General features: G+C 42.1%; 2 protein-coding genes across 2 annotated transcripts; both read right to left on the minus strand.

Moving 5' to 3' along the window:
• Positions 1-31,545: 31,545 nt before the first annotated feature.
• On the minus strand, positions 31,546-51,597 carry LOC139380488 (caveolae-associated protein 2-like). Its single transcript, XM_071123187.1, has 2 exons — positions 50,914-51,597; positions 31,546-36,507 (listed from the first exon to the last, which is right to left on the minus strand). The coding sequence occupies exons 1-2, from the start codon at positions 51,457-51,459 to the stop codon at positions 35,650-35,652; spliced, it is 1,404 nt and encodes a 467-aa protein (XP_070979288.1). The 5' UTR covers positions 51,460-51,597; the 3' UTR covers positions 31,546-35,649.
• A 29,497-nt stretch (positions 51,598-81,094) lies between these two features.
• On the minus strand, positions 81,095-235,411 carry LOC139380237 (tomoregulin-2-like). Its single transcript, XM_071122772.1, has 10 exons — positions 234,671-235,411; positions 219,194-219,303; positions 174,724-174,853; positions 160,840-160,866; positions 110,179-110,275; positions 106,423-106,571; positions 102,631-102,690; positions 102,145-102,271; positions 91,731-91,889; positions 81,095-81,754 (listed from the first exon to the last, which is right to left on the minus strand). Exons 1-10 carry the CDS (start codon positions 234,855-234,857, stop codon positions 81,658-81,660), a joined length of 1,143 nt encoding a protein of 380 aa, XP_070978873.1. The 5' UTR covers positions 234,858-235,411; the 3' UTR covers positions 81,095-81,657.
• Between the last annotated feature and the right edge of the window lie 52,947 nt (positions 235,412-288,358).

Here is a 288,358-nt window from a genome sequence, read left to right on the forward strand (position 1 = left end):
GAACAAATAGATCATCAAGGACATCAACCCCCCGAGCAACGGCCTGTTCACCCCACTATCGTCCAGAAGGGGAGGTCAGTACAGGTGCATCAAAGCTGGGGACGAGAGACTGAAAAAGAGATTCTATCTCAAGGACATCAGACTGTTAAATAGCCATCACTAGCCGGCCTCCACCCAGTACCTTGCCCTGAACTTAGTCACTGTCAATAGCCGGCTATCACCCGGTTACTCACCCTCGCACCTTAGAGGTTGCTGCCCTATCTCCGCTGTGCAATCCAGCTTCCGAGCCTGTCACGGGTGCACCTCAGGTACTAAACGATATCATAACCGCCATCGATAAAAGACAGTACTGTGCAGCCGTCTTCATCGGCCTAGCCAAGGCTTTCGTCTCTGTCAATCACTGTATTCTTATCGGCAGACTCAATAGCCTTGGTTTTTCTAATGACTGCCTCGCCTGGTTCACCAACTACTTTGCAGACAGAGTTCAGTGTGTCAAATCGGAGGGCCTGTTGTCCGGACCTCTGGCAGTCTCTATGGGGGTACCAAAGGGTTCAATTCTCGGGCCGACTCCTTTCTCTGTATATATCAATGATGTCGCTCTTGCTGCGGGCGATTCCCTTGATCCACCTCTACGCAGATGATACCATTCTGTATACTTCTGGCCCTTCCTTGGACACTGTGCTAACTAACCTCCAAACGAGCTTCAATGCCATACAACACTCCTTCCGTGGCCTCCAACTGCTCTTAAATGCTAGTAAAACTAAATGCATGCTTTTCAAACGTTCGCTGCCTGCACCCGCCCGCCCGACTAGCATCACCACCCTGGACCGTTCCGACCTAGAATATGTGGACAACTATAAATAGCTAGGTGTCTGGCTAGACTGTAAACTCTCCTTCCAGACTCATATTAAACATCTCCAATCCAAAATCAAATCTAGAATCGGCTTCCTATTTCGCAACAAAGCCTCCTTCACTCACGCCGCCAAACTTACCCTAGTAAAACTGACTATCCTACCAATCCTCGACTTCGGCAATGTCATCTACAAAATAGCTTCCAACACTCTACTCAGCAAACTGAATGCAGTCTATCATAGTGCCATCCGTTTTGTAACCAAATCACCTTATACAACCCACCACTGCGACTTGTATGCTCTAGTCGGCTGGCCCTCGCTACATATTCTTCGCCAGACCGACTGGCTCCAGGTCATCTATAACTCTATGCCAGGTAAAGCGGCGCCTTATCTCAGTTCACTGGTCACGATAACAACACCCACCCGTAGCACACATTCCAGCAGGTATATCTCACTGATCATCCCCAAAGCCAACACCTCATTTGGCCGCCTTTCCTTCCAGTTCTCTGCTGCCAGTGACTGGAACGAATTGCAAAAATCGTTGGAGACTTTTATTTCCCTCACCAACTTTAAACATCAACTATCTGAACAGCTAACCGATCGCTGTAGCTGTACATAGTTCATCTGTAAATAGCCCACCCAATCTACCTACCTCATCCCCATACTGTTTTTATTTTATTGACTTGTCTGCTCTTTTGCACACCAGTATCTCTACTTGCACATCATCATCTGCTCATTTGTCACTCCAGTGTTAATCTGCTAAATTGTAATTATTCGCTCCTATGGCCTATTTATTGCCTACCTTCTCATGCCTTTTGCACACTCTGTATATAGACTTAATTTTTTCTACTGTGTCATTGACTTGTTTATTGTGTTATTGGCTTGTTTATTGTTTACTCCATGTGTAAATCTGTGTTGTTGTAATGATCGTCTGTTTAAGAAGGTGTGGACCAAAGCGCAGCGTGGTAAGTGTTCATACTTTTATTTCAACTGAACACTAAATAACAAAAATAACACAGAGAATTAACGAAAACCGAAACAGTCCTGTCAGGTGCAGAAACACAAAACAGAAAATAACTACCTACAAAAACCCTGTGGGGAAAAGCTTCCTAAGTATGGTTCCCAATCAGAGACAACGATAGACAGCTGTCCCTGATTGAGAATTATACCCGGCCAAAACAAAGAAATACAAAAACATAGAATGCCCACCCAAATCACACCCTGACCAAACCAAAATAGAGACATAAAAAGCTCTAAGGTCAGGGCATGACAGTTGTTGTCTGTGTCACACTGCTTTGCTTTATCTTGGCCAGGTCGCAGTGGCAAATGAATACTTGTTCTCAACTAGCCTACCTGGTTAAATAAAGGTGAAATAAAAATTAATAAAATGTACATAGACATGGAATCACTAGTCACTTTAATAATGTTTACATTCTGCTTTACTAATCTCATATGTGTTTATATACTGTATTCTATTATACTGTATTTTAGTCAGTGCCGCTCTGACATTGCTCATCCTAATATTTATATATTCTTAATTCCGTTCTTTTGCTTTTAGATTTGTATGTATTGTTGCTACACCCGCAATAACATCTGCTAAATATGTGTATGCGACCAGTACATTTTTTTATTTGATTTGAATATATCATAGAATCATGTAGGCATTAAATATATCTTCCAAATGATAGCAGAATGTAGGAAAGAGTTGTAATGGCTTTGTCCTAGCAGGTGGAACTGAGAAGCTGTGAACTGTCAGTACTCTCTGAGTGGAAGGAGGTTGTCTTTGAGGAGTAAAATTGTGGCTTCCTATCTACATTCTGCTAAAGTCACCACCCATGGCCAAAAGCGTGTGGGTAGAGCTGGGGAGCAGGGTAGCAAAATATAGCCATCTGCATTGTACTCGCATCAGCTCCTTCTCTAGCTCTTAGGTGCAACTGACAAGCTGAACATCAGCATAATCCAGTACAACATACTTGAATACACAAGCCCTTGAAATATTGTTATGATACTATTATAATCCATATATTTATTTTATTTCACCATTATTTAACCAGGTAGGCCAGTTGAGAACAAGTTCTCATTTACAACTGCGACCTGGCCAAGATATAGCAAAACAGTGTGACAGAAACAACAACACAAAGTTACACATGGGATTAACAAACATACAGTTAATAACACAATCGTAAAATCTGTATACAATGTGTGCAAATGAAGTAAGGAGGTAAGGCAAAAAATAGGCCAATAGTGGTGAAGTAATTACAATTTAGCAATTTACACTGGAGTGATATATGTGCAGATGAGGATGTGCAAGTAGAAATACTGGTGTGCAAAAGAGCAGAAAGACAAAAACAAATATGGGGATGAGGTAGGTAGTTGCTTGGATGGGCTATTTACAGATGGGCTGTGTACAGCTGCAGCAATCGGTAAGCTGCTCTTGACAGCTAAGTTAAGCTCTTGCTTACCTAGTTAAGCTTGTGAAGCCCGCCCTTGTTTGTGCAGGATTATTTTGTGTTCATGTTTTGGATCGGAGGTGTTATTGTGTTACCCTGTGTTTTGGGTTGGTCAGTGTTTTCCGCCCTGTGTTTTGGGCATGGCCATTTTGTGCCGGAATAAAGGGAATTTTTCTGTGAACCCTCTGCTCTCTGCACCTGATTCCTACCTTCAACTCCTAGTCATCTGTGACATTACTAGCATTTAAGAGCAGTTGGAGGCCACGGAATGAGTGTTGTATGGCGTTGAAGCTTGTTTGGAGGTTTGTTAACAATGTCCAAAGAAGGGCCAGATGTATTCAGATTGGTGTCGATTGCGTAGAGGTGGATTACAGAATCACAAGCAGCAAGAGCGACATCATTGAAATTTACAGAGAAAATAGTTGGTCTGAGAATTGAACCCTGTGGCACCCCCATTGAGACTCCGTATATCAGCACCATGTCACCTGGTCAAATTCCTGGTACATGTAAATGTTCTTGGTAAATCAATTTTTTTCTGATTTTACAGCCTGTTGTTACAAGGTAGGTTACAAACAGAAGCACAATTACCATGTCAATAGCAACACAACACAGTAGCATAACAATAGTGTACCGAATCAGCCAACATATCAAGGAAACAACCTCACTAGTAAGTCCTAGCAATAATCAGTGGAGTAGGTTTTTATTGTGTTAATGGCTAAGGGAACAACGCTTATACTTGAAACATGCCTTTTTGCATCATATGGTACCTATGGCTGGATGTGAATAATGTGAAGTCAGTATCATCTGCCATGGGTCTTGCCTTGCGTGTAATCTTGTATTTTGCCTTAGTGATTTATTAGCTGATTATGGCCCACTTCTCAAATGAAGTCTGATATGCATACTGATATATACACTGCTCCAAAAAATAAAGGGAACACTAAAATAACACATCCTAGATCTGAATGAATTAAATATTCTTATTAAATACTTTTTTCTTTACATAGTTGAATGTGCTGACAACAAAATCACACAAAAATTATCAATGGAAATCAAATTTATCAACCCATGGAGGTCTGGATTTGGAGTCACACTCAAAATTAAAGTGGAAAACCACACTACAGGCTGATCCAACTTTTATGTAATGTCCTTAAAACAAGTCAAAATGAGGCTCAGTAGTGTGTGTGGCCTCCACGTGCCTGTATGACCTCCCTACAACGCCTGGGCATGCTCCTGATGAGGTGGCGGATAGTCTCCTGAGGGATCTCCTCTCAGACCTGGACTAAAGCATCCGCAAACTCCTGGACAGTCTGTGGTCCAACAGTCTGTTGGTGGATGGAGCGAGACATGATGTCCCAGATGTGCTCAATTGAATTCAGGTCTGGGGAACGGGCGGTCCATAGCATCAATGCCTTCCTCTTGCAGGAACTGCTGACACACTCCAGCCACATGAGGTCTAGCATTGTCTTGCATTAGGAGGAACCCAGGGCCAACCGCACCAGCATATGGTCTCACAAGGGGTCTGAGGATCTCATCTTGGTACCTAATGGCAGTCAGGCTACCTCTGGCGAGCACATGGAGGGCTGTGCGGCCCCCCCAAAGAAATGTCACCCCACACCATGACTGACCCACCGCCAAACCGGTCATGCTGGAGGATGTTGCAGGCAGCAGAACGTTCTCCACGGCATCTCCAGACTCTGTCACGTCTGTCACATGTGCTCAGTGTGAACCTGCTTTCATCTGTGAAGAGTACAGGGCGCCAGTGGCGAATTTGACAATCATGGTGTTCTCTGGCAAATGTCAAACGTCCTGCACGGTGTTGGGCTGTAAGCACAATCCCTAACTGTGGATGTCGGTCCCTCGTGCCACCCTCATGGAGTCTGTTTCTGACCGTTTCAGCAGACACATGCACATTTGTGGCCTGCTGGAGGTCATTTTGCAGGGCTCTGGCAGTGCTCCTCCTGCTCCTCCTTGCACAAAGGCGGAGGTAGCGGTCCTGCTGCAGGGTTGTTGCCCTCCTACCCCGTCTCTTGATGTACTGGCCTGTCTCCTGGTAGCACCTCCATGCTCTGGACACTACGCTGACAGACACAGCAAACCTTCTTGCCACAGCTCGCATTGATGTGCCGTCCTGGATGAGCTGCACTACCTGAGCCACTTGCGTGGGTTGCAGAATCCGTCTTATGCTACCACTAGAGTGAAAGCACCGCCAGCATTCAAAAGTGACCAAAACATCAGCCAGAAAGCATAGGAACTGAGAAGTGGTCTGTGGTCACCACCTGCAGAACCACTCCTTTATTGGGGGTGTCTTGCTAATTGCCTATAATTTCCACCTGTTGTCTATTCCATTTGCACAACAGCATGTGAAATTTATTGTCAATCAGTGTTGCTTCCTAAGTGGACAGTTTGATTTCACAGAAGTGTGATTGACTTGGACTTACATTGTGTTGTTTAAGTGTTCCCTTTATTTTTTTGAGCAGAGTAGTTGAAGTCGGAAGTTTACATACACTTAGATTGGAGTCATTAAAACTCGTTTTTCAACCACTCCACAAATTTGTTGTAAACAAACTATAGTTTTGGCAAGTCGGTTAGGACATCTACTTTGCATGACACAAGTAAATTTTTCCAACAATTGTTTACAGACAGATTATTTAACTTCTAATTCACTGTATCACAATTCCGGTGGGTCAGAAGTTTCCATACACTAAGTTGACTGTGCCTTTAAACAGCTTGGAAAAGTCCAGAAAATGATGTTGTGGCTTTAGAAGCTTCTGGTAGGCTAACTGACATCATTTGAGTTCATTGGAGGTGTACCTGTGGATATATTTCAAGGCCTACCTGCAAACTCAGTGCTTGACATCATGGGAAAATCTAAATAAATAAGCCAACACCTCAGAAAAAAAATGGTAGACCTCCACAAGTTTGGTTCATCCTTGGGAGCAATTTCCAAATCTGTACGAACAATAGTACTCAAGTATAAACACCATGGGACCACGCAGCCGTCATACCGCTCAGGAAGGAACGCGTTCTGTCGCCTAGAGATGAACGCACTTTGGTGTGAAAAGTGCAAATCAAGGAAGAAGCCACTGCTCCAAAACCGCCATAAAAAAGCCAGACTACGCTTTGCAACTGCACATGGGGACAAAGATCATACTTTTTGGAGAAATATCCTCCGGTCTGATGAAACAAAAATGGAACTGTTTGGCCATAATTACCATCATTATGTTTGGAAGAAAAAGAGGAGGTTTGCAAGCCGAAGAACACCATCCCAACCGTGAAGCACGGAGGTGGCAGAATCATGTTGTGGGGGTGCTTTGCTGCAGGAGGGACTGGTGCATTTCACAAAATATATGGCATCATGAGAAAAATAATTATGTGGATATATTGAAGCAACATCTCAAGACATCAGTTAAAGCTTGGTTGCAAATTGGTCTACCAAAAGGACAATGACCACAAGCACACTTCCAAAGTTGTGACAAAATGGCTTAAGGACAACAAAGTCAAGGTATTGGAGTGGACATCACAAAGCCCTGACCTCAATCCTATAGAACATGTGTGGGCAGAACTGAAAAAGCGTGTGTGAGCAAGGAGGTGTTATGCACGTGAGTGAGGACCCAAAAGCGGTTTAATGTCAAAACACAGGGAAGACATAAATCCTCTTCAGATGTATATAATGGCAAAATAGACAACCCGCAGAGAGGGCGATAAATGAATCATAAAGTCCTTCTGATATTTACAGAAGAGTCCCCCTTCTAGCAGCAGAGGAGAATAGCTGGGTTAGAGTCCCCTTCTTAGCAGCAGAGGAGAATAGCTGGGTTAGCGGCGACAGACTGCTGGTCTCTCTGGGTAGGCGCGGGTCGTAGAGGACAGAGGTACCTGATCACACGTAGCATCAGATGAACAGGCAGATTCCGACAGGACGGGACAAGGGTGAAGCAAACGAGACGATAGTTTGGTTCTGGCTTGAGAAACTCAAACGAGAATCTGACAAAGACAGCAGCAGGAACAGAGAGAGAAATAGAGACCTAATCAGAGGGAAAAAAGGAACAGGTGGGAAAAGGGTGAACGAGGTAGTTTAGAGAAAATGAGGAACAGCTGGGAGAAGGAGAGGAAGAGAAGGTAACCTAATACGACCAGCAGAGGGAGACGAAGTGAAGAGAAAGAACAGGAACAAGACATAATATGACAATACATGACAGTACCCCCCCCACTCACCGAGCGCCTCCTGGCGCACTCGAGGAGGAAACCTGGCGGCAACGGAGGAAATCATCGATCAGCGAACGGTCCAGCACGTCCCGAGAGGGAACCCAACTCCTTTCCTCAGGACCGTACCCCTCCCAATCCACTAGGTACTGATGACCACGGCCCCGAGGACGCATGTCCAAAATCTTACGGACCCTGTAGATAGGTGCGCCCTCGACAAGGATGGGGGGGGGGGAGACGAGCGGGGGCGCGAAGAACGGGCTTAACACAGGAGACATGGAAGACCGGGTGGACGCGACGAAGATATCGCGGAAGAAGAAGTCGCACTGCGACAGGATTAATGATCTGAGAAATACGGAATGGACCAATGAACCGCGGGGTCAACTTGCGAGAAGCTGTCTTAAGGGGAAGGTTCTGAGTGGAGAGCCAAACTCTCTGACCGCAACAATATCTAGGACTCTTAGTTCTACGCTTATTAGCGGCTCTCACAGTCTGCGCCCTATAACGGCAAAGTGCAGACCTGACCCTCTTCCAGGTGCGCTCGCAACGTTGGACAAAAGCCTGAGCGGAGGGGACGCTGGACTCGGCGAACTGAGACGAGAACAGCGGAGGCTGGTACCCGAGGCTACTCTGAAAAGGAGATAGCCCGGTCGCAGACGAAGGAAGCGAGTTGTGGGCGTATTCTGCCCAGGGGAGCTGTTCTGACCAAGACGCAGGGTTACGAAAAGAAAGACTGCGTAAGATGCGACCAATAGTCTGATTGGCCCGTTCTGCTTGACCGTTAGACTGGGGGTGAAAGCCGGAAGAGAGACTGACGGAAGCCCCAATCAAACGGCAAAACTCCCTCCAAAATTGAGACGTGAATTGCGGGCCCCTGTCCGAAACGACGTCTGACGGAAGGCCATGAATTCTGAAAACATTCTCGATGATGATTTGTGCCGTCTCTTTAGCAGAAGGGAGCTTAGCGAGGGGAATAAAATGAGCCGCCTTAGAGAACCTATCGACAACCGTAAGAATAACAGTCTTCCCCGCTGACGAAGGCAGTCCAGTGATAAAATCTAAGGCGATATGAGACCACGGTCGAGAGGGAATGGGAAGCGGTCTGAGACGGCCGGCAGGAGGGGAGTTACCGGACTTAGTCTGCGCGCAGACCGAACAAGCAGCCACGAAACGACGCGTGTCATGCTCCCGAGTGGGCCACCAAAAACGCTGGCGAATGGAAGCAAGCATACCTCGAACGCCAGGGTGGCCGGCTAATTTGGCAGAGTGAGCCCACTGAAGAACGGCCAGACGAGTAGGAACGGGAACGAAAAGAAGGTTCCTAGGACAAGCGCGCGGCGACGGAGTGTGAGTGAGTGCTTGCTTTACCTGCCTCTCAATTCCCCAGACAGTCAACCCGACAACACGCCCCTCAGGGAGAATCCCCTCGGGGTCAGTGGAGGCTACTGAAGAACTGAAGAGACGAGATAAAGCATCAGGCTTGGTGTTCTTAGAGCCCGGACGATAAGAAATTACGAACTCGAAACGAGCGAAAAACAGCGCCCAACGAGCCTGACGCGCATTAAGTCGTTTGGCAGAATGGATGTACTCAAGGTTCCTATGGTCAGTCCAAACGACAAAAGGAACGGTCGCCCCCTCCAACCACTGTCGCCATTCGCCTAGGGCTAAGCGGATGGCGAGCAGTTCGCGGTTTCCCACATCATAGTTACGTTCCGACGGCGACAGGCGATGAGAAAAATACGCGCAAGGGTGGACCTTGTCGTCAGAGAGGGAGCGCTGAGAAAGAATGGCTCCCACGCCCACCTCTGACGCGTCAACCTCGACAACGAACTGTCTAGAGACGTCAGGTGTAACAAGGATAGGAGCGGATGTAAAACGATTCTTGAGGAGATCAAAAGCTCCCTGGGCGGAAACGGACCACTTAAAGCACGTCTTGACAGAAGTAAGGGCTGTGAGAGGAGCTGCCACCTGACCGAAATTACGGATGAAACGACGATAGAAATTCGCGAAGCCGAGAAAGCGCTGCAGCTCGACGCGTGACTTAGGAACGGGCCAATCAATGACAGCTTGGACCTTAGCGGGATCCATCTTAATGCCTTCAGCGGAAATAACAGAACCGAGAAATGTGACGGAGGAGGCATGAAAAGTGCACTTCTCAGCCTTCACAAAAAGACAATTCTCTAAAAGGCGCTGGAGGACACGTCGAACGTGCTGAACATGAATCTGGAGTGACGGTGAAAAAAATCAGGATATCGTCAAGGTAAACGAAAACAAAGATGTTCAGCATGTCTCTCAGGACGTCATTGACTAATGCCTGAAAGACAGCTGGAGCGTTAGCGAGGCCGAAAGGAAGAACCCGGTATTCAAAGTGCCCTAACGGAGTGTTAAACGCCGTTTTCCACTCGTCCCCCTCCCTGATGCGCACGAGATGGTAAGCGTTACGAAGGTCCAACTTAGTGAAAAACCTGGCTCCCTGCAGGATCTCGAAGGCTGAAGACATAAGAGGGAGCGGATAACGATTCTTCACTGTTATGTCATTCAGCCCTCGATAATCTATGCAGGGGCGCAGGGACCCGTCCTTCTTCTTAACAAAAAAAACCCCCGCTCCGGCGGGAGAGGAGGAGGGGACTATGGTACCGGCGTCAAGAGCTACAGACAAATAATCTTCGAGAGCCTTACGTTCGGGAGCCGACAGAGAGTATAGTCTACCCCGGGGGGGAGTGGTTCCCGGAAGGAGATCAATACTACAATCATACGACCGGTGCGGAGGAAGAGAGGTGGCCCTGGACCGACTGAACACCGTGCGCAGATCGTGATATTCCTCCGGCACCCCCGTCAAATCACCAGGCTCCTCCTGTGAAGAAGAGACAGAGGAAACAGGAGGGATAGCAGACATTAAACATTTCACATGACAAGAGACGTTCCAGGAGAGGATAGAATTACTAGACCAATTAATAGAAGGATTATGACAAACTAGCCAGGGATGGCCCAAAACAACAGGTGTAAAAGGTGAACGAAAAATTTAAAAAGAAAGGGTTTCGCTATGATTACCAGAGACAGTGAGGGTTAAAGGTAGCGTCTCACGCTGAATCCTGGGGAGAGAACTACCATCCAAAGCGAACAAGGCCGTGGGCTCCCTTAACTGTCTGAGAGGAATGTCATGTTCCCGAGCCCAGGTCTCGTCCATAAAACAGCCCTCCGCCCCAGAGTCTATCAAGGCACTGCAGGAAGCTGACGAACCGGTCCAGCGTAGATGGACCGACAAGGTAGTGCAGGATCTTGAAGGAGAGACCAGAGTAGTAGCGCTCACCAGTAGCCCTCCGCTTACTGATGAGCTCTGGCTTTTACTGGACATGAAGTGACAAAATGACCAGCGGAACCGCAATAGAGACAGAGGCGGTTGGTGATTCTCTGTTCCCTCTCCTTACTCGAGATGCGGATACCCCCCAGCTGCATAGGCTCAGCACCCGAGCTGGCGGAGGAAGATGGTAGTGATGCGGAGAGGGGGGCAACGGAGAACGCGAGCTCCTTTCCACGAGCTCGGTGACGAAGATCAACCCGTCGCTCTATGCGAATAGCGAGTTCAATCAAGGAATCCACGCTGGAAGGAACCTCCCGGGAGAGAATCTCATCCTTTACCTCCGCGCGGAGACCCCCCAGAAAACGAGCGAGCAAAGCCGGCTCGTTCCAGTCACTGGAGGCAGCAAGAGTGCGAAACTCAATAGAGTAATCTGTTATGGATCGATTACCTTGACATAGGGAAGACAGGACCCTGGAAGCTTCCTCCCCAAAAACAGAACGATCAAAAACCCGTATCATCTCCTCCTCACTAGCTCTGTCATCATCTCCTCCTTAAAGTCCTGATACTGGTTAGTACACTCAGCCCTCGCCTCCCAGATTGCCGTGCCCCACTCACGAGCCCGTCCAGTAAGGAGAGATATGACGTAGGCGATACGAGCTGTGCTCCTGGAGTAAGTGTTGGGCTGGAGAGAAAACACAATATCACACTGGGTGAGGAACGAGCGGCATTCAGTGGGCTCCCCAGAGTAACACGGCGGGTTATTGATTCTGGGCTCCGGAGATTCGAAAGCCCTGGAAGTGGCCGGTGGATCGAGGCGGAGATGGTGAATCTGTTCTGTGAGGTCGGAGACTTGGGCGGCCAGGGTCTCAACGGCATGTCGAGCAGCAGACAATTCCTGCTCGTGTCTGCCTAGCATCGCTCCCTGGATCTCGACGGCTGAGTGGAGAGGATCCGAAGTCGCTGGGTCCATTCTTGGTCAGATTCTTCTGTTATGCACGTGAGTGAGGACCCAAAAGCGGTTAAACAAAAACAGAGTCCTTTAATGTCAAAACACAGGGAAGACATAAATCCTCTTCAGATGTATATAATGGCAAAATAGACAACCCGCAGAGAGGGCGATAAATGAATCATAAAGTCCTTCTGATATTTACAGAAGAGTCCCCCTTCTAGCAGCAGAGGAGAATAGCTGGGTTAGAGTCCCCTTCTTAGCAGCAGAGGAGAATAGCTGGGTTAGCGGCGACAGACTGCTGGTCTCTCTGGGTAGGCGCGGGTCGTAGAGGACAGAGGTACCTGATCACACGTAGCATCAGATGAACAGGCAGATTCCGACAGGACGGGACAAGGGTGAAGCAAACGAGACGATAGTTTGGTTCTGGCATGAGAAACTCAAACGAGAATCTGACAAAGACAGCAGCAGGAACAGAGAGAGAAATAGAGACCTAATCAGAGGGAAAAAAGGAACAGGTGGGAAAAGGGTGAACGAGGTAGTTTAGAGAAAATGAGGAACAGCTGGGAGAAGGAGAGGAAGAGAAGGTAACCTAATACGACCAGCAGAGGGAGACGAAGTGAAGAGAAAGAACAGGAACAAGACATAATATGACAATACATGACAGGAGGCCTACAAACCTGACTCGATTACACTAGCTCTGTCAGGAGGAATGGGCCAAAATTCACCCAACTTATTGTGGGAAGCTTGTGGAAGGCTACCCAAAACATTTGACCCAAGTTAAACAAATTAAAGGCAATGGTACCAAATACTAATTGAGTGTACAGTATGTAAACTTCTGACCCACTGGGAATGTGATGAAAGATACATAATTATTTCTACTATTATTCTGACATTTCACATTCTTAAAATAAAGTGGTTATCCTAACTTACCTAAAACAGGGAATATTTACTAGGATTAAATGTCAGGAATTGTGAAACTGAGTTTAAATGTATTTGGCTAATGTGTATGTAAACTTCCAACTTCAACTGTATATATCCATATATGTATAAATCCATATATAACACTGGATTAGGATATTTCTTAATAAGTGTAATTCTGTTCTTAAGATAAAGAAGATCATACATTTGTCATGAACAAAGAGAGAGGGAATAACGAGGAGAGGGTCGCCTTTGATGGCTGAGGCAGCCACCTGAACTGGACTGTCGGAGAGTGGTGGAGGTGAGGGTCATTAATGTTTTGTATTCTGTGAACATAAGAAAGGGTTTTGTCTTTTTGTAATATCTCCCTGGGTTCTGGACAAAACATTTGGCTTAGGACTACTTAGGAATCTTCCTACGGCCTTACTGATGATTCACCTTTTATATTAGACATTCATTGAAAGCATCTTAACCTTCTGCTTCCTTGAGTGGTACGGTTCAGCAGGGTCAAGTCTCAAAGCATCACATCACTCTACAAATCAAGAACCATCCATAAATCCAGAAAATGTTACTAAGACACCCACTATACGACCAGTACCAACAGTTGCTGCCAGGCCAAAGGTTCAAATCCCCACTCTGTAGAACAAACCGGGCACACAAGTCATTCATGTCAACCAGCACTAGGTTCCTCAATCCAGGAAGACTAAACCATAATTCAGCACCTACAGTATACCTCTATCTAATTTGTCTGTCTGATCTTGTCTTCAAATCAAATCAAATCAAATGTATTTATATAGCCCTTCGTACATCAGCTGATATCTCAAAGTGCTGTACAGAAACCCAGCCTAAAACCCCAAACAGCAAGCAATGCAGGTGTAGAAGCACGGTGGCTAGGAAAAACTCCCTAGAAAGGCCAAAACCTAGGAAGGAACCCTGAGAGGAACCAGGCTATGTGGGGTGGCCAGTCCTCTTCTGGCTGTGCCGGGTGGAGATTATAACAAAACATGGCTTGTGAAGTATGTCCTGTGATATTTATGTTGTATTTAAGTGAAAAGTTGAATGTTCTGGGATTTGTTACATGTGTGCCATTATTCCCAAACAAATGCCACCTTGGAACAATTAAGTATTCATTCATCCATTGTTGTCGGGGTATTGGATTCCCTCACCTGGTCCCAATGCACTCCCTACCTCTTCCCCTTGGCTAGCTATCAGAGGGTTATGACATAAAATTCTGAAAACATAACATGCAAATCCTGGATCCTGTCCTCTGCTGTTGTGATAATAATGTTGATTGTTATGTTATTTTAACTTTTCCGGGTAGCTATTTGTATTTTGCTTCTAGTTTCATATTGCCTGGTAAAACCCAGATTTAAAACATCCATCACTGTCCCTCTGGTTGTGACACAATAAAGATAACTCTTAGTATATAAGGGATACTTTTTCAATCATCTGCTAGATAAAAAGCTGAATTACTCTGACATGAAAATGTGATGCAGTAGTCTTTACTATTGTGTTTTCTTGCTATTGTTTCCTCTAGAATTGGTTAGGGAATGAAAGAAAACTGGCCCAGTCAAGCTGTCCCTCCACAAAAAACTAAGATCAAATCAAATGTATTTATATAGCCCTTCTTACATCAGCTGATATATCAAAGTGCTGTACAGAAACCCAGCCTAAAACCCCAAACAGCAAGCAATGCAGGTGTAGAAGCACGGTGGCTAGGAAAAACTCCCTAGAAAGGCCAAAACCTAGGAAGAAACATAGAGAGGAACCAGGCTATGAGGGGTGGCCAGTCCTCTTCTGGCTGTGCTGGGTAGAGATTATAACAGAACATGGCCAAGATGTTCATAGATGACCATCAGGGTCAAATAATAATAATCACAGTGGTTGTAGAGGGTGCAACATGTCAGCACCTCCGGAGTAAATGTCAGTTGGCTTTTCATAGCCGATCATTGAGAGTATCTCTACCGCTCCTGCTGTCTCTAGAGAGTTGAAAACAGCAGGCCTGGGACAGGTAGCACGTCCGGTGAACAGTTCAGGGTTCCATAGCCGCAGGCAGAACAGTTGAAACTGGAGCAGCAGCACGGCCAGGTGGACTGGGGACAGCAAGGAGTCATCATGCCAGGTAGTCCTGAGGCATGGTCCTAGGGCTCAGGTCCTCCGAGAGAGAGAGAGAGAGAAAGAAAGAAGGAGAGAATTAGAGAGAGCATACTTAAATTCACACAGGGCACTGGATAAGACAGGAGAAATACTCCAGATATAACAGACTGACCCTAGCCCCCGACACATAAACTACTGCAGCATAAATACTGGAGGCTGAGACAGGAGGTAATGTTACAAATGTAATGTGTCAGGTTACAACCTGTTTATGAGGGACCACCTTAAAGTGAAAGTTTTGTGCAGGTTTGGCTTTAATTACCTTTTTGCAATTACAAGAGCAAGGCGGGCATTCAGGTATTGTGGACTGTATGCATTTCTCAATCGGTGTGTCTTTGATGTAGGTCAATTATTATTTTTAGATGAATGATCAGAGGGATTTCTCTTCAGAAATATATGGGTCAAACAATAAATTCTAAACTCTACTGACTCTGTCTGACACATATTACTACAACAAGTATATGTTTTGTTGTAGTAATGCCTTGATAGAATAGATAGATAAAACAATGTCACTGACATTGTCATGTTCTCTGTTGTATGTCAGGAGTTATGGCAGGTACACAGGGCAAATGGCAGGCATTACCACCTGACACAAAACCCCATTACAATGAGGAGGCAGACAAGCTACAGGCAGGAGGTCAGGATTTGAAGGGGAAACCGAAGGCATTCAAAGTCAAAGATAATTTAAGACGGCTGAAATCAATTGTGGGAATATATACTGTAGGGTCACAATGGTAAATCATAAAATTTTGAAGGTTTAACTTAAAGTAATGTATTTGGATTTGATAGTTGGAGTTAAATTTGAGATACAGATTTAAGATAGCGAGAACAGGCATTTTTCATACAGGAGGATTTCAGTCTTTTCACCAACTCTTTTCCTATAAGCATTTTTAGACATTGTCTTTTTTTTACATCTAATTTAATTTATTATTTTTCTTGTCTATTTCGACATAATTTTTTGTTAGGTTATCAAGTTGGAATGTATGGGGGTCGACACAGCTTTCCTTGTCCACAACCCCGAGGACCCCATACCAGTCAGCACAGCCTCATCTGGGAGGGCAAAGGAATTTATTGAGGGCCAAGTTCTGATCGCCAAGTTTTCTGTACACTTTTCTGATACACATATTTAAAAAAAATATGGTAACTTTGGTAACACTTAACCTCAAGCATACAGATGTAGGATCTTAATTTGATCATCCAGGTGCAGGACAACTTTTATGCAATGCAGGACATTTTTAACTTATAGTGTATTTGAGGTTTGAAAAGGCTTCTGAGGTTTGTAATTTCCACTTAGAGATATCAGACTTGATTTTCCCTTGCGATAAATGTATCAACCCCTAACAAAAATGTAAATTCATTAAAATCCACATACCACATTTTACTTTTACTGCAGGATTATTTTCCTGCTGTAGCAAACTGACTCAAATTAAGACCCTACATCTGTACATCTATAATGCCTTTAAACACACTCATACAGCACTGTGCCTCTTTTATTGTTACATCTTGGCAAACCTGCAGCTTCACAGTCAAGGCTAGGGTGCAAGGAGTACAAGCTTTATTCAACCAGAAGTATAGTATGTACCATTTTATTTGAAATAAACTATTAAAATGTACTGTATATCTGTGATTAAACAATTAAATAACAGTCTTGCTCCGCTTTTAAGCAAGCTTAAAAAATGTAACCACTAAAATTCACAGACAGAGTTCTGGATACAAGGGCTGACATTTGATTTATAAAAACATGTGGTGGCTGTGCCTTGTTGGTTTACATTCAAGTAAGCAGATTCATGGATCACTGGTAGAAGCTTGGAATAATGCGTACACTTGATCTTCCTTCACTTGTTTCTGTTATGATGAAGCAGGTGGACAGGGCAGAGTTCCATATAAGGCTGTGGCTGTGGGTGGTCATTGAAGTAGAGGGTATGCCAGGTGGGATAGAATTAAAATAAAAAAAGCCCTCCCACTATGGCATGGACCAACTATCTTACATTTTGGGGGCAGGCCCTGGCATCAAGTTCACAATAAGTAAGATGCAATCAATGCTCTCTACAATGTTTCAATGCGGAATTGTAATGTCTTGGTCATTGAGACGAACAACATTGACATGTACAGTACCGGCAGTGACTTGACCCATTACTTTAGACAATCAGGACATTCCCTTTGAACAGATACTCAATGTGGCCACTGCTCTCACTAAAGGGCAACGGTGAGCTTTACTATATATGGCCATCTACCACTTGTTATTGTTTTCTTCTGGGTAAATGTGTCTGCTGATTATGAAAAGATGGAGCAGATTTTAGAATATCTGTTTGTAGCTGGGGGTGGTGCTGGGCCTAGAGCTGGAGATGGGAGTGGAGCTTGAACAGGGCCTGGGTCTTTAACTGGAGGATAGGCTGAGGCTGGAGCTGGAGTTTGGGCTGCACCAGTACCTGTGTCTAATTCTCCGGAGGTTGGTAATAATATATGCATGTACACAGAGTATACAAAACATTAAGAACACCTGCTCTTTCAGGATCAGGTGAATCCAGGTGAAAGCTATGATCCTTCATTGATGTCACTTGTAAATCCACTTCAACCTTTGTAGATGAAGGAGAGGAGAAAGGTTAAAGAAGGATTTTTAGAGACATGAGACATGGATTGTGTGTGTGCCATTCAGAAGGTGAATGGGGAAGACAAGTGATTTAAGTGCCTTTGAACGGAGTATGGTAGTAGGTGCACCGGTTGAGTGTGTCAAGAATGGCAACGCTACTGGGTTTTTCACTCTCAACAGTTTCACATATGTATCAAGAATGGTCCACCACCCAAAGGACATCCAGCCAACTTGACACAACTATGGGAAGCATTGGAGTCAACACGGGCCAGTATCCCTGTTGAACGCTTTCGACTCATTGTAGAGTCAAATCAAATTGTATTTGTCACATGCGCTGAATACAACACCTGTAGACCTTACCATGAAATGCTTACTGACAAGCCTTTAACTAACAATGCAGTTTAAGAAAATAGAGTTTACTAGATAAACTAAAGTTTAAAAAAGTAACACAATAAAATAACAATAACAAGGCTATATACAGGGGGTACCGATTCAATGTGTGGGGGTACAGGTCCATGCCCTGATAAATTGAGGCTGTTCTGAGGGCAAAAGGTGGAGGGGGGTGCAACTCAATATTAGGAAGGTGTTCCTAATTTGTGGAATACTCGGTGTATAGTTTGACCCTATAGAACTCACACGCACACACAAACATTCATTCCTCAACCACTTTCAGTTTCTGAATCACTGTCCTCCTCTTCAACTGTGCTGACTGGGCCATCACCAGCCAACATTGAAAATGCTTGCTGGAGCTTTAATATGTTCTGCATTTCATTTCGGACAGCACAGAGGGTACCCAGGTGAAAGCATGTTGGCTCGGCCACACTTTGCCCAAGTATTGGGGGGAATTGAGGTGACTTGTTCCTTCCATTGTAGGCGTTGATCTGCTGTTTTATTCTCTGATTCTCTGATTTTTCTGGAGAGCCGCACAGCAATGGTTTGTCCATCTGAAAAACTATTTTAAGAAATGCTAATGAAAATCTTGAAGTTTGATAGAATTCTTTCATATAGTTCAAAGCATCTGGGTGAATGAGTTAACAACAGCAGTGATATGCCAGGGCGTGATGCAGTGTTCAACACTGAATTGGCTTCAGTACCTGCATACTTTCTGACCAGGCCACAATAGAAAGAGCACTCCAGGACAAGCCTATGGATTGTGGCCAGCAGACAGTGAGTCTTCTTAGTTTGCAGACTTTCCAAAATTGCTGCGCAGTGTAGTGTACAATCCAGTTTCTCTTCTCCATGGCCTTCAACCTTATCTCCAGGCTGAAACGTAAGCATTTATGTTAAAAGGTTTAAAACCTATATTGACTAGCCCGAATACAGTGGGACAAATATGGAGACATCATTAAAAAGCTATTTATTTTTTAAGCTGAGGAGTCAACTGAGCGTCAGACCTAGAAAATATTATACAAATATACAAGCGAACATATAACAGTATGAAAGCATCTCATCATAAAGCTAACCAGTTAGGAAGGCAACATCGATTTGAGTGTAGAGTGGATTATCCAGCGTGAAGTGTGATCTGATCCAAACTTCCAAATCCTACTGTGTGCTGCCTACAACATAATCAAGGCCCTAATTAAATCTATTGCAGAACAAAATCAAATTAAGTTATACATGTGCAATGCTCACAAGTTAGAGAAAAATATATTATGGACAATGTTAGGAATTTTACTAAAATATCAAATTGTCAGTCAAACCACAGCAATGATTTCATTATCAAATCAAATGTATTTTATAAAACCCTTTTTACATCAGCAGTTGTAAAACAGCATCACAAAGTGATTTACAGTGCCTAAACCCGAAAGAGCAAGCAATGCAGAGACAGAAGCACAATACAAACGGTTCATGGTGTGCATGCTGGTCAGACTGATGGATAATCAGAACAGGATAGAGCACACATAAACACTTTCAAACGTTCATAGATGTCACGTTCTGACCTTAGTTATTTTGTTTTGTCTTTGTTTTAGTATGGTCAGGGCGTGAGTTGGGGTGGGCAGTCTATGTTGTATTTTGCATTTGGCCTGGTATGGTTCTCAATCAGAGGCAGGTGTCGTTAGTTGTCTCTGATTGAGAATCATACTTAGGTAGCCTTTTCCCACCAGTGTTTCGTGGGTGATTGTTTTCTGTGTCTGTGTGTTCCACACGGAACTGTTTCGGTTTTCGTTTGTCTTTCTATTTGTTATTTTGTATTTTTTTGTTCAGTGATTTTGTTCATTAAAACATGACAAACACAAATCTCATTACAATAGATGACCAGCAGGGTCAGGTAAAGACCAGATGGCTTTCATGTTTAAGGAAGTCAATGTTTATGGGTGGGGTGGTATGTGGGGCGGTAGTACCTTTATGTTCACCTTCCCACCCATGGGCCAAACAACACTCAATCATAAGACTGACAGAAGAGAGAAGTCTTCAGTCTAGACTTGAAGGTTGAGACTGAGTCTGATTCTCTCACGTCGGCAAACTATTCCATAAAGAGGAGCTCTGTAAGAGAAAGCCTCCAGCTACTGAAGCCCTGCTTCCAATTCATCTGATAGAAGTTGCAGAAAAGGATAATTACATATTAAGAAAAATTATGAGCAAAACACATGGAATCTAACCTGGAATGCTATTTAGCAGCACCATCAACTCCTCCTTTGCCTCGGTTCCCTCCTTCAAGACCTTCTGCCGACTGAGTTTTATTGCTGGTATTATAACATGTGAAGGTGAATATACATTACATAAAACATCAGTGCTTTTTTTGTGCAAAATGATATCAACACAATGGGTTGTTTTAATACTTAACTGATTTCCAGTTAACCTTTATATAACTTGGCAAATTAGTTAAGAACAAACGCTTATTTACCAGGGAAGAGTGGGGCTAGCCTTGCTCAGGGGCAGAACAACCTTGTCAGCTCAGGGATTCGATCCAGCAACCATTTGGTTAGTGGCCCAACGCTCTAGCCACTAGGCTACCTGCTGCCACAATTTATACCTTCCTGACCCTGGCTGTGTAGTAGAGGTGGTCATCGGTGAGAGTGTCAATGTGATGAGATGGTGTCATCTCTTTTGTGAACTTCCCAAATGTTATAAGGACCACAACCTCTTCATCTCCATCAGCAAGCCCACTACCAGTCACATACCTGGTTCAATCAGTGACCAGAAATGTAAAGTACAATCAGAAACCATAATGAGCATTACAATGGGTGATGATGATTCATTAAGGGACAAGGACACATTATAACTAGCTGTTTCTTAATACTGTTAGGGCTGTCTGCAACTACAAAGAATTGGTGTTTAACAGAATAAATTATAAAGAGTTTTTCTAAAAATAATTGAGTGTCGGAGCAGTTATTTTGTGCATTTTTGTGTAAAATATTACTTATGATTACAATGCAGGTATGGAGCAATCCATTTCAAGCCATTCATAAAACCGTATCAAGCTATTCATGAATCTCTTACTACAGCGTGTTGGTTAAATATTAAATACATTATCTCATGTATTATAATAGCTAATATAGATTGATCTATCAATTTTACCTGTAGCTGGCATGCAATGTCATAGTGAAGAAACATTGTGATGTTTGGTCCCTGCATTGCTTTCAGGTCCCCCAGCAGGAACACAACATTTGCAAGCCTGAAATGACAGTCCGACATCAGTCATCGTAGCCAATGTTACATATACAGTGGCAAGAAAAAGTATGTGAACCCTTTGGAAATACCAGTATTTCTGCATAAATTGGTCATACAATTTGATCTGATCTTCATCTAGGTCACAACAATAGACAAACACTGTCTGCTTAAACTAATAACACACAAGAAATTATACATTTTCATGTCTTTACTGAACACACCGTGTAAACATTCACAGTGCAGGGTGGGAAAAGTATGTGAACCCTTGGATTTAATAACTACCCTCTTTGGCAGCACTAACCTCAACCAAACATGGTCTGTAGTTGCAGATCACACCTGCACAACAGTCAGGAGGAATTTTGGACCATTCCTATTTACAAAACTGTTTCAGTTCAGCAATATTCTTAGGATGTCTGGTGTGAACTCCTCTCTTGAGTTCATGCCACAGCATCTCAATTGGGTAGAGGTCAGGACTCTGACTGGGCCACTCCAGAAGGCATATTTTCTTCTGTTGAAGCCATTCTGTTGTTGGTTTACTTCTGTGTTTTTGTTCGTTTTCCTGTTGCATCACCCAACTTGTGTTGAGCTTCAATTGGCAGACAGCCTTACATTCTCCTGCAAAATGTCTTGATAAAAATGGGAATTCATTTTTCCAAAGCAGCCCCAAACCATGATGCTCCCGCCACCATACTTTACAGTTGGGATGAGGTTTTGATGTTGGTGTGCTGTGCTTTTTTTTCTCCACACATAGTATTGTGTGTTCACATCCAAACAACTGAACTGTAGTTTCATCTGTCCACAGAATGTTTTGCCAGTAGCGCTGTGGAACGTCCAGGTGCACTTTTGCAAACTTCAGACGTGCAGCAATGCATTTTTTTGGACAGCACTGGCTTCTTCGTGGGGTCCTCCCATGAACACCATTCTTGTTTAGTGTTTTACGTATCATAGACTCGTCAACAGAGATGTTAGCATGTTCCAGAGATTTCTGTAAGTCTTTAGCTGACACTCTAGGATTCTTCTTAACCTCATTGAGCATTCTGCGCTGTGCTCTTGCAGTCATCTTTGCAGGACGGCCACTCCTAGGGAGAGTAGTAACAGTGCTGAACTTGTCCTGAACTCTCCATTTATGGACAATTTGTCTCACCGTGGACTGATGAACATTTTAGAGATACTTTAGAGGTTAGCTGACTCCTGACTCCAATTAGCTTTTGGAGAAGTCATTAGCCTAGGGTTTCACATACTTTTTCCAACCTACACTGTGAATGTTTAAATTATGTGTTCAATATAGACAAGAAAAATACAATAATTTGTGTGTTATTAGTTTAAACACACTATGTTTGTCTATTGTTGTGACTTAGATGAAGATCAGATCAAATTTGATGACCAATTTCTGCAGAAATCCAGGTAATTCCAAAGGGTTCACATACATTTTCTTGCCACTGTAACTAAAAAAAACAGCTATACATCAGCTATACATCTGAAAAATCCATCCATCCCATCCACATTCATCCATCAACCATACTTCTCTCCTCTCTTCAGGTTCAGGAACTTCAGTAGATGCTCGTGCCTGCACGCCATCCCAAACACACCAGTTATGTCCAGTTTTTGGGTTTTGGGTTTGGATCACAGCACATTCCCTGCTTGAAATCCCGGGCACTCCTGTAAAAAGAGTGAATAAAAAGTCACATTCACTATGCAGTTCATGTTTCATCTGATCTGTATTATAAATATTAGGGACAGAATAGTCCAATGCTAGTGTCGCATCACCAAGGATAAATGGCTTCTCCTGATGTCAATCAAACATTTTAACTTTTCCAACATTAGCCGGGCTGTTGGTTATACACATAAACACACGTCACACAAGTCACACAGAAGAGGGCTAGTGATACTAACTGATTGTGAAATACATCCCATTCTTCAAAATCCAGTATACCTCAGTTGGTGTGTCTGATGCTCCTCCTACAAAGCAGTCGACTTTGTCTCGGTCACAAAAGAACCATCCAGCTGCCAGCATGTTTGGGACCCTCAATGCTTGTCCCAGGCAATCTTTTTCTGGGAAGAACAAATAGGGCATCAGCTGCAATACTTTAATGACCGTTTTCCTTTAAAAAATAATGCAAATAATGAATTATACAAAATTATTAGAGATACAGGGAATGGATATTTGCAAGGCTATTACTTAAACCCCTGTGCTATTTGGGAAACATGGGTCACTGTAGTTTCGCCGTGAATGCATCTGTAATCGGTGTATCCACTAAGCAGATGATTGGTCTACCTAGCTTTACCAGAGTCCCGTTATCCAGCATATTGTGGATCCAGACAGGCTTTCATGGCAACTGTAGCGGTCTGGGTGGCATAGCCACACAGAAAATGTTGCCCTGTCTGGCAATCCCGTACCGCCTCCCATGACTTGGACAAAGGGTTGGGTTTTTGAGGCTTGCAATGGTATGCTGCATAACATTGCTACTGTTTGGCAAGGCATTGTTTTCAACTAGGCAAGTCAGTTAAGAACAATTTCTTATTTTCAATGACAGCCTAGGAACAGTGGGTTAACTGCCTTGTTCAGGGGCAGAACAACAAATGTTTACCTTGTCAGCTCAGGGATTCAATCTTGCAACTTTTCGGTTACTAGTCCAACACTCTAACCACTAGGCTACCTGCTGCACAAGGATAGAAGATATATGAGAAAGACAACTAAGGTTGGATATATTTCCCCTCATCAATTATGAACAACACTGAATGCAAATAAGAATCCTCGCTTACTTATTGTTGTTCCTTAATTGTTATCATTGACATACCTGTGGACAGAGAGGACACTTTGTTCCGTCCAAGGTCAGTAGCGCCATCTTCCTGACAGTCTCTCGTTCAAACTGCCAGTGTTTGAACTCCTCAAATGACAAATTTCTGAGCTTCCGGTAGAACTCAACTGTCTGTAGATAGAATGAAAATAAAACTACTCCTCACAGTAAAAAACACATACATGTTTTTTCTTATTTCCAAATTAAAATACAATAACAACCTTCCAACATGCATTGGATTTGTGAAAAACCAAGGTAATTCCCCTCAAAGACACCCCACACTCCAGCTGCAGGGCTCAAAACTGGCGCAGGAGGACCACTGAAATTGCTGTTTGTGGCAGATGGGGGGTGGCAGGCCAGAGTCTGTAGCGGATCAGGGTGGCAGGTTCCAGCTCAGCCAATCCTCCACCACAGGAGCCTCGGTCTGGCTCTGATGCCATGGTACAAGGACCGGCTGATAGCCCAACACGCACTGAAACGGCGACAGGTCCATGGAGGAGTGGCAAAGTGAATTTTGAGCCATCTCGGCCCATGGGACGAACCTCGCCCACTCTCCTGGCAGTTCCTGGCAATACGACCGCAGAAACCAGCCCACATCCTGGTTCACTCTCTCCACCTGCCCATTACTCTCGGGGTGAAAAACAGAGGTCAGGCTGATCGAGACCCCCAGACGCTCCATGAACACCCTCCAAACCCGGGAAGTGAACTGGGAACCCCGATCAGAAACTATGTCCTCAGGCACCACGTAGTGCCGGAAGACGTGTGTAGACAGGGCCTCCACAGTCTGTAGGGCCGTAGAGAGACCGGGCAAAGAGAGGAGACGACAGGACTTAGAAAACCGATCCACAACGACCAGGATCGTGGTGTTCCCCTGTGACGGAGGAAGATCGGTGAGGAAGTCCACAGACAGGTGTGACCAAGGCCGTTGTGGAACGGGGAGGGGCTGTAACTTCCCTCTAGGCAGGTGTCTAGGAGCCTTACACTGGGCGCACACCGCACAGGAGGAAACATAAACCCTCACATCCTTGGGCCACCAGTACTTCCCCCTAAGACCCCGCACCGTCCTATCGATCCCATGATGACCAGAGGAGGGTAGCGTGTGGGCCCACCTGATCAATCTATCACGAACACCAAGTGGGACGTACCACTGACCAGCTGGACACTGTGGTAGAGTAGGTTCTAACCGTGACGCCTGCTCTATGTCCGCGTCCACCTCCCATACCACCGGTGTCACCAGACAAGAGGCCTGAAGTATGGGGGTGGGATCGATAGACCGCTCCTCGGTATCATAGAGACGGGATAGTGCATCGGCCTTAGCCTTACGGGAACCTGGTCTATAAGATATGATTAAATGAAATCTGGTGAAAAACATCGCCCACCTTGCCTGACGAGGATTCAGTCTCCTCGCCGCCCGGATGTACTCCAGATTACGGTGGTCAGTCCAGTTGAGAAAAGAGTGTTGCGCCCCCTCAAGCCTTCAGAGCTTTTACCACAGCCATCATATCCCGGTCCCCCACATCATAGTTTCGCTCCGCCGGACTGAGCTTCCTCGAAAAGAAAGCGCAGGGGCGAATCTTCGGGAGCGTGCCCGAGCGCTGTGATAGCACGGCTCCAAGACCAACCTCGGACGCATCCACCTCCACTATGAATGCCAAAGAGGGGTCCGGATGTGCCAATATGGGAGCATCGGTAAACAACGCCTTCAGACGACCAAAAGCTCTGTCCGCCTCCGCCGACCACCGCAAACGCACTGGCTCCCCTTCAGCAGTGAGGTAACGGGAGCAGCCACCTGCCCAAAACCCCAGATAAACCATCTGGTAGATATTGGCAAACCCTAAAAACCACTGCACCTACTTTACCGTGGTTGGAGTCGGCCAATTACGCACGGCCGCAATGCGGTCACACTCCATCACCCCCCTGATGTGGAAATGTGATACCCCAGGAAAGAGTGACGGCTTGTTTAGAGAACACACATTTCTCGGCCTTGACGTACAGGTCATGCTCCAACAGTCGCCCAAGTACCTTGCGCACCAGAGTCACATGCGCGCCGTGTGTGGCGGAATAGATCAGAATGTCATCGATGTAAACCACCACGCCCTGTCCGTGCAGGTCCCTGAGAATCTCGTCTACAAAGGATTGAAAAACGTCTCAAGCATTTTTCAACCCATACGGCATGACGAGGTATTTATAATGGCCAGATTTGGTACTAAACGCGGTCTTCCACTCATCTCCCTCCCCGAATCGCACCAAGTTATACGTGCTCCTGAGATCCAGTTTAGTGAAAAAGCGTGCTCAGTGGAATGACTCCACCGCCGCCCCACTGTGATGGAATTTAGACCTCTATAGTCAATGCACGGACACAGACCTCCCTCCTTCTTCTTCACAAAAATTTAACTCGAGGAGGCGGGTGATGTGGAGGGCCGAATGTACCCCTGACATATGTCTCCATAGCCACTGTCTCCTCCTGTGACAGGGGATACACGTGACTCCTGGGAAGTGCGGCGTTCACCTGGAGGTTTATCTCATAATCCCCTCGTCGATGAGGTGGTAATTGGGTCGCCCTGTTTTTACAGAACGCGATTTCCATATCGGCATATTCGGGAGTGCGGCCAGGGTCCGGAACTCCAGCGCAAAATCCTGTTCGCTCCTCGTCTGCTGCCTTAGATGAAACAGCCGGGTGAACTCTGGGTAATGGTCCCTCGCCGAGTCTGGACCCTCCCAGACCGCGTTGGCCCACTCCAGGGCTTTGCCCGAAAGGCAGCAGACGAGGACGTTGACACTCTCCTCTTCCGAGGGAGTCGGGTGAAGGGTCGCCAGGTAAAGCTCCAGCTGGAGCAGGAACCCCTTGCACCTGGGCAGCTGTCCCATCGTACACCCTCGGGAGCGCGAGCCGAATCCCGCTGGGGCCAGACGTCGCCGGAGAAGGTGGTGGTGCAGGCTGGAGAGTGGCTGAAGACAGGGTAGGGAGGCCGCTCCTCTCCCATCTCTCCATTCTCGCCATCACTTGATCCATGGCCGTCCCCAGACGGTGTAGCACGGCTGTATGCTGGAGGACACGCTCCTCCATGGACGGGGAGGGCGCATCCGCTCCTGCTGACTCCATGATATTCGGTGTGGGATTCTGTCAGGTTCTCCCCAAGGAGAGGAGGTGGGTGTGTAGTTAGGCGCAGGAGAGTGCAAATGTAAAGAAAGGGCGTTTATTTTAATGAATTATTTTAAGTCCAAAGAACAGGAACAGGACCACAATATTAGCCTCAAAACCACCCGAACGCAGTCCAGAAAAGCACCTGTTCAACAGAACACACGAAATGCAACCCAACCAAATGACAGTAAACGAAACAATCCCGCACAAAAGCAAGAGGGTAGGGCAAGATTAAAATACCCCACCAATTAACCAAAATGGGACACAGGTGAATGACAAGACAGACAAAACCAAATGAAAAGGAAAAAGGATCGGTGGCAGCTAGTAGACCGCTGACGACGAGCGCCACTCGAACAGGGAGAGGAGCCATCTTCGGTGGAAGTCGTGACAGACAGCTGCCTCTGATTGGGAACCATACCCGGCCAACAAAGAAATAGAAAACTAGAACGCCCACCCAAATCACATCCTGACCTAACCAAATAGAGAAATAAACATGCCCTGACTTTAAGGTCAGGGCGTGACAGCCTACTTGAGCTCATGTGAAAAAATGCACTGTGTCAACCTCTCTCTTTAATCTCACTTTTAATGGATGATGCGACAGAAGCTATCAAATCATTCAGAATTGTTTTCGACATCCCAGAAAAGACATTTGGAAGTTTGATATGTTCAGCAAGTAAAGCAATTACCTCTGCAAGCTCCTTGTAGTTGCCCTTGTTGGCAGAATTTTCCCTCTTGTCGTGTCCTCTAAAAGCAAATTCTTGCATGCCCGAAAATGCGGTGGTGTTGATAAGCTGCTTGAGAACAGTTTCTTCTTACTTTCTTGTTGTGTTCCATAGTTTGAATACGAAGACCTTTGTCCTAATCGATGAAGCTTTTTCCCAGAAGCTTGAATCTGATGTGGGCATTTATATGCTCCCTGCTTTTGTTTTACCATTTAGCTGAAAATCGATGTTCTCAAGGTCACTGTCCTCACCTTTCGACCAAAGCTCAGACTTTCCAAAGAGCAGGCAAGGCCAGCAATACAGGCGGCTTGATGAAAGGCCCCCTCTTAACAAGCTATACTTTTGATACCAGTTGGTGTTGAATGCCCTCACCTTTTCATCATTCTTCATGAAACTGATCTCAGGCAGAGGTCGATCCCCACTTTTCGTGTACCCCAGAGAATGAAAGGGGTTCTTCAACAAAACGTCCACAACATTTTTGGCAGCGTTGGTCATTCTACCATTATGGCGGCGAAAACTGCACACTCACGCTGGTAGCTAGCTAGCTACTGAAGTTAGCGAGGCACATTTTTATAAATTGCACTAACTGGACCCAAAAATCTAGTTCTAAAATCAAGAAAACAATTTATTTGATACCTTCTCCGTCTCCTGTAATTTGAATGGAATAATATCCTAAATATGCTCAACTATCACTCTTAATCTCTATCCAACAACGTCACTAAGCTTCTCAACAAATAGAACCTCCATAATGCTCTGTGGCACAATCTCAATAGAACACACTAGGTTCATTCTCTGATCCTCATGCTATGATTGGATGGACAACATGTCAGTTCATACTGAAAAAGCTTTGATTGGTTGGAGTACGTCCTCCGGAAGTGGTCATAATTACCATGCATGTCTATGGAAGGGGGTGACAAGCCTCCAATGTTTTGTATTGAAGTCAATGTAGTCAGAGGAGGACTAGCTCTCCTCCGACTACACCACGGTGCTACCCCAGACAGTACTTTTGAAGTTACTGTAGACCATTGCAAAACAGTGTATTTTTAATGTTTCACTATTTACATTTTTATGAAATTTTACTGAGGAGGATGTTCCTCCCCTTCCTCCTCGGAGGAGCCTCCACTGTCAGTAATACATGACTTGGTGTGGCAATTGAAGAAACACAGGTAGACTCCAGCAGTTGTTACAAATCTTTATTTACGTATTGCGATGCTGAACTCGAGCAAATCAATTACAAGTAGTGTCTATAGGAAGAAAATACGTTACAGTAAATGTTGCCAAGAGTTTTCTGCCACGGAGAAAGAAGTTATTTGGCTTGAGGGACAACAACTGGGTGAAATTATGTGACTAAATAAAGTATCATCTAAAACCAAAATGTTACAGTAACAATACTAGTACTCCATGTATGGGGACTTGATACATGTGACATTCACCTCTTTCACTGTGGGAGCCAATGTGTGGTGAGCTTTTCTGGCATAAAATGGATGCTGTGCATCACCCAGGTTGGTGTGCTACTGTACACAATGGTAGCAGGTGGGGTGCGTTACCTTTGTTGAGAAAATTTGAATTTCCGTTACAGGCATTGGATTTTTTCTTTGTTTACCAGACCTCCGTAATGACCAACAGCACTTCCCTAGCATAGTTTTTACATGACAACAAATAGGTTGGAGATATACTGGGGCAATGTAGGGTTCAACTTCAAGATCAAAAGTGGTATTTCATGTGTTTACCTGGGATGTGAACCCGGGACATATTTCTGTCATGAAAATGTGACAAATGGTGGCCCTGGTTGCAATGCCATGATATTTTACACTTTAAGTATAGCTTGTGGTAAAAAATGAAAGGCCATGCATGTGCTCAAAGAGGTGGACACACTTCTCTGTTCAGCTTATGCCTCCCCTCAAAAATCATCGCTTATTTGTTCCGATTCTCCCCCTTTCTCCAGAAGTGTGCCTTTCCAATCTCCCAGGCATAGATTTCAAATAATTAAATTGGTGTTGGCATTAGCTGGAGGGAGTTTCCACCATTGTTAAATCCATGACCAAAAATCTCAACTTCGATGTCGGCCCACCACCTCAAGCTCTAACTCGTCAAGACAGAACTGCTCTTCCTCCCAGAAAAGGCCTGCCTGCTCAAAGACCTCTCCATCACGGTTGACAACGCCACAGTGTAGGCTCTGGTGACCAGCAAGAAGTTACATTATGCTGGCTTGCAAAGTGATGTTTAATTCCTATTGGAATCCATCCAGAGTGGATTCAGAATGACTGCCAGTGTCAGAAAGATAAACAAAATTAGACTAAACTCGAACAACCATTTCAGTCACGGGTGCAATAAGTCCAACTAAAAGATTGGATTAATGTAGTTATTTATCTTTGTGTAGCAAAACATAAATTAATGTATTCCTTAACCAATCAATGTACATGCAACACAGATTTTGAAAACAACTCAAATCTAACTGCAATGCTGGGAAATATGATACTGATGGGCGTGGTTTTGCCAACCAGTAAAATTATGATTACTTTGGTGTCAACCTCACTTGGGATTTGAACTCACAACTTCTCAGTTGCCAGCAACCTGAATTTGCTGCTACAATACTGGATCTGTTTATGTGACTATGGTTGTAGTGGTCATGAAATTTTGTCGGCTGGTTATTGTCATGCGAAAGACTGCCGGTCTCACAGTAATTGACGGTTAAGTAACAAACATGTTTAGCATCTCCAGGCCTCCACTCATACAAGTTGCTGATGCTCGCCTTTGGAACATCTACATTTAAAGTCTAATAAATTATTTTAATATGCACCATCACAACAAATCTATTGTATTTTAGACAGCTCTGAAGAAACATTATGACTTGAAGAAAATTTGTTTCAAAATGTCCCAAATTATTGGCTACTGTGCCTGCAGAAAGTATTCACACCCCTTGACTTTCTCCACATTTTGTTACAAAGTAAGTTAATGTTTAAATGTCAACTTACTGTCAGCTTGCTGCAAGTAGTAATTGTAGAATTCACAGAAACTTACTTTGGCTGGCTTCTGTCACACTCATTGACCTGATTGTGTGGCAGGAAGGTCAGTTTGCTGCCAACCTAGATGTTGATGCCAGGTGAGGCTGGGTCCCAAGTGTGCTCATGCAAAAGACTACATAATAGTAATCACCTAATGTCATAAGCGTTCTTGTAATCAGAAAAGTTCCTTGAAGTTGCAGTGAGCTACTGGCAGCTCGTTGCAAATATGTTACTGTGCGTTTTACAATAGCTTAACTGGCAACCTAACTGTCAGTATGTTCCTAGCAGTTGCTGAGAATTTTACATTAACTGACAGCTGTTTGCTAATTCAGCGGCACAAAATTCACTAATATCCATATAACTAGCTTCCATTAATTTACTGTTAAAAGTAACCTTTTAACAGTACAGCTCTTATTTAATGTCACATGCTCTTACAACAACTGCACAACTGACCATGTTAAAAGAGGTATTCAACCTTTGACGACAACCATCAACCACTTAAACTGGTACAACACTTCCACTGATGGTTGGCACAAAACACATATTAGACCATGCCCCAAAATATATTTTCTTGGCAAGTCAGTTAGGAACAAATTCAAATTTTCAATGGCCTAGAAACAGTGGGTTAACTGCCTTGTTCAGGAGAAGAATGACAGATTTTTACCTTGTCAGCTTGGGGATTTGATCTTGCAACCTTTCGGTTACAAATCCAATGCTCTAACCACTAGGGTACCTGCCGCCCCAGACCACTGGTATGTTTCAGAGATGAGGTAGTCATTCAAAAATCACGTTAAACACAATGCACACAGAGTGAGTCCATGGATCTTATTATGTGACTTGTTAAGCAAAACTTATTTTGGCTTGCCATAACAAAGGGGTTGATTTACTTATTGACTTAAAACATTTCAGCTTTTAATTTGTAATGAATTTGTAAAAAAACGTAAAAACATAATTCCACTTTGACATTATGGTGCATTGTGTTAGGCCAGTCACAAAATAAATCACAATGTCATCCAATTAAAATTCAGGCTGAACAAAATGGGGAAAAGGTCAAGGGGTGTGAATACTTTCTGAATGTACATGTTCTTGGTACCAAAGATGTACCTGGTGGCACTGCTGAAACATTAATGCACTTCTGCCTAAAGGCCTCTAAGTTCAAATCCCCAAAGCATTTATGCACACATTACATCAAGTGTCCCTGAGTACTGATATTTTCACATTGGTGTTGTCAGATAATTATAAAATTATTGACTTGATTCTGGGCTTCTAGCAGTGTACAGAACTGTGTTCTTGCCATTTAAATCTGTGGCCAAGCTCTGTCATGCACATAGAGCTGGTGGTGTAGCAGGAAGTTCAGCTCATTAGCAACAAAGAGTTTGAGTTCAAATCCCAAGTGAGGTATAGTCTTAGGTATTCAGCAGCATACTGTCCTTTTACAGCAATAACACCTTCATTCAGATGTAGAAATTCAGTAACTTGTTGTTTACCTTCCTTTCACTGCAATCAGTAGCCTATAGTGTACCATGCAATTAAAGGAACTTTGCAACAGTGTAGCATTTCATGGCATAAAAGGAAAACACTGTGGAGAGGGAATTCTTAATATGAAAAATAAAATTACCCTAAGCTCTGGCAAATAACCTTTTTTTTCTTATTGGGAGTGTATGCTGGTCCAGCATGGTCTAGCTGGACAAGCTGGTCTGCTAAACTACGGTCATCATTATCATATTTCCCAGCATGCTATATTGCAGTTTGATTTTCTCGAATAGTTTGTTTCAATATCTGTGTTTTTGCATGTACATTGATTGTTTTAATTAATCAATTAAGGTATCTTATGCTACACAAAGATACATAACATACATACTAATCCAATATCTTAGTTAAACTTATTTCACCCGTTACTGAAACTGTTCCAGTTTAGGTGGTGAAATTTTTTTTGTAGTAAGGGTTACAATGAGAAAATGGGATCTTTCTAATATGAATATGGACAGTTCATCAGTTACATTTCAATTAAACCCTCCCTGAATGCTTGAAAAAAAAGGGAATCTCCCTTATACCCCAAATAATAATAATAATTTAAACAAAGTGGATAGCGGAGAACATTTATCCTCACATCTTGGACAGACCAGAGCCTTCTAGAAACAGTTTTAGAAAGTGTTCTTCTTCCTGTAAGCATTACATGGCAATGCAGGAATTTTGATAGCCCACAGGGCTGCTGGCCAGAAGGTTGTGGGTTCACAGACCACCGTGGAAGAGAGTAGGGGGGGAAAGATCTCCTTTATAGTAAAAGCATTGCATGAATCTATCATCGTATTTGCAGGTCTGAGAAAAAAAATGCCCTTTTCTGTGGCTTAACCCAACGAGAGATGGTCACAACGATTTCCCTAAAAGTTGTCTGGGTTTAAACATTTATTGTACAGAAAGTTAATCGCCTAATCAATTGATAGAGAGAATTAGAATTACTTCCCAAGCAAAGTATATTTTTTGGGTCCTTGGCTATAGAAGGTTGTGTCTCAGCCTCTGAATGTCAAAGACACGAAACAATGTATATTGTAAAGCATCAAGGACCAAAGCGCTCTAATATATCACGTTATATAATCGGATCAGTTTTAAAATATTAAACTAACAAGAGGTAAGCTTGTGCTTTTTGCCATTTTCTTTCATAAAAAGTAGGGCTATGGCATAACCTCATACCCCCTTCACTGACATGGAATTGACTGACAAATGTATCTATATAGCAGCCTATTGCCTAATTTAATCTGCCAAACAGGTAGGCCTACCTCTTATTTCTTAAATATGAATAACTAGGCTCCAACACAAAGCCCTCTTGTTGTTAGTAAAGTCAAATTAATTATGCCTACTCAAATTTGCCTACTTTCAGCACCATTAGCTGTCAATTTCCAATTGATTGTGCCACGGCTGCTGTTTCAAGTTTCAGTCACCACAATCGAATCTGGCTGATTGTGAGGCCAATAACTCTGATCAATACGCTTTCAGAATGGAAAAGTAACATTGTTTTTAATAAAACAAATTATAGTAGTAGCAAGCAATCAAAGTTGACCTCTGGTCCTCGTCATCTTTGAGCTCTCCTTCTCAAACTGAACTGAACAGAACAAAAGCTTAAGGATAGTTCGCACGCAGGAGTGCATTTTTGGATTAGGCCTAATCAAAATCATTTTTAGAAAAAGCCTTTTACTCTCCTCCTGAACTGCCTACACAGCACAGCCATTGGTTTATTTTGTGCCATTCTTTAGTTTTTTATCTTATGCTTGTTGAGTAGTAAATATTTCACCTATATTATCATTTTTTATTTGTCCCCCCCCCCCGTAAAGCACATTGCATTGCATTCCATGTCTGAAATGGGCTGTATAAATAAAGCTTGATTTGATGTTTTGAGGGCAAAACCCTGCCAATCATTCTGAATGCAAATCGTGGGTGAATAAACATTCAAATTGTTGGATATCTCCGTTCAGGCTGGATTCCATTAGGAATTAGACATCACTTTGCAAAGCCAGCATAACGTAACTTAATGCGGGTTTTGCGGGTGGCCACCATATGCTGGAATGCTGGTGACCAGTGTCCAAACAATGACGGCTGGTCACCAGCCTATGCTGGTCTATGCTGTTTTTTTTTCAACAGGGCTTCCAAAGCAGGAATTCCTCACTCCAGCATGGCAATTACCCACAACAGCCTGTGTAAGTTTGAAGAATTCCGTGCGTGTATGAGTGTGTGTGTGATTGTCTTTGTGGGTGCCTCTGTAAATGTGTGCTAGTTAATCTAGTGTTTGTGTGCATGTGTGTTTCAACCATATAGGAATGTGTCAACATTGTTTATGTGAGTGCTATGCTAACTTTAGGTGCACATAATGCACACGTAATCAACTCCAACATTACAATTTTTACAGTATATTTATGAAAGTCAGGTGACAGTACTCAAATATGATTTTATATAAGTCGTTATGCCTACTGATATTTAACTCCCTATAATCAAATATATACATAAACGTAAGATTATGATTGCCCTGATATAGGGTGTTTAGGAATGTCCCAGTTTGTAGAGCCTTAAGGCCCCAAGTCATCCTCTGTCTCAATAGTGCTCCCAGTAGACCTTACCCTAATACAGAGATATCAACTTACACTCCCTTAACCACTTACCACTTTCAAGCTGTATTTTTCAAGCTGTTTTTGTCATGAGAGGTCTGATGAGTATATATATTATGGCAAATAAATGAACTAAAGTAGGGATGGCATGAAATTGCCTTAATGCTATTTCTCCATTTTTACCCTGCACTCGGATTATGTGGTTACATCCAGACCTGGGTCAAATGCATATGTCACAAACCTCAGCCTTACACTGACCTTGCTTTAGAAACATAGCTACCGCCCCATACCAATGCCCAGACAACTTGGCAATGGGCTACCCTTCCCAAGCTGTGGGCTTTACCCTCTTTGCCAACGATGTCAAGCGAGGCAGGAGAACAAAGAGACTATCTGTCAGACTGAGAGGCCCATGCAAAGACAGATACACAGAGAGAGTGAGTTGGCTCAGCATCCTGGAGATGTGCTCTTCAGAAGCCTAGGTTCCAGTTGGGAAGGTGAGTTATAGTCCCTTGGCTTGCTGGTTCTTTTCCTAAGGTAGCCCCAAAGAAGGGTAGGTAGCTATACAGACCAGGCAGGAGCAACTGATGCAGGATATCTTGATCACTCTTGATAAATCAGGATCTCTGAAATGGAAGCTTGGTGATCTGGGATATGTCCATGGATCTCCTGGATCAATCACACATGCAGGGCTGGAGGCATTGGAGGGCCAGGAATGATTAGGGGCTCCATATCGTTAGCACTGGGGCTTGAGATTTTTTTGAAATTGGTAGGCTGGAAAGATGGAAGGATGACTACAGTTTTGGCATGTTAATTTAAAATACCCAGGGAATGTGCATGAGCAAAATATGAGAGGGATGAGATTATGAAGCATGCTCTACAGCAGGTATGGGGTCCTTTACCTCCACCAGGCTTTCCTGCTCCTCTACCTCATCATAAAACTCTTCCTCCTCCCCCATATCGTCATCATGCTCCGGGAGAGCAAGCCCCGGTTGACGATCGATGGTCAGATCACACTTAAGGCTCCCCGCTTCTCCATTGATGGTCAAATCGGCCTGCACGCTCCCAGGGGTAGAAGGACTAGCTAGCTCCTCTCCCCCCTCCACACCCAGCCCTTCCTGGGAGTACACCTCGGCCAGGGGCAGATCCCTATCCATGCTACCCAAGGGAGGGATCTCCACGTGGGCTTGCCCGCTAGGCGAGCCTCCGGGCTGTGTCGAGGCCTCCCCTTCGCCTCGCAACTTCTTCACATTGAACGTCATGGGCGACACCTTGAAAGAAGAGCTCTTGGCAGCGGGACTCTTAGGGTGGTTTGGTGTAAAGCTTTTCTTGATCTTCTCACGGCTCGCGGGTGGCACGATCTTGGTGCTGATCCTGGTCATCTTCTTCTCGATGCTTTGGCGCGAGAAGGCCTTCTTCATGCTGTCCACCTTCTTCAGGCTGGAGCGCTTCAGCCGGTCGGCTCTGGATCTCTCGAAGGAGGGCAGGGCCGCTTCTAGGCCCAGGTCTGCCTCTCCCTCCAGGGCTTCGCCGTCCTCGTGGAGACCCCCGGTGTCATTGTCGGAGGAGTACAGGCTGATGTTATGGAGACCCTCCTCCTGAGAGCGGTTGGCATCTATGCCGGTGACAGACGGGGCAGGTGCCGCAGGGGCGTCGTCCTCAAGCTGGCTGGCCTTGGGGGATTCCTTGATGAACATGCTGGAGGGGATCTCGTTGTCTTCCTGGAGAACAGAGGGGAGGACAGTGTTAGGATTAGGAAGGTGGTCATGTGAAGTTATGGGATGATCACTTGAAACAAGCCTCAGGTCATTAATTTATTAATCAAGCGGATGAACACAAAGCCATGCACACTATAATTGTATATGGTTATCAGATATAAGCATCAGCATTAAACATACCGATAACTGCCTAAATAAAGGAAACCGAACATTGTGTCTTAATAGGACATTGGGCCACCACGAGCCACCGGAACAGCTTCAATGCGTCTTGGCATAGATTCTGCAAGTATCTATTGGAAATCTATTGGAGTTATGCGACACCCGTCTTCCACAAGAAATTCCATCATTTGGTGTTTTATTGATGGTGGTGGAAAACACACTCAGGCGTCACTCTTGAATCTCTCATACGTATTCATTGCGTTGAGATCTTGTTACTGAGAAACGTACACACTCAAACTCAAACACATTAAACCCCTTATGCTCCTTTGAGACCCCTCTTTCAAAGTCACTGAGATATCTTCTCTTCTAACCATGGTAGCCAAAATAATGGGTAAAACTGGGCATTTTATATATATATGTATGTATGTATGTATATAGATATATATGTGTGTACTGTATATGTATGACCCTAAGCATGATAATTGCTTAATTAACTCAGGGACCACACCTGTGTGGAAGCAACTGCTTTCCATATACTTTGTATCCCTCATTTACTCAAGGCTTTTTCTTTATTTTGGCAGTTACCTGTACATAGATACTGTATATCAAAAGCAGATGCAACTTAGTCTAGTTGGATCTTAAATTAAATCAAACCCTGCATGTGCACTGCTACAGGACAGTGCCTTCAGAAACTATTCATACCCCTCGACTTATTCTGTATTTTGTTGATACAGCCTGAATTCAAAATGTATTTGTCCCTGTCTACACACAATACCCAATAATGAAAAAGTGAAATATGTTTTAGAACTCTTTGCAATGTTATTGCAAATGAATTTCAGAAATATCTTATTTACATAAAGTAGCAGTCAAAAAGGGTTTTTCTTTATTTGGACCTTTCTACATTGTGGAACAATAGTGAAGACATCCAAATAACACATATGGAATCATGTAGTAACCAAAAAAGTGTTAAAATAAAAATGTATTTTATATTTCAGATTCTTCAAAGTAGCCACCCTTTGCCTTGATGACAGCTTTGCACACTCTTGGCATTCTCTCAACCAGCTTCATGAGGTAGTCTGCCCATTTTTTTAAAATTTGGAAATGTTAAATTAATGTAGGAAAGTATAACACATTAGATCTGAAAGATAATACAAAGAAAATAACATGTGATTCTAGCCGAGGCATAATTTCGATTTTGGCCACTAGATGGCAGCAGTGTATGTGCAAAGTTTTAGACTGATACAATGAACCATTGTATTTCTGTAAAAATGCTTGTATCAAGGCACCCCTAAATGTGCCTAATTGGTTTATTAATTCATTTTCAAGATCATAACTGTGCACTCTCATCAAACAATAGCATGGTATTCTTTCACTGTAATACTACTGTAAATTGGACAGTGCAGTTAGATTATCAAGAATTTAAGCTTTCTGCCAAAAACAGATATGTCTATGTCTTGGGAAATGTTATTTTTACTTACAAACTCATGCTAATCACATTAGCTTACGTTGGCTCAACTGTCCCGCGGGGGACCCACCGATGCTGTAGAGGTTTTCAACAGGTGTGCCTTGTTAAAAGTTTAATATGTGGAATTTATTTCCTTCTAAATGGATTTGAGTCAATCAGTTGTGTGGTGACAAGGTAAGGGTGGCCAAAGAACAAGTCCATATTATGGCAAGAACAGCTCAAAAAAGCAAAGAGAAATGACAGTCCATCATTACTTGAAGACATGGTCAGTCAATGTGGAAAATTAAGAACTTGGGCCAAGAAACACGAGCAATGGACATTAGACCGGTGAAAATCTGTCCTTTCGTCTGATGTCCAAATTTGAGATTTTTGGTTCCAATGAGACACAGACTAGGTGAACAGATGCATGTGTAGTTCCCACCGTGAATCATGGAGGAGGAGGTTTCTTTGCTGGTGACACTCGGTGATGTATTCAAGGCACACTTTACCAGCATGGCTACCACAGCATTCTGCAGCGATACACCATCCCATCTGGTTTGCACTTAGTGTGACTATCATTTGTTTTTCAACAGGACAATGACCCAACACACCTCCAGGCTGTGTAAGGGCTATTTGACCAAGAAGGAGAGTGATGGAGTGCTGCATCAGATAACCTGGCCTCCACAATCAGATGGTTTGGGATCAGTTGGACCGCGGAGTGAAGGAAAAGCATCCAACAAGTGCTCAGTATATGTGGGAACTCCTTTATGACTGTTGGAAAAGTATTCTAGGTGAAGCTGGTTGAGCAAATGCCAACAGTGTGCAAAGCTGTCATCAAGGAAAAGGGTGGCTACTTTGAAGAATCTCAAATATAAAATGTATTTTGATTTGTTTAACACTTTTTGGTTACTTCATTTTCCATACGTGTTATTTCATAGTTTTGATGTCTTCACTATTATTCTACAATGTAGAAAATCGTAAAAAACAAAGAAACACTTGAATAAGTAGGTGTGTCCAAACTTTTGACTGGTACTGTAAGTGTTCACAATACATGTTAAAAATCACCTTTATCAGTTATTACAGCTGTGTTTCTTTCTGGGTACAATATTTGCACATGATTCTTTTAACGTCTTGAAGCTCTCAAGTTGGTTGTTGATCATTGCTAGACAGCCATTTTAAAGTCTTGCCATAGATTTAAGTCAAAACTGTAACTAGGACACTCTGGAACAATCAATGTCAGTGTATATTTGGCCTTGTGTTTTAGGTTAGTGTCTTGCTGAAAGGTGCATTTGTCTCACAGTGTCTGTTGAAAAGCAGAATATAACAGGTTTTCCTCTAGGATTATGCTTAGCTCTGTTAGTTCCCTTTTATCCCCCCAAACTATCCTTAGACAAGCATACCCATAACATGATGCAGACACCACCATGCTTGAAAATTTGAAGAGCGGTACTCAGTAATGTGTTGTGCTGGATTCGCCCCAAACATAACACTTTGTGATCAGGACATAAAGTTAAATTCTTTGCCATTTATTTTGTTGCAGTTTTACTTTAGTGCCTTATTGCAAACAGGATACATGTTTTTGGAATATTTGTATTTTGTACAGGCTTTCTTCTTTTCACTCTGTCATTTAGTTAGTATTGGAGTAACTACAATGTTGTTGATCCATCGTCAGTTTTCTCCTATCACAGCCATTAAACTCTGAAACAGTTTTAAGGTCATCTTTGGCCTGGTGAAATCTCTGAGCAGTTTCCTTCCTCTCTGGCAACTGAGTTTTGAAGGACACCTGTATTTTTGTAATGACTGGTGTGTTGATACACCATCCAAAGTGTAATTAATAACTTTACCATGCTCAAATGGATATTCAATGTCTGCTTTTTTTTACCCATCTACCAGTAGGTGCCCTTCTTTGCGATGCATTGGGTAACCTCCCTGGTCTTTGTGGTTGAATCTGTTTGAAATTCACCGCTCGACTGAGGGACCTTACACATAATTGTATGTGTGGGGTACAGAGATGAGGTAGTCATTCAAAATCATGGTAAACACTATTATAGCACACAGAGTGAGTGCACATTTTTACTTCTTAATTTATTTAGGCTTGCCATAACAAAGGGGTTGAATACTTATTGACTCAAGACATTTAATCTAATCACGAATATAATCCACACAAATATTCAATCAAATAAAATGTTATTGGTTGCGCACACAGGTACAGCGAAATGCTTATGAGTCTAGCTCCAAAAGTGCAGTAAAGCCAAACTATACAATACACACGAATCCCCCAAAACTTTTAGAAAGACATCAATAAATATCACAATGAGCAATGTCAGAGTCTGGAATATAAATATCAACTTCACAGTACATAATTTGCCGCTGTATGTTTTGGCAGCCATAAACGGATGTCTTGGTTCAAGAGTTTAATAAATCCCCAAATGACAGTTGGTGGTTTGTAATTTCAGAGCAGTAGTTATTCAACAGTACCAGTTACAGGTACCAGCCTCAACACCCTATAGTTCACAATCTACAGAACTGTGTGTGCGTGAGCGGGCCTCTCCACTGACTGTGAAAAAACTAAAAACCCTTTCTTACGGGCTTCTCGCCACCCTCACTCCCACACACAGCACTCCTTCACACACCAGAGTAAGCCCCTATTCAGTTAGACTAAAATAGTATTCTATTGTTGCTGAAAAAAGTTTGGATTCTTGCACTCAACAAAACAGTGCAAATACACACAACAAACCAATCAAAATCAGATCAATCAAAAACATGTCTGGAGGTGAAATTAAAAGAAACTTGTCTTCATGTTGATACAAACATGTATTTTTCATACAAACTTTCTCCTTAAAAATGCATTCAGGGCTCAAGATATGCTGGCATAACATGAACTTCTATGTAAATCATGCGTTGATGTCTAAAGTAGATTTGCTCAAGTGTTTGAGTAATATATCTCAAGTCAGGATTCAGTAAATCACCCAGAGTGGAAAGTAAGTGTGTTTGTGTGTGCTTGTGCATGTGAGAGGGGGTCAAATACTTATTTTCCTCATTAAAATGCAAATACATTTCTAACATTTTTGACATGCGTTTTTCTGGATTTTTTTGTTGTTATTCTGTCTCTCACTGTTCAAATAAACCTACCATTAAAATTATAGACAGATAATTTCTTTGTCAGTGGGCAAACGTACAAAATCAGCAGGGGATCAAATACCTTTTTCCCCCACTAAGATGTGTGAACAACTCTTTTGATTTTATTTACTTTTGTGGTGGAAAAGATTGTACAAATGGTGTAGGTCTAGTGCTCAGAAGATAACACATGAAATGATCAGGTAACACATATGTGCAATGTGATCCTGAACAGTGCATCATATCAGACCAATCTCATAACAAAGCAACCAATAATCAATTATAGCAAATCAATCAATCATAGCAAACCAGTAAACAAAATAAACAAATAATCATACATTACCGGCCCTAACAAAATATTTGAAACTCTACTCCACCGTGAGAAGCCAAATGTAATACCATAGATACTCCTGATTGTTTTATTAACCTGCAGATACCAGATACCCAGGACCTTATCTAAGCCACGCACTGCATGATTCACAGCTCAGGTGGAATCAGGCGGATGCCAAGCATGTGCAGCTTCCAGTGACGGTGGAGGTAAATCTGTCATCAGTGTTCTGTTCTCTTGAGTTCATCATCAAGACTAAGAAAGCTTTTCATTTAAAAGCCTCGGCTTAGAGGAAGTGCTGCACGGATTCACAGTTTCACTCATTTGTGCGTCCTATGGATTGACCAATCTTGTCAAAGCCTCCATTCACAGTCGATTACACAGCCACGAGCAAAGCTTTATTGTGGTATCCTTGATGATATTTTAAATTGTATGTGGAGGCCTGTTTGGCTGAAACGCAGCTGTAGAACCTTTTGAAGATCTGAGAACACATGCCAAATCTTTTCAGTTGCTTGAGGGGGAATAAGGTTTTTGTCGTGCCCTCTTCACCACTATATTGATGTGCTTGGACTATGTTAATTTGTTGGTGATGTGCACGCCAAGGAACTTGAAGCTCTCATTCCTGCTCCACTGCAGCCCCATTGATGAGAATGGGGGCGTGCTCAGTCCTCCTTTTCCTGTAGTCCACAATCATGTCCTTTGTCTTGATCACGTTGAGGGAGAGGTTGTTGTCCTTGCACCACACAGTCAGGTCTCTGACCTCCACCCTATAGGCTGTCTCATTGTTGTCGGTGATCAGGCCTACCACTGTTGTATCGTCGGCAAACTTAATGATGGTTTTGGAGTCGTCCCTGGCCGTGCAGTCGTGGGTGAACAGGGAGTGCAGGAGGGGGCTGAGCACACACCCCTGAGGGGCCCCCATGTTGAGGATCAGTGTGGTGGATGTTTTGTTAACTACCCATACTATCTGGGGGTGGCCCGTCAGGAAGTCCAGGATCCAGTTGCAGAGGGAGGTGTTTAGTCCCAGGGTCCTTAGCTTAGTGATGAGCTTTGAGGGCACTATGGTGTTAAATGCTGAGTTGTAGTCAATGAATAGCATTCTCACATAGGTGTTCATTTTTCCAAGTGTGAAAGGGCAGTGTGGAGTGCAATTGAGATGGCATCATCTGTTGATCTGTTGGGGAGGGTATGCAAATGGTGTTGATGTGAGCCATGTGAGCCATTACTTTAGTGTTCTTGGGCACTTGGACTATGGTGGTCTGCTTGAAACATGTTGGTATTACTGACTCAGACAGGGAGAGGTTGAAAATGTCAGTGAAGACACTTGCCAGTTGCTCAGAGTACACATCCTGGTGATCCGTCTGACCCTGCGTCATTGTGAATGTTGACCTGTTAAAATGGTCTTACATCTGCTTCGGAGAGCGAGATCACACAATCCTCTGGAACAGCTGATGCTCTCATGCATGTTTCAGTGTTACTTGCCTCGAAACGAGCATAGAAATAATTTAGATAATCTGGTAGGCTTGTGTCACTGGGCAGCTCTCGGCGGTGCTTCCATTTGTAGTCTGTAATGGTTTGCAAGCCTTGCCGCATAAGACAAATGTCGGAGCCGGGGTAGTACAATTTGATCTTTGTCCTGTATTGATGCTTTGCCTGTTTGATTGATAATTTCTTATAAGCGTCCGGGTTGGAGTCCCGCTCCTTGAATGCAGCAGCTCTACCCATTAGCTCAGTGCGGATGTTGCCTGTAATCAATGGCTTCTGGTTGGGGTATGTATGTACAGTCACTTTGCAGATGACCTCATCAATGCACTTATTGAAGAAGCCAGTGACTGATGTGGTGTACTCATCAATGCCATCGGAAGAATCCAGGAACATATTACAGTCTGTGCTAGCAAAACAGTCCTGTAGCTTAGCATCTGCTTCATCTAACCACTTTTTATTGACCGAGTCACTGGTGCTTACTGCTTTAATTAATTAATTTATTTGTCAGATTTCAAAAAGGCTTTACGGCGGAAGCAAACCATGCTATTATCTGAGGACAGCACCCCATCAAACAAACACATGGCAATCATATTTCAACCTGCCAGGCGCGACACAAAACTCAGAAATAACGATGTAATTCATGCCTTACCTTTGAAGATCGTCTTCTGTTGGCACTACAATATGTCCCATAAACTTCACAAATGGTCCTTTTGTTCGATTAATTCCATCGTTATATCCCCATAATGTCCATTTATTTGGCGCGTTTGATAAAAAAAAACACAGTTTCCAACTCGCCCAAAATGACTACACATCTAATAAGTTGCCTGTAATCTTGGTCCAAACACTTCAAACAACTTTCCTAATACAACTTTAGGTACTTTATACCGTAAATAATCAATAATTCGATATTTAAGATGGAATAAACTGCGTTCAATAAAATTAAAGTGGAGCGAGCGCTAGGTCGCGCGCCCAAACACAACAGGACACTAGACTCGACCCTCGTTCTGAATAGCCATACTTCTTCATTACTCAAACGAAAAACATCAACCAATTTCTAAAGACTGTTGACATCTAGTGGAAATCCTAGGAACTGCAACAAGATGCCTCCGAAATCTAGATTCCCATAGAAAACATATTGAAAACATGATCACCTCAACAAGAAAAAAATTCCTGGAGGGTATGTCCTCGGGGTTTCGCCTGCCAAATAAGTTCTGTTATACTCACAGACATAATTTAAAAAGTTTTAGAAACTTGAGAGTGTTTGCTATCCAAATCCATCAATTATATGCATAAACTGCCTGAGTAGCACTGTGGCATTGTTGGCACTGTTCATTGTTGTTTAACTAGCTAATGTTAGCTGGCTGGCTCGTTAGCTAACGTTACCTGACGTGTGTACAAGACCTGTTGAATATGGCCGGTGTCAGTAAACGTATGCAAAAAAAGCGCAATGAAATTGTTGCCAGCAGAGCTGGTTAAGCTATTTCATGTTATCCAGAGGTAAACAAATCATTGGCCAGAGCGTCAAGTGTGAGCTCCATGAGCGAAATAAGATGGGTGGGGCTAAAGGGTGTGAACGATGCTGTATTGGTGTAGACATAGAAGAGCTCTTCACTAGATACCAAAACATTCAAAGGCGATTTTCTCAAAAGTGAGTTTACAAGTTGATCAACTTTCCCGTTGTCCCTCAAATGCAGTGTATGATATATTATTGTGTAGCTCTGATCTCTACTTTTATCCAATGTATAAAACACAATTTCAAACTTTGCTACATAAGACTGAATCCAGGTGGTGAGTCACATATTGCAGTTAGATGTTTTAAATTGTTTGTTTCAATATCTGTGTTTTTGCATGTACATTGATTAATCAGCATAGAACATGCTGGTCGGCCTGCAGAACGCTAGACCATGCTGTTCAGAGCAGCTTGACTAGCAGCCGACCAGCACCGGGGTATTTGTCTCCGCTCTGCTAACAAGTATTTTTCTACTCTCATACAGGTATAATAAAGGCCTAGTGCACTCATTTGGTGGGAAAAAATGTATGTTTTATTTTATTTATTATTATAATTGTTTTTATATGTATACATATATATTTTTAGAGGCCTCAGCACCCCTATTTCCTGGGGCTATGCTTGATTGTTCCAGTGTTTACTTGGACTTGACTTGGAAACTTCTATTTGAGATCAAAGGTCAAATCAACACAGAGCATTAGAAACATTTTCTCAAGCCCTAGTTTGTTGGAATAAAACCCATTAAAAGCTGGCTATTGTTTTCTCTTTCCTCAGCCTCTCTTTTGGACTTTTAGACATTCTCCTGTGACTGTGGATGCCTGTGGCATGGTTCAAATGTCAAAAAAGGAACAAAGAGAAGCAAGATGACATGAATCCCATCTGGATTGAGGCCACTGAAAGATAACTATTGTTTTCTCTTTCCCACTCTTTCCTACTGCTCCGTGAGACAATTAGCCTTTTTGGCTTGGTTTGATCCCCGCTGGTTTCCCTCAGTCACCTCTTCTCCTCCAATTAGATTCTGTAATCCTCTCAGATAAGTCACCACCTGCGTGTGGAACATAACCAAAGAGCTTGGTGTCTGTGTGTGTGTGTTTGTGTGCATGAGTCATGACACACACTCCTTGGAGTTATGGGCCTTTGAGGACGAAATTTGCTAATTAAAATTAAGAAATACAGAAATATATATATTTGGATACAGTTGTGTGTTCACTAAACTGTTGAATTCTAGCCCTCACAGCATACAAATGGACTTAACCTGGTCCAAAATAAATTTTTGAATAATTTTGAATAATACAATAGTTTCGGCTCATTTCCTAGTGTTATCATTTTGTCTAATTGACTTCACATATGTCCTTTCCTCCTTTCCCTTCTCTATCCCTCAATTTTTCTTTTCGGCTTCTTCACTCTGTTCCCCTCTCTCTGTTGTCATTTTCTCTCTTTCTACTTCTCCCTCTCTCTCTCCTTTCCCCGCTTTTATACACCTCTCTCTTCGTAGCATGTTCATAAATAGGGAGATTAAAATAGGAATGAACTCCAAAGGGAAAATGAGACCGATAACAAAGAGAGGAGCTACAGGACAAACAAACAGGCTTGTTCACTTGAGTCTGTAGGACTACCTTTCTCTGTCTCCATAGACAGAGAGCCACATTAGGCTGTGGGACAGAAACAGTTTTTTAAAATATATTTTCAATGGAAAACTTGTTACAGTTAGTCCCTCCTTGTTCCAGTCTGATTTATTCCGTTTGGTGCCTAATGAACATGACCCAGATGAGTATTGGGATTCAAGGCCATCTTTCATGTTGCGATAGGTGTCACTGAACCAAACTCATCCATGGACATGGGGGATTACGAAATGGAAGGCTTTGTTGTTTGAAAGAGAGGTAAAACAAAACGCTTGCAAGGAGAGGATATTTGTACGTGAGTGTGAGCTTCAGTGGTATTACCATGCCTTGAGCTAGGTTAAGTGAGCCTTGCCTACTGGAACATAACACCTGAGAGATGTAGGCACACACGCACGCACGCACGCACGCGCACACACACACACACACACACACACACACACACACACACACACACACACACACACACAGCTGCACCCTCAAGCCAGTCTTGTTCTCCTGCTAGGACCTGTGGAAATAGATCTGTTCTATAACATAGACGCCATAGAGTTGACTATGCATCCCTTAACTGACACATGTACTAACAGCTACACTACATCAACGTTGTTGAATAGAATTATATGAGAGCGTAATAAGCACAGTAACTGACTGGCAAGGCTTGAAGTTAGTTAATCATATTTATGTCTAGTTAGGCTTTTCCTGAGTTCAAATGATAGGCCTTGTTGGAATACTTTAGAAATGTCTCCTTCCTTTCTAACTTCCTTGAAGTAATCATATATCTGAATTGGTAGGATTGATAATGGGGTGGTAAAGTAAAGTGGTGGTAACCTTACTTTCAACTATCCAATCCCTTATAGATGTGTGCTTATTTCAAGGAAACAAGGAGGGAAGGATGCATTTTTAAGTATTCAAAGAATGATTAGTTGAATCAGGGGTTAAATTAGAAAAAACTGGGTGAGGCAACTAAAGCAGGACTGGCTCTGCCTTATCCTGCATAAGGAACTTGGATAAATAAACCTAACACCAGTGCTTACTCACTGCCTAGAGACCTTTGGTCAAGAGTTCTGTGACAATGGCAGTAAAGTCTTTATCAATCAAAGCTGACTACTGAAATCTTCAATTTAATTCAGAAAACTATTTATATGATGCCAAAATGTTTCAATCTTAATTCAAGTGTGTTTGTTAAAAAAGTATGATGACAAATACAATGGGCAAGACCAAAGATCACTCAACTTACGATCTGTTTGCACTCTCCAGCACGAATACACTGTTATCCAAAGTTGCTCAGGTCGAATGTATTAAAGAACGTCTTTCGATAAGGCAGTGTTTCGTTTTCTTGATGCAGCATGTTTTGTTTGGTTGTGAAATGTGTTTTCATTCAATGCTGTTGGATTTGAATGTGTTTTGATTGTGTGTGATAAAAGGTCATCACTTCCTTTCCCATCATACCTCTCCAATTCCACTACTCATCTTGAAAACTGCACATATGTGCACACATGCGCACACGCACACACACACAAACAGATGCCTGCACACGTGCACATGCACTTATGCATGCATGTGCACACTCATGCACAAACACATATGCATGGAACTGCAGAGCAAAATGTGTCACATTTCACAGTTGTATTACTATACCTCTTTCCCATTTTAATGTAAATTAATGTTTACCCTCTCGCTAATCCAACACCTTTCCCCTCCCCTTGGTATCAAGAACCAACTTTGTCACAAACAGAAGCTACCACATGGCATTGGACTTTTCTGTTTTGTGGCTGGGAAGGGGAGAATATGTGGCTGGGAAGGGGAGGTCAGGGAGACAGGAAAAGCACTGGAGCACGAACACGGGCCAATCTACAAACTACACTAAGCACTACATTTGCCTCCAGCCCAATTAGGGCTCGATTAAGGGAGAGGAGCACCCGAGGGGCAGGGACCTGTCAGCCTGTCCATGGCAGTGCCGAATTTACCGAGCGCCCTTGGGAGCAGCACGGCGGCATTTCCAACTTGTGTAGCACGTACAGAGCACCGTATTTTCTAGGCCAGGAGCAAACAAAAGACAAAAGAGAGCTCAGGGGTGCGGAGTGAGAATCTAAATGCCTTATCAGTGAGTTGCATATTTTGTGACTCATAGCGTGTTCTTTGTAGCACTGTGTGACAGAATGGCATCCTCTGATGTTTGTTTTTTTACTCTTACTGAATGTTGCTGGTCATACAGTACGGATAATGCTATCATTATTACCCATCAGTATTCCCCATGACCCTATCATTATCATTATTCCCCATGACCCCATCATTATGTCACATCATTTTAGACCATAACACTATAAGGACTCAAAACAGTTAAGCAATTGTACGTAGGCAACAACTATAGGGATTACTTGTGGATAACCAACTCCAATGCACAATCACCAGACTAGAATAATGCAGTTGGAGCCCATGTGCAGTATTTGCACCTGTTGCTATTGAACAAGAGCAATAGCACCTGGGAAACCAGATAAGATCAGTGACTATGAGCTCTCAGGGCTTAGCCTGTGTCAATATGACTTGCCTTTTTTCTGAACACATACAGTATCAAGCCCTATCAAATCATTCAAGAATATACTGGCCACTCAATAATTCCGTATGTTTAGTATAATGGAGCTAGGACTGACCAAAGAGTAAGGTTGGGAAACACTATTCAAATACTATTAAAATCATCTGATCACACCTTTTATGTGTTGGCTCAGTTGGTAAGAGCATGACACTAATCATGCTTAGGTTGCAGGTTGAATTCCCGCAGGGATCACAGTCACATATTACATGTGGATGCAGTAATTGTACTGTAAGTGTCTGCCAAGTGGTATATTATACTTTTATACATTATATTATTATTTATATATTGTAAATCACTTCAGTAATCAGAGAGGAGGATAAGCAAGATGCATTCACTCTTAATGCATAGATCTAATTTAACTAGATTGGTGTAAGGTACTTAAGTAAAAAATACTTTCAAGTTCTGCTTACTTTGTTTTTTGGGGTATCTATACTTTACTTTACTATTTACTATTTTGTTGACAACTTGTACTTTTACTTCACTACATTCCTGAAGAAAATAATGTACTTTTTACTCCATACATTTTCCCTGACACGCAAACATACTCGTTACATTTTGAATGCTTAGCAGGACAGGAAAATGGTCCGATTCACCCATTGAACATCCCTGGTCATCCCTACTGCCTCTGATCTGGCGGACTCACTACACACAAATGTTTCGTTTGTAAATTATGTCTAAGTGTTGGAGTGTGCCCCTGGCTATCCGTAAATGTTTAAAACAATAAAATTGTGCCGCCTGGTGAACTTATTTATACTTTTCCTTTTGATACTTAAGCATATTTTAGCAATAACATTTAATTTTGATTCATAAGTGTATTTAAAACCAAATACTTTTAGACTTTTACTCAAGTAGTATTTTACTGGGTGACTTTCACTTTTACTTGAGTCATTTTCTATTAAGGTATCTTTACTTTTACTTAAGTATGACAATTGGGCACTTTTTTCCCCCACTGATTGTAGATCATTATACATAATGGCCATTTGGTCTTGAAAACAGATCTAGTTTAAGTGTGAGTTGTGATCTACGCTTTTCTTTATTATCCTCTGCGCGGTGTTCCCAGACACACACACACACACACACACACACACACACACACACACACACACACACACACACACACACAACCATCCTCACACACACGCACACACACACACACACGCACGCACACACACGCACGCACGCACGCACGCACGCACGCACACACACACACACACACACACACACACACACACACACACACTCTCTCTCACTTTTACATATCCAAAGAGCTCTTCAAAACACCACTCCCCCTGTAGTTACATGCTCACACCATGTCTCTCTCTCACACACAGCTGCAAAGCCTGTCATTTACACACAACACAAACATTACAGTGTAGATTGCACTCATAAACACCCTTGCATTAGCTCCCAACGTCCACAATAAGTTTGACACACACACACACACACACACACACACACACACACACACACACACACACACACATTGCTCAACATTTCTAAAATTCTCCCAAACCTTTTTAACATTCTGTTCCTCGCTCTCACACACAAGACACATATGCACACAAACACTTTTATTTTTTTACCCCATTTCCTTCCCAATTTTGTGGTATCAAATTGTCTCATCGCCACAACTCCCATACAGACTCAGGAGAGGCGAAGGTCAAGAGCCGTGAGTCCTCCGAAACACAACCCAACCAAGCTGCACTGCTTTTTGACACAATGCCCACTTAACCCGGAAGCCACTAATGTGTCAGTGTGCACTGTGCCCGGCCCGCCACAGGAGTAGCCATTGTGCGATGGGACAAGGACATCCCTGCCGGCCAAACTCTCCCCTAACCTGGATGACGCTGGGCCAATTGTGCGCCGCCCAATGGGTCTCCCGGTCGCAGCCAGCTGCAACAGAGCCTGGACTCAAACCCAGAATCTCTAGTGGCACAGCTAGCACTGCAATGCAGAGCCTTAGACCACTGTGCCACTCGGGAGGCCCCACAAACAAACACTTTTAACACGTTTAACATTGTTCCCTCTCCTTCTCTCACAATCCCCAAACACACTTCTTACATTTCTTTCATTCTCTCAATATTCTCTCTTCCTCACCACTTTTCCCTTTTCCCCTTACACTAAACCACATCCATCCATCCACCCCTCTATCCCTACCTGGAAAATGAGTACTTTGAAATGGTTCCTCTTGAGCAGGTGTCCATGGTTGGCCTCCAGCCGCTTCACCTGCGACGCCTGCTTGTCCAGATGCTCCCGCACCTCCTTCATGTGGGTGTTGACCTTGTGCGAGCGCTCCAGCAGCTTGCTCACGCTGTTGGACGTGCTGGTGTGGTTCTTGGACAGGCGAGTCACGTCGCCTTGGACCCCCTGCACGGCGCCCTCCAGGTCAGCCTGGCGCTGCTCCATGCGCAGCTGGTTCTCCTGCACCGCCTCCAGCATGTTGACCAGCTTGTCGAGTAGAGCCACCACTGTGATGGCACTCACCTGATCCCTGGCCATGGGACTGGTGGGACTTCCGGGGCTCCCGTGGGTTTTCAAGCCCAGCTTGGAGAGGGTGTCAGTGGGGGAGGAGGGAGCCGAGCTGGGGCTGAAGCTGGGCACCAGGAGGTCCATGTTGTCTTGCTGTGCATGGTACTGCTGGGGGTTGACCAAAATGCTGCTGCTGTTGCTGAGGCGCTCGGCGTGCGATGAGTCTTCTCCCATGGCCACAGGGTGGAGGGGGTTAAATGTCCTAGTTTGAAGAGGGAGAATGTGGACTGTCTAGTTCTGAGATGTGAAAAGTCTCAGTCAGTTGGTGGTTGTTGTTGCTGTTTTCAGTAGCTCCAGAGGAGGAATGAGAAGGTAACAGAGATTCTAGCTCCAGAGGAGGAATGAGAAGGTAACAGAGATTCTCTTCTCTTGATTGTTTTGATGTCCCCTCCCCTTTTTTACACTGTGTAGAAGAGCAAGGGTTGTATGTACACTCCCATTTTTCTCCTCCCTTTTTTCTCTCTCTCACTTCCTCCTCTCTTATCTACTCTCTCTCTCTCTCTCTCTCTCTCTCTCTACTCAGTGGTAGGCTTTTAAAAACCTCCCCCAAAGCCAGAGGGAGGGGTGTGGTTGTCCTGGTAACAGTTCTAGCCCTAAATTGCTAGAGACAAGTGAGCCAGAGGTTGCCACTGTGTGTGTTCATGTGACTTCTCTAACTGCACTGTCTGTCTGCATGCATGAATGAATCTGTAAAGTCAGTTTGAGTGCCAATTTAATTCTATAAGCATTTCTGATATTGTGTATTTGCCTATTCCAGTGTGTATGTCTCTCTCCCAGGTTCAGATTTGTTTTGTAGTTAGCAGTTTGTTTGCAGTGTTCAGAGTTCTTAGCCAATAGAAATACGTATACAATGCAGAGCAAAAGGTGCAGGTTGATAAAATATTGTACATGTACAATGCGTGATTGTACAGTGCCTTTGATTTAGTGTGTGCCCATGTGTGCAGCAGGCAGCCCCCTCCATCACTCCCTCCCTCTACTTAGCTTTGGCATTGGAACACTGGGACACATGGAAATGTGGAAATCCGTGTTTGAACAATGAGCTCATCTGTGCCCCTTGCACGGTGCCAGGATACATTCATTTTTTATTTGACTTATTTCAGTTTTATTTAATCAGATAGGCCAGTTGAGATCAAGTTGTCATTTACAACTGCGACCAGGCCAAGATAAAGCAAAGCAGTGTGACAAAAACAACAACACAGAGTTACACATAAACAAATGTACAGTCGATAACACAAAATAAAACAAAAATAGAAAAATCTATGTACAGTATGTGCAAATGTAGAAGAGTAGGCAATAAATAGGCAATAGAAGCTAAGATAATTCCAATTTAGCTTTAATATTGGAGTGATAGATGTGCAGATGATGATGTGCAAGTAGATATACTGGGATGCAAAAGAGCAAGAGGGTAAGTAATAATATGGGGATAAGGTAGTTGGGTGTGCAATTTACAGATTGGCTGTGTACAGGTACAGTGATCGGTAAGCTGCTCTGACAGCTGATGCTTAAAATTAGAGAGGGAGATATAAGACTCTAGCTTTAGAGATTTTTGAAATTCGTTCCAGTCATTGGTAGCAGAGAACTGGAATGTAAGGCGGCCAAAGGAAGTGTTGGCTTTGGGGATGACCAATGCAACATACCTGTTAGAGCGAGTGCTACGGGTGAGTGTTGCTATGGTGACCAGTGAGCTGAGATAAGGCGGTGCTTAACCTAGCAAAGACTTATAGATGACCTGGAGCCAGTGGGTTTGGCGATGGAAATGTAGTGAGGGCCAACCAATGAGAGCACCCACAGTGGTGGGTATTATATGGGGCTTTGGTGATAAAACGGATGGCACTGTGATAGACTACATCCAGTTTGCTGAGTAGAGTGTTGGGGGCTATTTTGTAAATGACATCGCCAAAGTCAAGGATCGGTAGGATAGTCAGTTTTACGAGGGTATGTTTGGTGGCATGAGTAGAGGAGGCTTGGTTCCGAAGTAGGAAGCCGATTCTAGATTTAATTTTAGATTGGAGATACTTAATGTGAGTCTGGAAGGAGAGTTTACAGTCTAACCAGACACCTAGGTATTTGTAGTTGTCAGAACCGTCCAGAGTAGTGATGCTAGTCGGGCGGGAGGGTGCGGGCAGCAATCGGTTGAAGAGCATGCACTTAATATTACTAGCATTCAGTTTGAGGCCACGGAAGGAGTGTTGTATGGCATTGAAGCTCGTTTGGAGGTTTGTTAGCGCAGTGTCCAAAGAAGGGCCAGATGTATTCAGAATGGTGTCGTCTGCGTAGAGGTGGATCAGAGAATCACCAGCAGCAAGAGCAACATTATTGATGTTTACAGAGAAAAGAGTCGGCCTGAGAATTAAACTCTGTGGCACCCCCATGTCTTTTATCGATGGCGGTTATGATATCGTTTTGGACCTTGAGCGTGGCTGAGGGACACCAATGACCAGCTCGGAAACCAGATTGCATAGTGGAGAAGGTACGGTGGGATTCGAAATGGTCTGTGATCTGTTAAATAACTTGGCTTTCGAAGATTTTAGAAAGGCAGGGTAGGATGGATATAGGTCTATAACAGTTTGGGTCTATAGTGTCTCCCCCTTTGAAGAGGGGGATGATCGCTGTAGCTTTCCATTCTTCGGGGATCTCAGACGATATGGAAGAAAGGTTGAATAGGCTAGTAATAGGGGTTGCAACAATTTCAGCGGATCATTTTAGAAAAAGAGGGTCCAGAGTGTCAAGCCCAGACGATTTTTAGGGATTCAGATTCTTTAGCTCTTTCAGAACATCAGCTATCTGGATTTGGGTGAAGGAGAAGCGGGGGGGTTGGACAATTTGCTGCAGGGAGTGCTGAGAGTTTGGCCTGGGTAGGGGTAACCAGGTGGAAAGCAAGGCCAGCCGTGGAAAAATGCTTATTGAAATGATCGATTATAGTAAATTTATCGGTGGTGACAGTGATTCCTATCCTAGCATCACCATCCTGGATGGTTCCGGCCTAGAATATGTGGACATCTATAAGTGCCTAGGTGTCTGGCTAGACTTTAAACTCTCCTTCCAGACACATATCAAACATCTCCAATCCAAAATCAAATCTAGAATCGACTTTCTATTTCTCAACAAAGCCTCCTTCACTCACGCCACCAAACTTACCCTAGTAAAACTGACTACCCTACCGATCCTCGACTTCGGCGATGTCATCTACAAAATGGCTTCCAATACTCTACTCAGCAAACTAGATTCAGTTTATCACAGTGCCATCCGCTTTGTTACTAAAGCACCTTATACCACCCACCACTGCGACCTGTATGCTCTAGTCGGCTGGCCCTCATATTCCCCCCATATTCGTCGCCAGACCCACTGGCTCCAGGTCATCTACAAGTCCATGCTAGGTAAAGCTCCGCCTTATCTCAGTTCACTGGTCACGATGGCAACACCCACCCGTAGCACGCGCTCCAGCAGGTGTATCTCACTGATCATCCCTAAAGCCAACACCTCATTTGGCCGCCTTTCCCTCCAGTTCTCTGCTGCCTGTTACTGGAACGAATTGCAAAAATCGTTGAAGTTGGAGACTTTCGTCTCCCTCACCAACTTTAAACATCTGCTATCTGAGCAGCTAACCGATCGCTGCAGCTGTACATAGTCCATCGGTAAATAGCCCACCTAATTTACCTACCTCATCCCCATACTGTTTTTATTTATTTACTTTTCTGCTCTTTTGCACACCAGTATCTCTACCTGCACATGACCATCTGATCATTTATCACTCCAGTGTTAATCTGCTAAATTGTAATTATTCACCTACCTCCTCATGCCTTTTGCACACAATGTATACAGTGGGGCAAAAAAGTATTTAGTCAGCCACCAATTGTGCAAGTTCTCCCACTTAAAAAGATGAGAGAGGCCTGTAATTAAGGTACACTTCAACTATGACAGACAAAATGAGAAGAAAAAAAATCCACAAAATCACATTGTAGGATTTTTTATGAATTTATTTGCAAATTATGGTGGAAAATAAGTATTTGGTCACCTACAAACAAGCAAGATTTCTGGCTTTCACAGACGCGTAACTTCATCTTTAATAGGCTCCTCTGTCCTCCACTCGTTACCTGTATTAATGGCACCTGTTTGAACTTGTTATCAGTATAAAAGACACCTGTCCACAACCTCAAACAGTCACACTCCAAACTCCACTATGGCCAAAACCAAAGAGCTGTCAAAGGACACCAGAAACAAAATTGTAGACCTGCACCAGGCTGGGAAGACTGAATCTGCAATAGGTAAGCAGCTTGGTTGGAAGAAATCAACTGTGGGAGCAATTATTAGGAAATGGAAGACATACAAGACCAATGATAATCTCCCTCGATCTGGGGCTCCACGCAAGATCTCACCCCGTGGGGTCAAAATGATCACAAGAACGGTGAGCAAAAATCCCAGAACCCACACGGGGGGACCTAGTGATTGACCTGCAGAGAGCTGGGACCAAAGTAACAAAGCCTACCATCAGTAACACACTACGCCGCCAGGGACTCAAATCCTGCAGTGCCAGACGTGTCCCCCTGCTTAAGCCAGTACATGTCCAGGCCCGTCTGAAGTTTTCTAGAGAGCATTTGGATGATCCAGAAGATTGGGAGAATGTCATATGGTCAGATGAAACAAAAATATAACTTTTTGGTAAAAACTCAACTCGTCGTGTTTGGAGGACAAAGAATGCTGAGTTGCATCCAAAGAACACCATACCTACTGTGAAGCATGGGGGTGGAAACATCATGCTTTGGGGCTGTTTTTCTGCAAAGGGACCAGGACGAATGATCCGTGTAAAGGAAAGAATGAATGGGGCCATGTATCGTGAGATTTTGAGTGAAAACCTCCTTCCATCAGCAAGGGCATTGAAGATGAAACATGGCTGGGTCTTTCAGCATGACAATGATCCCAAACACACCGCACGGGCAACGAAGGAGTGGCTTCGTAAGAAGTATTTCAAGGTCCTGCAGTGGCCTAGCCAGTCTCCAGATCTCAACCCCATAGAAAATCTTTGGAGGGAGTTGAAAGTCCGTGTTGCCCAGCAACAGCCCCAAAACATTACTGCTCTAGAGGAGATCTGCATGGAGGAATGGGCCAAAATACCAGCAACAGTGTGTGAAAACATTGTGAAGACAGAAATCGTTTGACTTTTGTCATTGCCAACAAAGGGTATATAGCAAAGTATTGAGATACACTTTTGTTATTGACCAAATACTTATTTTCCACCATAATTTGCAAATAAATTCATTAAAAATGTGATTTTCTGGATTTTTTTTTTTTCATTTTGTCTGTCATTGTTGAAGTGTACCTATGATGAAAATTACAGGCCTCTCACATCTTTTTAAGTGGGAGAACTTGCACAATTGGTGGCTGACTAAATACTTTTTTGCCCCACTGTATATATATATATATATATATATATATTCATTATAATGTTTAATATTGTTTAATATTGTTCCACTGTCTTTTCTAGTCTCTGCCTCTTATAAAGAAACGGTCTGAGAGATGTATGACTATGAGACAACTCTGCAGGAGAGTGAACGAGATAAGAGACTAGTCAGACATTCCACTATAAATCAACTTGGGTTGAGTGGACATTTACTGCTGTGCCTTTAGATAGATAACACTGAAACTCTTGTTTGTATAGATGTGTATGCATGGGCTTGGACTCATGAGTAGAAGGTAATGACATAGCCAGTGACATCACTAAGGCTGGACTTCGGGCTTAATAAAATAACGGGCCCTTTACTATTTTGCAGAACTAACTCGGAAACATGCGTGCTATGTTCCTGTTGTCAACTTCTGTCTGCAATTGCATTAATAAAGGTTTTTGATTGATTTAATTCAAGATATTGTCTGAATGCTAATTTCACCAATGACCCAATGATTGACAAGCAACAAGGAACGAACCACAACAGAAGACTGAAATATTACAAAACCGTATTTTATTTAACAAGGCAAGTCAGTAAGAACAAATTATTATCTACAATGACATCCTACCCCGGCCAAACCCGGACGACACTGGGCCAATTGTGCTCCGCCCTGTGGGACTTCCAATCACGACCAGATGTGATACAGCCTGAATATATATGTTTATTAATTAATTATGCAATTCTGAAAAATATTAAAACATTCCACCCATGAGGCCGCTAGAGGGTGATTTGGTCATTTGACTGCAGGAAAGTGGATAGCAGAGAACATGCCTACCATTTACCCTCACTCCAGAGGACAGACCAGAGTCTTTAGATATGCAGTTTTAGAAAGCATTAGCCTACATTCCTCTGTGAACAAGGGTAGGAGGGAAAATATCTCCATTATATTAAACTCCTATAGAGTTGTATTCAAGACTGTTTCAGATAACATTTGGTCCCAGTCTGCATAGTGTTAAAGTTAGTCTACAGGTAGTGTCACATTTTCTCAGTTAATTTGACTCAAAATGACAGCATAATTTTACACTCCAATTTAATTCCAACACCAGAGCTCATTGACTCCCCATAGTGTTGAAAATACTCATACTGGGTTAAAATAAATCAACACTGTTATTTTTACACACCCTTTTTACTGTGTAGCATCTTATTTGCGGTCAGCGAAAAAAATTGCTTTTAGAAACACATTTCATGCAGTTCTACATTATTTTACATGACTGGAGACAATCTTTCAATACCACAACAGAGCATGACAACGAACGAGTGCATGCTGCATCACCAGAGAAGTTTTTATTTCTATATAAGCTATTGTTAAAAAAAGTTCCAAGTTCGGTACAGTGCTAAAGTTGCCTATTAACTGTAAAAATGTTGCACAACAGAACCAGTTACAACTGAAGTATCTGATCATCAATGAATTCAAGAGAAAGCCACTCAGTTTTTTTTAACACAGCGGCCACATATCATCAGGTAGGCCTATGCACATTCAGGGGCCTATTTTCGTCTGGCATTAAGACGGCTGTTCCAAAACGAACCCCTCTTTTGAAAATTTTTTATTCAAAGCACCCATTAAGACTACAAAACTTAAAAAACGAACTGATGGCAGAGTATAGGTTCTTAAATTAACTTTAAGATGATTTTTTTTAACCTTATATTATCCTAAAGCTCATACACCTTAAGGGAATTTTTTTTACCTAAAATTATCCTTAAGGATCCCCCAGGAAGTGTAGTGTCAAACACCTGAGTTCGTATGCAATTTCGACCTGTTAAAGCCAGCAGTCTGTTATTATCAAACTCTTGCACAAGGATGGGTAATTAACCTGTCTTATATCAGCTTGTGCTCAGATAAAACGGGTGGAAATATTTGAGGTGTGTCCTTAAAAACATGATCCAACGTGCTAATTTCAGGCAGCGCTGGTAGGCATATGGCTAGGTCGCAGCTGTAAATGAGAACTCGTTCTAAAATAGCCTACCTGGTTAAATAAAGGTGAAATAAATAAATATTTAAGACCAACCAAAAGCTGGTTTTGACAGTGGAAACGCAGCCTATCCAGCCGTGACGTATACTGCCCATAGCGCATGGAACAAGAGTAATGTGCTTTTGGTGTCTGTGTATACTTCTTATTTAGAAACATAGAAAACTAAGGTTTTCCCATTTTTTTATTTTATTAAAAAACAAGCATAGCCTTCCCTCCTCTCAATGAAGTCTGTTTTTTTTTTGTCCTGCCCAATGCAATCAAATAGGCTAGTCAAGACCATCAAAAGGTGTGGCTCGTGAAACCACTTGGAAGTCAATCCCAATCACCAAAGCGCTATTAAAAGATCAAGTTTGAGAGGAGCAAAACATTGAGCTGATTTTACATTCAGATATATGTATTATAGACAGGCTTACATTATTATTTCTGTGCTTTGGAGGTGTGTAAACCCCTCCATGATGTAGGCCACGTGTCCACACCCATCATTAAACGAGAGATGAGAACCTCGTCAATACCGCCAATTTAGAAGATATTATTGAAGGGATTTTCCTGTAACAATTGCTTGCTTCCTGTTTCACATTTTTAAAACCAAAATTACTCCGTAGGCTACCCTTACCTTAGGCCTACAATACTCAACAAAAATATAAACGCAACATGTAAAGTGTTGGTCCCATGTTTCATGAGCTGAAATAAAAGATCCCAGAAATTTTCCATACTCACAGAAATGTCCCTCTAATTTGAGCACAAATTTGTTTGCATCTCTGTTACTGAGCATTTCTCTGTTGCCAAGATAATCCATCCAACTGACAGGTGTGGCATATCAAGAAGGTGATTAAACAGCATAATCATTACACAGGTTCACCTTGTGCTGGGGACAATAAAAGGCCACTCTAAAATGTGCAGTTTAGACACAATGCCACAGATTTCTCAAGTTTTGAGGCAGCAAGCAACTGGCATGCTGAGTGCAAGAATGTCCACCAGAGAAGTGGCCAGATAATTGATAGTGCATTTCTAAACCATAAGCTGCCTCCAACATCGTTTTAGAGAATTTGGCAGTACATCCATCACAACCGCAGACTACGTGTAACCATGCCAGCCCAGGACCTTCACATCCAGCTTCTTCACCTGCGGGATCGTCTAGGTCAAGCCACCCGGACAGCTGATGAAACAGTAGGTTTGCACAACCAACATTTTTTTGCACAAACTGTCAGAAACTGTCTCGCGGAAGTTCATCTGCGTGCTCGTTGTCCTCACCAGGGTCTTGACCTAACTGCATTTTGGCATTGTAACATTGTAACAAATGCTCACCTTCGATGGCCACTGACACAGTGTAGAAGTGTGCTCTCTTCACGGTAAATCCCGGTTTCAACTGTACCCGGTGTCCTGTGGGTGAGTGGTTTGCTGATGTCAACGTGGTGAACAGTATGCCCCATGGTGGAGGTGGGGTTATGGTATGGGCAGGCAGGCATAAGCTACAGATAACGAACACAATTCCATTTTATCTTTGGCAATTTTAATGCACAGAGATACCATGACGAGATCCTGAGGCCCATTGTTATGCCATTCATCTGCTGCTATCACCTCATGTTTCAGTACACAATTCCTGGAAGGTAAAAATGTTCCAGTTCTTCCATGGCCTGCATACTAACCAGACATGTCACCCATTAAGCATGTTTGGGATGCTCTGAATCGATGTGTACAACAGCGTATTCCAGTTCCCGTCAATTTTCAGCAACTTTGCACAGCCATTGAATTGTGTGTTCCAGTGCCTGTCAATATTCAGCAACTTTGCATAGCCATTGAAGAGGAGTAAGACAACATTCCACAGGTCACAATCAACAGCCTGATCAACTTTATGCGAAGGAGATGTGTTGTGGTGCATGAGGCAAATGGTGGTCACACCAGATACTGACTGTTTTTTTAAAATCCACGTCCCTACTTTTTTTAAAAGATATCTGTGACCAACATATGCATTTCTGTATTCCCAGTCATGTGAAATCCATAGACTAGTGCCTAATTCATTGTATTTAAATTGTCTGATTTCCTTATATGATCAGTAACTTAGTCAAATCTTTGAAATTGTTGCATGTTCCATTTATATTTTTCTTCAGTGTACACAAAACATTATATTTGGGAGCAGTATAACGGTGAGTGGATATTTTACCTTACTCTTTACATTGGATCTTTGTCCAGCTACTGTGAAAAGTTTGGATGTGGGTAAAACCTTCCATGGTCTGTGTTGTTTTAATATTATATTCCCACAGGGAGCAATAATGGTGCCTGTAAGTGTAGTTAGACATAGCCTATTTAAAACAAGTTGTTTTTTGTTTAGAATTTGATTATAATTATTTTCACTCTTTTTAGGCCTCATCCGATTGAATATGATCTTGCTTATTGACAACATTTGGCATGTCCATGCTCAGCCATAATGTAATTTACAGTAGGCCTAGCCCCTATATCAGTGTGAATTCTATGTATATATTTCCACATCGAAACCATGCAATTACTTAGAACAATGTGGACTCCAAACAGGTTCAAGTTAACATACAGTATTTAGAAAATATGGTACAGGTCTACATTTTGTTATTTTGTTTCTGTAAGCTGTTTATCAAACTATAATGGACTAACATTGTAATTGGAGTTTATTCCAAGGGAACACATAAATACACAACTTGAAGCAACCACATATTTAGCCATGAAGCAGGTTTTGTTTGGCCAGTGAGGGGTCAAGCCTTGAGTCAACCACAACTGGTTTACTCATCAAAACCTAGCCCGTTTGCGCCACTGCCAGCACTGTGCCGATAATCTTTGCTTGTGAAAATAGCTCAAATATTTCTTACACACCCCCAAACCGATAGGGCTACCGCCAGCACTTAGATTTACAATTGCGTTCGGTTTGTTAATAGATTACAAATTACATGACCCTCCCAGGACTAAATAAAAACATTCTTAACCCTCTCCCTGACTGAAATTTAAAAAGCATGACCCTCCCCTATTTTCCTCCTGGCAACAATTGTGTAAATTTTGACCACTCCCAGGTTTAATAGAGATCAATTTTACATCTGAATGACATATGCCAATGCCATCCATTTTTGTTACTTTACCAAGCCATAGGCTTTCTATTGAAAGGAATTAACAAAGTTAAATGGTGATAATAACATGCCTTAGTTTAAAAAAAGATAGAAACAATGAGCAAAGTCCAATTGTCGAAACATTTCTGAAAGCTTCTGAGCAAAGTCTTGTTTTTGGGAAAGGGGTCAACCATTTATCTTTATCTTGCAAATCTTATACTCTACAATTATTTAACAACCACTGGACTTGGAGCCAAGTAACACAATAAACCATATAGTCTTAATATTTTTAGGATGTAAACATCAGGCTGGATGGATTAGGCAAATCTGTTTTTGGATAAAGTCTTTTGGGGAATTTATCGGAAGGGCGGGGTCTTCTTCCCTGTAATGGCTGGCTATTGGCCAGCTAACCTCACCCATGGGCCACTTGGCAGGTTTAGTTGATCAGCAGGTTTTCCTTTTGGATATCATGGAAAATCCAGGCACACCTGTTTAGTTTACTGTCTTTGTCGAAACCGCCATTGTTATGCCTTTAACTATTCACCATTGAAAGTGTTAACAGTGGATCACCGGCTTGTAGCGTCTTTCTAACAGACGACACTGGGGCTAGAGTTGCACTCAGCACATAACACACATAGTATCCTACGGTATTGGTTAACCATTATCTCAAATTGACTCTCAAATAAAAAATTAAATAAAAAATATTGGTCACATACACGTGTTTAGCAGATGTTATTGCGGGTGTAACGAAATGATTGTGCTTCTAGCTACGACAGTGCAGTATAATCTAACAGTTTCACAACATATACCCAAAATACACTCAAATCTAAGTAAGGAATGGATTAAGACTATATACTTACATGTCAGAGCCGCATTAGACTAAAATACAGTGGCATAGTGTAGAATACAGTATATAATATGAGATGGGTGATGCAATATTTACACACAATTAAAGTGACTAAGATACCGTAGAATAGTATGTAATGCAAGATACGGAAACACTATTAAAGTGGCCAGTGATCCCAAATCTATGTCTATAAGCAGCAGCCTCTGTGGTGGAGATGGCTGTTTAACAGTCAGTGGTGTAGTATGGAATACAATGCAGTTTAAACATATGAGATGGGTGATGCAATATGTAAACACAATTTAAAAGGGGCTAAGATACCGTAGAATAGTGTGGAGTGCAGTTTATACATATGAGATGAGTAATGCTAGATACGGAAACATTATTAAAGTGGCTAATGATCCATTTCTAAAAGTGGCCAATGATTCCTAATCTATGTCTAGAGGTAGCCCCCTCTGATGTGCTAGTGATGGCTGGTTAGTAGTCCGATGGACCTTGAGATAGAAGCTGTTTTACAGTCTCTGTCCCAGCTTTGATGCACCTGTACTCACCTCAGCTTCTGGATGATAGCGGGGTGAACAGGCTTGGGTGGTTGATACCTAGATGATATTTTTGGCCTTCATATTGCATGCTGTAGGTGTCCAGGAGGGCGGGAAGTTTGCCCCCGGTAATGCGTTGGGCAGACCCCACCACCATCTTGAGAGCTTTGCGGTTGTGGGTGGTGTAGTTGCCGTACCAGATGGTGATACAGCCCAACAGGATGCTCTCAATTGTGCATCTGTAAAAGTTTGTCAAGGTTTTACTTGTTAAGCCAAATTTCTTTAGCTTCCTGAGGTTGAAGAGTTGCTGTTGCATGTTCTTCACCACACCGTCTGTGTGGGTGGACCATTTCAGTTTGTCAGTGATGTGTACGCCGAGGAACTTGAAACTTTCCACCTTCTCCACGGTCCCATTGATGTGGATAGGGTGCTCCCTCAGCTGTTTCCTGAAGTCCACGATAATCTCCTTAGTTTTGTTTATGTTGAGTGAGATGTTATTTTCCTGGCACCACACTCACAGAGCCCTCACCTCCTCCCTGTAGGCTGTCTCATCGTTGTTGGTAATCAAGCCTACTACAGTTGTGTTGTCTGCAAACTTGATGATTGAGTTGAAGGCGTGCTTGGCCACGCAGTCATGGGTGAACAGGGAGTACTGGAGGGGGCTGAGCACGCACCCTTGTGGGGCTCAAGTGTTAAGGATCAGCGAAGAGGAGGTGTTGTTTCCTACCTTTACCACTTGTGGGCGACCTGTCAGGAAGTCCAGGACCAAGTTGCACAGGGCGGGGTTGAGACCCAGAGCCTCAAGCTTGATGATGAGCTTGGGGGGTACTATGGTGTTGAATGCTGAGCTATAGTCAATGAACAGCATTTTTACATAGGTATGCCTCTTATCCAGATGGGACAGGGCAGTGTGCAGTGTGGTGGTGATTGCATCGTCTTTGGATCTATTGGGGCGGTAAGAAAATTGAAGTGTGTCTAGGGTAGCAGGTAAGGTGGACGTGATATGATCCTTGACTAGTCTCTCTAAGCACTTCATGATGACAGAAGTGAGTGCTAAATGATAGTCATTTAGTTCAATTACCTTTGCTTTCTTAGGTACAGAGACAATGGTGGCCATCTTGAAGCATGTGATGCTAACAGACTGGGATAGGGAGAGATTGAATATATCTGTAAACATACCAGCCAGCTGGTCTGCGCATGCTCTAAGGATGCAGCTAGGGATACCATCTGGGCTGGCAGCCTTGCAAGGGTTTACACGCTTAACTGTCTCACTCAAGTCGGCCACGGAAAAGGAGACCCCACAGTCCTTGACAACGGGCCACGTCGGTGGCACTGTATTATCTTCAAAGCGAGCGAAGGTGTTCAGCCGCCCGGAAGCAAGACGTCGGTGTCCGCGACGTCGCTGGTTTTCCTTTTATAATTCGTGACTGTCTGTAGACCCTGCCACATAGGTCTCGTGTCTGAGCCATTGAACTGGGACTCAACTTTGTCCCTATACATTAGCCTGCTTGATTGCTTTGTGGAGAGAATAACTAAACTTTTTGTATTTTTTGTATTCCTAGTCTTCTTGCCCTGGTTAAATGCGGTGGTTTGCGCTTTCAGTTTTCCGCGAATGCTCCCGTCTATCTAAGGCTTGGTTGGGGTGGGGGTAGGTTGGGGTAGGTTTTAATAGTCACAAATGGGTATGACATCTCCTATGCACTTCCTGATAAACGCATTCACCGTATCAGTATATGTGTCGATATTATTATCTGAAGAAACTCTGAACATATCCCAGTCCGCGTGGTCAAAACAATCTTGTAGTGTGGATTCCAATTGGTCAGACGAGCGTTGAATAGTCCTTTCCACGGGTGCTTCCTGTTTGAGTTTCTGCCTATAGGAGGGGATGAGCAAGATGGAATTGTGGTCTTATTTGCCGAATGGAGGGCGGGGGAGGGCCTTATATGCATTCTGGAAGGTAGCGTAACACATTTTCCACAAAATCCCCAGCTACAATAAATGCAGCCTCAGGATATGTGGTTTCCAGTTTGTATAATGTCCAGTGAAGTTCTTTGAGGGCTGTCGTGGTATCGGCTTGAGGGGGTATATAGACCGCTGTGGCTATTATTGACAAAAATGATCTCGGTAGATAGTACGGTCGGCATTTGATTGTGAGATATTCTAGGTCGGGTGAACAGAAGGACTTGAGTTCCTGTATGTTATCACAGTTACACCATAAGTTGTTAATCACAAAACATATACCTCCACCCTTCTGCTTCCCCAGAGAGATGTTTGTTCCTGTCGGCGCGATGTACTGAGAATCCAACCGACTTTACAGAGTCAGACAGTATATCTTGAGAGAGCCATGTTTCCGTGAAGCAGAGTATGTTACAATCCCTGGTGTCTTTCTGAAAAGCAACTCTAACATTGAGCTCATCAACTTTGTTATCCAGGGACTGGACATTAGTGGGCACACTTTGAGAATCGGGCACACCTTGAGGAAACCTTGAGGAAACCACCCACCCAACAACACAACAAGACAAACTCTAACCTGGAACCCTCTGGGAAGAAAGGAAACCAGAAAGACCCAGGAACAGCTGGAGAATGTCTGTGGAGAAAGAACAAGGTCTGTTGAAGCAGAACTTAGAGACGTATAATCATCCTTGAAAGAAGAGAAAACCACCCAACACGAGCCCACTGGAGGAAGTTTGTGAAAGACCTATGCTTCTCAAATAGCAAAAGGGTTTAAGTCAGGTAAGTAATTGACTCCCACAGCTGTCTTCTATTGTCTTCTATTAAAATGTACTGTATCTACTATCCTGCCTTGATAACAAACTAATCTCCCCACCAGGATATACGGCGTCTTCGGAAAGTATTCAGACCCCGTGACTTTTTCCACATTTTCTTAAGTTACAGGCTTATTCTAAAATGGATAAAATAAAAAAATACCCCATAATGACAAAGAGAAAACAGGTTCTTAGAAATGATAGCAAATGTATAATATATTTTTTTTAAAGACTATTTACATAAGTATTCATTCAGACCCTTTGCTGTAAGATTCAAAATTGAGCTCAGGTGCATCCTGATTCCATTTATCATCCTTAAAATGTCTCTACAACTTGATTGGAGTCCAACTCTGGTAAATTCAATTGATTGGACATGATCTAGAAAGGCACACAGTTGACAGTGCATGTCAGAGCAAAAACCAATCCATGAGATCAAAGGAATTGTCTGTAGAGCTCTGAGACAGGATTATGTTGAAGCACAGATCTGGGGAAGGGTACGAAAAAATGTCTGCAGCATTGAAGTTTCCCAAGAACACAGTGGCCTCCATCATTCTTAAATGGAAGAAGTTTGGAACCACCAAGACTCTTCCTAGAGCTGGCTGCCCGACCAAACTGAGCAATCGGGGGAGAAGGGTCTTGGTCAGGGAGGTGATCAAGAACCCGATGGTCACTCTGACAGAGCTCCTGAGTTCCTCTGTGGAGATGGGAAAACCCCCAGCAGGACAACCATATCTGCAGGACTCCACCAATCAGGCCTTTATGGTAGAACGACCAGGCAGAAGCCACTCCTTAGTAAAAGGCACATAGCAGCCCGCTTGGAGTTTGAAAAAAGGCAAACAAGATTATCTGGTCTCATGAAACTGAAATGTAACTATTTTTTTGTGTGTTTTTTTTTTTCTCCCCAATTTCGTGGTATCCAATTGTTTAGTAGCTACTTTCTTGTCTCATCGCTACAACTCCCGTACGGGCTCGGGAGAGACGAAGGTTGTATGTCATGCGTCCTCCGATACACAACCCAAACATTCACAGTGCAGAGTGGAAAATGTATGTGAATCCTTGTATGTAATAACTGGTTGACAAACATTTTCTGTAGTTGCGGTTCAGACCTGCACGGCGGTCAGGAGGAATTTTGGACCATTCCTCTTTTCAAAACTGTTTCAGTTCAGCAATATTCTTGGGATGTCTGGTATGAACTGCTCTCTTGAGGTCATGCCACAGCATCTCAATCGGGTTGAGGTCAGGACTCTAGAAGTATTTTCTTCTGTTGAAGCCATTCTGTTATTGATTTACTCTGTGTTTTAGGTCATTGTCCTGTTGCATCACCCAATTTCTGTCTAGCTTCAATTGGTGGACAGATAGCCTAACATTCTCTAGCAAAATGTCTTGATAAACTTGGGAATTCATTTTTCGTCGATGATAGCTAGCTGTCCAGGCCCTGAGGCAGCAAAGCTGCCCCAAATCATGATGCTCCCTCCACCAAACTTTACAGTTGGGATGAGGTTTTGATGTTGGTGTGCTGTGCCTTTTCTTGTCCACATATAGTGTTGTGTGTTCCTTCCAAACAATGCAAATGTAGTTTCATCTGTCCACAGAATATTTTGGAACATCCAGGTGCACTTTCGCAAACCTCATGTTTTTTTGGGACAGCAGTGGCTTCTTTTGTTGTGTCCTCCCATCTTTGCTTAGTGTTTTACGTATCATAGACTCGTCAACAGAGATGTTAGCATGTTCCAGATATTTCTGTAAGTCTTTAGCTGACACTCTAGGATTCTTCTTAACCTCACTGAGCATTCTGCGCTGCGCTCGTGGTCATCTATGTAAGACGGCCACTCCTAGGAAGAGTAGCAACAGTGCTGAACTTTTTTTTTATAGACAACAGTGCTGAACTCTCCATTTATAGACAATTTGTCTTACCGTGGACTGATAAACATCAAGGTTATTAGAAATACTTTTGAAACCCTTTCCAGCTTTATGCAAGTCAACAATTCTTAAATCTTAGGTCTTCTGAGATCTCTTTTGTTTGGCAATGCTTCCTGTGAATAGCAAACTCAAATTGTGTGTGTGTTTTTTATAGGGCAAGGCAGCTCTAACCAACAACTCCAATCTTGTCTCATTGATTGGACTCCAGGTTAGCTGACTCCTGACTCCAATTAGCTTTTGGAGAAGTCATTAGACTAGGGGTTCTCATACTTTTTCCAACCTACACTGTGAATGTTCAAATAATTCAATATTGAAAAATACAATAATGTGTGTTTTATTGGTTTAAGCACACTATGTTTGTCTAATGTTGTGACTTTGATGAAGATCAGATCAAATTTGATGACCATTTTATGCAGAAATCCAGGTAATTCCAAAGGGTTCAAATACTTTTCTTCCCACTGTAGCTGTGCAGCAATGCTCCCCATCCAACCTGGGAGAGCTTGAAAAGATCTGCAGAGAAGAATGGGAGAAACCAAATACAGGGATGCCAAGCTTGTAGTGTCATATCCAAGAAGACTCAAGTCTGTAATCACTGCCAAAGGTACTTCAACAAAGTACTGAGTAAACGGTCTGAATACTCATGTCAATGTGAACTGTCATTTTTTAAAGATTTTAATCAATTCGAATGAATACATTTTAATAAATAAATAAACCATTACTTTTTATGCACATGCTACTTCACAACATATTTGAACTTCAACAAAACAACAAAAATGTATATATAAAATATATATATATATATAAAATATATAGAGGGTGATGGTGCTTGATGAGGCTGTCAGCCATCACAAGTATATCTTTGTTGATGAAGCGAGCTTCAACCTGGCCAAAACTTGGCACCGTGGGCAGAACCTCATCGGCCAACGAGCGACCGTCCAAGTGCCTGGACAACGTGGGGGAAACATCTCCATGTGAGCAGCTATCTCTGAAGATGGTGTGGTAGGACGTAGGCCATAACTTGGATCCTACAATGCTGCACACCTCATTGTGTTTCTCAATTAAATTGAGCAGGCCTGTCAAGGTGTCACCTATGCCGATATGCAAAGATGGTTCAGGCATGGTTTCGGTGCATCCCGGATTCGTGACCCTATACCTGCCCTCATACTCTCTTTTCCTCAACCCTATCAAAACTTTTTTTTCAGCATGGAGATGGAAGATGTTCGATAGCCATCCCATGAGCGTGCCACCCTCCTTCTGGCCATGAATGAGGCATGTGACGACATCAATGCAGACCAATGTCAAGCTTGTATTCGTCATGCCAAAAGGTTTTCCCTGTGGTGCATGAGCAATGAGGACATTCACTGTGATAAGGATGAGAATCAATAGCCAAATGCTCAAGACAGGCTTGCTGCAAAATAATACATGCTAAACATTGTTTTATTTTCAATCATTTCATTTGTTTCATTTAATTTCTTACATTTGATTACAGACAGTACACCTATGTTGCAATTATACCTGAAAAATCTCATGTTTTTTGTATGAATAATTTGGAGGATGTCTTCATTGATCACACTTTTGATTACACATTGGATAGATATTAAGGAAATTATAGATTTTCTGTCAATTGTTTTGGGTAATGTAAGTGTATTACCTAATCTGAAAACTTTGTAATCTACTGTCATTTATAGTACTATAACATATTACTTTCAGCACTTCTAAGAGCAATATTTTTGCATTGTTTGGTATTGGATCAACTGGTAGTTAAAACAACTAAATTGAAAAGATATCATTATGTTGTGTTTTGGTGATGTTCTCATTACATTTCACAATAAATATTTGAATAAATGTTTGTGTGGTGAGAGATGTTTACAATCCAAATTAATTAGAAGTGTGAACAGTGTTGTGGAAATTCTTACACAGGGACATTCAAAGTCAATCTTAAATGAATCATTGTTAATTGTCAGCGTGCTGGAGAGGTTACAACAAACTTAATGCACCACAGTATACATGTCAACCAGGAGCTCTCCTTGGGCAGTCCCAGCAGCTGTCTTAAATACGGCTATACACAGACAAGTTATATTTGCATGATTTAGCATAATTAATGAATAGTTACTGTTTTGTTTCATTCATGTGACTGAACAATACTGGTTCACAACATGTGACAGACCAATACCTCACAAAGTTTCTTCTCTCTAAGCTGAGACCTTGAAACTGAGATATCTTTCGTTCTCAAAACAAGGTCTGGGCAAACTGCCAAATTGCAGCTACTGATAGTGAGGATTCGTTCAGTCAGCCACTTGCATGAACACAGAAATGGTTGTATAGCGCAGCACATGAATAGAAAACAGAAATTAGTTATAAGAAAAGCACATGTACAGTGCCTTGTAAAAGTGTTCAACCCCTTTGGTGGTTTTCCTATTTTGTTGCATTTCAACCTGTCATTTAAATTGATTTTTATTTGGATTTCATGTAATGGACATACACAAAGTAGTCCAAATTTGTGAATTGAAATGAAAAAAATATTTGTTTCAAAAATGTAAAACAAATAAAACACGGAAAAGTGGTGCGTGCCTAGGCATTCACCCCCTTTGCTATGAAGCCACTAAATAAGATCTGGTGCAACCAATTACCTTCAGAAATCACATAATTAGTTAAAATAAATAAAAATAAAGTCCACCTGTGTGCAATCTAAGTGTCACATGATCTGTCACACGATCGCAGTATATATACACCTGTTCTGAAAGGCCAAATAGTCTGCAACACCATTAAGCAAGTGTCACCACCAAGCAAGTGGCACCATGAAGACCAAGGAGCTCTCCAAACAGGTCAGAGACAAAGTTGTGGAGAAGTACCGATCAGGGTTGGGTTATAAAAAAAAATATATAAAACATCAAACCTGCCAGGAGAGGACCGCCCACCAAAACTCACGGACCAATGCAAGGAGGGCATTAATCAGAGATGCAACAAAGAGACCAAAGATAACCCTGAAGGAGCAACAAAGCTCCACAGTGGAGATTGGAGTATCTGTCCATAGGACCACTTTAAGCCGTACACTCAACAGAGCTGGGCTTTACGAAAGAGTGTCCAGAAAACAGTTATTGCTTAAAGAAAAAAATAAGCAAACATGTTTGGTGTTTGACAAAATGAATGTGGGAGACTCCCCAAACACATGGAAGAAGTTACTCTGGTCAGATGCTTTTTGGCAACCAAGGAAAACGCTATGTCTTGCGCAAACCCAACACCTCTCATCACCCCGAGAATACCATCCTCACAGTGAAGCATGGTGGTGGCAGCATCATGCTGTGGGAATGTTTTTCATCAGCAGGGACTGGGAAACGGGTCAGAATTTAAGAAATGATGGATGGTGCTAAATACAGGGAAATTCTTGAGGGAAACATGTTTCAGTCTTCCAGAGATTTGAGACTGAGATGAAAGTTCACCTTCCAGCAGAACAATGACCCTAAGCATACTGCTAAAGCAACACTTGAGTGGTTTAAGGGGAAACATTTAAAAGTCTTGGAATTTCCTAGTCAAAGCCCAGACCTCAATCCATTTGAGAATCTGTGCTATGACTGTGCACCAGCAGAACCCATCCAACTTGAAGGAGATGGAGCAGTTTTGCCTTGATAGGCAAACATCCCAGTGGCTAGATGTGCTAAGTTTATAGAGACATACCCCAAGAGACTTGCAGCTGTAATTGCTGCAAAAAGTGGCTCTACAAAGTATTTACTTTGGGGGGGTTAGTGAATTATTATGCACGCTCAAGTTTTCAGTTTTTTTGTCTTAATTCTTGTTTGTTCCACAATAAAAAATATTTTGTATCTTCAAAGTGGTAGGCATGTTGTGAAAATCAAATGATATACAAACCCCCCAAAAAATCCATTTGAATTCCAGGTTGTATGGCAACAAAATAGGAAAAATGCCAAGGTTGGTGAATACTTTTGTCACACTCTGACCATGATTTGCGTTGTGGCGCCAGAGCCGCCACCGCGGCCTGATGCCTACCCAGACCCTTCCATATAGGTTTAGGATTTGCGGCCGGAGTCCGCACCTTAGGGGGGAGGGGGTAATGACTAACACCTGCCTCTGATTGAGAACTATATCAGGCCAAACACAGAAACAGACAAACTAGACATACAACATAGAATGCCCACTCAGATCACACCCTGACCAAACAAAACATATAAACATACAAAGCAAACTATGGTCAGGGCGTGACATTAGAATAGACTTTTGGATATGCCAACTGCCAGAATAGCTAGTAAAGTTTTCAATGGGATCTATCCGTAGGGGTAGCCTGGACAAGTGAAATGTCTGACCTTTTTCAACAGTCTGACTGTGAACATATGTATGAAAACCAAATCAAGGGAGATCAAGATATGATATGTTGATGCAATATGGGAAAAAATGGTTAGAGATTAATCATAAACCCAAATTGAGATCCTTTTGTTTGATTAAGGATGAATTTGTGTGTGAGAGATATATAATGTACAGTTGAAGTCGGAAGTTTACATACACTTAGGTTGGAGTCATTAAAACTCATTTTTCAACCACTCCACAAATTCGGTTTGGACATCTATTTTGTGCATGACACAAGTCATTTTTCCATCAATTGTTTACAGACAGATTATTTAACTTATAATTCACTGTATCACAATTCCAGTGGGTCAGAAGTTTACATCCACTAAGTTGACAGTGCCTTTAAACAGCTTGGAAAATTCCAGAAAATTATGTCATGGCTTTAGAAGCTTCTGATAGGCTAATTGACATATATTTGAGTCAATTGGAGGTGTACCTGTGGATGTATTTCAAGGCCTACCTTCAAACTCAGTGCCTCTTTGCTTGACATCATGGGAAAATCAAAATAAATCAGCCAAGACCTCAGAAAAAGAACTGTAGACCTCCACAAGTCTGGTTCATCCTTGGGAGCAATTTCCAAACATCTGAAGTTAGCGCGTTCTTCTGTACAAACAATGGTACGCAAGCTTAACCACCATTGGACCATGCAGCCGTCATACTGCTCAGGAAGGAGACAAACAAAACGTTTGACCCATTCTGTCTCGTAGAGATGAACGTACTTTGGTGCGAAAAGTGCAAATCAATCACAGAACAACAGCAAAGGATCTTGTGAAGATGCTGGAGGAAACAGGTACAAAAGTATCTATATCCACAGTAAAACGAGTCCTATATCGACATAACCTGAAAGGCCGCTCAGCAAGGAAGAAGCCACTGCTCCAAAACCACAATAAAAAAGCCAGACTACGGTTTGCAACTGCACATGGGGACAAAGATCGTACTTTCTGGAGAAATGTCGTCTGGTATGATGAAATACAAATAGAACTGTTTGGCAATAATTGTCATCGTTATGTTTGGAGGAAAAAGGGGGAGGCTTGCAAGCCAAAGAACACCATCCCAACCGTGAAGCACAGGGTTGGCAGCATCATGTTGTGGGGTGCTTTGCTGCAGGAGGGACTGGTGCACTTCACAAAATAGATGGCTTCATGAGAAAGGAAAATTATTTGTATATATTGAAGCAACATCTCAAGACATCAGTCAGGAAGTTAAAGATTGGTCGGAAAGGGGTCTTCCAAATTGACAATGACCCCAAGCATACTTCCACATTGGTGGCAAAAGTCAAAGTATTGGAGTGGCCATCACAAAGCCCTGACCTCAATCTCATAGAACATTTGTGGGCAGAACTGAAAAAGCGTGTGCGAGCAAGGAGGCCTACAAGTCTGACTCAGTTACACTAGCTCTGTCAGGAGGAATGGGCCAGAATTCACCCAACTTATTGTGGGAAGCTTGTGAAAGGCTACCCAAAACGTTCGACCCAAGTTAAACAATTGAAAGGCAATGCTACCAAATACTTATTGAGTGTATGTAAACTTCTGACCCACTGGGAATGTGATGAAATAAATTAAAGCTGAAATAAATCTTTCTCTCTGCCATTATTCTGACATTTCACATTCTTAAAATAAAGTGGTAATCTTAACTGACCTAAGAGACAGACAGAGATTTTTTAAGACAGAGATTTTTTACTAGGATTAAATGTCAGGAATTGTGAAAAACTGAGTTTTAATGTGTTTGGCTAAAGGTGTATGTTAACTTCTGACTTCAACTGTATAACCTACCTAAAAATAAGAGATTGCTATGTGCACAGGTAAGATCAGGGTATACCCAGGCAGATATACCCAGGCATTATGTGGCTGAGTGATGAGGAGATATTGAAATGTTTTTTTGTCCATTGTGTATTTCCGTTTGCAGAATATTTAGATAAAGCTGCTCTAGGGATGTAATTATTGTTTGGAAGACCTTATTTACTATTATGTATTGATTTACTTTTTCTTTTTTTTCACTCTTTATGTGATGCGAAATGCAGAGAACACCTGAAGAAGAATTATCATTTAATTACCAGAATGAATTATTGTTGTGTTTGTTTATGTGTCAATTAATCCCACAAGGGATGGGTTGCCAATTGGCGATTTGACACAAAAAACATTTTTTAAATTCAATTCAATTTTAATTACATTGCTTGCTTATGTAACCAGTGGGAGTATCCTTGTTTGTTGCAATGTATTCATCTGGCTTCAGCCAGTTTTCTTTCAGGCTAATCAGGTAAAATGTATGGCCGTGATGAGTTCATTTACAATAATTGCTTTGTAAGGAAAGATCTGGGGAGTTCAAGGTTTTGAGTGAGGTTTTTACTATAAACGTCCCTGGTGCGGGTGGGCCTGCCAAAACCACACATGGGGAACAGAAACAGTCTCAATGGAATGGAAATTAGGACACATATTGTTTTTTTTTCAGGGGGGGATAGGGTTGATAATGACCTATAATGACTTAGAAGATTATAGTGCATAATGTATTATATCCATATTGTTTTGAAAACACAGACAAGATAGTTATTACACAGTTATAATACAGGTCTATAACAATAACTCAATTTATTATATAGCTTTATGAAGCACTATTCATGTGTTTTTGTTTATATATACATAAACTCCCAGTGATTTATTGTGTCATTATTTCAATACTCAACAAACATTACATTTTCAGTAAATACTCAGTACATGTTTTAGTACTAGTTTTAGTTTTAGACATCGAATAACATTCCATTCCAAGTCTGTAGCCTACCGCTACTAGCTACAGATAACTGCCAAAATAATAGAAACACTTGAGTAAATGAGCGATACAAAGTTTATTAAAAGCATGTGCTTCTACACAGGAGTGGCTCATGCTTAAGGTAATTATTTTGGCTACCTTGGCTATGCGCCCATGTGATGAAAATGTCCTCATCCACAGGGCACGAGTGGTCACTGAATGGTTTGATTGAAAACTATGTAACGATGTAACCATATGTGTGTGTGTCTCAGTCACCAGATCTCAACCCAATTAAACACCTATGGGAGATTATGGGGCGGCGTCTAAGAAAGTGTTTTCTATAACCATCAACAAAACACCATATTCCCGAAATTGTCGTGGGTGTTGTATCCCTCCAGTAGAGTTCTAGACACTTGTGGAATCAATGCTAAGGTGCAGTGAAGTTGTTCTGGCTCGTGGTGGCCCAACACCCTATTAAGACACTTTACGTTGGTGTTTCGTTTATTTTGGCAGTTACCTGTAGCTCACAGGTATATCAAACACCTCATTGTGGAGAGGCAGTAACTGTAACAGTCTTGTTTAGAAAGGCAAAGTATTGCCATTAGCTAGCTAGGACCTGGTAACAACATTTGAAGAGTTTCATTCCAAAACGTTATATATCCTTTTTCAGAAATGTTGGTAAATTGGCTTTTATTGTTTAAAAAACATATGAAAGAGATTGGTGTGTTTTCCCACCACCTAATCATCACATGGGGTTGTTCAATGACAGACATGTATTTGTTTGAAATCTATCACTTGATGGTTTCATTGGAGAGGGACCAATAATCATGTTTTGTTGCAAAATGCTATTTATCCGCCTCACTCTCAGAGAAATAAGTAGTACTGCTAGGTTTTACACAGTCAATTGTGACAAATAACTACATTTCTTGTATTAAAACTGTACAAATTATATATTTGTGACATCACTACTAATATGAGATCTGTATGTCAAATATTTTACATTTGACATTTTTGTCATTTAGCAGATTATTTTTTCCAGAGTGATTTACAGTTAGTCCATTCATCTTAAGATCGCTAGGTGAGACAACCACATATCACAGGATACAAACATTTCATTCCAGCTAAACAATGCATATACTGTATACAGTGGCGACAAGTCATTCAAAATAAATAATAATAATGTGCCTGTTGCCTGTTTTGCTTGTTATTTTGGCATTAATACGTGTCACATATTAGTTTGCAAAAAAGGTTAAAAAAATTAAATGCAAAAAAGTTAATAAAGCCGCATACAAACATGGTCTCTTTTTTGTTTACTTGAGTAAGGCAGCTCCAACATGCAGGTGTTTCAGCCGAGCGCAGTGCTTTCTGTGGTGATAGATTTACATTAGAAGTGCCCATCCAAGAAGGCTCCCTGGAAGCCTGTTTCAGACATAAGGAAGTGGATGGAACCAAATGTTCTACTTTTAAACTCAGACAAAACAGAGATGCTAGTTCTAGGTCCCAAGAAACAAAGAGATCTTCTGTTGAATCTGACAATTAATCTTGTTGGATGTACAGTTGTCTCAAATAAAACGGTGAAGGACCTCAGCGTTACTCTGGACCCTGATCTCTCTTTTGACGAACATATACTGTTTCAAGGACAGCTTTTTTCCTTCTACATAACATTGCAACAATCAGAAACTTTCTGTCCAAAAATGATGCAGAAAAATGTATCCATGCTTTTGTTACTTCTATGTTAAACAACTGGATAAAGCACTACATAAACTTCAGTTAGTGCTAAACACGGCTGCTAAAATCTTGACTAGAACAAAAAAATGTGATAATATTACTCCAGTGCTAGCCTCTCTACACTGGCTTCCTGTTAAGGCAAGGGCTGATTTCAAGGTTTTACCTACAAAGAATTACATGCGCTTGCTCCTACCTATCTTTCTGATTTGGTCCTGCCGTACATACCTACAAGTACGGTACGGTCACAAGACGCAGGCCTCCTTACTGTCCTTAGAATTTCTAAGCAAACAGCTGGAGGCAGGGCTTTCTCCTATAGAGCTCAATTTTTATGGTATGGTCTGCCTATCCACGTGAGAGACACAGACTCAGTCTCATCCTTTAAGTCTTTATTGAAGACTCATATCTCTTCAGTGGGTCATATGAATGAGTGTAGACTGGACCAGGAGTGTGAAGGTGAATGGAAAGGAACTGGGGCAATGAACCGCCCTTGCTGTCTCTGCCTGGCCGGTTCCCCTCTCTCCACTGGGATTCTCTGCCTCTAACCCTATTACAGGGGCTGAGTCACTGGCTTACCGGTGCTCTTCCATTCCGTCCCTAGGAGGGGTGCATCACTTGAGTGGGTTGAGTCACTGGTGTGATCTTCCTGTCCGTGTTGCCCCTACCTCTGAGCTCTACAGACAATTCCTTCGACCTCATGTCTTGGTTTTTGCTCTGACATGCACTGTCAACTGTGGGACCTTATTTTGACAGTTGTGTGCCTTTCCAAATCTTTCCACATTCTTAAAATAAAGTGGTAATCCTAAATGGATTAAATGTCAGGAATTGTGAAAAACTGAGTTTAAATGTATTTGGCTAAGGTGTATGCAATCTTTCGACTTCAACTGTATATGATATGGTCTTATTTGAACTGGCTAGCCAGCTAACCTAATGTTAGCTAGCTAGCTAACAAGCTGGAAACGAACCAACATTTTTTTTTTAAAGTTGCTTTGAGTTACCTGGTTTTCTATATTGGTTTATACTAAATACATTTTCAAATGAATGGGTTTATTGGTGTTAATATACACCAGTTATGTTATTTTGGACCACCAGGGTGCTGATGTAATGCTGCCTGTTGTTGTTGTGTTCATACTTTTTCACAACGTCAACAACAAATTTGATGTTGGACAACAATAGAACGTTCATGATGTCATTGAGACAACTGTCTACAGACATGTCGATAGTATAAACCAGCCTTTAGTCTCGAATCCTTTTGTTGTACACTGCAGTACTTACTCTGTTTAGCACATGGCCTTAATTGATGTAGTTCTGTCCTTGAGCTGTTCTTGTCTAATAATGTTCTGTATTATGTAATGTTTCATGTTTTGTGTGGACCCCAGGAAGAGTAGCTGTTGCTTTGACAACAGCTAATGTGGATCCTAATAAAATACCAAATTCCAAAAATGTGCATCCTTAAAGAGATGGGTGGGGCTAAGGCTTAAGAGGGTGTGAACAATGCTGAATGGGTGTAGACAAAGAAGAGCTTTCCCTAGAATGTGTACCAAAACATTCAAGGGCCATTTTCTCAAAAGTGTGGTTACCAGCTTATCAACTTTCAAAACAGAAAAACTTTACAATTGTTCCTCAACTGTGGTGTATAATATACCATTTTCTACCTCTGAGTCTCTACTTTCATCCAATGTAAAAAACACAATTTCAAATTTCAAAGACCGAATCGAGCTGGTCAATCACAATTTTGAAGGTAATGGGTCGATTCATTCAAGTATACGCTTTCAAGGTTGTTGTTTGTGTTGATAAAAAGTCAGTGGAAGGGCACAATTTAATGAAACCACAGGAAGGATGCTGTTAGGATAGTTGATGTTGTTCTTATACTCTCAGCTTCCCAACTGTCACCCTATATAGTGCACTTCTTTTGACCAGGGAGCATAGGGGTTGGGTCAAAAGTTGTGCGCTATATAGGGATAATGTACCATTTGAATGCAGCCACTGTAGGCCTACCCGTGGGATGCTGGAGTTGGGTATGCATAGTTTTCAGCTGACCACCGGATTCTATGGCTTACTGGCTTCAGAATGAGATGGAATGGGACAAGGTGTGTGATTTTGGGGAGAGGGGTTCGTTTTCTTGCGTGTACATGTGTGTGTGCGGTCTGTCTCTGTCTAGACCGAAGTAATCACATGGGGCCATCTGGGAGATGAGGAGCCTGGGTGAAAGGGCCATTACCCACTCCAGACATCCCAGGACTAATCCCTATATACTACTTCAATTTGACAGAGATGCCTGCCTTCATTGCCTCGAGGGCTCCTCGTGTCATCACAAATTCATCCACCTTTGGTCTTTATAGCCTCACATGCATGCAAGCACAGACACGCGCACACCCCTCTGATTTGTAAACTAGGGTCATGCAAATGGAGGCAAATGTTCAACGTAATGCCACATTTTAAATGCCAATACAGCAGAACATTATCAGGAATGGGTTATCAGATTAGTGATATAAAAACATCACTTAAAAATCACACAATATAGCCCAAAATTACTGACAGATTTTCACATGAAATGTATGTTGCATTCAAATCAATGACCACCATGACTAAAGCACTCTTCATTGTCCACATTCTGATTGTGCCTACCTCCAGTTGGTCAGGAAGATCAGATCACAATGAAATCACAATGCATTTTTAATTGTCTACTCCCGTCTAAAAATATGGGCACAATCAGAATGTCTACAAGATTAGGACAAAGGATGCATGTTAGCACAATATGGTGCTTTAAGGACTGAGAAAACATTTAAACAGAGATGGATGAGGAAGCAAGACACTCCCTCATTTGTTCTGTTTCAGTGGAAGTCTGTGAACTAAGTTGCTATCACATTTTTAAATTTATTTTTCTAGGCAAGTCAGTTAAGAACAAATTGTTATTTTCAATGACAGACTAGGACAGTGGGTTAACTGCCTGTTCAGAACGACAGATTTGTACCTTGTCGGCTCGGGGATTTGAACTTGCAACCTTTCGGTTACTAGCCCAACACTCTAACCACTAGGCTACCCTGCCGCCCCGCATTGTTGTCTATGGAGTCCCACGCCCTTAAGTAGACAGGAACTGCCCCTTCTTTTTTCAATCGTAAGCAATCTGAGTGAACTATCTTAATTTATCCAGTCTTTGATTTAAAGGTAGTGTTTGATGGAACGCTCACGACCATGATAAATATTTAATTTCTCAGACATTTTCTCCCTCTCACAGAATCAGATTGTTAGGATTAACCACATCCTATGGGTAAAATGTTTCATTACAGAACAATCATTAAAATCAGTCGTTTATGTAACCTGTGAAGAGGACAAACATCTAATTGAACACCGTTGACCTTCCTGAAGTGAAAACTAACAACATAAATATGTTGGTGGAATCCTGGTCCCAGAATGATGACATTCCTATGGTGTATATCTGGGCAGACATGCAGACATTCTGAGTTTTCTGCTCCACCCTTACCCCCGAGCTGGAAAAACAAGGGGAGAATACAGGAAGATAGAGGATTCCACATGCTCGTCTGTGGGGTGAACTGGGAAGTGACCCCCCCGCTGTCTCTGTGGAATTTGTGTAGAATCCTGCAGTCTGGTGGTGTAGCATTTGCGTGACCCTGACACTCTGGTCAGGTCAGCTTAACTTTTAACACAATAGAACCTGTTCAGTAAGACCACATCAAATATTTCTCCACCGTGGTGTGTACAATGAAAAATTATGCATTCGACAACTTGACGACTTGAACACAATATCAGACTTTTAAAATTACCTGTATGATATTTGAAATCTGTCAGCTGCGAACATATATAATGTGTGTGTGTGTGTGTGTGTGTGTGTGTGTGTGTGTGTGTGTGTGTGTGTGTGTGTGTGTGTGTGTGTGTGTGTGTGTGTGTGATGCATAAAAAAGACATCACCTGCAATAGCTCATCAGGTACAGCTACTATAACTTAGCTACTCTAACTCAGTTTTCTTGTATAGGGTAGGCATATGGTAAAATAGTCCTCAAGGGCCAAAGTCCTACTGGGGCATGTTCAGGAATGCACAACGTTGTGGAATGTTCAGATATAAATAGGTTATGTAGAACAAACATGCCTCTCTGACATTCTGAATGAAGAGTCATCATGTCTTGTCAGCTGTAACACAAATTTCATCACATTTCTATCCGCAATGTTCCACAATGTTGGAGTTCAGGTTTTCTTTTCTATCTGATAGTTAATTGATCAATTAATGTCACTGATTGATGGGGAGTTTACCCACCTGTGGCCAACTATGATTGATAGATTCCAAAGTGAAGATCTGGAAATACACCTTTCATCTCAAACAAACCTACCCCACCGTTTCCTCTTGAGTGATGTTATCTTAACTGTAAATGTGAAAATGGACACCCAACAGCGATATTTTAAAGATGTGCCAAAGTTAGTTTCGTGATATAAATTATTTATTTACATTACAGAAAAAATACCCCACCAAGACAATGTAATAACTATTGGAAATAGATCAGTAATACATAACCAAATAGAGCTGTACTGTAGTACCATAGTTTCCTCTCCGGTGACCTATACCACAGGTGCAAGGCATCACGTGTAGCCCCCCTCCCCCTCCCAACCCCCCATTGCTTCTCCCCCTAAAAACAACCAACATCCCCCACGAACATCAGCTAACCCACTTCTATAGCCCCCCTCCCCCACAACCCAACACACCGACACTGTATCCTCACCCCCAAAGCCCATTGTTCAATGCCTCATCATTGGTGTCAGGGCGAAGCGCTGGTCTCCAGAAGGATGAAGTTGCCCCTAGATGCTGATCTAAGGTCAGTTTTGCGTTTCGTCCCCCTCCCACTACCCAATCCTTTATAGTTCATTCAGGTTGGGATTGTAGGGAAGCACAAGAAGGGTGAAGCTGATCCTAGATCGGTGTCTACGGGGCAACTTGGACCAAGAGAGGAGCGGGTCTCAGGGTTTCCCCCATCACGGGGCGGCTCAGTCAGATGAGGCGGGTGGAGGCGCGCATGGTGTTCTCCGAGCTGTAGTGGGTGGCATTCTGCTTCTGCCGATTGACCCTGTTGCTCCGCGGGCACTTCCTGTCCAGACAGGAAGTGGAGTAGAGGAGAGGGAAAGGAGAGAAAGGAGAGAGAGAGACAGAGAGAGAGGAGGTATAACAACAAGAGAGAGAGAGAGAGAGAGAGAGAGAGAGAGAGAGAGAGAGAAGAGAGAGAGAGAGAGAGAGCTGTATGTAAGTTTTATGTTCATTATCCAAGGGTTTAATGTTCATTATCCAAGGGTTAAATCCCAAAACACCGTTTTATTTTCAAAATAAAGAAATAGTTCTGATTTATTGACCCTCCGTTGTTTTGATCTTTGGTTTGCTCATACACTTGAAGGGAAATCAACAAGTCAAAAAGGGAACTAAGTAGGGAAAAGGGCATTTAATTCCTTTGAAAAAAAAATATATGATAGCCTTCATGGCCACCTAGTGGTGTGGTCAATGATATGCAAGTACATAGAGAAAAGTCAGCAAATACAAGCTAACAAAATACACTGAACAAAAATATGAATGCAGCATGTAAATTGTTGGTCTCGTGTTTCGTAAGCTGAAATAAAAGATCCCAGACATTTTCCATATGCACAAAAAGCTTATGTCTCAATTTTTTGGGGCACAAATTTGTTTACATCCCTGTTTGTGAGTATTTCTCCTTTGCCAAGATAATCCATCTACCTGACATGTGTGGAATATCAAGAAGCTGATTAAACAGCACGGTCAATACACAGGTGCACCTTGTGCTAGGGACAATAAAAGGCCACTCTGGAATGTGCAGTTTAGTCACACAACACAATGCCAAAGATGTCTCAAGTTTTGAGGGAGTGTGCAGTTGGCATGCTGACTGCAGGAATTTCCACCAGAGCTGTTGCCAGAGAATTGAATGTTCATTTATCTACCATAAGCCACCTCCAACGTCATTTTAGAGAATTTGGCAGTACATCCAACTGCCTCACAACCGCAGATCACGTGAATGGCGTCCTGTGGGTGAGTGGTTTGATTATGTCAACGTTGTGAACAGAATGCCCCATGGTGGCGGTGGGGTTATGGTATGGAAAGGCATAAGCTATGGAAAACTAACGCAATTGCATTTTATCGATGGCAATTTGAATGCACAGAAATACCGTGACGAGATCCTAAGGCCCATCCGCCGACATCACCTCATGTTACAGCATCATAATGCACAGCCCCATGTCACAAGGATCTGCACACAATTCCTGGAAGCTAAAATTGTCCCAGTTCTTCCATGGCCTGCATCCTCACCAGACATGTCATATATTGAGCATGTTTGGGATGCTCTGGATCGACGTGTACGACAGTGTGTTCCAGTTTCCGTCAATACCCAGCAACTTCACACAGCCATTGAAGAGGAGTGGGACAACACTCCACAGCCCACAATCAATAGCCTGATCAACTCTATGTGAAGGTGATGTGTTGCGCTGCATGAGGCAAATGGAGGTCACACCAGATTCTGACTGGTTTTCTGATCCACGCCCCTACTTTTTTTAAAGGTATCTGTGACCAACAGATGTATATCTGTATTCCCAGTCATGCGAAATCCTTAGATTAGGTCCTAATGAATTAATTTCAATTGAATGATTTCCTTATATAATCTGTAAATCAGTAAAATCTTAGATATTGTTGCATGTTGGGCTTATATTTTTACCAGAGCGCACATGTTCAATCCTTTATGGCTCAGTTGGTAGAGCATGGCGCTTGCACCGCCAGGGTTGTGGGTTCAATTCCTGGGGCCACCCATATGTAAAATGTATGCAAGCATGACTGTAAGTCGGCTTTGGATAAAAGCTTATGCTAAATAGCATATATAAATAAATACGTTTAAGTGGTAGAAATCCGCTAAATTAATCACTCAAGTAGTTTCGATAAGAATGTAAAGGACAATGATCAATATAATGAATTATATTACATCTCCTGTTGATCTTCTACTACTTTGATACATATAAAATGGTTGGTATCTAAGTATAGAAAAGAGCTATTATGTTTGTATTCTAAATATTCTGTACCACATTATATAATTTGCATCTCTGACACTGTAAAACACTGTACCTAGGGATTAATTATGCAAACCATTAAAAACAGAATTCACTAATTAACAGAAATTAGATTAAGCAGCCTGGAATGTGGATATGGGGAGACTCCATTTCCATAATGAAGCACAAATTAGCCTATACACTTTGAACAAAAGGTGTTATAAATTAATGGTAATGTATAGTACCTGAATGCAATCTTTTCAAAATACATAGATTGGTCTTCGGCCTGTTCTTTTGAACACTTGGTCTTTTTTGGTTTCCTTACCCTGTATGCAGTTTATTGACAACGTATGACAGCAATCCATGCTTTGCTTAAGTTTCCTTGGCACTGTTTCCACATGCTAATGCTTTAGTATTTGTGGCACAAGTCGCATTCAAGTCATGGTTCAAATATTATATTTTTTTGTGCATCATGTCCAAATCATACGAAAGTAACTAAAATTAATTGTGAAGGTCAACAAAGTCACTTATAGATGTTTTGAACATGATGCGTGAAAAACGCTAATACCGGTCCCATTACTTGAATGGGATTTGTGTCACAAATGCTAAAGAGTTAGCGTGAGGAAACATTGCCAGGGAAAACAAAGCATTGATTTCAGTTATATCTGCTGTCAGTGTAAGGAAACCAATATTTAATTTTCTAATTTGGGTGAACTATTCCTTTAAATTAATTGTGTGCATTTAGAGTAGTGGGGAAGTGTGAGGGCCTAATGTACTAATGTGAGCGAGTCGTAAAATGCATGCTTGCTACAGAAGCAATGCTATGCTATGCTATGTTTGCTACAGAAGCAATGTGAATTTGATTAAACTGCATTGAATTCAGAGATTTATTGGAAGATAAATTAAAGTGAAAGTAAACTGACTGGACACAACCTCATAACTGTGCCTTCTGTAATTAACCTTCACCGTCAGACTCTCTCTCTCTCTCTCTCTCTCTCTCTCTCTCTCTCTCTCTCTCTGCACATTGCCTGTCTCCTCTTGAGAGCCAGGTCTGCCTATGGCGGCCTTTCTCAATAGCAAGCCTTGCTCACTGAGTCTGTACGTACTCAAAGTTTTCCTTAAATTTGGGTCAGTCACAGTGGTCAGGTATTCTGCCACTGTGTACTCTCTGTTTAGGGTGTGGGGGGGTTGTCAGTTGGGCTATCAAGATGGCTGCCAGTGGGGGTGCTCAGAGGGGGTGGGATCTCCTGGGCTTGGGGTTCTTAATTTGTCTGTCCTGCTGTGATGTTGAGGCTATGGTCAGGGTCTGAGGTGGACTGTTCTGCTGGCTTCTCTGCGGGGGTGGCCAGGTGTCTAATGGTTTGTTCTCTGTCACACGTCATTGTTTTCAACTTCTCCTTGAGCACTTTCACCTTCTCCTCTAGTGCTCTGTTCTTCTCCTGCTCCTTCTCCTATTGATGTTGTCTCCACCTCCAGCTCTCCAGGTCTGGTTGAGGAGGTGTTGTTGAGCTGGCCTATTTGTTGTGCTGACTGGAGTGTGTTCACGTGCTGTTCCAGCTCCACCTGCCTTACCTCCCGCTGGGTGAATGTATCCTTCATTTCAATAAGGTAGTAGTTCTCTGTGCTGGGAGGTTGACTTTCTGATTGGGATTGCTCGTCTGTGGGGTTGTATAATGAACAGGTCTGGTCTGACACGCTCGGACCTGGGGTATCTTTCTATAGACAGAGCTTATCCTGCTAAGCTATTGCTTTGATTGTGTGAAAGTCCAGCTGAAACTGTTTGGGGTTGCCCTGTACCATTACTGTTCTAGACCTGAACAGGTTGACATTGGCTGACTCAGAGTCCTCGTTGTCTAATATCCTGAGTTTCCACCCATCGATAACACCACCCCCTCTTAACAGAGGGGTAGTGTGTTAATTAACATAGCATTGTGCCATGCCAAGGGATGGTCTGTGTGGAAGATTAAGTTGCTTATGTTCCCATTTTTATATTAGTAATCAAAAAGTGTCTCTTGTTTTTCCATAAGGAGCTTCCTTTTGTACTCTTTTCGTGCCTAATAATTTTTTACATCCAGAGTTCACTGTATTGTAATGACCTCTGAACATCAGGAAGGGACTTCAAAAGGCGGGGTAGGCTGTGAAACTCTCCTGCCATTGTTAGGCTCAAGGGCTTTGACACCTCTCATTTCACACCTCAGTGCTAATTGAAATTGCAGTCAGATACGTTCTGTCCTAGCAAGCTTGGTAGCCTTAACTTAGCATTCAGTCCTTATAAAGTAAAATATATAATTGTAATGTATTTTCTTCTTTACTTTAAATGTGGCTTCAGACTAAACATTACTTACTCAGTTCCAGGTTGGATGGTGTTTTCAGGTTTATGTTGTTTGTTTGCCAGAGCATTTGCTGTAAAGCTTGGAAATCTTTGGTAGTAGGAATCCTTCCAGGTAATTTTGTCCAAAATCGGGGTTGTAGGTTTTTAGTTTTGATTTGGAGTGAAAGTTTGAAAAAATCCAAGTTTATTTAATCCAATCTAACTCTAAATCTATCTTTTTGTAAAAACATGCTGAAAAATGCGGGAGCTCATCTCTCGCTCTCTCTTTCTCTCTCTCTCTGTCCCTCTCTCTCCCTGTCATCTTGATTTCTCTCTCTCTGTCTCTCTCTCGTTTCATCTTGGTTATAGTTTTTTTTAAACTTTATTAAATGTCATGTCTTGCATAGGTCAAGATGCCCTTTCCACGTTTAAAAAAAAATAAAAATATATTTCACCTTTATTTAACCAGGTAGGCTAGTTGAGAACAAGTTCTCATTTGCAACTGCGACCTGGCCAAGATAAGGCATAGCAGTGTGAACAGACAACACAGAGTTACACATGGAGTAAACAATTAACAAGTCAATAACACAGTAGAAAAAAGGGGAGTCTATATATACATTGTGTGCAAAAGGCATGAGAAGATAGGCGAATAATTACAATTATGCAGATTAACACTTGAGTGATAAATGATCAGATGGTTATGTACAGGTAGAGATATTGGTGTGCAAAAGAGCTGAAAAATAAATAAATAAAAACAGTATGGGGATGAGGTAGGTGAAAATGGGTGGGCTATTTACCAATAGACTATGTACAGCTGCAGCGATCGGTTAGCTGCTCAGATAGCAGATGTTTGAAGTTGGTGAGGGAGATAAAAGTCTCCAACTTCAGCGATTTTTGCAATTCGTTGCAGTCACAGGCAGCAGAGAACTGGAACGAAAGGCGGCCAAATGAGGTGTTGGCTTTAGGGATGATCAGTGAGATACACCTGCTGGAGCGCGTGCTACGGATGGGTGTTGCCATCGTAACCAGTGAACTGAGATAAGGCGGAGCTTTACCTAGCATGGACTTGTAGATGACCTGGAGTCAGTGGGTCTGGCGACGAATATGTAGCGAGGGCCAGCCGACTAGAGCATACAAGTCGCAGTGGTGGGTGGTATAAGGTGCTTTAGTGACAAGACGGATGGCACTGTGATAAACTGCATCCAGTTTGCTGAGTAGAGTGTTGGAAGCAATTTTGTAGATGACATCGCCGAAGTCGAGGATCGGTAGGATAGTCAGTTTTACTAGGGTAAGTTTGGCGGCGTGAGTGAAGGAGGCTTTGTTGCGGAATAGAAAGCTGACTCTTGATTTGATTTTCGATTTTAGATGTTTGATATGGGTCTGGAAGGAGAGTTTAGAGTCTAGCCAGACACCTAGGTACTTATAGATGTCCACATATTCAAGGTCGGAACCATCCAGGGTGGTGATGCTGGTCAGGCGTGCGGGTGCAGGCAGCGAACGGTTGAAAAGCATGCATTTGGTTTTACTAGCGTTTAAGAGCAGTTGGAGGCCACGGAAGGAGTGCTGTATGGCATTGAAGCTTGTTTGGAGGTTAGATAGCACAGTGTCCAAGGACGGGCCGGGAGTATATAGAATGGTGTCGTCTGCGTAGAGGTAGATCAGGGAATCGCCCGCAGCATGAGAAACATCATTGATATATACAGAGAAAAGAGTCGGCCCGAGAATTGAACCCTGTGGCACCCCCATAGAGACTGCCAGAGGACCGGACAGCATGCCCTCCGATTTGACACACTGAACTCTGTCTGCAAAGTAATTGGTGAACCAGGCAAGGCAGTCATCCGAAAAACCGAGGCTACTGAGTCTGCCGATAAGAATACGGTGATTGACAGAGTCGAAAGCCTTGGCAAGGTCTATGAAGACGGCTGCACAGTACTGTCTTTTATCGATGGCGGTTATGATATCGTTTAGTACCTTGAGCGTGGCTGAGGTACACCCGTGACCGGCTCGGAAACCAGATTGCACAGCGGAGAAGGTACGGTGGGATCCGAGATGGTCAGTGACCTGTTTGTTGACTTGGCTTTCGAAGACCTTAGATAGGCAGGGCAGGATGGATATAGGTCTGTAACAGTTTGGGTCCAGGGTGTCGCCCCCTTTGAAGAGGGGGATGACTGCGGCAGCTTTCCAATCCTTGGGGATCTCAGACGATATGAAAGAGAGGTTGAACAGGCTGGTAATAGGGGTTGCGACAATGGCGGCGGATAGTTTCAGGAATAGAGGGTCCAGATTGTCAAGCCCAGCTGATTTGTACGGGTCCAGATTTTGCAGCTCTTTCAGAACATCTGCTATCTGGATTTGGGTAAAGGAGAACCTGGAGAGGCTTGGGCGAGTAGCTGCGGGGGGGGGGGGGGGAGCTGTTGGCCGAGGTTGGAGTAGCCAGGCAGGAGGCATGGCCAGCCGTTGAGAAATGCTTGTTGAAGTTTTCGATAATCATGGATTTATCGGTGGTGACCGTGTTACCTAGCCTCAGTGCAGTGGGCAGCTGGGAGGAGGTGCTCTTGTTCTCCATGGACTTCACAGTGTCCCAGAACTTTTTGGAGTTGGAGCTACAGGATGCAAACTTCTGCCTGAAGAAGTTGGCTTTAGCTTTCCTGACTGACTGTGTGTATTGGTTCCTGACTTCCCTGAACAGTTGCATATCGCGGGGACTATTCGATGTTAGTGCAGTCCGCCACAGGATGTTTTTGTGTTGGTCGAGGGCAGTCAGGTCTGGAGTGAACCAGGGGCTATATCTGTTCTTAGTTCTGCATTTTTTGAATGGAGCATGCTTATCTAAAATGGTGAGGAAGTTACTTTTAAAGAAAGACCAGGCATCCTCAACTGACGGGATGAGGTCAATGTCCTTCCAGGATACCCGGGCCAGGTCGATTAGAAAGGCCTGCTCACAGAAGTGTTTTAGGGAGCGTTTGACAGTGATGAGGGGTGGTCGTTTGACTGCGGCTCCGTAGCGGATACAGGCAATGAGGCAGTGATCGCTGAGATCCTGGTTGAAGACAGCGGAGGTGTATTTGGAGGGCCAGTTGGTCAGGATGACGTCTATGAGGGTGCCCTTGTTTACAGAGTTAGGGTTGTACCTGGTGGGTTCCTTGATGATTTGAGTGAGATTGAGGGCATCTAGCTTAGATTGTAGGACTGCCGGGGTGTTAAGCATATCTCAGTTTAGGTCACCTAACAGAACAAACTCTGAAGCTAGATGGGGGGCGATCAATTCACAAATGGTGTCCAGGGCACAGCTGGGAGCTGAGGGGGGTCGGTAGCAGGCGGCAACAGTGAGAGACTTATTTCTGGAGAGAGTAATTTTCAAAATTAGTAGTTCGAACTGTTTGGGTATGGACCTGGAAAGTATGACATTACTTTGCAGGCTATCTCTGCAGTAGACTGCAACTCCTCCCCCTTTGGCAGTTCTATCTTGACGGAAGATGTTATAGTTGGGTATGGAAATCTCAGAATTTTTGGTGGCCTTCCTGAGCCAGGATTCAGACACGGCAAGGACATCAGGGTTAGCAGAGTGTGCTAGAGCAGTGAGTAAGACAAACTTAGGGAGGAGGCTTCTGATGTTGACATGCATGAAACCAAGGCTTTTTCGATCACAGAAGTCAACAAATGAGGGTGCCTGGGGACATGCAGGGCCTGGGTTTACCTCCACATCACCCGCGGAACAGAGGAGTAGTATGAGGGTGCGGCTGAAGGCTATCAAAACTGGTCGCCTAGGGCGTTGGGGACAGAGAATAAGAGGAGCAGGTTTCTGGGCATGGTAGAATATATTCAGGGCATAATGCGCAAACAGGGGTATGGTGGGGTGCGGGTACAGCGGAGGTAAGCCCAGGCACTGGGTGATGATGAGAGAGGTTGTATCTCTGGACATGCTGGTTGTAATGGGTGAGGTCACCGCATGTGTGGGGGGTGGGACAAAGGAGAAATCAGGGGTATAAAGAGTGGAACTAGGGGCTCCATTGTAAACTAAAAAAATGATAACTAACCTGCACAACAGTATACAAGGCATATTGACATTTGAGAGAGACATACAGCGAGGCATACAGTAATCACAGGTGTTGAATTGGGAGAGCTAGCTAAAACAGTAGGTGAGACAACAACAGCTAATCAGCTAGCACAACAACAGCAGGTAGAATGGCGATTGACTAGGCAGAGAGGGTCGGATTAACTACACACAGAGCCTGAGTGCGGCTGGGGCCGACAGATAAAACATAAACAAGCAGAATGGATTACCGTGATTAATGGACAGTCCAGCATGCATCAGCTATGTAGCCAAGTGATCAGTGTCCAGGGGGCAGCGGTGGATGGGGCAGGGAAGCTGGACTGGCGAGTGTTATCCAGGTTAGAAAACTAACAATGACTAAATAGCTTGTAGCCAGTTAGCTGGTTAGCTTCTGGAGGTTCTTGAGTGTGTTCTAAAAATGTAAAAATAATAGCGGTTCCGTATCACATTGGGTAAGGCAGGTTACCGGAAGGTATAAACAAATTAAAAATCGAAAAGGGATAGAAAGTAAATATGGGTTCAGTGAGTGTTTGGGACGCGGCGATTCAGACGGTTAGCAGGCCTGTGCTAACAAGCTAACAGTTAGTAGGCCGGTGCTAAACACGGTAGCAGTTAGCGGACCGGGCTAAACAAGCTAGCAGTTAGCAGGCCGAATTTGCAAGCAAGGAGATAGCAAGGGCTAGAGAGTTAGCCTTTGGGGACGTCGCGATGGGGGGAGTCTGTTTATTCCTCTTCATGCGGTGACATCGATGGACCGGTCGTGGGTCCGGATATTGTAGCCCAGGAGCTCAAAATGTTCAGTTTGCGGTGGGAATCCGGGGATGAAAAATAAAAATAAAAAAAATAAATAGGTCCGTTATGCTCTGGTTAGTCGCGTTGTTCGAACTGGCGAGAGCTTTCCGAGCTAAAGGTTAGCTGATGACCGGTTAGCTGAAGACCGCTAGCAATGTTTTGCTGAAGCTGGTAGTTAGTTGGCTAGCTTCAGTTGAGGGGTTCCCTCCGCAGCACCAGAACGTAACCCCCTATGATGCACTACCTCTCATCATGACATCCCCAATGTGGAAAATGGATTTCTGTTTGTGTATGTAGTCCTCTGTAGAAGTGGATGTGAACGCACACACAGTGCCTTCAGAAAGTTTTCACACCCCACATTTGTTGTGTTGCAGCCTGAATTTAAAATGGATTAAATTCAGATTTTTGGTCACTGGCCTACACACAATACCCCATAATGTCAAAGTGGAATTATGTTTTTCAAACATGCGTACTAAAACCTCCCTTTGTCTGTGTTAATCTCTGCACGCTCAACCCAACACCTCACTGTTCATCACAGTGTGTATGCACAGCATGTGAGAGTTTACACATATGGTTGCGTAATGTAGTGGTTCTCAACCCCCAATCTAATTTTGCTCTGCCCAAAGTACCCCCTTGTGTGAACCTGATCATTAGGCCAATGTTCTTATGGGTCTTTCCAAGTACCACCTGTGGCTAGCCTAGGTACCCCAAGGGTACAACCTTAGGTTAAGAAGCACTGGCATAATGCATATGCTTATTCACATACGTTTGTGTATGTGTGTGTGTGATTGCACAATGTGTATGTGTGCTTGTATGTGTGTACCTGCATGTGTGTACTGTGTGTGTATGCATGTTTGTGTGTGTGTCCTACCTGGTAATACAGAGCACCACCACACAGATGATGGCCACCTGCAGAGCTCCGATGATGGAGGCGATGAGGACGTAGCGCAGCTTGCCAGAGCCGGGGACCACGTAGAGCACATTGTACTCCTTAGTTTCACACTGGGGCCCGCTGAAGCCTGAGTGACAGCTGACAGACACTCACACGCACACACAAACAAACAAACAAACAAACACACACACACAAATAAGCACATACACAAAGGTTGATGTTAGTTTGTGCACATGATACATGTGTGGTGTTTGTGTTTGCATTTGAGGTCACCACAGTGTACAGGCTAATGTGTGTCTTTAAATTAGTGCTTGAAGTAACTGTACGTGTGCATTATATCTGAATGCGGTAGTTGTGAGTATGTGTGTTGGGGGGGGGCTAAAAGCGGTATATTTTAATCAGTATGTCCATCTCTCCAAATCTCTCTTTCTCTGGGGAGGTTGTTATCCACCAACACCTGCATCCCGCTGCTCTGTACAGACACACACACACACACACACACACACACACACACACACACACACACACACACACACACACACACACACACACACACACACACACACACACACACACACACACACACACACACACACATTCTCAGTGGGTCATTTCTCAGTGGGACACATGAGGGTGAGCGAAAGTCAGACTACTCTTTTATCCCCTCAACCTTAGCTATTTCTCTCTCGCTCCTTCTCTTATATCTTCTCTCTCTCACCTCTCTTCACTCGCTCCCTTCTATTTCCACCTCTCCTTTACTCAACCTTACCATCTCCCTCCCACTCCCTTTTCTCTTTCCTCACATATCTTTCATCATGATGCAGTGGACAGGTGTACTGAGAGCAAACTCTCTGTCCGCTCACAGTTATTCCAATGGAGAAGGATGAAGTGGTCCGTAGACACTGATATAAGATCAGTTTGGCAATTTTCTCCTTAATGGTTAAGATTAGGAATTGTCATTTGGATAAACTGATCCTCGATCAGAGGTAAAAGATCAACTTCTACCTCAAACCTTGAACAGGGGGAGTATTTATCAAACATCTCAAAGTAGAAGTGCTGATCGAGGATCAGTTCCCCCCTGTCCATGCAATCACAAAACTGATCCTAAATCAACACTCCCATTCATCAAAACACTACCTCCTCCATACAGCTGGTGGTGCCAGAGACCTTCCCCTATTTTTCCCATTCAACTATCACCACTATTCACTATGCAGGGCATGTAGGCTTGAAGAGCTAGGGGGTAGAGCCATGTTTCTGTGAGGGGAGAGATGAGAAGAGGCTAAAGCCCTTTGGCTGTGACCGCAGCACAATCCCACTGACCTCACAGGTTAATGGGCTTGGCCTGGCCATGGGCCTATTACTCACCCAGAGGGCTGGACGGGGCACAGGTGATCAGGGGTGTATGTGTGTGGGGAGGGAGGGAGGGGGGTTTTTGTGTGGGTTAGTAATTATAGGTATATGTCTTGTGTGTGTATGTGTCAGCGTGTGTGTGTGTGTGTGTAGGTGGGGGGGGGGGGGGGGGTGAGGTTGTGTGTGTGTCACTATCAGTGTTGGGGGTAATGCATTACAAAGTAATACATTACACTAATAATATGACATTTTGCGGTAATTAGTAATATAACATAATATTAGAGCCCCGAGGCCTGACTACTGCTGCTAAAGATGACTGTAGGCCTACCTCATCGAAAAACAACCTAGGCTACCTTTTAATCGTTCAGGAAGACAGCCTGTAACCCAGGGAGAGCTGAACAAGCTTGTGGCTGGGTATGTAGTGGAGGAAACGCTGCCCTTATCCACGGTAATGTAACGTTGACATTGCATTGATGCTGATTGGTTGATAGAAGGGAGTTTATTTATTTTATTTATTTGTATTTAGCCTTTATTTTATCAGGGAATTATACTGAGACCAAGGTCTCTTTCTCAGGTGAACCTTGAATTACATAAAGGACAGAAAATACCCACATCAAAATGCAAGCTTTGCAGGCGCCCGGCCCACCATAAGGTGTCGCTAGAGCGCGATGAGCCAAGTAAAGCCCCCCCCCGGCCAATTGTGTGCTACCCTATGGGTCTCCTGGTCACGGCCGGTTGTGACACAGCCTGGGTTCGAACCCCAAAAGCCCCAAAAGACTGCTTTTCATCTATTCAGATGCCCAGATTTTTGTAAGCAGGGACACAATCAATATGGACACCGACCAAAGAACATAATTATATCATCAGTTATTTTTATGCACTCTAGAGAACAAAATATACTTTGTTTTACCTGTATTCAATACAAATGTCAAGTCAATAAAGTTTTTCTGTAATACAATGAAGGTAACCGTGGGGCAATAGCATACACAACAGTACATGGCATATAAATGCAGGTTACAGTTTTTTACAGACATGTAAACAGTAAAAAGTACAGGACCAAAAATTTACCCCTGCAGGACGGACACCTTTCGTAATATCCAGGAAACATGATTTAACAACATCAGTACATACACATTGAGTTCTATTTGTCAAGTAATTTTTAAACCATTTACATGCAGCCTAGAACAATTGAGGAAAGGCTCTGAATTAGCAATGAGTGATCAACAGTATTGAAAGTCTTTGACAGGTCAATGAAGAGGGCAGCACAATATTGCCTTTTATCCATACAGTTAACCACATCATTTATAACTAGGAATGCAGCAGTGAGTGCTATGACCTGGACTAAAACCAGACTGATGTACATTTAGTATACATACATAGGGCCACCAGCTTTGTCAAGGGGGGGTACATGGGCCGCCTTCCAAACCTTGGGGATAGTGCCAGATGTAACCGTAAAAAATATGTGTTAATGATTCAGCAATCAGGGGGGCAGAGAGGTGCAGCAAAAATGGATAAAGCATATCAGTCCCAGTGTATTTTCTTTACATCAAGGCATCTAGCACATCACAGATAGTAAATTGTTCAAATTAAAACAAAGATTCACTAGAAGATGACGGGTTAACCGTTGAGTCAACTAGAGGCTGGCAGAGGGAAGAGCAGTCGATTGACTAACCAGGGTCAATTAAACCACTGTTTTCCTCAAATAAAAAGCCTGCCGAGATAAAATTATGATTAAAAGCATCACTTATTCCATTATTCTCAGTTATGATGCCAGAGTCAGACAGAACTTGCTTTGCCAGAGGAAGAAGAGAAATGTGTCCGCTTCACGACATTTACTGTTTTCCAAAATCTAGAAGGATCACCAGCAGAGTCATAGATAGAGCTTAAAAATGAGCTTGATTTAGCTTTCTTAATACATCTGTTTCTCAATTGTCTGAAAGATCGACAGTCCACTACAGTCAGTTTTCCTTGCTTTGGCCCAGGCCTGATTTCCCATCTGAATGAGCTCAGATAGCTCAAAAGAAAACCAAGGGTTAGATCTATCTTTCACTCTAAATTGTTTAAAAGGAGCGTGTTTATCTGCCAGAGAAATATATATGGAGAAATGTTCTAGAGCCAACTCAAGATCAGGAATACAGGAGATAGTGGCTAAATCAGAGTGGAACGTGTCATGTAGAAACCCTTGAGGAGAAAACTTTTTAAAATGTCTCTTCTTATGTCATGTACTGTCATGTTGTGTCTTGTCTCTGTCCTTTCCCTTCACCCTGTCTCCCTCTGCTGGTCGTTATTAGGTTACCTTTTCTCCCCCGCTTTCCCCCAGCTGTTCCTTGTCTCCTCCTAACTACCCATTCACCCCGTTTCCCACCTGTTCCCTTTTTCCCTCTGATTAGGTCCCTATATCTCTCTCTGTTTCTGCTCCTGTCTTTGTCGGATTCTTGTTTGTTGTGTTTCATGCCTGAACCAGACTGTCGTCATGTTTGCTGTAACCTTGTCTTGTCCTGTCGGAATCTGCCGGTCCGTCTGAGCCTACCTATGTTTGGTAATTAAAGAAGCTCTGTTTAAGTTAATTCGCTTTTGGGTCCTCATTCACGTACCGTAACAGAAGAATCCGACCAAGAATGGACCCAGCGACTTCGGATCCTCTCCACTCAGCCGTCGGGATCCAGGGAGCGATGCTAGGCAGACACGAGCAGGAAGTGTCTGCTGCTCGACATGCCGTTGAGACCCTGGCCACCCAAGTCTCCAACCTCACAGAACAGGTTCACCATCTCCGCCTCGATCCACCGGCCACTTCCAGGGCTTTCGAATCTCCGGAGCCCAGAATCAATAACCCGCCGTGTTACTCTGGGGAGCCCACTGAATGCCGCTCGTTCCTCACCCAGTGTGATATTGTGTTTTCTCTCCAGCCCAACACTTACTCCAGGAGCACTGCTCGTTTCGCCTACGTCATATCTCTCCTTATTGGACGGGCTCGTGAGTGGGGCACGGCAATCTGGGAGGCAAGGGCTGAGTGTACTAACCAGTATCAGGACTTTAAGGAGGAGATGATACGGGTTTTTGATCGATCTGTTTTTGGGGAGGAGGCTTCCAGGGCCCTGTCTTCCCTATGTCAAGGCAATCGATCCATAACAGACTACTCTATTGAGTTTCGCACTCTTGCTGTCTCCAGTGGCTGGAACGAGCCGGCCTTGCTCGCTCGTCTTCTGGAGGGTCTCCGCGCAGAGGTAAAGGATGAGATTCTCTCCCGGGAGGTTCCTTCCAGCGTGGATTCCTTGATTGAACTCGCTATTCGCATTGAGCGACGGGTTGATCTTCGTCACCGAGCTCGTGGAAAGGAGCTCGCGCTCTCCGTCGCCCCCCTCTCCGCATCACTACCATCTTCCTCTGCCGGCTCGGGTGCTGAGCCCATGCAGCTGGGAGGTATCCGCATCTCGACTAAGGAGAGGGAACGGAGAATCACCAACCGCCTCTGTCTCTATTGCGGTTCCGCTGGTCATTTCGTCAGCTTCCTGCAGTGCCTTAATAGACTCTGGGGCGGAGGGCTGTTTTATGGACGAGACCTGGGCTCGGGAACATGACATTCCTCTCAGACAGTTAAAGGAGCCCACGGCCTTGTTCGCCCTGGATGGTAGTCCTCTCCCCAGGATTCAGCGTGAGACGCTACCTTTAACCCTCACTGTTTCTGGTAATCATAGTGAAACCATTTCTTTTTTAATTTTTCGTTCACCTTTTACACCTGTTGTTTTGGGCCATCCCTGGCTAGTTTGTCATAATCCTTCCATTAATTGGTCTAGTAATTCTATCCTCTCCTGGAACGTCTCTTGTCATGTGAAATGTTTAATGTCTGCTATCCCTCCTGTTTCCTCTGTCTCTTCTTCACAGGAGGAGCCTGGTGATTTGACAGTGGTGCCGGAGGAATATCACGATCTGCGCACGGTGTTCAGTCGGTCCAGGGCCACCTCTCTTCCTCCACACCGGTCGTATGATTGTAGTATTGATCTCCTTCCGGGAACCACCCCCCCCCGGGGTAGACTATACTCTCTGTCGGCTCCCGAACGTAAGGCTCTCGAAGATTATTTGTCTGTAGCTCTTGACGCCGGTACCATAGTCCCCTCCTCCTCTCCCGCCGGAGCGGGGTTTTTTTTTGTCAAGAAGAAGGACGGGTCTCTGCGCCCCTGCATAGATTATCGAGGGCTGAATGACATAACAGTGAAGAATCGTTATCCGCTTCCTCTTATGTCTTCAGCCTTCGAGATCCTGCAGGGAGCCATGTTTTTCACTAAGTTGGACCTTCGTAACGCTTACCATCTCGTGCGCATCAGGGAGGGGGACGAGTGGAAGACGGCGTTTAACACTCCGTTAGGGCACTTTGAATACCGGCTTCTTCCTTTCGGCCTCGCTAACGCTCCAGCTGTCTTTCAGGCATTAGTCAATGATGTCCTGAGAGACATGCTGAACATCTTTGTTTTCGTTTACCTTGACGATATCCTGATTTTTTCACCGTCACTCCAGATTCATGTTCAGCACGTTCGACGTGTCCTCCAGCGCCTTTTAGAGAATTGTCTTTTTGTGAAGGCTGAGAAGTGCACTTTTCATGCCTCCTCCGTCACATTTCTCGGTTCTGTTATTTCCGCTGAAGGCATTAAGATGGATCCCGCTAAGGTCCAAGCTGTCATTGATTGGCCCGTCCCTAAGTCACGCGTCGACCTGCAGCGCTTTCTCGGCTTCGCGAACTTCTATCGTCGTTTCATCCGTAATTTCGGTCAGGTGGCAGCTCCTCTCACAGCCCTTACTTCTGTCAAGACGTGCTTTAAGTGGTCCGTTTCCGCCCAGGGAGCTTTTGATCTCCTCAAGAATCGTTTTACATCCGCTCCTATCCTTGTTACACCTGACGTCTCTAGACAGTTCGTTGTCGAGGTTGACGCGTCAGAGGTGGGCGTGGGAGCCATTCTTTCTCAGCGCTCCCTCTCTGACGACAAGGTCCACCCATGCGCGTATTTTTCTCATCGCCTGTCGCCGTCGGAACGTAACTATGATGTGGGTAACCGCGAACTGCTCGCCATCCGGTTAGCCCTAGGCGAATGGCGACAGTGGTTGGAGGGGGCGACCGTTCCTTTTGTCGTTTGGACTGACCATAGGAACCTTGAGTACATCCGTTCTGCCAAACGACTTAATGCGCGTCAGGCGCGTTGGGCGCTGTTTTTCGCTCGTTTCGAGTTCGTGATTTCTTATCGTCCGGGCTCTAAGAACACCAAGCCTGATGCTTTGTCTCGTCTCTTCAGTTCTTCAGTAGCCTCCACTGACCCCGAGGGGATTCTCCCTGAGGGGCGTGTTGTCGGGTTGACTGTCTGGGGAATTGAGAGGCAGGTAAAACAAGCGCTCACTCACACTCCGTCGCCGCGCGCTTGTCCTAGGAACCTTCTTTTCGTTCCCGTTCCTACTCGTCTGGCCGTTCTTCAGTGGGCTCACTCTGCCAAGTTAGCCGGCCACCCTGGCGTTCGGGGTACGCTTGCTTCCATTCGCCAGCGTTTTTGGTGGCCCACCCGGGAGCATGACACGCGTCGTTTCGTGGCTGCTTGTTCGGTCTGCGCGCAGACTAAGTCCGGTAACTCTCCTCCTGCCGGCCGTCTCAGGCCGCTTCCTATTCCCTCTCGACCGTGGTCTCACATCGCCTTAGATTTTGTCACCGGACTGCCTTCGTCAGCGGGGAAGACTGTTATTCTTACGGTTGTCGATAGGTTCTCTAAGGCGGCTCATTTCATTCCCCTTGCTAAGCTTCCTTCTGCTAAAGAGACGGCACAAATCATCGTCGAGAATGTTTTCAGAATTCATGGCCTTCCGTCAGACGTCGTTTCGGACAGAGGTCCGCAATTCACGTCTCAATTTTGGAGGGAGTTTTGCCGTTTGATTGGGGCTTCCGTCAGTCTCTCTTCCGGCTTTCACCCCCAGTCTAACGGTCAAGCAGAACGGGCCAATCAGACTATTGGTCGCATCTTACGCAGTCTTTCTTTTCGTAACCCTGCGTCTTGGTCAGAACAGCTCCCCTGGGCAGAATACGCCCACAACTCGCTTCCTTCGTCTGCGACCGGGCTATCTCCTTTTCAGAGTAGCCTCGGGTACCAGCCTCCGCTGTTCTCATCTCAGTTCGCCGAGTCCAGCGTCCCCTCCGCTCAGGCTTTTGTCCAACGTTGCGAGCGCACCTGGAAGAGGGTCAGGTCTGCACTTTGCCGTTATAGGACGCAGACTGTGAGGGCTGCTAATAAGCGTAGAACTAAGAGTCCTAGATATTGTCGCGGTCAGAGAGTTTGGCTCTCCACTCAGAACCTTCCCCTTAAGACGGCTTCTCGCAAGTTGACCCCGCGGTTCATTGGTCCGTTCCGTATTTCTCGGGTCATTAATCCTGTCGCAGTTCGACTTCTTCTTCCGCGATACCTTCGTCGCGTCCACCCGGTCTTCCATGTCTCCTGCATCAAGCCCGTCCTTCGCGCCCCCGCTCGTCTTCCCCCCCCCCCCCCCCCCATCCTTGTCGAGGGCGCACCCATCTACAGGGTCCGTAGAATTTTGGACATGCGTCCTCGGGGCCGTGGTCACCAGTACCTCGTAGATTGGGAGGGGTACGGTCCTGAGGAGAGGAGTTGGGTTCCCTCTCGGGACGTGCTGGACCGTGCGCTGATCGAGGATTTCCTCCGTTGCCGCCAGGTTTCCTCCTCGAGTGCGCCAGGAGGCGCTCGGTGAGTGGGGGGGTACTGTCATGTACTGTCATGTTGTGTCTTGTCTCTGTCCTTTCCCTTCACCCTGTCTCCCTCTGCTGGTCGTTATTAGGTTACCTTTTCTCCCCCGCTTTCCCCCAGCTGTTCCTTGTCTCCTCCTAACTACCCATTCACCCCGTTTCCCACCTGTTCCCTTTTTCCCTCTGATTAGGTCCCTATATCTCTCTCTGTTTCTGCTCCTGTCTTTGTCGGATTCTTGTTTGTTGTGTTTCATGCCTGAACCAGACTGTCGTCATGTTTGCTGTAACCTTGTCTTGTCCTGTCGGAATCTGCCGGTCCGTCTGAGCCTACCTATGTTTGGTAATTAAAGAAGCTCTGTTTAAGTTAATTCGCTTTTGGGTCCTCATTCACGTACCGTAACATCTTAACCTAATTAAACAAAGATTAGTATTTTTCTGTTTCATATCTGTAATATATACTATGGGACAATGATCACTGAGATATATGCTAACACTCCACTAGAGAAATATTGATGAGAGTTATTAGAAGTGGTGTAAAATAAAATAATTAAGTAAAAAACTTTAACCCTCCTGTTGTGTTCGTTTCATGTTTTTTAATTCTGTGTTCCCGGTCCAAAATGACCGCCCCATTATAGCTGATTATAAATCCATAATAATACACATACTATCACCTAATGTTGTGTTAGATCTTTTTATCAACTTAAGTTCTTGTGAATATTACAAGTTTTGAACTTCCATTTGCTATTTATGGCCTGTAGGACTCATTGACCTGAGCTCATACAACTCATCTTTGAGTTAAAAAAAGCATAATTTATGGATCATTTTGACTACTGTATGGATTATTTTGACAAATACTCAGAAGAAACATATTGTTTTATTTATCACAGACTACTTGTGTCAAAGTTTAACAAGGACTCTCCTCACCAGTGTCATGATCAAAGATATGATCAAGAGCCTCACATACAGTATATTGTTTGGTCATTGTGCTGCCACAGAATGAATTGTAAGCAAGGCCTTAAAAAAGCTTTATATACCAGAGCTGCGAGAAAAGTTCTGTATAATATTGAAACAATGTTGCAATTGTTTGTGAGAATGCCAACAGGTGTGGTTCCCGTGGGGGAAAGATTCTATTGTGGAAAGGTTCCCGTGTGTGTGTGTGTGTGTGTGTGTGTGTGTGTGTGTGTGTGTGTGTGTGTGCGTGTGTGTGGTCAAACACACATGCATGTGGGGATGTCGGGATCTGGGAGAGGAAGTGTGTCCATCTGATGAGCAGAGATGTGCCTGAACTCAATTATATACACTAATTGTAGTCTCACCCATTCATTTCTAATGACCGGTCATTTTTGACCGGGAACGCCACAGGTGTACAAAAATTAAATAAAACACCCAAAATGTAATGAAAATTATCTAAATGTAATTTTGTGTGGTCAGATGCCCTGTGTGGACAAAGTCATGGAACCTTATGACAATCAGATTAAAATAATAAGAACTTTTTAGAGAGAAAACTTGTAAGTCGGTCCAATTCGACCGGAACACAGCAGGAGGGTGAAAGTACTACTTAAGTGAGGACAACTCTGAGGACAAAAAAGGCGTTAAACACTCGGATATATCACCAATAGCATCAACCATGGCAGCAGAGGGGCGGTAAATCCCAGTAACAAATACATGTTTATTCTGGTTTATGGACACATCTACAACCAGGAGCTCAAATTTCTTGGGAACAGAAATATTTAAAGATTGGGACGCCATGGAATTAGATTTTACATATATGGCCACTCTTCCGCCTTTCTGTAATCTGCCACATCTAACTACATTATAATCATTTACTTCAATGTCTTTATCAAATACAGTACCATTTCACCATGTTTCCCGGAGAACCAGAATGTTAGGACCCAAGTCCTGTACCCAAATATCAATTGTATCAATTTTTTAAATCCTACTTCACACATTTAGGTGCATTAGCCCAAGCCCCCTACAAGATTTTAAGTCAGGTATTCACGATAATCACTGCAAACTGCCATGACGACATAATGCCATAATTCCATTTCAACAAATGTTCTCACTAAATTAATGTTTTCAATGAAAACATGTTGTTAATCTTTTCAAATATGTTGGCAACCATTTAAAAAAAAGCTTAGCCTTGGGCCTAAGATCAGCCCTAAGTAGGGAGTTATCACACGATAATCTCCGGGTTCTCATGCCTTATTGCTTAAATATCAAACTTTTTTGGAGTAACGACCCCAACACTGGTCACTATGTACTGGGATGTGTGTCCACACATATGCGTCCGTGTGTAGGCCTGTGTGTGCATACCTGCAGGATGGCACAGACAGTATGTTGGGATATTCACACTCTCCGTGGACACAGTAGTTCTTGTAGTGCTCAGGACAGGGGATGTACAAGCCTATGGCCACCTCTCCTCTCTGGTCCGGCTTCTCTTCTACACACGCACACGCACACACACACGCACACAGCACAGAAGAACTGAAGGTTAGGGATAAAAATGATAGGATTGAAAGGGTAAAGGTGAGTGTCAGTAATTTAGCATAATAGCGTAACTGCTGTTGATCCGATTAAAAGCTGTGTAAATTACATTTATCCACCACTGACATCCCTGATGCTAATAGTCGGCATGTTATTCAATTTGGCCTGCGTCCCAAATGGCACCTTTTTCCCTATATAGTGCATTACTTTGACCAGAGTCATATTGGCCCTTGTCAAAAGGACACACATTAAACTGTCTGCCATTGTTCACGTCATTCATGGATCTGACACACACACACACACTTTACTACCTACCTGAGTAATCTTTCCTGGCATAGTGTCCGTCTCCGGCTTTGGTCCCTGTCATGATGTCACCTGAGAAGGCACAGTCATAATACAGTCTAAGTAGGATTGCTGATCTAGGATCAGGTCCCCGCTGTCTATTTTTATTCATTGTGATCTAACAGGCCAAACTGATCCAAGTTCAGCACTCTGTGAGTCTTGCTAGGGACAGAATTACAGTTCAAAACACAAAACTGACCTTGAACCAGTAGCTAGGGTAGGACAGTACCTCACTTAGGAGTTAAATTATCTCATCTTTGAGAGTATCATGTGGAATACAATATTTAGGACAACGTTTTCAGGATTAAAATACAAATTATTATAATAATAAATATCATCTGAGCACTCTATTAAACAAAATAAAATGAATAACAAACAATTAAAAGATAACAAAACAACATAATATATAGATTTATTTATAGTAGTGTTATAGGGATCATGATTTATCTTATGCAAATTATCCAAACCATTTAATGGTCAGTTGATTATTGCAATACAAACCTCAATACAATTTAATTATACCTTTATTGATTCATTTGATGGGTTTCATTCCAAAATGCAATATTTGCATTTCGGAAAAGTTGATAAATTGACATTGAATAAAGACACATCTTGTGAAAGTGATAGAGCTATTATTTTTTCATCTTACGATGACATGAAATATACTAAATGACCAAAAAGTATGTGAACACCTGCTCATAGAACATCTCATTCCAAAATCTGAGCATTAATATGGAGTTGGTCCCCCCATTGTTGCTGTAACTGCCTCCACTCTTCTACGAAGGCTTGCGGGGACTTGCTGCGGGGACTTGCTTCCATTCAGCCATAAGAGCATTAGTGAGGTCGGGCACTGATGTTGGGCGATTAGGCCTGGCTCGCAGTCGGCATTCCAATTCATCCAAAGGAGCTTGGTGGGGTTGAGGTCAGGGCTCTGTGCAGGCCAGTCAAGTTCTTCCATACCGATCTAGACAAACCATTTCTGCATGGACCTTGTTTTGTACACTGAAGCATTGTCATGCTGAAACAGGAAAGGGCCTTCCCCAAAAAGTTGGAAGCACAGAATTGTCTAGAATGTCATTGTATGCTGTAATGTTAAGATTTCCCTTCACTAGAACTAAGGGGCTTAGCCAGAACCATGAAAAAAAGCCCCAGACCATTATTCCTCCACCACCAAACTTTACAGTTGGCACTATGCCTTAGGGCAGGTAGCGTTCTCCTGGAGTCCGCCAAATTCAAATTCGTCCGTTGGACTGCTAGATGGTGAAGGGTGATTCATCTTTCCAGAGAATGCATTGGGATTGCTTGGGATTGCGCACAGTGATTTTAGGCTTGTGTGCAGTTGCTCGGCCATGGAAACACATTTCACAAAGCTCCTGACGCACAGTTCTTGTGCTGACGTTGCTTCCAAAGGCAGTTTGGAACTTGGTAGTGAGTGTTGCAACCGAGGACTGATGATTTTTAAGCGCTACGCGCTCCAGCACTCGGTGGCCCCGTTCTGTGAGCATGTGTGGCCAACCACTTCGTGGCTGAGCCGTTGTTGCTCCTAGACGTTTCCACTTCACAATAACAGCACTTACAGTTGACCAGGACAGCTATAGCAGGGCAGATTTCAACGAACTGACTTGTTAGAAAGGTGGCATCCTATGACGGTGCCACGTTGAAAGTCACTGAGCTCTTCAGTAAGGCTTTTTAAAAAACCTTTATTTAACTAGGCAAGTCAGTTAAGAACAAATTCTTATATACAACCCATTCTACTGCCAATGTTTGTCTATGGAGATTGCATGGCTTTGTGCTCAATTTTATACACCAGTCAGCAACGGTTCTGGCTGAAATAGCCGAATCCACTAATTTGAAGTGGTACCCACATACTTTTGTATATATAGTGTATATTGCAAGGTAATTTTATTTTAGAGAGACTAATAATCATGTTTTGTGACAAAACGCTATACAGTATATTCACCCCAAACAACAGAAACCCAATAGAAAAAATAACCTTATTAGGTTTTAAACAGTAACGCTACATGTAATTAAGTATCAATACATAAATAAATATACAAATAATCTATTCGTTTCAACTATATTGTGCAAATATCACATAGACATTGTATCCAGAGGGTGAACAATGTATACAATGTGAGTTTTATTTTTTGGACATTTAACATTTAAAAACATGCTCTGGAACTTTGGTGTCTACTAAGTCTTTTTTTAAACCCATTTTGGGCTGGATGTGCCAATGTGTAGTTCATTCATGCATAATCTATGAGCAGAATTACTGTTTTACCTCAATTAGACACGAAATCCCTAGTTTGAAAGCGATTGTTTTCCTGGAAGATATGCTCTGCCACTTTCCTTACATTTTCCCCCAAGTGGGCCAGTCCCCTAGCAATTCGATTTCCAGCCAATGAGCTTCAGCCCCTCTCCATTTGCATGACAGCTAGCAAGATTCACACACAGCAGAGAGAGAGAGACAGAGAGCAATCAGGTGGTGCACATATCTGCACATATGTGACGTAGTACGCAATTTTCATGGGCCACTTTTGGCTTGTGAGCACTACTTTCAGAACTACTGGCTAAAAAGTATACAACAGTACCGGAGAATGTCTTGAAGCAACTTTTGAAACATTTTATGGTGGTTTTACAGATTTTTTCGATAGGTTAAATCAAGGGAAGATTTTTGAGTTTGATTATATACACGTTAGGGAAGGATTTAACGTACAATAAGGGCATTGAAAGTCTGTCACAATTCATTTCCCGGTCAAGGATGGATTGATTCTTATTGTCGTAGTGACACAGCCCACTGTTTGCAGCCTCCCTATGTTTGCAGCCAGTAGCCTATTAAGGTTACATTGTGTGGGAAAATATTTAGACAAACCTAACTTATGACTGAACAGACAAATATAATGGAAATTATTTGCCTAATGACTCAGTTTTGCGCCTGAGGCAAAAACCATATAGGATGTTCCATCCATCTGGACAGTGGATATAGCCAGCCATATACTTAGAGAGTTGGCCCAACTTTCAGAATTTTGAATATTGTTGTAGATCAGTTACATAGTCTTTTTTAATATTCCCAATGTAAATGAATGTTTAAGTGCCATGTAAATGGATCATAATGTTCATTCTGTTAATCAGAGCTAACATGGCTGCCATTGAATGTTGTTGTGTCATGTTAATGCATCAATATGCAGAAGCCTCAAAAAGTATGAGAACAGCCATAACTAATACACATAGAATAGGACCCATGAGCCTTCATTTCAGATGACATAATGCAAATGTGAAAAAATATGGAATCAAACCCTTCATTTGCAATGAAAATCTAACAAATGTTGCTGTCAGAGAACCCAACCATAGTGCCAATGCTTCATTATATGAATTGGGTTCTAAGACATAATGATGGTGTTTTGTTGATGTGGTTGTGTTGTATTGCTTTGCACTGGATCAATTGTTGGACAAAAGAAAATTACAAAGGCCCCAATTGCTGATAAAGAATATTAACATTATATTCAAGGACAGGCATGTTTCCATGTCAATATTCTGCTAGAGCAGGTTTTGATGGTTGTAAGGAGTTTGAAACATGCCTATAGCACACATTTTATATTTGCAAATGATTGGTCGCCTAAATTACCAAATATTAATGTATTTTAAAATGCATTGAATATTAATGGGACCTATATTACTAAATATTAACGTAGAAAGAGGAGAAGAGAGAAGAAGAAGAAAGATATACAGAAATAAGTTTCGTATACCGTAGTAGCTATATCTCACCTTGGCAGTGGCCCAGGTATTTGACCTCGATCCGCTCCTGCTTCTGACACGACTCCTCCTTCACCTGGCAGGGGTTGTCATAGGAATGGCCATCCGAGGCGCAAACTGGGTTGAAGCTGATGTGGGAGCAGTCGATGTTACACACACACCTATTGCAAAGGATGGTGGGACACATCAGTAGTGGTCACACCCAAAAAATTATAGAGTGATAGAGAACTGGAGTTCTTCAGGATTTGTCATTCAGTGAATCAGCACCTGTTGTAGTTGTGGGTGTAGGTGTTTATGTTTTTGCTTTATGTGCACGATTCAACTTGTTTCTTTGTGGTGGATACTGCCTGTTTTGTTTTCCATTTTGTCCATGAATTTCACTTTATATCTCAGTCGGAAAGTCTCGATGTGCATCTGAGTGTGTGTGTGTGTGGGGGTGTACAAGTACAGCACCAGTCTAAAGTTTAAACATACCTACTTATTCCAGGGTTTTTCTTTATTTTTACTATTTTCTACATTGTAGAATAATAGTCAGGACATCAAAACTATGAAATAACACATATGGAATTCTTGAGAGAATGCCAAGAGTGTGCAAAGCTGGCATCAAGGCAAAGAGTGGCTACTTTGAAGATTCTAAAATATAAATATAAACATAAACAACACTTTTTTGGTTACTACATGATTCCATATGTGTTCTTTCATAGTTTTCATGTCTTCACTATTATTCTACAGAGTAGAATATAGTAAAAATAAAGAAAAACCCTGAAATGAGTAGGTGTGTTCAAACTTTTGACTGGTACTGTATGTATGTACGAGAATGTGTATATGTGCATAACTGACTGACTTACTGACTGTCTGACTGACGGTGTGTGTGTGTGCGGTCTTCATTGAAACGACAGTGTGTGAGAATGTGCGCGCATGAGTTAGCGTGTGTGTGTGCGTGTGACCCAAAGTGCTCAGTGAGCATGTTCAGCAGAAATTACACCAAAATTGCAGTCCCTAGACAGTTCTTGCTGAGTAGCTCTGAACGTTAGACACTGTAATTATAAATCTGTCATTATACTCTGCTCCTTTTTTATTTTCCCCTGGCCCAGAGCCGTCTATGAGGAAAGCACTGGCCTTGCTTCATACCCGCTCTCTGCCCAATTTGCATACTGCAAACACACACATAATCACAAACACATAAACACTCTCGTACATAGAAATATAGATATACATACTGTGTAATGGGATGCATGACCTATACGCACACACACACTCTCGCACTCACAAACAAACAAATAACGCATACACAATCCCCCACCTATTATTACCACATACACGTGAATGCACACACAAAGACCCAGAAGTGGCAATGCTTTCAGAGGCTTGCCATCCCGAGTGGCCATCTGTGGCGGTCATCAAGGATAATGTCTGTAGGCCATGCATTTTTAATAGAGCTTCTCACTTTCTCCACAATAGGCACTACCACTGCAATACTGCACTGCGTCAACACATCCACACACACACACACACACACACACACACACACACACACACACCCTCTCTCTGGCCTACGTGTGCACACACACATAATATACAAAGGTGATAGGGATATGGATCTGTGTTTGTGTTTTGCTTTTGTTGTTGTTAAACATTTCTGTATGTCTGTACAGTTCTTCATGGCTTTTGGAAGACTTGTCCTTGGTGGGCTAAAAAATATCCTAATAAAATAAAATCACAAACACAAACGTATACTGAGTGCACCCACTTTTGCCCTCAGAACAGCCTCAATTTGTCGGGGCATGGACTCAAACAGCTGTCGAAAGTGTTCCACAGGGATGCTGGCCCATGTTGACTCCAATGCTTCCCACAGTTGTGCCAAGTTGGCTGGATGTCCTTTGGGTGGTGGACAATTCTTGATACACACGGGAAACTGTTGAGTGTGAAAAACCCAGCAGCGTTGCTGTTCTTGACACACTCAACTGGTGCGCCTGGCACCTACTACCACACCCCGTTCAAAGGCATTTAAATATTTTGTCTTGCCCATTCCCCCTCTGAACGTCCCACATACACAATCCATGTCTCAATTGTCTCAAGGCTTAAAAATCCTTCTTTAACCTGTATCCTCCCTTTCATCTACACTGATTGAAATGGATTTAACAAGTGACATCAATAAGGGATAATAGCTTCACCTGGATTCACCTGGTCAGTCAGTCATGGAAAGAGCAGGTGTTCCTAATGCTTTGTAAACTCTGTGTATATCGAGACGGAGAGAGAGGGAGCAGAGATGAACAATAAGAGCATGTATTGGTGTGCCTGTGTGTGAGGAGCACTTCTTAGTAGGATGTGTCTTATTGATTTGCACAGTGCCATGTGGTTTACCCTCTATCTAAACTCAATGATTGCCTGCAGGCTTCCTGTGTACCTGTCCTCTAACGGCCACTTCCAGTCATGCACACACACATGTACACACATACAAACACATGAAAATACACACACAAACAGATGCACATACAAATGCACACGGATACACGAATGCACACACACACAAACGCAGACAGAGGTACGCACACAGGCAGACACACACTCTATCACATAAGCAAACATACACGCAGACTTTGATCCTATGTGCACGCAAGCAGACACACACCACACAAACACACATCATTACGTGCATGCACACACAGTCAGTGGCTAAACCACTCGGCACCCTTTCCTAGCCTCTTCCATGTCGTGCAAAACCACAGCTATAAACTTTAGTGCTGCTGAATATAACATAGATTTTTTTATAATCCCCAGCCTCATATTTCAGAGTAATCCTTCCAAAGGACTGACAGACAGAAAGAGGAAGGGAGGGAAGGAGAGAGAGGGATAAAGAGAGTAGGGGGGTGAGAGACAGATAAAGAAAGAGAGAGGGGAAATAAAAAGAGAATGATAGTAAGAGACAGAGAGAGAACAATGGGAACAGAGGGAGTGAAGCACGTTTGTGGCACTGAAGCGGGACTGAAGCAGGACACACACACACAAACACAAACAAACAGATTGGAATGGGGAGAGTGTGTGTGTGTGTGTGTGTGTGTGTACAGAGCAGGGGGATGCAGGTGTTGGTAGGTAAGGTGTCGGGGCCATTAAGTCTGATAAAGACATTTTCCACCTTCCCTCTCTTGGTCTGTGGCACTCAGTCCATCCACCCTTTAAAGCCTATCCTCCCATGGGGCTGAAGAAGTCAATGGAGTTGAATTAAGGTTAAAAGAGGTGGACTGATGTGGCACTGAAGTGCTGAAAATCTAAACGGTGTCCCATAAGGGGATTAAGGGTTGCATAAATGTGGTAAGAAACAAAAATACATTCACTCATTCGCTTATTCGCTCATTTGTTTATTCATTTGTTCATTGTTTCATTAATTTAACCACAATCAATTTGCTTATTGCTGAGTGCTGTGCAGAAAGGCATCGGTTCCCATTTTTTAAGACTTTATGTAGCAGAAATGAGTCGGGTACATGGCTGCTCATGTTCTTGTGATTAGCTAGTCCTGCATGCCACTTCAACATCAAGGAAAGGGAATGTTCACTTGGTTTAATGGTCAAGACATTGAGTTCTACCATGGGAGACCAGGATTCAGATCCCTCCCATGACATTTAGTATGACCCGCCTGGGGATTGAAACCCTCCCAGCCTCCTAACTCAGGGTGGACACGAACTACAAGCCTACTGAGTTGGTACTACTGTTGCTGTTAACTTCCTGAATGAGTTGACCAGCTGTGCACTAACCCTGAGGTTTACTTACCATACATCCTCAGCGTCCACATCGCACTCCGCCCCAAACTGGCATATGTCACAGGTGGACGTCTCCTTCTGCCCAGTCTCCGCCGACCCCTCACCTCCTGAAAGTGAGAGAGGGAGAGAGAGAGATGAGCTCCTGAGAGAGATATGTCTAACCAGTCGAATGCCTTAATTTTGATGTTTTCTAACTTCGGAAGAATTCATTTCATCGATGTACTGTATTTGATTCATTCTCGCTGTTATAAAAATATTGTCAGCATGCAGCCAGGAAATCCCTCTTGTTTCAGAGCGTGTGTTCACTACATGACAGGAGCAAGTGCACAGATCTCATGCACTAAATTATGTCATGTTAGAATGTAAGGATTTTTCTCCACTGGGAGAAGACTGCAGATATTAGCATGTATGGGCCATACATTGACAAGTCGAGTCCACACGGAAGGTTGAAAAATACAAACACAGTTTTCAAGATCCCGGCTAGTCTCTTTAAAGGACATTTGAAGGTCCAGATTTGGTCAACTGGCCACTCACAACAACATGTGACATAACAACATGGTTATTTAATAAACGTATTAGTGGCCCATGCAGGTTCCATGGTCCAATCCACTAAGCCTTTGGTACCACAACTATCACATAAGGCCCCATATAGACACCCATATAAACAAAGTGGTTCAATAAGATCCACACTACTTCTGCCCCCCAAAAAATTGAAACCCATTAGGCGAAAATCTCACAAATCCTCAATCCCACAATGTTACCATGACCCCTAGCAACCGGAGCCAGTGCCTCTACATCCACCGTATCCAACAATCAGCCCATACTGTCTCTCTGATGCCTACTTTCCCTCCCTCCTTCCTTCCCTCTTTCCCTTCCTCCATCCCTCCCCGTCTCTCTCTGTCACCTGAAATCCCTGCTGATCTTTCTGGAGTCTCTCCTTTATTTCATCATGATGATATCTTTTCTGCAGTGCGCCGGCGGCTGGAGGGCTTAGCCCCCCACCGGTGCATAGCCACGACTCATCAGTACCGGGCGGGGGAAAAAGCAATCTGCCCAAACTCAAATTGCGTATCCCTCCTCTGAGGATCCCTGGTCCCCTTTCCCTCTTCCATCCCGGCCCTCTATTACTGAGTGCTATTTTTAAAAAGGTAGGGCCCATGAGGAAGAGAAAGAAGAAGCAGGGAGAGAAGTATCATCTCCCAGTACCACATCCTTAATTTTTCCCCCACCCTGGATTGTTAGAGTTGTTCCCTTGTGGTGTTTGGAAATAACTTTTGGACTGGATTATCCTGGTTTATAGTCTAGCTTTCATCTGGTTTAGTGCCTGTTTTACCTGGTTTGTCCTGGGTTGACCTGGTTAGTCTGTTTTAGTGTTCATTACATCAAGTTTTGTCCTTGTTTTGGTCTGTTCGCTGTTTGTTTTGTCTACTCTCTTGCATACAGGTAACTGCCAAAATATTGAAAACACAAGTAAATGAAGGATACAAAGTATCTGCTTCCACACAGGTGTGGTTCCTGGGTTAATTAAGCAATTAACATCCTATCATCTTTAGGGTCATGTTTAAAAATGCAGGACAGTTCAATATTTTGGCCATTCATTTAGCTACCATGCTAAGCTCTTATAGGATGACAATGTCACATTCCACAGGGTATGAGTGGTCACTGAATGGTTTGATGAGCATGAAAACGATGTAAGCCATATGCCATGGCTGACTCAGTCACCAGACCTCAAACCAATTGAACACTTATTGGAGATCCTGGAGCGACGCTTGAGACAGCGTTTTCCACCACCAACAACAAAACACCAAATTATGGAATTTATTGTGGAAGAATGGTGTCACATCCCTCCAATAGAGTTCCTGACACTTGTAGAATCTGTTTGGTCTGGTTAGTGCTTTTTCGTCTACTCTTGGGCATATTTGGTCTGGTTAGTGCTTTGGTTTGTGACCCTTTTCTGACTGTTTCGGTGCCTATTTGGCCTGATATTTTCTGGGTTTGTCTGGATAGCACTTTCTCGAGGTTAAGTTCTCTCTGCTTCAGCAATCATTCTTACCATGTACATGCATTTGCCACGAAGTCCTTACACACCAGTAGAAAGGATAGAAAGGTAGAGAAAAACAAGAAAGGAGAAAGTTTCCTTGCAGTGAAAGTTTGAAAATTTCTCCCCGTTCCTCAATTTTAGTTTGAACCTGTGTCTGTGCCCTCAGGTCTTGGCAGAACATACATACCCACACACCCACCCACCCCTCCTGAATGCTTAAGACGCTCTCTCTTTTCCTGTCTCTGTGAAGACAGAACCCAGTCATGCGAGAAATGTGTATATTCTGTATTCATGGGACTACTCTATACCTTAGATCTCTCCAGAAGGTAAGGTGAGCCTCAATTATCTTTGTCTGCAAAGCAGTAACAACACAAAGATACCAACTGCAACTCAAACCAGAGCAAATATGCAAAAACGTTGTATCCCTCAATAGCAATTTAGACATTTAACTTTATTTCTAAATATATCATACAAATTATACAAAGGTGTGTGTTGTGTTCAAATAAGGGTTCAACAGACTTGAGGTTGACAGTTCAATTATGTTGTTAATTTTCCTATCCAGGTTGAATTGATATGATTGACTGCTACTGATTGGATTAGCATACGCAACTCATAGAGGGCTGACACAGATGTCTTCTACTTTCTTTGTTCTATAAAACTTTCAATCGTTTTATACCGAAACTGCATTTCAAACTGCATCCTTTGCCTCTCTGTATTGTGTCAAACGCTTACGTACACTTCACACAAATATTCCCGCACAGACGCACGCACACACACACATATGCACGCACACATGCACACATACCTCTCTCCCCACCCACCCTACATTGTCAGTACAATTATGAAGTGACTTGGAACGACAGGCAGTGCTTTTACCCTCTTTCCCTCATTCCCTTTTTCCTCCCAAGTCCCCACATCCCAGACTACGGTAGATCTGTGTCTTGGTAGCAACATTACACAACATCTCCCCTGTTCCTGTCTACTATCCCAAGTGTCAGGAGATACAAGAAGACAATGACTGTAACAATTAGCCATGTTTGTGTTCTTCACATCTCCCGGTATCGATCGGAAAGAGAGGCAGACCAGCCCCCCCCACTTGGAACCATTAGTAGGGAGGAGAGTTGAAGATACTACGCAGCACTGGGTTATAGTAATAACACCCCTGCCACACACAATGGCACGCATGTGTGTATGCACACACACTAATATACACATTAAGAAGCGCACACGCACACACACACACACACACACACACACACACACACACACACACACACACACAAGCACACACAAGCACACACGTATACACATGCACACACACACACACACACACACACACACACACACACACACACACACACACACACACACACACACACACACACACACACACACACACACACACACACACAGAGACATACAATCAATCTTTACAAAGGGGAGGACAAAGAGAGAGAGAGAGAGAGAGATAAATGACATGCCAGAAAAGACATGTATAGTACAGTTAGATTTTGTTCTCAATAATAGAGCTCCCCACATTGACCAAGAGCCCTCTCTCAAATGAGACAGACAGACAGACAGACAGACAGACAGACAGACAGACAGAGAGAGAGAGAGAGAGAGAGAGAGAGAGAGAGAGAGAGACCGATGAAGAGAAAGAGAAAGAGCGAGCGAGAGACCGATGAAGAGAGAAAGAGAGGCAGAGCGGGAGATTTAGGGCACTACAGCACCACCCATCACAGGGATGATGAATGAAGCCCACACACCTCTGAAAAAAACACATCGGTTCAAGAGCGACCTTGGTTACAAACACAGAGAGAGGGGAAAGGCACACACACGCACAAGCACACGCACGCATACACACACTCAAACACACACAAAAGGGTGCATCCACAGATGATGAGGACTGTTGCTGGTGTGTGGTCACCAGGACAATGCAGCTTCAGAATGTAGTAAACCATATGGTTCCCTGTTAAAACTGGTCGATCCGTAGTGTCAAAAGACCCCAATGCTACTTTTAATACTTGAACTGGCAATTAGCCAGTGTGCATAAGCAATGTGCAAGACCTCAATTCAAACAAACCATTGCAGTATGTTTTTCTATTCAATTGATATAGCAGAATATGATTGGCTACTGCAGAAATAGCAAGTAGACTCCTGAAATGTAAATGTTACAAGTTTTCAGGATAAAGGGATATTGATATTATAACATTAGGAACTGTGCTGGGTGAGCCGTTCTTTTCCGTGGCTATGCCTTAGTATGGTGCACCACATCAACTCCAGTGTGGCACTGCTGCACTCAAGAAGTTCAAAGAATTCAACTTTGAAATGATTTGAATTTAAAAGTTCAAATACTAACACTGTCAAGACCTGCTTGATGGAATCTTGCCGTTTGGTGTAGGCTACTTCCAGGTCGAGGTCATTGATAGGGACGACGCAATCATGAACTACACAGAGTAAAGGGCTATACACCATCTGAACCATAATCTGTCTGTACTGAGAAACCATCCATTATTAGAAGACTTGCACTGAATTAAACGATTAAAACAATCAATCAAAATGACATTATCAACGGGCGGATGCCCCTAAGCATTGAATCTACGAATCTGATACACAGGTCCCACGTACCAAGGAATAGAGGCAGCAGTCAAACAATCCATAAACATAATGGACATTGATATTGAAAAAGGTGAAAGATGATACGACTGAAGCATAGATTCAATTTTTCCATTTCTTTTCTTTTTTCTTCATTGTTTATAGCACTTTTTACAAAGCCATTTGTCACCAGCAGCCTAACAAAAAGTCCCTGCCTGAATTCCCAAAAGCAAGCCAAGGGCGACAGAAGAAATGACAGGGATGACAAAATGACAAAGAATATGAGACATGGCGATAATGACTGCGATGTAAATAATGATACTATTAAGGGATTTGATGAGAAGCAACAGCAGAACACAAAACTTGCAAATATCCCGCAGGGGAGGGTGAGGAAAGTGGAATTTCTATGAAAAAGAACCATCAACCATCTCAAGCTTCCATTTTCATAAAAGGACACATGCATATATTACCTATACTTTGTATACTGTATATTACAGCGACATGTTCAATTGGTTTCTATGCCATTGTTATATTATCATTTCATCATTTCATCAAATCATTTCAAAGGTAGAAAACAATTATAAAATAGAGGTTTAAAAACAAAAAGATTAAGGGCAAGTGCAAATGTCTAAATTGGTGATGACATGTTTAAGCTTCGTTGTTTTATTTAATCTGAAACAGTGACAAATACCATACAGCTCTAAACTATGTGTGGACTTTGAAGAGTTCACCATTATATTTATATATAAGGTTGTTGAAAATGTGTGTGAGCTATAGGCTTGCCTACACACTATAGTGCAACGGATTGGATGACTGATCTATCCTAAACCATTAAATGACAAAGAAATACTTTGAGGGACCCCAGGATCCTAATATTGACAGTGCTAGATGATTTAATGGGTAATTCTCATGCTTTAGCACGACCCAATCATGAGCTGACACCTATCACGCCACAAAGAGGCGTGCTCTGGAATACTGATGAAATTATTAAATATTGTTAGAACAAATACTTTTTCATGGCTTAGTAGACAGTGACACCTTCTTTTACAGCAACATTCTACTGTATTTTCACAATGCAGGGACATTATCCCTTTCCCGTACTCAGACTTTAACCCTGTTCCTGGACTAAAATGCACTATCAATGGACATTTTCCATAGACCCAATGAAAATCATGATAGGTCCAAATCTAACTTCAAACATGGTCTGGAACACATATTGCATGTCAGGCTCAAAAATGACTTCGGAATTGGACGTCTATCCATGTCCTGAGGACTTCGGGAAATGCCTATATAACCGGCCACTAAGGGAAATAGTAAATCAAATCTAATGTAGTTATTAACATCAAGTAGGCTTGGGTCTTGCTAGCGTGCTGTGGATGGGGGTGGTGGATGAGCATAATCCCATGACTCTGGATCCCATGACTCTGGATCCCATGACTCTGAATCAGAAGGTTGTGGACAGTGGTGGACAATCACTATTATTTATTTTATTTTAACCCTATCCCAAACCTTAACCCTTACCTTAAAAATTTGGAATAAGTGCCTAATTGTTATGTTTTAACCCTATCGAAAACATGAACCTTCTAAATTTGACGTTTGGAGCAACTTGTAAATTTGACAAGAAACAAAACAATATTTGAGCAGGAGGACTCAACCCAGGGTGTCAAAAACACTTCAGATTTGACATTTGGACCAACTTCGAAATTTTACATTTGGAGGAACGTGTATAAATGTCAAATTCTGCAGTTAAATTCATACATAATAGTTACAGACTACCAATGTGGAACAACATATATCAGAAAAACAACTTGGTTTACTGTAGTTAAAGAATTGTTATTTTCTATATTGCTCCTTAACCTCACTAAGGTACGCGAGCGTCCCACCTGACCAACATCCAGTGAAATTGCAGAGCGCCAAATTCAAAAACAGAAATACTCATTATAAAAATTCATAAAAACATACAAGTGTGAAACATCGGTTTAAATATTAACTTCTTGTTAATCCAACCACGGTGTCAGATTTCAAAAAGGATTTACAGCGCCCAGCAGACAAATCATTACAAACAGTTACCAGCCAAGTAGAGGAATTACACAAGTCAGAAATAGCGATAAAATTAATCACTTACCTTTGATGATCTTCATATGGTTGCACTCACAAGACTCCCATTTACTCAAAAAAAGTCCCTGTTTATATCCAAAAACCTCACTTTTGTTCGCATGTTTTGTTCAGTAATCCACAGGCTCAAACGCAGTCACAACAGACAGACGAAAAATCCAAATAGTATCCGTAAAGTTTGTAGAAACATGTCAAATTATGTTTATAATCAATCGTCAGGTTTTTTTTAGCCTTAATAATTGATAATAACAGCTTGCCACATAAGTGAGCCTTTTCAGAGTTAACACAATTTGTTCTGACTGCCTAGTTATTTCTCTCCCTATAGAGAACCCTATAGTTTGCTGCTTGTGTGATCATCTCCAGTCTATTTTCCTTTCTGCAGTTTTTATCTAATTTGTTTAATTACTATGTTCAGGTCAATGCTGAGTTCAAGAGAATCACCACAACCCCACCCCACTCCAGTCCAAATTTCTTTCTCAACTTGAAATACACTCAGATGACCTGCTGAAGTTGTTCCAAAGAAGAGGAGGACAGCTGGGCAGAAGACTCATATCAATCATGGCACCTATGGCTGATGTAAGAATTCCTTATGCTTCAAAAGACACATTCATATGTAGTTCTACACCAAAAGTTTATTCGAAAATCCTTCTCTTTTCTTAGAATAGCAACATAGATGTCGGGAAGAGAGTGCATCATAAAGGGAGTGTGTGTGTATGAACAGAACCTTGTTCAGAAATGTGTGGTATGTTAACAGATTGAAGTGTTTACTTCTTCCTTCTTCTTTCGCTTCCTCTCCTGTTCCGTGCCACCATCATATTCTATCACTAGATATTCTATTACTGTGTCATCTCCTCTGTCTTCCGTCTTATTTCATTAGCTGCGGTTAGATGCACTAATTTTTTCTTCTGAATTTTATTATTCAGATGTGTCTTTTTTTATTTGCATGAATGCTGAATACAGTGATCAAATTGGCTATGTCTCAAATGTAATCTGAATGGAAATCTTGGTTATAACCACTTTTAATTTTATCCTTGTAATAGGCAGAGTTCAAATATTACCAGCAGTTCTTGATTTAGTTGACACTTAAAAGGACTCCAGTCTTGATTTATTTCTGTCTGTTTCAATGCTCTTGTGCTTCATGAGCTATACGTTTTGTAATCTAAAGTCCATAACTGTAAACACTTTATTGATGAATGATTAATTTTGTATGATTGACAAGTGTTGCCCATCTGTCTTGTTCAGGGCATGGATGAAGAGTCCACCAAGGCAGCCATCGAGGACACAACTGTGGGGATCTACATTATCAAAGACCATGCTTTGAGTGAGGAACCAGAGGACACTGGAATTGTCCTTGAAGGTGCTGTAGGATCTGGGCAATGTAGCATTTGATGTTGCAATGCTGTTCGGCCTCAAGCATGCCATGAACCTCAGTTACCCTACTGAGCTCCGCTACACCTTTGAAGTTTTTCTGAAGGTTTTTATGGAACTGAATGGGGACAAACTTTCTAACAAAGCTGTTGCATTTAAAAACAGGCTGTTTCAGTGAGCTGTTTTGTTGTGTTTAAGACAATATGTTTGACTTATGTTGAAATTGTTCACAAAAACTCAAAACAGGGCCTCCCAGGTGGTGCAGTGGTCTAGTGCACTGCATCGCAGTGCTAGCTGAGCCCACCAGAGACTCTGGGTTCGTGCCCAGGCTCTGTCGCAGCCGGCTGCGCCCAAGAGGTCCGTGGGGCGACGCACAGTTGGCCTAGCATCGTCCAGGTTAGGGAGGGCTTTTCCGCCAGGGATATCCTTGTCTTATCACGCTCTAGGTACTCCTGTGGCGGGCCGGGCGCAGTGCACGCTAACCAGGTGCACAGTGTTTCCTCCGACACATTGGTGCGGCTGGCTTCCGGGTTGGATGCGCGCTGTGTTAAGAAGCAGTACGGCTTGGTTGGGTTGTGTTTCGGAGAACGCATGGCTTTCGACCTTTGTCTCTCCTGAGCTCGTACAGAGTTGTAGCGATGAGCAAGATAGTAACTCCTAACAATTGGATACCACGAAATTGGGGGTAAAAAAAAAACTCTAAACAGAAGCTCCAAAGATGTGTATGGTGTTTTGAGTAGATGCCCTTAATTTCTTTGCTGCTTATGGAAAAAGTTCAGTTTCACTTTATAGTGACTTTTAGTCAATAGAATTAACATGCAAAAATATGTATACCTACCTCATTCTTTGTCTATGATACTCCTTATGAAAAATAACTACCTCATTTTGTAACAAAATGCATTAGAGAGTGCCCAATCATTGTGAGCATAACACTTCTTATTGTTTTTATACAGATATATAGCCTACAGCACTGTGATTTAGACCTGTGCCATTCATTGAACACTGAATGTTAGTGAATGGACATTTATCGTTCCAAAAAGCTGAACCGTTACTAAAAATCATTTTTGAAACATGCCTTTTGCCTTCTTTGTCACTGATACACATGGTCTCTTGCTCCTTGGTTACACATCTTTAGCGTGTACTTTATATTTCCCTATTCATTTGTGTAAATTCAAACACTAAGGTAGAAAATGGCAGCATTTCATCTTGTGCTTTCATTAATAATTATGTAGAACCGTCTACATAATTATCAGCAATATCATCAATAAAATAATATTAATTATTAAGTAGTGATCAGGTTTAGGGAACATGATCAAATCCATTTGAAGCTACACATTTACTTCAAATAAAATTGATTCTATTCCATGACAATATATTTACTTGAATAAATTATATTTGCTTGACAAAAATAAAAGTAAACTGAAAAATAAAATTATGTGTTTGTCTAACACGTTTCATTCATGTGGAACCGATGTACACCTTTGAATTAAGTAAATTCAAAGCACTATTTTTGTCAGTTAGATCATGTATTTTCAGGTAGAGATACCTCTCCAAGCAACTTCTCTCTATCCCTCTCGATTGCACATTATTCTCTCCCTCCCCGTGTCAGCTCCACACAGACCGGACAAGTAGTAATGCAATGGATTATAGTCATTGTAGTTAATTACCATGTTTTCTGCACTAAACTATGTAGAACATTTACCTCCCTAATACATCAAACATTTCGGGCTTGATTCAATTTATCTCCAGGGAAACAGCATTGAGCTCAAAGAAAAAAAACAGAACGAAATGGAATTCAAATAATTGATCATTAACGTTGGTCAATTAGATGTTTAAATCTACCAGAAATGTCAGTTAACCACTCAGCACTAGTAATCACCCAACATGCATGAGTCATTACCCAATATACAATATTCTGTCAAATAATGTCCGGAAATACACAAGAAATGATGCTACTGCTACAAAACCAGATATTTTTCCTGAAAGTATACAGCACATTTGGAAAGTAGTCAACCCCCTTAACTTTTTCCACATTTTGTTATGTTACAGCATTATTCAAAAATGTCTTTAACTGTTTTTTCCCTCATTAATCTACACAAAGCAAAAACACGTTTAGACATTTTTGCAAATGCATTCAAAATAAAAAAGGAAATATCATATTTACATAAGTATTCAGACCCTTTACTCAGTACTTTGTTGAAGCACCTTTGGCAGTGATTACAGCCTCGAGTCTTCTTGGGTATGATGGCTCCCGAGTGGCGCAGAGGTCTAAGACACTGCATCTCAGTGCAAGGAGCGTCTCTGGTTCGAATCCAGGCTGTGTCACATCTGGCTGTGATTAGGAGTACCATAGGGCGGCACAGTGTTGTCTGGGTTTGGCCGGGGTAGGCCATCAATGTAAATAAGAATTTGTTCTTAACTGACTTGCCAAGTTAAATAAATAAAAGAATGCTGCAAGCTTGGCCACCTGTATTTGGGGAGTTTGTCCCATTCTTCACTGCAGATCCTCTCAAGCTCTGTCAGGTTGGATGGGGAGCGTCACTGCACAGCTATATTCAGGTCTCTTCAGAGATGTTAGATCGGGTTCAAGTCCAGGCTCTGGCTGGGCCATTCAACGACATTCAGGTACTATTCCCGAAGCCACTCCTGCGTTGTCTTGGCTGAGTGCCAAGTTGGAAGGTGAACCTTCACCCCAGTCAGTCTTAGGTCCTGAGCACTCTTGAGCAGGTTTTCATCAAGGATCTCTCTGTACTTTGCTCCTTTCATCTTTCCCTTGATCCTGACTAGTCTCCCAGTCCCTGCGGCTGAAAAACATCCCCACAGCATGATGCTGCCACCACCATGCTTCACCGTAGGGATGGTGCCAGGTTTACTCCAGACATTCAGGTCAAAGAGTTCAATGTTGGTTTCACAAGACCAGACAGAGAATCTTGTTTCTCATGGTCAGAGTCCTTTAGGTGCCTTTATGACAGCCCCTTTTACTGAGGAGTGGCTTCTGTCTAGCCACTCTACCATAAAGGCAAGATTGGTGGAGTGCTGCAGAGATGGTTGTCCTTCTGGAAGATTATCCCATTTTCACTGAAACTCTAGAACTCTGTCAGAGTGACCATGGGATTGTTGGTCACCTCCCTGACCAAGGCCATTCTCCCCCGATTGCTCAGTTTGGTCGCCCGGCCAGCTCTAGGAAGAGTCTTGGTGGTTCCAAACTTCTTCCATTTAAGAATGATGGAGGCCACTGTGTTCTTGGGGAACTTTAATGCTGCAGACATTTTTGGTACCATTCCCCAGATCTGTGCTTCGACACAATCCTGTCTCGGAGCTCTATGGACAATTCCATCAACCTAATGGCTTGGTTTCTGCTCTGACATGTACTGTCAACTGTGCGACCTTATATAGACAGGTGCGTGCCTTTCCCAATCATGTCCAATCAATTTAATGTATCATAGGTAGACTCCAATCAAGTTGTAGAAACATCTCAATGATTATCAATGGAAATAGAATGTACCTGAGCTCAATTTCGAGTCTCATAGCAGTGTCTGAATAGTTATGTAAATAATGTAAACTTTTTTTTCGTTGTCATTATGCGGTATTGTGTGTAGATTAATGAGAAAAATGCATTATTTAATCAATTTTAGAATAAAGCTGTAAAGTAACAAAATGTGGAAAAAATCTTTCTGAATGCACTGTATATTCTCTCAACTCCCTTTCTTTCCTTTCCCCTCCAAAATAACCCAAAAGTTAGTCCATGACAGGTAGCTCGTAACAGTACAGTGGGAACAAGTTTGATAAACAAGGTCCCAAACTGGGTCATTCATTTTGAATGGATTAAGGGAGTTTAGAATTATTGGAGGAATTAAAGCTTGAAACTTCATTTTTTACAGCTTTGAGAGGATTAGACCCTGCTCTCTCTCTCTGGCTCGCTGTTTGGCTGCTACTGCTGTGGTGGCAGAGAGTGGTTCTACTGTACCCAGGTCTACTTCCCAAATGCACCCTTTTCCCTTTATAATGCACAACTTTTGAACAAGGCCCATAGAACTCTGTTAAAAAGTAGTGCACTATATAGGGAAAGGGGTGCCATTTGGGAAGAATCCCACGTCTGGGAAGGCTTCTCTGTGTACCACTGTGTACAACTGCTCTTCTCTCTTGCCCACTGGGCACAAGGTCAACTGCAGAAGAGCATTCTGCTCTCCACTCTCTATGCAAGCAGATGGACAGAGAGCAAAATATGTCCGGCAAAAACATATACATAATGGTTCACGTGGACGTACGCACACAGCCAAGCACGCTCATCCTCGACAATGACATAATGCGTCTACACACACATGACCATACACATTCAAAGTAGATACATGTTTACGTATAAACAAAAGCATGTATGCACACACATGCACACACATGCACATACGACATACCCATAAGCACAGTATTTTGAACACACACACACACAAGCACGCACGCACCCACACACCCACCCACAGAAGTGCGCGTGCACACACACACATAATCCATATAGTTCTCATCACTTCTTGCATCAGCATGTTCATTGTAAATTCAATTAATTCCCCTCTACAACCTGCAACATACTTGCTTTCTAAGCCCCATGTTGTGCTTGATACACAGCAGTAAGACAGGGAAGAACAAATATCCTCTCTCTCCCTCTCTCTCTCACACACACATCCACTCTCTCTCTCTCACTCTCTCTCCATCCATCTCCACCTCTCTCTTTCTCCCTCTCTCTGTCTCTGGTGTCTGTGTGTCTCTCTCTCTCTCTCTTTTCTCACCCTCTCTCTCTCTCTCTGTCTCTCTCTCACCCCTTCCATCACCCCTTCCCTCTCTCTCTCTCCATCCATTTCCCTCCAGAGCACTCAGTGCAGCACTCATCAAGTGCACTCTCAGTGGAGAATAAACTCCCAGTAGGAGCTATGAGGAGCAGCTTTACATACGGTATGCTCCAGAATAGGTCTGCACCAGGGACAAGAGCTGTAGGGGCAGGAGGGGCTAGACGGAGACTTATTTCTGTCTAAGGAAAGAGGGGAGAAGGTACGGTAAAAGAGAGGGTTGGCAGGGAGAGGACATTTGTGTGAGTGTGTGTGTGCATACGTGGAGAGAGAGAGACAAAGCTACAGGGTTGAAAACATAGGATGTCTGAGAATGATGTATGACAATAAACATGAGTTATAATGTGAGAGAGTTTCAGAGTTTCAGATGAGTTTCAGATGAGAGCAATGAGGATGATATATAAGTCTGAGTCTGGTGCTGGGTTGAAACAGGTGTACCAAAGCACACAAACGACTGAAATGTCCTTTCATGAGGATGAATATTTAAATATATGAAGTCAGATAAGACAGCATAGGACACTAATTATGTATCTCCTCAATGCACCCTTTGTGATACTACAAAATACCCTGTCATTCACCAGAAATGCTATTCAAAACAACTTAGTCAAAACACCTTACACACAGTATGGAATCAAACCCACAGCTCTGGTGTTGCCAGCACCACTCCAACCCACTGTGCCATGGGAATAGATTCTTGGCTGTATTTTTCTGTTGAATGTGCTATGTGCTGCAGAGTGTGAAACAGAAGTGTTTAAGTTCCCCATCAGCCCATCTGCTCACTGATATGGAAGATACGGAGATAAAACACTGTTATGGCCAGGCGCCAATACAGTACTGGAGATTAACACCGGTAACAGGGATCCCGGGACTGTCCCCGGACCACTCTTCACATTTCCGAAAAAATAAAATGACAAGATCCGGGAAATGACAAAATTTTCTCCCAATGTCGCACTAATGCAATTCCACAAAATGCAGAACATGCGCAGAGGCAGATTAGGTATTGCATGGAAGCCTTTAGCGTAGTGTATTTACTTCACAAAAAGTCGCCTTAAATTCAAAGCAAACCCATATTTGACACTGCCAGACTGCTGCACACGAGTCCCGAATGCAATTTAGAGTTATAATCAGAACATTCGTTCCAGGTCCGACGAATTGAAGGCATGTTTCAAATTCTTGTTTATATTGAAACTCCCAAAGTCATATCCAAACGTTATACTAATTTAAATCAATAGTCGTGTGGTCACCAAGATTATAATTTCAGCACCGTTTTGATTGTGACAGCGCCTTAGCGCGGCTTTGGAACAAGAGTAGGGGAGTCGTCTAGATAGAAATGTCAGATTTCTGTTTTCACTGAATCTCTTGTTGGATATTTGGTAACAATTAGGCTGGGGAAATGTTAGCTAAATTGAGGTGAGTGCTAAAGATAATCTGTATTCTAGTTTGCTCATATACAATATTAGTTGATCAGAATATTTTGCAAGCATGTTATACAAGTGGATTTTACACTTGGCGTAGTAGTAGCCTGTCCTACTCCTGACCAAAAGCCGGCGACTTGTCTGATAATCAATCAATGTGATTTTGTTTTACAGAATCTCTGTCTGCATATTTGTTTAATTGTATGCTGGCTGGACAAATAGCCTTATATTAACTGGAAACTGAAAATCTGTCTAGTATGAGAATTCCTAACTTTATTCTGTAATCCATAGGTAGCATTACCACAGCGCAATAACATTTTCTCCGCTTCTCTGCGCAGTATTGTATTGCTGCCGAGATGAGAGCTTCGGTAGAGATCAACAAACGGTATAAGAGTAGATATAGATATATATTTTTTAAACAGAGTTGGTCTCAGTTAAGATATCTTGATATTTAAACAAGTTTCTCTCTTCATCTCCCTGTTATTCATGAGCTGATCTGATATCTGCATGATCGTCAACTCAATGTTAGGAGACATTCTGTTATTCGTTTGAAGTTATCGAGCAAGTTTAGCAACTTCAGTCATTTGACTTTTGTTTGACTGCCGTTACAAAGTTTGTATGATTCGACAATGCTATAGCCAACTTGGGGTGTGCTTTGTGAGTCCAGAGCACGGGTTGTGTCGAGATAGCCTAAGCCTACTGCTGTAATGCACTGAATGAATTGAGGCACATGATAACGCTTTGAAATTATGAACGGCCTGTTTCCAATTCACAACAATGTCATTGGCGATCAAAATAACTCTATCATTACTAACAGTTTCACTTTCTGTGAAATCTTTACACTCACATCTACAGTTGAAGTCAGAAGTTTACATACACCTTAGCCAAATACATTTAAACCCAGTTCATCACAATTCCTGAAATATAATCCTACTAAAAATTCCCTGTTTTAGGTCAGTTAGGGTCACCACATTATTTTAAGAATGTGAAATGTCAGAATAATAGTGGAGAGAATGGTTTATTTCAACTTTTATTTCTTTCATCACATTCCCAGTGGGTCAGAAGTTTACATACAATCAATTAGTATTTGGTAGCATTGCCTAAATTGTTTAACTTGGGTCAAATGTTTTGGGTAGCCTTCCACAAGCTTCCCTCAATAAGTTGGGTGAATTCTGGCCCATTCCTGCTGACAGAGATGGAGTAACTGAGTCTGGTTTCTAGACCTCCTTGCTCGCAGTTCTGCCCACAAATGTTCTATAGGATTGAGGTCAGGGCTTTGCGATGGCCACTCCAATACCTTAACTTTGTTGTCCTTAAACCATTTTGCCACTCCAATACCTTAACCGATGGCCACTCCAACATCTCAAGACTGACATCTTGAGATGTGACTTCAATATATCCACATAATTTTCCTCCCTCATGATGCCATCTATTTTGTGAAGTGCACCAGTCCCTCCTGCAGCAAAGCACCCCCACAACATGATGCTGCCACCCCCGTGCTTCACGGTTAGGATGGTGTTCTTCGGCTTGCAAGCCTCCCCCTTTTTCCTCCAAACATAACGGTGGTAATTTTAGCCAAACATTTCAATTTTTTGCTTTATCAGACCAGAGGACATTTCTGCAAACAATACGATCTTTGTCCCCATGTGCAGTTGCAAACCATAGTCTGGCTTTTTTTTATGGCGGTTTTGGAACAGTGGCTTCTTCCTTGTTGAGCTGCCTTTCAGGTTATGTCGATGTAGGACTCGTTTTACAGTGGATATAGATGCTTTTGTACCTGTTTCCTCCAGCATCTTCACAAGGTCCTTTGCGGGTGTTCTGGGATTGATTTGCACTTTTCGCACCAAAGTACATTCATCTCTAGGAGACAGAACGCGTCTCCTTCCTGAGCGGAATGACGGCTATGTGGTCCCATGGTGTTTATACTTGCGTACTATTGATTGTACAGATGAACGTGGTACCTTCAGGCGTTTGGAAAGGATGAACCAGGCTTGTGGAGGTCTACAATTATTTTTCTGAGGTCTTGGCTGATTTCTTTTGATTTTCCCATGATGTCAAGCAGAGGCACTGATTTTGAAGATAGGCCTTGTAATACATCCACAGGTACACCTCCAATTGACTCAAATTATGTCAATTAGCCTATCAGAAGCTTCTAAAGCCATGACATAATTTTCTGGAATTTTCCAAGCTGTTTAAAGGCACAGTCAACTTAGTGTATGTAAACTTCTGACCCACTGGAATTGTGATATATACAGTATGTGAAATAATCTGTCTGTAAACAGTTGTTGGAAAAATTACTTGTGTCATGCACAAAGTAGATGTCCTAACTGACTTGCCAAAACTATAGTTTCTTAACAAGAAATTTGTGGAGTGGTTGAAAAACGAGTTTTAATGACTCCAACCTAAGTGTATGTAAACTTCCGACTTCAACTGTATATGAAGTGCATCAACCTGAATTGTCAATTTTCTTCCCATGCTGCAGTGAACAGACACTGGCACTGTAGATTGAGGAGTTGCAGTATATTCTGTAAGAAATAATCAACAGAGACAAACACACACTGTAACAAATAGACTAAAGACAGACACGCTCTAAGACACACACACTCTCCCCTACCCTTCTTCCCTACTTGCGTGATACTTAGCACAGCGGTGCCCCTCCTATCTTCTTGTTGCCCCTCCTTGTTTCTACAACCAAGGCAGAAAAGGCAATCTTCCAGCCCACACCCATCCCCGTGCCAGGCTATAACACCCCAGCTGGTGCCAGCCAGTACCCCACTGACTCCCTGACTAATCCTATCATTGTCCAATCTCTGTCTCCCCACACTGTTGGTCTTTAGAGAAGGGTCTCGGTCAGCACTGTAGCACTGTAGCTAACTGAATGGGGCTCACAGGGGGCTGAGAGCACTAACTGCTAATCGCTAATCCCCTATGCAGAGGAGAAAGGTACAGTAGGACACCGGTGCCAGGGCCGATACAGAGCTAGGGCACTAAAGAGGGAGTGGGGGAGGGGGAAGGAGAGAGAGAGATTAAGAGAGGGAGGGAAGCACACAAACACTGAAATAAAGAGAGGAAGAGACAGACAGGTACATTGAGTGAGAGTATGATCAGCACGAACAGAGACATTGATAGAGACAAAGAAAGGGAGTGACCCGGACTGAAGGCAAACCTAAACAGTCATTTCACTCTCCACCGTTTTGCTTTGTGGCTCTCTATACTTCCCTAATGCAGCCCAGACAAGCGGTAGATAAGTGTCTCCTAAAATGAACACAATCTTACATGTAATAAATTGTCTGAAAGTTCAACACATACAGTGCATTCGGAATGTATTCAGACCCCTTGACTTTTTCCACAGTTTGTTACATTACAGCCTTATTCTAAAATATATATGTATATTTTTTTTAAATGATCATCAATCTACACACAATACCCATAATGACAAAGAAAAAACTGGTTTTTAGACATTCTTGCAAATGTATTAAAAATAAAATACTGAAATATCACATTTACATAAGTATTCAGATCCTTTACTCAGTACTTTGTTGAAGCACCTTTGGCAGCGATTACAGCCTCAAGTCTTCTTTGGTATAAAGCTACAAGCTTGGCACACCTGTAATTGGGGAGTTTCTCCCATTCTTCTCTGCAGATCCTCTCAAGCTATGTCAGGTTGGATTGGGAGCGTCGCTACACAGCTATTTTCAGGTCTCTCCTGAGATGTTCGATCGGGTTCAAGTCTGGGATCTGGCTGGGCCACTCAAGGACATTCAGAGACTTGTCCCAAAGCTACTCCTGTCACCCTAGACACACTTTGATTTGCTTACTGCCCCAATAGGTCCACAGACTATAAAATCGCCACTGCACCCTGCTCTATTCCACCTGGACAAGAGGAATACCTATGTAAGAATGCCACACTCGGAGTGTGGTGTCAGCAAAACCACCTCTCACTCAATGTCAACAAAACAAATGAGATGATCGTGGACTTCAGGAAACAGCAGAGGGAGCACCCCTATCCACATTGATGGGACAGCAGTGGAGAAGTTGGAAAGTTTTAAGTTCCTTGGCGTACACATCAAGGACAAACTGAAATGGTCCACCCACACAGACAGTGTGATGAAGAAGGATCAATAGCACCTCTTCAACCTCAGGAGGCACTGCCCACAACCGTAAGGCTCTCCAGAGGGTGGTGCGGTCTGCACAACAGATCAGCGGGGGCAAACTACCTGCCCTCCGGGACACATCAAGCACACAATGTCCCAGGAAGGCCAAAAAGATCATCAAGGAGAACAACCACCCGAGCCACTGCCTCTTCACCCCGCTACCATCCAGAAGGCGAGGTCAGTACAGATGCATCAAAGCTGGGACCGAGAGACTGAAAAACAGCATCTATCTCAAGGCCATCAGACTGTTCAACAGCCATCACTAACACAGAGGCTGCTGCCAACATACATACTTGAAATCGTTGGCCACAAAAAATGAATCACTTGTCACTTTAATAATGCCACTTTAATAAAGTTTACATATCTTGCATCACTCATCTCATATGTATATACTGTATTTTATACCATCTATTGCATCTTGCCTATGCCACTTCTGTGATTGCTCATCCATACATTTATATGTATATATTCTTATGCCATTCCTTTACTTAGATTTGTGTGTATTAGGTAGCTGTTTAGGAATTAGAGTTAGATTACATGTTAGATATTGCTGCACTGTCGGCTATAGAAGCACAAGCATTTTGCTACACTCGCAATAACATCTCCTAATCATACGTATTCCGGACAGATAAGATAAATTAAGGGTGACATTGATTTTCTTAAACACAACCTCCAATTGGTGAAAGTTAACTTGTAGAAAGTCCTGTTCTAGGAACAGGTCACACGTGTTATAGATACCAGGACAGAGTCCTGATGAAAGCAATTCCAGAATAAGATTGTGAGGTACTATAGAGATACTATAATATACCATGGGTTATGATCATAAGTTGCAATGCATTAGCTATGTTAAGAGATACCAGGGCAGAGTCCGGATGAAAGTGTTCCAGGATAAAATCCTGAAGAAATAAGAAAATATTCATGTAGGTTAGAAAAAATACAATTATTCGTGCAGGTAACGGCATTCTTCATCCTCTGATGAGGAGGAGTAGCGAAAAGGATCGGAGGACCAATGCGCAGGGTGGTAAGTGTCCATAACGTTTATTTTAAGACATAAACTGAACACTATGAAATACAAAACAATAAACGTGAACATGACCAAAACCGAAACCGTACCGTGTGGCAACAAACACTCACACGGAAACAAACACCCACAACTCAAAAGTGAAACCCAGGCTGGTTACGTAAGTATGATTCTCAATCAGGGACAACGAACGACATCTGCTTCTGATTGAGAACCATACTAGGCTGAACTCAAAACCCCAACATAGAAAAACACACATAGACTGCCTACCTCAACTCACACCCTGACCATACTAAATCAAGACAAAACAAAGGAAATAAAGGTCAGAACGTGACAAAATCCCTGCGAGGAGCCGATGGTTTGTCTCTTTGGCAAAGGTGAGTTAATAGATTTTCTAGTAGATACTGGCGCTGCAGTGTCTATCATAAATTCACATCCATGTCCAAACCTCCCATGCCAAATGAATAAGTCAGCAATGTGGAGTGACTATGAAAGAGTTGTTAACCTACCTGTTAAAATTGATAACACACCCAGGAAACGTCAATTAATTTTCTGCTTTCTGTTGTCCTGTAAATTTGTCAGGAAGAGATCTTCTCTGTAAATTTGGGATTACATGTGATTGGTACTATGCATGGGACTTACAGGATATCTTCTCAACTGCTCGCAGTTATTGGAAACAGAAAGACAGTTTTGTGTCACAGACTGGCTTACACTGCACCGCAAATTTCTCACCATTGACAAGACATATAAAACATTTACTGTGTTACTGTAATTTCATTATTTCCAATATGTTTTCATTAATTGAATTCACTTAGTCTATTTTATGAGAATTTGTAAGATTCTTATTTGCATAAAATAGACCAGTCTTACCAATAATGGGTAATGTTCATTCGGTCTCACTAGCACACACACTATATAACTGAATTTATTAGGCAAGTCAGTTAAGAACAAATTCTTATTTTCAATGACAGTGGGTTAATTGCCTGTTCAGGGGCAGAACCACAGATTTGTACCTTGTCAGCTCGGGGGTCTGAACTTGCAACCTTCCGGTTACTAGTCCAACGCTCTAACCATTAGGCTACTCTTGACCCCTCACCATTATTGATCACCACTTAGCTGACAGTTCTAGTTAACGGAAAACCTAGGAATGCACTCACTGCCTTATCTAAAATACCCCAGAGCTAAGTTTCGTCGGTTCAACCATAGTTTAAAGACCCTTTCTGCTTACTTAAAAACCCTCACTCCTAATCTCCTCCAACCTGGCTGGAATGGTATTTATTTAAATGTAATTACTCCCTGTTTCAGGCTCCACAATCCCTCACTTATGAATCCATATTGTTAATCAGATATAATAAAACAAAGTATAAGTTTAATTAGTTATATTTCGATTTAAAATGTAGATATTGTTTAGTCATTATTCATAAAATTCCTAACATACGGACAGATGATGGACACTAATTTTGATTAATTCATGTGTTGTCAACAACAGTGATATTTGAAGTGTGAGACTGGTATTAGGTCTCCCATATTCCCCAGTAGTAAATTGGCAGATCTTCAGTATTGGTTCTAATACAAGGTATCAGGTTCCATTACCAATTAAAAGGCACAAATACCATAACTATTCTCCGGGGAAGTGGGTATCACTACCTTCAGAAATAGTTAAATTGGCATATATTAGAGCGGTGAGTGAGTAAATCTAAACACTCTGGCAACGGTCAGGAAGAGGTAAACTATAGCAAAACCATAGAGGCACTAAAAGAAGTGCATAAGCATTCCACCAATTCGGCTCGAATATTGGGAGCAAAAAAAATAAATCTAATTATGGATAAAATTCCGTAGCATTTTCCTTCTGGCAGAAAATTTGAATCTAATAAAGAATTTCGATGCTACTGTGAGTTGGCAAAATGACATAAAATAAAAATCTAAAGCTCAATACATCAGCGTTTTGATGTCACTGTTCTATCAACAGAAAATAAAAAAACAATAAAAACAAGATTAGTAGACGTACTCAGCATAACCGGACTAACAGTACTATTTGTGAAGTATGCTTATCGATCATACATACAAATTCATTGATTTAAACTAGTTATAGCAAATGTTAAGAAAATGTTGAGCAATGTTATAAAGTAATGACTTTTCAAATAAAGTTACGTTATACGCTGTATGCAAATTTGTTGGTTACGCTGTCCCTATGAACCACATAGCATATAATTGCATTGACCTTGCTAGTACATTAACTGAATTCTATCCAAACACCCAACGTTTATTGATTTGATAGCTAGATAGTATTGTCATGGGGTGCGCAATGGACATTACTAAATGATGTGCTTTGACAAGGAAACCTCTCGAGCCAGATAGGGCGTAGAAGCCCGACGAGCCAGCTGAGGCACCGGACCAGACGTCACCACCAAGACCAAAAAGCCAGCACTCCCCGATACTTCAAATGGTGGCTTCAGCATTCTGTAAGAACCGACGCTGATGATGAGAAGCAGGTACAGGGAGAGAACATTTAATTATGAACGGACATGGAACAGGACAGGAACAGTGTCAGAACAAGATAACAAAACGACATACGACAATAATGCTGAAAAGGGGAAACAACTTAGGGAACAGACAGATATAGGGGAGGTAATGAAAACAGATGATTGAGTCCAGGTGAGTCCAATGAATCTCTGATGCTTGTGACGAGGGAATCAGGTGTGCTTAATGATGGTGGCAGGAGTGCGTAGTGCTGGGCAACCCGGCACCCCCGAGCGCCAGGGAGGGAGAGCGGGAGCAGGTGTGACAATTCCGTCTTATTCTAAAATAGATTTATAGAATTGACAAAAGGGAGAATGGGTCACGAGTAATTAAAGTGGCCTCCCTGTGAACAGAACTTATCATGTTTGTTTTGACTGTAATTTAAAACCTTTTGTTCACCTGGTAAAGTAAACGTTAGACGGAAAGACGGAGGTAGAGTAAAGTAGAGATTGTAGAGGGAAACAAGTGTTTGAGTGGAAGAGAAATATACTGGGTGATGGTGATTGAGAGGGCTTCTGGATTAAAGGAAACAGAGATGTAGATTAATTGGTAAGTGAATTGGTTTAAGATTTCGCAAAGTGAAAACAAACTAAATGTTTATTTATTTTCTCTTTTAGGAGAGGATGAGTGTCCCTATCTCTCTCTTTGAAATGTTGCATTGGGAGAACAGTTAGTGAAATTCTGCAGTTTTATAAAAGTATAAAGGTATCAGATCCGGACGTAAAGGGAGCTACCAAATAAGTAAGGCCTGGCCATTGGTTTCTTTGTTTTTGCCCTGTTTGATTTGTTGTAAACCAGGTAAGCAGAATGATGGAAATATTTTAAATGGTTTTGAAAAAACAGGGAAAGAAAAGGGAAAGTAAATACTTAATAGGGCTGACTGACCTATGCCCTCTGTTCTGACTTCACAGGTGAGGCCTGATCACCCTCACTAGAAAGACTGAAGACATTGGGTGAGAATTAAATCTATGTAAACTCTATAACTCTAAACTCTAAACTATGTAAAGAAGTTTATAATTCAGCAATAGTCCTATGTGGGATTCGGAACACAAGGAGAGAGTGCTGCTCTGAATATGGGACACCTGTCTCTAGTCTATTTTATGGGATACAATGATTTCTTCATGGAGTTATTAAGAGCTGTCATTCTAATTTGATTTGTTATTCTAATTTGGTTATTTTTGATTTAACAGGCAGTGTTTTTAATTACTGGTCCTCTGGGGCCTTTGGTAAGTATGCATAATTAGTTAAATATGCATAATTATGTTTGCCTATGAAAGGAAGAAAAGTTTTTCCCACCTCTTGTTTATATAAAGAAGTGTATTGCTGTTGTTGTGTTGTGTGGTTTGTTGTTGTCTTGTTTTGATACAAATGTCTGCTATACGGTCGGGATGGGTCTGCTGTACGGTCGGGATTTCTCAGTAAGGGATAACTCTGCAGGGAGGTCGTCAGTATGACAAGGGTGTACAAGCAAATTTGCAAAATGGTTTCAACAAGTATGTTGTTATTCATTTGTTTTTAGGAATGTTATAGTAAGAAAATTGGGAAGGTAATAATTTGTCATAAGATAAATAGTTTTCTGAATCAAAAATGCCTTAAACTGTTGTTTTGGTCTCACCTCTTTCGAGGTTATGGCAAAGTTGACCACAGATGGTGTCTAGATGCATGACAGGGATGATTTGTCCAAGAACAGTGTGAACCTCAACCACCCTAACTGGCTGAAGAAATGGCATTCACTACAATCTTGTCCTTCACCATTTCTACCGTGACACCTGAGTCCGAGCCAGCAACATGTACACAGCATCCAGCTGCCTTTTATCTCATGCCTTTTCTCTCAGGAGTGCGACATGAGTCCACATGGAGTGAGCACAGAGATCCTGTCAACTTCTGTCATGCTGCTGGTGGACTGTTAGGGACAAGACAAAATGGACTGTAAAGGACAATGGCAGCTCAGGTGAGAGCCATTACCAAGGGCCATCCACTTTGAACATGTGACATTGGAAGAATGAACTGAAACACTAAAGAAGAACATGAAGAAACACCAGAAGGATGAGTCCCGGAAACCAGGGGGTGGACAACCAGCTCAGTGGTGATCTCGCAAATGAACATCAACCAGACAACAATTGGAATCCATTTGGATGGTTTCAGTCATTATTTGGTGTTATAGGAGATACAATATTTTATTGGTTGATTTATGGCTTAGTTATATTTTTTACAATAATGCTTATTATAACTTAAAGAAATTGTGCAGCAAATCCATTGAGACTATTCTTGTCATGCCATTACTGACCCCAGAAGGAGATGCCTCATAACCCTATTTACCTGATTTATTTCCTATGTCTGATTACATGTCTGATGAAGACGATGATAATCCATAACACCAAGGTATAAAACATTGAGTTAATGGTGCAGCATGTCCATATGCCATGCTCAGGGTGGGGGTTATGTGAATGGTGCTCCCAAGGTAGGGTTAAGGGCCTACCAACATGGTTACCCTGTGGCAATATGGACAGTCTCAACAAAGCGATTCCCGTGTGTGGTGATAACGTATGTACTGATGTTTAAATTCATATCTTCCTTTCCCCCTTCTGAGAATGAATTGTACTATGTGAAGGGTAGAAACTCAATGACAACGTGGGTCATTTACAATTGTAATATACCAAGTGTAAGAAAGTATTTCCTTTTCCTTTTCCCTTAAGTTAATGATTGTTTAATGAAAATGCCTGTAAGTAATTTTCTATTAGGTTGAGACGTAGTCTCAAAAGGGAGGAAATGTCATGGAAAAATCCATATTTAGTCATGCTATCCCATGTTTTACTGCTTAAAGAATAGTCTCTTGTTATATGCTCATGTTTTTGTAACCTTATACAAACTTGTCTTTGTGGGACTTAGTCATAAGACTGGGTGTATAGCTAAGGTCCGTTTGGGTGCGGCGACCGCAGCATGTGACATCCCGTGAGTTTACTATCTACAGAAAGTCACAGAAAGGAGCAAATTACAGTATTTGTTGTTGTGAATGCAGTTAGACGGTTGAGCCCTCTGGCTATCAACCTCGTGCTATCTTACATCTGCACAGACAACTAATTGCATTTTACACACTATCTGCTGACTGCCACGTATTAAAAAAGGATGTGCTTCTCTATAAAAGCTGAGAACCGACACTGTTCGCTGAGCTTTTCAACTATGCACTGTTGAGTGGATAGTTGATTCTCCATTTTTGCAAATCTTATAATAAAGTATTATTTAAAATAATCTGCAGTCCCTCTCCCCTTTGATTAGAATTGCCACGACAAGGGCCAAGTACTGTTTTATTCAGAATACAAGTCTGCAACTTAACACAATGTTGGACTAATTACACTTAGCACTTACCCTATGCAACTGCCCTTACCCTGCCTATTTGCTTGTAAATATCCATTTCTATTTTTTTCTTTTGTGATATGTGATATTTTTTATGACTGCTGCAAAATGAATTGCCTCTCCGAGGACATTAACATTTTCTGAATCTGAATTCCATAATGGAGAGAATGATATTCACCTAAGGTACATATGCATGTCCCCAAAGTGAAGCCCACAATGAGCTGATGCTAACTTGTGAAAAATGACCCATTGAGAGTTCCCTTAGCTCCTAAAGTCTTCATCAATCCATATTTAAAGAACAACTGCCCCTAAAATAAACATCTCATTTTGAAAATGGCCTATGTGGCATCAATATGAGTTAAGATTGACTACAAAGTGTAAATAGGTTAATTTTGGTCATAAGGTAAGTCTCGTCCCAAAACTGAGATTTGCGAGATGAAAAGAAAAAATGGTATGTCAAGGAATGAAGAGTACCATGGGTTGGGTTTATTTTAGTACTGCCCACAGCTGGCAGCACCCAAGTAATCATAAATTCGGAGAGCAACTGCACGCGACCCAATCGTAATGCCCATGGTCAATTTGGTTTGACATTCAACATCCCTATGGGGCTAGTTAGGGACCATCAGTAAATTACACAATGTACATGTGACAATATTCAAGGTCAATAGCTCCAAATTTCAATGACTTAAAAAACTAAAATCAACTATAAATTGTAGAAATTCAATTACAAATATTGAAAGATTTAACTAAAAGATGTGCAACATGAAAATATTGTCCCATTTACATTGTGTAATTTGTTGACGGTACCAGAGCTAGGCTATCCAAAGTCAAAACCAACTTTGCCACAGTCGCACACCAGCCGGCTGAAGCTAAATGGCTAAATCATTTGTCTAACTCTTCCCACCTGCGAACACCTGCGAACACACACAAAAGACATACACATCAAGCGGCTGATGAGCATTTCTGTCTTTAATACAGCACTTTTGTGGGGGAAAACTCATTCTGGTTGTCTGGGCCTGGCTGCACCCTTGCCCAATCATGTGAAATCCATAGATTAGGGCCTAATGAGATTATTTCAATTGACTAATTTCCTTGTACTGCAACTCAGTAAAATCTTTGAAATTTTTTCATGCTGCGATTTTAATTTTGTTTAGTATAAGTATCCATAACACATTGAATTAAGAGTGTCCAAATTACCTTCTATTCAAATACAAAGCATCAGCTCCCCAAAACGTTATTTGAAACTCTGCACTGGAACAGAGTCCACTGGAACTGAGTCCATTCAAATAAAAAAAGCTTTATTGGCATGAATGTCAAAGGTCAAACAAAAGTTCACCAATACACTCAAAACACCTCAACTGAACTAGGAATTCCTCATTATCCCAAACACCACTCTGCTCGAACCGATACACCAAAGTAGACTCCCTTTCACTCCTACTTTAATCCTCACTTTGCAATGCAAATAAACACTTTTCATCGTCGCCAACTTTCTTAGCTCCTGCAAAGCCCCCAGTCCCCCTCCCCGTCCCCTCTCCACCCGTCCCATCACACGCTATTTTCAGATATAAACAAACAACTCACAACATGGGTATTCCCTAAGCACTACTCCCACTCTTCCTACTTCCTACCCTTTCAAATAACAACCAGCCCTCAACATATCACGGTGGAGTTCTCCCCTTCATACCTCCAGGGATGCGCTAGTTTCTCCAGAGATAGCGGCTAAACCGGTAAATAAACAGCCTTCAGATGTTTACATATGGAACACAGAGACGCATGGCGTTTCCAGGGAATGGGTGGGTGCGGTGAGCAATTTACACTACCTACTATTGATAAGCCAAAGAAGTTAGGGGAAGAAGCTGGGTGAGGAGTATGATGAGTCACTTGTATGAACCTACAGTAAATAGAAAAAGATAGTTTGTTGCCTACAACACTCGTAACACTACTATTGTTTTGCCTACAGACACTTCAAAATGAATTGTGATATTGAACATGTTATCTGATGGCTGTTTGTAATTGGCCACACTATATTGCCTTAAATCAGAGTAACTACAGTGTGATAGGCAATTTTTCTTTCACCAGTTCCATTCCATTCCATTTTTCTTATATTCATCTGTCAATAATTTTTTAATTACTTGTTTATTTCTCTCCTTTACTGACATCAACACAGGTGGTCATAGGTACTTATTAGGAAGCATCAACTCTTACAATATTGCTGCTTAAATAGCTGCAGCTGCATCATCCCGAGACTCCGAATGAGCCCCAGATGGAACACTATTCCCTATATAGTGCATTAATGTTGACAAGAGCCCCATACAGCGAATAGGATGCTATTTCAGACACAGCCTGTGTTTCCAATGAGCTAACCTTGCTCCATGGTGACAGAAGTGGGAGGAAGTGGAAGATCAGAGAGATCAGAGAGTGTTGGCTCTATAATGGGACTAAACACGGACCTGTGGAAATAAATGGGAGCGGGTACTTTTAGGGTCATCAATCGAGAGCACATAGGCTCATTACACTGTATTAAACCAGAAATCGCCCATTATCCCAGTCACCATGGTTACGTAGGCTATTAGGCTGGAACAAACACATGGAAATTAACACATTTAATTTATTCGGTTTATTATTGCAACAAAGATGTTTCATTAGGGGAGTGGTTAAATGTGTTGCTTTGTTCGGCCGGATGAAGTTGGAATTGGGTTGACATGTTGGTATTGCAGGAGATGGTCTTATCAAGAGTACATAAGGTTACATTACCATTCAAGTCCTGTTAAAGGGCAGGGTCTTAAGCCTGGCTATTACTGTTGGCCATACTTTTTAGCCATATTGCTAGCAAGCATATCACTAAATAGTCTGGATACGGTCCTTTGAAGTTGTCCGCTTCATGATGAAAGGATTGGAATTCGTGCTGATTGAATTACTTATTTTCGATTCGAATCAATCAGTCTCTGTTTTTGATATTAAATGCTGAACCAGAGATCAGAATATCAGAAGGAAAAAGCTAAATAGGTAACTTAACAGACAACATGCTACATAAAAAAATCATATAATTAAAATATGTTTAACATAACATTTTATACGAGTATGAATCATTCCAGCAAACAATTTCCAGTTACCTCTGCATTCCCCGAACGTCAGTAGGGCGTTCTGAGAAGCGAGTCTCAGAGAAGAAATACCAATTCATGGGTTGAAACTCAATCACTCAGTTGCGTCACGCCATTGTTATCAACATTCTAAATCCGCCATTTTCCCATCCCTGATCAGGCGACATCACAGTGATGACAAAAGGTTTTCCTACTAATTATTTGCCTCCTTTTAGAAATGTCATCGTACTTCCAAGCCACTATAATGCACTTGAAAAAATCTCTATTAGCGCCAATTGAGAATGCATTGAGTAGAATGTTCAGGGCACCAGTCTTCAAGAGACTCTTCAAAACAGTATTATGATGCAACGTGCAACCTATACGTTGAATTCTGAGAAGCAATAGCAAGTTCAAATACCTACAGTTGAAGTCGGAAGTTTACATACACCTTAGACAAATACATTTAAACTCAGTTTTTCACAATTCCTGACACTTAACAGTAAAAATTCCCTATCTTAGGTCAGTTGGGATCACCACTTTATTTTAAGAATGTGAAATGTCAGAATAATAGTAGAGAATTATTTATTTCAGCTTTTCTTTCTTTCATCACATTCCCAGTGGATCAGAAGTTTACATACACTTAATTAGTATTTGGTAGCATTGCCTTTACATTGTTCAACTTGGGTCAAACTTTTCAGGCAGCCTTCCACAAGCTTCCCACAATAAGTTGGGTGAATTTTAGCCCATTCCTGCTGACAGAGCTGGTGTAACTGAGTCAGGTTTGTAGGCCTCCTTGCTCGCACACGCTTTTTCAGTTCGGCCCACACATTTTCTATAGGATTGAGGTCAGGGCTTTGTGATGGCCACTCCAATACCTTGACTTTGTTGTCCTTAAGCCAATTTGCCACAACTTTGGAAGTACGCTTGGGGTCATTGTCCATTTGGAAGACCCGTTTGCGACAAAAGCGTTAACTTCCTGACTGATGTCTTGAGATGTTACTTCAATATATCCACATAATTTTCCTGACTCATGATGCCATCTATTTTGTGAAGTGCACCAGTCCATCCTGCAGCAAAGCACCACCACAACATGATGCTACCACCCCCGTGCTTCATGATTGGGATGCTGTTCTTCAGCTTGCAAGCCTTCCCCTTTTTCCTCCAAACATAACGATGGTCATTTTGGCCAAACAGTTCTATTTTTTGCTTCATCAGACCAGAGGACATTTCTCCAAAAAGTACAATCTTGTCCCCATGTACAGTTGCAAACCGTAGTCTGGCTATTTTTTATTGTGGTTTTGGAGCAGTGGCTTCTTCCTTGCTGAGCGACCTTTCAGGTTATGTCGATGTAGGACTCGTTTTACTGTGGATATACAGTGGGGAGAACAAGTATTTGATACACTGCCAATTTTGCAGGTTTTCCTACTCATGTAGAGGTCTGTAATTTTTATCATAGGTACACTTCAACTGTGAGAGACGGAATCTAAAACAAAAATCCAGAAAATCACATGGTATGATTTTTAAGTAATTCATTTGCATTTTATTGCATGCAATAAGTATTTGATACATCAGAAAAGCAGAACTTAATATTTGGTATAGAAACCTTTGTTTGCAATTACAGAGATCATACGTTTCCTGTAGTTCTTGACCAGGTTTGCACACACTGCAGCAGGGATTTTGGCCCACTCCCCCTTCTCCAGATCCTTCAGGTTTCGGGGCTGTCACTGGGCAATATGGACTTTCAGCTCCCTCCAAAGATTTTCTACTGGGTTCAGGTCTGGAGACTGGCTAGGCCACTCCAGGACCTTGAGATGCTTCTTACGGAGCCACTCCTTAGTTGCCCTGGCTGTGTGTTTCGGGTCGTTGTCATGCTGGAAGACCCAGCCACGACCCATCTTCAATGCTCTTACTGAGGGAAGGAGGTTGTTGGCCAAGATCTCACGATAAGTGGCCCCATCCATCCTCCCCTCAATACGGTGCAGCTGTCCTGTCCCCTTTGCAGAAAAGCATCCCCAAAGAATGATGTTTCCACCTCCATGCTTCACGGTTGGGATGGTGTTCTTGGTGATGTATTCATCCATCTTCTTCCTCCAAACACGGCGAGTGGAGTTTAGACCAAAAAGCTCTATTTTTGTCTCATCAGACCACATTACCTTCTCCCATTCCTCCTCTGGATCATCCAGATGGTCATTGGCAAACTTCAGACGGGCCTGGACATGCGCTGGCTTGAGCAGGGGGACCTTGCGTGCGCTGCAGGATTTTAATCCATGACGGGGAAGTGTGTTACTAATGGTTTTCTTTGAGACTGTGGTCCCAGCTCTCTACAGGTCATTGACCAGGTCCTGCCGTGTAGTTCTGGGCTGATCCCTCACCTTCCTCATGATCATTGATGCCCCACGAGGTGAGATCTTGCATGGAGCCCCAGACCGAGAGTTATTGACCGTCATCTTGAACTTCTTCCATTTTCTAATAATTGCGCCAACAGTCGTTGGCTTCTCACCAAGCTGCTTGCCTATTGTCCTGTAGCCCATCCCAGCCTTGTGCAGGTCTACAATTTTATCCCTGATGTCCTTACACAGCTCTCTGGTCTTGACCATTGTGGAAAGGATTGATTTTTTTACTTTTCACACCAAAGTACATTCATCTCTAGGAGACAGAACGCGTCTCCTTCCTGAGCGGTATGACGGCTGCGTGGTCCCATGGTGTTTATACTTGCGTACTATTGTTTGTACAGACAAACGTGGTATCTTCAGGTGTTGGGAAATTGCTCCCAAGGATGAACCAGACTTGTGGAGGTCAACAATTATTTTTCTGAGGTCTTGACTGATTTCTTTTGATTCTGCCATGATATCAAGCAAAGAGGCACTGATTTTGAAGGTAGGCCTTGGAATACATCCACAGGTACACCTCCAATTGACTCAAAAATATGTCAATTAGCCTATCAGAAGCTTCTAAAGCCATGACATAATTTTCTGGAATTTTCCAAGCTGTTTATAGGCACAGTCAATTTAATGTATGTAAACTTCTGACACACTGGAATTGTGATACAGTGAATTCTAAGTGAAATAATCTGCCTGTAAACAAATGTTGGAAAATGACTTGTGTCATGCACAAAGTAGATGTCCTAACCGACTTGCCAAAACTATAGTTTGTTAACAAGAAATTTGTGGAGTGATTGAAAAACAAGTTTTAATGAGTCTAACCTAAGTGTATGTAAACTTCCGACTTCAACTGTATGCTTGCGTCCTAAATAGTAGGCCATTTGAGATGAAGAAAAATAAAATTTTATAGTACAGTATGTGAAGTTGAAAAAACCTAGTATACTTTAAATGTCCGGATGTCACACTCATTTTGACATTTAATCTAGTCGAATTCGCAGATACATGCGCCTTACACACACACACACACACACACACACACACACACACACACACACACACACACACACACACACACACACACACACACACACACACACACACACACACACACACACACACACACACACCTAACCATCCACCCACACGTCACCCTGTTTGCTAAAATTCCTCTCAACCGGTATGCTAGCCCACCTGTCTCTCCCTATTCTCCGCTAAACCCACCTAATCCCGCCATTATAGAGACAGGTTCAATCCCCTCATCCCTCTATCTTCATCCCTCCATATCCTTCACTTCCCGGGCGGGCTCGGTTCCACGTCAGCCCTATTTCATTATTTCATACACAGGGAAAAAATTATAAAAGCCAGCGATGGCCCAGAGGTGACCCCCTTCATAATACAGCAGATCCTTTTTCTGTCCCACAGACTGAGCTCACAATACAGATGCCCCCACCACACACACACACACACACACACACACACACACACACACACACACACACACACACACACACACACACACACACACACACTTGTTTTACTTTCCTTGTGGAGAACAAACAATTGTTTCCAATTCAAAATAACATTTTCCCTTAACCGTAACTCATAACCCTAGCCTTAATTCTAACCATAACCCTAATTGTAACCCTAAACCTCACCCCTAAGCCTAAAATTACATATTTCCTTGTGGGGACCGGCGAAATGTCCCAATTCGTCCAAATTTGTATTGTTTTATTATCCTTGTGGTCCCCACAAAGATAATAAAACCAAAAACACACACAGAGAGATACACGCACATATGCATGCACACACACTGCACATACCTTCAACTCCGGAGACTTACATTTCATCCATAATAATTCCAGAGTTATTTGATTTGAACAGGCACCACAGGGAAACAGGGAGACAGAGACTCATGAAAATTTGCTGCAGTTTACTGTAGTGTACTACAGTACTTGCTATAAAATTCTATAGAATGTTGTAGTATACTGTAGAATACTAAAGTGTTATCCAAATAAACACTACAGTCCACAAAACAGTACTTTTTTAACTAAAGTAAATATTAGTATTCAATTTGCATATAACCTGACCATTCATGGTCTATACTTGCCATGTCGCAATTTGTGACACACATAAGTGAGCAAGCTACATGCCAAGTATAGACCATTTGTTACCTACAGGTTAAAGAAAGAAGCAAAAGCTCTGAACTATCCAGTCAGACCCCTGTCCTACCTGCCTACAGGTTATTGAACATTTCGCCTTTTAGTATTTGTCAAGCGGGTTTCCTGAAGGAGAAAGCTTCCACTTCTATGTCCAAGATAATAAAATAAAAACACTAAAGTAAATATTACAGTAATATCCACAAAAACACTACAGTAAATATAGTATTTATACTATAGTTAACTGTAAATACTACAGTATACTACGGTTAATGCTACAATACATACTGTAGTGCTTTTGCAGACTTTAGTATTCTGTATTTGTTAAGTATTTCCATAGTATATTATAGCATTCTTTATGTGGGGAGGATGAGGGCATGAGAGCAAAAAATGTGATCTGAGGACTTTGGCTTTTGTCCCTTTACAGATCCTATCCAGAACCCACGCTGTGTAGCATGACAACATATTATCAATGCACAGGTTTTGAAAACACGCTTTGAGTGATGGAAAAGTTGTGGGCTATTATCAGGATAGTGATTTGACATATTGTGGTACATTATGCAACCAACTTCTCCATAGCCATTGCTAATGCATGGTGACCAGTGTAGTGCATCACCAAGGTTGTATCCAATGGGGTGAGTGAATGTACATGAAATGTAGAATGTATAGCATGACAACACAATTCCTGGAGAGTTACTAGATGTGCAGTCTTTTTCTCCAGCCCTTATCTAACACCCCTGATTCGAATAATCACCTGCTCCGCAGGACCCTGACAAGCTGAATCAGTTTTGATAAAACAGGGCTGGAACAAAAACCTGCACAACCAGTAAGCCTCCAAGAGGGTTCGTCACTGCTGATGTACACAATACACCTAGTTAAAAGTACAATGAAATACTATCCATTATCCTCATGACCAGTCTCTTTTCAACTTTTTGTAAATATAAAAAAAAAATGTATTTCACCTTTATTCACCTTTTTCACCTTTCACCAGGAAGGCCAGTTGAGAACAAGTTCTCATTTACAACTGTGACCTGGCCAAGAGCAAAGCAGTGCAACACAAACAACACAGAGTTACACATGGGATAAACAAACGTACAGTCAATAACACAATAGAAAAGTCTATATACAGTGTGTGCAAATGTAGTGAGATTAGGGAGGTAAGGCAAGAAATAGGCCATAGTGGCGAAATAATTGTGCAGAATATGAATGTGCAAGTACAGAAACAGGGGTGCAAAAAAATAAAATAACAATATGGGGATGAGGTAGTTGGGTGGGCTTTTTACAGATGGGCTATGTACAGGTGCATTGATCGGTAAGCTGCTCTGACAGCTGATGCTTAAAAGTTATTGAGGGAGATATAAGACTCCAGTTTCAGTGATTTTTGCAATTCGTTCCAGTCATTGGCAGCAGAGAACTGGAAGGAGGAGTTGGCTTTAGGGGTGACCAGTGACATATATCTGCTGGAGCGCATGCTACGGGTGGGTGCTGCTATGGTGACCAGTGAGCTGAGATAAGGCGGGGCTTTACCTAGCAAAGACTTATAGATGACCTGGAGCCAGTGGATTTGGCGACAAATATGAAGCGAGGGCCAACCAACGAGAGCATGCAGGTCACAGTGGTGGGTAGTATATGGGGCTTTGGTGACAAAACGGATGGCACTGTGATAGACTACATCCAATTCGCTGAGTAGAGTGTTGGAGGCTATTTTGTAAATGACATCGTCAAAGTCAAGGATTGGTAGGATAGTCAGTTTTACGAGGGTATGTTTGGCAGCGTGAGTGAAGGATGCTTTGTTGCGAAATAGGAAGCCGATTCTAGATTTAATAATGAGTTAAGGATGCCCTCTGAACACAGACCTAAAAGTGCCAATTAAAACCGATCTTTGTTTTCACTTTTAAGTTCCAGCAATATAGGATGTTTTCACTTTTAAGTGCCAGCAATATAGGATCAATTTCACAATCTCCCTTCCCTCTGGTTAGAAAAGTATGGAAAATAGAATATGATAAGGGATGGTTCGAAATGTACAGAATGGGAACCTGGAGGAATATGAGGGAGGGTCATGCTTTTTCAATTTCAGTCAGGGGGAGGGTTTAGTTATTATTATTTTTAATTAAATATTTTTATTATAATTATTATTTTCAATGAGATTTTATATATATATATATATATATATATATATATATATATATATTAGTCCAGGGGAGGGTTATGGAATTTGGAATTTGTGACATTTCAATATTTCTCAGTGTTTTAGAATTCGTTGCTTATTAGGTTATATATTGATGTGTGCCTAGGCGTGCAGTATCAAGTGTGCCTATAGGCTATTTAGTGTTGCCTCAATCAAATGATCCATAGCCTATATCCTAGGCTATAGGAAGTGCATGCTTGGAGAAGCACCAAGAAAATGTTATATTTCTAAGAAAATGTACTTCGCTCCCAGTCTTTTACTAAATGTACTATCATGCACACGGAACATCCTTTGTTCTGTTCAGTTTGAAAGGGAGAGCGCAAAGATGAGAAAGAGGACCAGAGATCAACTTTGATAGCTTGCTATGTTTCTGAAACTTGAAGTGGCAGCCGTGCCAAAATAAATCAGAAATGGACAGCTCATTGTGCTGAAAGTAGATATATTTGAGAAGGCCTTCACTTTAATCACTTTAATCACTTTAATTACACTTTACAAACAACAAGAGGGTTGTGTTGGAGCCTACTTCGTCCTATTTAATATTTAAGGAAATTAGGCTAGGCTGCTATCCATAGATCTTTCTGCCAATTCCTCCACCGACCACGTACTTATTAAATAGCCTACCTCTGTGTCAGGGAAGTTAAAAGCAGGACTCAAATTGAGGCAGTATGAGAGGTTATGTGTATGCCATAGGCCTACCTTTTGTTAAAAAGCAGTTTCTTGGCAATTTCTCACATGGAATATCCTTCATTCTCAGAAGAAGAATAGACTGACGAGTTTCAGAAGAAAGTTATTTGTTTCTGGCCATTTTGAGCATGTAATAGAACCTAAAATGCCGATGCTTCAGATACTCAACTAGTCTAAAGAAGGCCAGTTTTATTGCTTCTTTATTCAGAACAACAGTTTTCAGCCGTGATAACATAATTGCAAAAGGTTTTTCTAATGATCAATTAGCCTTTTAAAATGATAAAGGGTTCTTCAATTCGTCCGCATAGGAGAACCGTTTTTGGTGCTGGGTAGAACCCTTTGCAGATTGTTCCATCTAGAACCCTCTACGTAGGGTTCTTCAAATAACCCCCTGTATGGTTCTACCTAGGTTCTGCCTAAAACCCTATATGAAGGGTTCTACCAATAACCCTTTTATCTTCTGAGGTTTTTTCCTAGATCCAACCTTAGCCTTTAAAAATGAATTATTTATGACAATACATTATATATATACAGTTCCAGTCAAAAGTTTGGACCACCTACTTATTCAAGGGTTTTTCTTTATTTTGACAATTTTCTACATTGTAGAATAATAGTGAAGACATCAAAACTATGAAATAATGCATCTGGAATCGTGTAGTAAAACAAATAGTTAAACAAATCAATAAATATTTAAGATTTTAGATTCTTGAAAGTAGCCACCCTTTGCCTTGATGACATCTGTTACGGTGAGTGAATGAGGACCCAAAAGCGAACTAACTTAAACAGAGCTTCTTTAATAACCAAACATAGGTAGGCTCAGATAGACCGGCAGATTCCGACAGGACAGGACAAGGTTACAGCAAACATGACGATAGTCTGGTTCAGGCATGAAACACAACAAACAAGAATCCGACAAGGACAGGAGCAGAAACAGAGAGAGATATAGGGACCTAATCAGAGGGAAAAAGGGAACAGGTGGGAAAAGGGGTGACGAGGTGGTTAGGAGGAGACAAGACACAGCTGGGGGAAAGAGGGGGAGAAAAGGTAACCTAACAACGACCAGCAGAGGGAGACAGGGTGAAGGGAAAGGACAGAGACAAGACACAACATGACAGTACATGACAGTACCCCCCCACTCACCGAGCGCCTCCTGGCGCACTCGAGGAGGAAACCTGGCGGCAACGGAGGAAATCCTCGATCAGCGCACGGTCCAGCACGTCCCGAGAGGGAACCCAACTCCTCTCCTCAGGACCGTACCCCTCCCAATCAACGAGGTACTGGTGACCACGGCCCCGAGGACGCATGTCCAAAATTCTACGGACCCTGTAGATGGGTGCGCCCTCGACAAGGATGGGGGGGGGGGGGGGGGAAGACGAGCGGGGGCGCGAAGGACGGGCTTGATGCAGGAGACATGGAAGACCGGGTGGACGCGACGAAGGTATCGCGGAAGAAGAAGTCGAACTGCGACAGGATTAATGACCCGAGAAATACGGAACGGACCAATGAACCGCGGGGTCAACTTGCGAGAAGCCGTCTTAAGGGGAAGGTTCTGAGTGGAGAGCCAAACTCTCTGACCGCGACAATATCTAGGACTCTTAGTTCTACGCTTATTAGCAGCCCTCACAGTCTGCGTCCTATAACGGCAAAGTGCAGACCTGACCCTCTTCCAGGTGCGCTCGCAACGTTGGACAAAAGCCTGAGCGGAGGGGACGCTGGACTCGGCGAACTGAGATGAGAACAGCGGAGGCTGGTACCCGAGGCTACTCTGAAAAGGAGATAGCCCGGTCGCAGACGAAGGAAGCGAGTTGTGGGCGTATTCTGCCCAGGGGAGCTGTTCTGACCAAGACGCAGGGTTGCGAAAAGAAAGACTGCGTAAGATGCGACCAATAGTCTGATTGGCCCGTTCTGCTTGACCGTTAGACTGGGGGTGAAAGCCGGAAGAGAGACTGACGGAAGCCCCAATCAAACGGCAAAACTCCCTCCAAAATTGAGACGTGAATTGCGGACCTCTGTCCGAAACGACGTCCGACGGAAGGCCATGAATTCTGAAAACATTCTCGATGATGATCTGTGCCGTCTCTTTAGCAGAAGGAAGCTTAGCAAGGGGAATGAAATGAGCCGCCTTAGAGAACCTATCGACAACCGTAAGAATAACAGTCTTCCCCGCTGACGAAGGCAGTCCGGTGACAAAATCTAAGGCGATGTGAGACCACGGTCGAGAGGGAATAGGAAGCTGACGAACCGGTCCAGCGTAGATGGACCGACAAGGTAGTGCAGGATCTTGAAGGAGAGACAGGAGTAGTAGCGCTCACCAGTAGCCCTCCGCTTACTGATGAGCTCTGGCCTTTTACTGGACATGAAGTGACAAAATGACCAGCGGAACCGCAATAGAGACAGAGGCGGTTGGTGATTCTCCGTTCCCTCTCCTTAGTCGAGATGCGGATACCTCCCAGCTGCATGGGCTCAGCACCCGAGCCGGCAGAGGAAGATGGTAGTGATGCGGAGAGGGAGGCGACGGAGAGCGCGAGCTCCTTTCCACGAGCTCGGTGACGAAGATCAACCCGTCGCTCAATGCGAATAGCGAGTTCAATCAAGGAATCCACGCTGGAAGGAACCTCCCGGGAGAGAATCTCATCCTTTACCTCTGCGCGGAAACCCTCCAGAAGACGAGCGAGCAAGGCCGGCTCGTTCCAGCCACTGGAGACAGCAAGAGTGCGAAACTCAATAGAGTAGTCTGTTATGGATCGATTGCCTTGACATAGGGAAGACAGGGCCCTGGAAGCCTCCTCCCCAAAAACAGATCGATCAAAAACCCGTATCATCTCCTCCTTAAAGTCTTGATACTGGTTAGTACACTCAGCCCTTGCCTCCCAGATTGCCGTGCCCCACTCACGAGCCCGTCCAATAAGGAGAGATATGACGTAGGCGACACGAGCAGTGCTCCTGGAGTAAGTGTTGGGCTGGAGAGAAAACACAATATCACACTGGGTGAGGAACGAGCGGCATTCAGTGGGCTCCCCAGAGTAACACGGCGGGTTATTGATTCTGGGCTCCGGAGATTCGAAAGCCCTGGAAGTGGCCGGTGGATCGAGGCGGAGATGGTGAACCTGTTCTGTGAGGTTGGAGACTTGGGTGGCCAGGGTCTCAACGGCATGTCGAGCAGCAGACAATTCCTGCTCGTGTCTGCCTAGCATCGCTCCCTGGATCCCGACGGCTGAGTGGAGAGGATCCGAAGTCGCTGGGTCCATTCTGGGTCGGATTCTTCTGTTACGGTGAGTGAATGAGGACCCAAAAGCGAACTAACTTAAACAGAGCTTCTTTAATAACCAAACATAGGTAGGCTCAGATAGACCGGCAGATTCCGACAGGACAGGACAAGGTTACAGCAAACATGACGATAGTCTGGTTCAGGCATGAAACACAACAAACAAGAATCCGACAAGGACAGGAGCAGAAACAGAGAGAGATATAGGGACCTAATCAGAGGGAAAAAGGGAACAGGTGGGAAAAGGGGTGACGAGGTGGTTAGGAGGAGACAAGACACAGCTGGGGGAAAGAGGGGGAGAAAAGGTAACCTAACAACGACCAGCAGAGGGAGACAGGGTGAAGGGAAAGGACAGAGACAAGACACAACATGACAGTACATGACAACATCTTTGAACACCCTTGGCATTCTCTCAACCAGCTTCATGAGGTAGTCACCTGGAATGTATTTCTATTAACAGGCATGCCTTGTTAATTTGTGGAATTTATTTCCTTAATGGGTTTGAGCTAATCAGTTGTGTTGTACCAAGGTAAGAAAGTAAAGGGACATGGGGATACGTCATTGTTGCTGTTTCATGTTGGTGCTCTGTTTGTGTTTCTTGTTTTGTTCATTTATTTATGACATGTATTCACTCCCTGAACTTGCGTCCCGACTCTCAGCGTACATCGTTACAAAAATAAACAATTCTGAAAATCTCACTGCAATAGAGGATGCTGGGAAATATTATATTTGGTTCCCTTCTTGCCTTCCAAAGAAACCCTCTTGCCTTCCAAAGAATGATCAAAGAACCCTTTCTTACAAAAACAGTTCTTAGGATGTTAAAGGTTCTAGGTATCAGCCTATGACTTACAAATAAACCTTGTCTTCCAAAAAGGGTTCTTCTGATCAAAACAGTTATTGGTAGAACCCTATGTCTATGCAAAAAAACATTTTTTCTAAGAGTGGATAGCCAAGGAGAAAAAACTATTACTTTGCTTGGAAAGTAACTGTAACGGTTGTCGGTGGAAGAAGGTGAGGACCAAAGCGCAGCGTGGTACTTGTTCATGTTATTTATTTAAACTGAACACTATCATTCAAAGAAACAAAAAGCACAACCAAAACAGCTCCGTCAGGTGCAAACCACACTAAACAGAAAAAGAATCACCCACAACTCAAGGGTGAAAACAGGCTGCCTAAGTATGGGTCTCAATCAGGGACAATTGACAGCTGCCTCTGATTGAGAACCATAACAGGCCAAACACAGAAATACCAAATCATAGAAAAAAGAACATAGACTGCCCACCCAACTCACGCCCTGACCATACTAAAACAAAGACATCACAAAGGAATTAAGGTCAGAACGTGACAGTACCCTCCCAAAGGTGCGGACTCCGGCTGCAAAACCTGAACCTATAGGGGAGGGTCTGGGTTGGGGCCTGTCCGCGGTGGCGGCTCTGGCACGGGACGTGGACACCACTCCACCATAGTCTTTACCGGCTTCTTTCCCCGCCTCAGTGGCGCCTTTAGAGCGGCGACCCTCGCCGCCGACCTCGGACTGGGGACCCTAGCAGCGGGCCCCGAATGGACGGGAGATCCCGGCAGCGCCGGACAGGCGGGAGACTCCGGCAGCGCCGGAGTGAAGGGCGGCTCCGGCAGCTCAGGACAGACGGGCGGCCCCGGAAACTCAGGACAGACAGACGACCTGTATCAAAGTGTGTCTGACGGTATAATTTTTTTCTTGACAACAAATGTTTCGGACCTGAACAGTTCAGTTTCTAAATGTATCAGCTTGAAATGTGTCAAATTCTATGTCAGATTCTGATACATGGTGGCAGTGTTTGACACAATGAATCCAGATATTTGAATACATCCTGACACATATGATACAGTGTGTCTGACAGTTTAGAGTATTGTAAGTATTCCCTCCAAGTAATGCAATTGGCTGTTGGGAAGGAGGCTCCGCCCGAGGGTACATCCAATGAAATCCTATAAAATTTCTAACAGTCAATGTTGATTCTGGTATTTTTCAAGTGCTGTCTTTAAAAAGATTCCAAGCCTATTCACAAGCTGTGACTTGATTTCAACGAGAAGACTTTAATGGACTCAAAAAAGTTGAAGGATTTCAATAAAGAACCGAGGTAGTTAAGGGAACAATTCATACAGTAGGTATAATATCTTAAACATCTCATGTTTGCTATCCAGCTGAATGAGAAGAGATAGCTTTCTAGCCAGCTAACTTTTGGCTAGCTACTGATTTAGCTAACGTTAGCTAACATCAGTTAACTATCAGGGATGAATACAAATATTCTAGCTAGCTACTTTGTATGTAGCAGGAGTTTGGGGTTGTTGCTAGCTAGTTAACTAGGGCTGGCTAGTGTTCATCTGTAAGCTCCATTTGTTGAGGAAGCGTGCAAAGTTAGCTAGCTAGCTGGCTGGCTAGTAAGCTAATAGCTAACAACCAGCTCCTTTCTGCTGGTGGTGGCTTGATCTATGCTGTCTAGTTGGCTAGCTAGCTAAAGTTCGTTAGGCAGCTGTATGGTAGCAAGCCTGAAGTAAGCAGGCAGCTACCAGCAGAGGAGCCCTTATTTCTACTACAGCCAACTGCAGTTGCTAGCTAGCTAGCTACATACACCAAATTGTTCTACTCCATTTAATTGGCACAGGGCTTCTGTCTTTTGACCCAGTGTAACAGAGTTTGCCAGAATGGGTTTCATACATAGGTAGCTAGGTTTAGAGCTCTTGACTACGAAATGTATTTTGCTCTATAAATAATGTTTCCTTTATTTAGTATGTTGGAGGTGTAAATTGTGATTTGTGAAACAGGTTTGTGTAGTTTTTGTTATTGTAAACAAATTCAATATTAGTCAACATACCGGTAAGGCAATTGCTGGCTTTAAATCCATATTTGTGGTATTAACTGTATCAATTACAGTAGGCAGGGTTCGCACAAAGTCCTTGATGTGGTAAAGTACTTGAATTTGGCACTCCAAAATTCAAGTACAGGAATACCTTGAAAATCTGACATTTTCTGAAGTAAAATGAGAGAACAGATAATGATCAAATACGTTTATGAAAAATATTTGAAAAATGTATTGGTCTTGCAAATACGTTTCCAGACAGACTACCAAGTTTCATTTCCTTACGTGTTTCGCTCTGTGGTTGTCAGGTGAGCTCACTCATTACACCCACACTGCCACTCAGCCAGGCAGGTACAGAACTGACTGATTAGGCGCAGCCAAACTTCACATCGATAGCTAAAATTCCGGGAAAATGTAGGTTAAATCCTGCCTTTTGTGCGTATGGAACATTTCTAGGATATTTTATTTCAGCTCATGAAACATGTGACCAACACTTTACATGTTGCGTTTAATATTTTCGTTAAGTATAATTAACCCACTTTTTTACAACTACATCACTGGACCCAACCAACCCAAACTGTGTAATGTGCAAAAAAAAATTATATTCCACCTTATCAAGCCGCAGCCGTGCTTCTGCTGTTCTGGTGGCCGTTCACGGGCCGTTTTCCTCATACAGCCCACCCTTCTCCGGACTGGCGACACTAAAGCTGCCAGTCGGAAGCAAGACGCTTTTTCATAGCTATTAAGTAGTAGATTCCCAAATGCCCAATAAAACAGTAATTTAGCTGGAATTGTGTAGTAATGTGAATAGGAAATGTGTGTTCAACAGTAGGTATGTCCCAAAACTCTGCTCATCACTACTCAAATTACAACATCATCAGTACTGACTTACCACTCATGTATGTAGTAAATAAGTAGTGGAACAACGTATTATTGATTAGAACTTGTCAGGTGGTGATGAATACTAAGCTAGTTTTTTTTTCTCATGAGGTTGTGGCGTTATACTGTCATCTGGTGGCGCCTAGAAAAAATGGCATAATATGAACTATTACAAATTGATGGTCCTTCAAAATACATATTAGTGCTTGAAAAAGTATTTGAAAGTACCACTGTCACTGTCTGGCCTAGGACTTAAATGTTGTAATTTGATTGACAGACTTGATATGAACATATATGTTTTATCTCTTTTTTAAAGAGCACATTGTGAATCAATAATACAAGTCCTGGTCTGTAACTCTGAAGGTCTGGGTTCATGGTGATGAGCACCCTTAATTTAAAAGGTACATTAAAATGTATAATACATTTATTCAAAAAGGGATTAAATGCTTACTTTTGAGATGTTAGGATGTGTCAACGAATATGAAATGGCTAGTGATGGACTGTATCAAGGTGGTTCGAAACATTTGACACAGCATGTATGTGTCCAAATGTGTTCATGGATTCTGACACAAGTGGGTCTGTTTCTCGGTGTGGCCAACTGTGTGTTGAAGTGTTGATACGGTCCGTATCGGACCTGTACACATTTGGATACTCATGGACATAATGCTGAATTGGAATGTGCTTCAAGACCTGTCTGATCTTGATACGGGGGCATTTTGCGCAGTGCCACTCTGCAGAGCTGCCTCCAGAACAAGATTCATGTTGAAAAATGCTAACCTGCTCTTATTCTGTCGGTACCAATTGATTGAGCTATTCACTTAATGTAAAATGGAAGATGTTTAAACCCAGACAGCTTTTAGGGAAACACTTGTGTCCTCTAGCTGGGTTAAGCCACAGAAGATGAGTTGCCAGCAGTTAAAGCTTACACTTTTCTGCATTGGTAGGGCTACTCTGTCTGTACTGGAATGGTAGACCTACATTTTCAAAGTACCATGCTTAGATTCATAATGACGTCGCAGATGTAATTATTTGCAAACAGGGATAGTTTCGTTACAAACAAGACACACTGATTTGGCATTGGAGAAATATGATAAGATGAACGCATAGGCTTATCTCTCTTTCCATTCTTAGCCTGTAATTTTGGTAATATGTGTGGTATTAAAAAATATTCTGCTAAGGTCTCCAGTAATGTAAAATGACGTAGAATAGCTTGAAATGTTTATAAAAGGCAACATTTTCTCAGACCCACAAATACGATGATAGATTCATGCAATGCTTTTAATATAAAGTGTATATACTGTATTTCAACCACTACTGTTGTCAATGGTGGTCTGCAAACCCACAACCTTCTGGCCCGCAGCCTTGTGTGCTAAAACTGCATATCTAAGTCTCTAATCTGTCCTAGAAGTGAGGGTAAATAGTATCTACTTTATGTTTTTATTATTATTTGGGGTATAGGGGAGGGTCACTTAATTTTTTTTCAAGCATTCAGGGAGGGTTTTGTTAAAATATATTTTGCTGAAGGGAGGGCTATCCATTTTCATTTCAGAGGTCTGATTTTATTCAGCTAACCCTTATTATAAATAACAACTCCATAACTTGAAACAGTGAGAAAAAAATATTTGCTTCAAATTATTACCACTACTTTTCACACACAAAATGGCTGTGTTTAGACAGGCAGACCAATTCTAATATTTTTTCACTAATTGGTCATTTGACCAATCAGCTCTGAAAAAGATCTGATCTTAAAACATCTGATGTGATTTGTCAAAAGACCACTTAGTGTGAAAAATATCAGAATTTGTCTTTCTAAACGCAGCCTGTGTGGCTCATTTGGTGCGAACATGGTGGTGCTACACCAAGGTTGTGGATAAGTGTCTGCTAAGTTATTTATGCTAATCATACTATTTTCACAATATCAAATCGCCACACCTCGCTCGTCCTAATGCAGAATTGTGTGGGGTGGATGCAAGATGCAGAATTGTGTGGGGTGGATGCATGTTAACATTTATTGGGATGACTCATGTATTGGAGGCAGCACTGTAGAGTTGTAACTAGCTGGCACAGCCACAAAGTCATAAAATCTGATTTTAAACATAACCCTAACCCCAATGCTAACCCTAATGCCTAAACCTTACTTTAAATTAAGACCAAAAAGCTCATTTGTACAATATAGCTAATAAAACAATGCCTCCGGAACAAGACTAATCACAATAAATGTCAACCTGCGGGGTGGATGGGGCTATCTTTCACTAGATATCTGGGAGCAGAACATATTTTGCCGGCAAGGAGCTGTCTGTATTTGGTCATTCTGGGCCTCTCTCTCCCTATTCCTAAACCTCTAACCTCGTTACCATGGCGATGGGGCTGCAACTGAGTCGGCAGGCCTCTGTCAGCGGAGGCAAAAGGAGCCGGAATGGCAAAGTATTTTCGTCAAAAGCACAACCAGGTCATTTATTTTCACAGGTTTTTTTTAAATGTGGTTCAATGGCTGTGAAAGATCAAACATGGCCATCTCTAGACTACTACCCCTACTGACACCATAAACAAAATAATGGTAGCTCTAGATCAAAATTATGTAATGCAAGTGTAGGCCTTCATTGTTTTAATATTGTCTGAGACTTATGTGTAAATGTGCACCCTTTATTGACAATATATGAAGTGTGTGTGTGCGGGGGGGGGGGGGCAGAATGACCAAATACAGACACCTCTCTTCCGGCCAAATACATTCTGTTCCCAGATATCCAGCGAAAGATAGCCCCATCCACCCCGCACGTTTACATTTATTGTGATTAGTCTTGTACTGGAGGCATTTTTTTAATTAGCTATATTGTACAAATTAGCTTTTAGGTCTTTAGGTCTGTATTGACTATGGGAGATCAATTGAAATTGAATTCATATTTGGGAATCCATATCGCTGTGGTTTCTGAATGATAATTTTATAAATCCTTTAGTTCAACTATGGTATTTCAATGAACTTAAATGCAATGTTTGTCCCGCAATTATTCAACCCACACATCAGACACAATACTCATATGTCCACATGCGCACACACACAAACACATACACACACAAGCATGTGCTAACACACACAGCATAAAGATTGGGCTACAAGAGGCCATAATATGAACTATACATTACAGGTACTATTTGACAAAAAAAAGTTTACTAAGCTTCTTACAAAGGCCGAAAGAGAGGAAGAATTGTAAGAGAATAGAGTGAAAGAGGAGAGGAAAGAGAAAGACAAAGAAAAAGAGGGAGAGAGAGAGACATGGAGAAAAACGTTTAAATACTGATAACTAGGCAATAGACCGCTGCATTGGTCCCTATCAACCAGTGTTCTGAAAGGGCATCTGTAGTAATGAAGGAGTTTTTCACCGTTTAAATAGTTTCTCAATGAACCTAATAAGTTGTAGGATGCTCTTTCCAGCACGATTAAGTACCTTTTGCTATGTGGACAGAGGTGGTTGGAAAATGTGGTAACAATAATACCACGATATCACAAAGTTGAAAGGTTCTTTATCCTAGACCTGGGGGGGACCCAAAGGGGTGTATGTTTTTGTTCTAGCCCACAACTAACATGAATACCCCAAAGCTTTATGTGTCATAGCTCTACAAATAGCCAAACCGATCCCTCTGCCTAATCCCTAAGCCATTGTTGATCTAGGATCCTTGAGGATGTGATATGACAGCCACTTTTTGTCTTCAGTCTTTTTAGAGGACTCTATCAACTGTCCACTTGAGAAGCCCCTGATAATATTGTAGTGTATTTTTTTCACCATCTCTACATTTATGTGCTATCAGACTGGTACGGAAGAGTCTTAGGGCTAAGTTAAGAGAAAAAATAAATAAACGGTGAAGGCTGGTGGTACTTGGATTTAAAAAAAGCACAGATAGCATTTTAAAAAAGTGGCAATATTTCTAGAATAAAGTTTCCAAAATAAACTCAACATCTTTATAATAAAGTTGACATTTTGAAAATATATTCACAGGTATATATTTCAAGATTAAAGTATAAGATTTGGTTATTAATTGCGTCTCCCTGGCTCCCTGTTGCTGTGCGTGCCACCATTGAAATTCCAGAGTTAGATGACTGGTGAAACTATACTTTAGAATTGGTTTTAGTAACAAGGAAATCCTTGCTCTTTTTGCACGTAATAACCATATGATAATAAGCATTACTGTAGGACCTGGAAGAGGTTGTGCTGCAGATTGGAGGAACCACAGAAGGAGGAACCACACGGACTTGGATGAGGTATTTCATCCAAATCTGTGTGGTTACATATAGGGAACAACAATAAAAACGCAACACACAACAATTTCAACGATTTTACTGTTACAGTTCCTATAAGGAAATCAGTCAATTGAAATAAATAAATTAGGCCTTATTTCACGAGTGGACAAGGGCCCACACACTTGGGATCCATGCCCAGCCAATCGGAATTCGTTTTCCCCAACAAAGGGGCTTTATTACAGCCAGAAATACTCCTCAGTTTCATCAGGTGTCTGGGTGGCTAGTCTCAGATGATCCCACTGGTGAAGAAGCCGGATGTTGATGTCCTGGGCTGGCGTGGTTACACATGGTCTGCAGTTGTGAGGCTGGTTGGACGTACTGCCAAATTCTCTAAAACAACGTTGAAGGGGGCTTATGGTAGAGAAATTAACATTCAATTATCTGGCAACAGCTCTGGTGGACCATCCTGCAGTCAGCCAATTGCATGCTCCCTTAAAACTTGAGACATGTGTGGAATTGTGTTGTGTGACAAAACTGCACATTTTAGAGTGGCCTTTTATTGTCCCCATCACAAGGTGCACCTGTGTAATGGTCATGCTGTTCAATCAACTTCTTGATATGCCACACATGTCAGGTGGATGGATTATCTTGGCAAAGGTTCACTAACAGGGATGTAAACAAATTTGAGAAATAAGCTTTATGTGCATATGCAAAAATTCTGGGATCTTTTATTTCAGCTCATGAAACATGGGACCAATACTTTACATGTTCCATTTATATTTTTGTTCAGTATACATAGGTAGAAAGAGGTGGGTTGTATGTGTATGCAGGTGTGTGGGGTGGGGGAGATGTAATACAGGCATCACTGTGCTGCGCTGTGCACACACGCGCATGCTCACACACACACACGCGCATGCTCACACACACACACACGCACACACACAGTATCCCCAAAGCAATACCCTTCTAACGGCCATGGAATGTTGTCAGAATGCAAAGAGACATGAGTTGCGTGCATCAGTCCCTGTCATGGTGCCCTTCGAATTTGCTACAATGTTATCCTCAGTCCCTTGTGTATGCCAACACTTTGCATAGTATCTTGGAGAGTAACAGCTAGCCCAGAAGACTATATGTCGAAACCGAAAGGGTAAATTACAAATGCGTGTGTAATTGCATGGTGTTTTATGTACACTTCCAATAAAGTAGTCTCATAGGCCATGCTTATTATCTTGTGAATGTAAGTCACGGATTGCGTGGAAAAGGATCACGAATCCCTGTTGGGCTCAAGGGCTGCCCCCAAACCCCTGTCATGGACCTTGCACTTGCATAGTCACAGGGCAGGGGGGTAGGGGTTTGGTTAAAGCCCCATCTGAGACAGTCATTTAACCTAACATGTCTAAACACTACCCTCTATAATAAGGTGAACAAGTGGTAGCCTAAGTTTGCGGGATAGCTGAGACAAATAGCCTTTAACAGAGACAATGCCCCTGTTTTGGGATAACCTATGCATCCTTTGGTACTCCCATCCTTGAAGACATCCCCGATATATGAATAGTGAAAGGAGATATTATGCTAGGCTACCAACAGAGTCATGTCAGTGATTATTTCTTCATAGCCTAAATAGCCTATTATTGATTTAATAGGTCTATATTTAAATAAATGATTATTTCAATAAAGGGAGCATCCAGCCATGAATATATTCAAACAGTGCCTACGATTAGCTGCTTTGCGCATGCAGGAGTGGTCCTTGGGTTGCCTCTCCTCCCACAGACACGCTTGCATAAAATCCCTGCTTCGTTGTTTATTCCTCCCACAGACGTTGGATAGGCCTATAATTTACTTTCACTTGCCCACTGTACGATATATTTTTTGCTTTAGCACTACACAGCTGATTCAAATAATCAAAACTTGATGATGAGTTGGTTATTTGAAGGAACTCCCCTCATCTTGTTGTCTAGGTCTTAATTGAAAGGCTACTAAAAACCCACAGACACTCGGCCCTCCGTGGAATGAGTTTTACACCCCTCAGTGATCGGTTTGAGTAATGACTACAATATATATTTTGTGCAATAGGTTTTCTCAAAAGTTTTGAGTAATGACAGCACATTGGGGTTTACAGTGTGTGTGTGTCCAAATCTCCTTATCTATATTTCACCTACCAGACTACCATAAATAAACAGCTCTGAGATTCATCGTCGGCCATTAAAAGACATTCAAATTTTATTGGGGGCTGTTCTTGTGTTAGTGCCTCTGTACTACTATAACCCCATTTTATAACTGTCTTTACCTTCTTTTTACCCATAAACTGCCATATTTTCTCTATCCCTTCTTCCTGCCGTCCTCCCCTTTCTATAATTTCTCCATCTATCTCTACCTCCTCCTTATCATTGTCAACCCTCCCTCCATCTTATTCTATCACTCTACCTCCATTCTCACTCTCTGCCTCCTGCTTCCTCCCTTTCTTTATCTCTCTTCCTCATCTCTATGGTAATTTCTGTCCTATTTCTCTGGTTGACCTCCCACCCTCTTCATTTCCGCTTCTCTCTGTCTGTCTCTCATTTGGAGGTCCATAGGCAGAGTGCAATCTGTTTATCATATCTGGCTCCGGGATACTTGTTATTCCTCTATCCACATGCACTAATGAATGGACAAACCCACATACACACACAGGAACACACACATGTTTGCATGAACGAACGAGAGCACACAAACACATGCACGCACGCAAACACACAAATCAACATACATGAGCTGTATATACAGAAAATCCAGCTACAAGAATTACATCTCCTTAGCACAGATACACACAAGCATGTACGCTCGTACCTACACCTTTCCTGTCACCTACTCAAAAGCTTCCCATTCCTTTCTACTTTTATCCCAGATCTTCCACCATACAGGTTATAACAGCAACATTAGGAGGAGGAGTGTGAAGAGAGGGGTAAAAGAGAGAGAGAGTGGGTGACGGAGAGAGAGGGCTATGGAGAGAAAGAGAGTTAGGGGGATGAGAGAGAGATGGAGAGGAAGAGGAAGCAAGCAACACACTCCAGAAAAGGGACTAATTTCCTGTTTCTCTCACCAGGCTCTGTGATCATAGCTGCATCCCAAATGGCAACATGTTCCACTACTTATGGGCCCTGGTCAAATGTAGTGCACTATATAGGGAATAGGGTGTAATTTGCATGGTACAGGGGTTTGCTAAGCATGTTAGAGTGTTCTTACTGTTTACATGCATGATTATTTAGTTATTGCATGGTGTGTGTGTCAGGATGTGTCTGCATGTCTGAGAGAATACAAACAAATGTTTGAATGTGTGTGTTTATGTTCTAGAGCGCGTTTGTTCATTTGTTCATGCAGTGTGTTTATTGAGCGCGTGCGTGCATGTTTGTGAATATGCATTCGTTCCCCATCTGAATATGTTATGTGAAAGCTCACTTCCAAGTAGTGTGCCAGTCAGGTTTCTAAGCAAGGAGAATGAGTACAGAAACAACAGTAATATAAGGGAAAATGAAAACTAATGAAGAGAAAAGAGTAGAGCGATCTTACCGTCATCTCCCGAGCCTGACCCGGCATCTGTGAGAGAGAGAGAGAGTGAGAAAGAGGGGTAGAGAGAGAGAGAGATAAAGAGGGAGAGAATGAGAGAATTAAAGACAACATCTGAGAATGGTTTGTGACAACAGATGAACCAAGCCTCCTGCTTAACAACTATTGTGTGTGTGCATTGGTTAATCACAACCTCACAATCACAAAATTATATCACAACCTCACAATCACAAAATTATATCTTCCAATCTATCACCGTCTTTGTATATGTTTGCTCAATATGGTTGTGTGGTATATCATTCCATCTGCATGCCCATTCGAATCCTGCTGAATCCTTGTAAAGCATCCTCCAAGAAATCTAGCTTACAATGTTGTTTAGTGATATGCCTCTGAAAGGGATACTGATTGCCACTTATTGGAGCTGCTGCAGTGGTAACATGAGAAGCAGCAGCCCACTATGCTAAACCAACTAGGGGAGAAAGCAGACATTCACTCCCACCATGATCATTATGCACCAAACAGGGGAAAATGGTCTGAAACAGGGAAGCAGTACCTGGACTTATCCAATAAGAAACGTTCATTTTCATATAATGTTGCAAATGGTTAAATAACGTTTGTTACAGTGTGCCTTAATGAACATGACCCAGGTTTCCTTTGTAAAGCTAGAGGCAAACCTGATAAGCCTAAAAACGAGGACCCCTAGTTAACCATCTTTATTCTTTACGTAAATCTTACGACTGTCTGTCAATGAGTGAAAAGGATAAAGACTAATACTTTAGAGAATCATTATTGTTTTATTTTTTAATTTCACCTTTTTTTTAACAAGGAGATCCTATTGAGATAAAGACTACATTTTACTGGGGAGGAGAGGAACACCAGGGGAAAGTTATTAACCTTGCTGTGTCTCAGACACCTAAGGCTATGTTGCATTACTCTCACTCTATCACACAAACGCACAGACTGACACACTAACACACACACTTAAAATGTACTATTTGAGAATGCATATATACTGATAAAAACAGAAAATGTAAGAGGGAGAAAGAGCAGAGAGACTCGCCGTGTCCAAATATCCGTACTTGCATTCAGAATAATAATCCGTTACATGTAACCGATTACAGAGAAAATGTAACTGTAATCACTTAATAATGCTGAGCAATTAACCAAAATGTGGGTTATTTTTTGTTTTTTACCAACTAATTGACTCATGTCTGTTCAATTATTTGAATTCCATTTCTTTCCATTTTTTTCTGTGAGCGCAATGCGCTTTTCCCTAGAAATACTGTAAATCAGATCAAACCCGAACTGTGCGATCTAGTAGGGAGTTGTAGTTTCCATCAGACCAATATTCGACAGATTTGTGCAGAAAATGTGGTTAACCCACACTGCCCTCAAACCAAGGCACTCTGTCTGCTAATTATTTATAGGCTATGTTTCAACTTGTCAATTTCAAATGATTTTCTAAAAAGTTATATTTTGGAAAGTATTTAGACACCTAGATTTTTAAATTATTTTTATTAAGAGATATCACATTTACATACAGTATTTAGACCGTTTACTCAGTACTTTGTTGAAACACCTTTGGCAGTGATTACAGCCTCAAGTCTTCTAGGGTATGACGCTACAAGCTTGGCACACCTGTATTTGAGGAGTTTCTCCCATTCTTCTCTGCAGATCCTCTCAAGCTTTGTCAGGTTGGATTGGGAGCGTTGCTACACAGCTATTTTCAGGCCTCTCCAGAGATGTTCGATCGGGTTCAAGTCCGGGCTCTGGCTGGGCCACTCAAGGCCATTCAGAGACTTGTTCAGAAGCCAATCAGGCGCTGTCTTGACTGTGTGCTTAGGGTCGTTGTCCTGGTGGCAGGTGAACCTTTGCCCCAGTCTGAGGCCCTGAGCGCTCTGGAGCAGGTTTTTATAAAGGATCTCTCTGTACTTTTCATCTTTCCCTCGATCCAGTCTCGTCTCCCAGTCATTCCCGCTGAAAAACATCCCCACATCACGATACTACCACCACCATGCTTCACCGTAGGGATGGTGCCAGGTTTCCTCCAGACGTGACACTTGGCATTCAGGCCAAAGAGTTCAATCTTGGATTCATCAGACCAGAGAATCTTGATTTTCATGGCCTGAGAGTCCTTTTAGATGCCTTTTGCAAACTCCAAGCGGGCTGTCATGTGCATTTTACTGAGGAGTGGATTCTGTCTGGCCACTCTACCATAAAGGCCTGATTGGTGGAATGCTGCAAAGATGGTTGTCTTTCTGGAAGGTTCTCCCATCTTCACAGAGGAACTCTGGAGCTCTGTCAGAGTGACCATCGGGCTCTGGTCACCTCTGTGACCAAGGCCCTTCTCCCCGATTGCTATAGGTTATCTACAGTATGTAAACTCTAACATTGATTTATATTGCAATAGATGTCGTTCACTTGTGACCGACTGGCTCGATTCGGACTTATTTAGTTAAATTTGAAATTGTGTTTTTTACATTGGATAAAAGTAGAGACTAGAAAAGTGATTATCATACACTACAGTTGAGAACAATGGGAAAGTAATTCTGCTTGGAAAGTTGATAAACTTGTAACCTTGAATGTTTTGGTATACATGCAGGAGAGCTCTTCTTTGTCTACACCCATTTAGCATCGTTCAAACCCTTTAAGCCTTAGCCCCACTCATCTCTTTAAGGATTTACATGTGAGGCCATGTGTTAAACAGTGAGTACAGTTGTGTACTAAACAACCAACGATTTCAAGACTAAAGTATGGTTTATACTGCGTCTATTGACATGTCAGTATACAGTTGTCATTCAGTATTACATGAAAATAAACTCACAACAAGATAATTATTTACAAGTTAATGGCGAGCTAATTACAGAAAATAACTTTGTTTGTGAGTGTGATGAAATAAAAGCAGGGCATTCTACCGGAGAATTTTAGAATTTAGACACAGTCTCATTGGCCTAATGTTATATCCTAAATTGAATTTGGTGCAGGTCATGTTGTTCTTGACAAAAACGTCTCTGGTAAACAAACACTATATCAAATAAAATGGTACCGTGAAATGGTTACTTGCATAGTAGAGTCTTTTGTTTAGACATGTAGCTAGATAGCTATATAAACAATGGACCATAATACCAACTCATAACATTACTACCCTGCATTAATCTACAGGTAGCTAAACACTAACCAACTAGGTTCAAAATAAGAAATGTATAATTTCCGAAAATGTAGCTAGCTACAGTGTCTTGCAAAAGTATTCATCCCCCTTGGCGTTTTTCCTATTTTGTTGTATTTCAGCCTGTCAATGAAATAGATTTTTATTTGGTCTTCATGTAATGGACATACACAAAATAGTCCAAATTGGTGAAGTGAAAATGAAAAAATTCAACTTATTTCAAAATTAAAAAATAAAACGGCAAAGTGGTGCATGCATATGTATTCACCCCCTTTGCTATGAAGTCCCTAAATAAGATCTGGTGCAACCAATTACCTTCAGAAGTCACATACTGTAATTAGTTAGATTGCACACAGGTGGACTTTATTTAAGTGTCACATGATCTAAGTATATATACACCTGTTCTGAAAGGCCCCAGAGTCGGCAACACCACTAAGCAAGGGGCACAACCAAGCAAGCGAAACTATGAAGACCAAGGAGCTCTCGAAACAGGTCAGGGACAAAGTTGGGGAGAAGTACCGATCAGGGTTGGGACATTAAAAAATATCTGAAATTTTGAACATCCCACGGAGCACCATTAAATCCATTATTTAAAAAATATGGCACCACAACAAACCTGCCAAGAGAGGGCTGCCCACCAAAACTAACAGACCAGGCAAGGAGGGTATTAAATCAGAGAGGAAACAAAGAGACCAAAGATAACCCTGAAGGAGCTGCAAAGCTCCACAGCGGAGATTGGAGTATCTGTCCATAGGACCGCTTTAAGCCGTACACTCCACAGAGCTGGGCTTTACAGAAGAATGGCCAGAAAAAAACACTTTGGCATGTGGGAGACTCCCCAAAGATATGGAAGAAGGTACTCTGGTCAGATGAGACTAAAATTGACTAAAAGGATTACCTACACATACTGAGAAGCTCATTATAGACAGAATCGTGCTACATGGCAGACCAATCTAACCTCATCTCTCAGCATGTCCAGCCCATCCATTATCTCAGCCAATCATGGCTAGCGGGAAGGTTCCATTCTTTTTCTGTGGCTAAACCAATTTTATTTACAGATCCAAAAATTCCATTACTGATTACAATTTTGGATTATAACATTTTGACTGTAACCTGAGAGAGAGAGAGAGAGAGAGAGAGAGAGAGAGAGAGAGAGAGAGAGATGCATGGGGGCTGAGGGATGGATATTGGCCATATTTCAAGCAACCAACTGTATTAAACCACTTCTCATTCCATGTAAAAGCAAAGTATGCGTTTTAACGGGCTATTTCTGCGTCCCACAGTTCTCATTATTATTTCTGGCTGTGACCAGATGGATAGCCCAGGACATGAACCAGAAGCAAAGATATAATGGCATCTACACGCATGTACAAACTAATCAAATCCCCCTCATCCATATGCATGCATGGCATGCACTTGAATTAATTAAATCATTACAGAAATGTGTATGAGCACACATATACGAATGCATACAAGCACACACAGGAACCTACACATGCATGTAAACCCACACACATGCACACACACAGGTTTTGCAATCTGTTTTCTTTTCACATTCCTGTCCATTTCTGTGGATCAACAATCTTGATCTCCAAAACTATCACTCATGCGATTACACCTTGCAGCTTAATAAATTATTTTGATTAAAAAGATGGGTAAAACTTTACAATTCACGCAGGTTAACTAAATATGGTCACAGACTCCTGTCTTTCACCAGACAGATGGGACTACTGAAGAGAGGTTACAGTGACTGCACACATTTTCCTTCGATTTCTGGGAGTGTGTATCTTCCTAGTCAACCAAACATATGGCTCAATGAGCTGTGACTGCCTAAGCAGCCCTAAAAGCAATGCTTTATTTGAGCCACCGGAACAGGATCCATAACCTCTCAATTTTGAATGCCTGCGTTACAGAAACTATTTGCTATCCGGTACCTTTCAAGGTATGAAACATTTTTTTTTGTTTACAATGGAAAAATTCTAATAAGAACAGAGATAAATCAAGTTTACTCCTCATTAATTATCCTACCCTTCAAAAAATCTTAGAAGAAAAATAGAAATACCTTATTTACACAGTACCAGTCAAACGTTTGGACACATACTCATTCAAGGGTTTTTATTTATTTGTACTATTTTCTACATTGTAGAATAATAGTGAAGACATCAACACTGTGAAATAACACATATGGAATCAGGTAGTAACAAAAAAAAGTGTTAAACAAATCAATAAATATGTTATTTCAGAATCAGTTTTTTTATGTTTAACACATTTGCAAAATTTTCTAAAAACCTGTTTTCACTTTGTCATTATGGAGTATTGTGTGTAGATTGATGAAGAAAATGTTTTATTTAATCAATTTTAGAATAAGGCTGTAACGTAACAAAAATGTGGAGAAGTCAAGCAGTCTGAATACTTGGTGGTGGCCTGTCTACCTGAATGCTGGCACAGGATTCTAGAGCACAGGCAGGAACACATCTGCAGTTTGATAGGAACAGACAGACTGTAGCCCACTTAAGTCACAAAATGGAAAACCAACTGAAATCAGGTTAGAAACATCGATATTGATCTGTTTTCACAACAAAAACGAATTTGTTTGCATGCTTGAGAAAGGAATAAAGGAGAGAGGAAGGAGGCGATGGAAACGCTCACGGTGAGATTCGGTAAGGTAAATATTGTAACAATGTTGTCACTTTCCTTCAATAGCACCTGCCTTCGGCCATGTTGGAAAAAAAACTTGTTCACCTATGGGGAAATGGACTCAGTTTTCACTGTTCCACGTGGCTATGGTAATGGTTAACTGTACTCCACAGTGCAGCACCACCACTCAATCTGATGGAGTAACAGTAGCATCCCATGCCTATCAACTACCATTAACTCTCTGTTAGCTCACTGTTAGCCTAGCGCTAGCTTGGTAAATACCAGTTTATCCATAATCTAGAGGTAAACAAACACAATCTTTTCCTCAATTCTATTGGTATACAAAAATTGACTGTCTCTTCTTGAAAAACATATTGAAAACATTATTTCACTTTCAATTCCTATTACTTACAACTCAAAGAACTTCCAATGATTTGTTTTCCAACTTTGTTTAATTTGGAAATTACAGAGCTCTACCTGTCACGATCGTCGTAAGAACATTCGGACCAAAGCGCAGCGTGATATGGGTTCCACATGTTTATTTAATGAAATGCACACATAAAAAAGCAATACAGGAACGCCCGAACCGTGACGCAAATGAAGTGCTCACAGGCAACTACACATAAACAAGATCCCACAAAACACAGTGGGGAAATGGCTGCCTAAATATGATCCCCAATCAGAGACAACAATAAACAGCTGTCTCTGATTGGGAACCATACCAGGCCAACATAGAAATGAACAACCTAGATTACCCACCCTAGTCACACCCCGACTTAACCAAAATAGAGAATAAAAAGGCTCTCTATGGTCAGGGCATGACACTACCAGGCGGTTGAGAAGTCAAGGGACTGATTTCGATTTTGACCAAATTATGGTATTTTTGTGTCCAAACATGAATATTCAATTACATTGAAATTAATGCATTTTCAGGTTGTGTATACTACAATCCCACTGGGCACAGACACCAGTTCAATGTCGAGTTTTGATTTACATTTGGTTGAGTTGTCAACTAACGTGAATTCAATGTGAAATCAACAAAAAACATCACCATGTCATTGGATTTAGATTAAAAGTTGGGTGAAAAAAAGACGAAATGCCCTTACGTTGATGACTTTTAGCAAACCCAATCAGTTTTGCACATTGATTTGATGTCATCATATAGATTTTTGAAATGACATGTAAACAATGTTGATTCAACCAGTTTTTGCCCAGTGTGATTTCCCCAAAATGTTTTTCTTGAATTTCAAATGATGTAGGTTCTTCCATCATATTACTCACATGTACAGACAAACATTTTAGATAATAAATTAAAAAGTGCAGTTTTTATTACTATTATAACATTAAACTGCAGAAACCCAAAAGGAGACTAATGATATAAATTGATGCAGGAGGGCTGTCAAAACATGCTATGCCTGTTGAAAATAGGGTTGAAAGGTTAAGAAATAAAAGATGATACAACTTGAAGGCTAAATTATAGATTCGTGTCATGTTGTAAATCATAAATACTGCAAAACCAGGGCTGGAACATTTTAAGCAACTTTTATACATGGTCTTCTTCCTTACAGAAACTCTACCGAGTTTCTTGGTAAAACAGTACTTAAAACCCCCCCCCCCCCCCGCAAATATCAGAAGTACACAGTGGTGCCCTAAAGAAATGCATTTGAGTACATGCCTCAGTAGCATGGTAGCATGACTACGAACCTTGGCGCTGTATCCTTTTGTTTGCCATTTGGCAGAGACATCAGATCCCGACGTCTGGCCTTTCGGCCTTGGCTCTGGTCACACAGGGCTGCTGGGAGGACAGAGCCCTGCTGTCACACGGCTGTCAGACGTGTTTACAGAGGTAAACAACAACAAGGAGCCGGGCTGTGTTGTCAACATGTAGGCTAGTGTACTGATGGAGACCAGACCTGTTTACATGTAAACACAGGTGTTCATGGAGATAGCGTAGCCTATCAGAGAATACTAGACGGGGTGTGAACCATCCAAATCAGATGCTGTTAAGATTGCCTGGACATATAGTATCAAGTTTGTCCAGGCATATCTTAAACATACAAACATATCACATTCACATTCACTGACAGTCCATTCCAGAGTTTAACATGAGTCCTACTTTATCATGAACAATATAAGCACAAAGGAAACCATATGGGGGAACATATCGGCATGGTATCCATATACATCCATCACACCGTGTGATGTTTTCTCTAGAGGTAGTGAAGAAGATGGAGAGAGTGAGTAGGCAGATGAAGGATTGAGTGACAGCTCTTATTTAAGCCATGAAAGGAACTACCCACTGTGCACACCACATCATTTCAAAGTGGAGAATTGGGAAATATTTGGTTGATATGTTGATCAATGAGATTATAAACTATTTTCACCCACTCAAAAATACAGTCAAAAATGTGTTGAATTCCCAATGTAATTTCACTGTGCTGTCAACCATTTAAAAGAACAACAAAGTTAAAATGGGGTACAATTTAGATATTTTTTTAACAGATATTAATCTTATCACTGTACTTCATCTATTAGCACAACCAAAATGACCTGGACTGCAATTAAGATAATTTAAGTACAGTGGTTCAAGTGGTCATTGCCGTTTCAGATCATGTGCAGATTATTAATCCAATTGTGAAGATCTCCACAGACCTGCAACATTCGCATGCTACTTTAACATTTATTGTTACAGTAACCTCAAAATGTGGCCAAGGATGTGTAACTAATTTTAAAGTTGAATAAATATTGTTACATTAGTTTGTAAAATAGCCTTAACTATTTACATATTACATAGGGTAAAATTGAAATGTGTTTAGTTGACAACGCAACCAAATATCAACATTTAAGGAACTGTATACAATGCATGAATATTTCCAATCTTTAACTTTTATTTTTGGTTGAGATCGAGACCTGAATGCAACATATCATTTGTTAACTAATCATAAGTTAATTAATAGGACTAAATCAAACTTTAACTTGAACTTTAAATACAATTAGATATGATTTAGTCATATTCTTTAACTTAGATATTTGGTTGCGCTGGAGATGTGAATCCAACATCTAGATTTTGATAGCAACAGTGAATCTATTAAGTGGAGATTTGTCAACAATCATTCTCACAATACCACATTGGTGACAAATATCAAAGCTAAGCGGGGCTGGGTTTGCAACCCTGGAAAGGAGACAAATGGGTACCTCTAGATGGATCAGTAGGAGGTGCTGCTCAGCCTATTGTTTTTTTCTTTTGGAGGATATTACGTTGAAGTTCTGATGTTATTTCAAAATTATAAATTCAACAGATATTATAAGGTTTGTCAATATAATGACATAATCCTGTGGTTGAAATTTCACCCACAAAACAACAGTGTACGTTTATGACTTTTTTCAAATCCAATGTACTTTCCACATAGATTCCACGTCGCAGTACGTTGACAATTTATGTTGAAACAACGTTGGTTTAACCAGTTTGTGCCCAGTGGGTAGTAGACTGGAAATGGGAAAGAAACATCCTATTCCTGTGTTCATTCTGTGACTGCTTCGTTTCCAACAGGGATGTCCAACACCAGTCCTTGAAAGGTACTGTGTGCAGGCTTTTTCTCCAGCCCAACACTCGGGGTGGCAGGTAGCCTAGTGGTTAGAGCGTTGGCCAGTAACCAAAGGTTGCTAGATGAAATACCCGAGCTGACAAGGTAAAAACCTGTATTTCTGCCCCTTAACAAGGCAGTTAACCCACTGTTCCTAGGCCGTCATTGTAAATAAGAATTTGTTCTTAACTGACTTGCCTAGTTAAATATACAGTTGAAGTCGGAAGTTTACATACACTTAGGTTGGAGTCATTAAAACTTGTTTTTCAACCACTACACAAATTTCTTGTTAACAAACTATAGTTTTGGCAAGTCCGTTAGGACATCTACTTTGTGCATGACACAAGTAATTTTTCCAGCAGTGCCTCTTTGCTTGATCATGGCAAAATCAAAAGAAATCAGCCAAGACGTCAGAAAGAAAATTGTAGACCTCCACAAGTCTGGTTCATCCTCGGGAGCAATTTCTAAATGTCTGAAGGTACCACGTTCATCTGTACAAACAATAGTACACAAGTATAAACACCATGGGACCATGCAGCCGTCATAAAGCTCAGGAAGGAGACGTGTTCTGTCTCCTAGAGATGAATGTACTTTGGTGCGAAAAGTGCAAATCACACACCCATTGGAAATCTGAAGGCAGCAGACAAATCCTTTTTACCTTTAGTGTTTGGGACTGGAATGTCTGTGTGGGCCTTATGGAGAATCTACCTCAGTAAATGGAATTTGGGACATTTTATTTCACTAGCCAAAATGTTGGTAACAATGATAGATGGAATATGAAAATTAAGGTCGATTTTGTGATGTCATTGAGAGTGAAATGATGACGTTGTAACTTGAAGAGTTTTCATTATATGTACAATATTCAGATCAAATATATTTTTTTAACAAACTGTGATTCAAGTTGTCTAAACAAGATCATTGTAAGTTCTGATACCTTGCCTTGTAACTACCTACACCACAGGGAACCCAGAGAGTGTGTCATAAAGATGGGAATGCCCCTTTCTACCCTGGGGTATAAAACATGTGAGTTAAGAATTTACATAGCAGACTAAGTTGAGGAAGAGGACAAAGGAACATCTTAACAATCAATGCTACGATTGATTACTGAATCTAAGAAGGTGAATTCAAGAAGGACCAACCGGTTATTCTCTTCAAGTCATCGGTTGTCTACATGGCCCTCCTACCCAAGCTGGGAATGTCGACACAGCTGATTAGCCCCCTAAGAAGACCACTCTCACAGAATGAGTCAAAGGAAACAGACAACCAAGAGAAAGGACATTGTGACATCGTGTGGACAATCAGAGACTTACACTCGATAACGAAGGAGACTCAGCCATCGGAAGTACAGGGCATCGACCAAACCTATCCCACTAAGCAGAACTCGGCCCACGAAGAGATACCCAACGGAGATCTTCAACACGTAAATACATGCATTATAGTTCTGACCCATAAATGTTGCAGTTCGGGGCAAGGTGTTCGGGTTAAACTAAGCATAGTTTACAAATGTATGCAAGTGTGCTTTTCTCTCATGCACTTTCTCTCTCTCTTGCTTTCTTTAAATATCCATCTTGGGACCTGTTTCCATTGTATTAAGTTCTAACCAATAACCTAGACTGTTTATGTATCTTATGTTATCATTTAGCTTGTTGGTAAATAAATAATCAACTAAATGTGTGTGGTACAGAATGATTTAATGAGACCCAGGTATGTGCAGATTTACGAATTTTGTGATGTTCAGAATGAGACTGATGAGGAAATTAATTAATTAGTGACTGTCATGAAATTGATATTCTGAAATTCGGGAAACGGTCACTCAATAAACAAACTTTTCCCGTGGTGCCCCAGGTTACTGAGTTAATGGTTACAGGATTAATTTAATCACGTAATTATAAACATAGTTAATTATTAGATAAATACATGTCATCATATTAACGATAACAACATCACGACAGAGGGTAATAACTTTCTTGTGCTCTGTACTCCCTTTTTTATTCCTGTCATTTGTTTGTAAGACCACTTCCAAGGGTCACTGGCCGGTACATAAATCGTGTCTAAATGGATTTTTACCACACACGCTTTTGACATGACAGTGAAGAATGGAGTGAAATAAAGGGAAAGAAACACAGAGGGGATGAGGGGGCTGGCTGTGAAGGAGGGGAGGGAGCTGTCAGCCTATTCTCATCACTATCACGCCTGTTCTGCCGAAGTACAACCACATTCCATTTGTTTTCTAAAGCTTGTTCCTCGAAATTAGCTCTTATCACGTGGAAAAAGCCATTCTCTCATACAAAAAGACACACAAACACGCGCGCATGTACACACACACGACGCACAGAAAATCACAAACACACAAGCAATTTACAGAGAGTTAAGAGCTTCCATGTGAGTCAGGCGAGAAGGTGAAGTTTTTCTTGCGAAACAAATCACAACCTCCCACATACACACTCCGACTCCAAGTCTGACTGTGTTCCCTGTGAGTGTGGTTTGGACTGCTGAGCTATATGAGTGTTTAAAGTCCCCTAAGTGGAGTTGACCAGGCTGGCAGTGAGGTTAACTGAGTCAGCGACACCCCAAGAGTGCTACTCTACCCCGCCAGTGAAACTTTGAGTGAAGCCAACATGTTCCCCTTGCCAAAGATTCACTTTGGTCAGACAACAAACGGAAGAAAACTGAAAAAGGGACGGACTATCTGGACGTGTCCAATCATTGTCCAATTTTCTTTTCCCACTCAAAATGTTTTAAAACGTTTTCTGTTGCATACCCTAATGAACACGACTCTTACTAGATGTTAAACGCTAGACCTTTTCAACATGCTTGTAGGTTCTTATCTGGAATAAAGGAATCGTGGGATAATCCCAGATTACTGTAGTGGTGAACATGGCACGAATAGTCTCATACCCTTTTCACACTACTGTGCTGACCTAAACCATGCTGTGCTGGTTCTGATATGTTCTTCTCTACAGTCTTTTCCAGCACAGTTCCAGCAACTTTAGTGGATGCTGAACCCGGCCAACAAAGTGCAGAATGACTCGGCTTGGCTGCATCTCCAAGTTTCATGCTATAATAGTGACTTTGATGGACTATAGGCACTTCCTTCAGAGACCTTTACAGAGAGTTTTTGGTTCAAATTTAACATTGGGCACACAAGTACTCTTGAGTGAGGCATTTAACTTATTGACGCTACCCATCCCGGTACCGGGATAATTGTCATCAGCAACCGCTGAATAGCATAGCACCACAGTCAAATAATATTACAAAAAAATATTCATATTCATGAAATCACAAGTGCAATATTGCAAAACAAAGTTTAGCCTTTTGTTAATCCACCTGTCGTCTCAGATTTTGAAATTATGCTTTACAGAGAAAGCAATCCAAGCATTTGTGTAAATTTATCGATAGCATAGCATTATGTACACTAAGCATTAAGTAGCTAGGTCAAGAAAATCAGAAAAGCAATCAAAATAATTGTTTACCTTTGATCTTCAGGTGTTTTCACTCCCAGTTACACAACAAATGTTCCTTTTGTTCCATAAAGATGATTTTTATACCCAAAATTTTGTCACGTTATGTTCAGAAATCCACAGGAAAGAGCGATCATGACAACGCAGACGTATATTCCAAATAATTTCCATAATATCCACAGGAACATGTCAAACTTTTTTTATAATCAATCCTCAAGTTGTTTTTAAAATATATATTCAATAATTTATCAACCGAGTGTGTAGCTTTTTCAATAACAGTGGGAGAAACAATGGCCGCTTTACTCAGTTGCGCAAAACTCACTCTGAGAGCCCCCACCTATCCACTTACGCAATGTGATCCTTCACGCTCATTTTTCAAAATAAAAGTCTGAAACTATGTCTAAAGACTTGACACCTTAGGGAAGCCATAGAAAAGGGAATCTGGTTGATATCCCTTTAAATGGAGGATAGGCATGCATAGGAACAGAGAGGTTTCAAAATAAGAGGCACTTCCTGATTGGATTTTGCTCAGGCTTTTGCCTGCAATATCAGTTCTGTTATATTCACAGATAATGTTTTTACAGTTTTGGAAACTTTAGAGTGTTTTATATCCTAATCTGACAATTATATGCATATTCTATTTTGTGGGGCTGAAAAATAGGCCGTTTCAAATGGGTACGTTTTTTAGCCAAAAATGAAAATACTGCCCCCTACCGTCAAAAGGTTAACAAAGCCCTTATAAGTAATAGGCATGTGTGACCATGCTTTAGGAAAGTCCCTTTCGCTGAACTCTATTGTGCCTTGAAAAGTGGCTCAGTGGCTAGCTTTGCAGGTGGCAATAATTCTCCCTAGCTTTTTGTGTGTGTGTGTGTGTGTGTGTGTGTGTGTGTGTGTGTGTGTGTGTGTGTGTGTGTGTGTGTGTGTGTGTGTGTGTGTGTGTGTGTGTGTGTGTGTGTGTGTGTGTGAGAGTGAGATTGTGTGTCTGCATGCATGCAAATGAACATGTGCAGTATAAGTCCATCCTTGAGATGCTACATACCGACAGGACAAGAGCCCTCTGACACCACCAGCACTTCAGACTGCTGCTTACAGGCGTCCCTGCGTAGATAACACTCGTTCTGGTAGTTCTCATTGTTGGAGCCACACACTGGGACGTAGTCATTGTTACACTGCAGAGAGAGCAAAGGTTAAGGTTATGGTCAGATTATTAAATGAATCATCCATCTCAACTCTCCACGTAATACATTATGATTTCCTATATACAAGCTTATGCATCCATAACGTATTTCTTTGTGTGTCTTTATGTATTTCATATTAGTGCAGCGTTTATACATAGGAGAGGTAGCTCTTGTACAATGCACAGAACTATACCACCATCTCTAGGCCTACGGCACTATGGGACATGTAAACTTAGGCTACTGTATATACAATACAGTATCTCTATTGTCATGTTGATTCAACTGCAAATACTGTATAGGCTTGTAGCTCAGGAACACAGACTGGAAATGCAAACCACAAAACAATATGTCATCGCCATGTGTGACATCACAAGGATACCTGGAGCCAGGAGCTAGACTGTCTCTTACAGGCCTCTGGTGGCCCCTAATAGATGAACAATGTGCAGGTCTACACAACGGCATAACGCACAGTAGGCTGTCATTTCATCTGTTCACATTCTGGCAGAACACTGCACACATACATACACACACGCACGCGCACACACACAACCACACACACACACACACACACACACACACACACACACACACACACACACACACACACACACACACACACACACACACACACACACACACACACACACACACACACACACACACACACACACACACACACACACACACACACACACACACATAGTCAGTTGACTGCCAGGAGCAGCACAAAAATAACCATGCTATCGATTCTAGAGCCTGGAAGCGGTGCAGGGCTACAGAGCGGCGATCATTTTTAACTGGCTGAGAGAGTAAGGGAGGGTGCCATAATGCAGGAGGGGAGGAACAGAGGGTTGGCTCCTGATCAAAGAGAGAGAAAGAAAGGGAAGGAGAACGAAAGATAGAGAGTGAGGGGGAGTAGAGGAAAGAAGAGAGTTAGAGATAGAAAGCAACAGAGAGGGAAAAATGGAAGAGAGGGAGGGAGGGTGAGTAGTGAGGAGGAGGGGTAGAGAAAATAAGAGACTCAGAGATAGAAAGTAAGGGATGGGGGAATAAGGAAGAGGGAGGAGGGTGAGGACAAGTGAAGGGGAGAGGAGTGGAAAAAACAGGATTGGAAAAAAAGAAGGACAACGGGAAGAAATTAGAGACAGAAAAAAGAAAGGAAGGGGTAAATAAGTAAGAGATGTTTGAAAAAGAGCGGGGGATCACAGTAAAATATAAATAATTTGAGAGCTCTACGATGGAGGGAAGAACTCTCCCCTTCTCACTCCCTCCCCCTTTTCAAGAGAAAGAAAGTATGGCCAATTCTACAGATACGGCCTGGGTGGCTTATACTGTACGTTTTCATCCTCCTCTCCATCTGGCTCACCATTTTTTAACACCAGGGACGTCTTTTGCCAGTCATGATGCAACTGAGGGAAAGATAACCGGCAAGAACCTGCGGGTGTCTTGGAGAGTGCCTGTTTTTCTTTGTAAAGCCTCCCCTAGTCTGATCATCTCCCTGTCTCTCTCTCTCCCCTAAGGGGAGCGAGGGGGTTTAAATATCCCTCTCTTAGGGAGGCAGGCATAGGAGGAGGAGGAACCGTGTGAATTCGCCCCCAGTCTCGGAGCACAGCTATGCAGGCACAAAGATGCCGCTGAGCCTCAATGTCTCACAGTTCTCAGTTGCCCAATCTGGCTTTCATCCTTTTTGATAAGGAGGGATGGTAGAGAGGAGGAGTGGAGAGAAAGAAAGAAAGCATGCAGGGAGATAAACAGGCAATGGCTGTGAGAGGAATCAGAGAGAAAGACAGAAAACTGAAGGATGAGAGAAAAATGCATGAGGGATGAAGTTACAGAGGGATATAAGGAAGTGGGGATCGAAGGAGAGGGGTGAATGAGAAGTGATGGAGAGAGGAACAGACAGAAGGTGAGAGAATTTGATCCCCCGCTATTCTCTGCAGTGAGCAAAAGCGATGGGCTAAGGCCATATGGCATGGCCTTCTGCGCCCGCACCGGGCCTTACAAAACGGACCACACCTCTGAACAGAACTTCAGCCCTCCACTGTGACAAAACCTGGAGCACATGGTAGCATTTCAACTACTTACATGGTAGTCCACACAAGAATAGTAAACTAACAAAAAGTTGACCAACTGGGGACATTTTGTAAGTCCCTACAAGGTCAAATGCTATTTCTAGGGTGTTTAAGGTTAGAATTAGGTTTAGGAGCTAGGGTTAGTTTTAGGGTTAGGAGCTAGGGTTAGGTTTATGGTTAGGGTTAAGGTTAGGTTTTTGGGTTAGTGTGTGTGCGTGTGTGTCTATGGATGTATGTGTCTTTGCCCATCTACATTCATCATCGACATCCCAACCCATTGTATCTACTCCAGGCTGCTGGCTGAGCTGTTGTTCCCAAATACACCTGCAGGGGCTGCTGTGGTTCTGCGTTGTGAGCAACTTCCCCTGTCGCCCCAACCTCCCCTCACTTCCTTTATATTACGGCAGAGAAATAAGGCACGGACATGTAGACCTGTTGTCTACCAGCCTGTGAAACTGTCCTGGCACACAATCATTCAGGGCCAGGGCACTTTGTACACTATGTAGAAAAGGCCTCCTTGACATTGCAGGTGACATCACACAAAGCGTTCGCAAATATTGCAAACATTGTCACTCGACACAGACTCCCATGCTGCACACCGAATAACATTGGACATAGCAGTTGTTTGACAAGGTTGAACATAAAAAGGAGAGCGCAAGAGAGACATGGAGACAGGAAGTAAGGGATGAAGAAGATAAGTGAAAAGGAGGAGAGAGAAAGAAGAGTAGTGAAAAGATAGAGATAAGAATAGGTGAAAAGGAGAGAGAGAGAGCGAGAGTATGAGCATCACCGTCTGTTTACGAATAAGAAAGGGACCAAGCACAATTTAGTGTGTGTAAATCCGAGAGGTAGAGGAATCTGAAACCCATACAAACCAAACATGACAACCCATCAGCATCAATAAACAAAAGAGTAAATGAATCCGCTACCCATCTATTTATCCAACCATCCATTGAAATTGGTATCCATCATTCTACACCCATCTAGACATGAATAAAAGCAGAGGGCTAGCCATTCACAGAAGGCTTTGCAGGGCCAGACAATTCAATTCAGCCAGTGGAGACAGATATAAACATGGTGATTAGGAAATGGAACTGAGGCTCTGTAAAACTGGTTGGCGTCGACCCAAATGGCACCCAATTCCCTTCATAGTGCACTACTTTTGAACAGGGCTCATACTGTAGGGCTCTGGTTAAAAGTTGTGCACAGTGTAGGGAAATGAGTGCCCTTGATGCTGATGGGTTGTCGTGTTTGGTTTGTACGGGTTTCGGTTTCCTCTACCTCTTGGATTCACACACATTAAAATGTGCTTGGTCACATTCTTATACTTATACAAACAGTTAATCATAAAAATGACCATAATGTCATGAAAGCATGACAATTGCCACTAAAGTGTGTATTTCGATCTTAAAAGGTAAACCAGATAGCAACAAACGTTCCCACTAGTTTAGAGGAGTTCCCTTAAGAGTCTCATTAGGTCTTAACCTAACATTTCAATAGGAATGACCCAGTGACGTGCAAGGACTGTTTCCAAGAGACCATTCCCTTAATGTCAAACAGAACTAACATGTTCTCAGAATATTAAATATTAATGTTCTAGACACGTATCATTAGAACATGGAAAGCACATTCATGTGTCCAGTTTTCTCAGGGTTAATAGAATATTCCAACAACGTACTACCAAACTTACACAGAACATGGTTACCATGTTCTCAAAATATAAGTTATTAAAATTCTAGACAAATTTCATGAGAACGTTGCATGGACATTAATGTGTCCAGTTTTCTGTGGGTAAAGCAAATATTTCATCAACGTCCCACCAAAGATACACAGAACATGGTTGGCATGTTCTCAGAATATAAGATAATGTTCTAGACACATTTTGGTGAACATGCAATCACTGTAGAACAAACTAGATGAGCTTTATTTAAGAATATCCTATCAAAGGGACCTGAAAAACTCATATTCTATGTTTCTCAGTGTAGTGTCTGATAATATCCATGGTTTTTCTATTCATTGTAAAGACCGGACGGCAGATTCGGATAAGAAGGGAGGAGTGTGACTCTTTGTTAACAATAGCTTGTGTACAATCTTCTGGTGCACAATCTGCAGACCATGCTATTTACCAAGAAAGTGTTCATCTATATTTTCCGTAGCTATTTACCACCACAAACCGATGCTAGCACCAAGATCACAATCAACGGGTTGTATGGAGCCATCAGCAAACAACAGACTGGAATATGTCCCGGGATTAATCCGATAACATTGAGGAGTTTATCACATCAGTCACCGGCTACATCAAAAAGTGCATCGACGACGTCGTCGCTAGAGGTTAAATGTTGTTCCAATGATAATAACAACTCACATCAGCTATGGAGAGCAAGATCACACAGTCGTCCGGAACAGCTGGTGTTCTCATGCGTGGTTCAGTTTTGCTTGCCTCGAAGGGAGCATCGAAGGCATTTAGCTCGTCAGGTAGACTCGCAGCTTGCGACTGGGTTTCCCTTTGTAATCTGTGTTAGTTTGCAAGCCCTGCCACATCTGTCGAATATCAGAGTTGCCATAGTAGGATTCAATCTTAGTCCTGTATTGACGCTTAGCCTGTTTGATGGCTAATCGGTGTTTCTTAAATGTTTCTGGATTAGTGTCCCGCTCCTGTGGGGACGACGTCGTCAATGCACTTTTTGATGAAGCCGGTGACTGATGTGATAAACTCCTCAATGTTATCGGATTAATCCCTGGACATATTCCAGTCTGTGCTAGCGAAACAGCAAATGTTCCTTTTTTCCAAAAATATTATTTTGTAGGCGAAATAGCTCCCGTTTGTTCATCATGCTTGGCTGAGAAATCGACCGGAAAATGCAACCATTACAACGCCGAACCTTTTTCAAAATGAACTCCATAATATCGACAGAAACACGGCAAACGTTGTTTAGGATCCATCCTCAAGGTGTTTTTAACAAATTTATTTGATAATATATCCGTCGAGGCAGTTGGTTTCTCATAAGAAACTATTGGAAAAATGGCTACCTCAGTATTTTACGCAAGGTTTTCTCCGGGAGACACCATGCGACCACTCGCATGGTCTCTTACAGCCATTCTCCAATGGAAATGCCTAAAAAGACGTCACAAAGCTGTAGACACCTTGGGGAAAACGTGGAAAACGTAAGCTGACTCCTAGCTCCTTCACAGCCATATAAGGAGTCATTGGCATGAGGCGGTTTCAAAAAATGCAGCACTTCCTGATTGGATTTTTATCTGGGTTTCGCCTGTAACATCTGTTCTGTGGCACTCACAGACAATATCTTTGCAGTTTTGGAAACGTCAGAGTGTTTTCTTTCCAAAGCTGTCAATTATATGCATAGTAGAGCATCTTTTCGTGACAAAATATCTTGTTTAAAACGGGAACGTTTTTCATCCAAAAATTAAAAGAGCGCCCCCTATATCCAACTAGTTAAACAGCTTCACATTCGCAATGCTGTGAGGCCAGACGGAATACCAGGATGCATACTCAGAACATGCACTGACGAGGTGACTAGTGTCTTCGCTGACAATTTCAACCTATTCCTGACCCGATCTGTAATAGCAACTAGTTTCAAGCAGACTGTGATAGTCCCCATGCCAAAAAATACAAAGGTAACCTGCCTAAATGACTACCACCCAATATCACTCACATCTATAGCTATGAAATGCTTTGAAAGGCTGGTCATAGCTCACATCAATGCTATCATCCCAGACTCCCTGGACCTACTCCAATTCACATACTGCCGCAAAAGATCCACAGATGACGCAATCTCTATAGCGCTCCTCACTGCCCTCAGCCAATTGGACAAAAGGAATACCTAAAGTGGGGAGAACAAGTATTTGATACACTGCCGATTTTGCAGGTTTTCCTACTTACAAAGCATGTAGAGGTCTGTAATTTTGATCATAGGTACACTTTAACTGTGAGAGACGGAATCTAAAACAAAAATCCAGAAAATCACATTGTATGATTTTTAAGTAATTAATTTGCATTTTATTGCATGATATAAGTATTTGACACATCAGAAACGCAGAACTTAATATTTGGTACAGAAACCTTTGTTTGCAATTACAGAGATCATACGTTTCCTGTAGGTCTTGACCAGGTGTGCACACACTGCAGCAGGGATTTTGGCCCACTCCTTCATACAGACCTTCTCCAGATACTTCAGGTTTCGGGGCTGTCGCTGGGCAATACGGACTTTCGGCTCCCTCCAAATATTTTCTATTGGGTTCAGGTCTGGAGACTGGCTAGGCCACTCCAGGACTTTGAGATGCTTCTTATGGAATCACTCCTTAGTTGCCCTGGCTGTGTGTTTCGGTTCATTGTCATGCTGGAAGACCCAGCCACGACCCATCTTCAATGCTCTTACTGAGGGAAGGAGGTTGTTGGCCAAGATCTCGCGATACATGGCCCCATCCATCCTCCCCTCAATACGGTGCAGTCGTCTTGTCCCCTTTGCAGAAAAGCATCCCCAAAGAATGATGTTTCCATGCTTCACGGTTGGGATGGTGCCCTTGGGGTTGTACTCATCCTTCTTCTTCCTCCAAACACGGCGAGTGTTTAGACCAAAAAGCTCTGTTTTTGTCTCATCAGACCACATGACCTTCTCCCATTCCTCCTCTGGAACATCCAGATGGTCATTAGCAAACTTCAGACGGGCCTGGACATGCGCTGGCTTGAGCAGGTGCACCTTGCGTGCGCTGCAGGATTTTAATCCATAACGCGTAGTGTATTACTAATGGTTCTCTTTGAGACTGTGGTCCCAGCTCTCTTCAGGTCATTGACCAGGTCCTGCCGTGTAGTTCTGGGCTGATCCCTCACCTTCCTCATGATCATTGATGCCCCACGAGGTGAGATCTTGCATGGCGCCCCAGACCGAGGGTGATTGATCGTCATCTTGAACTTCTTCCATTTTCTAATAATTGCAGTTGCTGCCTTCTCACCAAGCTGCTTGCCTATTGTCCTGTAGCCCATCCCAGCCTTGTGTAGGTCTACAATTTTATTCCTGATGTCCTTACACAGCTCTCTGGTCTTGGCCATTGTGGAGAGGTTGGAGTCAGGAGGGCTTCTTAAAGAAAAATGAATATGTCTGTGAGAGCTGGAATTCTTACTGGTTGGTAGGTGATCAAATACTTATGTCAAGCAATAAAATGCAAATTAATTACTTAAAAATCATACAATTTGATTTTCTGGTTTTTGTTTTAGATTCCGTCTCTCACAGTTAAAGTGTACCTATGATCAAAATTACAGACCTCTACATGCTTTGTAAGTAGGAAAACCTGCAAAATCAGCAGTGTATCAAATACTTGTTCTCCCCACTGTGTGTAAGAATTCTGTTCATTGACTACAGCTCAGCATTCAACACCAAAGTCCTCTCCAAGCTCATCACCAATCTCAAGATCTTGGGACTGAACACCCTCCTCTGCAACTGGATCCTGAACTTCCTGATGGGCCGACCTCAGGTGGTGAGGGTTGATAACAACGCATCCTCCACGCTGACCATCAACACTGGGGCAGTGTGTGCTTAGGCCCCTCCTGCACTCCCTATTCAACCACGACTGCTTGCATGACTACAACACCATCATCAAGATCGCTGATGTCATGACAGTGGTAGGCCTGATCACCAACGACGAGGCAGCCTATAGAAAAGGTCAGAGACCTGGTAGTGTGTTGCCAGTTCAACAACTTCTCCCTCAACATCATCCTCTCAACCTCTGTCAGAGTGTGCAAAGCTGTCATCAAGGCAAAGAGTGGCTACTTTGAAGAATCTCAAATATAAAATATATTTTGATTTGTTTAACAATTATTTGGTTACAACATTATTATACAATGTAGAAAACAGTAAAAATAAAGAAAAACCCCGGAATGAGTAGGTGTGTATGACTGGTACTGTAAGCATTTCACTGTTAGTCTACATCTGTTGTTTACGAAGCATTTGAGAAAAAACATGTGATTTGCAAGAATATTCCTGTGTAAGAGTGTTCAGAAGCTCACCTGATGGTCCCAAAGAAACTTTCTCCAAAAAAACCACATTTGTTTCATTATTAAACATCACCCCTTGTTACTGTATAACTGTCTAATGTTGATGAGGCATATAACCCTATTTTAATGTTACTCCTGAATCACTGAGATCAATAAAATCGTTTTTGAGTGTACTTAACAGAGCTGAGATTTACAGTGCATTCGGAAAGTATTCAGACCACTTTACCTTTTCCACATGTTGTTACATTACAGCCTTACTCTAAAATTGAAAGAAAAATATATTTCCTCATCAATCTACACACAATAACCCATAATGACAAAGCAAAAACAGGTTGGAGGAAATGTTTGCACATGTATAAAAAATATAACTGAAATATCACACTTACATAAGTATTCACACCCTTTACCCAGTATTCTGTTGAAGCACCTTTGGCAGCGATTACAGCCTTGAGTCATCTTGGGTATGATGCTACAAGCTTGGCACACCTGTATTTGGGGAGTTTCTCCCAGTCTTCTCTGCAGATCCTCTTAAGCTCTCAGGTTGAATGGGATGCATCACTGTACAGCTATTTTCAGGTCTCTCCAGAGATGTTAGATCGGGTTCAAGTCCGGGATCTGTCTGGGCCACTCAAGAACATTCAGAGACTTGTCCCGAAGCCACTCCTGCATTGTCTTGGAAGTGTGGTCGTTGGCCTGTTGGAAGGTGAACCGTCGCCCCAGTCTGAGGTCCTGAGCACTCTGGAGCAAGTTTTTATCAAGGATCTCACTCTACTTTTCTCTGTTGATATTTCCTCGACCCTGACTAGTCTCCCAGTCCCTGCTGTTGAAAAACATATACACAGAATGATGCTGCCACTACCATACTTCACCGTAGGGATGGTGTCAGGTTTCCTCCAGATGTGGCACTTGGCATTCAGACCAAAAAGTTCAACCTTGGTTTCATCAGACCAGAGAATCTTGATTCTCATGCTCAGTCCTTTAGGTGCCTTTTCGCAAACTACAAAAGGGATGTCATGTGCATTTTACTGAGGAGTGGCTTCCGTCTGGCCACTCTACCATAAAGGCCTGATTGGTGGAGTGCTGCAGAGATGGTTGTCCTTCTGGAAGGTTCTCCCATCTCCACAGAGAAACTCAGGAGCTCTGTTAGAGTGACCATCAGGTTCTTGGTCACCCCCCTGACCAAGGCCCTTCCCTCCTGATTGCTCAGTTTGGCCGGTTTGGCTCTAGGAAGAGTCTTGGTGGTTCCAAACTTCTTCCTTTTAATAATGATGGAGACCACTGTGTTCGTGGAGACCTTCAATGCTGCAGAAATGGTTTGGTACCCTTCCCCAGATCTGTACCTCGACATAATCCTGTCTCGGAGCTCTACGGACAATTCCTTTGGCCTCATGGCAAGTTTTTTGCTCTGACATGCACTGTCAAGTGTGGGACTTTATATATATTGTAGACAGGTGTGTGCCTTTCCAAATCATGTCCAATTAATTGAATTTACCAAAGGTGGAATCCAATCAAGTTGTAGAACCATCTCAATCAAGGGTGATCAATGGAAACAGGATGTACCTGAGCTCAATTTTGAGTATCATAGCAAAGGGTCTGAATACACATGTAAATAAGGTATTTCTGTATAAAAAAACAACATACAGTGGGGCAAAAAAGTATTTAGTCAGCCACCAATTGTGCAAGTTCTCCCACTTAAAAAGATGAGAGAGAATTTTCATCATAGGTACACTTCAACTATGACAGACAAAATGAGAAAAAAAATCCAGAAAATCACATTGTAGGATTTTTTATGAATTTATTTGCAAATTATGGTGGAAAAGTATACAGCTTTTTTTGGTCCTCCAATAATCGTTATCGGTATTGGCGTTGAAAATTCATAAATCGGTCTACCGTGAACCAAGCGTTTGTGAGTTCAAATCTCAGGTGTGTACATGCTGAATAATAATTACTGTATAAATGAACAGGCACAATGTAATAATGTATGTCAAAGTGTGTCAAATATTTCAATTGAAAACACTATTTTAAAATCACTGTCCATACAGTATGTGTGTCCAACCTTGCCAACAGATAAAGAGCTGTGAATTAATCAGTGGCCTTGATGGGCTTGGCAACAATAACAAGGCGTGACATGCAATGAAACCATTTTTGGAGAGGATAACGTTCCTTTAAATCCAAAAGGTGACGTCCTGACAACAAATCGTCCTCTTTGAGACTGAGCGAAAAGCATTCTACAGATTTTTTGTTCATTAGTGTATTCAGTATAGTTATAGCAATAGCATAGTATCCACTAGATTCGAGATTATAATTGCAGTTAGTAGTAGTAGCAGTAGCTAGCAGTGTTAGCCATGAGCATGCCTTCGGTTCAAAAATGCATGCTAGGATACATAGCTATCCATGGTTTGCATGCCCTGCCGAAGGACCCTAATGTTACCATATGGAATAGGTGGTTGCAGTTCCCACAATCTTGCTAGATAGCATCCAACGCTACCACTTTTGCTGTCTGTCAATGTCTGTCTGCTGTCATACCCTCGACCAGTGGTGATGAGTATAGCTAGACACTGCTTGTTATGTATATTTTGATAGCTAATCATTATCACTATAATGCTAGTGAGGCAGGCTAGCTGACGTTTGTTGGCTACTTCAATACAACTCAGATTTAGCTTGGAAACGCGGTAACATTTCAAAAGGAGGCAAATAATCAGTAGGAAAACCTTTTGTCATGATTGTGATGTTGCCAGATTGACTTCAGATGCAGTTTAACTTTAGTCAGCTAGCTAACTAAGATGGAAGGAACACCACCGTATTTCAGCTAGCTAGCTAAAATTAGTATTGCAAGCTATTTTTTGATAAACTTTGCTAGCAAATTTGTCGACATCATAATGATGGTAAAGTTGTTTCCTACAAATTATTTGCCTACTTTAACAATGGCATCGTATTAGGCTCCATTCAGAGTGATGGACCAGTAGCTATGGTGGTAGCTAACTCATGTCTGACTACTACAACAGTGTACTCATTTGCAGCAACAAACCCAAACCAACCCATGTCACAGTTGGTTGCATAGTGTAACGTCTGCATAGTGTAGACAGGAGCATCTGTCAAGCATAGAATTAGCTTCCAAATGAGGTTAAGTATTTTTTTTGAGTTATGTTTATAATTCTTGTTTATAATTGATACCCTGTTTTTCTGTTTGACAAAGTGCACAGTTGGATGCCAGACTAATCTCCTGGTCATGAACGGATGCCAGGACCAACCAGAAGGAGCCAGGGTGGGTATCATAACATGTCCAACAATGTGATTGCAATGGTTTAGCCACCTCCAAAAATAATTAATTTCACTGTTGTCAGGCAAGACCTTCGAATAAAAGTGTGTCATGCAACACAAGTACCCTTGTGCCATTGACAACTCCTACGTCGATCATGAAGTCTCCCCCTGACTCCTATGAAAAGGACAAGTCATCATGAGGCCTCTGATAGTGACCCGAGTTACTGCCCTGATGGCACAGACAGCTTCATCAACAACGACATGTAATGTGTGGTATGTGAAAAGTTATATAAAAAAATACCCGCCTAGATAAACTAATAGGCTAATTACCCAGCCAAGCAGACACAAGTAGTGGAGTCGTTTTGGTTGTAAAGTGCATTTCCAAAAACCTTAATTATTTCTTTAGAACAAAATGCAATGTATCACTTGGCTGTCTCATATCAACACCACCTCATAAGATGAGAAAGTACATTGTTTGTGAAGATTGCCTGCTGCAGTTGTCCGAGAGATGTCCAGTTTGCAGCCGACCATAGGGCATAGAGAAGACCAGGAAGGGGACCCTCATCAGCATCATGTAGACATGCTGTGAGTATTTTTATAAACGGAACAGTCAGCCACATGTTGTCAATTATCCTGCCGGCAATCTTCAACTGTCAGCAGCAACAGCTTTCACAGACTCATCAATTGTAGAAAAATAATGGTAAACCACTAAATTACTTTGATACAGTTGATAACCCAATTGTGAAACACAGTTTATGTAAACTGATATTATTTGTTGCTTATTGTTTTGTTATTGGATACATATGTCCAGGGCATATGTCAGAGGACCTACCACAAACACCAGGAAAACCTGCTGAATCCCACTATATACTGGCAGTGGAAATCCGAGCAAACCGCTCTCCTCCAGCTGGCCACTAAAGACGGAGATATTTGTCTTGGGGGTGATACGAGGGCTGACACTCTAGGGCACTGTTTAAAATGTGGAAGTTACACTACAATGGATGTGTAGGCCAACAAAGTGTTGGACATTCAATTTGATAAGGTAGATTTCACATCAATTACAACAAATCCTTACTTGACAAAGTGATGTCAATATAAGATCTGCAAGACTTTAGTTTCCAAGCACAAAGCAACGAGGTGCCAGCGCATGGAGAAGGAGGGGCTGGTGCGGAGCCTCTCGGCCTTGGAGGCGGCGGGGGTCAAGATTCACAGCATAGTCACAGATCGACACCCTTCCATCCAAAAGTTCCTGATATTCAACATTTCTACTATATATGGCACATTGCTAAAGGTGTGTAGTTTGTTGTTAATGTTGTTTTCACATTCATGTAATTGTTTAGATATTCTCCAGTGTTATGTGCGTTACATATTTTGTAAACATTCTCAATGTAATTTAATATTATTAGGGCTTGGAAAGAAAATAAATGCCCTGGCTAAATCAAAGACCTGTGAGCAAGTTGGACCCTGGAGGAGTATAGTGAACCACTTCTACTGCGCAACCTCAATCTCAACCTCCGGAGAGGAGTAACACCATACACCGAGCGACCTGGTCAGCGTGCACTGCGCTCAGCCTGCCACAGGAGTCGCTAGTGCGCGATGAGACAAGGATATCCCTACCGGCCAAACCCTCCCTAAGCCAGATGACGCTAGGACAATTGTGCGTCACCCCATGGACCTCCTCCTTCGAGCCTGGGCTCGAACCCAGGGTCTCTGGTGGTAGACCACTGCGCCACACGGGAGGCCCGGTTATATACAGTTGAAGTCGGAAGTTTACATACACCTTAGCCAAATACATTTAAACTCAGTTTATCACAATTCCTGATATTTAAGCCAAGTAAAAATTCCCTGTTTTACGTCAGTTAGTATCACCACTTTATTTTAGAATGTGAAATGTCAGAATAATAGTAGAGAGTGATTTATTTCAGAGATCATTTCTTCCATCACATTCCTAGTGGGTCAGAAGTTTACATACAATCAATTAGTATTTGGTAGCATTGCCTTTAAATTTTGGGTGAAACGTTTGGGTGAAACATTTTGGGTAGCCTTCCACAAGCTTCCCACAATAAGTTGGGTGAATTTTGGCCCATTCCTCCTGACAGAGCTAGTGTAACTGAGACAGGTTTGTAGGCCTCCTTGCTCACACACACTTTTTCAGTTCTGCCCATAAATGCAACCAAGCTTTACTTCCTGATTGATGACATGTTGCTTCAATATATCCACATAATTTTCCTACCTCATGATGCCATCTATTTTGTGAAGTCCCTCCTGCAGCAAAGCACCCCCACAACAGGATGCTGCCACTCCCGTGCTTCACGGATGGTGTTGTTCGGCTAGCAAGCCTCCCCCTTTTTCCTCCAAACATTACGATGGTCATAATGGCCAAACAGTTCTATTTTAGTTTCATCATACCAGAGGACATTTCTCCAAAAAGTACGATCTTTGTCACCATGTGCAGTTGCAAACCGTAGTCTGACATTTTTATAGCGGTTTCTGAGCAGTGGCTTCTTCCTTGCTGAGCGGCCTTTCAGGTTATGTCCATATAGGACTCGTTTTACTGCGGATATAGATACTTTTGTACCTGTTTCTCTTGCATCTCCACAAGGTCCTTTGCTGTTTTTCTGTGATTGATTTGCACTTTCGCACCAAAGTACATTCATCTCTAGGAGACAGAACACGTCTCCTTCCTGAGGGTTATGGTGTTTATACTTGCGTGCTATTGTTTGTACAAATGAACGTGATCCCTTCAGGCATTTGGATATTCCTCCCAAGGATGAACCAGACCTGTGGAGGTCTACAATTTTTTTCTGAGGTCTTGGCTGATTTATTTTGATTTTCCCATGATGTCAAGCAAAGAGGCACTGAGATAGAAGGTAGGCCTTGAAATACATCCACAGGTACACCTCCAATTGACTCAAATTATGTCAATTAGCCTATCAGAAGCTTCTAAAGTCATGACATTTTCTGGAATTTTCCAAGCTGTTTAAAGGCACAGTCAACTTAGTGTATGTAAACTTCTGACCCACTGGAATTGTGATACAGTGAATTATAAGTGAAATAATATGTCTGTAAACAATTGTTGGGAAAATTACTTGTGTCATGCACAAAGTAGATGTCCTAACCGACCTGTCAAAACTATAATTTGTTAACAAGACATTTGTGGAGTGATTGAAAAACAAGTTTTAATGACTCCAACCTAAGTGTATGTAAACTTCTGACTTCAACTGTACATTACATAGAGACTGACTTGGCTTAGCTGAGAATGTCTTTCTCTGACACTGGAGATAATAGGGAGACGGATAATGGAAACTTATGTGCGCAAACATGTGTAGCATAGGAATGAGACAAATGCAGAATGCAATATATTAGATGAGGTTGTGATTGCCAGGGGTTGTCTACTTAAAGATCTCCACAGTTTGACCCCATAGAGCACCATGTCAACCAGCACAAGCTACACCATTGGCGATTAACATTGATATTCTAATCAGCTGCTGCCGAACCCATTATAGCTACATCAATGGCCAATTACTCAGCACTGGCTGACCCGGACAGTCACGCAAACTCTTTGAAGTCCGGGCCTGGGTTGCCAAGCAGCAAACAGTTGCCCTGTAAAGAATCCATCCGCCCCCTCTCAATGCTTGTTTCGTGTTGTAATGAATACTTTTTTTATCATGGCACCGTAGTCTCTGTTTACTGTGAGAGATGTTAAAGGTTTAGTTTCCTGCTGTGTGACAACACAATATCACAAATGTGTACACAGACACAAACACACAGAAAAACACACACACATACACACACACACACACACACACACACACACACACACACACACACACACACACACACACACACACACACACACACACACAGACACATATCGACACAGATCCACACACAAACACCTCCTAGCCTCATGCATTTCCTGTATCCAGTAAAGCCAGCTCTTGATTATGCAATGCATCCCAAGGCTATCATCCACCCCTATCAATAATAAACATCTCTACAAATCTGGGGCTCACCTCAGAAGATGGCAACTATACTGCACGGCATGTTCCGATTCTCATGGAATCAGTTCACCATTCAACCTATATAATACGCCGTACTCACAGTTTCCACTCATAAGACACTGAGGCATAGTCTTTACTTACGTCTGCTCATACTAATCAAAGCTAAGTCTCTGTAAGCCTCTGACTGAGATGACTCACTGACTCCAGCAGTAGGGACACCAGTGGTTCATGATAAAAGACAGATGTTTTTGTCCGTGATCACGTCTCAGTCTCTGATGCAGTCTTCTCTGTCAGTCGACCTTGGAGCATGATGAATGTCTGGTACAGAGTTTCTGACATGGCACAGAGCTCGGGGGGCGGAGAGCGGAAAATCGGGGGCTTTTGTCAAATCATGAGCTCCACACCGGGGGTAAGCGCTGACCTTCCACCAGGGAAAATAAAACAACTGAGGAAGGCTTTCGTGAAGACGAGCCGCGAAACGGGAGGAGGCATTGGGTAGCTCGATCATGAAGGTCTCTGTCAGAGTTGGGGTCAATTTCCTTTCAGTTCCAATTTAATTAGAATTTGTTTCCTGATCTGACTAGAGTTGTCAAGTCTCCATTGACTTCAAATAATGTACTTTCTCTTTCTTATACTCTCTTTCAAGGGCTACTTATTTAAGTCCAGCCTTCAATCCAAAAGTGGGTGTTAAAGTTCTGTGTTGGCAAAGTTGGCGCCAAATCAGATAGAGTTCCAATACAGTGTAAACCAGTGCCAGAAGCACAGACATCACTCCCAGTTTCTGTTGTTTTTTTTAGGCCCAGACTTCACGTCAACAACACTCCACATTTACATGGACGATATCTTGGAGATAATATACAACAATTACTTGAAACAATTGAACATTATGAAACATCAAAGATACCAGGTCTGGTCTTCATAGCAGATTTTGAAAAAGTGTTTGATAAAGTACGACAAAAATGTATATACACTATCGGTCAAAAGTTTTAGAACACCTACTCATTCTAGGGTTTTTCTGACATGTTTTACAATTTTCTACAGTGTAGAATAACAATGAAGACATCAAAACTATGAAATAACACATATGGAATCATGTTGTAACCAAAAAAGTGTTAACCTTTTGTGAATAGGGGGCAATATTTTCATTTTTGGAAAAAAAACATTCCTGTAGTAAACGGGATATTTTGTCAGGACAAGATGTTAGAATATGCATATAATTGACAGTTTAGGAAACAGAAAACACTCTAAAGTTTAAAAAACTGTAAAAATATTGTCTGTGAGTATAACAGAACTGATGTTGCAGGCGAAAGCCTGAGAAAAATCCAATCCGGAAGTGCCTCATGTTTTGAAAGCGCTGCGTTCCAATGTGTCCCTACTGAGCAGGGAATGGGCTATCAACCAGATTACTCTTTCTCCATATTCCCGAAGGTGTCTACAGCATTGTGACATAGTTTTATGCATTTATGTTGAAGAATACCCGTAGGCGGCTACATTGCGCAAGTGGTCACCTGATGCTCCCAGAGAGATTCTCGCGTAAAATACAGAGGTAGCCATTACTCCAATCGGTCCTACTGAAAAACGAATTGTCCCGATGGATATATTATCGAATAGATATTTGAAAAACACCTTGAGGATTGATTATAAACAACGTTTGCCATGTTTCTGTCGATATGGAGCTAATTTGGAATATTTTTTGCCGTTTTCGTGACTGCAATTTCCGGGCGATTTCTCAGCCAAACGTGAAGAACAAACGGAGCTATTTCGCCTACAAAAATTATATTTTTGGAAAAAAGGAACATTTGCTATCTAACTGGGAGTCTCGTGAGTGAAAACATCCAAAGCTCATCAAAAGTAAACAATTTAATTGATTGCTTTTCTGATTTCCGTGACCAAGTTACCTGCTGCTAGCTGCAAAAAATGCTATGCTAGGCTATCGATAAACTTACACAAATGCTTGTCTAGCTTTGGCTGTAAAGCATATTTTGAAAATCTGAGATGACAGGGTGATTAACAAAAGGCTAAGCTGTGTCTCAATATATTTCACTTGTGATTTTCATGAATAGGAATATTTTCTAGTAATATTTATGTCCGTTGCGTTATGCTAATTAGTGTCATATGATGACAACGGTCCCGTTCACAGGATGGGGTGTCACTAGAAACAAATTAAAACATGTTTTATAGTTGAGATTCTTCAAATAGACACCCTTTTCCTTGACAGCTTTGAACACTCTTGGCATTCTCTCAACCAGCTTCATGAGGTAGTCACCTGGAATGCATTTCAATTAACAAGTGTGCCTTCTTAAAGGTTAATTTGTGTAATTTCTTTCCTTCTTAATGCATTTGAGCCAATCAGTTGTGTTGTGACAAGGTAGGGGGGTATACAGAAGATAGCCCTATTTGGTAAAAGACCAAGTCCTTATTATGGCAAGAACAGCTCAAAAAAGCAAAAATAAATGACAGTCCATCATTACTTTAAGACATGAAGGTAAGTCAATATGGAACATTTAAAGAAGTTTGAAAGTTTCTTCAAGTGCAGTTACAAAAACCATCAAGCGGAACTGGCCCTCATGAGGACTGCCACAGGAATGGAAGACCCAGAGTTACCTCTGCTGCAGAGGATAAGTTCATTAGAGTTACCAACCTCAGAAATGGCAGCCCAAATAAATGCTTCACAGAGTTCAAGTAAAAGACAGATCTCAACATCAACTGTTCAGAGGAGACTGTGTGAATCAGGCCTTCATGGTTTAATTGCTGCTAAGAAACCACTACTAAAGGACACCAATAAGAAGAAGAGACTTGCTTGGGCCAAGAAACATGAGCAATGACATTAGACTGGTGGAAATGTATCCTTTGATCTGGAGACCAAATTGTAGATTTTTGGTTCCAACCGCTGTGTCTTTGTGAGACGCTGTGTGGGTGAATGGATGATCTCCGCATGTGTATTTCCCACCGTAAAGCATGGAGGAGGAGGTGTTATGGTGTGGGGGTGCGTTGCTGGAAACACTGTCGGTGATCTATTTAGAATTAAAGGAATACTTAACCAGCATGACTAACACAGCATTCTGCAGCGATAAGCCATCCCATCTGGGTTGGGATTAGTGGGACTATCATTTGTTTTTCACCAGGACAATGACCCAACACACCTCCAGGCTGTGTAAGGGCTATTTTACCAAGAAGGAGAGTGATGAAGTGCTGCATGAGATGACCTGGCCTCCACATTCCCCCGAACTCAACCAAATTGAGATGGTTTGGGATGAGTCGGACCGCAGAGTGAAGGAAAAGCACCCAACAAGTCTTCAGAATATGTGGGAACTCCTTCAAGACTGTTGGAAAAGTATTCCATGTGAAGCTGGTTGAAAGAATGCCAAGAGTGTGCAAAGGTTGTCATTAAGACAAAGGGTGGCTATCTCAAATATAAAATACATTTTGATTTGTTTAACACTTTTTTGGTTACTACATGATTCCATATGTGTTATTTCATAGTTTGATGTCTTCACTATTATTCTACAATGTAGAAAATAGTACAAATCAAGAAAAGCCTTTGGATGAGTTGGTGCTGTAAAACTTTTGACCAGTAGTGTATAAATGCCTGCATTACTTTACATTTTGGTGAATCCCTTATTCAATGAGTTAAAGTTATGTACAGCAACCCCAGCTGTAACTTAGTAAATAATGGTTCCTTCTCAGAAAGTATTGAGCTTCTAAGAGGAGTGAAACAAGGCTGTCCTTTGTCTCCATATCTATTTATTATTGAAATGCTATTAAAAGTAGATCCAACAAGAAAATCAAGGGGTTAGAAATCCAGAGGATAAAAACGCAAAAGCAATGTATGCCAATGACTCAAGACTCAAGTCCACATTCTGGATCCCTGCACAGTCTAATTGAAGATCTTGATAATGTTTCTAGACTCTCTGGACTAAAATCTAATTATGACAAGTGTAACATATTGGATCATTAATAGACAGTGTTTACACTCCCTTGCAGTTTTCCAAAACCAAGTAGATATTCACATCTCAAAAAATATAAATGGACTTACCACATTCAATTTCAATGGAAAGTTTGCAAAAGTAGATAAGATTCTGCAAACATTGAGAGGTAAATAGTTCTCTATTCATGGAAAAATCACATTGATTAACTCTTTGGTCCTTTCACACTTACTTACTAATGGTGCTGCCTACTCCAGACAACTCATGTTTAAATAATTTGAACAAACACAATTAGATTTTTTTATGGAATGCTAAACCAGACAAAATCAAACATGCCTATTTATATAATGAATATGAGTTTGGGGGGCTAAAATGATTAAATATTAAATCTTTAAACCTCTCACTAAAAGCTTCACTCATACATAAGTTATACTTAAATCCAAAATGGTTCTCCAGTAGATTATTAAGAAAGGCTCATCCTTTGTTTAAATAGCCTTTTTGCCTTCATACAGATTACAACTTCTCATATCCGACGAACTGAAAATGAAATGTTTAAAGTATTGCCCTTTCTTAACCTCTTTGATCTCTAGGGGCGCTATTTCATTTTTGGATAAAAAACGTTCCCGTTTTAAGCGCGATATTTTGTCACGAAAAGATGCTCGACTATGCATATTCTTGACAGTTTTTGAAAGAAAACACTCTGAAGTTTCCGAATCTGCAAAGATATTGTCTGTAAGTGCCTCAGAACTCATTCTACAGGCGAAACCAAGATGATGCGTCAACCAGGAAATTAGCAGATTTCTGAAGCTCTGTTTTCCATTGTTTCCTTATATGGCTGTGATTGCGCAAGGAATGAGCCTACACTTTCTGTCGTTCTCCCAAGGCGTTAGCAGCATTGTGACGTATTTGTAGGCATATCATTGGAAGATTGACCATAAGAGACTACATTTTCCAAGTGTCCGCCTGGTGTCCCTGCGTCGAAATTGGAGCGTAAAGCCAGGTGCAATTATTTTTCCATTTGAGAGCAAGGAGAAACCAGGCTTCCAGGAAGGATATATCATTGAAGAGATATGTGGAAAAACACCTTGAGGATTGATTCTAAACCACGTTTGCCATGTTTCAGTCGATATTATGGAGTTAATTTGGAAAAAAGTTCGCGTTTTGAGGGCAGAATTTTCGTTTTTTTTTTTTTTTTTTTTGGAAGCCAAATGTGATGTACAAAACGGAGCTATTTCTAATACACAAATAATATTTTTGGAAAAACTGAGCATCTGCTATCTAACTGAGAGTCTCCTCATTGAAAACATCAGAAGTTCTTCAAAGGTAAGTTATTTTATTTGAAGGCTTTACTTGTTTTTGTGATAGTTGCCTGCTAAATGCTAACGCTAATGCTAACGCTAAATGCTACGCTAGCTAGCTACTGTTACACAAATGATTGTTTTCCTATGGTTGAAAAGCATATTTTGAAAATCTGAGATGACAGTGTTGTTAACAAAAGGCTAAGCTTGAGAGATAGCATATTTATTTCATTTCATTTGCACGCAGTGTGGAGAGAGGAAGACGTGGCGTTGGACTATTTCGAGGAGTTAATCCGCCGCTTCCGGGCCGTCCTTGACCATCCATTGGTCCCGCTGGGAGTCGAGGCAGCAGGCAGGGTACTCTGGCGTCAACCCAGGTGAGTCTGCACCACTCTCATCCAGAGTCCTCTGTTGTCCACCTGTTTGTACTTGTTTGTTTCCCTGAGTTCTCCCCGCATTCCCAGCATAAGGCACTCGTCGATTCAGGCGCAGCTGGGAATTTTATCGACAGAGCGTTAGCTCTTAGTTTAGGGATCCCCATTATTCCTGTGGATAGACCTTTCCTGGTTCATGCTCTGGATAGTCGACCCTTAGGGTCCGGGCTAATCAGGGAAGCCACCATCTCCCTGGCCATGGAGAAGCAGGGGGAGGTCACGTGGAGAGAATCAATCTCTTTCTCATTGACTCTCCTGCGTTTCCCGTGGTACTAGGCCTTCCCTGGTTGGCTCGTCATAACCCCACCATTTCCTGGCAATAGAAGGTTCTCACGGGATGGTCGCGAGAGTGCCTGGGGAGGTGTGTAGGGGATTCCGTTGGTGCTACCACGGTGGAAAGTCCAGACCAGGTCTCCACCGTGCGCATTCCCCCAGAATATGCAGATTTGGCTGTCGCCTTCTGTAAAAAGAAGGCGACTCAATTACCACCCCGTCGGCGGGGGGATTGTGCGATAAATCTCTGGGTACACGCTGCACCTCCCAGGAGTCACGTGTATCAAATCAAATCAAAGTTTATTTGTCACGTGCGCCGAATAGAACAGGTGTAGACCTTACAGTGAAATGCCTACTTACAGGCTCTAAACAATAGTGCGGAGAAAAATAAGTATGTGTGTGTGTAGGTAAGTAAATAAATAAAACAACAGTAAAAAGACATTTGAAAATAAGAGTAGCAAGGCTATATACAGACAACGGTTAGTCTGTCTTATTGAGGTAGTATGTACATGTGGGTATGGTTAAAGTGACTGTGCACATATGATGAACAGAGAGTAGCAGTAGCGTAAAAATAGGGGTTGGCGGGTGGTGGGACACAATGCAGATAGCCCGGTTAGCCAATGTGCGGGAGCACTGGTTGGTTGGGCCAATTGAGGTAGGATGTACATGAATATATAGTTAAAGTGACTATGCATATAAGATAAACAGAGAGTAGCAGCAGCGTAAAAGAGGGGTTGGGAGGGGGTACACCATGCAAATATGTCTTGGGGGCAAAAACTGTTGAGAAGCCTTTTTGTCCTAGACTTGGCACTCCGGTACCGCTTGCCATGTGGTAGTTGAGAGAACATTCTATGACTGGGGTGGCTGGGGTCGTTGACAATTTTCAGGGCCATCCTCTGACACCGCCTGGTGTAGAGGTCCTGGATGGCAGGCAACTTTGCCCCAGTGATGTACTGGGCCATACGCATTACCCTCTTTAGTGCCTTGCGGTCGGACGCCAAGCAATTGCTGTGCCGATGCAACTAGTCAGGATGCCCTCGATGTTGCAGCTGTAGAACCTTTTGAGGATCTCAGGACCCATGACAAATCTTTTTAGTTTCCTGAGGGGCTTTGTCGTACCCTCTTCAAATTGGAGTGGGTCTAGGGTTTCTGGGATAATGGTGTTTATGTGAGCCATTACCAGCCTTTCAAAGCACTTCATGGCTACCGACGTGAGTGCCACGTGTCTGTAGTCATTTAGGCAGGTTGCCTTTGTGTTATTGGGCACAGGGACTATGGTGGTCTGCTTGAAGTATGTTGGTATTACATACTCAGACAGGGAGAGGTTGAAAATGTCAGTGAAGACACCTGCCAGTTGGTCAGCACATGCCCGGAGCACACGTCCTGGTAATCCATCTGGCCCCGCAGCCTTGTGAATGTTGACCTGTTTAAAGGTCTTACTCACTTCGGCTATGGAGAGTGTGATCACACAGTCGTCCGGAACAGCTGATGCTCTCATGCATGCCTCGGTTTTGCTTGCATCGAAGCAAGCATAGAAGTGATTTAGCTCGTCTGGTAGGCTTGTGTCACTGGGCTGCTTGCGGCTTTGCATCCCTTTGTTGTCTGTAATAGTTTGCAATCCCTGCCACATCCGATGAGCGTCGGAGCCGGTGTAGTATGATTCAATCTTAGCCCTGTATTGAGGCTTTGCCTGTTTGATGGTTTGTCGCAGAGCATAGCGGGATTTCTTATAAGCTTCCGGGTTAGAGTCCCGCACCTTGAAAGCGGCAGCTCTACCTTTTAGCTCAGTGCGAATGTTGCCCGTAATCCATGGCTTCTGGTTGGGGTATGTACGTACAGTCACTGTGGGGACGACGTCCTCAATGCACTTATTGATAAAGCCAGTGACTGATGTGGTGTATTCCTCAATGTCATCGGAAGAATCCCGGAACATGTTCCAATCTTTGATAGGAAAACAGTCCTGTTGTTTAGCGTCTGCTTCATCTGACCATTTTTTTTATAGACCCGAGTCACTGGTGCTTCCTGCTTTAATTTTTGCTTGTAAGCAGGAATCAGGAAGATAGAGTTGTGGTCGGATTTACCAAATGGAGGCGAGGGAGAGCTCTGTACGCGTCTCTGTGTGTGGAGTACAGGTCTAGAATTTTTTCCCTCTGGTTGCACATTTAACATGTTGATATAGATTTGGTAGAACTGATTTAAGTTTCCCTGCATTAAAGTCTCCGGCTACTAGTAGCGTCACCTCTGGGTGAGTGGTTTCCTGTTTGCTTATTTCCTGGCTGACTGAAGTCTTAGTGCCGGCATCTGTCTGTGGTGGTAAATAAACAGCCACGAGAAGTATAGCTGAGAACTCTCTTGGCAAGTAGTGTGGCCTGCAATTTATCATTATATACTCTACTTCAGACGAGCAAATCTAGAGACTTCCTTAGATTTCGTGCATCAGCTGTTGTTTACAAATATGCACAGACCGCCCCCCCTGGTCTTAGTGTGCTGAGTGTGCTGTTCTATCCTGCCGGTGCAGCGTGTATCCCGCTAGCTGAATATTCATGTCGTCATTCAACCACGATTCCGTGGAACATAGGATATTACAGTTTTTGATGTCCCGTTGGTAGGATATTTGTGATCGTACCTTGTCTAGTTTATTGTCCAGTGATTGCACGTTGGCGAGTAATGTTGACGGTAACGGAAGCTTTCCTAGTTGCCTTCTGCGGATCCGGACGAGGCTTCTGGCTCTTCTTCCTCTGTGTCGCTTCCTTTTGCGAATAATTGGGATGTCTGCCCTGTGGGGTGTTTGGAGAATATCTTGCTAGTCCTACTTGCTGCTGTTGTTGTTGTTGAAAAGATCGTTGTCTAATCCGAGGTGAGTGATCGCTGTCCTGATATCTAGAAGCTCTTTTCTGCCGTAAGATACTGTTGCAGAAACATTATGTACAAAATAATTTACAAATATCGCAAAAAAACAAACACATAATAGCACAATTGGCTAGGAGACCGTAAAACGGCGGCCATCTCCTCCGGCGCCATTGTTGAAGTGTATACCCTGTCGAAAGTGAAGACGGTGGCTATGGAAACACATGTCTCCGAATCCCTGCGTCAGGGGTACATTCGGTCCTCCACTTCACCCGCCTCCTCCAGTTTATTTTTTGTGAAGAAGAAGGATGGAAGTCTGCGTCCGTGCATTGACTACAGAGGTCTAAATCAAATCACGGTGAGGTACAGTTACCCACTACCTCTTATCGCCACGGCGATTGAGTCAATGCACGGAGCGCACTTCTTCACTAAACTGGATCTAAGGAGTGCGTACAATCTGGTGCGTATCCGGGAGGGAGACGAGTGGAAGATGGCATTTAGTACCACCTCAGGGCATTATGAGTACCTCGTTTTGCAGAACGGGTTGATGAATACTCCATCAGTCTTCCAATCCTTTGTAGATGAGATTTTCAGGGACCTGCACGGGCAGGGTGTAGTGGTGTATATCGATGACATTCTGATATACTCTGCTACACGCGCCGAGCATGTGTTCTTGGTGAGCAAGGTACTTGGATGACTATTGGAGCATCACCTGTACGTCAAGGCTGAGAAATGCCTGTTCTTTCAGCAGGCTGTCTCCTTCCTAGGGTATCGCATTTCCACATCAGGGGTGGAGATGGAGAGTGACCGCATTGCAGCCGTGCGTAATTGGCCGGCTCCAACCACGGTGAAGGAAGTGCAGCGATTTTTAGGGTTTGCCAATTACTACCGGAGATTTTTCTGGGGTTTTGGCCAGGTGGCTGCTCCCATTACCTCACTGCTGAAGGGGGGTCCTGTACATCTGCAGTGGTCGGTTGAGGCGGACAGGGCTTTTGGGCACCTAAGAGCTCTGTTTACCTCGGCTCCCGCGTTGGCCCATCCGGATCCCTCTTTGGCATTCATAGTGGAGCTGGACACTTCCGATGTTGGGATCGGAGCCGTGCTCCCTCAGAGCTCAGGCACACCACCGAAGCTCCGCCCCTGTGCTTTCTTCTCGAAGCAGCTGAGCAGAACTATAATGTGAGGGACCGGGAGCTGTTGGCTGTGGTTAAGGCTTTGAAGGAGTGGAGACAGGAGACAGGAGTGCTTTGGCAAAGTGGATGGGGTTATATCCTTCCTGTTTGGCCCTGTCCGGGGGTGTACTCGAATGGGGCCACAGTGTCTCCTGACCCCTCCTGTCTCAGCCTCCAGTATTTATGCTGCAGTAGTTTATGTGTCGGGGGGCTCGGGTCAGTTTGTTATATCTGGAGTACTTCTCCTGTCCTAATCGGTGTCCTGTGTGAATCTAAGTGTGCATTCTCTAATTCTCTCCTTCTCTCTTTCTTTCTCTCTCTCGGAGGACCTGAGTCCTAGGACCATGCCCCAGGACTACCTGACATGATGACTCCTTGCTGTCCCCAGTCCACCTGACCGTGCTGCTGCTCCAGTTTCAACTGTTCTGCCTTATTATTATTCGACCATGCTGATAATTTATGAACATTTGAACATCTTGGCCATGTTCTGTTATAATCTCCACCCGGCACAGCCAGAAGAGGACTGGCCACCCCACATAGCCTGGTTCCTCTCTAGGTTTCTTCCTAGGTTTTGGCCTTTCTAAGGAGTTTTTCCTAGCCACCGTGCTTCTACACCTGCATTGCTTGCTGTTTGGGGTTTTAGGCTGGGTTTCTGTAGAGCACTTTGAGATATCAGCTGATGCACGAGGGGCTATATAAATAAATTTGATTTGATTTGATTTGATTGGCTTGAGGGGGCTAAACCGCCTTTCCTCATCTGGACTGACCACCGCAACCTGGAGTACATCCGGGCAGCTAGGAGACTGAATCCTCGTCAGGCAAGGTGGGCCATGTTCTTTAACCGTTTTGTGTTACCCTGTCCTACAGACCAGGTTCCCAGAATGTGAAGGCAGATGCACTGTCCCAGCTGTATGACACAGAGGAGCGGACCATGGATCAGACTCCCATTCTCCCGGCCTCCTGCCTGGTAGCGCCGGTCGTGTGGGAGCTGGACGCGGACATTGAGCAGGTGTCGCACACAGAGCCCGCTCCCCTCCAGTGTCCCGTTGGGCATCAGTACGTTCCGTCTGCTGTCCTTGACCAGTTGATCAATTGGGCCCACACATCACCCTCCTCTGGTCATCCGGGGATCGGTCGGACGGTGCTCTGTCTGACTGGGAAGTACTGGTGGCCCACCTTGGCTAGGGATGTAAGGGTTTATGTTTCCTCGTGCTCGGTGTGTGCTCAGTGTAAGGTTCCTAGACACCTGCCCAGAGGTAAGCTACATCCCTTACCCGTTCCACAACGGCCTTGGTTACACCTGTCGTTGGATTTTCTAATGGATCTTCCTCCCTAACAGGGAAACACCACGATCCTGGTCTCCTCCCTCTGCCCTGTCTCCGTACGGCCCTACAAACTGCGGAGGCCCTGTTTACACACGTCTTCCGGCACTACGGTGTGCATTCCATGTCCATTCCATGTGGATATAGTGTCTGATCGAGGTCCCCAGTTCACTTCGAGAGTCTGGAGGGCATTCATGGAACATTTGGGGGTCTCGGTCAACCTCACCTCGGGTTTCCACCCCGAGAGTAATGGGCAGCTGGAAAGAGTGAACCAGGATGTGGGCAGGTTTCTGTGGTCCTATTGCCATGACTGGCCCGGGGGAGTGGGCGGCATTCGTGCCCTGGGCAGAGATGGCGCAGAACTCGCCCCGCCACTTCTCCACTAACCTCTCCCCCTTTGTGTGTATTGGGGTACCAGCCAGTTCTGGCACCGTGGCATCAGAGTCAGACCGAGGCTCCTGCGGTCGATGACTGGTTCAGACGCGCGGAGGAGACCTTGGAAGCCGCCCATGGTCACCTCCAGCAGGCCGCGCCCGAAGACCAGCGCGGACAGTCACCGCAGTGAGGCCCCGGTGTTCGCACCGGGGGACAGGGTATGGCTCCCGATCCGAAACCTGTCCCTCCGGCCTCAGGGACGACCCAGAGGGCTCCTCTCCTTGTCTGGGCGGCGTTCGGCGGTTGACGTCACCGGCTTTCTAGCCTTTGCCGCTCCATTTTTCATGTATCCATTTGTTTTGTCTTGTTCCCTGCATACCTGGTTTTCATTCCCCAATTAATCTACATGTATTTATTCCTCTGTTCCCCATCATGTCTTTGTGTAACGTGTTTATTGTTGACACACCAGACTAGCTTGTTTTTCCGTGTTATTTTTCACGAAGACGTTTCTTGTTTAACATAAATCTTGTGACTGTTTTGCGCATTTTGCACTTTTGCCTAAATAAAGTGTGCTCCTGTTCACAACCCTCTGCTCTCCTGCACCTGACTTCACTACCAGTACACACACATCTGACACTTAGAACCAACTGATTGCAGCATTACCACAAAAACGGAGGAGGCAAGTGGAAAGTGAGAAGGTAGGGAATTTGTTTGCCTGCCATATCTTTAAGATACGTATTGGCTAAAAGGAATTGGAATGAATACAAAAATATACCAGTTTAATGTGAGGACAAAAATGTTGACAGCTGTGACATACAGGTTGCAAAATAAATGGGAAGAGATTTTCGATGTACCGATTCCATGGCACATGGTATGAATTGGTACAAAAAACAACATATGATTTAGCACTTCGAATTTTTCAATTTAAATGATTATACAAAAATCTTGCAACCAACAAAATCCTGTATACAGTTGAAGTTGGAAGTTTACATACACCTTAGCCAACTACGTTTAAACTCAGTTTTTGACAATACTTGACATTTAATCCTAGTAAAGATTCCCTGTCTTATGTCAGTTAGAATCACCATTTTATTTTAAGAATGTGAAATGTCAGAATAATAGCAGAGAGAATGATTTATTTCAGCTTTAATTTATTTCACCACATTCCCAGTGGGTCAGAAGTTTACATACACTCAATTAGTATTTGGTAGCAATACTCCTCTTTAAATCTGCGTATTGCTTCAAAGCTCAGTTGTCCTGAGTCTGCACAACTCTGCCAGGACCTAGGATCAAGAGAGACGCTCAAGTGTTTTAGTACTATATCTCTTGACACAATGATGAAAATAATCATGGCCTCGAAACCTTCAAGCTGCATACTGGACCCTATTCCAACTAAACTACTGAAAGAGCTGCTTCCTGTGCTTGGCCCTCCTATGTTGAACATAATAAATGGCTCTCTATCCACCGGATGTGTACCAAACTCACTAAAAGTGGCAGTAACAAAGCCTCTCTTGAAAAAGCCAAACCTTGACCCAGAAAATATAAAAAACTATCGGCCTATATCAAATCTTCCATTCCTCTCAACATTTTTAGAAAAGGCTGTTGCGCAGCAACTCACTGCCTTCCTGAAGACAAACAATGTATACGAAATGCTTCAGTCTGGTTTTAGACCCCATCATAGCACTGAGACGGCACTTGTGAAGGTGGTAAATTACATTTTAATGGCATTGGACCGAGGCTCTGCATCTGTCCTCGTGCTCCTAGACCTTAGTGCTGCTTTTGATACTATCGATCACCACATTCTTTTGGAGAGATTGGAAACCCAAATTGGTCTACACGGACAAGTTCTGGCCTGGTTTAGATCTTATCTGTCGGAAAGATATCAGTTTGTCTCTGTGAATGGTTTGTCCTCTGACAAATCAACTGTAAATTTCCGTGTTCCTCAAGGTTCCGTTTTAGGACCACTATTGTTTTCACTATATATTTTACCTCTTGGGGATGTTATTCGAAAACATAATGTTAACTTTCACTGCTATGCGGATGACACACAGCTGTACATTTCAATGAAACATGGTGAAGCACCAAAATTGCCCTTGCTAGAAGCATGTGCTTCAGACATAAGGAAGTGGATGGCTGCAAACTTTCTACTTTTAAACTCGGACAAAACAGAGATGCTTGTTCTAGGTCCCAAGAAACAAAGAGATCTTCTGTTGAATCTGACAATTAATCTTAATGGTTGTACAGTCGTCTCAAATAAAACTGTGAAGGACCTCGGCGTTACGCTGGACCCTGATCTCTCTTTTGAAGAACATATCAAGACCATTTCAAGGACAGAAACTTTCTGTCCAAAAATGATGCAGAAAAATTAATCCATGCTTTTGTCACTTCTAGGTTAGACTACTGCAATGCTCTATTTTCCGGCTACCCAGATAAAGCACTAAATAAACTTCAGTTAGTGCTAAATACGGCTGCTAGAATCCTGACTAGAACCAAAAAATGTTATCATATTACTCCAGTGCTAGCCTCTCTACACTGGCTTCCTGTCAAAGCAAGGGCTGATTTCAAGGTTTTACTGCTAATCTACAAAGCATTACATGGGCTTGCTCCTATCTATTTCTCTGATTTGGTCCTGCCGTACATACCTACACGTACGCTACGGTCACAAGACGCAGGCCTCCGAATTGTCCCTAGAATTTCTAAGCAAACAGCTGGAGGCAGGGCTTTCTTCTATAGAGCTCCATTTTTATGGAACGGTCTGCCTACCCATGTCAGAGACGCAAACTCGGTCTCAACCTTTAAGTCTTTACTGAAGACTCATCTCTTCAGTGGGTCATATGATTGAGTGAAGTCTGGCCCAGGAGTGGGAAGGTGAACGGAAAGGCTCTGGAGCAACGAACCGCCCTTGCTGTCTCTGCCTGGCCGGTTCCCCTCTTTCCACTGGGATTCTCTGCCTCTAACCCTATTACAGGGGCTGAGTCACTGGCTTACTGGGGCTCTCTCAAACCGTCCCTGGAAGGGGTGCGTCACCTGAGTGGGTTGATTCACTGATGTGGTCATCCTGTCTGGGTTGGCGCCCCCCCTTGGATTGTGCCATGGCAGAGATCTTTGTGGGCTATACTCAGCCTTGTCTCAGGATGGTAAGTTGGTGGTTGAAGATATCCCTCTAGTGGTGTGGGAGCTGTGCTTTGGCAAAGTGGGTGGGGTTATACCCTTCCTGTTTGGCCCTGTCTGGGGGTGTCCTCGGATGGGGCCACAGTGTCTCCTGACCCCTCCTGTCTCAGCCTCCAGTATTTATGCTGCAGTAGTTTGTGTCGGGGGGCTGGGGTCAGTTTGTTATATCTGGAGTACTTCTCCTGTCCTATTCGGTGTCCTGTGTGAATCTAAGTGTGCGTTCTCTAATTCTCTCCTTCTCTCTTTCTTTCTCTCTCTCGGAGGACCTGAGCCCTAGGACCATGCCCCAGGACTACCTGACATGATGACTCCTTGCTGTCCCCAGTCCACCTGGCCGTGCTGCTGCTCCAGTTTCAACTGACCTGAGCCCTAGGACCATGCCCCAGGACTACTTGACATGATGACTCCTTGCTGTCCCCAGTCCACCTGACCGTGCTGCTGCTCCAGTTTCAACTGTTCTGCCCTATTATTATTCGACCATGCTGGTCATTTATGAACATTTGAATATCTTGGCCATGTTCTGTTATAATCTCCACCAGGCACAGCCAGAAGAGGACTGGTCACACATAGCCTGGTTCCTCTCTAGGTTTCTTCCTAGGTTTTGGCCTTTCTAGGGAGTTTTTCCTAGCCACCGTGCTTCTACACCTGCATTGCTTGCTGTTTGGGGTTTTAGACTGGGTTTCTGTACAGCACTTTGAGATATCAGCTGATGTACGAAGGGCTATATAAATACATTTGATTTGATTTGATTGCCTTTACAGTGCCTTGAGAAAGTATTCGGCCTCCTTGAACTTTGCGACCTTTTGCCACATTTCAGGCTTCAAACATAAAGATATAAAACTGTATTTTTTTGTAAAGAATCAACAACAAGTGGGACACAATCATGAAGTGGAACAACATTTCTTGGATATTTCAAACTTTTTTAACAAATCAAAAACTGAAAAATTGGGCGTGCAAAATTATTCAGCCCCTTTACTTTCAGTGCAGCAAACTCTCTCCAGAAGTTCAGTGAGGATCTCTGAATGATCCAATGTTGACCTAAATGACTAATGATGATAAATACAATCCACCTGTGTGTAATCAAGTCTCCGTATAAATGCACCTGCACTGTGATAGTCTCAGAGGTCCGTTAAAAGCGCAGAGAGCATCATGAAGAACAAGGAACACACCAGGCAGGTCCGAGATACTGTTGTGAAGAAGTTTAAAGCCGGATTTGGATACAAAAAGATTTCCCAAGCTTTAAACATCCCAAGAAGCACTGTGCAAGCGATAATATTGAAATGGAAGAAGTATCAGACCACTGCAAATCTGCCAAGAGCTGGCCGTCCCTCTAAACTTTCAGCTCATACAAGGAGAAGACTGATCAGAGATGCAGCCAAGAGGCCCATGATCACTCTGGATGAACTCCAGAGATCTACAGCTGAGATGGGAGACTCTGTCCATAGGACAACAATCAGTCGTATATTGCACAAATCTGGCCTTTATGGAAGAGTGGCAAGAAGAAAGCCATTTCTTAAAGATATCCATAAAAAGTGTTGTTTAAAGTTTGCCACAAGCCACCTGGGAGACACACCAAACATGTGGAAGAAGGTGCTCTGGTCAGATGAAACCAAAATTGAACTTTTTGGCAACAATGCAAAACGTTATGTTTGGCGTAAAAGCAACACAGCTGAACACACCATCCCCACTGTCAAACATGGTGGTGGCAGCATCATGGTTTGGGCCTGCTTTTCTTCAGCAGGGACAGGGAAGATGGTTTTAAATTTATGGGAAGATGGATGGAGCCAAATACAGGACCATTCTGGAAGAAAACCTGATGGAGTCTGCAAAAGACCTGAGACTGGGATGGAGATTTGTCTTCCAATAAGACAATGATCCAAAACATAAAGCAAAATCTACAATGGAATGGTTCAAAAATAAACATATCCAGGTGTTAGAATGTCCAAGTCAAAGTCCAGACCTGAATCCAATCGAGAATCTGTGGAAAGAACTGAAAACTGCTGTTCACAAATGCTCTCCATCCAACCTCACTGAGCTCGAGCTGTTTTGCAAGGAGGAATGGGAAAAATGTTCAGTCTCTCTATGTGCAAAACTGATAGAGACATACCCCAAGCGACTTACAGCTGTAATCGCAGCAAATGGTAGCGCTACAAAGTATTAACTTAAGGGGGCTGAATAATTTTGCACGCCCAATTTTTCAGTTTTTGATTTGTTAAAAAAGTTTGAAATATCCAATAAATGTCGTTCCACTTCATGATTGTGTCCCACTTGTTGTTGATTCTTCACGAAAAAATACAGTTTTATATCTTTATGTTTGAAGCCTGAAATGTGGCAAAAGGTCGCAAAGTTCAAGGGGGCCGAATACTTTCGCAAGGCACTGTAAATAGTTCAACGTGGGTCAAACATTTCGGGTAGCCTTCCACAAGCTTCCCACAATAAGTTCGGTGAATTTTGGCCCATTCCTCTTGACAAAGCTGGTGTAAATGAGTCAGGTTTGTAGGCCTCCTTGCTCACACACGCTTTTTCAGTTCTGCCCAAAAATGTTCTCTGGGATTGAGGTCAGGGCTTTGTGATGGCCACTCCAATACCTTGACTTTGTTGTCCTTAAGCCATTTTGCCACAACTTTGGAAGTATGCTTGGGGTCATTGTCCATTTGGAAGACCCATTTAAGACCAAGCTGTTGTCTTGAGATGTTGCTTCAATATATCCACATCATTTTACCTCCTCATGATGCCATCTATTTTGTGAAGTGCACCAGTCCCTCCTGCAGCAAAGCACCCCCACAACATGCTGCTGCCACCCACGACATGATGCTGCCACCCCCGTGCTTCACGGTTGGGATGGTGTTCTTCGGCTTGCAAGCTTCCCCTTTTTCCTCCAAACATAACGATAGTCATTATGGCCAACAGTTTTTTTTTGTTCACCAGACCAGAGGATATTTCTCCAAAAAATACGATCTTTGTCCCCATGTGCAGTTGCAAACGTAGTCTGGCTTTTTTATGGCAGTTTTGGAGCAGTGGCTTCTTCCTTGCTGAGTGGCCTTTCAGGTTACGTCGATATAGGACTCGTTTTACTGTGGATATAGATACTTTTGTACCTGTTTCTCCAGCATCTTCACAAGGTCCTTTGCTGTTGTTCGGGGATTGATTTTCACTTTTCGCACCAAACTACGTTAATCTCTAGGAAACATAATGCATCTCCTTCCTGAGCGGTATGACGGTTGCATGGTCCCATGGTGTTTATACTTGCGTAATATTATTTGTACAGACGAACGTGGTACCTTCAGGCGTTTGGAAATTGCTCCCAAGGATGAACCAGACTTGTGAAGGTCTACAATTTTTTTTTCTGAGGTCTTGGCTGATTTCTTTTGATTTTCCCATGATATCAAGCAAAGAGGCACTAAGTTTGAAGGTAGGCCTTGAAATGATGTCAATTAGCCTATCAGAAGCTTCTAAAGCCATGACATCCTTTTCTGGAATTTTCCAAGCTGTTTAAAGTCACAGTTAACATAGTGTATGTAAACTTCTGACCCACTGGAATGGTGATACAGTGAATTATAAATGAAATAATCTGTCTGTAAACAATTGTTAGAAAAATTACTTATGTTATGCACAAAGTGGATGTCCTAACAGTTTGTTATAGTTTGCAATAGTTTGTTAACAAGAAATGTGTGGACTGGTGGAATGACCCCAACCTAAGTGTATGTAAACTTCAGACTTCAACTGTATATGGGGCATATAACAATTTCAGCTCTGTAGAATTTGCTGCAAAGAGACAGAATCACTAGATCATTTATTCTGGTATTGCCCCTATGTAGCTTGTTTCTGGTCACAGTTTCAGGAATGGTTAAAAAAAAACATTGACTTAAAATTAACCGTACAAATAACAGTGTTGGGCGATTTGGAAAGCCATAGTCAGTCAATAAATAATATATTTACTCGTAGGAAAAGTTTGAATCTTTAGCTCACAATCTGTGGATACTATACGATTAGAAAGGTTCAACATTTATGTAAAATATCGAAAAACACAATTGAAAAATATATGGCACATGGAAACCAAACAATGGTGGTCTGTGGTGATACAGTAGGTGGGATGTGCTGAGAGTGGCTGAGGGTTGGGATTAAATAATTTATGTTTGGTAATGTATTATTGTTATGTGACTGCTTCATATAAAAGTACCATGTATGTAAAATGTGTATGTAAAATGTATATTTTTGTAGCAGAAAAGCTTTAAAAAAACAAAAAGATGTGTCCTCCAAAGAGGGTGGATTGGTTAATTTAAAATGTCAGTCAGTTTATGTCAGTGGGGGTCGATGACAAAAAAGCAATGGACCAACAACTAATTCCCGAAGAACACCATCCCAGGATAAAATCCGTTCCGTGTCTAACCTGATGATATATTCCTCCCATCCCCCAGATGGAAATGTGTTGCGCATTGTCTGAGTGATTGACAAACTCCCATGATGCCTTGCAATGGTTGGGGATGCTAGTCTGCTCTGACAGTTGGTGGGAAAGACTGGGGCTGCTTAGCTTGTGCTTCTGCTCTTTAATCGGTTGGCAGTCTCCTCTTGATTAGGCCTCTGCCTGCCTGTCCCTGAGCAGTCTCCCCAGCGCAGTCACCGGAGACGGGCTGTAATGGTGTCTGGCAGGCCAGCTAGTGCTGCTGAGCAGCTGACACAGATGCTAACTTCTGTGCTAACTAACCTGCCCTGCCCCCCCATACATTATTATTATTATTATTTTTTATTTTTTTAAATGTTACCCCCTTTTTCGTGGTATCCAATTGTTAGTAGTTACTATCTTGTCTAATCACTACAACTCCAGTACGGGCTCGGGAGAGACGAAGGTCGAAAGCATTGCGTTCTAAGAAACATACCCAACCAAGCCGCACTGCTTCTTAACACAGCGCACATCCAACCCGGAAGCCAGCCGCACCAATGTGTCGGAGGAAACAACGTGCACCTGACAACCTGGTTAGTGTGTGTCCCCCCCCCCCACGCCATACATTCTGATGGCGTTAAATGATTCAATTAGGATGTTTGGGCGACTTGAGGTGGGTTGTGTGGGATTTCTGCCTTGAATGACAAATTTAGGATAATGTCTTCAGATCTCCTCTCAATTACTAACATTGTCAAATGAGCTTGTTGGGCTATTTTATCACACCAATACCGAACATACTCACCAGTGAGTTTCCCTTATATTTCCCCTTATTGCTATACTTTAATCTACGGTCCACCGTAAAATCACGGTACCAAAATGTCATGATAGTTATGATACCAACATTATAATACCGTAGTATTGTTTCATATGATACTACCATTATTTTCAGCCCTACCGATCTAAAGAACCTGTTGGCACCAGTTATATAATGTTTATAAGGTCAGTTATTTATAAATTGAGTAAAAAAAATGAAGCAACAGCAACTAGTCTTTTGTATGCACCAGTTCAATAAAGTAAATCTAATTTAGCAGTGATGGTGAGCGGGGATGGAGACCCTGATCAGTCTTCTGTTGTTACATGCTGTGTCTGAATCCTGGCTTAGGAAGACCACCAAAAATTCTGAAATTTTCATCCCAAACTACAACATTTTCAGACAAGATAGAACTGCCAAAGGGGGCGGTGTTGCAATCTACTGCAAAGATAGCCTGCAGAGTTCTGTCCTACTATCCAAGTCTGTACCCAAACAATTTGAACTTCTACTTTTAAAAATCCACTTCTCTAAAAATAAGTCTCTCACAGTTGCCGCCTGCTATTATAGACCACCCTCTGCCCCCAGCTGTGCTCTGGACACCATATGTGAACTGATTGCCCCCCATCTATCTTCAGAGCTCGTGCTGCTAGGCGACCTAAACTGGAACATGCTTAACACCCCAGCCTTCCTACAATCTAAACTTGATGCCCTCAATCTCACACAAATTATCAATGAACCTACCAGGTACCTCCCCAAAGCCTTAAACACGGGCACCCTCATAGATATCATCCTAACCAACTTGCCCTCTAAATACGCCTCTGCTGTCTTCAACCAAGATCTCAGCGATCACTGCCTCATTGCCTGCACCCGTAATGGGTCAGCGGTCAAACGACCTCGACTCATCACTGTCAAACGCTCCCTGAAACACTTCAGCGAGCATGTCACGACTTCCGCCGAAGTTGGCTCCCCTGCCTGTTCGGGCGGTGCTCGGCGGTCGTCGTCACCATCCTACTAGCCACTACCGATCCCTTTTTCGTTTGTCTGTTGGTTTTGTCTTATTAGTTTCACCTGTGTGTATTTTAGTTTAATTAGCGTCCTTATATATAGTAGGTTGTCCCGCCCTTGTTTTGTGAGGGATTGTTTTTGTTACTCTGTTGTATGGTGGTTTTCGTGTGTGTATTCTCCGGACTATTTTGGTCCTGTGTTTGGGCTGGTCAGTTGTATGCGCCCTGTGTGTTGGCGTGACCGTTTTTGTGCGCCGGAGAATAAATTGACAATTTACTGAACCCTGCTCTCTGCGCCTGATTCCACCCACCACTCCTAGTATCCCGTGACAGAGCAGGCCTTTCATATCGACCTGGCCGGGGTATCCTGGAAGGATATTGATCTCATCCCGTCAGTACAGGATGCCTGGGTATTTAAAAAAAAAAGCCTTCCTAACCATCTTAAATAAGCATGCCCCATTCAAGGGGGTTCTCCCCAGACCTGACTGCCCTTAACCAACACAAAAACATCCTATGGCGTTCTGCATTAGCATTGAACAGCCCCCATGATATGCAGCTGTTCAGGGAAGCTAGAAACCATTATGCACAGGCAGTTAGAAAAGCCAAGGCTAGCTTTTTCAAGCAGAAATCTGCTTCCTGCAACAATAACTCAAAAAAGTTCTGCGACACTGTAAAGTCCATGGAGAATAAGAACACCTCCTCCCAGCTGCCCACTGTACTGAAGATAGGAAACACTGTCACCACTGATAAATCCACCATAATTGAGAATTTCAATAAGCATTTTTCTACGGCTGGCCATGCTTTCCACCTGGCTACTCCTACCCCGGTCAACAGCACTGCACCCCCCACGGCAACTCGCCCAAGCCTTCCCCATTTCTCATTCTCCCAAATCCAGTCAGCTGATGTTCTGAAAGAGCTGCAAAATCTGGACCCCTACAAATCAGCCGGGCTAGACAATATGGACCCTTTCTTTCTAAAAATGATCTGCCGAAATTGTTGCCACCCCTATTACTAGCCTGTTCAACCTCTCTTTCGTGTTGTCTGAGATTCCCAAAGATTGGAAAGCAGCTGCGGTCATCCCCCTCTTCAAAGGGGAGGGACACTCTTGACCAAAACTTCTACAGACCTATATCTATCCTACCCTGCCTTTCTAAGGTCTTCGAAAGCCAAGTCAACAAACAGATTACCGACCATTTTGAATCTCACCATACCTTCTCTGATATGTAATCTGGTTTCAGAGCTGGTCATTGGTGCACCTCAGCCACGCTCAAGGTCCTAAACGATATCTTAACCTCTTGGAACTCCCCATACCGGATCCGGTATCAGGAATACAGACTCAAGCTCATTACCATAACGCAACGTTAACTATTCATGAAAATCGCAAATGAAATGAAATAAATATGCCATCTCGCAAGCTTAGCCTTTTGTAAACAAAACTGTCATCTCAGATTTTCAAAATATGCTTCTCAACCATAGGAAAACAATAATTTGTGTAACAGTAGCTAGCAAACAAAGGATTTAGCGTTAGCATAGCGTTAGCATCCAGCACGCAACATTTCAACAAAAACATAAAAGCCTTCAAATAAAATCATTTACCTTTGAAGAACTTCTGATGTTTTCAATGAGGATACTCTCAGTTGGATAGCAGATGCTCAGTTTTTCCAAAAAGATTCTTTGTGTATTAGAAATAGCTCCGTTTTATACATCACATTTGGCTACCAAAAAAAAACCGAAAATTCAGTCCTCAAAACGCGAACTTTTTTCCAAATTAACTCCATAATATCGACTGAAAACATGGCAAACGCTGTTTAGAATCAATCATCAAGGTGTTTTTCACATATCTCTTCATTGATACATCGTTCTTGGACACATGCTTTCTCCCCTGAATCAAATGGTAAAGTGGAAGCAGCTGGCAATTGCGCACCGAATTCGACGCAGGACACCAGGCGGACACTTGGAAAATGTAGTCTCTTATGGTCAATCTTCCAATGATATGCCTACAAATACGTCACAATGCTGCTAAGACCTTGGGCGAACGACAGAAAGTGTAGGCTCATTCCTTGCGCAATCACAGCCATATAAGGAGACAATGGAAAACAGAGCTTCAGAAATTCTGCTAATTCCTGGGTGATGCATCATCTTGGTTTCGCCTGTAGAATGAGTTCTGGGGCACTTACAGACAAAATCTTTGCAGATTCTGAAACTTCAGAGTGTTTTCTTTCCAAAACGGTCAAGAATATGCATAGTCGAGCATCTTTTCGTGACAAAATATCGCGCTTAAAACGGGAACGTTTTTTATCCAAAAATGAAATAGCGCCCCCAGAGATCCAACAGGTTAACAGCCATCGATAAGAAACATTACTGTGCAGCCGTATTCATTGATCTGGCCAAGGCTTTCGACTCTGTCAATCACCACATCCTCATCGGCAGACTCGACAGCCTTGGTTTCTCAAATGATTGCCTCGCCTGGTTCACCAATTACTTCTCTGATAGAGTTCAGTGTGTCAAATCGGAGGGTCTGCTGTCCGGACCTCTGGCAGTCTCTATGGGGGTGCCACAGGGTTCAATTCTTGGACCGACTCTCTTCTCTGTATACATCAATGATGTCGCTCTTGCTGCTGGTGAGTCTCTGATCCACCTCTACGCAGACGACACCATTCTCTATACTTCTGGCCCTTCTTTGGACACTGTGTTAACAACCCTCCAGGCAAGCTTCAATGCCATACAACTCTCCTTCCGTGGCCTCCAATTGCTCTTTAATACAAGTAAAACTAAATGCTTCAACCGATCGCTGCCTGCACCTGCCCGCCTGTCCAACATCACAACTCTGGACGGCTCTGACTTAGAATACATGGACAACTACAAATACCTAGAAGTCTGGTTAGACTGTAAACTCTCCTTCCAGACCCACATAAAACATCTCCAATCCAAAGTTAAATCTAGAATTGGCTTCCTATTTCGCAACAAAGCATCCTTCACTCATGCTGCCAAACATACCCTTGTAAAACTGACCATCCTACCAATCCTCGACTTCGGCGATGTCATTTACAAAATAGCCTCCAATACCCTACTCAACAAATTGGATGCAGTCTATCCCAGTGCAATCCGTTTTGTCACCAAAGCCCCATATACTACCCACCATTGCGACCTGTACGCTCTCGTTGGCTGGCCCTCGCTTCATACTCGTCGCCAAACCCACTGGCTCCATGTCATCTACAAGACCCTGCTAGGTAAAGTCCCCCCTTATCTCAGCCCGCTGGTCACCATAGCATCTCCCACCTGTAGCACACGCTCCAGCAGGTATATCTCTCTAGTCACCCCCAAAACCAATTCTTTCTTTGGCCGCCTCTCCTTCCAGTTCTCTGCTGCCAATGACTGGAACGAACTACAAAAATCTCTGAAATTAGAAACACTTATCTCCCTCACTAGCTTTAAGCACCAACTGTCAGAGCAGCTCACAGATTACTGCACCTGTACATAGCCCACCTATAATTTAGCCCAAACAACTACCTCTTTCCCTACTGCATTTATTTTATTTATTTATTTATTTTGCTCATTTGCACCCCATTATTTTTATTTCTACTTTGCACATTCTTCCACTGCAAATCTACCATTCCAGTGTTTTACTTGCTATATTGTATTTACTTTGCCACCATGGCCTTTTTTTGCCTTTACCTCCCTTATCTCACCTCATTTGCTCACATCGTATATAGACTTGTTTATACTGTATTATTGACTGTATGTTTGTTTTACTCCATGTGTAACTCTGTGTCGTTGTATGTGTCGAACTGCTTTGCTTTATCTTGGCCAGGTCGCAATTGTAAATGAGAACTTGTTCTCAACTTGCCTACCTGGTGAAATAAAGGTGAAATAAAAATAAATAAATAAACATTTGTACATATATATATATATATATAACCAGGAGCATGGGCCAGTCTGAGTATAGGCTTTGCAAGTTCGCTGTCATGCAGCAGTGCCAGAGATAAAAACAGCTCTGCGACAGGCATTCATTCTTGCACCTTTACAGCTAAGAAATTGTCTTGTCTTGAGCTAAAACAGTTACAAAAATATGACTCCTATAACCAGAGCTACATTTTCTTTCTTCCTGTGCAATTTGATATAATTTCACAAACGATGTCACAGGCAATTTTAAACTAATCCCAATAATTATTGGTTTGATATTGCTCAGTCATGTTACCTAGCTAGCTAAGAATCTGGTAACTTGACAGTAGGTATAGGCACATTTTATTGGCACAAGTAGAAAGGAAAAGGGTCTGCTACTCAAGAGATGTGCTTCAAAGGTAGGATTCACAAGCCAAACTATATAAAAAATCTTTCTCTTTCTGGTGCTCATTACATTCTGATGGTGCTTCACGTTTTTAAAGTTGGGAACAGTGTGTGTATGTTTGAGAGAGATTGGTGTGTGTGTGTGTGTGTGTGTTTTTTTTTTTTTTTTACAAGAGAGGGAGACAGAGAGAGAGACTGTGAGGGAGGGAAAGTGTGTCTGTGTGTTAACTGAAGAGTAGAACGTTTCATGCAGTGTTTTCCCCTTACTGCCACAATAACATGCAGATCATTATGCATGTATATTCCTTCCTCACGTTCCTCCAGCCAAATCACAGGTAAACCTTTGTAAATATGAGCAGATTAGCCATTCTATGCAGTATTCTATTATACAGTGTGAAGTTAAATTCAGTATGTATGTGTTGTATTGAGTATAAGTGTGAATATCAGTGACAGGTTTTTTTGTAGCACATGCACATAACGTTTAGAAAATGGGAACAAGCGGCCAGGGGACGGGGCAAACAGGCCACAGAAGTTTTTCCCCGTGGTCCTACTTGGTATCGTGATACTTGGCCTGGTATCGTATCATTAGTAAAATGTTATCGTGACAACACTAATTAAAGTAGCATCACGCTATACACCAACGGACTGCCCTTCTGGCCATCAGGCTCTATTTCAGGGCCCTAAAACATCATGTGTTGCTGGACACTACAGGAGTGCCCATCTATCGACGTTGCCCTATCGACCAGCATCAACTCATATAGTCTGCTCACAAAGACAAAGGCACAGCTCTGGGAGCTGCCGCTGGTACTGGACTCTTCTTCAAGCTGATTTTAATTGGCACATTCGTCATGCAAAGGTAGAAGTCAGCTTTGCAGCACACTATGACAGTAGAGCCCAAGGGAAGTCTCAGAGGGTTTGCAGGTCCAGAGACCCACTACTAATGCAATACAGATAAGAGGAACACCACATCTGTGAGAAAGGAGTAGGAGAGTAGAAGCTGCAGGGAGAATAGAAAATATATAGATAGAGGGAGAGAGAGGTAGAGAGGCAGGGGGTAGAGAGTCAGTGGAAGGGATAAGGGAGGGAGTGGAGAAACAGATAAGCGGGGTTGGATGGAAAGAAGGAAGGAAAGAGGGGAGATTAAACATATTGTATCATGTATTATCCATTGTCCTGTCATTTCACGTTAGTGACGATTCCTACCTCTGCCAATATGAGATGTTGGTGTAACAACTCCCAATACAAGTTGTCTTCGAAAATATTTAGCTATACTTAGCCACTTCCTGACAAACTTACTGTAGATTCACCTCAAACACTGATGAATACCTGAACAGCCATCATCATCTTAAGCCAAGGTCCCTGCTGATCCAGACTCCCTAGGCGCCCTTTATCCAAGGCTGCCCCTGGGAATTAAACCCACCATTACGTCTCTATGGACTGTATGTCTCCAACCCAGACGGTTCACATGGCCCCAAATTAAAGTATCATAAATGCATACAAATATATGGAACAAGGTCTCCATCAGGAATGCTCTGATAATGACCTCCCGAATTCCACTTGGGACTGCTCCGTGGTATAGCTACGGTCCTTCAGTGTGTGTGTATGCATGTGTGTATTTAAGTGTGTGTGTGTGCGTGTTTGTGTGTGTGTGTGTGCGTAGATGCATGTGTATTTGAGTGTGTGTGTACGAGAGTGATATCTGGTAGTTTGCTCTGAGAGCTAGGAAGGAGACGCTCTCCTTTCCCACCCTCACATCCACAGAAGTCTGAATCTCATCACAACATTGGAAGGAGAATGACATCAAAATTCTGAGTGACCAGTAACAACCAGATATTAGAGGAAATAAAAGCAACATTGTGAACTGATACACAGAATGCCATTAAACTGCTGAAAGACAGTCATGGGCAAATATTAGAGAAAATTACAGCAACATCATGGCATGACATCCAATGTATTACAGTAGAGAAAATGGCCAACCCCAAATATAATGGAGTTACAGAACACACATTACAGACAGGGTGAAAACTACACCTTGAAGAGCAAGCCGGAGCCGTTATCACAATAGCATTTTGGAGAAAATAAAACACTGAGGTGCTAGAAAGCGAGTCATACGCCAATACGGATGGATGACAAATGACATTCAACCAAAAATCCAAGCATGACTCAAGACAAAATACTACATTACATTAATTCAAGGACATACAAAACATGTACAGTGAGCACAACAACCCACCAATTAAACACAGATAAGAGAGCCCAGTTCAAGTATCATTAAACGATAACATGATATTTCACAGCATGTCAAGAATCACATGAGCATGGAGCTTTAGCTACACACACATACACAAAAAAGTGTGTACACACACTCACACACAGGCAGTGTGGGTTGACTAGCTAGCTAACACGGCTGCTGAATGGGCATCCTGCCGTTGAATAGCATCCATTGATTCTCTCAGATCAAACCCACTTCCTCCTCTCAACTATACTGCACGTAACCCCTCAAGGGCTGAAAGTGTGTGCACGTGTGTATGCCTGCACACTAATGCATGTTTGTGCATGCTAGGACATTAGGGGTTGGTGAGTACACAGCCCCCCTCAGACACAGCCCACCCCCCATAAGAGGATACATTTTGCTGAATTACAGCGCTTAATGGAATAAAGACATGGCGGCTAGTAGGTTTAAGCGCATTGGCGTCAGGTCCTGTCCTGTCCATGAGACACAGGATGCCACGGCAGGCCGTGACCCAAGGCCACACCAGTATTAAGTCAGTATGACATGAAAGCGGTGTTAACCGCCTCTTGCTAAGCTTCACAGAGAGAGCTCTGTCCCGAATGACAGCCACTATCAGTGCGAGATCTCAGGGATGAGAAATGGAGAGGTAATGTCATTTATCTGTGCGCTTCTACTAATGTTCGCTCCCAGGGAAGTACAAAATTGAGATAAAAGCAAGCTTTGGCGCTGGATGTGCTGATAAGCTCGCAGGATTGGACATGAGAGCATCGAGCTGAAACGCATTAGGCATATCCATGTGCTTTATCTCAGTATCTTCATTTATGTAGGTAATATAGAGCATATTTGTTTGAATGAGGTAAAAGCAATACAAAAAAATCAATCAATGGATGGCTGGTTTGTTGCAATTTTGTTATAGATCGGTAAACTGAAGCATAAGCCGTAAAGTACAGCATCATTCACTGGATTGATGTTATTAATAAGGGTATTTAAATCTGTGTGTTGTCAATGGCTATACCATCAATGAAGTGGAATACATAAAACAGCCACCATGATTGAGAGTGACATTCGGTTTTATGAGAAGCGGTAAATTGTCTTCACTATACATCGTAGTCCCCTCCCTCTTGATAGCTAGTGGGTTTTGGTGTCCAGCCACCAATCAGCGAGTTATAAAAGCACATTTCTGAGTCGAAGCACTGAAAGGATGTTGAAACACTGACTGGTGTAGACTACAAAAAACACATTTTTAAATTCAATTTTTGTTACATTAAAGGCCCACTCCTTCACATGAAAAACAACAAACAGGCATCCCCGCCAAGAAAATAATTCTACAACCAAATGAGGTTGCAATAATAATATGCCATTTCATAATAACCGCTGCATATGAACAGAAGAATATGCAACTTTTTCCTGAAACATTTTTCTGAGAATAAAACATTGAACAATGTCTTACCTTGAAGTTGCAGATGCACGTCACTGTCTCTCCAATTCTCAGACACTCTCCGTCAAACTTGCAGGTGTTGGTGTCACACAAAAAGAAGTCTGTGTCCCGGTCATCAAAACCTGCCATTTAAAACACAAAACTTTAGCTGAATACATAAACATACTGAAGCAAAAGTTGCAAAAATGGCACCCTATTGTCTAAAAGGTTTCTTCTACTGTCCCATTTACACAGAGGGTTGTACATGGAACCCAGAAGGGTTATTCTACCTTTTTTTGAAGAGTGTACAGTCGCATTGAGATTAAAATATTTTTGGGTGAATAAGACTTCCTAAAATTAGAACCTACTGAATGGCACCAATAACAGCTTTGTAAGGGATACATTTTGTAATAATCCCATTAAACATATACCATTGCAAAAAAAAGCTAAGTCAATTGGAAAAACAACTGTACAAATGACCCACACACTGGTTGAATCAACATTGTTTCCACATGGAAATAATGTGGACTAGATGTTGAATTGATGTTTGTGCCCAGTGGGGACTGGAGAAATCAATGTCTTCCATTAGTCATGCTACATTTTATAACAACATAGTCTGTCTTTGTCTTTAGGGAAGGAAGTTCTGTCTGTCTTTATATAACAAGGTTAACCCCAGGCATTGTCCCGAGGAGGCAAAAACTTTGTTACAAAGGACACTACCCCACTGGGCACACACTGATTTAATTAATATTGTTTCCACGTCATTTGAATGACATAACGTTGAACCACTGTCGGATAGACGTTGAATTGACGTCAGTGCCCAGTGGGGTGGGTGCATTCCAAATGGCACGCTATTCCCTTTATATTGTACTACTTTAGACCAGGACCTATTAGGCTCTTGTCAAAAGTAATGCACTGTTAGGGAATAGGGTGCCATTTGGAACGAAATGTTGGATTTTATACAATTCAGTCTGAATTAGGTAAATCAAATGACTCAGAAGAAGCATCCCAAATCGAATCAAGCAGTCTCATGGGCATGAGACAGGACAGAAAGCTCCAGGCTATTATTTTACCTGAGCCCATTGCTTACAAATGTCAAAGTGGTCTTAAAAGCGCCCATTTGAAACCGAGACGCCGTAGTCTTTTATACAACACATTGACAAAAAAGGAGCTATTTGGGACGAAAACAAAGTTAGGTAGAGTGAAGTAGAGGCTCCTCCAGAGAAGAAGAGGAGGATGGTTATCCTCATTATAATACATAAAACCTGCATTAATAGATAATTAGGCTTGGCCTTCTTTTGTGTTGTGTCCAACATTCACTCATTTTTGTCATACAACCTTAGCTCAGAAAATGTTGGACAATTGACATTCATGTCATTCATGTACAGTTACCTGCACACAAAATATACATTTTCATCTATGCATGTGTGTTTCACGTTTTGAGATTAAAGATAAGAGATTATCAACATTTTTGAAAGAGTATTCAATGTAGTTATGCATAACCTAAACAATCACTTTTTGATATGTTTTACTCAAATTCAAAGCCAAATTAGTCATAAGAGCAATTTCTGCTTGACATTTCTTCCAAAATAAAATGAAAACAGCAATAATCTGAGGCATGCACTTGGCCTCTAAAAGCTCAGCAATTAATGTGTTGTGGATTGTTGGCCAGCTACATGACAATGTTGTTCTCAAGATGTGATGGGTAGTAAGGTGATGGATTAAACATTGCGACAGCACTTCCGTCCCGAGTGCTGCCCAACTCTCCTGCCATCAGCCTAAATGCTCTCTTCTCTGGATGGTGCTCATTGCTCAGAGGAAAGGAGTCTAGCATGCTAAAATAGCCAACCTGCTATTTACATGGGTTCTTAATGGGCAGCAAGTGTTAGCTCTTAGCGGCTCCACATAATCATACAGCCCGAAGCAGCAGTATGGACGTCGGAGTGACACTTGGATTATATGGCTGCTGTACTGAAGCACTTATGAGACGAGAGCCCTATGAGTTGCCATGGGAAAGTGGCAAGGGGCTGACACATGGGTGACACTCACGCGGAGAGGAATGGTGGCAGTCATGCTACAGGCTAATTCACTTCTTGGAAAGAAACAGAGGTGTTCACGTGTTCCCAGCACACTAACAATAGCCTGCTTAGTCCCAGAAACCTTACTCACCAACAAGTCTTTAGAAATGCCCACATCAAGAATACAATGCTCCAAAATTAAACTTGTCAGCCTTTTTCATACCTTGGGAGTGTTCTAAAGTCAGGCGATCCCATGGTATTTTTGCCATATACAGTTGGGGTGATTCCTCACAAAACTAGAACAAAATAAATTTGTTGACACATATTTGACATTTGTATCTTAAAGCATGTTTGAGAAATAATTAATTGAAGTTGGAATATTTGTGACTTTTTTGCCTGACCCAGGTCTCCTTAAAAACTCCATAATGTTTCATCTTCGATTGATTTATGATTATTGAAAAATAAAAACATGAATATTAAAAACATAACATTTTTGATTTGTCACATTTGTCACACAATATTTATATACAGTGCCTTGCGAAAGTATTCGGCCCCCTTGAACTTTGCGACCTTTTGCCACATTTCAGGCTTCAAACATAAATTTATAAAACTGTATTTTTTTGTGAAGAATCAACAACAAGTGGGACACAATCATGAAGTGGAACGACATTTATTGGATATTTCAAACTTTTTTAACAAATCAAAAACTGAACATTTGGGCGTGCAAAATTATTCAGCCCCCTTAAATTAATACTTTGTAGCGCCACCTTTTGCTCCGATTACAGCTGTAAGTCGCTTGGGGTATGTCTCTATCAGTTTTGCACATCGAGAGACTGAAATGTTTTCCCATTCCTCCTTGCAAAACAGCTCGAGCTCAGTGAGGTTGGATGGAGAGCATTTGTGAACAGCAGTTTTCAGTTCTTTCCACAGATTCTCGATTGGATTCAGGTCTGGACTTTGACTTGGCCATTCTAACACCTGGATATGTTTATTTTTGAACCATTCCATTGTAGATTTTGCTTTATGTTTTGGATCATTGTCTTGTTGAAAGACAAATCTCCGTCCCAGTCTCAGGTCTTTTGCAGACTCCATCAGGTTTTCTTCCAGAATGGTCCTGTATTTGGCTCCATCCATCTTCCAATCAATTTTAACCATCTTCCCTGTCCCTGCTGAAGAAAAGCAGTTCCAAACCATGATGCTGCCACCACCATGTTTGACAGTGGGGATGGTGTGTTCAGCTGTGTTGCTTTTACGCCAAACATAACGTTTTGCATTGTTGCCAAAAAGTTCAATTTTGGTTTCATCTGACCAGAGCACTTTCTTCCACATGTTTGGTGTGTCTCCCAGGTGGCTTGTGGCAAACTTTAAACGACACTTTTTATGGATATCTTTAAGAAATGGCTTTCTTCTTGCCACTCTTCCATAAAGGCCAGATTTGTGCAATATACGACTGATTGTTGTCCTATGGACAGAGTCTCCCACCTCAGCTGTAGATCTCTGCAGTTCATCCAGAGTGATCATGGGCCTCTTGGCTGCATCTCTGATCAGTCTTCTCCTTGTATGAGCTGAAAGTTTAGAGGGACGGACAGGTCTTGGTAGATTTGCAGTGGTCTGATACTCCTTCCATTTCAATATTATCGCTTGCACAGTGCTCCTTGGGATGTTTAAAGCTTGGGAAATCTTTTTGTATCCAAATCCGGCTTTAAACTTCTTCACAACAGTATCTCGGACCTGCCTGGTGTGTTCCTTGTTCTTCATGATGCTCTCTGCGCTTTTAACGGACCTCTGAGACTATCACAGTGCAGGTGCATTTATACGGAGACTTGATTACACACAGGTGGATTGTATTTATCATCATTAGTCATTTAGGTCAACATTGGATCATTCAGAGATCCTCACTGAACTTCTGGAGAGAGTTTGCTGCACTGAAAGTAAAGGGGCTGAATAATTTTGCACGCCCAATTTTTCAGTTTTTGATTTGTTAAAAAAGTTTGAAATATCCAATAAATGTCGTTCCACTTCATGATTGTGTCCCACTTGTTGTTGATTCTTCACAAAAAAATACAGTTTTATATCTTTATGTTTGAAGCCTGAAATGTGGCAAAAGGTCGCAAAGTTCAAGGGGGCCGAATACTTTCGCAAGGCACTGTATATATATATATATATATATATATATAGTTGAACATTCCAGAGTGTGATCTCTGTTACTTGTAGAGTTATGATCCATTTCCAATAGAGTGAATGTGAAAATGGATTCAAAATGGTCACCCACTGCTGGTGGTGGTAAAAGAAGGCATGTGATTGGTTACATTGCCAACTAAGCAAATGTCTCTGTCAAATGTCAAAGTGGTCTCAAAGGGTGTCCATTTGAAACCGAGAAGCCGTAGTCTTTTATACAACACACTGACAAAAAATGTGCTATTATTTGAGGCGAAAACAAAGTTAGGTAGAGTGAAGTGGAGGCTCTTCCAGAGAAGAAGAGGAGGATGGTTACAAATGTCACTAAGCAAATGTCTCTGTATAAAATGGACCATAACTTTAAAACTATCATAGATCCCACTGAAACGTTGAGTATAGAGTATATTATGTTCAACAATATATAAAACAATTTGCCAAATAAAAAATCTATATTCATGTTTATATTATTACATTTTCATAAATGTATATAAGAAAATGATTAATGAAAATAAAATACTAATCATATGTCATATGACACCAATTTTTGCTTTGTAGTACCTACAGATGAAACATTATCTTAAAGGAGGCCTGGGTATGGCCAAAATGTCATAAATGTTCCAACTTCAATTAATAATTTCTCAATGATGCTTTAAGATACAAATGTCAAATGTATGTCAACAATCCTTCCTCCAAAGGAACCTTCTATTGATTAAATGTTCATAGACTTTTTTTGTTCTAGTTTCGTGGGGAATCGCCCGTAGGCAGAATTTACAGAAGAAATGGGGAAAATAGCACCAGCTAATTTCAACAAAATTTTCCTAAAATAGCATACATCTCGAAATCTGCTAAGTAATCCACAATCACCTCAAAAACACGCCTTTGAAACATAAACTTGACCCACCCTCAACGATGGAGCTGTTTCTCTTCTACCGTTGACAGAAAACAATTAGCCTAAATCACTTCAAGTTGTGTTTCCTTGGGTAATATGTTAGAATACATGGCATGCAAGTTGCATAAGGATTTACTAAGCAGGTGTCAAATGTGACACATGAGCAGAGCCCTAGGAGTTTAGAGAGGTAATTTATCCTACTTGTCAAAAATAGCTCTTGGAATGCAATAAACTGCCTTTAGAAATGGCACCACATTAAGATCAATATATGAAATAATATATAACTCAGCGTAGGAGTACTGTACATATGTTTATATACAGTATAGGCATATTAAACAGACAAGTTAATTGTAGAAAAATTCCCTTGAAAAACCCAAACTGTTTGCAGGACAACATTTTGAAAGATAAACATGATAATAGAAAGATAAATATTTAAAATACACTTAGGGAGCAATTACTTCACTTCAATTGTTGACTGTAACTTGATGAAATAGTACATTTCATATGAAGACACAAAGACAGTAACAATCAATCTCAGATGAATGTAAACCCCACTGTAGGATTAGTCAGAATGTTTTGTATTTTAAAGCTGAGATCCACCCCAGACCATTTGTTATTGTTTTGTTTTTGAAAAGGAGGAGATGAGCATCCAACAACGTAAAAAAATAAAAAAACAATTGCAATACATACTCTGCTGTTTTATCCCGCGTGCAGTGATGTACAATGATGTTCGATGGAAAAAAAAAACATTGTTCCATATTTGAAGTAACGTTTTTGTAATATCGCAAATGGACGTGGCAGTTTCACCGAAACAGATTTCAACTTTAAGGACAGGTGTGGTTATGTGTCAATATCTAATGTCAATGTCCGTAAGAGTGAGGGGAAAGCTTGTATGACAACTAGTTTCTACAGCTTGTGAGGTGTGGTGGTTTTAATGCTCGTAAGTGTACCCGCAGTGCAGTCTGCATTTATCTGTGAATGAATGTGGACCAAAGAGTCAAATAGATACCAGATAGGAATACAGACTCAATAGCTGTGCTTTGCTGACTGTCAGACACAAAAAGCAAGTCACAGTCATAGCGGTTACATAATCAGATAAATTACTGCACAGTCAGACCCAAAGCCATAGACTCAAAGACACAGTCAGAGCTACAGACTGCCAACATCTAGGACATTCAGTAGTGAAGCCGAAAGTGTCTGGTGTTCTCATAGTTTTAGGCTGAAAGTATTGCAATCCACGTATTCTCTGAAAAAACGAAAAGAAAAAAGAATGGGTGAGATTTTTTTTTTTTTCAAAAGACATTGAATCTCAGAACTTGCCGTGTTTCTTTTCGAGACATTCTTGGATTTCTCGAAAATCACAAATTAACAAGACTCAAATATATAGCCCAACCTGGAAAACTAAAGGTACAATTCATACAGTGTGTGCAGGCTTGAGGTTGTGTCTCCCTGACAGACATGTATGGGTTGGTCCAGCCTAGAATTTCAGGTACAGTAGCAGTAACAGTTCTCGTTGTTGCTCAGTGTATTTTGACCCTGTGTTACACTACTGCCTTCGGGAACAATATGAATCGGTGAGCTGCTTGTAGCTAACATTTGCTAACTGAAAAAAAAACTAAGGAAACAAATTAAATTAAATCAAATGTTTTATTTGTCATGTGCTGAATACAACAAGTGAAGACTTTACCGTGAAATGCTTACTTACGAGCCCTTTCCCAAACAGTACAGTTAAAAAGTAAGAAGATTAACAAATAGATAAAAAGATAATAACACAATACAACAGCAAGGCTATATACATGGAGTACCGGTACCGAGTCAGTGTGCTGGGGTACGAGGTAGTTTGGGTGATTGATTGAGGTCATATGTACATGTAGGTTTGGTTAGGTGATTGACTGAAGTACTATGTACATATAGGTAGGGGGTGAAAGCAGAACATCTAATTAACTGTTCAGCAGTCTTATGGATTTGGGGTAGAAGCTGTTCAGGAACCTTTTGGTCCAAGACTTAGCGCTCCGGTACCACTTGCCATATGGTAGCAGAGAGAACACCTTGTGACCTGGGTGGATAAAGACTTTGACCATTTTTAGGGCCTTCCTCTGACACCGCCTGGTATAGAAGTCCTGGGTGACAGGACGCTTGGCCCCAGTGATGTACTGGGCCGTTCGCACTACAATCTGTAGCGCCTTGTGTTCGGATGCCAAGCACTTGTCATACCAAGCCAGTCTCGAACCCAGAATCTCTAGAGGCACAGCGATGCAGCGCCTTAGACCACTGCGCCACTTGGGATGGCCTGAAAAACAAGTTCTAATGACTCCAACCTAAGTGTATGCAAACCTCCGACTTCAACTGATGCAACTGGTCAGGATGCTCTTGATGGTGCAACTGTAGAACTTTGAGGACCTGGGGACCTATGCAAAATATTTTCAGCCTCCTGAGGGGGAAGAGGCATTGGTATACCCTCTTCATGACTGTGTTGGTGTGTTTGGACCATGATAAGTCCTTAGGGATGTGGACACCGAGGAACTCGAAGCTCCTGACCATCTCCACTACAACAGCCCTGTATATGTGAATGGGGGCGTGCTCGGCCCTCCGTTTCCTGTAGCCCACGATCAGCTCCTTTGTCTTGCTAACGTTGAGGGAGAAGTTTTTGTCCTGGCACCACACTGCCAGGTCTCTGACCTCCTCCCTGTAGGCTGTCTCATCGTCATCTGTGATCAGGCCTACCACCATTGTGTCGTCAGTAAACTTAATGATGGTGTTGGAGTCGAATGGGACATGCAGTCATGGGTGAATGTGGAGTACAGGAGGGGGCTAAGCACGTGTTGAGGGTCACCATGGAGGATGTTATTGCCTACCCTCACTACCTGGGGGCGGCCCATCAGAAATTCCAGTATCTAATTGCAGAGGGAGGTGTTAAATCCTAGGGTCCTTAGCTTAGTGATGAGCTTGGAGGGCAGCACAATGTTGAACGCTGAGCTGTAATCAATGAACAGCATTCTCACATAGGTGTTACTTTTGTCCAGGTGGGAAAGGCCAGTGTGGAGTGCAATAGAGATTGTAAATATCCGGTGGCCATTTGGTTAATTGTTCATCAGTGTTATGGTTTGGGGTAGAATCTGTTAAAAGGAGCCTTTTGGTCCTAGTCTTGGCGCTCCGGTACCGCTTGCCGTGCGGTAGCAGAGAAAACAGTCTAGGACTTGGGTGACTGGAGTCTTTGACAGTTTTTTGGGCTTTCCTCTGACACCGGAAGTTAATATACACCTTAGCCAAATAAATTTAAACTCAGATTTTAACAATTTCTGACATTAAATCCTAGTAACAATTCCCTGTTTTAGGTCATAATAGTAGAGATACTTATTTATTTCAGCACATTCCCAGTGGGTCAGAAGTTTATATACAATCATTAGTATTTGGAGGCATTGCCTTGAAATTGTTTAACTTGGGTCAAACGTTTCAGGTAGCCTTCCACAAGCTTCCCACAATTAGTTGGGTGTATGTTGGCCCATTCTTCCTTACAGAGCTGGTGTAACAGTCAGGCTTCACACAGGCTTTTTCAGCTCTGCCCACAAATTTTCCATAGGATTGAGGTCAGGGCTTTGTGATGGCCTCTCCAATACCTTGACTTTGTTGTCCTTAAGCCATTTTGCCACAACTTTGGAAGTTATGCTTGGGGTCATTGTCCATTTGGAAGACCCATTTGCGACCAAACTTTAACTTCCTGACTGATGTCTTGAGATGTTGCTTCAATATATCAAATAATGTTACCCCTCATGATGCCATCTATTTTGTGAAGTGCACCAGTCCCTCCTGCAGCAAAGCACCCCCACAATATGATGCTGCCACCCCCATGCTTCACGGTTGAGATGGTGTTCTTCGGCTTACAAGCCTCCCCTTTTTGCTCCAAACATAACGATGGTCATTATGTCCAAAAATTCTAATGTTGTTTCATCAGACCAGAGGACATTTCTCCAAAATGTACGATCTTTGTCCCCATGTGCAGTTGCAAACCGTAGTCTGGCTTTTTTTATGGCAGTTTTGGAGCAGTGGCTTCTTCCTTGCTGAGCGGCCATTCAGGGCATGTCGATACAGGACTCATTTTTACTGTGGATGTAGATACTTTTCTACCTGTTTCCTCCAGCATCTTAACAAGGTCCTTTGCTGATGTTCTAGGATTGAATTGCACTTTTCATCTCTAGGAGACAGAATGCGTCTCCTTTCTGAGCGGTATGACAGCTGCGCGGTCCCATGGTGTTTATGCTTGCGTACTATTGTTTGTACAGATGAGTACTTTCAGGCGTTTGGAAATTGCTCGCAAGGATGAACCAGTCTTGTGGAGGTCTACAAATGCTTTAGCTGATTTTCACATGATGTCAAGCAAAGAGGTACTGAGTTTGAAGGTAGGCCTTAAAATACATCCACAGGTACACCTCCAATTGACTCAAATTATGTCAATTAGCCTATCAGAAGCTTCTAAAGCCATGATATAATTTTCTGGAATTTTCCAAGCTGTTTAAAGGCACAGTCAACTTAGTGTATGTGTGTAGTGTATGCACAAAGTAGATGTCCTAACCGACTTGCCAAAACTATAGTTTGTTAACAAGAAATTGTGGAATTGCTGAAAAACAATTTTTTATTGTTTTTTATTTCACCCCTTTTATCTCCCCAATTTCGGAGTATCCAATTGGTAGTAGTTACGGTCTTGTCTCTTTGTTGCAACTCCCGTACGGACTCAGGAGAGGCGAAGGTCGATGTCAAGCCATGCGTCCTCCAAAAGCACAACCCAACCAAGCCGCACAGCTTCTTGACACAATGCCCATCCAACCCGGAAGCCAGCCGCACCAATGTGTCGGAGGAAACACCATACACCTGGAGACTGTGTCAGCGTGCACTGCACCCGGGCCGCCACAGGAGTCGCTAGTGTGCGATGAGACAAGGATATCCCTGCCGGCCTAACCCTCCCTAACCAATGCTGGGCCAATTGTTCACCGCCTGATGGGCCTCCCGGTCACGGCCGGCTGCGACAGAGGCTGGACTCGAACCAAATATCTCTAGAGGCACAGCGATGCAGCACCTTAGACCACTGCGCCACTTGGGATGGCCTGAAAAACAAGTTCTAATGACTCCAACCTAAGTGTACGTAAACCTCCGACTTCAACTCTCGGTCCTGGATGGCAGGAAGCTTGGCCCCAGTGATGTACTGGGCCGTACGCACTACCCTCTGTAGCGCCTTGTGGTCAGATGCGGAGCAGTTACCATACCAGGCGGTGATGCAACCGGTCAGGATGCTCTTGATGGTACAACTGTAGAACTTTGAGGACCTGGGGACCTATGCAAAATATTTTCAGCCTCCTGACGGGGAAGAGGCATTGGTATACCTTCTTCATGACTGTGTTGGTGTGTTTGGACCATGATAGATCCTTAGGGATGTGGACACCGAGGAACTTGAAGGTTACCTTGGCGTTCTTGAGCTCGGGAACTATCATGGTCTTCTTGAAACGTGGGTATTACAGACTGGTTCAGGGAGAGGTTGAAAATGTCAGTGAAGACACTTGCTGGCTGGTCAGCGCATGCTCTGAGTATGTGTCCTGGTAATCTGTCTGGCCTTGTGGATGTTAACCTGTTTAAAGGTCTTACACCGGATACAGAAAGCATGATCACACAGTCGTCCAGAACAGCTGGTGCTTTCATGCATGGTCCAGTGTTGCTTGCCTCGAAGTGAGTCTATGGGAGGTCAATTTGTGTGTCTTTTAAAATATTGGCATTCTTAGAAAATGCAGCAATAGTCATTACAGGAATTGGTGAGCAGGTTGGTAGGTTGGAGTGGCTGAGCGCTTCACGCACAGGACTTGTAGGCCACAAGTGGTAGTTGGACGAAAGCAGACGTGTTAATATACTAACCCCTACGCTAACCATTACCTTACCCACTCACAAGCCTAAACCAGAATTATGTGAAAATACCCATCCATATACATACATTCACACATGCTAATGTCGTCGTTGAACTATGAACCAATCATGTGAGAGTGTGCTTTGTTTCCATCAGGACATTATTTACTAGAACAACACTAGTTGGAGCCCCACCGGCACCTCCACAACATAAAACATTTATGTAGGATCTTAATTTGATCACTCTGTTGTTGCTGAGAATTGCAGATGAGCTTTGTGATTTACATAAATTCACTGAAAACCCACACTAACACACAGTTAAAATTAACAATTTTGCACTTTTCATGCAGCCTCATTTTGGCCAGCTTATAGTTTAACCACCCATCAAACAACATTATGGACTAAACGTTAAAATCCTGTTGCTGCAGGATTATTTTGATGTGACAATACTGGTCGAATTAAGATCCTACATCTGTATATTGCTTCAGGCCTAATGTGCTCTTAGCTGCAAAATATGCCATGTCAGAGGCCAAGACTATTTGTACTTCCTATGCCCCACCCACTGTTAAAGGAGGAGATTACAGTGAACTAAATAATTTACCAAAACAAGCTGGCAAACATCAAATATGCAAAAGGTAATGTTTATATGCCAACTATTAAGATGGCAAGCAAAGCACTTATGCAACCCAAAGCAATTTCTCCACAGTCCAATGCGTCACCAACATACGTGGAACTGCATCTGTCACAGAGCCAGATAGCTCTATAGGACATTCCCTGTTTTCAAGCCTTGTGTTGGTAAAAAAAAATGTAAGGAATCAATTAGAAATGTAGAACAGAACAGCAAGGGTGAAACTCTTCTTTGACCTCATTCTTACATCAAGTATGTCATAGTTCCTGGCTACAGGTTTGAATTGTTTCTCCTATAAGAGAACCATTGCTTGTTAGTGGTAACAAGCATTGCAAAGAGCGGGGGATTTATGTGTTCAAGAGCACTCTTTCTGATCTCTCATGTGTAAATGAAAGGGGGAACTCAGGTCATGGCCATGAGTTAATCTATGGTGATTTATACATCTTAAAAGGCCTGTTTGAAAGGTTGCTGGAGGCAAGCAGTCAACAATTACAGATCTAGGATCTTAATTTCAGTCAATTTGCTACAGCATGAAAATAATCCTGCAGCAACAGGAAATGTGAATTATGTGGATTATAATTAACAAACATTTTTGTAAGGGAAAATCAAGTCCGAAATTTCTAAATGGAAACAAACTTCAGAAGCCCATTTAAACCGCAAATAAACTGCACATTTTACATTTCCTGCATAGCAGGGAAGTTATCCTGCAACGGGATGATCAAATTAAGATCCTACATCTGTAAACCTAGCAATTTTTTATCCTGTTTCGATTAGATGATATTGGGCCTTTCTCGCCACATAATTCCCAATCTCCTGATTTCAGCTATCTTTTTCTGTGTATAATGCATGTAGGGCAGCTTGTGAAGAGAAGGATTTTCCACCTCTATCCTCAGAGATTCTGTTGACCTTGGGCCACTGATAATTCTATTGGATCTGGTTTCTCGCATTCAATGTTTTTATTTATTTTTACAATGGTGGTTATTAATGAAGTGCAATATAAACACTGACTGTATAAACTCGAGAGAGTCTCACCAGCTTGTGGAAATATCTGCAAACGTTGCCTCTTATTAAACCAATGACTTCATATTCACAGAGAGTTACGTTTCGTTGGTCAGTTTTAGAGCAACAGTGTTTTACTGCTTTAGGGAAACAGCTCAGTTGCTAAAGATGTAACACAAATTTTTAAAAACATGTTGATGGAATTAACAACATACTGTTTATTCTCCTAGTAGTTTTTTAGTCCACAATCTCTATTGAAGACTGTGTCACGGGTATTTCAAGATAAGATCATCCTAAAATCAGAATTGACATGGTAAAATGGTAATTACACGATAATAACCTGCACCAATAGACACAATTTGTGTTTGACACCAGGGACACACACACCTTTTGGATAAAAGCTTCACTAAATGGCAGATATTATTATTATTTATATTACCATTAAAGAAGGATATGAGGACAACTAATGCATTTCCTGCTTTGCAATCAAAGTATTTTCAGTGTCATGTCAAAGCAGCCATGGACATGGTGTTGAAAACGTCCATTCATTATATCATTGGTTTATATAGACCATGACGAGGAAGGCGGCTTCCATTGAGTCCAGCTGCTATTTATGGGTTCAGTGTTTTGCATCATTGAGGATTACCATTCATGTTCATAATGGACAATGTGTCACTTGTTACATTTTCATGTTGGGAGGGATAAAAGCTCAGACACAGCCCCCTAAGAGGATCATGTGGGCTTGAGTGGGGGACACCTACTCTTCATCATCATCAACAACAACAACGCATTCACGTTCACAACCATGTTGGTTAGGCCTATGAACACACACACACACACACACACAATCCATTGCTACTACACCACAGTCACAAAGTTTAGACCCTAAAAAACAAAGTGGAACTAGTTATATGAATCCATTAATAAGATAGACATTCAGGATGTGAAAAGGCAATACGACTAAAATAAGTCTCTTAAGTCAAGTCTAGTCCAGACCATTAGAGAGAAACGAGGGATGCAAAGCGGGGTTGATAAACGACAGAGCTTTGACCTAATTATCTACAGCGGTTCAGTAATAGCTTAGCTACCAAGCATATGTCCCAAATGACACCCTAAAATATATATATTTTGCCCATAGCCCTATGGGCCCTGGTCAAACGTAGTGTACTACATAGAGAATACGGTGCCATTTGGGACGCATCCAAGTCTTTCCTCACTTGCTGAGGAAATGGGACATAAAACGCATTCAGGATAGCATATTTAGTCCCCTGGTCCCAAGATTACCATCGTAACCTGTTACTCTGGCAATGTTGGCCAAATATTTAATGTTGGCTTTAAAGCATTCAGACCTCGAAGCCTACGATTTTCAGGTAGTGCTCTGCATTCATTTCCACTTAAATGCATAGTTTGTTAGAATATTCTTGCTAAACAATACAAATCCAGTGTCTATTTGCTTATCTACATTTCTTGTGTGATAATAGGCAACCTGATGGGTAATTGGACTGGGGGTTAGTAGAGAGTGCTTTTCTCAAGTACATTCATATGCTTATGAAGAAAATTAGTTGAAGGCTACAGGTCCAAGTGTATGGATTAACGAAAATAATAAATTGTCAACACAATCATTTTGCATTTTATGTAAGCTACAGGCTAAATAACAGTGATAACTGCACGATGCAAAACCAGTGGGTATTGAATAATGCTCTAGCACTCAGGCCTACTGTTCTCAAATGTGGGGTAAAGGGCTGAGGCTATTTTAGGATTCAAATTTAGAAATGCGACAGAAAATCTACGACGGCATAGTCAGAGGATTTACAAAGGCAGGCTTTCGCGCGGACGTGCTTTACAGCCTCGCGACCATGTTTTTATCGGTTTGGCACAGAAAATGGAAAACAAGTTTACATTACACCGGGCTATAAAAAAATCAGTAAGGTTCATATTCCGGGTAGCACTAAATGAAACTCCTGCAGGTAACGGAACAGCGCCAGGTAGATTAAAAGAAAATGCTATATTTCGCCGTACAGTAGGCTAAAGAACAGACAAATAGGCTACCTGTATTCTGGTAATCTACAGATTACACAATTTAAATGGTTTGTAGCAGCCTATAGTGAACAAATACATGCATTGTAGTGTGTGCAATGGGTTAAATATTGTCTTTGGTGACATTTCCAATTGCTCACAAGTTAAGAAATAATACGTTATTAATGAGTTATTAAAATTAATCAAACATACACTTGGAGACATTGATAGAAGTGTATAGGAGGATTTCAGACCACTGTAGACTCTTGGGGAGTCTAAAATATAAACTAGAATGTGGCACTTAGGTTCATCACTTGAGGAATTCATGTTGAGAAATAACTGCAATTCAAAATTTTGCACCGCGCAAATTATTCCGCAACAACATTGACTAATAATAATAATAATAAAATAGGATAGTTATAATAATAGCCAAATATGGCTAATTCATGTATTAATAAGCGAAACAATGCAAGAAAGGTAAACATTTAATTTCATGGACATTTACATCAATGTGCCACTTTGGTATATCAGAAAAAAAATGCGATTAAACCCATGTGTATGTTGTCGATGATAAAGCCATATCGTATTATAAAATAATGGGACCTTTAGGCAACCCTGAAATTCTCGAGGGCTGATGACCATCCTCACTCCTTGGCTATTTGGAATAATGTTTTACTCTAAAACCCAAACGATGCTACTTGCAGACAATGCCTTCGATAATCTATTAGCCTGTCCACCCCAAATTTCCATATGCATTAGGACTTTTATTACCGTTACCACAAAAACTATCAGGCGCCCTGCGTACCAACGCGAACATCTGGAACAGGCTGACAGAACCGACTATCGGGGAGATAATGTAGCCCAAAGAAATGCCCCCGAGTCCTTGGCTTTCTTACCAGAGCAGTTCCAGCCGGTAGGCGTCTGACAGTCGCTGAGGGATGACGGGAAAGCGCAAAGTTGCTCTACAGGTAAAGTGGCTAAAAACGAAACGACGGTGATCCAGACCCAATCTCCTACTGTCCGGCTCCACTGGTGCGGGCGTCGGGGCTCCTGTAGTGCCGCCGCCGCCACCGATAGACCCATCTCAGTTCAGCGGCGCACCCCGACAACACAAGCGAGCTGGGCAAAAGAGGCAGACACGCACCAACAACTCCGGTCCAGACGTTGGCTGTTTCACCGGGGCGCTCAGTGACCAAGAAAGGGACATCTTCCGTGCAAGAAAGCGTGCCCCATTAAGTGCTGTAGAGTAACCAACGGGTTCCGCCCGATTCGAGGTGGCGCAGCTACAATATGAAGGGGGTTCGAGTGAAAAGGTCTGGTGGGGGGAGGGGGCGGGCAATGGAGGGTGTGTGGGATGTTGTCAAGGGGAAAGTTAGCCAGGTAAACCAGTGAAAGAGGACGGGCAGGCAGGTAGAGGAAGGATGCTCAACGATGAGGAGAGAAAATAAAGATGGGGAAAAAGGGGTTGGTGGAAGGAATTGAAACAAATACTGTTTATATCACTCGGTTTCGATACGGATACGTCCTAGTAATATCCAGAAATGTCACGGGCTTCCTTGACAAGCGCTCCCCTCGTAGTTGTGTTCAGACGCGCAGTGAGTCTGTCTGTTGCGCTCGCCTCCTCATTTCTCTGGAATCCGCGTTGCGCCCACCAGCAGCAGGTTACCGGTCTGGTTATGATCACGTGGTGGCGGATGCGAAAGAGAGGGGGGAGGGGGTTCTCGGTAATTATAGAACGCTGATTGGAGGAGAGAGAAGAATGCTATGCGATGGAGAAGGAGAGGAAGGAGTGAGATACGGCTTTGTGGTGGACACAACGGTCAGTGTCTGTTCACTGTTTGGGCTTGGAACGAGCGGGATTCGGCTCTAGTCACAGCTGAACCATGCAGGAAGGGTGGGAAGATATGCACTCACAATCTAATTGGCCACTTGCATTTAAAAAGGTTGCAGAAATCGATTCGTCCAGCTGGGGCTTGGATTGTTGCTTTGCTATGAAATAATGCGGTGTCCGTCACTGAGTTGCCTGTCCCACAGTATGCCAAAATACCTCAATATTCGAAATATTATTCTCAGACATATTGTTGCCATAGCTGCTTCGACCCAGTAATTTATATCCTGTCAGACACAAAGGCACTGTTATTGTTACGCCTTAGAACAGGGATGGGCAACTGGCTCCCATTTTGTACCCCCCCTCCTCTCTCTCTCTCTCAATTAGCCAATGGACCCAATGGTAAATATGCCTATAGGTAATTTCCGTCTCATAATTCGAAGGCACAGGGGGCAATGTCGAGTGCGCGGGAAATAATGTTGAGCGCAGTTGGAGAGGGTTGAGATAATATATATATATATATATATATAAGTTAATTATATATATATATATATATATATATATATATATATATATATATCGAGGACGCAGAGGGTCATGTTGAGGAGTTAAGAGCTCAGACCAAAATGTTGCGTGCCCAGAAAGTGCAATTGAGCGCAAGAAATTAAGTGTCTACATGCATCCCCCTGCTCACGGTATACTTGCCAGTGCTCCCTGGAATTGCACCTGTGCTTGCACGATATGAGATATGTGGGCTTGCAAATCTACAAAGACTTGATACTCAAATATGATTGGCAGCATTATTGACCAATTAATTACAACAATGACTTTGACTGACTACCTAAATGGAAGGCGGGACCCATAACACGTGAAGTTTACATACCCAGGTAGCTAGTTTGTAGCCAGAATTTCAACATGGAGGACTCCCGGCAAGGCACTTCTTCTTTTAGTAAGAAAGCTAGCAAGCGAATTAAGTCTAATGCTATTTCAACATGTTTTTGATGATCTCATTGATGTAGGCGGCTCTAAATGCGATGGAAAAATGTATATATTTATATTATCTATAAAGATATTTTTTAAATAGCCATTAGGTAGCTAGCTACAGAAGATAGGCTGAAACTGCTGGGGAATCGCTACAGTAGATAGCCAACTAACTCCCACCATCAGCTGAGTTCATCAATGAAGCTAATGATAGGTTTATAGAAAATAAACTATATATTTGCTAGTTATTTTTTAAAGACTTAAGCACATAACACCATAACACAGATGTTGAACATTAGGAACCTCGTGAGCACCGGTAAAATCTCCATTAACTTGAGGTTTATTCTGGAGTTTATTCAGGAAGGTGCAACTTGTTAGATAAAAATACAGGAAACGCTTGAGTAAATGAGGGATACCAAACATATTGAAAGCATGTTCTTCCACACAGATGTGGTTCCTAAGTTAATTAAGCAGTTAAAGTACAGTGCATTTGGAAAGTCTTCAGACCCCTTCCCTTTTTCCACACTTTGTTACATTAGTCTTATTCTAAAATTGATTGAATTGAATTCATACCTCAATCTACACACAATCGCCCATAATGATGAAGCAAAAACAGTTTTTTTTGTGCCCCCAAAAATAGAAAAAAAATAAGAAATACCTTATATTAAACAGCATTGAAGGTCCCTAAGAACACAGTGGCTTCCATCACTCTTAATAAATGGAAGATGTTTCGAACCACCAAGACTCTTCCTAAAGCTGGCCGCCTGGTCAAACTGAGCAAAGAGTGACCATAAGAACCTGATGGTCACTTTGACAGAGCTCCAGAGTTCCTCTGTGGAGATGGGAGAACATTCCAGAAGGACAACCATCTCTGCAGCACTCCACCAATCAGAACTTTATAGCAACTCCTCAGTAAAAGGCACATGACAGGCCGCTTGGAAAAGGACTCTCACAGACCATGAGAAACAAGATTCTCTGGTCTGATGAAACCAAGATTGAACTATTTGGCTTGAATGCCAAGCGTCACGTCTGGAGGTAACCTGGCACCATCCCTACAGTGAAGCATGGTGGTGGCAGCGTCATGCTGTGGGGATGTTTTTCAGCTTGGAGATCAGTACAACAAGATCCTTGATTAAAACCTGCTCCAGAGCGCTCAGGACCTCAGACTGGGGTGAAGGTTCCACTTCCAACAGGACATTGACCCTCAGCACACAGGCAAGACAATGCAGGAGTGGCTTCGAGAAAATTATCTGAATGTCCTTGAGTGGCCCAGCCAGAGCACGGACTTGAACCCATTCGAACATCTCTGAAGAGACCGGAAAATAGCTGTGCAGTGACGCTCCCCATCCAACCGACAGAGCTTGAGAGGATATGCAGAGAAGAATGGGACAAACTCCCCAAATACACGTTTGCCAAGCTTAAAGTGTCATACCAAAGAACACTCAAGGCTGTAATCGCTGCCAATGGTGCTTCAGCAAAGTACTAAGTAAAGGGTCTGAATACTTACAGTGGAAGTCAGAAGTTTACATACACCTTAGCCAAATACATTTAAACTCTGTTTTTCACAATTCCTGACATTTAATCCTAGTAAAAAGTCCGTCTTAGTTCAGTTGGGATCACCACTTTATTTTAAGAATGTGAAACGTCAGAATAATAGTAGAGAGAATTATTTATTTCAGCTTTAATTTCTTTCATCACATTCCCAGTCGGTCAGAAGTTTACGTACACTCAATTAGTATTTGGTACCATTGCATTTAAATTGTTTAACTTGGGTCAAATGTTTCGGGTAGCCTTCCACAAGCTTCCCACAATAAGTTGGATAAATTTTGGCCCATTCCTCCTGACAGAGCTGGTGTAACTGAGTCAGGTTTTTAGGTCTCCTTGCTCACACACGCTTTTTCAGTTCTGCCCACACATTTTCTGTAGGATTGAGGTCAGGGCTTTGTGATGGCCACTCCAATACTTTGACTTTGTCCTTAAGCCATTTTGCCACAACTTTGGAAGTATGTTTGGGGTCATTGTCCATTTGGAAGACCCATTTGCGACCAAGCATTAACTTCCTGACTGATGTCTTGAGGATATTGCTTCAGGATATCCACATAATTGTCCTACCTCATGATGCCATCTATTTTGTGAAGTGCACCAGTCCCTCCTGCAGCAAAGCACCCCACAACATGATGCTGCCACCCCCGTGCCTCACGGTTGGGATGGTGCTCTTCGGCTTGCAATCCTCCCCCTTTTTCCTCCAAACATAACGATAGTCATTATGGCCAAACAGTTCTATTTTTGATTCATCAGACCAGAGGACATTTCTCCAAAATTTACGATCTTTGTCCCCATGTGCAGTTGTAAACCGTAGTCTGACTTTTTTATGGTGGTTTTGGAGCAGTGGCTTCTTCCTTGCTTATCGGCCTTTCAGGCTATGTCGATATAGGACACGTTTTACTGTGGATATAGATACTTTTGTACCTGTTTCCTACAGCATTTTCACAAGGTCCTTTGCTGTTGTTCTGAGATTGATTTGCACTTTTCGCACCAAAGTACGTTAATCTCTAATAGACAAAACGCATCTCCTTCCTGAGCGGTATGTCGGCTGCGTGGTCCTATGGTGTTTATACTTGCGTACTATTGTTTGTACAGATGAACGTGGTACCTTCAGGTGTTTGGAAAATGCTCCCAAGGATGAACCAGACTTGTGGAGGTCTAAAAAAAAAATTCTGAGGTAATGGCTAATTTCTTTTGATTTTCCCATGATGTCAACCAAAGAGGCAGTGAGTTTGAAGGTAGGCCTTGAAATACATCCACAGGTACACCTCCAATTGACTCAAATGATGTCAATTAGCCTATCCGAAGCTTCTAAAGCCATGACATAATTTTCTGGATTTTTCAAGCTGTTTAAAGGCACAGTCAACTTTGCGTATGTAAACTTCTATATGTAAACACTGGAATTGTGATACAGTGAATTATAAGTGAAATAATTTGTCTGAAAACATTTGTTGAAAAAATTGCTTGTTATGCACAAAGTAGATATCCTAACCGACTTGCCAAAACTATAGTTTGTTAAAACCTCTTCGTGCTAGGGGGCAGTATTTTCATTTTTGGAAAAAAAACTTCCTGTTTTAAACGGGATATTTTGTCAGGAAAATATGCTAGAATATGCATATAATTGACAGCTTTCAATAGAAAACACTCTAACGTTTCCAAAACTGTAAAGATATTGTATGTGAGTATAATAGAACTGATGTTGCAAGCGAAAGCCTGAGAAAAATCCAATCCGGAAGTGCCCCAGGTTTTGAAAGCGCTGCGTTCCAATGACTCCCTATTTGGCTGTGACTGTACCATCAACGAGCTTAGTCTTTCTACGTATCCCCCATGGTGTCTACAGCATTGTGCCATAGTTTTACGCATTTCTGTTGAAGAATAGCCATAGGCAGCCACATTGCGTAAGTGGTCACATGGTGGCTCCAAGAGAGATTCTCACGTAAAATACAGAGGTAGCCATTACTCCAATCAGTTCTAGTGAAAAACCAATTGTCCCAACGGATATATTATCAAATAGATATTAGAAAAACACCTTGAGGATGGATTCTAAACAACGTTTGCCATGTTTCTGTCGATATTATGGAGCTAATTTGGAATATTTTTCCTCGTTGTGGTGACCGCAATTTCCGGGCGATTTCTCAGCCAAACGTGAAGAACAAACAGAGCTGTTTTGCCTACAAAAATAATCTTTTGGGAAAAAATTAACTTTGGCTATCTAGCTGGGAGTCTCGTGAGTGAAAACATCCGAAATTCATGCTAGGCTATCGATAAACTTACACAAATGCTTGTCTAGCGTTGGCTGTAAAGCATATTTTTGAAAATCTGAGATGACAGGGTGATTAACAAAAGGCTAAGCTGTGTTTCAATATATTTCATTTGTGATTTTCATGAATAGGAATATTTTCTAGGGATATTTATGTCCGTTGCGTTATGCTAATTAGTTTCAGGCGATGATTACGCTCCCGCATGCGGGTTTGTGAGACACCAGAGGTTATTAACAAGACATTTGTGGAGTGGTTGAAAAACGAGTTTTAATGACTCCAACCTAAGGTGTATGTAAATTTCCAACTTCAACTGTATGTGGGAACTCCTTCAAGACTATTGGAAAAGCATTCCAGGTAGAGATCAGAATGGCGCCGATTTTTAATTTATTTATTTATTTTTTATATACCTTTTATTTAACTAGGCAAGTCAGTTAAGAACACATACTTACTTTCAATGACGGCCTAGGAACGGTGGGTTAACTGCCTTGTTCAGGGGCAGAATGACAGATTTTCACCTTGTCAGCTCGGTGAACCAATCTTGCACCCTACAGTTAACTCGTCCAAAGCAATAACGACCTGCCTCTCTCTCGTTGCACACCACAAGGAGACTGCCTGTTATAAGTAAGTAAGCCAAGGTAAGTTGCTAGCTAGCATTATTATATTTCTTATAAAAAACTATCAATCATAATCGCTAGTTAACTACACATGGTTGATGATATTACTAGATATTATCTAGCGTGTCCTGCGTTGCGTATAATCTGACTGAGCGGTGGTAGGCAGAAGCAGGCGCGTAAACATTCATTCAAACAGCACTTTCGTGCGTTTTGCCAGCAGCTCTTCATTGTGCGTCAAGCATTGCGCTGTTTATGACTTCAAGCCTATCAACTCCCGAGATGAGGCTGGTGTAACCGAAGTGAAATGGCTAGCTAATTAGCGCGCGCTAACTAGAGGGACGGAAGCTACACTGTTACACTGGCAATACTAAAGTGCCTATAAGAACATCCAATAGTCAAAGGTTAATGAAATACAAATGGTATAGAGGGAAATAGTCCTATAATTCCTATAATAACTACAACCTAAAACATCTTACCTGGGAATATTGAAGACTCATTGTTAAAAGGAACCACCAGCTTTCATATGTTCTCATGTTCTGAGCAAGGAAATGTAACGTTAGCTTTCTTACATAGCACATTGCACTTTTACTTTCTTCTCCAACACTTTGTTTTTGCATTATTTAAACCAACTTGAACATGTTTCATTATTTACTTGAGGCTAAATTGATTTTATTGATGTATTATATTAAGTTAAAATAAGTGTTCATTCAGTATTGTTGTAATTGTCATTATTACATTTTTTTTTTAAATAAATCGGCCGATTAATCGGTATCGCCTTTTTTGGTCCTCAAATAATCGGTATCAGCGTTGAAAAATCATAGTCGGTCGACCTCTAATTCCAGGTGATGCTGGTTGAGAGGATACCAAGAGTGTGCAAAGCTGTCATCAAGGCAAAGGGTGGCTATTTGAAGAATCTCAAATATAAATACTTTTTTGATTTGTTAAACACATTTTTGTTTACTACATGATTCCATATGTGTTTTTTCATAGTTTTGATGTTGCCACTATTATTCTACAATGTAAAAAATAGTAAAAGTAAAGAAAAACCCTTGAGTGAGTGGGTAATTTAAATTTTTTGACCGGTAGTGTGTATATGCGCCCATCTCGGTTTACTAATCCATTGCAGAGGCCAAGCATAAATAGTCTTTTAGTCAAGATCTGATGATGTGGTCAGAGTCTCCATATGAAGGGTGTGACGCAATTGTGGAGCCTCCAGAGGCATGCAGAGGCCAAAATCGAGCTCCATACCCCATCTCCATGCGGTACATCCTTTATAAACACAAACTCTGCTCCGCGAAGCGCAAAGGGGTATGAATGCTCTTACTTCTGCTGAGGCCATATCACCGGAAATGCTGCATGGCCGATGAAGATGTCGGATTGACCATGCGGCCAGATGCACAATGCACTTCTCTCTCCAGAATACGCTCTCTCCCGCCAATTTGTGCATATTAATAATTTCATAATGTAATTGTGTGAATTGTTTATGTTTTGATTGTTAGTTTATATCAATTCCCCATTACATATATCACTAGTAGTACACCTAGTAGTAAACCTAAACCCATAGGGGAGGGTCTGGGTGGGCATCTGTCCACGGTGGCAGCTTTGGCGCGGGCCATAGTCTTGGCCCACTTACGTGGCGCCTTTGGAGCGGACCCTCGCCGCCGACCTCGAACTGGGGACCCTTGCAACGGGCCCCGAATAGACGGGAGACTCCTGCAGCGCCGGACAGGCGGGAGACTCCGGCAACACCGGAGTGAAGGGCGACCCTGGCAGCGCCGGAGTGAAGGGCGACCCTGGCAGCGCCGGAGTGAAGGGCGGCTCCGGCAGCTCCTGACTGACGGGCGGCTCCGGCAGCTCCTGACTGACGGGCGGCTCCGGCAGCGCCGGACAGGAGGGAGACTCCAGAAGCGCTGGACAGGCGGGAGCACTTGGAGGGAGGAGACGGGGAGACAGCCTGGTCCGTGGAGGAGGCACCGGATGGACTGGACCGTGGAGGCACACTGGAGGTCTCGAGCACCGAGCCTGCACAACCTGTCCTGGCTGGATACTCCCCGTAGCCCGGCAAGTGCGGCGGGGTGGAACAGACCGCACTGGGCTGTGCTGGCGAACCGGGGACACCGTGCGTAGGGCGGGTGCCATATAACCCGGGCCGAGGAGACGCACTGGAGACCTGATGCGCTGAGCCGGCTTCATTGCTCCTGGCCCGATGCCTACTCTAGCCCGGCCAATACGAGGAGCGCACCGGGCTATGCCTGCGCACTGGGGACACCGTGCACCTCACGGCATAACACAGTGCCTTCCCGGTCCACCTCTCGCCACGGTAAGCACGGGGAGTTGGCTCAGGTCTCCTACCTAACTTGTGTGCCTCCCCCAAGACATTTTTGGGGCTGCCTCTCGTCCCTGTTGCGCTGCCGTGCTAACTACTCATAACGCCACCGCTCGGCTTTAGCTGCCTCCAGCTCCTCCCTGGGGCGGCGATATTCCCCAGCCTGTGCCCAGGGTCCCTTACCGTCCGAAATCTCCTCCCATATCCAGGAGTCCAGAACCCTCTGCTCCTGGTTACCACGCTGCTTGGTCCGGTTGTGGTGGGTAGTTCTGTAATGGCTGTTGGAAGGAGAGGACCAAGATGCAGTGTGGTACGTGTTCATGGGAAATTTAATAAAGAAACTGAACACTAGAACAAAAATCAGCAAGCAAACAAAGTTTTAGATATTGTTTACATACATTGAGAATGACAATTCCTAAATCTATTTAAAAAATCTTTGCAGCTCTCCCTTTCGATAACCACTCTGTTTGAAAGGGGAAAATGGCATACTCTATTCCAGTGGAAACGTCATAAAATAGGTCTACCTGATTACTTATTATCAGTGCTTGACTTGGACTGAATTAGGTTCCGGTAATCATTTTGAGGGCTGGAACTGGAATATATGTGCAGGAGCTCAAGGGGAACTAGAGCTCAAGCAGTAGAGCATTTGAGGTGCCGGTACTCAGCTCTGGAGAGCTCCTGCCCAAGTCAAGCACTGCTTCTTATCCCTTGCACTGGCACAGGAAACTCTGAGGGCAAAACATTTTTTTTATACAATTTTGCAAGTTCTCTAGCACAAGCTTCTGGCTGGACTAAAGTTAATAGTTGATACAATGTTTTTGAAGTTTGTTGCAGACACGCCATGTGTAGCCAGTAGGATTTCTAGGATATTTTCTACATGCAGTCTGCAATGTTTTTAAGTGTTGGCTTTATGTAGGCTATTTTTACATAGTTGGCAATGGCAATAGAAGTTACTTTTTAAGTTTATCATTTTCATTTAAATTTTTGTAGAATTTTGATTTACCACATGACAATGATTTTCAGTTATGAAGGTGTTTTTTTTTATATAAAACTTTCACAAAAATGTGCGTGTGAAAACCATAACTGGCCCTCAGATCGGTAGAAATGATAAGATAAATTGGCATTCCACATGAGCAAGGTTGCCGACTCCACTTGTAGGCTATTACCGGCAATGGCAGAATGTGAGAAAGCCAGCAGGAGCGAGAGGAGAATAGCTGTGTCAGGTTAAGTTTTTTTTCTTCTGGTTATCTAGATCTCTGGCGCCCTCTTGAGGCATTTGCCTTGTTTCATCAAACCGTAAGCATAAAGCATCAGACAAGCTCAATGCATAGAGTTGATTTATAATAAAACACAAAGGGTGTTTCTATATACGGAAAAAATACACGTTCAATCGAAATGTCAGGTTCAGCCCTACAATACAGTAAGAGTACATTGAGACATCAAGTGGTTTGTGATAATGTGATTTGGAGAGTGGTAGATCATGGCGCTTGCAGTGCTATGGTTGTGGGTTCGATTCTCACGTGAGACCAGTACGAAAAAGTATGAATGTATGCAATCACTACTGTTAGTTGCTCTGGATAAGAGTGTCTACTAAAATGGAAAAGGTATGAATAGACCATTTGCGAAGTATTTCAAGAAACTGGAAAACATGAATAATTTTTCTATTCCAGAAGTATTATCAGATTAACTGTTTAGTACAGATTATGATCAGACTGAAGTTACAAATTCTGGTAAACACTAAAAAAAAATCACAAAGTAGTGCACTGGGTCTTTACTAGTCCCCTATTAGTGGACCGATAGGCTTATAAACATCTTCAGCGCCGGCAATTATTTTTCTGCACCCTCCAATCCAATTGGCAAAAAATACATACGTCACAGCACCCCCACCGCCAAACTACTTCCCTTGACTCTGTGCCTGTGGCAATGTTTAGGGGAATGTCTTTAGCTGCCAGATCAATTCCCTCCTTTTTTCTAGCGCCTGGCCTGGGATTCGAAGCAGCCACCTTTCAGTCAAAAGTCCAGCGCTGGGCTCCCTACCGATACTGTTTAAAGAACTAGTATTCCACCCATTGGAAACCGTTGAGTTACTGCATCTTTTACACATCCATTTCAGATTTGAAGGCCCCTTTATAGTCCTCAAAAATCAACAATGTAATACTTGTTACACGTTAACTCTTGCTCTTTCTTTCAAGCACACTGAGTACTTCTATCCATTTCTCCAGAATATTCCATGGACCTCTAGAGCCTTCTGACCAACTACCTGCGATCTCTCCAGAGCATGGAGAAGTACACTCTAGAGGTTGACCGATTAATCGGAATGGCCGATTAATTAGGGCCGATTTCAAGGTATTTTTGGACACCGATTTGGCCATTTTTATTTAATCTTTATTTAACTAGGCAAGTCAGTTAAGAACACATTCTTATTTTCAGTGACGGCCTAGGAACGGTGGGTTACCTGCCTCGTTCAGGGGCAGAACGACAGAGTTTTACCTTGTCAGCTGTTGTCGATGTGTTCCTGGTTCGAGCCCAGGTAGGAGCGAGGAGAGGCATGGAAGCTATACTGTTACACTGGCAATACTAAAGTGCCTATAAGAACATCCAATAGTCAAAGGTTAATGAAATACAAATGGTATAGAGAGAAATAGTCCTATAATTCCTGTAATAACTACAACCTAAAACTTCTTACCTGGGAATATTGAAGACTCATGCTAAAAGGAACCACCAGCTTTCATATGTTCTCATGTTCTGTTCTGAACAAGGAACTTAAACGTTAGCTTTCTTACATGGCCATATTGCACTTTTACTTTCCTCCAACACTTTGTTTTTGCATTATTTAAACCAAATTGAACATGTTTCATTATTTATTTGAGGCTAAATTGATTTTTTAAATGTATTGTATTAAGTTAAAATAAGTGTTCATTCAGTATTGTTGTAATTGTCATTATTACAAATATATATATATATTTTTTTTATTTATTTATTTATTTTTTTTATTTTTTTTATTTTTTTATTTATTTTATTTTTTTTTAAATCGGCCGATTAATCGGTTTCGGCTTTTTCTGGTCCTCCAATAATCGGTATCGGTGTTGAAAAATCATAGTCGGTCGACCTCTAGTACACTCTCAGTAAAAAGTGCTCTCTAAAACCTAAAAGTGTTCTTCGGCTGTCCCCATAGTAGATCCCTTTTTGGTTCCATGTAGAAAGAACCCTTTCCACAGAGGGTTCTAACTGGAACCCAAAAGGGTTCTCCTATTGGGAGAGATGACATACCCTTTTGGAACCCTTCTTTCTAAGAGTGCAGGCTCTTCTCGTAATATATAGTCTACTTATGCACCTTCGCTATTGCTATATGTGATATAGCATATGTTACGAATCCCTTTTTGGCCCGACAGTCTAGGGGGGATGGTAGTGAGACGCGTAACATAACTCATGTAAATTATAATTGTGACAAAGTACGTGTGAACGAAATAACCAGGACAACTGAAATAATACCGTCAAACTCAGGGTTTATTGTAAAACACACGGTAATGGGGGGGAGCAGGAAAAGGGGCTGAGCTGGACCCAAGGAAAGAAACAAATATGCAAAAACACCCCTAAGCTAGACTAGCCTATTTCAACAACAGCTAACTAACTAACCAAAATACAGTGGGTGGTCCGCCCAGTTCTAACTAGTGTGTGTTAACAAAGTTTACCTACGGGTAGTGTATGCCCATGGGCGACTTGTCTTGGTTTCCCCCTTTTCCCACCAGCAACAAACAAACACCATAACCAAAACAATACTCACAGGTGATGACAAAGTGCTATGGAGGTGCTCAAACAAAAGAGAGGTTAATTAATACACAGAGAGCGCGTGCAAAACAGAGGTCTACAAACATGGCATTTACAAAGATTGAGCTACTGAAATCTATATAGAACAGCTATCTACCAACATGGCATTACAAAGAGATTGAGCTCTCCTGAAATCTACCAAGAACAGCTATCTACCAACATGGCATTACAAAGATTGAGCTCTCCTGAAATCTACCAAGAACAGCTATCTACCAACATGGCATTACAAAGATTGAGCTCTCCTGAAATCTACCAAGAACAGCTATCTACCAACATGGCATTACAAAGATTGAGCTCTTGAACAAACAAATGATGGGGTTTTTAAACCATGGGGAAGGAACTGTGATAGGGTAGGAAACAGGAGGAGGTGTGTCTTCTGATTGATGGGTTGATTGTTGACTGATTGGGGAGTGATGATTTTCACCTGTGAGGGGAGAAGGAGAGAAAAGAAACACACACAGGATACACACAGACACAGGATACCTGTATCCGTAACAGCATATAATCAAGGGTCACTGGTTGGATTTACTACACTCACTAAAAATAAAAATGCTTTTCCCCTAGTCCCCAGGTGAATCTGCTGGGCCATGTAATCTGCCACCATGGCAACCATCTCAGCTGTAATTAACTCAAGACTCTGAACTGTACTATTAGCTAGGATTTCCAAAGAGTTTTATTAATAACTTCCTGTGCTATTTTAGAAATACCATAAGAGGAAAAAGCAATCTCAAAGAATCTCTCCGTTTCTGTAATCCCACGTTTATGACGGTGTGAAAAAGAAGAATTAAAATAATTTCTTACATGGGGTACTACATATCCACCATAACAAGACCCATGCCACAACTTTGGTAACCAGGAATATGCATAGGATCCACAGATAAAGTAAGTCCCATTAGGAGCTCTCATACCATTATTACCAAAAGTATTGGCACAAAAAGTAGTCCTTGTGCCATTACTGAGAATCAATTCAAGACATTAGACATTCCGCAACCTTAGTACCGTCACAGGCAGATACATAGATCTGTTGTCTGATCACACTTACTCTGACCTACTTTGACAAACGCTTCCTGGTGCAGTTGAGACAAGTTCCGAGAGAATGACCAATTAAAACATAACCACCCAACAGGGGCTTGTGTAATAACTAGGTAAGGTGGTCACTGATTAGTGTCATTGGTCATCTCAAATGAAGGAAGGTACTGCAGAACTAGGGACTCTGGCATGTTGATAGATACTCAACATTCTCAACCAAATTAGTACCAATCGCCTTATACCAATTAACATCTCTCCATGTACCCAACATTTCACAATGATTAAAAGGAATTGCCCTTAATGGTATTCCTGCACTTGATGTGAATGGAGCAGATATACAAACCCAACAACTACTTTGATTGACTACTGTGGCATAGTGTAGAGCGAGAGCTTGAAACGTATTGATGCCCGAGTGTCCCTCATCCTGCTGATGCGTCTCTGTGTTAGAAATGGAAACACCACCCACATCCTGTATTAGGTGGAAACTCACAAGGAAAATAATTTCAAACATCTTTCACTTGTCTGCAAGACAATAATATTCAATTGTGCTATTGTCAAGGTAATCATTCACCAAGTCCTTTAAAAGTCATCTGCTCTTCCACACTGGGATCAGTCCCACATAGATAACTATTAGAAATGATGTTCTGACAGTCTGTCGGTAGTGAGGAATTCTTCTTCCATTCCACTGGTTGCACTTCACCTGTTGATCTTGTATCTTTTCAGGTACAGTCAAGGGATATTGCTGCAGCCTCCCACTGTACATTCTCATAACCTGTAACGAAGGAAACAAAGAAAGTGAAATGAACATGTCCTGGTTTCAAGATAAATTGATATTTCACATATTTTCCTAAGTAAGCATGTCCCAATTTTCAGGAATAAGTTGGACATTTAACCGAGATATCCCTGATATGACGACTGCGGTATACAACATAGAATCATTTTACTATGCTTCTTCACCCAAGATTGGCCCCCAATTGCTAATCAATCAGTTCTTTATTCTCCAGGCTCCGCTTTGTCATCAAAAAGTGAAATGAATAACATGTATCCATCCTGATTTTCCCTGGACTTTTGATGTTGACTTCCTTATGAGCAAAACTTGATAACGACCTTCCCATTTTGGCCCTAATGTGTCTGTCACATTTTTTTACCATCACCAACTGTCCTGGCACTACATCATGTCCCCCCTCGGGAGTTATTCCCCATTAGAGAGCTGTAGGCAATAGTTAAGCATTGTGTCATTCAAAGTGAATGCCTGCTTTTCTTGAATCTAACGTGCCTGGTATTGTCACATTGTCCATTGTAGTAACTACCCATTAACTACCCATGCCCAGCCTACCTCACCCCCCCCCCCCCCACAATGCTTGAACCGTCTGTGTAAAAGAAACTCAGGGTTTTCCAACACATGACTATTAACCCATCAGAGAGATGATCCAAAGCCAACTCACAACAGTCATGTTCAAGTAGTGTGGTATCTGTAAGATACATCAGAGCAGCTAGATTACATGGTGTCTTTTCAATTATACCCATGTCCCATAGATCTTTAATCACTACTTTAGTAGTGTCCATAGCTTCCTTGCTAATGGGATAATGCTTTGTGCAAGGTGGGGCAACACCTGTCAAGTACACTGGTTCCATATCCAAAGTTCCACACATTTTTCTTCGTAGTCCAAATAACATGGTTCTGAACTGTAGAGCCTTGTAGTTGCCTAATTTGCCACGCCACCTTCAGAAATGTTCAATGCAGAATCATTTGCATAATCACATCAAGGCCTAAAATAGGTTGTACAAATGAGCCTATCCACACCCCTGCATCAATAGAAATTAATAATGGTTTGGTTTGTATCATATCTGCCCCCCCCCCCCCCCCCCCCCCTTGTTTCCATTGTCCCTTAGACGTACCCTTCTTCTCATAAAATCATGTTTTCTTTTCCTACATTCTCGTTGCCTGTGACCAGAAATCCCGCAATAACGACATACACCAGGTTTCTCTTTTACTGAATGACTGTTGTTAGTTTCACTCGGAACCTGCATAACTCTGATAACCACGTCTCGTGGATGCTTAAAAGTTTTCGACCATTCATTCAACTGTTTTGGAGCTGCTTGTCTTTACTTCCTTTTACAGCCTGTGTTCTGGTTGGCCTAAGACATTGTTCGTCACTGCTGTCAGAATCTGTTGACTCAAAGACGGGCAGTACTGACCAGATGCTTGAAACCTGATAGGCCTTGCACAACTCAGTGAGAATAGATTGGGAGAACAGAGGCCACAGGTGGGGGTCACGTCTGACTTTTTCACCCATGTCTCCTGCTACAATAGTTGAATTCCTCCTTTTAATGGTCTTCATTTGTTCACCAAGAGCTTTCAAACTATCCTTTTCTGTCTGCAATGTCATTATATTAACTTCAAAATATATCTCTGTTTATATATTTATTTATTTATCCCCAAAATATAAATATATACATTACCATTCAAAAGTTTGGGGTCACTTAAAAATGTACTTGTTTTTGAAAGAAAAGCAAATTCTTTTGTCCATTAAAATAACATCAAATTGATCAGAAATACAGTGTAGACATTATTAATGTTGTAAATGACTATTGTAGCTGGAAACGGCTGATTTAATGGAATATCTACATAGGCGTAAAGAGGCCCATTATAAGCAACCATCACTCCTGTGTTCCAATGGCACGGTGTGTTAGCTAATCCAAGTTTATCATTTTAAATGGCTAATTGATCATTAGAAACCCCTTTTGCAATTATGTTAGCACAGCTGAAAACTGTTCTGATTTTAAAGAAGCATTATACAGTTGTGGCCTTTTTTGATAATGACACAAATATTAATTTTCACAAAGTCTGCTGCCTCAGTTTGTATGATGGCAATTTGCATATACTCCAGAATGTTATGAAGAGTGATCAGATGAATTGCAATTAATTTCAAAGTCCCTCTTTGCCATGCAAATGAACTGAATCCCCCAAAAACATTTCCACTGCATTTCAGCCTTGTCACAAAAGAACCAGCTGACATCATGTCAGCGATTCTCTTGTTAACACAGGTGTGAGTGTTGATGAGGACAAGCCTGGAGATTACTCTGTCATGCGGATTGAGTTCAAATATCACACACTGGAAGCTTCAAAAAAAGGGTGGTGCTTGGAATCATTGTTCTTCCTCTGTCAACCATGGTTACCTGCAAGGAGACACGTGCCGTCATCATTGCTTTGCACTAAAAGGGCTTCACGGGCAAGGATATTGCTGCCAGTAAGATTGCACCTAAATCAACCATTTATCGGATCATCAAGAAATTAAAGGAGAGCGGTTCAATTGTTGTAAAGAAGGCTTCAGGGCGCCCAAGAAAGTTTAGCAAGCGCCAGGACCGTCTCCTAAAGTTGATTCAGCTGCGGGAACAGGGCACCACCAGTACAGAGCTTGCTCAGAAATGGCAGCAGGCAGGTGTAGGCGAAGACTTTTGGAGGATGGCCTGGTGTCAAGAAGGGCAGCAAAGAAGCCACTTCTCTCCAGGAAAAACATCAGGGACAGACTGATATTAAGTAAAAGGTACAGGGATTAGACTGCTGAGGACTGGGGTAAAGTCATTTTCTCTGATGAATCCCCTTTCCAATATTTTGGGGCATCCGGAAAAAAGCTTGTCTGGAGAAGACAAGGTGAGCGCTACCATCAGTCCTGTGTCATGCCAACAGTAAAGCATCCTGAGACCATTCATGTGTGGGGTTGCTTCTCAGCCAAGGGAGTGGGCTTACTCACAATTGTACTTAAGAACACTGCCACGAATAAAGAATGGTACCAACACATCCTCCGAGAGCAACTTCTCCCAACCATCCAGGAACAGTTTGGTGATGAACAATGTCTTTTCCAGCATGATGGAGCACCTTGCCAAAAGGCAAAAGTGATAACTAAGTGGCTCGGGGAACAAAACATAGATATTTTGGGTCCATGGCCAGGAAACTTCCCAGACTTTAATCTCATTGAGAACTTGTGGTCTATCCTCAAGAGGCGGGTGGACAAACAAAAACCCACAGATTCTGACAAACTCCAAGCATTGACTATACAAGAATGGGCTGCCATCAGTCAGGCCCAGAAGTTAATTGACAGCATGTCAGGGCGGATTGCAGAGGTCTTGAAAAAGAAGGGTCAACACTGCAAATATTGACTCTTTGCATCAACTTCATGTATTTGTTAATAAAAGCCTTTGACACTTATGAAAGTGTAGTAACATCTGGTAAAAATATCTAAAGACACTGAAGCAGCAAACTTTGTGGAAATTAATATTTGTGTCATTCTCAACTTTTGGCCACGACTGTATATAACCACTTGACGACTCAAACCACTTGTAGAACACACATTGTTTCTGTCGGGCCTGGCTACCCATAAAGCATATGTTCACTTCCAAGCATTCTGAATGCGGCTCACAAGGCTTGTACACATCAAGATAGGAGTATAATGAAGCAAAAATAAATGATAAAGGGGAATAGTAAATATACTAACTTAAATGGGAAAATCTACAAGACTTGATACAATAATTGAAGGCAAAATACATGTATTCAGGGGATAGTGGCTCAAGTAACGTTATCTGGTATCAATAATGGACAATCATGTCTATTTACCAAAGTTCAGGTTTTCAATTGTCTTTGTAGTAAAAGCCAGTGGGGGACATTAGTGACTCAAATAGTTGAGATGTGAGCGGGGATTGTTCAGTTAGAAAAGTCGCTATAATCCACAATGACTTGTCGAGTACGATTGGAAGGAATTCACCCCAGTTGAAAGTCTATGGAAGGAGAAAGGTAGTCTTCTTAACTTAGGGAAGGGTGAATGCGCTTCACCTTCCCAGTATCCCAAAAGGTCTCCTCTCTGGTTCACAGTAGGTGCACTGGCATTAATGAGTGCATAGCACATAAAGCAGTCGAACATCAGCAGCCAGTGACATCAGGTGAAATGTTGCTAATGGAATATGGAGCAGTTGTGCGATGAGAGTCAGGAAGCAAGTTCAGGGAGTGAGTGTTTTTTTTAATGAAAAAATGCAACATAATCCAAAACAAGAAACAACGCACAGACATGAAAAAGAAACAATGACGCCTGGGGAAGGAACCAAGAGGAGTGACATATATAGGGCAGGTAATCAAGGATGTGATGGAGTCCAGGTGAGTGTCATATTGCACTAATGCGCGTACCGATGGAGACAGGTGTTGACCTTAATGAGCAGCCTGGTGACCTAGAGGCCGGAGAGGGAGGACACGTGACAGCAGTACTTAGCTTTGGGAATGGTGTGTTGTTCACCCTCCCAATTTCCCAAAAGGCCTCCTCTCCATTCCTCTCGCTCACCAGCAGCCGTCAATCTGGTCCATAGTGGCTTGTTGATTCATAGTTCGTACTCCTGTCAGGTCACATGGATCACACTGGCATTAATGAGTGTGTAGCACGTAACACAGCATTCACCCTCCCAATTCCCATCAAGGCCTCCTTTCTCCAATTCAACACTGGTCTCGGCCTGCTCCAGCAACAGCAAGCTTTCTCCTTAGTCACTTCAGCTCCGGCTCTGCAGACACGCAACGTCCCAGCTAACATCTATGGTGTGCTACTTCTGGCGTTCACCTTAAATAAAGAATAGTTGCAAGCGACTCCCAGGTCCCAATTAGTGACGTGCCAAATTAATATCAGGTGGAAGAGTGGAAGAGTTACTAGGGACAAAAAAAGGTGTGCACCTTATTTGTCTGGGGGAATCTAGGCAAATAATGCATTGTACAGTATGTGGGAAGCTTCTGATAGATACATAGTCACCTCCTTGACATACCTTTTATCACCAAAGCTTTGCTAGCATTTACTGCTCATGTTGCTGAAATCCAACCCTTTTGTTAGTGCCAATGATATAAATAGGCAATTCACACACAATATTCAGTTCATAAGCATTGACTGTTATACCTCTGCTGTGCAACAACCACTTTCTTCCTGGTCTGTCAGCATGCTCCTATCTAGGGATCTTACCCTTATTTTGCCTTATCCCTGTCCACCTGAAATGGAATAACAACAAAAACATAAATAACAATGTGCCTACTACTCAGTCAGTAATTTAGCTAACTAATGAAACTGATGTATACATGTATGAACCTAGTCCTTATCAGCCACATTGTACCAAAACAACAGCCTCTTCATTTATTTTTTAGTTACCAATTCATTAATAAACAGGGGAACGAACTTGTTTGGCAAAAAGTGTTCAATAGTCAGTAGCAAATATTTAACTTAGCTAGCAAATTATATAGTTTTTCTTTTCTAAAATCGTTAGCTAACTACATTGATGAACTCAGCTGATTGTGGAAGTTAGCTCTTTCCAAGCAGTTTCAACATAGCAAGCTAGCTCAGCCAACAGGACTAAGCTGCAGTGAAAAAGAGAATACCAGCCATGATGCTATTTAGTTTATGCTTGCTAGCTACATATTGCCTTTTATCATTTGTGTGAGATGAAATTACTTAGTTTACCATTACAGAAATCCACTGGCAAATCTTTACATGAAGTAGATCATTTAAAACATGTTGAAAAAGCATTAGGCTGAATTGGCTCTAGATAGTTTTCTTAACTAAAATAAGTGTCTTGCCGGGAGTTCTCCATTTTGCCATGTGGGTAATGGGCTGGATATCTACTTGGGGATGTATACGTCACATTGTATGGGCCCCATCTTCCAGTTAGTTAGCCAATCAATGGCATTGTAACAAAAAGCACTGTCATGATTGGTCAATAAGGCTGCCAATCATATTTCAGAAGCATGTCATTGTAGATTTGCAAGCACACAGAGTTCATACAAGCACAGGAGCGCAGGCAAATATACCATGAGTAGGGGGATGAATGCTCGACACTTACGTGTGCTCAATTCCATTTTCTGGGCACGCAGCATTTTTGTCTGAGCTCTTAGCTCTCTCCATTTTCTGCATTCTCGACATGCCCCCCTGCGCTTTCGAATTGTGAGACGGAAATTACGCAATAGTTAAGTTAGTCTAGCGACCAGTAGTAATCATGATCGAATTACTGACTGGGGGCCCACATTGATTTTGTTAGTCACTCTTACTCGGGTATCATATTAAAAACTGAAAACATTTCTCTCCAACCTATGACATAATGTGAAGAATTGCTGAAAATATACTCTATAACTACAATTTCTTTCTCTTCGCTGTGGATGTGGCTACGTAGACCCACAAGCCACTATTGATGAATAAATGTTGTTTTGTGCCCCCACCCCATAAAAGTTACCCATTCCTGCCTTAGAAATACACTACAAAAGTATGTGGACACCTGCTCGTCAAACATTGCATTCCAAAATCATGGGCATTAATGTGGATTTGGTCATTTGCTGCTATAACAGCCTCCACTCTTCTGAGAAGGCTGTCCACTACATGTTGGAACATTGTTGTGGAGACTTGCTTCCATTCAACCACTATGGTGAGGTCGGGCACTGATATTAGGCGATTAGGCCTGGCTCGCAGTCGGCGTTCCAATTCATCCCAAAAGTGTTTGATGGGGTTGAGGTTAGGGCTCTGTGCATGCCAGTCAAGTTCTTCCACACCAATCTAAATACACCATTTTGTTATGGACCTCGCTATGAGCACAGAGGCATGGTCATGCTGAAACAGGAAAGGGCCTTCCCCAAAATGTTGCCACAAAGTTGGAAGCATAGAATCATCTGGAATGGCATTGTATGTTGTAGCGTTAAGATTTCTCTTCACTGGAATTTAGGGGCCTAATCCGAACCATGAAAAAACTGCCCCAGACAATATTCCTGCTCCACCAAACTTTACAGTTGGCACTATGCATTGGGGCAGGTAGTGTTCTCCTGGCATCCACCAAACCTAGATTAGTCCGTTGGACTGCCAGGTGAAGTGTGGTTTACCACTCCAAAGAACACGTTTCCACTGGTCCAGAGTCCAATGGCGGTGAGCCATTGTTTACACCACTCCAACCGACACTTGGTATTGCGCATGGCTATCTTACGCTTGTGTGAGGCTGCTCGGCCATGGAAAACCATTTCATGAAGCTCCCGTGCTGGCATTGCTTCCAGAGGCAGTTTGGAACTAGTGAGTGTTGCAACCCGAGGACAGACTAGTTTTATGCGCTACAGCACTCGGCGGTCCTGTTCTGTGAGCTTATGTGGCCTACCACTTTTCAGCTGAGCCTTTGTTGCTCCTAGACGTTTCCATTTCACAATAACATCACTTACAGTTGACCGGACCACGTTGAATGTCACATCACTTACATATGACGGTGCCACGTTGAATGTCACTGAGCTCTTCAGTAAGGCTATTCTATTGCCTATGTTTGTCTACGGAGATTGCAAGGCTTTATACACCTGCCAGCAACGGGTGTGGCTGAAATAGCCGAATCCACTAATTTGAAGGGGTGTCCACATACTTTTGTATATATAGTGTAGAAAGAGGTCAATTAAAAAAGGTTAGTTTAAAAACAATTATTTTTAAGGGAAATTGGAGCCCATTAGTATTCAAAAGGCCTAGTATAACATAACAAACAGGCCACTGTTGCGGCCAAATGTGGTGTCAAAACTCAGCCAAACATCTTTGACCTCGTGACAGCGTGTCTAGCTCCATTTCTCAACAAACAGACAATTTTATTGTCCTTCTGTAGTATAGGGCCAACTGTTCATTGCTTGGGTGGGGATAAAGGATCGTAACTCTTATCATGCAAATAAAATGATAACCAAATAATATAAATCATTGATTTAGCCTACTATTTATTTGACTGTGTTGCAGTTGTTAATTGGACTATAGATAATAAGCATTTGCATTTTCTGTCTTTTAAAAGTGATCTGACATATATAAAGCCTGTATATAGTAGGCGAAACTATACCCATCATATGACATAATAGCCTGTACACTCATCAGTGTCATCCAACGGCATGCTTGTTTTTTCTATGTCAGGTACCACCAGTGTTACCAATGTTCAAACCAAGGATATACAAACTTGAATCGTCGTTTTCATCCATAAATGTGTTTCTCTATCTCTCTCACAGCAGGAGTGAGGTATTATGAGGACAACATTAGCTAGATGTGAACTATACTTTTCTGGTAAATAGCATGTTCTGTACACAGTCCGTGAGTACATCCATCAGTGCACATGGGAGCATAGGCCTTGTTTGTGTGTCTGTCATGTGCATGTGTGTGTTTGCCTTATGTAAAATTAAATCCCTCTGAACCCTTGAACAAATACAGTGAGTGTGCGCGTGCGTTCTTGCGTGTGCTTCTGCATGTCAGAGAGATAAAGAGTTGTCTGGGTATTCGAGGACACTGTGGTCTGTGGGGATGCCTATAAATGCAAGTTTTTCAAAGTGCATGGGGGCTACTTGAAACTTGATGGGTGGTTTTATGCATATTGAGCACAGTCATATGTGTGTGCCTATGTGTATGTAAGAAAGAGCGAAAGAGATCATGCAAGTGTCTGTATATGAGCACATTGCTGTTTGGAGGAAGAAGAGTTTTTACAGCACCATTCCCCAAACAGGCCAATTAGCAGAATGGTGGAGAGTGAACCCAAGGCTGCCTTTGTGCCTGCGCCAATTTGGATGCCAAAGAGAAACTATTCTCTGGGCTGACTTTATCCTTGCATTTGTCCAATGCTACACTTGGACATGTTGAGAAACACACACACACACACACACAATATTTGTTCAAGGGTTAAGATGGATTTGATCTGGCATATGTTGTAGGCTGTGCGTAAGGCCTGTTAGTGATTGCTTATCAATGTGATGTGTTCCATATTACATTATATAAACATTTTAGATAGACATGAATGTAGTGCTCTGTAAAGTGGGACTTTTTCACAGCGATGTGAATATGAAAGGTTTCTACACCATTTTTCATTTAGTGCATCTCCACCCAAGTCCATTATGAAATATTTCTACCTTTACAAAAAGCATAATCTATTTCCATCTTTCTGCGTCATTGGCAGCTGATCATACTGGTATCAGCGACGCCCATGCAGGCAGTTTTGAGGATGTTAGCCTAAACGCAGCATTCTCAGGGGTTAAAAGGCTAATTACGTTCCTGACTTGCTGAAATGCACACCATTTCCTGAGGGAGCATTCTAGAGCGACTCGCCCTGGTATCAAATATCTGATGATTTGATTTTTACCTCATAATTACTATAATAAATCAATAAATAATCAATTTTGTTGCAAATCTGGAGGCCGGTCCCATCGAGGGACTCATTCGTCAGTGTGTATTACCGACTTCGAGAGTTGAAAGGTTAAGAGTGCACAGGTTGTGCTGGGTATATTGTACAGTGGAGTTATCACATTACATGGACTATATGATATTGCACAATTGTAGCAATATCTACAAAACAGATTTTTTTTGCGAGGCAGTTAATTGTGTGGAGGGGCTGGTACCCAGCAAACAACAATCCCAGGACATGAGCTAATATTAGATCATAACTCTCCACAAACATTCAAAGAACATCATCATCTACCCTACAAACATCCATACAAGAATCGCCACTCTTTGGTCATGCAATGGTAACATAGTCATTCCATAGTCTTGGACTTTTCACAAGATAGTCCAGGCCTTGTGACCAGTCACTCTAAACCAAAGTTGACACAGCACTGACATACTAGTTGTCACATCTTACCCAGTACAAATCCCCCACTGGCATATGAGAAGAAGTTGACATGGCAACCGGAGAAGAGCCCACAGTAGTTGACTAATGTGAGTCTCCCTGGATGAACAGTGATTAATTGTGTCCCAAATGGCAACCCATTCCCTACATAGTGCACTATGTTTAACCAGAGTCCTATGGATGGCTGGTTGAGTAATGAGGTGGTGGAGCAGTGTGCCTAGGGATCCAAGTGATACTACACTACTCAGGGAACCTTCCCCACTGCACGACTACTTGTCACCATAGTCCTCTCCCTGCATAAGCTCACTCCTAATGATGCCGGCTTGCTCCGACACTCCCCGGCGCTTTGGGAACAAGACCTAGCAACCCTACAGTGTGGGAAGAAGACCTGCCAACCCTACTGTGTAGTGTGGGAGCCCTGCGGCATGTCGGTCAGTGAGTGAGTGAAATAGTCAGTGAGTCAGTCTGTCTGTCTGACTTAATGCTCCTAGTCCTCTACTAAGACCATCTCTATGAGCACCGATACTGCAACTATGGTTTACATGTCAGTATTACCACTACAGGCCTACTCTCATGATTACTGTTACCACTAAACTACTTCTAATACTTACAATAAATCTATATCACCCACTACCGCACAACTAAGAGTACTACTAATATCACTACTGCTACTACTACTACTGCATCTGTTTTTTTACCCTTACTATCAATGATCTTGATTATACTGTAATGAGCGTAATAATTAGGCTATGTGATAATTACACTCAGCTGGGCAAAACACCTGGTGTCAGAGGAGCACATTCTCACTATGTGTGTGCTGGATCCCCACATTAGCTTGTATGCAAATGGTGCATCAACCACACTTGTGCCAGCGTAGCAAAGAGAACCTACTCCTGTTTGATTGCGCACCTGTTCATTAAACAAAATACAAACTGAACAGGCATTGGTGTCCACCTAATTTCTCCTAATGTAGCTGGCAGAGTTATCCCCTTGCAAGGTAATTATAGTTCGTTTTAGGGACAAAAGGCATGCCTGGGAGGCTAGGAGACATTTGTGTTGTATGGTGTTTTTTGTGTTTTTTTACATAAGGTGATGGGTCAGATCATTGGTTATGTTCGGTTTAAATTATAAAGTCAATCTCAATGTGACTTGAATTTGAAAGGAATAGCACAGAGACTAGTGCAAAAAATATGGTGGAGGGAAACCTGTTTTTATTTTTTGCTGTTTAGCTTGTGAAGACTAGTGATAGTGATGCACAAGCTAGGCCTATTTTAAACATCGCCATCTCCTAACAGCATTTACCCACCAGATTCATTAGCTTGAAAACCCCCCCAAAAGCTTTAAAATCCCATTGAAAACCCCATTCGATTTTCCCCGAAGTTTAGGGAAAACAAAAAATGAACGAAATTCATGAATGTCCTTTTTTTATTAGGGGTTCACAGCAAAGTTGTGAAACTTATTGTTATTGTCTGAATTCTTAATATATTTTTTCCTTGACATGGCCAAATAACTCAAGCATAGATTGGTAACTTGTTTTCTAATTTGGCACACAGAAACGGAAGGCTATGAGTAACTTGGTAAACAGGAATGGCACCAATTGGCCTATAGTGAGCGCTGTTATAAGCAGTCTCACTTAAACCCTCATATCTGTTGACCTGTTTGTTTTTAAGACTTGAAACTTTGTATGTTAGGTGTCTTTCCTCACGCTGAACAAATGTGCCTCAAGGAGGACCCATACGGCCTGTCAGGATCATAGAGTTAGATCGAGGACTCTAGGTGGCTAAAACCCATTTTGGCATGGACATTGCCATTGAGGGCATCCACCATTTTAAAGTAGTCAACTGGGTGGGACTTCCTATGGGTTAATGAAGGATCACATGATTCCATCCATGTCATCAGGAGGGATCAGCCAATTATACTTGTGACAAACACTAGGTAGCAGTATACACCCGTTCAGTTAGTTAGGCAACTCATAGAAGTAGTAGAAGAAGAAATTGGATGACTTCAAAATAGAGATTGCCTCAATGGCGCTGATCGTGCACTCACAGACTCCATAATGGGACATATATAAAGATGATATCTCTATCTATATTTGTGGCCAGGATCGATTTTCCTCCAGCTTAAACATTTTGGAAAACCTTGCTTTTTCCTGGTGTTTGATACCATTCCATTTGCTCCGTTCCAGCCATTATTATGAGCCGTTCTCCCTCAGCAGCCTCTACTGCTGTAGACTCAATTAATTAGCTTCTAATGAATTTGAGAATGACTAGTTGTTGCATTCGTAAACGGCCACGCTACTCTAAAAAGAAAATGTTCCTGGAGTATTCTTCAGGGGTTCTTCAAATTGAAACTGGGGGGGAACCCCTTCTAATGGATCCTTGAAGAACCTTTTGGGGTACATTTTTGAACTACCCCCCCTATTATTTTTTATTAATAATAATAATATGCATAACAATAACCCAATATTTTAGTTCTCAGTGTTTATTATGTATTTAGTGGCAAAGCAGAATATAAAAATCTAAATAGGAGGTACACTCCCAGCAGAACTCAAAGTCCAATGGGTATAACCTTTTGCACATTGATGTTAATATGGTGATGTTCTCTGTATCCATAGCCAGAATGATTTTTTAGTGGTGTAGGAGGGTGAAGTCTGTGAATCCCAAGAAATAGTAATTATACAGATGATGAACAAAACATGCACACAACAGTATTCATACTTCTGTGGTGAATGTGAATGAAAAAAACTGTTTTGATAATGGTTTTCATACACATACCTTGTCCATAATGTAGAGGCCTATGGGATATTCATTGAAGTGGTAAGGGTGGAGCATGGTGAATGTGATCTGCATACCATACCAATTGTCATACCTTTGTGTGCTTCCTCATCTGTATACCTACAGACACAAAAGTGAGCAGTTGTCATCAGTTGTCATCAAATGTTTCAGTTGGGCAGTTAGGTTCCTGCAAGAACCCCCACCAACTAAGGAGGTTCCTCGATGAACCCCACCTCCTATGGGGTTCTTGGAAGAACCTTTTGGGGACCATTTTCAGTGCCAAGAACCCTAAGGTTCTTCAAAGAACTTTGAGGATCTTAGAAGATCCCTTGTTTAACCCCTAATTCTTTGAGTGTAGATGACACCATATCACACCAGGGCTACAAGAACTGCACCAGACCAGTTGGTGGCACAATAGATGTCTTTGGCACCAGTGGCACTATAGGACACTAGAGAAATAACGATTGATCAAGTGGACTTTGTCTCATACAAATTATTGTTCTATTTAAAACCTCTTCAGGATCGGACCCTTTTTTTTTAAATTTTTGCATAAAATGACCCAAATCTAACTGCCTGTAACTCACGACCTGAAGCAAGGATATGCATATTCTTGACACCATTTGAAAGGAAACACTTTGAAGTTTATGGAAATGTGAAATTGTAGGAGAATATTACACATTCGATCTGGTAAAAGATAATACAATGAAAACAATATTTTTTAAAAAGTTTTTTAGTTTCATCATCTTTGAAATGCAAGAGAAAGGTCCCGATGTATTATTCCAGGTTAGGTGTAATATTGATTTTGGCCACTAGATGGCAGCAGTGTATGTGCAAAGTTTTAGACTGGTCCAATGAACCATTGCATTTCTGTTCAAAATGTTGTATCAAGTCTGCCCAAATGCACCTAATTGGTTTATTTATACATTTAAGTTCATAACTGGGCACTCTCCTCAAATAATATCATGGTATTCTTTCACTGTAATAGCTACTGTAAATTGGATAGTGCAGTTAGATTAACAATAATTTATGCTTTCTGCCAATATCAGATATGTCTATGTCCTGGGAAATGTTCTTGTTACTTACAACCTCATGCGAATCACATTAGTCTACGTTAGCTCAACCATCTCGCAGTGGACCCACCAATCCCGAAGAAGTTTAAATAGCCGCTATTAACTTGAGGGGATTTGGCCGCAAACATTGAACTTTTGACTAATTGCCTCCATCAAGCTCATCGTTTTTTTGTTAGCCATCTGACCATAAGGTGTAAAAAAAAGTGAACTATCACTTCAACATCCTTCAATTAATTGAATTGAAATTGATGCCAACCCTGTAATTGTGTTTGATGCCAACTGCCATGAGTGATTTATAAGACATCATCTTTTCAAAACAATATCATGACAATACCTGCACACTGTCAAAAGCTAATTTTCCATCGATGAACAAAAACCTACTCATCAGTTATTCTAGTCACTTTTTCAGGATCCATCCTGTCTTTTTTTTCTCCCCATCTACTTCTCCCCTTTTAGCTTTGCCACCTACAATTGTTCAAATGAAATAAATTCAATATGTCAAGTAATTATCCAAAGTCAAAATGACACAGCCAGATATTGAAATCTGAGTTAGGTCTGACGATGAGTCTGGCTTAGCTGTACAATGATACAAATATTACATACAAATAGCGATTATCCCATAGAGTAGAACAGACATTCCTAATCCAAACAGTGTTGGTTTGAGTAAACAGCAAGTAGACACTGTTCACAGGTGATGTATCTCCGACCCAACACCTGTTATCCTTATATGTGCATTCTGAGTTGGAGGCCCCCAAAAAAAGTGATCCAGTGATTGGATCTTCTAACTTGGAGACAATTCTATTGAGCCTGAGAAAGCTATTTCCTCACCCCCAATGCCGAGCCCGTCCTAGCCATGATCTCCTAGCCATGATCTTCCCCTCCTGGGGAAGGCCTGCCCGCTCCAAGACCTCTCCATCGCGATTAACTCCGCCCTCCAGACGTTCCTTTGGACAGTAATGTTCGAGCCTGGGTGAATTTCGATTTGCAAAACATAAACAATTAATTCAGATGCTGTAAAAGACTAGAAAGTACTGTAAGTACAATAACAATAAATCCCCTATTTGAAAGTCATATTAGCTAATACATTGACATGTATTTAAAAATATACCTTTATTATTTATTTTAACCTCAGATATAAAGTTAACAATCATGTACTATGTTTCAATAAAAATTAATACACACATAAAGAAGCCTATTTTGACCTTTTTAAATTACTAAACCAGCTAATGGTGAGCCAGCTAACGGTAGCCCGTCAGCTAATAGCGACCCTAAAGGCTTGATAGGCTAGCGTTAGCGCTGTTAGCTTAGCGTTAGAGCATATACGGTTTTACAAAATAATAGTAGATTACAACCATATTCAGTCATTGATTACATCAACAATATCTAAACCTGTTTGATAAATACAATGTGATTCCATAACCTTATGGCGGCCACAACTAATAGTGTACAAAAATAAACATTAATACGTACAGTAGATGGGTTTCTGTGCGTTGAAAAAAATTTGCACATTATAAACCTACAATAGTCTACACCATCTCAATCTAATCTCAAAATAAGATGGCAAGTATCATCTACAGTAGATACAATAAACAACAAAGTAGACATGAGGTTGCCTAACACTAAATGCAATTAGAAAATAATTAATCCCTATGTGTGAAATGTATGTATTTAAAAAAATATATATATGCCATGTAAAAAAAAAAAAAACTTTTCTGGAATACATTTTACAGCAATACATGCATAAAAAAGTAATGTTCTGAGTAAATTTTGCATGATGAAAATACATATCCATTATTATACTTTTTTGTATGGGGAGGTGAGATTTATATACGCTACCTTTCAAAAGTTGTAGAACACCTACACATTCAAGTGTGCTTCTTTATTTTGACTATTTTCTACATTGTAGAATAATAGTGAAGACATCAACACTATGAAATAAAACATATGGAAACATGTAGTAACCAAAAAAATTGTTAAACATATGTGGGAACTCCTTCAAAACCATAGTTTGTTAACAAGACATTTGTGGAGTGGTTGAAAAACCAGTTTTAATGACTCCAACCTATTTGTATGTAAACTTCCCACTTAAACTGTATGTGGGAACTCCTTCAAGACTGTTGGAAACGCATTCCATGTGAAGCTGGTTGAGAGAAAGCCACGTGTGTGCAAAGCTGTCACCAAGGCAAAGGCAGGCTATTTGAAGAATCTCAAATCTGAAATATATTTAGATTTTTTTTTAACACACCTTTGGTTACTACATGATTCCATATGTGTTAGTTTCAGTTTACTGTAATAACCTTGCCCCTGAGAGAATTGTTAAATGTTTTTATTTTTAGTTATTTAACTAGACAAGTCAGTAAGTCTACCCCCTCCTTTTTCGAACATTCTGTTAAAAATCGCGCAACTTTTCAGCGTCCTGCTACTCATGCCAGGAATATAGTATATGCATATGATTAGTATGTGTAGATAGAAAACACTCTGAAGTTTCTAAAACTGGTTAAATCACGGCTGTGACTATAACAGATCGTGTGTTTCATTGAAAAGTGCAAGAAAAACTGCTCTCTGAAAGCTAAAAATTATTTCCATGCGTCACTTTCATGAGTTGTTAAAATTATCGACCTGCATGCAATTCCTACAGATTCCACACGATGTCGCCATTGTCGTCATTTTCAAGGGACTTTTTTCTTTGTAAATCCAACTAACTGGATTCCATTTCTTCCGGTCTCCACCAGAATGTTTTGAATGTGCACATTGGCAGCCATTGATTTGAAAACGAGGAGCTATTGAATATACATCGCCCTGTAATCATTTTGATAGATTATAAACGTTTACTAATACCTAAAGTTGGATTACAAAAGTATTTCGAAGTGTTTTGTGAAAGTCTATCGTCGACTTTTTTAATTTAAAAAAATGACGCAGCGTTTAAAAACAATGTTTTTTTCTGAATGACACAGCTTCCATAGAAAGCTATTTTGGGTATATATGGACCGATTTAAACGAAAAAAAGACCCAATAGTGATGTTTATGGGGCATATAGGAGTGCCAAGAAAGAAGCTCGTCAAAGGTAATGAATGTTTTATATTTTATTTCTGCGTTTTGTGTAGCGCCGGCTAAGCTATATCTTTGTTTACATCGCATTCAGGCATTTTGGGGTGTTGCATGCTATCAGATAATAGCTTCTCATGCTTTCGCCGAAAAGCATTTTAAAAATCTGACTTGTTGGCTAGGTTCACAACGAGTGTAGCTTTAATTCAATACCCTGCATGTGAATTTTGATAAAGGTTTGAGTTTTAACGAGTACATTTAGCATTTAGCGTAGCGCATTTGCATTTCCAGGTGTCTACTTGAGACATCTGCGTCTCAAGTAGGAGCAAGAAGTTAAGAACAAATTCTTATTTGCAATGACGGCCTACCCTGGCCAAACCCGGACGACGCTGGGACAATTGGTACTCCCAATCCCGGCCAGATGGGATACAGCATGGATTCGAACTCGGGAGCCCAAGGAGCACTGAACTTTCCCATGGAAGGTTTCGAGCTGTAGCAGTAATTCGCATTCACTTTGTCCCCTGCTTAGCTCCACCCTTTTGGGGGAGGCAGTCCGTTTGAGACCTGTTTCTAGTTTCAGAATGAAGACACTTAATTTGAACTCTTGTTTATAATGTCAAGTTATTCCAATTGTCACAATGGTAGCAAATGTGGGTGCGAACACAACTGGTGTACTACATGATGTATTATAGACACTATTTGTTTGACACATTTTTCAAGGGGGGAGAGAGAGAGAGAGAGAGAGAGATCAGTGGATTTCATATTATAAAAAAAACAACATTTTAATAAGAAGCTATCCTTTTTAGATAAAACTATACTAAATATAATCACCTCACCAAATAATTGATTAAAAAACTATTTTGCAAAGGTCTACAGTAGCCTCAACGGCACTCTGTAGGGTAGCACCATGGTATAGCTGGAGGACAGCAAGCTTCCGTCCTCCTCTGAGTACATTGACTTACATAAACCTAGGAGCCTCATGGTTCTCAGCCCGTTCCACAGACTTACACAGTAATTATGACAACTCCCGGAGGACGTCCTCCAAACTATTAGAACTCTTGTAGCATAAACTGACATGATGCCCACCCAATCAAATGATCAGAGAAATAATCGATTACTGAAAGCATAAGATACAGCTTGCTAGCACTGCAGTGCAAAATAATGTGGTGAGTAGTTGACTCGGAGAGAGAAAGAAAACAGTTGAACAGTTTTCAACAAACTAATTTCTTCCTAAATGAAGGTAAGCTAGAGAGAGAGATTACATTTGTTTTCACTTTCAGTTTCACTTACTTAGCTAAGACATGCAGCTAGCTATTTTAGCCTACTGAAACACCCTGTTCGAACAGGGGGATGCTATGTTAGCTAGCTGATTATGACTATCCAACACAACACTGGAACTCTTCCAAGTCAAGGTAAGTTTTTGGTTTTACAAATGTATTGCCACCGGGACCTGCCGACATAACTGCTTACTGTTTCGTTACTGTATGATTGTAGTGGGTTTACTAACGTGTTAGTTCTAATTAGCTACGCTGACTATGACGTTACTTTAGCTAATATGGTGATAACGACGTAGGCTGTGTGTAGCAGTTTGACTTGGAAAGATTGGTCACATACAGCTGATGTGTTGTGCATTGAAGTCCACAAGCGAAGGGAAGAGGTGAAAGGAGGAGAGTGCATAGTGTAGATGCAAGAAGGAATACAATGTGGCTGCTATAAAACAGTGAACTGTATTTGCCCATGATCAGTGGTGTATTCATTCAGCCGATTCTGTTGAAAAACATTTCTTAAACAGAAGCAAACGGAACAAAACGGGGATTTAAACATACCTGCAATTGTCCAATGGAAACGCTCGTTTGCAACTGTTGGACCAATGATTGCACCCACTATCAGCTAAATGCTGGCAAGAGTGCTCAAGGCGGTATTGAATGTCACTGTCTGTCCATGTGTCACATCAAATTTGTCTCTCGACCTGTATGCACCGCACCGACGTTGCAAACTTTCATTCATAGGCTAGGTTGTAGCAACCTCATGATGGGTATAGGTAAAATTAAACCTATCGCTGTTACATTTAACTGGGTGAATGGAATATGAATGACAGTGAAAAACAATCATCGGCCTTCCTCATTTGCATTGGCACTGATCGCCACTGGTGTCTGTGTAATGGGGTTTGGAAGTACAAACATGATTTTACTGTAAGTTTGATTTTATACGATGGAAAGAGAATGAATTGTGGCACTGTGTAGTTTTTTTTTGTGTGGTAATAAATTAGTTGCATCTGCATTACAGCATCCATGGTAGGTATGAAACAGTGATAATTGGAAGAAGCTGTAGATTTTGAATGGGAAAATATTATGATGACACTGGTACATCCTCATAGCCTGAAGAGCAAGGAGACAGCCAGGGCTGGACTACCGAATTTAGGGCCCCAGGGCAACCCAACCCCCCTTCAAAATATGTTTTGGGGGGAATACAGATTTTTTTTTTTTTTAGGAAAGCAGCTAACTTCCTGCATTTCAACACATTTTGCTGTAGAGCAGTTTGAAAAATCTGCAGTTTCATAATGCTATTCTACACATTTTGTCATGAGGCTGAGAGATAATTTTGCAGTTTTAAAGCTAATTCCCTGCAATTCTACACATTTTGCCATGGAACAGAGAGAGATTGTGCTGTTTTAGAGCTCATCTCATGCTATTCTTCACATTTTGCGGCGAGGATTAGAGACAATTGTACAGTTTTAAAGCAAATTTCCTCCTATTCTACACATTTTGCCATGAGGCTGTGAGAAAATGTTGCCGTTTTAAAGTAAATTTCCTGCTTGTCTACACATTTAGCCATTGCTTATGACGTGTTCATATGCTATCTCGGGGGCCCCCGACCCCATATTTCTTTGGGGGGACACGTGCACTGCATGCCCGTTTGGTAATCTGGCCTTGAAGTCTGCAAATTGAAATGGTTTGTGAAACTCTTGCGTTGTAGCCTGTGTTATAGCTTGTTGTTTGTTGCTCTGATTTCTGTACCAGTGAACCTAGCACTTTGGTGATATTTACACTAGTAAATCCTTTGAAAATTGCAATGGATTTAGTCCCGTCACATGGCATTGAATCAGTTAGAGGGCTACAGTCATGAACATCCGATGCTCTATGGTGGTCCGGAAATCATGCCGTTGCCCCTGTAGCATCCGATGGAACAGTTTCTAAGGAAGAATAAACTGACTAACTTGGAGGGCAAGAAGGACTAATCATGTTCTCAGCTCTCGGTTCTAAGTAATTAAAGTCATAATTGACTGAGGAGCTCAACTCATTTTTTAATATTTTAATCTTTCATCTAAGAGAAAGAAAAATCCCAGAGACGACTAGGCTCTCCTGGAGGGTTGGCAGAATCTGCAATTCTTTTTTCCTTGTCCTTAGCTTTATCATCGTAGTCAGCTAATTGGTTAGGTTGAGTTAATTTGGCTGCCTTTTCTCATTCTGGGAGCCATTGGGGAGTCTTTAAGTAGCGATGAGGAACTCACCAGACTGAGTTTGGCCCTTCAGAATCTTAAATGAGAATAGTGGGAACGATTTTTTTCATGACTTTCGGGTGCGTGCAAATTATCTGAAAATTTTTGTAAGGAACTGAATGCAAACTGTTTTGGTTCCCCCCAGTACTGATGCTCATTCTGTTCACCAGTTCCGGAGGTCTACGTCACCAAACGGGATTCATTATCATCAATCCCGGACTGTAGTCTGATTATACACATCTTGTTCCTATTTCCCCTGATTAGTATGCTATATTCAGTTGAAGTTTAATTATATCTTTAAGGGAAGTTAGTAGAGAGATTTATTTCCTACATACCCAGTGTAGCCAAATACATTTAAACTTGGGTGAAACAGGTTTCACAATTCCTGACATTTAATTATATCTTTACACGCATGGGACATTTGTGGTGACCACTCCAATACCTTGACTGTGTTGTCCTTATTTTGCCACAACTTTGGAAGTATGCTTGAGTGGAGAGATTTATTTCGGATGTCTTGATTTTTCAATATATCCACATAATTTTACCTCCTCAAATAATTTTGCATTTGCCACTTGTGCTTCAGTTTTTGATTTGATGGTCATTATGGCCAAGCAGTTATATTTTTGTTTGAAATATATTTCTCCAAAAAGTAAAATGTCCCCATGTGCAGTTGCAAACCGTAGTCTGGCTTTTTTATGGCAGTTTTGTGTTCCCTTGCTGAGCAAAGTACGTTCATATATCGATGGCTGCGTGGTCCCATGTGTTTATACTTGCATACTATTGTTTGTACAGATGAACGTGGTAAAATTGTGGGATGAACCAGACTTGTGGAAGAGGTAATGGCTGATTTATTTAGATTTTCCTATGATGTCAAGCAAAGAGGTACTGAGTTTGAAGGTAGGCCTTGGATTACATACACAGGTACACCTCCAATTGACTCAAATGATGTCAATTAGCCTATCAGAATCTTCTAAAGCCATGGCATCATTTACTTGAATTTTCCAAGCTGTTTAAAGGCACAGTCAACTTAGTGTATGTAAACTTCTGACCCACTGGAATTGCAATACAGTGAAGTGATCTGCCTGTAAACAAAAGTTCAAAAAAGTCCTTGTGTCATGCACAAAGTAGATGTCCTAACCGACTTGCCAAAACTATAGTTTGTTAACAAGAAATTTGTGGAGTGGTTGAAAAATGAGTTTTAATGACTCCAACCTAAGTGTATGTAAACTTCCGACTTCAACTGTTCCCTCTGTCTTTGTCGGTTACACAGCTGTTATGCTGCTTGCTGTATATATTGTGTATTATGGGTATTGTCCCGTGTCGTTCAACAAGGTTTACCCTCACTCTTTTGTTTGGGTACAGCCCAGTGTTTTTGTATACGTGTTTGTTTTGGGTGTATTAAAAAACCCTATTGTGTATTCTTGCGCCTGTCTCCAAATCCTTAATACCAGCGTGACACAAACAAATATATTATGATTGCCTTTTCTGACTTCTCACTTCTCAGAAGTGATCTTAAGAAAAATACTATAAAGAAAACCATTCAAGTAATTGCAGTTGCTAAATACCTCCAATACCCAAATATCCACATGCATTATGTCCTTAAAAATCTCACAGACCTAAACATGACTCAAATAGCAATATCAGATGGCTTATCTCTATTTTTCATGTCCGAACAAACAAACCCATTGTCTATCTTATAACTATAATTCCTCCATCTTGTGTAACCACATCAATAGCTTAGATTATACAGTTAATTTCAAACAGAAAGATATAAAACTGTATTTTTTTGTGAAGAATCATCATGAAGTGGAACGACATTTATTGGATATTTCAAACTTTTTTAACAAATCAAAAACTGAAAAATTGGGCGTGCAAAATTATTCAGCTCCTTTACTTTCAGTGCAGCAAACTCTCTCCAGAAGTTCAGTGAGGATCTCTGAATGATCCAATGTTGACCTAAATGACTAATGATGATAAATACAATCCACCTGTGTGCCAATAAATGTCGTTCCACTTCATGATTGTGTCCCACTTGTTGTTGATTCTTCACAAAAAAATACAGTTTTATATCTTTATGTTTGAAGCCTGAAATGTGGCAAAAGGTCGCAAAGTTCAAGGGGGCCGAATACTTTCGCAAGGCACTGTATATACAGAAATATACACAGCACTGAGGAGCAAGAAGTACAGAGTGCAATATTTGAAGGACCTCTGAGACCCACATACTTACAGTTGAGTGTTGTAAAACATCATGTTACGTTGTTTACTTGTAGCAATAGTTATGGCTTCTCTGTTTATCCCCTGTGACTTACTTAATCATTTTTGCCAAGTTTGAAATCATCCCTAGCCCCTTCCCTAGTCATAGATCTGAAAGGATTGGATTGATATAAGCAGTAGGGGAGAGTGCGGTATGTTGAGCTGTTTTTACATTCAGCATCACCATGTCAAGGGAAATATAGTATTCTTTCTAACAAAGATATTTACATATATTTCAGGATGATGAGTATTCATGAAAATAATCAGAATTCGTGTAATGATAACAGATTTGAAAACACAGCTTGTCCAAAAAAAGTGGTCTCTTGGCACAACTTACCCCGGATATGGGGCAAGTTGAGCATAGGGACAAGGTCAATTCAGCTGCCTACAAATTTCTTTACTGAATGAAATATGACCTAACATGACCTACCTACCTTTTAAAACTCATGTCTATCTTTATTTGCCAAACACAATTAAGCACAATCACTTTTTTGTCTTTGAATAATTGTATGCATTTTTTAACATAGGCTTAACACCTAACAAACACTTTGTACTTTTTAACATTTAACCTAGGCCAGGCCTTGGTGTTACCTCATATCCCAGTGATAATGCCTTGCAACCAAGCCTGGGAAGAAAACACTTCAATTTGCTCAACTTTCCAATGGCTCAACCATTGGCTCTGGTCAAATGGCTCAATTTATCCCACAGCAAGCATTTTGACTATATTAGCCCCAAAAGCTACAACGATGCACTTTCATGCTAGGTTTAGTACCTCATATTAGAGCTTATAGAGTCCAAACTGATGTATAGAACAGTTTACATTTTTTAAAACTTTGGTTCAGATGCAAGCATCATGAAACCTGTAACACAAGAAATTCATTTGATTTCGTGAAAATTTGTTTTTTGGACCAATCTTGCCAACCCCTTTTTCCATGTAGTTTCTTCTATCACAAAATGAAATGATTACCTCTTCCTAAATATTTGTTCACGTTATTCATGTTGTGTATAGTTTGCTAAAAAACAAGGGGTGGCTCTACTAACCCTTTTGCTTACCTTATACTCCTCCCCCATATGGTATTGGCTCCACCTACATCTGTCATGCGGCTAGTTTCCATTGTATTGCCTTCGCCCAATAACATGGCTGTGTTGGAAGACATTACTAGAAGTCAAATCTTTGCTTCCTCTTTCCTTATTTCCTCAATTCCTCAATGCTCATTTAAGGAGAAGGACTGATAAGTTCCAATCCACTTTGAGAGAAAACAAGGATGGAGGAAGCAAGGATTTGATGATTGGTAAGGTTTTCAGACATAGCTCATGCCTATGTGGTTGGGGCTAGCGATTGATTAGACTGGGCATCTCTTTTTCTCTCTCTCACCTCTGTCTTTCTTTATGGCAGGTTGTCTTCCTAATGATCGTTAAGCTTTGTCCTAAGCCAACCCTCTTCCTCACTGTCTGCAGCTGTGAACAAATGAACATCATGTTTGTGGCCTTAAACTCATTACTCTTACAAATTAACATGGGCCTGTTCTGATATTTGGCTCTGAATGGCAAAGGTTAGAATTTTTTTTGGGCAAGAACTGATCCACAATCAGTTGTTAGAAGAGGAAGCACGTACTTAAGCATGCCATTCCTACAGCAGTCAACATGACAGGGAAGAGAGCTGTTCATTTTGTCCCTCCGGCCCTCCTGTAGTAGCAGGCCTACATGTACGCTGTCTCGCACCCTGACAGCTGTAATGCGTTGATCAAAGGACTCAAATGAACTAGTGCTCTAAAGAGTCAAGGAAACAAAAACAGTTGGAAATGATTAGGCCCAACCCCAGCTAGCTCCCGCTCCCTCTAGTCACCGCCTCTCCCGCCTACCGAGTTCAGAGAACCTCCACCTCATCCTGTTCATCCCTACTCCCCCTTCAGCCTCTCTCCTCCTTAACCTGCACACCTCCTCCACTTACTCTGCCTCTGTTTTGCCTCCAAATGAATCATTACCATGATATGGGCCAAAAAATTGTTTCAGGATATCGACAACAGTAAATGTGAAAACGGGTTTAAAAGTTCAGAAGGAGAAATCCTCCCTTTAACTCATCACAGTGTAGGCTGCTGAGGGGAAGACGGCTCATAATAATGGCCGGAATGGAGTCAATGGAATGGTACCAAGCATATGGTTTCCATGTGGTTGATACCATTCTATTGACTCTATTCCGGCCATTACTATGAGCTGTCCTCCCCTCAGCACCCTACACTGACTCATCATTCATTGCTGTCAATGGAAGATTTGCTCAAAAACTTGTGCATAGATTCCAAGTTATCATCCTAACTCAATCTTCCTGATTAACGAATAAAGTTGGAATGTTTCTCCTTCCTTTTGTTGGCTATGGATGATTTGGGATAGATTTAGGCCTATTTCAGTAATGTCCACAGTTGATACAGGAAAGGCTTGGACCAAGTTCTCAGTTTAATTTGTGAGGACATGTATTTTTATTCTACCCTGAACAAAAATATAAACTCAACATGCAACAATTTCAAAGATTTTAATGAGTTAAAGTTCATATAAGGAAATCAGTCAATTGAAATATATTCATTAGGCCCTAATCTATGTATTTCACATGACTGGGAATACAGATATGTATCTGTTGATCACAGATACCTTAAAAAAAAGGTAGGGGTATTGATCAGAAAACCAGTCAGTATCTGGTGTGACCACCATTTTCCTCATGCAGCGCGACACATCTCCTTTGCATAGAGTTGATCAAGCTGTTGATTGTGGCCTGTGGAATGTTGTCACACTCCTTCAATGACTTCAATGGCTGTGCGAAGTTGCTGGATATTGACGGGAACTGGAACACACCGTCGTACACATTGATAGAGTATCCCAAACATGCTCAGTGGGTGACATGGAAGAACTGGGACATGTTCAGCTTCCAGGAATTGTGTACAGATCCTTGCGACATGGTGCTGTGCATTATTATGCTGAAACATATATATTTTTATTTAACCTTTTTTTAACTAGGCAAGTCAGTTAAGAACAAATTATTATTTACAATGACTGCCTCCATGAGAAATGGCAGCAGATGAGTGGCACCACAATGGGCCTCAGGATCTCGTCACGGGATCTCTGTGCATTCAAATTGACATTGATAAAATGCAATTGTTTTCGTTGTCCGTAGCCTATACCTGCCCATACCATAACCTCACTGCCACCATGGGTAACTTTGTTCACAACGTTGACATAAGCAAACTGCTCGCCCACACGACACCATACAGTTTGCGGACGACACTTCAGTGGTAGGCCTGATTACAAACAATGACGTGACGGCCTACAGGGAGGAGGTGAGGGCCCTCGGAGTGTGGTGTCAGGAAAACAACCTCTCACTCAACGTCAACAAAACAAAGGAGATGATCGTGGACTTCATGAAACAGCAGAGGGAGCACCCCCCCATCCACATCGACAGGACAGTAGTGGAGAAGGTGGAAAGTTTTAATTCCTCGGCCTGCACAACACATAACCAGGGGGCAAACTACCTTCCCTCCAGGACACCTACAGCACCCGATGTCACAGGAAGGCCAAAAAGATCATCAAGGACAACAACCACCCAAGCCACTGCCTGTTCACCAGAAGGCGATCTCAGTACAGGTGCATTGAAGTTGGGACTGAGAGACTGAAAATCAGCTTCTATCTCAAGGCCATCACATCAGACTGTTAAACAGCCATCACATACATGGCTGCTGCCAACATACAGACTCAAATCTCTAGCCACTTAAATAAATTGACTTAATAAAAGGTATCACTAATCACTTTAAATAACGGCACTTTAATAATGTTTACATCTCAAATGTATATCCTGTATTCTATACCATCTACTGCATCTTGCCTATGCCGCACAGCCATCGCTCATCCATATGTTTATATTTACATATTCTTATTCATCCCTTTATGTTTGTGTGTATAAGGTAGTTGTTGTGAATTTGTTAGATTACTTGTTAGATATTACTGCTAGAGGTCGACCGATTCAGATTTTTCAACGCCGATACTGATTTATTTATTTATATGTAATAATGACAATTACAACAATACTGAATGAACAATTATTTTAACTTAATATAATACATCAATAAAATCAATTTAGCCTCGAGTAAATAATGAAACATGTTGAATTTGGTTTAAATAATGCAAAAACAAAGTGTTGGACAAGGAAGTAAAAGTGCAATATGTGCTATGTAAGAAAGCTAACGTTTCAGTTCCTTGCTCAGAACATATGAAAGCTGGTGGTTTCTTTTAACATGAGTCTTCAATTTTCCCAGGTAAGAAGTGTTAGGTTGTCGTTATTATAGGAATTATAGGACTATTTCCCTCTATACCATTTATATTTCATTAACCGTTGACAACTGGATGTTCTTATAGGCACTTTAGTATTGCCAGTGTAACAGTATAGCTTCCGTCTCTCTTCTCGCTCCTCCCTGGGCTCGAACCAGCAACACAATGACAACAGCCACCATCGAAGCAGCGTTACCCATGTAGAGCAAGGGGAACAACCACTAGAAGGCTCAGAGCGAGTGACGTTTGAAACTCTATTAGCGCGCGCTAACTAGCTAGCCATTTCACTTCGGTTACACCAGCCTCATCTCAGGAGTTGATCGGCTTGAAGTCATAAACAGCACAATGCTTGACGCACAACGAAGAGCTGCTGGCAAAATGCACGAAAGTGCTGTTTGAATGAATTTTTACTCGCCTGCTTCTGCCTACCACCGTTCAGTCAGATACTTAGATACTTGTATGCTTGTATGCTCAGTCAGATTATATGCAACGCAGGACACGCTAGATAATATCTAGTAATATCATCAACCATGTGTAGTTAACTAGTGATTATGATTGATTGTTTTTTATAAGATAAGTTTAATGCTAGCTAGCAACTTACCTTGGCTTACTGCATTCGCGTAACATGCAGTCTCCTTGTGGAGTGCAACGAGAGAGGCAGGTTGTTATTGCGTTGGACTAGTTAACTGTAAGGTTGCAATACTGGATCGCCCGAGTTGACAAGGTGAAAATCTGTCGTTACCCCACCGTTCCTAGGCCGTCATTGAAAACAAAAATGTGTTCTTAACTGACTTGCCTCTTAAATAAAGATTAAATAAAAGGTGTAAAAATCAAATGTATAAAACATTTTAAAAACATTGGCGCCCAAAAATACCGATTTCCGATTGTTATGAAAACTAATTAATCGGCCAGTCCGATTAATCAGTCGACCTCTAATTACTGCATTGTCGGAACTAGAAGCACAAGCGTTTCACTACACTTGCATTAACATCTTCTAACCCTGTGTATGTGACCAATAACATTTGATTTGATACACGCTGTTTGCCATATGCCCGGTACAGTTGAAACCAGGAGCGCACTTCTCCAGCGGCCATGGAAGGTGAGCATTTTGCCCACTGTAGTCGGTTACGACGTCTAACTGCAGTCAGGTCAAGACCCTGGTGAGGACGACGAGCACGCAGATGAACTTCCGCAAGACGGTTTCTGATAATTTGTGCAGAAATCCTTTGGTTGTGCAAATCCACAGTTTCATCAGCTGTCCAGCTGGCTGGTCTCAGACGATCCTGCGGGTGACAAAGTCGGGCACGCCTGGGCTGGCGTGGTTACACGTGGTCTGCGGTTGGGAGGCCTGTTGGACGTACTGTCAAATTCTTTCAAATTACTTTGGAGGCGGCTTATGGTAGAGAAATGAACATTCAATTCTGTGGTTAATTCTCTGGTAGACATTCCTGCAGTCAGCGTACCAATTGCATGCTCCCCTCTGTGGCATTGTGTTGTTTGACAAAACTTCACATTTTAGAGTGGCCTTTTATTGTCCCCAGCACAAGGTGCACCTGTGTAATGATCATGCTGGTTAATCATCTTCTTCATATCCCACTCCTTTCAGGTGGATGGATTTTCTTGGCAAAGGAAAAATGCTCACTAACAGGGATGTACTGTACATTCGGAAAGTATTCAGATCCCTTGACTTTTCCACATTTTGTTCCGTTAGACTTATTCTAAAATTTATAAAATTGTTTTCCTCATCAATCTACACACAATCTACACCCCCCTTTGTGACAAAGTGAAAACAGGTTTTTAGAAATGGTGGTATTTGTATTAAAAATCAACCTGAAAATAGCTATGCAGCAACACTCCCCATCCAACCTGATAAAGCTTGAGAAGATCTGCAGAAAAGAATGGGAGAAACTCCCCAAATACAGGTTTGCCAAGCTTATAGAGTCATACCCAAGAAGACTCAAGGCTTTAATCACTGTCAGAGGTGCTTCAACAAAGTACTGAGTAAAGGGTCTGAATACTTATGTAAATGTGATATTTCAGTTTTGTATTTTTAATACATTTTCGAAAATGTCTAAAAACGTGTTTTTGCTTTGTCAATATGGGGTACTGTGTGTAAATTGATTGAAAAAAACAATTTGATACATTTTAGAATAAGGCTGTAATGTGAAAAATGTCAAGTGGTCTGAATACTTTCTGAATACATGTATCACTAACCACTTTAAACAATGCCACTTTTATATGTTTACATACCCTACATTACTCATCTCATATATGCATATACTGTTCTCGATACCATCTACTGCATCTTGCCTATGCCGTTCTGTACCATCACTCATTCATATCTTTATGTACATATTCTTCATCCCTTTATACTTGTGTGTATAAGGTAGTAGTTGTGGAAATGTTAGGTTAGATTCCTCGTTGGTTATTACTGCATTGTCAGAACTAGAAGCACAAGCATTTCGCTACACTCGCATTAAAATCTGCTAACCATGTTTATGTGACAAATACAATTTGATTTGATTTGAAAGCACTGTAAACTAATGTATTTGTGCACATAAGCTTTTTGTGCACTTGGAACATTTCTGGGATCTTTTATTTCACCTCATGAAACATGGAACCAACACTTTACATGTTGCTTTTATTGTTTTTGTTCAGTGTATTTTCATTTTGCTTGTGCCCCAAGTTGATATTGTCCTGAGAAAATGTCCACAAAGGCCCCAGTTAGAATTTTTTTTAAATAGCAGAATTCACCTGAGGCGCACACATGCACCCTAAACACTAACACCCTAAACATTTAGATGTTTTATTTCCTCTCATTCCAAACTCAATGCACACACACACACACTTAAGTTGTTAATTTAAAATAAATGTATGTCAATTGTCAAAAGTATTATGTCTGTAATGTCTTTTTCGTTATGTGTTGGAACCCAGTAAAACTAGATGTCTCCATTGGCATCGGCTAATGGGGATCCTAATCAAATTTAAATATACCTCTCTCTCCCACACACACACCATTCCCCTGATCAGCTAAATCCAGTGGTGCAACGTATCTCCAACTCACACACCCGCTTGTAATTAAACACCTCAATGAACAGATTACAAGCTTTCCCATTTGGAAATTTCATTACCATTCCCATAATTGGATTCCAAATTTAATTAGCGTTCCTGGGCTAAACAGCAGATGATTCCAGAGCGACTGCAGACGCTGTCCGAGGTAATTAAGACTGTGTGATCCCCCTGTTCCTCTGACACCTGGCCACCAGGGATAAACACACAGACCCATTAGGTACTGTACAGGCCAAAAAACAACACTGTAGTCCTTAGCCTAAGGCCTACACTAAACAGGGATAGGCTAAGCTTGTCCTACGTAGCTACACTGGGAAGGAACGTGATTCGTTAAGCAAAATGAGAAGTTTGACCCACAATAGAAACAGATGTATATACTTCATGGATGTAAACACACACACACACACACTAACACCCACACTTGCACATGTTCCCATCACCATCTGTTATTTAAAGGTCAACTGCACCTTAGAACTAAAGTATTTGGTTTTAAACGGCCTGTGGCATCAATATGAGTCAGAAACATTCATTCTATTGTCAAAATTGACTACAAAGTGTAAATTCTTTTAATTTTGGTCTTAAAGTCAATCTCCAAAATTGAGTTTTGTGCATGAGTTTGTCATGACTTACTGGAGGGTTGAGTATGGATTACTTACCTTTCCACTTTTGCCAATGATGCCCAAATGCCTAAAGACAACACGTTGTGATCCACCCCCAGCTGTCATCAAGTCTGCATATGGATGCAACACACGCACATTTCGCTCAGCAAATAGGAGTGAAAATGGGCTTCCATAAAGTTGGTGCAAACTTTATGGAAGCCCATTTTCCATTTCAACAATATTGCCAGATGGCCAGGAATGGATTACATCCAACACGGTCACTTCTGCTGCCTGTCAACCGTCAAACCACTGTTGTTGATGAGTATGTTGGTTAAGTAGATAACTGGTAACGTTGCTAGCTGGTAGCTACTTTTGGTTATACAACATTATTTGATAATGAGCCAGGCTAGCTATGATACCACAATTAAAGGGGATTGATACTGTAGCTAGCTAGATACATCAAGCTAACATGTAATGCAATGTATCATGTCAAAAGAAGATGTGCATAGCTCACATTAGCCTGCTATCTTGCTAACAACAGCTAACTGTAGCTCACTGGCATTTCGGGTCAATACAAGGATACCAGCTTGCTAGCTAAGTCATAGGATGTGGCCAGCTTTCTTTCCATAATGTTTCACCTTGAACTGGCGGCTAGCCAACTCATTTCATCTCAGACTGTCACGACTTGTTCGGGCGGTGCTCGGCGTTCGACGTCACCGGTCTTCTAGCCATCATTGATCCTTTTTTCATTTTCCATTGGTTTTGTCTTGTCTTCCCACACACCTGTTTTCAATCCCATTCATTACCTGTTGTGTATTTAACCCTCTGTTTCCCCTCATGTCTTTGTCAGAGATTGTTTTATTGTCAGTGTAGTGTGATTGTTGTATAGGTGCGCGTCGGGTCCTCGTACCCATGTTTGTGTGTTTATGTACATTTAGTGTTATGGAGCATACTCCGTGGACTTTATTAAAAGACTCCATTTTACACTCCATTTGACTCTCCTGCGCCTGACTTCCCTGCCACCTATTACACCTACGCATGACACAGACAAAGATATGGTTCAGACTAAAGGGAGTACAGCTACGACCGGGAGTGACATTTTCCTAGCAGGTTAGGATAATTTACGCAGTAGGTTAGGATAATTAATTTGGTAGATTAGGAGATTTAGGTTAAGGTTAAGGTTAGGAAAAGGGTTGGGGTTAACTAAAATTATCTCCTAACCTGCTACCAAAGGTAACTTCCGGTCGTAGCTGTACTTCTAGTCACAACCCAAATATATGATAATTAACCTGGATTTGCAAGCTAGCAAGCATTAGTGGGCTTCATCTGCTAACCCAAAACAAACTGCCTTTTTTCACAAAGGTGTGTGTATTATCTTGGGCAAAAATAAATGAAGGATGGTACTTGTCTACTACAAATATAGCTATGGCTCTGGCAGCAAATAGCAAATCATATCAGCAAGCATTTAGAAACGTACACAGCTTGTTGCTTAGTAATGGCGTCAGTGTCACCGGCCTGAATCTATTCTGTTAGTCCCTCTATTAGCTTATAAATGACTTCCAAATTACTTATTTTTCTCGCCTTATGTTTGAGTGATATTTTATTTCATTCACAAGATACGTACAAAACCTGGTGGATTTGTTGTTCAGCAGTATCGTGAGAACCCCCCTACTAGGGCCGACATGGCCATACTCTTATTTTGTAATCAGATCCGTAAATTGACAGTTGATAGTCAGATCGGATGATACTTGTGATTGGAAAATGTTTTAATATGCCTAGGTAGATTTTGGAAAATATCCATCTCCCTGCACATTTATAGACCAAACAAGCAGTATATTAGGAGCTGCGGAGGGGTGTGTGTGTCTGACCTGTGTCTGTGTGCTCAACTTGCAGCTGGCAGACAAGTTTGCTATCAGTCAGAATTAGAGGTCGACAGACTATGATTTTTCAACGCCGATACCGATTATTGGAGGACAAAAACAATCCGATTCCCGATTAATCGGCCATTTTTTAATTTTTAATTTATTTATTTGTAATATTGACAATTATAACAATACTGAATGAACACTTATTTTAACTTAATATAATACATCAATAAAATCAATTTAGCCTCAAATAAATAATTAAACATGTTAAATTTGGTTTAAATAATGCAAAAACAAAGTGTTGGAGAAGAAAGTAAAAGTGCAATATGTGCCATGTAAGAAAGCTAACGTTTAAGTTCCTTGCTCAGAACATGAGAACATATGAAAGCTGGTGGTTCCTTTTAACATGAGTCTTCAATATTCCCAGGTAAGAAGTTTTATGTTGTAGTTATTATAGGAATTATAGGACTATTTCTCTCTATACCATTTGTATTTCATTAACCTTTGACTATTGGATGTTCTTATAGGCACTTTAGTATTGCCAGTGTAACAGTATAGCTTCCGTCTCTCTCCTCGCTCCTCCCTGGGCTCTAACCAGGAACACAACGACAACAGCCACCCTCGAAGCAGCGTTACCCATGCAGAGCAAGGGGAACAACCACTCCAAGTCTCAGAGCGAGTGACGTTTGAAACGCTATTAGCACGCACCCCGCTAACTAGCTAGCCATTTCAGATCGGTTACACGAGCCTAATCTCTGGAGTTGATAGGCTTGAAGTAAACAGCGCAATGCTTGACGCACAACGAAGAGCTGCTGGCAAAACGCAAGAAAGTGCTGTTTGAATGAATGCTTACGAGCCTGCTGCTGCCTACTACCGCTCAGTCAGACTGCTCTATCAAATCATAGACTTAGTTATAACATAATAACACACAGAAATACGAGCCTTAGGTCATCTTGTGACTAGGGGACGGTATTTTCAGTTTTGGAAAAATAACGTTCCCAAAGTAAACGGGATATTTCGTCAGGACAAGATGCTAGAATATGCATATAATTGACAGCTTAGAATAGAAAACACTCTAAAGTTTCCAAAACTGTACAAATATTGTCTATGAGTATAACAGAACTGATATTTCAGGCGAATACCTGAGAAAAATCCAATCCGGAAGTGCCTCATGTTTTGAAAGCTCTGCGTTCCAATGCGTCCCTATAGAGCAGTGAATGGGCTATCAACCAGATTACGTTTTCTACGTATTCCCCAAGGTGTCTACAGCATTGTGACGTAGTTTTACGCATTTATGTTGAAGAATACCCGTAAGCGGCTAAGTGGTCACCTGATGGCTCTCAGAATGATTCTCGCGTAAAATACAGAGGTAGCCATTTTTCCAATTGTCCCGGTGGATATATTATCGAATAGATATTTGAAAAACACCTTGGATGGATTATAAACAACGTTTGCCATGTTTCTGTCGATATTATGGAGCTAATTTTGAATATTTTTTGGCGTTTTTCGTGACAATTTCCGGTCGATTTCTCAGCCAAACGTGAAGAACAAACGGAGCTATTTCGCCTACAAAAATAATATTTTTGGAAAAAAGGGACATTGGCTATCTAACTGGGAGTCTCATGAGTGAAAACATCCGAAGCTCATCAAAGGTAAACGATTTAATTTGATTGCTTTTCTGATTTTCGTGACCAAGTTACCTGCTGCTAGCTGGATATAATGCTATGCTAGGCTATCGATAAACTTACACAAATGCTTGTCTTGCTTTGGCTGTAAAGCATATTTTGAAAATCTGAGATGACAGGGTGATTAACAAAAGGCTAAGCTGTGTCTCAATATATTTAACTTGTGATTTTCATGAATAGGAATATTTTAAATTAATATTTATGTCTGTTGCGGTATGCTAATTGGTGTCAATCGATGATTATGCTCCCGGATCCGGGATGGGGAGTATCAATTAATATGGTCGAATATGGAAATTATCATCTCGAAAACAAGACGTTTATTCTTTCAGTGAAATACGGAACCGTTCCGTATTTTATCTAAGGGGTGGCATCCATTAGTCTAAATATTCCTGTTACATTGCACAACCTTCAATGTTATGTCATAATTAGGTAAATTTGATATGGTCACAATACTATCTGTCCTGGAATTAACTTAACCACAACTGATAATGTAATCAGTGCTGTATTTATGTGTGCCTTGTATGTTGTAAGGAGGTGCCCCCTTCCACTGTGCCAATGGACTAGGAGGGGCCCGAGTACTGTCCCATGTGAATTAGCTGTGAACCAGGATCTCTGTTTGACTATGTTCAACTATGGATTTACTGTTGGCTTCCATGACTGTATGGTGACTGTCTTTCTCTCCCTCCCTCTGTGATATAGAAGCTGGGTTGGATATAGGAGCTGAAGTCGGGCTCCTTCATGATCAGTATCTGTGACGAGAGGGGTCTGGAGCTGATCTACGCTGCCATGCCAATCAGGTGTTGGCAAACAGCTCAGAAGAGACAAAAGAGGATTACTAATAAGACAGTACATCACAAGTGTTTAGTAATATCACCCTTTCAATACATTTGTCACTTATCAACTCTTCCTAGTTTTTCTACAGATGGGCAGAAGATATGCTTTGGAAATGGAGTCATCTGATATAGTAAAAATAACAAATTATTCAAGACACCTATTACTTTTTGTCGTATTTTGTTATTATTAAATTGAATGGTACTATCAATAAGGATCAACGCAATATTAGCCACTATCAATGATATATCCCAAAACAAAAATGCACGATAGTTTGTTGTAGGCAGAACACAATGGAGTAGGATTCTACATAGACCATTGCGGCATAACCAATCACAGCTACAGTAGGGCTATATGCAAATAGACCATTACCTTATATGGATCTATGCCATTTACTTTAAACTGGACTGTGTTTACAGCTGTGGTTGTAAGTAGATGGGCTTTTTTTGTGATCAGAGCAAGAGATGCATGTAGCCACGTGTGCACGTTTTGTTCATACCCTTTGCTAGTTGGCGAGTTATTAGCCCAGTTGTAGATCATTTGTAGTCAGCAATAGGGTAGTGATTGCTTCCTACAAGAGCGCAAAACATGCACATTGCTAGACATCTTTGAAAAGGGAGTCAGGTAAAAAGCTTTTTTTTATATTAAAGGGGCAGTGTTGTATTTTAAGACAGGGTTGAATAAGATAAGAAGCCAACAGGCAGAGGAAATTGTCTGATTCTCTGTAATAATGGTATGGGAATAATAATGCATTTTATTTTGTCAAGTGGTTTCTTGCGTCAAACAAACACAAAATATGCTGTTACCTCTTTGTCTGAAGGACAAGTGAATAAACAGGTTAATGTCAAGCCCTGCATTTCTCATGGAATGTATGACCTACATTGAATACCACACATTGGCTGCTACTGTAGGCTGAATGATAAAACAGCTATTTCCATGTTAAAATGTTATGGGATGCATTTTCTCAATTGTTTTTGATGGTATGCCTTTACTTGGCTCATCACACTCTAGCGACTCCTTGTGGCGGGACGGAGCGCCTGCAGGCTGACTTCGGTCATCAGTTGAACAGTGTTTCCTCCTACACATAGGTGCAGCTGGCTTCCCGGGTTAAGCGAGAGGGTGTTAGGAAGCATGGATTGGCGGGTCATGTTTTGGAGGTCGCATGACTCGACTTTCGCCTCTCCCAAGCTCGTTAGAGAGTTGCAGTGATGAGACAAGATCGCAATCACGAAATTAGGCCGAAAAAGGGGGTTAAGATTACAAAAAATAAAATAAATAAATAAAAGTTTGATTTTCACTTATGAATGTTTCTTACATGTGAAACTGCAAATTAGATTTTCACATGTGAATGGCTTTACATTTTAACTTGAAATTACACATGTGAATGAGAGATTTTCACAAGAAAGTGACATTTTTCTTTTAATGAGGAAAGTCAGTTAAGAACAAATTCTTAGTTACAATGACGGCCAAACCCTAACCCAGATGACGCTGGGCCAATTGTGCGCTGCCCTGTGGGACACCCAATCACAGCCGGTTGTGATACAGCCTGGAATCGAACCAGGGTCTGTATTGTATGTTCAGATGAACGTGGTACCTTCAGGCATTTGGAAATTGCTCCCAAGGATGAACCAGACTTGTGGAGGTCTCAAGTATGAACCAGACTGTTGTTTTATAAACACCATGTGACCACGCATACCTCTCAGGAAGGAGATGCGTTCTGTCTCCTAGAGATGAACGTACTTTGGTGCAAAAAGTGCAAATCAATCCCAGAACAACAGCAAAGGACCTTGTGAAGATGCTGGAGGAAACGGGTACAAAAGTATCTTCATCCACAGTAAAACGAGTCCTATATCAACATAACCTGGAAGGCCGCTCAGCAAGGAAGAAGCCACTGCTCCAAAACCGCCATAAAAAAGCCAGACTACGGTTTGCAACTTCACATGAGGACAAAGAATGTACTTTTTGGAGAAATGTCCTCTGGCCTGATGAAACAAAAATCAAACTGTTTGGCCATAATGATTATTGTTATGTTTGGAGGAAAAAGGGGGAGGTTTGCAAGCCGAGGAACACCATCCCAGCCGTGAAGCACGGGGGTGTCACCCGTCGTCAAGGAAATGACCGGACCAAGGTGCAGCGTGGTAAGCGTACATTCTTTATTTTAAATGTCGCCAAAAAAAAGATAAACAACAAAACGAACGTGAAGTTCTGTAAATATACATGCCACTAACAAAGGCAACAACCCACAAATGAGAAAAGGAAAAAAGGCTGCCTAAGTATGATTCCCAATCAGAGACAACAGACAGCTGTCCCTGATTTGAGAGTCATACCCGGCCAAAAACAAAGAACCAGAAAGCATAGACTTTCCCACCCGAATCACACCCTGACCAAACAAACATAGAGAATAAAAAGATCTCTACGGTCAAGGTGTGACAGGGGGTGGCGGCATCATGTTGTGGTGGTGTGGGGGTGCTTTGCTGCAGGAGGGACTGGTGCACTTCACAAAATAGATGGCATCACGAGGAAAGAAAATTATGTGCATACATTGAAGCAACAGCTCAAGACATCAGGAAGTTAAAGCTTGGTCGGATGAAAAAGCATGTGTAAGCAAGGAGGCTTACAAACTTGACTCAGTTACACCAGCTCGGTCAGGAGGAATGGGCCAAAATTCACCCACATTATGAGCTTGTGGAAGGCTACCCAAAACATTTGCCCCAAGTTACACAATTTAAAGGCAATGCTACCAAATACTAATTGAGTGTATGTAAACTTCTGACCCCCTGGGAATGTGATGAAAGAAATAAAATCTGAACTAAATCACTTTACTATTATTCTGACATTTTACATTCTTAAAATAAAGTGGTGATCCTAACTGACCTAAGACAGGGAATCTTTGCTAGGATTAAATGTCAGGAATTGTGAAAAACTGAGTTTAAATGTATTTGGCTATAGTGTATGTAAACTTCAACTGCATGTGTGAGTGTGTGGGTAGAGTCCAATAAGTGTTTACAGGGTTAAGTGTAAGAGAGTCAGTGCAAAAAAGGCTAATGCAATAGACATTTAATTAACTGTTCAGCAGTCTTATGGCTTTGGTGTAGAAACTGTTCAGGGGTCTTTTGGTCTCAGACTTGGCGCTCCGGTACTGCTTGCCGTGCAGTAGCAGAGTGAACAGTCTAGCTTGGGTGGTTGGGGTCTTTATTTTTTAAATTAATTTTTTACCCCTTTTTCTCCCCAATTTCGTGGTAGCTACTATCTTGTCTCATCGCTACAACTCCCGTACGGGCTCGGGAGAGATGACGGTTGAAAGTCATGCGTCCTCCGATACACAACCCAACCAAGCCGCACTGCTTCTTAACACAGTGTGCATCCAACCCGGAAGCCAACCGCACCAATGTGTCAGAGGAAACAGTGTGCACCTGGTAACCTTGGTTAGCGTGCACTGCGCCCGGCCCGCCACAGGAGTCGCTGGTGCGCGATGAGACAAGGAAATCCCTACCAGCCAAACCCTCCCTAACCCGGACGACGCTAGGCCAATTGTGCGTCGCCCCACGGACCTCCCGGTCGCGGCCGGTTACGCCAGAGCCTTGGCGAGAACCCAGAGTCTCTGGTGGCACAGCTGGCGCTGCAGTACAGAGCCCTTGGTTGGGGTCTTTGACAGTTTTCCAGACTGGGCCCTCCACACCACCCTCTGTAGTGCCTTGCGATCTGAGGAACCATGCCAAATCTTTTCTTCTTGGCGGTTGTGTTGTTTCTTACCCTCACCACCTGGGGGCAGCCCGTCAGGAAGTCCAGGATCCAGTTGCAGAGGGGGGTGTTCAGTCCCAGGGTCCTGAGCTTGGTGATGAGCTTGGAGGGGACTATAGTGTTGAACGCAGAGGTGTAGTCAATGAACAGCATTCTCACATGGGTATTCCTTTTGTCCCTGTGGGAAAGAGCAGTGTGGGGTGCAATAGAGATTGTGTCATCTGTGGATCTGTTGGGCTGGTATGCAAATAGGAGTGGGTCCAGGGTGTCTGTGTTGTTATGTGCCGTGACTAGCCTTTCAAAACATTTCATGGTTACAGATGTGAGTGCTACGAGATGACAGTTGATTAGGCAGGTGGTCTGCTTGAAACATGTTGCGATTACAGACTGGGACAACAAGATGTTGAAAAGGTCTGTAAAGACAATTGCCAGGGTATGCTCTGAGAATGTACCCTGGTATTCAGTCTGGTCCATCGGCATTGCAAAGTGTTAACCTGTTTAAAAGTTTTACATCAGCCAGGGATATCGAGATCACGCAGTTGTCCATGACAGCAGGGGCTCTCATGCCTGGCTTGGTGATGTTTTCCTTGAAGCGAGCATAGAAGGCATTAAGCTCATCTGGGAGGTTTGCATTTGTGTGTTATATTAGCAGAACACTGCTTCCACAGTATAATGTGAAGTATGGTTTATTCTACATGGAACTGTAGAAAGTTATAACTTTTATTATTTGAAAGTTATCAGAACACTTTGTTTCGAATATCTACATCTCTCATCTGCCTGTAGTTATTGAAATCTGCCTGCTGAACCCAT

Source organism: Oncorhynchus clarkii, chromosome 22 (assembly GCF_045791955.1).
Source record: "Oncorhynchus clarkii lewisi isolate Uvic-CL-2024 chromosome 22, UVic_Ocla_1.0, whole genome shotgun sequence".
NCBI classification, from domain to species: domain Eukaryota; kingdom Metazoa; phylum Chordata; class Actinopteri; order Salmoniformes; family Salmonidae; genus Oncorhynchus; species Oncorhynchus clarkii.

Coding starts and splice junctions, on each gene's coding strand:
- LOC139380488 (XM_071123187.1), bottom strand. CDS start 51,459: ATGGGAGAAGACTCATCGCACGCCGAGCGCCTCAGCAACAGCAGCAGC. Junction 36,508..50,913: donor TCAAAGTACTCATTTTCCAG/GTAGGGATAGAG, acceptor TCTGTTCTCCAG/GAAGACAACGAGATCCCCTC.
- LOC139380237 (XM_071122772.1), bottom strand. CDS start 234,857: ATGGGTCTATCGGTGGCGGCGGCGGCACTACAGGAGCCCCGACGCCCG. Junction 106,572..110,178: donor GTGGACGCTGAGGATGTATG/GTAAGTAAACCT, acceptor CCTTTGCAATAG/GTGTGTGTGTAACATCGACT. Junction 102,691..106,422: donor ATACCTGGGCCACTGCCAAG/GTGAGATATAGC, acceptor GTGCCTTCTCAG/GTGACATCATGACAGGGACC.